Raw genomic sequence first — 220,628 nt, 5'->3', positions numbered from 1 at the left:
AGAGTCTCTTCTCCCGAGTTGCTATCAGCGGTCACTACTTTTGGTAAAAGCTCACAGAGTTGTTCCAGTAAATTGATTGCTAGAAATAAACAGGTTCTATTCGATTTGTTTTGCTAGTATCAGTCATAATCAAGAATTTAATATTTGAAATACCATGTGTCCCTATTTCTCTTTCCACATGTACAACTAAATTTTTTCCATTAGAATTCCCTTTAAAAGAATCCCTGCAAGGGTGCCTGGGTGTTTCAGTTGGTTAAGCATCAGATTCTTAATTTTGGCTCAGGTCATGATCAGGATCATGGATCGAGTCCCCTCATCAGGCTCCTTGCTGGTCCTAGAGCCTAGGTAAGATTCTCTCTCCCTCTCCCCTGCTCCCCCCTTTCCCTTTCTCGCCTCCCTATTAAATAAATAAATAAATAAATAAATAAATAAATAAATAAATAAATACCCCTTGGACAAGATACGCAGCTCCCAGACTGGACAAAGAGATATTTCAACACTGCATCTTCTGAAGTTGAAATATCATTTGTGAACTGTTTTACATAAATCAAACCAATTATACCTGCTTTTCAAACTTATTAACCCAGACTTCTCCATTTCTTCGAATTTGGGTAATATCTGAGACCCTAACATCTATTTTCTTTTATTTTATAAAATATATTGTCAGTAAGCCAATGACTTACTCATATTAAAAAAAAGAATGCTAGCACAGCTGTTTGCACCACCTTCCTTTTGCCTGAAATTACCTTTCCCCAGATTTTTTTTTCAAGACTTTATTTATTTATTCATGAGAGCCACAGAGAGAGAGGCAGAGACATAGGCAGAGGGAGAAGCAGGCTTCCTGCAATGAATCCCAGGATCACACCCTAAGCTGAAGGCAGATGCCCAACCGCTGAGCCACCCAGGTGCCTCACTTTCCCCCAGATTTTCATGTGACTGATGACTTATTCAAGTTTCAGACTTGAATATACTTTCCCATATCCCTTTTGCTGTCTTTAAAAAGCTTTTAATTTTTGCTAATCTTGCATTTCTTATCTATAGCCTTTCAGACATAATATATACAGACTAGTGTTTTTTAAACATAACACAAAAGTGAGAAATTGAACTGTTACTTGTTTAGCCTTGTAAGATGGTCCTGTAGCCTTATTTTTTATTTTATTTTTTAATTTTTTTAAATTTTTATTTCTTTATGATAGTCACAGAGAGAGAGAGAGAGAGAGAGAGGCAGAGACATAGGCAGAGGGAGAAGCAGGCTCCATGCACCGGGAGCCCAACGTGGGATTCGATCCCGGGTCTCCAGGATCGTGCCCTGGGCCAAAGGCAGGCGCCAAACCGCTGCGCCACCCAGGGATCCCACCTGTAGCCTGTTTAATCTCATATTCTCCATTGATGGTCTATCTCCACTAGTAAATTAGACAAAATATTCTACTTGAAATCAGAGCAGTCTTGGATCATCTTTTGTTACTTTTTCTGCATAAAATTTATCCCTTTAAAATCATTTAGCAGAGAGCTCCTTATGCGGCTGCCATTTCAGCTTCTATGTTTTGGCCCTTTTATTACATACCTGATTTATTTATGATTATAGACTCATAATTTCATTCACACATAAAACAACGAAAGAGCCTTTTATTTTCCCTGGTCACAGTATATCATAAATGGCCAAGAGATAATACTATCTTTTTCTAAATGTGTGGAAACACTTTAATAAAGCTAAATGAGGTAATGGTTAGAGGAGGTAGGGAAAAGAGAATTATAAAGTGCTATTTTATGCCATTAAGATGAGGAAACTTGTATCATCATGCTCAGCATTTATTTTATGACTATTAAGAACTCCAAGATGAAAATCACATTCCTCCCTGGGTATGGGCCCTTCCACTTCATCAATCTATACTTCATCTTCCAGAATTGGTCACAGCTTCCATCTAGGTAGTAAGCTATGTGTTCACACGGTGCTAGTACTATGATACATTATATAGATATCTTAAAGCTGCCTTCTTCCAAATATATTCCTCTTGGTCAATGTGACTTTTAGGATTTCTTTGATGTTACTGAGTTTCACAAAGAATCCAACAGAGTTTCTGGAAACATTGCAGATGTACACTTACCAAATATTATGGAGTGAATGAATCCTATATGATGTATAAGGAAGAGATCGTTGTTTATTTGCTCAGAAAGCCTTGGGTCTCCAAAATTCTTTTCATATTGAGTATCTTTTACCATATGATGCATTAGAAAATGCATAAAGAATACTGAAATCATTTATTCAACAAACAAGGGGCACCTAGATGGCTCAGATTAAGTGTCTGTCCCTTGATTTTGGCTCAGGTCATGATCTCAGAATCACGGGATCAAGCCCTGTGTCTTGCTCATACTTGGTGGAGAGTCTGCTTGAGATTCTCTCTCTCCCTCTGCCCTTCCTCTGCTAAAATAAATAAATAAAATTTTTTAAAAAAATGAATAGGGATGCCTGAGTGGCTCAGCGTATGAGTGTCTGCCTTCGGCTCAGGGTGTGATCCCGGGATCTGGGATCGAGTCCCATATTGGGCTCCTTGTGGGAAGCCTGCCCCTCCCATTCTCTCTCTCTCTCTCTCCTCTCTCTCTTGTGAATAAATCTTTAAAAAATGAATAACTAAAAAAAATAAAAATAAATAAATGAATAACCAAATAACCTATTTTTTAACACCTTCAGTGATGAGGAATACTGTTCAAGACAGCCCCCTCTGTTTGTAAACACCTATTACTGTTAGATCCACCTGAGTTTGCTTTTCTGTTCAGCTGTCCACTATCTTCAGAGACTATGCAGGAACAAGTCTGGGATCCTCTAATGACAACTTTTCATACATTAGAGGCTGTCAGAATATCTCCCATGTCTTTATTCTCTAAGCCAGATGTCTTCCAGTCTTTTCAATAATCCTTCAAATGATAGTTTTAACCTATCCCAGCTGCCTTCTTCCAAACATGCTCCAGTTACTCAATGTGCCTTTTAAAATGTGATACTCAGAACTGAACAATATGTTCTGAGTGTGGTGTGATCAGGGCAGGGTACAGGGAGAAGCACTGTTTATTTTGCCCATTACATCGCTATTAAGTTATACCACATTAACTCTTTACAGTCACATTAAACTGTTGACTCATATTAAGATTGTAAATAATTCCAAGATAGCTCAGAAATAAACCCATACTTATAAGGTCAATTGATCTATGAGAAAGAAGGCAAGAATATACAATTCTTATATACACGAGAATATACAAGTCTTTTCAATAACTGGTGTTGGGAAAATTGGACAGCTACATGTAAAAGAATGAAATTGGACCACTTTCTCACACCATATACAAAAATAAACTCAAGGGATGCCTGGGTGGCTCAGAAGTTTAGCGCCTGCCTTCAGCCCAGGGTGTGATCCTGGAGTCCTGGGATCGAGTCCCACATTGGACTCCCTGCATGAAGCCTGCTGCTCTCTCTGCCTTTGTCTCTGCCTCTCTCTGTGTGTCTCTCATGAATAAATAAAATCTTTTAAAAAAATCCTCAAAGTGTATTATACCTAAACGTAAGACCTGAAACAATAAAAATCCTAAAAGCGAACACAGGCAATAATTTCTCTGACATCAGCCACAGCAATATTTTTCTAAGTATGTCTCCCGAGGCAAGGGAAATAAAAGCAAAAATAAACTATTGGGACTACATTGAAATAAAAAGTTTCTGCACAGCAAGTGAAAAAAATCAACAAATGAATAAATGAAAGTTTGCATAAAATACAAGGGTAGCTCAGAGGATGGAAAATAATTATCCATAGTGAGTTGGGGAGGGAGGAGAGAAGAGTAAAGGAAAGCTTCCAGTAAAGAGATGGGAGGTCTAGAGGATGGAAAAAAGAGGTCAAATGAAGAACATGAGCTAAAGCCTGGAGTCATGAAGCTGTGTGTGTTTAGAAAACTGGCCAATTTGTTACTGCCAAAACATAAAATATTTTGCAGCAAGAAATTACAAGGCTGGAACGTAGGCAGACGCTCAATTATAGACAGTTCTGAAGAGCTAGATTTTATCCTGTGATAGGAAGTCAGTGAAGAATTTTAAGTACACTGAGAGATAAGATTAGGACTGCATTTTACAAGGACTGCTTCAACAACAGTGTGACAGGTGGATTGGGATGTGCAGAAATGGTGGCAGAGAGACCCAGCTAAGATGTGATTACGACAGTCCATAGGAGAGAAGATGAAAAATGAAGAACTAAAGTAAGGCAGTGAAAATCAGGATTGACAAGAGGGGGCAAGTTCCAACATGTTTAAGAGGTATCCCCGATGGTGACTGATGAGGTGCTGGGGAAAGGAATGGTGGGAGGGAAGCAGGTGTCTCTTGGTTTATTGCCAGACTTCAGGGTGAATGACTGGGTAGATGGTTATGTCATCTTCTATGAAGAGAAGACAGAAAGGAAAACAGGTTTGGCAAAGTATCTGGCCCCAGACTGACTTTTTGAGATGCCTGTAAAATATCTAGATGAAAATATCCCTTAGCGAGTGCATATTATAATTCTGAGGCTTAGTTGAAATGCCTTGCTGGAGTAGAGTTGTTGGTGAAATTGTTAGGAAGGAGCACCTGGGTGGCTCAGTCAGTTAAGCGTCTGCCTTTAGCTCAGGTCATGATCCCAGGGTCCTGGGATCTAATCCCACATTGGGCTCTCTGCTCAATGGGAAATCTCCTTCTCCCTCTCCCTTTGTAGGCTTGCTCTCTCTCTCTCTCAAATAAATAAATCCCCCCCCCCAAAAAAAAGAAATTGTTGTGATAAACCAGGAAGAGGATATGGAGCTGTGTTATATAATAATAAGATGGGAACTAGCCACATGGCGCTATTTAATTTTTTTTCTAACAGTTTCATTAAAATGTATTCAAATACCATACAATGTGCCAACTTAAAGTGTGCAATTCAATGGTTTTTAGTGTATTCAGAGCTGTCCAATCATTAACACAATTTTGAACCATCATTCAAAAAAAAAAAAAAACGAAAAGCCTGTACCTTTTTTTTTTTTTTAAGATTTTATTTTATCTATTCATGAGAGACACAGAGAGTGAGAGAGAGGCAGAGACACAGGCAGAGGGAGAAGCAGGCTCCACACAGGGAGCCCGATGTGGGACTCAATCCTGAGACTCCAGGATCACGCCCTGAGCCGAAGGCAGGAGCCAAATCACTGAGCCACCCAGGGATCCCCAACCCTGTACCTTTTAATAGTCATTTTTATTTCCCCTAAATCCTTACAATTAAACAAAAAAAAAATCTGTAAGGCTGTACATGACCTGGCTCCTGCCTTCCCAACTTCATCTTATAAACATTCCTCTCTCCTTGTTCACTTTATTTCAATCTATTCTGGCTCCCTTCCTGTTTTTTTTTTTTTTTCCTTTCTCTTCTCAGAGACATTCTTACTAGAAATCCCAGCTCTTGACATGAGTGATGTCTTCTCATCCAGTTCTCAGTACAGACATCACCTGCCAGAGAAAATATCTGCTTTATGTAAAGGAGATCCTCCTCCAGCCCCCCCATTCCTACCCTCGTTGCTTTCTAGTTAAACTTCCTAATTGATTTCCTCTGCAGCACTTACCACAATTTAAATAATTTAATTTAATTGTTCATTTTCTGATTTGCTTTGCAAGAATATGAGCTCAACAGAACACTTACGTCAGTGTTACATCCACTGTTTAATGTTTAGTACCTAGAACAATGACTAACATAATGATCATAGCACATGATCAAAACATTACTTGTTGAATGAATGAATGGAAGCCAAGGTGAGAGAAAGCATGGTATTGGGGGGAACTTTAAATAGTTGAATATGGCTAGCTGGATATAAGTTAGAGATCAGAGGTGATGCTGGGGAAGGAAGAAGCCATGACATTGAGGTAAACATGCTATGACAAGAAACTTGTTATTTTATCCTGAAAGCAATAGGAAGCCCTGAAATATTTTAAGTAAAAGAATGGCACCACTAGATTCAATTTTGTGAAAAATCACCCTGGAGGATATGATAAGTGGAGTGGAGAGGAGTTACAGTGCAAGAAGGCAGACTAGTCAGGAAGGTATCACAGTGATCTATGGAAAAAAATAAAGAGGTATGAGGGTGTAAATTAATGTACAGGCAATGTGAATGAAGAGAGAATGAAGACTTCCAAATATGTCTCTTGGGTAACTCATTTTTAAATAGCCTATAGAAAATGCCTTCAAAGTTATTCTCACATAGCACTTGGGTATTTTAAAATTAGATTTAGTCTCCTCCTTATAGATAGAGAACTCTGTTCTTAGAAGTAAATGGATTTAGGAAGTGATTTCCAAATTTGGCCAGTTATTAGAATCACCTTGAGGATTTGTAAAATAATTTAAGGAGGGATGGGAAAGAATGAAGAGCTTTGGAGACATAATAACTCACAGATACCCAACATCAAAGCAGGCTCTTGGGCATGGCAATCTAGAATTTGAGAAGTGTTTTGTTTTGTCTTGTTTTGTTTAAAGTAAGCTGTACACCCAAGGTGGGGCTTGAACTCATAACTCCAAGATGAAGAGTCACACACTTTACTGAATGAGCTAGCCAGGTGCCCCTGAGAATTCTAAACTAGATAAAGATTTTGGAAATAGAGGCAAACAACCCAAATGAAGCCATATGTGTAGATTAGATCATCTACTAAAAAAGTAGAGAGAACCTAGAGCAGAATCTTGGCATTTAAGGGAAGGAAGACAAAAAGAAACTAAGAAAGGAGACCAAGTACGAACAGCTAGAAGAGGGAAGAAGAAAATCCCTGAGAAGAGAGTTGCAAGAGACTGGGGTTGTCAAAGGTATCAAAGCCACAAAGACCTCTTCAGGCTAGGTTATGGATGTTCTGAAGATATTATCTAAACTTTAATGATTATCAAAATCCCTAGAGTAGCCTTCTTAAAATATACAGAATCATTGGGCAGCCCAAGATCCAGTCCCACGTTGGGCTCTCAGCATGGAGCCTGCTTCTCCCTCTGCCTGCGTCTCTCCCTCGCTCTGTGTCTCTCATGAATAAATAAAACTTAAAAAGTATACACACACACACACACACACACACACACACACACAGAATCATAATTGCTGCAATGGAGCCTATGACTCTATACCTCTGAAAAACCTCCTGAGTGATTCTGGTATGTAGTTGGGTTTGAGAACCATTAATTTAAACTACTTGCCAAATCCAGTAACAGAGAAATTTATTTAAAAGCCCTGGAAGGAGACCTAAAAAAAAAAAAGAGAGAGAGAGAGAGACCTAAAAAAAGAAAAATCTGGGATCCCTGGGTGGCGCAGCGGTTTGGCGCCTGCCTTTGGCCCAGGGCGCGATCCTGGAGATCCGGGATCGAATCCCACGTCGGGCTCCCGGTGCATGGAGCCTGCTTCTCCCTCTGCCTCTGTCTCTGAGCCTCTCTCTCTCTCTCTCTGTGACTATCATAAATAAACAAATTTAAAAAAAAAGAAAAATCTGCACAGAATGTCAGAATAATTTTGATAGCTTATGTTATAATCTCCCCTTGAAAAGAACTAAGGTAAGTACCTAACTTGCCACAGTAAGGTATTGCACCGACGCAACAAGAATAAAGTAATGCCCACAGTAGACAAAATGTCATTTTAAAATACTACTTAAAAATTTTAAAAGGTGGAAAAGAACATAAAGAGCTAGAATTAAATAATTTATTACAAAGAAGCTTTTCCCATAAATCTGTTTCATCAACATACATGACATTTCAGTATATTCATAATTGGAGTAAGGAAAACTTAATACTACCGTGAAAAACAAAAATGAGATTCAGGTAACCATTTGTGATTCTGTGCCCTAAAGGAATCTTGTTCACAATAACAGGAATGTTGATTAAACAACCGACGAGATTGGTGTGCTGAAAGGAAACCCTCCTTTCATTCCTCCAAATACAAGGAGGAAAAGAACTGTAAAATGCTTACTTTATGAATCCTTCCGATCTCACAATTGGTCTGGGTGATTAATTAATCAAGAAATTCTTTCATTTCTCTCCCTACTCCAAAGTAACTAAATATAAATCACCAATCAACAATGAATAAGGTAAAAGTGGAACTCTAATTCCACTCAATTAGTTTTAAGGTATATTACTCTGAGAATCAAGTTCTTCTCCTAGCTAAGTACATGAGGTTTTCCTTTAAGGAACGAGTGCATTTTTAACAGATTCTGGAACTCGACTTGCATAGTAGTCGTAGTTGCGCAGCGTGGCCAGGACGCCCGCGGAGTTCATGTGCTTCACCTCCTTGTTGTACTGAAGGGCATTTCCATGGATATCAGTTAACTTGCCTACAGAAGAAACATCAATACAACATTAGCAGCTGGCCAGATCATTATGTTCCTAGTTACTTTTAAGTGCCTCTTACTTCCCTATGTAATAATATCAATTAATTCTGGATAAGATAGGAAAAATAATGAGTGACTATAAAGGTTAAGCTTAATTCACTTGAATTTAAAACTATAGAACAATTTTGATTAAAAAATATATTTTCTCCCTGATTAATTTCATTTAACATTTTTAATTCATATTTCTTGGTATCAATTAATTTCTCTTTTCCTGAGGTGATTACTTTTCCTGTTGGTTCTGCTCCATCACTACTATTCCCATTTTCAAAAGGGTTTTCTTCATTCTACCACTGAATATTAAACCTTTATTTAATAAGAGTTTAAGTGAAGTATGTTCATCAAATATAATTGTGTTACATTAGTTTCATTTAGCATCCTAATGAGATGGGATTGTGATAAATTTAACTCCCTTGTCATGGGATGCCTGGGTGGCTCAGCAGTTGAGCACCTGCCCCTGGCTCAGGGCGTGATCCGTGGTCTCAGGATTGAGTCCCGCATCGGGCTCGCTGCCTGGAGCCTGCTTCTCCCTCTGCTTACGTCTCTGCCTTTCTCTATGTCTTTCATGAATAAATAAATAAATCTTAAAAAAAATAACTCCCTTGTCATATAATATGCTGGTGGGATAATATGGATAATAGGAGAAAGGATAGAATAAAAATCAAGTGTTTTGTTTAAGACTAAAAGTAAACTGATGTCTAATATAAACTGAAAAATCATCTTAGTATGCATATATTATATATTTTCAGTCAGATTCTAAAAAAAAATCTAACTCCATGTTCTTAAGCACTAGGATTGCAATATTTACCAATATTGGCTTACATGAAACTAAGTGAGGTAAAGACGATGATGAACATTTTACTTTCCAAAAGGAAAAAAAAAAAAAGAAACCCTAGAAGCATTAAAGCCACAAATCCAGAAGGGTTTAATTAAATCAACTGTATGCAAATTAAAGTCCAAAAGGCAAGTAATAACTAAAGAAAAATTAATTTGCTAAAAAATTTACTTTCTCACTTCTGAAATGCAGGGTCGGATTTGACTAATCTCTAGGATTTATTCGAGCTTTTATATCCTCAGAGTCTAAAGTAATATACTGAAATAATTTGTCTTAGCATAATATAAAAACTATAAAGACTTTGATTCCCCAAAATAAAAGGACTGACCTCCCACAGCATGTAAAATAACTTCCGGAGCACAAGTATCCCATTTCTTACATCCAGGACTTGCGAATACATAGGCAGAGGCTTTGCCTTCAATCAGCTGAATAATCTGTAGGGTTAGAGGTAATAATTATCCCTAGATCATGAAGTGGTTGAAGGATAAAAGAAATTGCTTGTTTCTATCCAGTATAGTTCATCAATTCCTCTGTCAGACTCAGGTTAAAGCTTTCAGCCAATTTAAAGGACAGGAGTAGTACAGAGAAACATACAGAATACTATAGGATATAGAATAATATAGTGACCCAAAGGGGGAAAAGGTGGCTAAATAGGCTACAAGGAGGATATTGGAACAGTCTTCATAGTTCTACTTAGATAGTTTTCTTTTTATTATGTTGGCTTTTTTTCTTACTGTAAAAGCAATATACTGTATATTATAGAAAAATTTAAGATTTTTAATCTTGTAGACAAGTGATCATTATTACATAAAGGACAGAGTAACATCAAGTAGTAAATTAATTTATCAACTACAGTAAGTCCCAACAGATACACAATGCTGACTAGGCTAACAAGTGGTTTCTCTAGTCTCTGGAATCCTAGGTATTGGTGTTTCTACTACCAAAATATGAATTCTTAAATTGTCATCTTAGTAACTCAAGCAAAACGGAGGTCACTAATAGAAACTGTATGACTCTAAAAGAGTAATCTGCTATCAGGCTTTCATTAGTTACTTATTTTTTGATTATACTGTAAAATAATCAGTACTGTAAAATTCAGACCTCAAATATTCTGAAGAGACCAGACTGAAAGAAGGAAGAAAATCTCAGTAAACACAATGTAACAAATTGCCCTTCTTAGTATTATTCAAGACACCATCATTAAACCTTGCTGTAGACTTTTATGTAAAAGGTTTTTCCTTCACCTAACAAATACGTGTTGAGTCTTATTATGTGCCAAGAACTATTTCAGGTATATTTTCTTGAAGGAAGAAGGGCTATAGCCTTCATTAGACTCTTAAAGAGTCCTTGATATAAAAAAAAGTTATTAACTGTTCAATAAAGTCTTTTTATAGAAGAAAGGGTGGAAGATGTGGAGGATGGGGCCTTTGTTCCTAAGGAGAATGGTGCCCCTTGGGAATAAAAGACAGAATGGGATTTTTGTAGCTATAAAATTTAGGGCAAAGAGAAATCACACCTGTCACTACTTAGAATTAGTGACGACCAAGAATACATTTTTACTTTGAAATGTTTTAGATATCCCCCCCCCAAAGTACTACTATTTTTAACCTCCCATTTTCATCCTCTTAAAAGTAAATCCCTTTGGAAAAATCTAAAAATAGTTGATTATTGCTTCCAAAGGGTAGGTGAAGAAAAAAGAATCCCACTCAGTTCAGTAAGCATTTACTATTTGCCCTCCCCATGCCAGGCATACAAGTGTGAGATGCACATGCATTGGGAACTATAGCCAGTCCGGTATCATGAGTATCTGAGTTGGGGGATGTCACGAGATAAGGCTGGGTGTGTTCAAGGGCCAAAAAATATAGAGGGATTTACATTCCATTCTCACAGGCTTGGATCTTAAATTGTTGTGCAGGGAGTAATCCAAGGATTTCGGGCAAGGGAGTGACATCCAGTAAGTTTTGCATTTTAAACTATTCTGTGGTATTGTGAGACTGGGACTTAACACACAGACCATGTGGAAGCTACTGGAAAGTCTGGGGGAAAAAAAAAAAAGAAAGTCTGGGGGATGATGATGGGTGCAACTAGGATGGGGGCAGCTGAGATGGACAAGAGGAGATATTCAGGAGGAATTAAGAAGATACAGAGATAGGATGGGAGGAGTCTAGAATGACTTTCAGGTGTTTGGCTGGAGCAATTAGGAAAATAGTGGTGCCATTAAGCAGACAGGAAATAGGAGGATTGCACAGGAGAGCAGGAAGAAAAAGGAAGAGATCCAATTGGGTCTGTTGAATTTGAGATATCTGAAGTACGTCATCATGATGATATCCAGGGAGCAATCAGATGAGAAGAGATTGGGGCTAGGGATATAGATTCGATTTCACAATTCTCTCAGGAGGCTGGAAGGCTTGGTGAAAGAATGGGGAAAGTATCTAGGAAGGAGCAGGCAGGCCTATCCTTAGGGTCCCCAGAAGAAAGGTGTAGGAAGTAACCCCAGTGGGTCCTCGAGAAAACAAAGGCTGCCAAGAGGCATAGGATCCTATCCTAATGGCTTCTGTTAGCACTGAACTCTCTTAGATAAAAAGACTTGAACCATCATATTTTTTTTAAAAAATTCAAATGTTGCTGAAATGTGCTTTCAATGGTCAATTACAACTTCTAATTCCTTTTCCCAGCTCTTATTTCACATTTTTCAAAAGCTCAAGATTTCTTTCCATGATTTAATTGCATTCCAGCGGAAGGGCAGACATTTTCATACCTTATTTCCTGCTCCTCCCACTCGCAGTACATCATCAGGGTTCATGGCAGTGACACAGTCAGTCACCAACTTGCTATTATGGGACCGGGTTGTTGTGATGATGTGTTTCCCAGCAGGCACCTCTTTCAGCTGAAATCCAAAGGCACCCAAACCTAAAACTCCCCAGATTGTCCTCCCCAACACAGCATCTGGTCCTGCCTATATAAATGAGTGAAACAACAGCAAATCTTGTAATCATCTGGAGAAAAATGTCAGCCATACATAGAATACTGATTTGAATTAGCATCATGATTTAAAAAAATAATAATGTAATAAACAACAAGAACAATATTATCCACAATGAAATTTTCCTGAGATAACCAACTGATTATTCTCTTGTTGTTTGGGTAATGAGTGAGGTTTGAGAGCTACTGAGGGGAACTTATGGTTATTCCTTAGTCCTCAGGAAAGAAAACATCATATAGTGATTCTCGTCTCTCTCTGAATCAGCCAGTGATCTTATTATTGTATTTGAATATAGCTGTTTGCAAGAGGACCTGAAGTCCCCAGGAAATGAAACACCATATATTGATTACCACTTTTCATTATCCAAGGAACAGCCAGGATCTTGTTACTATGGGAATAAACGTAATGGCAATAACGTATTCTGCTGCTATGGAGACAGGGCAACTGAATAGGCTGGTACTGAAGAGTAGCCATGGAAGATGGGGCCAAAGTTAAAGATTTTATTGACAATTGTGGTGGTAAAATAATGGCAATGACAATGCAATCTAAGCATCTGTATTTTCCTCTGCAGAGGTCAAAGAATTTTCAAACATACCGTTATAACTACACACTTCATATGGAAAAACATGACCTGGATTTCATGGAAAGTAAAACTGATGCATAAAATGATTAACACAGACATTGTAACACCATCTTGTTAATACAGTAAACCTATATTGTAGACATACAGACATATATTTTACCGAATACTACGCAAGTACCAGACACTGTACTAAATGCCTTACATGTATTATCTCATTTAATCCCCAAACAATTCCTTGTTGAAGCAAGTATTATCATCCTTGTTTTCCAGATGAGAAAAATGAGATTTGGAATCATTAATTAACCTGACCAAGGACTCCAGGAAGATAACCAAATTCAGGCTAATAGGCAGTATTCTTCATCACTAAACTATACTGCCTCATTTTCCTTGTTAAAATGCTTTCAGACACATCATCTTATTTGCCCACTAGTGGTACTCTGGCTACTGTTACAGTGAAATATGCTTACGCTGTAGGTAGGATTCCCTGGGAAGCAGACTCTGAGACAGGTGGGGTGTTTATTATGGGCCATCCTTGAGATTAACCCCCATGGAAGGGAAGGAGGCAGCATGAGTGGACAGAGGGAGACACAGAGCTGTGATGCAGACCCAGCAACAGTCTCGGCTGGCCCAACAGGGAGCTCTGAAACTAGAATGGCCCTTCAGGGTTATAAAAATTGGAAGGAAGTACCAGGCACTTATACAGTAATCAGTCACTAGAAATGGACTGCCTCGAGAAAGGGCTCATCACAGGGCCACGAGGCTCGTTACAGGTGGCAATCCTTGAAGAGGCTGCCGGCTGAAGGCTGTCTGCCCCACAAATGGGGCAACAAAGGAACCAAAGTACAACAATGGGTGCTCAACATATGTTCGTGTGCTTCCTGTGTTCACTCTCAAGTCTATAATATAGGAGAGTCTTAGAACCTGAAAAGGCTCTGGTGCCCACTGGGCTTTAGCTTGATTGCTGAGACAAATTTCATGCTTTCAAGGAAACTAGTTTATTAATGCAGCTCTCCAGTTATTCTGAAAAAGAAAGGAAAGCATCCTAAAGAGTGGACATGGGTATTCTGGTTCCAAAAATGTCCTATTCCCTCCATAAGTGAATATGTAGGCAAATAGGATGTGTGACCAAGGAATCAGCACCACAGTGAGGTAAGTGCAACCCCACAAGGTAGCCAGCCAGCCCTCCTCTGTGCTCCAGATCTGTCTCTCTCATTCAAAGCACCACACCAACTTTCTGGGAGATAGTTGTCATCTTACTGTGCTGTGTCATCTTACTTCATAATGGTTAATTATGATTCATGATGGTTTTTTTTTTTAAAGATTTTATTTATTCATGAGAAACAGAGAGAGACAGAGAGAGGCAGAGACACAGGCAGAGGGAGAAGCAGGCTCCACGCAGGGAGCCCAATGCGGGACTCGATCCTGGGTCTCCAGGATCATGCCCTGAGCCGAAGGCAGACGCTCAACCGCTGAGCCACCCAGGGTCCCCTGATTCATAATGGTTAAGAAACTCTGACATAAAGACAGATTAGGTTTCTTTGGATTAAGCCATACTGTTTTTCTTTAAGTGCCTACCAGCTCCAGTACCTGTTAGAATACTAAAGTTTGAACTATTATCTGGCTCAAGAAAGCACTTTAGAGTAATGACTAAGAGTCTGGACCTGGGTTTCTTTCTTTCTTTTTTTTTTTTTTAAAGATTTTATTTATTCATTTATTTAGAAAGACCAAGAGAGAACAAGTGCAGAGGAGGGGCACAGGGAAAGGGAAAGGGAGCATCCCAAGCAGGCTCCACGCAGAGGGCAGATCCCAACTTGGAGTTCAATCTCACAACCCCAAGATCATGACCTGAGCTGAAATCAAGAGTCAACACTTAACCCACTGAGCCACCCAAGTGACCCTGGACCTGGGTTTCAATCTCCAGATGTGTCAATGACAAACCGGGTGGTCTGGGGAAGTTACTTGCCTCAGTTTCCTCTTCTTTAAAACAGGGAATCAATCAATCAGGCATTAAGGCTTCCTCAAAGGACTGTGGTGTGTTTTAAATGAGATAATGCATGTGAATCCCTTGAGCCTGGCAGCACACAGTAAGCTCTAGACAAATTCTAGCTATTATTATTATATGGATGACTATTTAAAATTGAACATCCAGCCTTGAACACCATCAAAAAAGCTGAGCCACTTTTCCACTTGTTGCAACAAATATCAAGGCATAATAAGCAAGAGTGAAGGAGGAGATAGTGCAGAGGAACTGTGGTGAAGGGTGAGGCAGCAGTGGGAGAAGCAGAAGGGAAGGATGTGAACTGGCACAAGTCACCTGCCTCTTTTCTACCTCCTAGTGGGGACAGAACCCTAACTATGTTTCTCACCTTGGCTTCATTCTTGTGTTCCCTTAAGTTCTGCTTTTCATTGTTCTGTGGAAAACGAATACAATTGTTCTAATCTCAGGAAGAAGTGATGGAAAGTATTAATAACCCCTAAGCACCGTGATCATCTTCTGGTGAAAAGTGCCATGCATTACAACATTATCTATGAACTAAATGCCCCTCTTTTAAGTAATGGTATTAACTTACTTAAAAGTTTACATAAAAACCGCAAACTTGTGTCTGCATATAATGCTGCATGAAGATTAAAAGTCCCAGTAAAAAAAATTAACAAACACTTAAGCAACTCAGTATGGGCGACTTTCCCAGTAATGTACTATTTTTGCTAAATAATCTTAAGCACATGATTATAAATAAAAAGTTATAATCATACACATGAAAAAACAAGTTGATCTTAGAAGCAGAGGTTAATCCTCCTGCTCTTAACTCGGATTAGAGTAGAGATTCAGAAGTAATAGTCCCCACTCTGGTTACTTTGATTCTCCAAAGTCCTATCAAGGTCACACTAATCTAAATACCTCAAATATCTTACTGTGATGATTTCCTTTAACACTTAAGGTGATTTCTATGGTACAGTTCTGCTTTGGAATGACAGCTGTCTCTTGCTTCTAAGGAAGACAGTTTCTTTTTTCTTTCTTTTTTTTTTTTGGGGGGGGAAGACAGTTTCTTTAGAGTATAATAGAAAGTCAAAGCAGATCAGAGAGACAAAATAAGAGAAATGAGTGCAAGAAGTGCAAGAGCATATCTAGTTCTGTTAACAATGCTAACTGCAATTTAGGCGCTATGTATTATTACCTGGAAAACAACATGGCTAGCATCTTTCCTTGGCTGAAATGGTTCATTTCTTCAACATGCTTCAAGAACTACCTGTAAATCAGGTGTCTCAATGACCAAACTAATCAAGAACCATATCAATAATTCCCAAACTTTTGCATTTCAATCAGGAGGTGTACATTAAAAATAAAAAATCTACGTAAATTACACAGTTTATCTGGGTACACACAGGTACGTTTATATTCCTGGTATCAATGCCCCAAGAGGTTCTGATTCAACAGGTCTGGGGGAGGATCTGGAAAGCTGTTTTTGTAGACCTCCCCAATAACTGTACAGGCAAGGAAGCTAGAAACCACTGGATTAGATAACATAAGGAAACCATATAACTATAATTATTTATCTAATAAAATATTTTTGTATTGTTTATAGTAATACCTGGTAGTTGTAATATGGCTGGTTAATAACTCCTGCTATGGCTTTTCCCTCATAAGCAATTCCAATAAGAACTGTCACATTGTCAAGAAGACCTGTGAAGAAGAAATGAATATCAAGAACATCAATTATATAACTTTCTCATATCATGACTCACCATCAGAACATTAATGGCTCTAAGTTATTTTTGGAATAAAGGTAAGAAATCTGTAATGATTCATCTACGATCAATCCTACTGCTCGCAAAATGCACAAATTATAAGAGATAGCTGGCCTGAGACAGAAATAGGATGTATAGCCACTTAACTGAATCGATAGACATGGTCTCATTAGTACAGTTTGTGAGCCACTGGAATAATGCAGCCATAACTCCGCAGCCTTTACCGCTAGATTCCTGTGCCCCTCTGCCACCATCCATGGCACTCCCACCAGGATGAGATCGCTGGATCACTCTACTCCAGGATCACTGTCTAGATCTGCATTTCAAGTCTCTAAGGTAAAGTTTCTCCAAGTGGAGTCTGCAGATTATCAAGTGGCATCAGAATTACCTGGCCCAGGGATACCTGGATGACTCAGTGGTTGAGTGTCTGCCTTTGGCTCAGGGCGTGATCCTGGAGTGTTGGGATCAAGTCCTACATCAGGCTCCCTATGGGGAGCCTGCCTCTCTGTCTATGTCTCTGCTTCTGTCTCTGTGTCTCTCATGAATAATCTTTTTTTTTTTTTTTTAAAGAATTAACTGGCTTAATTTCTTTTTAAAAGTAGGCCTCATGCCCAACATGGGGCTCAAACTCACAACCTTGAGTTCAAGAGCCACGTGCTCTACCGACTGAGCCAGCTAGGCACCCCTCAACTGGCATAAGTTTTAATACGGATTCTCAGGGTCCTTCCCAGAGCCAGTAAATCAAAATCTCTGGAGGTGGGGTTCCAGATCTCAACAAGCTACCTGGGTGCTCTTATATCTACTAAGCTGGTTAGAGCTTCCCTATTTCTCAATGGATTATAGTGATGTTTTACTGCACACACATCCATACACGTGCATACATACTGTATGACTGACTCATTATAAATATGCCTTACCCAAGAACAGAGAAAGTTTTTTATAATGACTATGAGAAATTTTTTTATTTAAGTCATGAAGGTGAGAACCGATATAAGAAAATCTGTGTGTAGATCTCTGTTTCAAAAATAAAACTCTAAGCTTATATAGGCTCTGCTGCTAAAACCTAAAACTCTGGCTCTGAGCCTGGTCTTTTTACTTTAATGCTGCCAATTTTTTTTTTTTTTTAAATTTACTGCTTTCTAATTTTTCTCATCTTAGACAATTTCAGAAAGGAGAAATACTGTACTGTGTTCCCAAACTCATCTTTAAAGGTGAAGCTATGAGTGAGAAAGCAGCTCACAGGCGAGGGGAGGGTGGTGGTGGCAGAGAACAGCTTGGCCTTTCCTTGTTTTCTGCCCCAACAGGGCTGTGGGTTCAGTAGTCCCTCTGTTAACCCCGGCTTCATGTAGTTATTCTTACCTGGGGGACATTAGAATTGTGGCACTGGTAGAGGGTCGGAGGGTGGGATTTAAAGAGAATGAATTTTCTCTCTCTGTCATGACAATCATTGATACACAATAACAGCGAGGATGAGTACATGTACAGCTTTAGGGCATAAACATAAAATATGATACTGGGTTGTTATGCAGCAGATGAAATATTAAGTGTTTCCAACTAAATATCATATACTAGACTTATTGCCATTGAAAACAAAGACCAAAGAGATACTGACCTTCAGTATATTCCTTGGTACCATCCAGAGGATCAACCCAGACCACAAGCTAAAAAAGAGGAAATATCCAAATTAAGCATATATTATTTTAAAAATAGGAGTAAGTAGATTAAAAATACCTTTTTTTTCATTTTTGAAGTTATGTTATGAGTTGCTTAAGCTAATGTCATCAGTTTTGTGACTGAAAAACCTTATTGTTCTGTGATCATGGAAAAAGTCCATTTAAATTAGAGAAAAGTCTAATTTAAGAATTTTAAATATGAAATGCTTAACTGGTAAATTTACTGTCACCTGAACAATAAATGCAATGCTATGAACACACTGAGATCTAGGTGGTAGTGCAGGGAAAACTTTAAAGTGGCACCAAAAATGTTTTAAACAATGTGCAGCTGCTACTCACTTTGACATATAAATGATTAAAAAAAAAAAAGAATGACACTTTAATTTTAACTAAAGGACACCATTTATACACAGCAAAGAAAAACAAATGATTTATAAACTGACAGTAGACTAAAAAAGAAATCCCTTCTGCTTAGGACTTCAACATGATTCAGGAGATGCATTACCCACCAGAATTACGATGCTTAATGAGAATCTGTGAATGAGGCATACTTCTTATGGAAGATACCATGTCTCATTTTCCTTGTATCCTCCCTACCACAGAGCAAAGTGCCTTACTCACAGAAGGTATTTGATGAATGCGTGTTAAATAAATCAAAATCCAACAACTAAAGATTTATGATAGTTATCTGAAGCCACAGATTTAACTTAAGCAGCTTTAAAAGTAAGGTGAGTTTTATGGCTTTCCAAACATATAATACAGAATGACCTGTTTCATCTCCTTCCAGCCCCAATTACCAATGAAATGCTTTACTACCAAATCTACTAACAAATCAGATGTTCTCCCTATAAGTATTTTTAGAGCAGAGAAGAAACTGACAGGATGAGAAACCGAACCCTAAATTAACAGGTCACACATTCCATATGGTTGCCTGACACTTCTGTGCCAGCCCTGAAAGATTTCAATATTCCTGGTTGCCCTCTATCTTATGTCTCTACCAGCTTTTCAACATTACAGGCAAGTTTTATTTCCTAGAGCAAAAAACAGGAAGGTTAACAAAGAATGAAGTAATCATATGGATCATACATCTTCTTCTTTAATAGCACTGTACTGGGATGGGCATGGCTGCTGCAGTATCTCCTCCCACTGACCATCTTCGATGAGCTCCTGATCCACTTCTTCAAAAGGCAGATCCTAAAACAGATAACATTGGTGGTTCCTGAAGCTGTTTGGTATTCACAGAGCACCCTTTCTTTGTCTTAGTAACAGGAGAAATGCAGCATCATTATTCACTAGGCCTTCCTGTTTCCCATTTATGGCTAGGGCTTACATGAGTCAAAAAATAAAGCAAACAGAATAAAATTGTAAAAATGACCATATATGGCTCATCAAAGTTGACTGCCAAAAAAATCCCACCTTTATTATCTTACATAGTTTAAAAAAAAAAAAATCTAAGTATTACAAACACTTAAATAAGTGGCTCTGACATCAGATACTTCTCTCTCAATTACATGAGATATTAATTCCTTCATTTTAACCATGTTATAGTTTTGGATAAGCATGCAAATGACTCTAATAAAAACAAAACACCAGAAACCACAAAATCCATTTTATTCCAAAGTTCTAGAACTCTGCCCATCTTATAGTTTGCATGCTGAATATTACAACAGGAACCATATCTTCTATAGTCAAGAATTGAGACATCAGCCTAGAAATGGATTAAAATATTTTATAAAAAAAATTTTTTTATAAGCAGACATTTCCTTCAAGTCCAAGGAACAGGATGAGTATTTTGGTGTTACAACACCAAATAGAACGCTGGAAGTAGTAACAGTGGTATATATATCATTAAAGTGGCAATTATAAATCCATACGGTAAACAGTCATTAAAAAAAAAACACTGTATTCCTGGCAAGTCTTACCTCTTCCCCTATAATTGTTAGTTTGGGGAATTTCCGTGCCAGTGAAGAGCATATGCTCATTTGTGCTAATCGGTCCGCTTTGGTCTGCAGGTCTGTTGCACAGGTCTGCAACAAAGAACGAATATTTTAGCAGAACTAACACGAAATAAGTTGTTCTCCGATTCCTAATGCATGAGTGTTTATGTCATTTAAATTGCACTGTTTTTAGGTTCATGGAACTTAACACCAAAGGGGTCAACTAGTTTCCTGGTTCGGATTTTCTCAAGGGATTTTTAAGTGGTTAAAGTTTGGAAAGGAGCTGTTAGATTATTATAGTCTAAACTTATTGAGAAATCCCCTTCATAAGATCTCTGGATCAATCTTTTGCTTCAAAAGATGAAGAGATAGGAAATTCATAACTTTTCAAGGCAGTCAAAGCTGAAAACTATCTTTAGCTGTTTGAAAGGTATCCCCAATATGGATCCTTCTATAACTTCTACTCACTAATCTGCTACTAATCTACTACACATCTACTTTCTTAATAATTCAAGAGGTCCTCTGGATGATAGAAAGAATTCCTATTTCTAAAATATAAAAAATGTGAAAATGAACAGCAATAACATCTGATATACACAGCTTACCCCTAGAATTCTCAATCACTATGTCAGACAGTTATTCTAGTGAAAGACAATGCAAAATCTTGCAACTGACAGCCACAACCTCTCTGTTAGTCTGTTTTCACAGAATTATGACATGTTGCAATTTATATATGCCTCGTTAGGTAGAATTATAGATTGTATTATTTTAAATAGTAAAAGTTTTATAATACTTTTTAGTGAAACAAGGGATGATTAAGAAAATCAAAGACTTTTATGCCATGCTGAAGTCTGCTGGTTACCTTAATGCAAAGAATGAGTCTGCTGGAATGGAGGGCCACAAAGACAGAGATATTTGTTTTACTTCCTAAAGAACTGTGTCTGTTACACCATAGGTACTCTAGAAATATCTGTTGAAACTTCTTAAAAGAACTGTTAAATTTGCAGATGACATAGATCAATCAAGTCTAGAGACTACTCTCTATAAAGTAGACACATGGACAGCCATTAAGTATATGAGGAAAGCTATTCCAATTCTTTTCTTGTCCAGGATAATATTCCCTGCTCTTTCTACTGACATAGTGCCAGATCTCATCATTCTGAAATACTTTGTGTGACAAATTTAATTCTGCTCTGCCTCTTTTAATTCTGCTGCCTCAATAAATGGATATAAAGTACTAAAATGCCTGACCAGTACAGAGGAAGGGCCAATTATTATCTTTATCACCTATTACCTGGAAGTCCCTGACCAGTTCAGAGGACAGGGAGATCATTACCAGTGCAAAGGACAGGGAAATTATTACCAGTACAGAGGACAAGGAAATTATTACTATTTTTCCATTACTCCTTAGCAATAGACTGCAATGTGGTACACCTAATATAATCACAGCATAAAATCAATTTAAAAATAAGTGATGCCAAGGAAACTCTCTGAAAAGAAATGGTCAAAGATATTGGCAGTGGTGGCATGGTGGATAGTTTTTGTTTATTTTTGCTATTTTTCTCCATTTCCTGTTTTTCATAAAAGAAAAAAAATACTTACCAAAAAAGAGAGTAACATTAATACCCTTTTGAAAGACACTTTTGGTTTATCATTGAGCATGTATGTTGTCAACTTAAAACCTCTTTCTTAAACAAATATAAATCAGATTTACTTCTTATTACTTGAACATGAATATTTTGGAAACTTATAATTATTCTTGATACAATATCCTGTTAGATTTGGACCTCTTTTCCCAGTGTTTGTAACTTTTTCAACACTTATTCTGTGATCCAATATATTAACTACTCTTCCCAGGTTAATTTTATTAATAATATTGGTAAATATGTCTCTATATCCTCCTGTTCTATGACACTTTTGAGAAGACACATTCAATGAATTTTTAAAACTGTACTTAAGTTAATGGTTAAAGAGAATAGGAAGGAGTCAGAAGCAGAGTCCTATGATCTGTCACCAATGATCTTTCTAGATTGATGTGAGTCATGAATTAAAATGAAATGTATGAGTAACATTGTTCACCCACTTATGGACACACCTAACAGTGGTTCAAGATGGGGGATGGGAGATGTCATCTCCATGTTTACCAATCATTTAAATCTTTTTTGTTAATGGATCATGAAAATTTTTTTTCTGAAATCAAGATATCTTATATATTACATCTACTTCCTATGCTATTAAGCCCATAGTCTATCAAAATTAAAAACGAGATTTATTTAACTTACGATTTTCATTCTTCTTTTTTTAAGTTTTATTTATTTAAATAATCTCTATACCCAACATCAGGCTTGAACTCACAACCCTGAGATCAAGAGTCAGGTGCTCTTCTGACTGAGTCGGCGAGGCACCACCCTCCATTTTTATTCTTAATTTTTCTTCTAGTCAGAGGAGATGGGGAGGGAGAGGGACAGAGGGAAAGAGAATCCCAAGCTGACTCCACACCCAGCACAGAGCCCAGAGCCTAATGCAGGGCTGGATCTCAACCCTGAGATCATGACCTGAGCTGAAATGAAGAGTTGGACATTTAACTGACCAAATCACCCAGACACCCCATTCTTAATTTTTAAAAGCACTTATATTGAATGTCATGTAATTGGCTCATCTGAACTTATTACTAAGTTGTTTTTTACTCATATTTTTGGCCATTTTTTTCTGCTAATAGCTTCTGATAAGTCAGCCTCATGCCTGACTTATCATAAAGGAGTGACTTAACTATAATTCTTTCTAAAAATCATTTTAATGTTAATGGTTAATCATATCCTATAATTTTCTCACTTGGTCAAAATTACACTATGACCTCCTTTAAAAGTTATAGTAAAAAGTTTCCATATATTTATGGAAACTTACATTTAAAAATTATAGTGTGAAATGATAACCAAATCTTATAGAAGAAATTATATTTTAAACTAGAACACAAGCATGGTAGGATTTTCTTTTAAGAATCAACTATCAAAAAAATAATAAATAAATAAATAAATAAATAAATAAATAAATAAATAAATAAATCAACTATAAAAGGGCACCTGGGTGGCTCAGTCAGTTGAGTGTCTTCCTTTGGCTTGAGCCATGATTCCAGGGTCCTAAGACTGAGCCCCACATGGGGCTCTCTGCTCAGCAAGGAGTCAGCTTCTCCCTCCAGCCCTCCCCCCACTTGTGTGTGCACACTCTCTCTCTAATAAATAAATCAAATAAAAAAAATAATCAAGTATCACTAGGGGCAACTGGCTGGCTCAGTCAGTAGAACCTGCAACTCTTGATCTCAGGGTTGTGAGCTCAAGCTCCATGCTGGGTGTAGAGCTTACCTAAAAAACAAAACCAACCAAAAAGAATCAACTATCACCATAAACTATCTTTATGATAATTTACTTACTTTTTAAAAATTTATCTAAGTTTTTAATTACCATACTAGGGGGAAAATAAAACCACCTTGTTCTGTGTTTCTTTTCCACGAAGAAGGAAAAAATTTAAAGCTCTGAATATAAGGAATACTAATTTATATGCCAGGTTTTACCAACATGCCAAGTTCCCTAAGCACTGAACGTCTTGTAAGAGATTACTTTAGGATACGAAATTGGTTACGGTACTCTGGGGCTGGACAGCAGTCAGAAGGCTTAATCATACAAATGAGAGTTTTGGATGCAGGAAGCCTGGAGTCATTTTCAAAGCAGAAACAGAGACTATTTGAACTAAGGGTCCTGCAATCTCTGTAGGGGAGACATTAACTATTTCAACCATTGAAGTGTCCAGATTATTATATCCTTTAGCTAAGACAAAAATAAAGTCAGTATGAAATGAGATGAGACTTTCAGTACCTTCTGCACGATACCCAGATCTCCTTCAGCAATAACACGTCTGACTATGGTTCCTGCCTTCTGAGCAATAGAATATGCTGAGGCAACCAGCCGCATCAACACAGTGTGACTGGAAGCCATGATAAGCCTAAGGAGAAATTAAGAGAAATGTTGTGTTACTTTCAAGGCCAACTCCTGGTTTCAGTCACTTGAATTCAATTCAACACATAGTTTCTGAGTATTTAACTGTGTAGACCTTTTATTAAATATTTACTAAGAGACTTGGAAAAAACCTCAATTTTAGCATTAACTCTCTCAATACATTGTATTACTATACAATGTATAGTATATACTATATACAGTATATGTATACTATACATTGTATATATATATATGTACAGTATATGTATATAGTATATACTATACAATACAATCCTTTCTCTCTGCAGATGAAGCATTTTGAAGCAGGGGGAAAAACAGGCCTCAGTCTATGAGCATGTAAAAAAGTTTTATGTATGAGGTGTATCTATGTACAGGCAAAGGCCGTGGAAAGTGCGTCAGGGGCTAAAAAGATACAATATCTGCCACAAGCAAGCTAATATTTTGGTGGGTTGGGAGTAAAATATTGTAACTTAAACTCTGTAAAGTAAAACTGGTAAGAGCCAGAGAGGTACGAGTAGCATAAGGCATATGGGTGTAGGTACAGAGTAATTAAAAAGAGGATGGCTTGCATATTATTACAGTTAGAGTCTAAAAACCAATGAATGTTCCATTAGAGACTAAATAAGATGTAATATGCTGGCCATTTACTACCATCAACATCAGTTGCCAAATAAAGAGAACGTGCAACATAGCTAACTGGGGTGAAGACCAATCCCCTGGAAAAGTAATAAGTGTCAGAATAGCCCCTGGCCCAATGGAATATACAGGAAAAACAGTCTTCAGGACAGAGTATATTCCTCTTTGAAAATACAAATTCAAAACCTGCATTTTTAGTTACTGTTTTCAGGCTAGGATGTACCACTCAAACTCCCTTCAGGTCTGAAGGGCATTCCCCCAGCTATTAAGGGTACCATCAACAGATGGCCTTTAGCTGCCACTTTTCTTTGAAAATTTATCTGCTAAGAAGAGTCATTACACCTGATACCAGTTAACAAAGGGGATGGACTTAAAGGTCACTCCACACTCCAACTGGACTGCCACCCAACTCTCCTGGGTCATCCTAGCTTCTGGAATGCCCAGCAGTGAGGGAGGCCTTCACTGAGACTGCATCACGGCCCAACTCTCTACTCCCCAGGGCATCACTACTTTGTCCACACTTCCCACAAGTGACCCCAAGAACATTCCCTAGCAAATCTCTTGGCCTTTATCTCTGTCTCAGAGTGCTCACAGGGAACCAACCAATGACAAAAACTCTCACCACTCTAACTGAATTGGGTCAACGTTGTTTCAATGCAACAAAGGAACACAATACAGAACACAAGGGACATTATGAACCTCAATTCAGCAAGAGTCATTTTTCTACCACCAATTTCTGACTGCGTGTTTGATTTGATGTGCCTTTTAAGCTCTTTGTGTCTTTTTTCTCTCATCCTCATTCCATTGACGGGGATTAGGAACATTAATTGAGGCAATAAACAAGTGAAGTGTAAGAAACCCTTCAGAAGGAGAACAGAATTGAATCTGACGTAAGGTAATGCATCCCATACTGTGACCAGGAGCTGTCTGGAGTTAAGATGAAAATAAAATGAATTCCTATGCATTTAAATTCTGCTTATCTTATTACAACATAATCAGGCTAGATTTATTTTACAGGTATGCTAGGTGAAAAAAACTGCTTATGAAAATGACTAATTCAGAACAAATAGAAAACAGGAGAAATAATCCAGCACTTTGTTGACCTTATCTCTACTTCCTTATTACCCATGACCTGCTACATATCTGATTTATTCTACACTGGAAAAGGTAGTCTTCAGGCAAATAATCATGTACTACCCAAATGTCTTAACTACTGAGGATATTTTAATATGTGCTGGTCTGCTCGTTTAGTCCCCATGTTATATAAAAGGCCATTAGTGAAAAGCAGATCATTTTCCCTCACTGCACGGTAGTGCTATAACTTTTCACTTAGGTAAGATATCACTTACCTTTAAGCCAGTTAAGAAATCATTCTAGCCTTGTCAGGCTTCACATATGACTAAACCACTTCTATGTTTGTCATGTCCACAGTATTTTCTTCTAAATAAAAACTTAGGCTTTATCTACTACATCCCTCACAAAATGCCTACTATATGAACTGCCAATTAAAGCTAACACCGGTTTCATAAGAACGTAACAGGTTTGATGTAAAGCATAACAGTGATTTTTAAAGAGATCCTGCAGATCACTTTTAGTTGACAAATAGAATATTCCTACCAATTTCTCTGAAATACTTCTTCAGTCCAAATATAATTAGTAATGAAATATTATTACCCCTTGTCTTGTCTAATATTTTTCTTACATATTTTTTAAACAAATGGATACAATTTTGGCCCTTATTAAAGAAAATGAGCCTGATTATATTATCAAAACTTATCTATAAAAGAGGTTCCTGTTAGCTTTTTTCATTTTGCCCCCGTCCTAGAACCCAAATGAGAATCACCTGTTGATAGTATTGGAGACCGAGGACCGAGCACTGAGCACCGAGCACCTGTACCACTGCTGCCACCACTGTCACCGCTGTGGAAAAGTTGCCTGCAAGTTGCTAACTTCCTTAGGCAGTTCAGATTATAAATACTGTACTTCCTTCCCTACCAGCTTTATGCCTCCTGGGTCCTAAAACACCACCCTTTGTGAACACATCTTTCTGACAGCTCACTCAAAAACAGCGTAAGGCAGCTAAAGGCTCAGGCACTGGAGTTAACTGCCAGTGTTCAAATCCGGGCTCTGGCACATTTTAGCTGTGTGATCTTGGGAAAGCCACTTAAATTCTCTGTGTCTCAATCCGCAAAATGGAGTTAATAATAGTATCTATACTATAGGGTTGTTGTAATTATTAAATGAGTAAAGCAGGTAAAGCACCTGTAACAGTCCCTAGCACAAGGTAAGCACTAAATCATACTGGCTAACCATTATTGAGATAATTGTCCTCATTACTGGTTATCCTGCAGAGACATCAGGGTAGTTTTAAAGACAAAAAAAATTCCTATAGCTTCTGCAACACTATTTTGACCCTGAGTATATATGTAATATGATAACCAATACAACCCTGAATCAAAGTACAGATTATTTTCCATAACATTCAGGCTAAAAGTATGTATGATAAAAGGTTGTATGCCACTAAAGGCTATCAACCTAACATCCCATCCTTTAAAAAACCCTTAGAGTTGCCAATAGGGCTAATTCTGAAGGATAAAAGCAGGAATCAAGTGATCCACTTCCTTTGATAGCCTGGGAAATCAATCTTGAGTTGAATATAAAGGTGCGGAACGCATGAGGATTAGGATCTAAAAATGAATGATGAGTTCTCAATCAGAATAGAAAGACTATCTTTTGAGACCTGATTAAGAGATGCTAAGGTTCAAGGTCATGTGGAAAAATAAAAATATGAGCAAAACAGAGCAAACTCTGAAAAAAGAACAATGAGCCAAGATTTTCTCTTTACTGGCTAGCAAAATATGATGTAAAACTATAGTAATTGAACAGTTTAGTCCTGAGCAGAATTAAATTCCAGAAGTAGATCCAGACACACTAAAGGGGGTATTTCAAATCATTTTTTTTTTCAGTATGGAAATGTACATGGATACGACTGGTACATACTTCCCCCATAACCTGCTACGGTATCTGCTCTATGGAGTAGAGCCAGGGGACAACTGTGCCCCGGGGACCCCAGGCCTTCCGAGCTACAGGCCAGCTGCAGAGGGCACAGGTTCCTGATGGTCACGGGGTGGCAGAGCTACTCTCCTCTCCCAGCCTTCCAAGAATGGGCGAATAACCTATGGTTAAGGGGAGACACCCGTTCTCTCGGGGTTGCCTGGGGTGGGTATTTCAAATCATAAGGGAAAGTTAATCATGCAAAAATGGTGGAAACAAATGCTAATCTTTATAACAAAATGTTGGATCCTTTTTGCATGCTTTGTATCAATATACTTTCCAGATCAATGCATGATTTTATCTTATTTTTTTTAAAGATTTCATGTATTCATAAGAGACACAGAGAGAGATTGGCAAAGACATAGGCAGAGGGAGGAGCAGGCTCCATGCAGGGAGCCCGATGCAGGACTTGAGCCCAGGACTGCGGGATCAAGACCCGAGTCAGAGGCAGACGCTCAACCGCTGAACCACCCAGGCATCCCCAATGCATGATTTTAGAAGTAAAGAGTGAAACCATAAAACCATAAGAATAAAGCTGCATGAAATATTTTGTAAATTTGGTAAAGGACTTTTTTAAGCACGAGAAGAACTAAAAATCTATATAAAAGAATATATTTGGGATGCCTGGGTGGCTCAGTGGTTGAACGTCTGCCTTTGGCTCAGGGCATGATCCCTGAGTCCTGGGATGGAGTCCCACATCAGGCTCCCTGCATGGAGCCTGCTTCTCCCTCTGCCTGTGTCTCTGCCTTTCTCCGTGTCTCTCATGAATAAATAAATAAATCTTAAAAAAAATAAAGAATATATTCAAAAATTTGCATAAAAATTAAGATAACAGTGTAACCAAACTACTGCAAAGAAAGCAGATTGACAAAATGAAAAAAAAGTAATTTGTATCACATACTAGACATCTGAGTTAATTTTGGTTATGTAAAGGGCTTTTAGGGGAGCCTGGGTGGCTCAGCCCCATAAGCTTCTGACTCTGGCTCAAGTCAGGATCTCAGGGTACTGGGATGCAGTCTGGAATCCTGCTCCCTGCTCAGCGGGGAGTCTACTTCTCCCTCTTCCTCTGCACCCCCCCAACCCCCCCCCAGGCCCTGCTGGTGCTTTCTGTCTCTCTCAAATAAATAAAAATCTTTAAGAAAGAGCTTTCACATCAATACGTTAAAAATGAAATACTCCAGTAGAAAAATGAGCAAAGGATACAAATAGGCTGTTGCTAGAAAAACAATGGCCATTTGTTTACACGAAATGCTTAACTTCATTATGAAAGAAATGCACATCAGAACAGTGAAAGATGACTGTTCATGTCTAAGAGTGGCATAGATAAATATGCGCGGGGTTGGCTGGCCCGTGACGGCGAGGGAGCATCCTCCTGACCTGTTCGGAAGGATGCAAAGTGGTTCAAACCTCTTAGGACGATTTTGCAAAGATAACTAAAAGCAAAACGTACACATCTTTTGAGCTAGCAATTAGATTTTCGGGGAAACCTGAATACATCAAGCAAGCCTACAAGCACGTAAGACAGACAGTAGGAAGAAAGTGTGCTCTGTGAACGAAATTTTAATTTCAGGCGTAAGGGGGTCTCTAAACCCGAGTGCACTAACGAGCCCAGGATCCAGGTTTCCCCTGTTAATTCTACGATCCACAGCCACGAAAGGACCCCGGAGCGCGAAAATAAACGCACCGATGGACAATTAAATTGCCGACACTCAAGAATCGAAGTCCGAAACGGCAACATCTGGAGGAGCAATCTGATTCATGCAAACTTTTCATTCTTTTTTTTTTTTTTTAAATCCCTGCAATCTTGTATCCGTGCAAAGGGGTGGAGTTGAGGGGAACCAATGAACGATTCAGATCTGCCCAAGGCCCTTGGCCGGACTCGCGGGGGGGACACTTACAGTGATAAGCCTGGAACAAAGCTAGACGAAAGACACCTGAAGGCTAACAGCGGAAGGCTATGAGGCAACCGGTCCCTCGCGGCGTCCAGCACCTGGCCGCCTTCCCGGCTGCAGGTCGCACGTCGGTGGATGGAGGACAAACCTACCGCAGCTACTGCGCATGCGGGAAATTCGGCGCAGGCGCAGAACGGCTACTCCCGCGGCCGCCGGAGACTCCCGCCCGCCGGAAAGGTCCGTGTCTCCGCGTTTTCCCCTGAACTCTCCGGCGGCGCGTGCCGCCTAATCTCGCGGGAAGAGAGAGGGGTGTCCGCTTTGAAAGATTCGTTCTGGCTTCGCGGGTTTTCCAGTCGCTTCTGTGCTGCCGGGATCGCGGAGGTCCGCGACCGCAGAGCCTCCACCCGCAGGTGTCCGTGGGCGGGCGGCAGGAGGCCCACGACGTCTCCTCCACCTGCGCTCCCCGCAGCAGCATGGCTTTATGGGAAACTGGCACTAGTGCTTTTTTTTTTTTTAAGTACTTATGAGATTCTTTTTTTTTAAATATTTTATTTATTTATTCATGACAGACACACACACAGAGAGAGAGAGAGAGAGAGAGAGGCAGAGGGAGAAGCAGGCTCCATGCAGGGAGCCCGACGTGGGACTCGATCCTGGGTCTCCAGGATCACACTCCAGGCCCACGGCGGCACCAAGCCACTGGGGCTGCCCTACATATGAGATTTTTTTTTTTTTTAATTTGGGATTTTTATTTTTTTAAGATTTTATTTATTCATGGGAGAGAGAGAGAAGTAGGCTCCATGCAGGGAGCCCAATGTGGGACTCGATCCCGGGTCTCCAGGATCACACCCCAGGCTGAAGGTGGCACTAAACCGCTGAGCCACTGGGTCAGCCCTACATATGAGATTCTTAAGAGTCTGTGACCCTTTCATGCCCTTGCCAGTAAATCCTGGGAGATACTCTCTTTTCCGGACCAGATGTTCCATGTTAATGATTTGGAGATTGCTGTTTGGTTTTTTGGGTTTTTTTTTTTTTTTTTTGGTTTTTGTTTTTCTTCATTCTATAAGGATTTATCATTCCCAAATCACAGTGAAAGAAACTTGGGCAATGTGCTAATTTTGTTTTCCATTATGCGCCTTGGAGATACCGCACTAAGAACTGGTATCAAAAAAGAAAAAAAGTGGGGACACCTGGGTGGCTCAGCGGTTGAGTGTCTGCCTGCCTTTGGCGCAGGGCGTGATCCCAGTTACGGGATCGAGTCCCACATCGGGCTCCCTGCGAAGAGCCTGCTTCTTCCTATGTCTGTGTCTCTGCCTCTCTCTCTCTGTCTCTCATGAATAAATAAATAAAAATCTTAAATAAATAAAAATTAAAGAAAAGAACTGGTCTCTGACATAAAACAATAACATTGCAGAATGTAATATTGTAGTTACAGTACTGAGGTTGACTGCTACAGACGTATTAAACTCTCTGAGTATTAAATGGTTACGTCCTATTTATATAGAACATTGGTCCAGTAACAAAACTGGAGAAGAGCAGCTGGAAATTTATCTCATTCAATGTTCAGAGATAAAAGGGTTAACCATGCATTCCATTATTTTCTGTAGGTACGTCCTTTTTTCATACTGAAATCCGATGGCAATTGAATTCTGATACTTTTCCAAGCTACTGCATGAAGAGGATGCTGAAAGCCATCACTATGCAGCGCACTGCGACATAAGGTCTCTTCCGTTCACCAATTCTGGCACACTTCCAAAATACAGCAAACAATCCAGTTTTATTTCCATCCAGGAGGCTGGGTACCAAGGATCCGATATAAGCACAGGTACATATAAGCAGCAAGATTACAGTCAACAGACTCTGAAAATTGAAAATGGCACAATGGCAGACATAGTGAGGCCGGTGAAGCCCCAGCCACATCACCCTATCTGGCCCTGGGCTGAAGAGGCCTGCACACACACACACACACACACACACACCTCCCTTTTCGCTCCCTGTTTGGTTTTTGCTGTTTTGTAGCACAGAAGAAAACCTACTTATTATTGCACTGTTCAAAGTGAGATTGTTGTTGCGCTGACAAAAGTAAAAACAAAGGCAAAACCAAAATTTGCCTGTATATTCATTTAGGTTTCACCATATATTTAAGGAGCACGCTTTTTGTGCCTCCCTATGTTTATGTTCGTGTGTGGAAGTAGATAGACAATGAGACCAGCAGAGGGAATGGACAACGATTTTTTTTTTTCAATACTAAAAAGCAAGATACGGGGGTTATAATATAACAAATAAGGGCAGAATTAGTAGCAAATGTATCAGTTACAATAATAAATTGCTTAAACTCATCCATTTAAAAAACAAATTCTTCAATTCATTAGGAAAGGAAACCCATTATATTATTAGACAGTAGAATTCAGGGTAAGAAAAACTACCAAAAGGAATAGTCATTTTGTATTGTTAACGGTATCATTTATATTAATAAAGATACTACTTTATTTTTCAATTAGAGAAGTAGCTCATGACCACATCAGCACTGTGTAAAAGAAACAAAAAATGCAAACAATCCTATCTGCCCAGGCCTTTTCTTAGAGCATGCGTCCTGGGGTCGGAATTTTGCTTTATCTCTCCTGATAATGCAGAGCCATAATGCACCATCTAGTTCAGACACATTCTAACTGCAGACTACTTATAATTTTTTATGGGATTTCTCATACTACTGTACACTTGTTTTAGCTTCACTTGATTTGGCAGCAGTTTGTTTTGTGTTTTGGAGACTTGTCTTTAGCTGGACTCTAGAGAATTCCCCCTAATTTTCATAAAATCAGTTATCTTTGCATTAAAAAGAAAAAAAAACATTGTTTTTTTTAATTTTTATTTATTTATGATAGTCACACACACACACACACAGAGAGAGAGAGAGAGAGAGAGAGAGAGAGAGAGGCAGGGAGAGGGAGAAGCAGGCTCCATGCACCGGGAGCCTGACGTGGGATTCAATCCTGGGTCTCCAGGATCGCGCCCTGGGCCAAAGGCAGGCGCTAAACCACTGCGCCACCCAGGGATCCCAAAACATTGGTTTTGAGAAAAGAATGTCAATGAACCATTTTTGGTTTTGCGTGCTCTTCTGTAACTCCCAAACATTTATAATTAGAAACAAACAATAGTTTCTATGAAAATAAAAAAAAAACTCATCAGAGAGCAATATCAACAAATGCCTACCGTTATGTTGAGTTCTTGGGAAGGCTTTTACCTATACAATCTCATTTGATTTTCATAATAACTGAGACTTAAGACAGGCCATTTATTGTGGTAAAAAATTATGTAACAAAATTTGCCATTTTAAGCATACATTAGTTTTTATAATTAAATTCAGTAATTATGTGAGAAGTTTAAGGATAAACATAACTGTAAGTTCAACAGGAGAAAAGTGTGCAGGTGTCATAGAGAGTAGCCTTGTGTTCTAAGGGCTCAGTGTACCCTCAGTCCAGGTTTTATGGGGAGACAGAGCACTGCTGAATTCTGCAGTTGTTAATGAAAGGCTTGGTTAGAAGAGCTTCTCTAAGCATTCATTCATCATTGTGCTCCTGTGAGACTAAAGTTCACAGAGTAGATTCACAGATGCAGAACTGCAGGTCAAAATGCCTTTGGGGCATTTAATGCCCCTTTAATGCCTTTGGGGATCCCTGGGTGGCGCAGCGGTTTGGCGCCTGCCTTTGGCCCAGGGCAGGATCCTGGAGACCCGGGATCGAATCCCACGTCGGGCTCCCAGTGCATGGAGCCTGCTTCTCCCTCTGCCTGTGTCTCTGCCTCTCTCTCTCTCTCTCTCTCTCTCTCTCTCTCTGACTATCATAAATAACTAATAAATAAATAAATAAATAAATAAATAAATAAATGAATGAATAAATAAATAAATAAAAATAAAAAAAAAACTTAATGCCTTTGAAATAGTGACAGGTCTTGCCAAACTACCATCCAAAAAAGGAATACAAATTTTCCATTATCACCAGCAGGGTGAGAGAAGCCACTTTCATATACCCTCCTAGTCCTTGTTATCAGCTTCTCAATTTTTGCTTTACTCTGTTGAATAGAAATGGTATCTTGTTTTAACTGTCCTTAATGACTCCTACAGGTAGGTGACTGTCTTTGAGTATATTTGAGTATGTTTATTGGCCTTTTCCATTGCTCTCTGAATTGCCTGTTCTTATCTTATGACTTTTTTTTTTAAGATTTTATTCATTTATTCATGAGAGAGGCAGAGACATAGGCAGAGGGAGAAGCACTCTGCAGGGAGCCTGATGTGGGATTCAGTCCCAGGACCCCTTGGATCAAGACCTGAGCTGAAGGCAGCCGCTCAACCACTGAGCCACCCTGGCACCCGCCTATGACTTTCTTTCCATTGGGCTGTTTATATTTTCTTGATTTGTAGCAGCTCCTTATACATTTTGGATATTAACTTTTTTTTTAAGTAGACTCCACACCCAGGATGGAGCCCAACACATGGCTTGAACTAATGATCCTGGATCAAAACCTGAGCTGAGATCAAGAGTTGGATGCTTAACCAAGTGAGCCACCCAGGTGCCCATGGATATTAATTTTTACAATGTGTTTGCAAATGTTTTCTTCTACAGTATAGTGAGGGGAGGCAAGATAGGATGCTGATTATCCATATGGGTACTGGAACCCAACTGCCTGGATTTGAATCCCAACTTTGCCACTTCTTAGTTGTGTGATCATGGGCAAGGTACTTAACACTATCTGCTTCAGTTTCCGTATCTGTAAAATGGCATCAACCACAATACCTACCTCATCACGTAGGATTGTTTTGGCATGTTATATCCTCACTTTATGAGGCTTAATGGTTAAATGAACTAAAGAGCTGGGAACAATGCCTGGTGAAAGGCTGATCCTGAATGCTTACTGTTTGCCACTTGCTTTCTTACTTTGTGGTACGTTTTTTCCATATAAATTTTTCTGTTTCCTTTTGTAGAAAAGTGGTCAGTTTTTTTATTTATGTAAGCTGAATCTTCTAGATGTTGTGTCTTATAACTAGAAAGAGGTACACTTTACAATGAAATGGTAACAATTGTGAACCACTATGACCTGGTCACCCCAATACAGATTTCCTCCATTATCTGTAAGTAGAGTGTGCCTATGAAACCTTTCCTAAGCCTAAATGGAGTAAAGCAAGGAAGCAATTACCATCAATTTACATGGAGGAAGTTTTCTTAGCCTTCCCGGATGCCCAAGAATAACCTTTCTTAAGCTTTCCTGATATCTTAGGACACATCTTGCTAATGGATGAACAAAAAAAAAAAAATCGAAGTAGAGCACAGATGCTCACAGACACAGTTCAAAGGGCTCATAGCTGATATTGCAATGCTGAGAGTAGTTGCCAGGGCAGGAGGTTGGCAGGTCCACTTTAGTTGTATGGGATGCCTGCTGCCTCTGTAAAGGCTTGCTGCAAAACAAATGCATAAGGCCATTTTCAATTTTTTCCCCATAAAAGTGAAAATCCTCTTTCATTTTACTGAGTGCTATTTTCACTTTTTTTTTTTTTTGTAGAAGTGGCCTAACACAAACTTTCTCAAAAAGTGGAATAGAAAAGTGGGTTTCAGTGAGAAACCAGAGCTCAGGTCCTACACCTTATTTACTATTCTGTAGGAGTGAGATGTGACAAAGATATAAGGAATCTGAAAATTACATCATTAGGTTGGTTTATAATACTGGTACTGAACTCTGTGCTCAAAGAGGTGCTGCCCCCTGAGGTGGCCATTGGCCAATGTTGTGGTTGAGCCCTGCATAAACTACTAGCCCAAACTGAGATATGCTAGTGTGTAAGATGCATGCCGAATTTCAGAGATTCAGTGTGAAGACAAAGACTGCAGTATCTTTTTTATAATTTTGTATTAATTACACGTTGAAGGGATAATATCTTGGATCTACTAAAAATATATATTAAATATTTACTATATACTATATACGCTGGATATACCTAAGTATATTAAAAAAAAAAAATCGGGGGCAGCCTGGGTGGCTCAGCAGTTTAGCGCCACCTTCGGCCCAGGGTGTGATCCTGGGGACCCTGGATCGAGTCCCATGTCGGGCTTCCTGCATGGAACCTGCTTCTCCCTCTGCCTGTGTCTCTGCCTCTCTCTCTGTGCCTCTCATGCATAAATGAATAAAATCTTTTTTTTAAATTTTTTGTATTGGAGTTCAATTTGCCAACATATAGCATAACACACACTGCTCAACCCGTCAAGTGCCCCCCTCAGTGCCCGTCACCCAGTCACCCCCACCCTCCGCCCACCTCCCTTTCTACCACCCCTTGTTCGTTTCCCAGAGTTAGGAGTCTCTCATGCCTTGTCACCCTCTCTAATTTTTCCCACTCATTTTCTCTCCTTTCCCCTACAATCCCTTTCACTATTTCTTATATTCCCCATATGAGTGAGACCATATAATGATTGTCCTTCTCCGATTCACTTACTTCACTCAGCATAATACCCTCCAGTTCCATCCACGTTGAAGCAAATGGTGGGTATTCATCCTTTCTAATGGCTGAGGAATATTCCATTGTAAACATAGACCACATCTTCTTTATCCATTCATCTTTCTTTTTTTTAATGTTTTTATTTATTTATTCATGAGACACACACACACAGAGGCGGAGAAGCAGGCTCCACGCAGGGAGCCTGATGTGGGACTCGATCCCAGGACTCCATGATCGGGCCCTGGACTGAAGGCGGCGCTAAACCGCTAAGCCACCTGGGCTGCCCTATCCATTCATCTTTCGATGGACACCGAGGCTCCTTCCACAGTTTGGCTATTGTGGACATTGCTGCTAGAAACATCGGGGTGCAGGTGTCCCGGCGTTTCACTGCATCTGTATCCAATAAAATCTTTTTTTTTTTTTTTGTATACAATAAAATCTTAAAAAAAAAATCCGGTCGGGGCTCGGGGATTGAAATCTGAGCCCGGGCAGGCCAGCCGCACTTTGCCCCGCCCCTCGGAGTCAGCCCCGCCCCTCGGAGTCAGCCCCGCCCCTCGGAGTCAGTCCCTCCCCCCGGAGTCAGCCCCGCCCCTCGGAGTCAGTCCCTCCCCCCGGAGTCAGCCTCGCCCCTCGAGTCAGCCCTCGAGTCAGCCCCGCCCCCCGGAGTCAGCCCCGCCCCTCGGGGTCAGTCCCTCCCCCCGGAGTCAGCCCCGCCCCCGGAGTCAGCCCCGCCCCTCGGAGTCAGCCCCGCCCCTCGGAGTCAGCCCCGCCCCGCCCTGGTTGCAGCCGAGCCCCGCGGTGGCCGCGTTCCCGCGGTCTCCGGGAAGGACCTTCTTCCCGCCCCTTCCGTGCCCCGCGCGCGTGCGCACTCCGGCAGAGCTCGTGGAGGCGCTTTGGAGTCCCGGTTCCCCGGAGCCTCGGCCGGCCTGACCCCCCCTGCTCCCCCCGGCGGAGGACCTGGCGCTCACCGGGCGGCCGGGGTTGGCCCGCCATGCGTTGGGGGCTGTACCCGCGCGGCCCGGGGGCAGCGGCTCTGGCCGCGGCCCGGAATTTTTGGGTGCGGCCCCGCCTTCGCTGCCACCCGCGGGGGCGAGGGACGGCGCGGTCGGTCAGCGGCTCCAGTAACCAGCCGCAGAGCTCGAGTAATGGCCGGTATCGGGACACGGTGCTGCTGCCGCAGACCAGCTTCCCCATGAAGCTGCTGGGCCGCCAGCAGCCCGACGCGGAGCTGGAGATCCAGCAGGTGGGCGGGGAGGCCCGGCCCGGCCGCGCGGAGGGAGGCGGGCGGCACCCCGGAGGGTGGGACGGGGCCTCGGGCTCGGTAACGCGACCGGCGCAAGCAGGGGCGCCCTCGGGCTCGCTTACTTGGAAACCTCTGGGGCAGTCCCTGTCCGAGGTGGCGGGTCCCAGAACAGAGTATTTATTATTAAGGGGGCGGGGGGGGAATGCTCCCATGGCAGCACAGCACTGAATAGAAGTACCCCCCGCCTTTTAATTTATTTTTATTTTTTTAATCTTCAGAGCACATTGATTATAGTTTTGGACCTTGGATATGACAAATGCTTGCATAAGGTGCATGCGTGATTTTTTTGTAATTTGTTTTTGCAGATTACACCATTTTTAAAACCTCACCTTTTTAAAGGCAAAAAACCGAGTTGAATTTGGACACTTTTCCAAGTGGCTTGTGGAAAGCAAATTAAGATGGACGCATACAAGTAAAAATTCGGCCCCGTGGGCAAGGTGAAACTGATTTTTGTGGTGTCACCGGGCGCCTAGTGGGAATTCTGACTTTTTTTTGCATAAGAGAGTAGCTGAACTTAACGTCCTCAGAGGCCCCTTCCTGAGATGTGCATCTGCCTCCTGTACCTAGACAACTTCCTGAGGGTTGACTCACATGTTACTTTCTCTGATTCTGGAGTCGTTAGGATCCCCGATATTCCCCGGTAATTCGGGTTATGTTGGTTAAGCAACTTTGCTTAGCCTGGATAGTCTTAGGGCATTTATCAGAGCTCTAGACTCATAAACCTGTTTTGGCCATCTACTTTTAGAAAGGGTTTTACTCGGGGATCCCTGGGTGGCGCAGCAGTTTGGAGCCTGCCTTTGGCCCAGGGCGCGATCCTGGAGACCCGGGATCGAATCCCAGTCGGGCTCCCGGTGCATGGAGCCTGCTTCTCCCTCTGCCTGTGTCTCTGCCTCTCTCTCTCTCTCTCACTGTGTGCCTATCATAAATAAATTAAAAAAAAAATTAAAAAAAAAAGGGTTTTACTCAGTACCACGGATATGCCAGTAACGGTAATAATTTCAGATGTTTTCTCATGTAATTTTCACACCAGCTCTGCGAATCATGAACATTCATCATTAACATTTTTTTTTTCTCAAGTAAAGGAACATGCCCATAAAGGGCAAAGTGACGGGGCCAGGGGTACACAGTAGGTGAGAGAAGGGGGGGTAGGGCTGCCAGTGAGGGGTGTTGGGATTTGGAGGGTAGCAAGTGCCGAGGCCACAGGAAAGCAAGAATAAGAGTCGGGGAGAGGGGACTGGGGTGCAGTCTACAGGCCGGTCCACTTGTGTCCACCAAGGAGTGGAGGGTGGGGAGCGCTGAGAGACGGGCCAAGATTTGGTGGTACGGACCTCTGTGGGGTCCTGTTTACCATGTAAAGAGTTTACACTTCAATGTGGAGCCTGTGGGGAAACTATCAAAAAGTTTTGAATAATGAGGACTCAGATGTGTATTGGGCTTTAGAGTTGAATACATTGTTATGAGATAATAAGCAAACGCTGGCTGTTATTTATGGTAAGATTCAGGGGGGTATGTATTTGGTTGACGTTCAGACATTGTGGTTCTTTTTACACAGAAATGTGGATTTTCAGAACTTTATTCATGGCAAAGAGAAAGAAAAGTAAAAACAGAATTTTGTCTTCATGATGGACCTCCTTATGCAAACGGTGACCCACACGTTGGACATGCTTTAAATAAGGTAAATTGTACTTACATGGCTTGAGGGGAAAACCTTTGTTTAAGTTTAACAAAGGAAAACCTTTGTTAAGTTTTGTTAAGTTTAAACAAAGGAAAACCTTTGTTTAAAAAAAATGTATATCCTGATTTTATGACAGTTACGTTAATTTGCATTGATAGGTAAAACTAGATGTCTTTGAGTAGGCTCCATGCCCAATATGGAGCCCAGTGAGGGGCTTGAACTCACAGCCCTGAGATAAGACCTAAGCTGAGGTCAAGAGTCAGATGCTCAACCAACTGAGCCGCCCCAGGCGCCCCAAAACTAAAATATCTTAATAGAAAGCAGCAATAAACAGTTTTTTTTTTTTTTTTTAAGATTTTGTTTATTTATTCATGAGAGACACAGAGAGAGAGGCAGAGACGTAGGCAGAGGGAAAGGAGGCTTCCTGCAGGGAGCCCAACATGGGACTCCATCCTGGGACTCCAGGATCATGCCTTGGGCTGAAGGCGGTGCTAAACCACTGAGCCACCTGGGCTGCACTTAATGCTTTGTGAAAAATAACATCACTGGTATTTGCTTTGGGCTTATTGTTATTTTATGCCAGTTAATATTTTAGTCAGTAAATAATTATCAAGCACCTACTATGTGCCAGGCATTTTTCTAGATTCAGAATGCATTGAACAAAACAGCGATGTGTTTTGTCTTTATAAGACATAATAAGACAAGTAAAATCTATAAATGTCAGATAGTTGCTGTAGACTGAATATTTGCCTCCTAAATTTATATGTATAAGCCTGATAATCTCTAATGTAATGGTCCTTGGAGTGGGGCGCCTTTGGGGGGTGATTAAGTCATGAGGGCAGAGCCCTTAGCAGGAGATTCGCACCCTTACACGAGAGACCCCAGAGAACTTCCCTGTCTCCCACATGCCCCTTGAGGTGGGAGCGAGAAGCTGCTGGGCTGAATCAGCCAGCACCTTGATCTTGTCCATTTTCTAATTGGAGGTTTCTTTTTTATTCTGTTTTGAGAGTTCTTTATATAGGTATGAAACCTTTGTCACATATGTGTTTTGCAACTATTTCTTCCAGTCTGTAACTTATCTTTTCATCCTCTTAACAGAGTATGTTGAAGGGTAAAGTCCTTAACTTCTTCTTTTTTTTTTTTTTTTTAAGATTTTATTTATTTGACAGAGTGAGAGAGTACCCAAGCAGGGAGAGTAGCTGGCAGAGGGAGGGAGAAGCAGACTCCTTGCTGAGCAGGGAGCTCGGACTCGGGGCTGGATCCCAGGACCGTGGGATCATGACATGACCTGAACCCAGAAACTTAACCAACTGAGCCACCCAGGCGCCTCAAATTTTTCTTTTTTTTTAAATAATCTCTACCCCTAGTGTGGGGCTCAAACTCATGACCTCAAACTCCGAAGAGCCGCATGCTCTTCTGACTGAGCCAGCCAGGTGTTCCTAAAAGTTAATTTTGATGAAGTCCAGTTTATCAGTTTTTCCTTTTATGAATCACGCATGTAGTGTCATGTCTAAGAACTCTGTCAAGCCTTCAAACCTAAAGATTTTCTCCTGTATTTTTTCTACAACTTTTACATTTAAATCCATGATACATTTTGAGTTAACTTTTTTATAAGGTGTGAGTCTTACACTGAGGGTTATTTTTTTTTTTTTCCCCCTCTGGATGTCTAGCACCATTTATTGGCCAGGCTATTTCCCAAATGAGTTACCTTTGTACTACTGTCAAAAATCAGTTGGGCAAATATGTGTGGCTCTATTTCTGGATTCTCTATTCTGTTCTATTAATCTATTTGTCTGTCCTGCTAATACCACAGTGTTGGTGACCGTAGCTACAGAATAAATCTTGAAATTTGGGTAGTCTCTTTCTTCCATTTTATTTTCAAAATTGCTTTAGCAGTGTCAGTTTCTTTGCTTTTCTATATACATTTTAGGATAATTTTTTAAAAATTATTTATTTATTTGAGACACAGAGAGAGAGGCAGAGACACAGGCAGAGGGGGAAGCAGGCTCCTTGTAGGAAGCTGCATGCGAGACTCTCGATCCTGAGACCCTGGGATCACACCCTGAGCCAAAAGCAGACGCTCAACCTCCTGAGCCACCTATTTTTTTTTTTTTTATTCAGTATCAGAGAAATTCTCCCTGAGGAAGTGATTTTTAAGCACCGTTTTGAGAGTACTAGCAGGTACTAGGTCAATTATGTGAGGTGGATAATAAATAGCACCAGTATGCAATTTTTTGAGAGAACTAATTTTAGCTCCCTCCCATTTTATTGAGACCTAAGTGACATATAACACTGTATTAGTCTAAGGTGTACAACATAATAATATATGTATATATCATTTAATGAATACCACAATTAGTTAACATCATTTTACTGCTGCTTTTATTTTGGATGCTTTTATTCCTTTTACTTGCCTATTTCTCTGGCAGGACCTCCAATACTATGTTGAATAGGAGTGATGAGAGTGTATTATTATTCATAATCTTAGAGGAAAAGCTTTCAACTTTTCACTTTTTAAAAAATAATATTTTATTTATTTATTCATGAGAGACACAGAGAGGCAGAGACATAGGCAGAGGGAGAAGCAGGCTCTCTGCAGGGAGCCGGATGCAGGACTCGACCTCAGGACCCCGGGATCATGACCTGAATCAAAGGCAGACACTCAACCACTGAGCCACTCAGGTGTCCCTCAGCTTTTCACTGTTGAGTATGATGGTATCTGTGGGCTTATCATATATGGTCTTTATTATGTTGAGGTACATTCCTTTTAAATCCGCTCTGTTGAGAGTTTTTATCGTGGAAGGATGTTATATTTTGTCAGGTGCTTTTTCCGCTTCTATTGAGATGATGATAGGATTTCTGTCAACTTAATGTTACCATTTTTTTTGTGTATGTTGATCTATCCTTGAATACCAGGGATAAATCCCATTTGCTTTTGCTGTATCATCCATTTATTTATTTATTTATTTATTTATTTATTTATTTATTTATTTTTAAAGATTTTATTTATTCATGAGAGACACAGAGAGGGGGGTGGTGCAGAGACACAGGCAGAGAAGGAAGCAGGCTCCATGCAGAAGCCCAACGTGGGACTCGATCCTGGATCTCCAGGATCACGCCCTGGGCCGAAGGCAGGCGCTCAGCCGCTGAGCCACCCAGGGATCCCCTGTATCATCCTTTTAAAGTACTGTTGAATTCCGTTTGATAGCATTTTGTTGAGAACTTCTGCATCTTTATTCATCAAGGATTTTGGACTATAGTTTTCTTGTCATGTCCTTATCTGACTTTGGTATCATGGTAAATGTTGACCTTATATAATGAGTTTGGGAGTGTTCTCACCTCCTCAGTTTTTTGGATGAGTTTGAAAAGTTTTGTCATTCATTCTTTTATAAATATTTGTTAGAATGAGTGAAGCCATATGGTCTTGGACTTTTCTTTGTTGGGAGGTTTTTAATTAATGATTCAGTCTCCTTACTTGTTACTGATCTATTCAGATTTTTTTTTCTTTTTAAAGATTTATTTATTTATTCATGAGAGACAGAGAGGCAGAGACACAGGCAGAGGGAGAAGCAGGCTCCATGCATGAAACCCGACATGGGACACAATCCCTGGTTTCCAGGATCCTGCGCTGGGCTGAAGGCGGCGCTAAATTGCTAAGCTACCCAGGCTGCCCAGTTTTCTGTTTTTTCTTTTCTGTTTTTTCTTAATTCAGTCCTGGGAGGCCAGCCTACCAGGGTTATCCAATTTCTTGGCACCTAATTGTTCATAATAGTCTCTTATGGTTCTTTTATTTTTCAAATATGGGTTGGAGTATCTCCTCTTTGGTTTATAATTTTATTTTATTTATTTGAGATCTTGATAAGTCTAGCTAAAAGTTTGTCATTTTGTTTATCTTTTCAAAAAATCCATACTAAGTTTTGTTGTTTTCCTGTTCTCTATTTCATTTATTTCTCTTCTAATGTTTGTTATTTCTTCTTTCTACAAACTTTGGGCTTAGTTTGTTCTTTTCTAGTTCCATGGGGATGTAAAGTTAGTCTGGGATCTTTCTTCCTTTTTAATGTAGGCACTAACTGCTATAAACGCCCCTACCATGGGACGCCTGGGTGGCTCAGCGGTTGGGCGTCTGCCTTCAACTCGGAGCGTGATCTCAGGGCCAGGATCGACCTCATTGGGCTCCTTGCAGGAAGCTTGCTTCTCCCTCTGCCTGTATCTCTGCCTCTCTCTCTCTCTCTGTGTCTTTCATGAATAAATAAATAAAATCTTAAAAAGAAAAACTTCTCTCCCAGAACTGCTTTTGTTCCATTTCATAAGGTCTGGTACATTATGTTTCCATATTTGTTTGTTTTGATATTCTTATTTGACCCATTGGTTTTTCAGAAATATATTATTTTCCACATATTTGTGAATTTTCTAGTTTTCTTCATATTACTGATTTCTAGTTTTATACCATGTGGTATGAAAAGATACTTAATGTGTTCCTAATCCTTCCACATTGTAAGGACTTGTTTTGTAGCCTAATATATGATCCATCCTGGCCATTGTTCTGTGTGTGCTTGAGAAGAATGTATATTCTGCTGCTGGTGGATGGAGTGTTCTGTATATATGTTAGGTCCATTTGGTCTAAAGTACAGTTCAAGTCCAATGTGTCTCTACTGATTTTCTGTCTGTATGACTGACCTATTCATTGTTGACAAATGGGATATTGAAGTCCTTTACTATTAATGTATTCTTGTCTTTTCAGATCTGTTAGTAGTTACTTAATATATCAGGTGCTTTGATGTTCGATGCACATATTTTTAAGACTGTTATATTCTCCTGATGAATTGACTCCTTTATCATTATGATAATTTTGTCTGTTATAGTTTTTTTTTTAAAGATTTTATTTCTTTGAGTGAAAAAGAGAGTGTGCACACATGAGGGGGGATAGGCAGGAGAAGAAGCAGACTCCCCCCCTGAGCAGGGAGCCCGATGTTGCGCTTCATCCCAGGACCTAGGATCATGACCTGAGCTGAAGACAGATGCTTACTGCTTGAGCCACCCAGGCACCCCTCATTTAAAGTCTGATTTAAAGTCTGTTCTAAGATAAATATAGCTATATTGTTCTCTTTGGGTTTCTATTTGTATGGAATCTCTTTTTCTGTCCCTTCACCTGATCCCTATCTGTGTCCTTAAATCTTACAGGAGTCTCTTATAGGCAGCACAGTTGGGTCTTGTTTTTTCATCCATTCAGTCACTCTACATCTATTGATTGGTGATGTAATCCTATTTATATTTACAGTAATTATTAGTAGGCAAGGACTTACTAATGCCAACTTACTGTTTTTTGTTTGTTCCTTTCTATCTCCTTTGTAAATTGATTTTTTTTTCATAGTGGTATGTTTTGATTACCTTATTTATATCTTTTATACATTTACTGAAGGCTCTTTGTTATTATTGATAAAATTTAGAAATTTTGGAGTTTATGAGAGGATGACTAAGAAAATTCTTGAGACATTTTTGGTACAGAAAGGTGACTTTATTATAGTGTGGGGACAGAACTCGTGGGCAGAAAGAGCTGCACTGGGGTTGTGAGAAGTAACTGATTATATACTTTTTAATTAGTGGGGGTTAGGGATAGTGTAAGTCTCTAAGGAATTTGGAAGCAAGGCTTTCAGGACCTTGAGGGGCTAGCTGCTGTTAAGGTAAGGTTACTTTTAGTTTTTAATAAAACATAAACATTAAGACACTAAGGCAGCTGTGAGTTCCTTGAAGAAGGTCATTCTCTGCATGCAGGGGTCTATCAGTAGGCTGCAAACTGTAGGGAGATTTATTTACTTATTTAAAGATATTATTTAGTTAAGAGGGAGAGAGAAAAAGCATGAGTTGGGAGATGCGCAGAGGGAAAAGTAGGCTCCCTGCTGAGTGCAGAACCCAGTGCAGGGCTTGATCCTAGGATCCTGAGCAAAAGTCAGAAGTTTAAGGACTGAGACACCCATGTGTCCCAGGAGATTTAAGTTAAGCTTCATTACTCTTGCCTTTGTTTCCCTCATCAATTACTATGAGTCTTACATAAAACATAATAGTCTTCTAAGCTTGCAACAACTTAACTTCAATTATATACAGAACTTCTATCCTTTTACTACTTCCAACACGTTTTATGTTTTGATGTCATAATTTACATCTTTTTATATTGTGTGTATACTAACAAGTTATTATAGCTACATTAAATGTACATTAGTTACATTTAATACTTCTGTCCTTGGGGCTTTATTTTATTTTATTTTATTTTTGGAGAGAGAAAGAGCATGTGATCAGTGGTGAGGGAGAGGGAGAGAGAGAATCCTAAGCAGACTCCACACCCAGTGCCGAGCCTGATGCGGTGCTCAATCCCATGACCCTGAGATCATGATTTGAGTCGAAATGAAGAGCTGGATGCTTAACTGTTAAGGCTGAGCCACTCAGGTGCCCCTGTCTTTTGGTCTTTACATTAGAGTATGGCATAAATGCACCAACATAATATACTCTTGGGGTATTTTGAATTTGACTATATACTCACCTTAGTTATTTTTGTGTTTTCCTGGTAGTAAATAGCATCCCTTTGTTGCAGCTTGAAGAGCTCCTTTCAGAATTTTTTATGTTGTAAGTCGTCTAGTGATGAACTCCCTCAGCATTTGTTTGTCTAGGAAAGTCTTTACATCCCCTTCATTTCTCAAGGACAGCTTTGCCAGGTAAAGTATTCTTAGTTGGAAATTTATTTGCAGCATTTTAATGTGTCATTCCACTCTGTCCTGGCCTGCAGGGGTTCTGGGGTTCTGCAGAGAAATCTGATAGCCTTATGGGGGGAATCTCTGGTAATTGACAAGCTTTTTTCTTTTGCAGCTTTCAAGGTACCTACTTTGTCTTTGATTTTTGACAGTTTAATTATAGTGTGTCTTTTAGAATTTCTCTGGGTTGCATTTATTTGGGAATGTATGAGCTTAGTGAACTTGGATATCCAAGTATCTCCCCAGTTTCCCAGTTTTAGGAAGTTCTCAGCTAGATCGATCTTCCTTCCTTCCTTCCTTCCTTCCTTCCTTCCTTCCTTCCTTCCTTCCTTCTTTTCTTTCTTTTCTTTCTTTTCTGATTTTATTTGTTTATTCATGAGAGACACACACAAAAAGGCAGAGACATAGGCAGAGGGAGAAGCCAGCTCTCTGTGGAGAGCCCAATGTGGGACTCGATCCCAGGACCCTGGGATCATGACCTGAGCTAAAGGCAGATGCTCAGCCACTGAACCACCCAGGTGCCCCTAGTTTATCTTTTTTTTTTTTTTTATTTATGATAGTCACACACACAGAGAGAGAGAGAGAGAGAGAGAGAGAGAGAGGCAGAGACACAGGCAGAGGGAGAAGCAGGCTCCATGCACCGGGAGCCCGACGTGGGATTCGATCCCGGGTCTCCAGGATCGTGCCCTGGGCCAAAGGCAGGCGCCAAACCACTGCGCCACCCAGGGATCCCTAGTTTATCTTTAAATAAACTTTCTGATTCTTTTTTCCCCTCTCTTTTCCTTCTGGGATTTTCGTAAAGCATAGATTTTCTTTTTTAAGTGGTTTCAAATTATTTCTGAAGAAGTAAAGTTATTTATTCCTTTTCACTCTTGTATCTTTTGTACCTTTAGCTGGATATTTTCAAATGATCTAGCTTTGATTTCACTGATTCTTTCTTCTGATGGTTCCTGTGGGCTCTTGAAGCTCTCCATTGAATTTGACACTTCTCCAGCTCCAAAATGTATTGTTGGTTCTTTATTCTTTTCTATCTCTGGATTGAACTTTTTATTATGTTCTTATATTGTTTTTCTGATTTTGTTAAATTGTGTATGTCTGATCTCTTATTGCTCTTGGAGCATCTATGGGACAGTTGCTTTAATTGTTTGTCAGGCAGTTTGTGGCTTTTCATTTCTGTATGTATTTATGTGTGTTTCACTAGAAGATTACTTAGTTCCTCTGACAGGGCCATGTTTCCTTGGTTCTTTGTGATTCCTATAGCCTTGTGTAGTTGACTATGCATTTGAAGAAGCAATCACTTCTTCCAGGCTCTGGAAAGACATATAGATGGGAGAGCATGCTGGAGTGTGCTGTGGTGTGGGGTACAGTGTTTGAATGTGTGTGGCCATCCTAGCTTAGGGATGGGGGTGTAGTATCGTGTTTGCTCAGGCAGCTGGGGTCCTCATCAGCAATAGTGTGACCATCAGTAAGATCTGTAGATGGTTCACCATGAATATATGGGCTTTTGGAGTCCTCAGCAATGCTTCCAGGTCCATTGGCCGGGGACCAAGGCAGGTGGTAATGGTGGCCTAAGCCAGTGATCTGCCCACACTTGGTTGTGGTGGGGGGCTGGCTGTAGGTGCCAATGTGGTGGTAAGGGCCAGCTGCAGACATAGGCAGTGGTGATGGTCAGAAGCAGGAACAGTGTCCAGGACCAACTTCAGGTAAATAGCTCAGGGGCGCTAGCTGTTAGTGTGTACAACTGTGACTGCTTTGGCTAGCCACATGCCTATGCAAGGTCATGGAGGTTGGTCATGGAAATTGAGGCTGCTGGCACACAAGTCAGTGAAAGGAATCAGGGCCAGATCCAGACCTATAAGCAGTGGGGAGCTTGGCTGTCAGCATGCATTTATGTGACTGCGGGGGCTAGTTACAGGCACCCACAGCAATGCAGGCCAGGGATGGTAGCCAGGTTGGAACTGGGCCTGCGGGGGAAGCAGCTGTGGGAGCCTCGGTTATTGGCATGTTGTTGTGTAACTGCAGACATTAGCCTCCTGTATGTGTACAGCAGTGGATGCTGGTGATGAGAAATATTTCTTTACATGTGTTGTAGACTTTTTGTTAGAAACTGGGCATTTTAGATAATACGTTGTGATAAATCTGAATAACAGTTTCTTGGACTCCATTTCCCCTCCCAGCTTTTAATTGAAATTAATAAAACAATTGGAAATTTTCAGAGTAAAATAGATGGGTTTTGTCTGAAAATTACCAACTGTTTTCTCTGTTGTTTTCAACGACACCTCAGGGCATAAACTGTCCTGTAGACTAATCCATCAAATTTGGGATCCTTTAAAATATTAGGTCCTGGGGTGTTAGTGTTTGACATTTGTTCGGATCCCAGGAGGGCTCCTCCCAGCTGTCTCTTCTGGTTTTCTTCTGCAAACTAGCTGACTTAGATTTTAACCTCTGTCATCTTGAATCTATAAACCTTCCAGCTGTGTTTCCCCACAGCCTCCACTCTTTTTGACAGCCCCCTTAGGCTTGAATTTCTCTATGTTCTGTTGCTGGGAAGAGATTAAAAGCTATTGGTTTTACTGCCTATTCCTCTCCTCAGAGAAAATCACCCAGCCAGGGCTCTGGAGCTGAGAGTGGGGACAACTGTATACTTCTCTGTGAGAGATACCCCTACTTTACAGTTTAGCACTTGTGGGAGAGTCAGCAGTCTGTGATCTTGAACTGCCTTTCCTGTTGTGGAACCACCATTTTATGAGCCTGAACAAGTGGGATTGGAGCCCCGGTGTTCCCAGCAGACTTGTACCCAAAGTAGAGTTTCTGTTCCATGAGTGGGAGACGAGTGGAGGGAGTCCCTTACCTCTTAAGTGCACTTGCCTGGAAGTTAGCCTCAGCAGCAGCAGCAGCAGGTGGCTGAGGCAGAGACATAAATGCAGACATAAATGCTTGCCCTTCCTAGGGAAAATAGCCCTCCGGCTGAGAGCTGGAGCAAGAGGAGCCCTGGGTTCTTGGCAGCACCAGTCTGAAGTTGATTCTCTGCCTCACGGAACTGGCAGGCTGAAGAGAAAGAATGGCCTTGAGTCAAATGCCAAGGACTCTCACTTCCCTGACAAATTTTTGTAGAATTTTTGTTATATAGATGTTTCTTCATCTGTATGATGGGCCGTATATCCAGGAGCTTTAAAGATTGGGTTTTAAAATTATTTCTCCAGGAATGCCTGGGTGGCTCAGTGGTTGAGCATCTGCCTTTGACTCCAGGCATGATCTCAGAGTCCCGGGATTGAGTCCCGTATCAGGCTCCCTATAGGGAGCCTACCTTTCCCTCTGCCTGTGTCTCTGTCTCTCTCTTTGTGTCTCTCATGAATAAATAAAATCTAAAAAAAAAAAGATAAACTAGCTGAAGGGCACCTAAATGGCTCAGTGGTTGAGCATCTTTAAAAAAAAAAAATTAAATTTACTTCCCCAGTTTTACTAGGAAGTTTGTCCATATAGTTCCTTGCATAGTCATTCTTAAGGTCAGACTCTGTCTCATTGAATTTTCTCTTTTATTGTTTTTAATTACATTGACACTTTTTTTTAAATTATTTTTTTTGTTTCTGCTTGCTTTGGGTTCATTTGTTCTTTTTGTAGTTTGTTGAGGTGAGATTTTACATTTTTGACCAGATTTTCTGTCTTTTCTAGCATATGCATTTTATTGCTATAAATTTTTGTCAGCACTTCTGTAGGTTGTGTTCCACAAATTTTGACATGTATTTAGTATATATTTTTATTCAGTTCATTGTACTTTGCGATTTCTCTTGAGAATTCTTTTTTGGTCCATGAGTTATTTAGAAGTGTATTTGCCTTTCCATCCCTTTACCCTCCCATATTTATAACATGTCTTATGTATATTTCTATACATATGTTTCTGTCTCCATAAGGTAGTGTTTGATAGTTATTTTTTCAACTGTGAAGCATAAGTTGAAGATTTGAGTAAAGAGATTATATTTACTCGTATTTCTTTTTTTTTTTTTTTTCGTATTTCTATCATATCCTTTCTTGCTTTGTGTTTCCACATTCCTTTATTGTTTTCCTTCTATTTAGAGAGTTTCCTGTAGTTTTTCCTTAGGGCAGGTCTGCTGGTCAAAGATCATCTTTGTTTTCCTGCATCTGATAATGTCTTGATTTTCCTTTTATCCTTCAAGTATATTTTTGCTACACTTAGGATTTTGGATTGACTGTTTTTGTTTTTTTTCCCAGCACTTGAAAAATATTGTACTACTTGCTTCTGGCCTCCATATTTTCTGATGAAAACTCTACTGTAATTCAAATTATTTTTCAAGTGTAAGCAAGGTGTCATTTCTCTCTCTCTCTCTCTCTCTTTAAAGTCTTATTCACTTAAAGTAATCTCTACACCACACATGGAGTTGGAACTCACACCCCTAAGGCCAAGAATCCCATGCTTTTCTAGCTGAGCCAGCCAGGTGCCCCACTCTCTAATGTCTCTTAAGATGTTTTCATTTTCAAAAGTTTAATGATAGTGTCTCTTGGTGTGGATTTCTTTGGATTTGTCATATTGGACGTCATTCAGCTTCTTGAATTTGTAGGCATATATCTTCAACCAGTTTGTGTTGTTTCTGGCCATTACTTTTTCATTTCTAACTAAAGTCTCCTTTCAGGACAGCAGTGACACCAGTGTTTGATCTTTTGTGATAGTCCCACAACTCCTTGACTTTCATTTTTTTTTCCCTGTCTTTTCTTCTCTTTGCTTTTTAGATTGAGTAACTTATCATTCAGTTGTGAAGTTTAGTGGTTTGTTTTTTTTTTTTTTTAGTTTAGTGGTTTTTATCTTTGTTTCCTCCATTCAATATACAAGCCTATCCATTGAGTTTCTTTTTTCTTCTCTTTTTTATTTGTTTATTTTTTTTAAAGATTTTATTTATTTATTCATGAGAGACACAGAGAAAGAGAAGCAGAGACAGAGGGAGAAGCAGAAGCAGGCTCCATGCAAGGAGCCCGATGTGGGACCCGATTCTGGGACTGCAGGATTACGCACTGAGCTGAAGGCAGACGCTCAACCACTGAGCCACCCAGGTGTCCCATCCATTGAGTTTCTATTTCAGTTATTGCTTCACTTTAAAGGTTTTTTCACGTATAAAATTTACAGTTGATGTTGCAGTTAAACCTCAATTTAAAAAATACCATTTATTTTTTCTCTTTCAACAAATTCTTTGAGGCTTTTTATTTTTTCATATTTTTCAATTATGTTCACAACTGTTTAACCATTTTTATCATGGTTCCTTTAAAATCTTTTTCAGATTATTCTAACATCTCTGTTATCTTAGTGTATCTTTTTCAGATTATTCTAACACCTCTGTTATCTTAGTGTTGGTTATCTACTATATTTTTATTCATTCAGTTTTAGATATTTACTGTTGGTATGGTGAGTGAATTTTTATCGAAACCTTGACATTTTGTATTTTCTGAGAGTCTGAATTTTAAACACTTTAGCAGCTTTTATTCACTGACACCTTTCCAGCAGAGGAATGTGAGCACTGTCTGGCTACTGCCAGGTGGGGTCAGAAATCCAGATTCTCTACTCAACCTCTTTTAAGACTAAGAAGGGGAGCTCCTTTTTTACTTCTCAGCAGGATAGGAATTCTACTTCCCCCTAAGCCTCCACGGTCACTGCCCAACTATAAAGTGCTAATGTGCCATGTAACTGCTTTCTGCATGGCCTCTAGTGATACCAGGGCAAGAAGAGGTAGCCTTGTTACCACTGAGCAGTGGTGAACATCCCAACTCTGCATTAAGCCTCCTCTGAGTACCCCAGTGGAAATGGGAAGGGGTGCCTCATCGCTGCTGGGTGGGGGGTCCAGGCTCCTTACATGGTCTCCACTGACACTGTAGATGGGGTCTCATTGCCAGCTACAGGGATGTAGTCCCCACTTGCTACTTGATTTTTTTTAACAACATCTTGACTGGGGAGGAGGGCTTAAAGATGCCTTGTGGCAGATTTACAAAGGTGGAAATCTAGGCTCTTGAGCTTTTGCTTGAAGGGCTGGCTGCTTAACTGGAGTAGAGCAGTTAGGCGTAATTTACACTGGTAGTGTATACTGGATGTCCTTAATGGGACTTGATTAAATAAATTTGGTGATGAAGTACTATGGAATCTTAAAAGGAATTAGGTAGAAATATCTGTACTGACATGAAAGATGTCCAAATGTTATTAACTGAAGAAAGAAAAACAAATTTTAAAACAGTGTTATATTAGGATCTAATTTTGGAAAAACAATTTAAACCCAATATTTGTTATTACTATAACATTTGTATTTTTTTTTAAAGCAAAGATCCTGTGTTACTCTTTTTTTTGGGGGGGGGGAACTTACTCTTATAGTCACAAACAACAAAGGAAATTAAAAAAAATTTTAATGTACTTAATGGTTAAACAGTAAATCTGGAAAGTAAATGTGTTTGAATAGTCAAAATTTAAAGAAAGACAAGGAACACATTGCTCTACCAGATAGGAATATAATGCAGCATTATCTATTCTGATGAATAAAACAAAATAGGTGTCTGGACCAGTCTTGTCTGTTCTATTTTTATTTTTTTTATTTTTTAAAAGATTTTATTTATTCATGAGAGACCAGAGAGAGAGAGAGAAAGAGAGGCAGAGACACAGGCAGAGGGAGAAGCAGGCTCCATGCAGGGAGCCTGACGTGGAACTTGATCCTGGGTCTCCAGGATCCCAACCTGGGCTGAAGGCAGCTGAGCCGCTGAGCCACCCAGGCTGCCCAGTCTTGTCTGTTTTAATACATTCTTGTTACTTATCATAGAGAACCTTCAAGAGGTATTATCTTTGCTTTAAAATTACTCCTTTTAGATTGTTTTCTCCATTTTATATTATTTAAGTCTGACTTATCCATTTGCCTTTTGGAACTTTCTGCATGTGTTCAAAGAATTAAGACATTTTAATTGGAAAAAATCTAGTTTCTTGTTTTTAATATACCCAATAAAATAATTTATTATAACAAAAATAAAAAAGAAAACTCTATTGTTCCAGATTCTTTGGTTGCTAGGGATAGAAAGGCAACTCTTGAATAAACTAAGCAAAAATGGAAATTTATCGGCTTTAATATTAACTGTTCTTTTTTTAAGATTTTATTTATTTATTCATGAGAGACACACACAGAGGGACAGAGAGAGAGAGAGGCAGAGAGAGAGACGCAGAGAAAGAAGCAGGCTCCATGCAGGAAGCCTGATGTAGGACTCGATCCCGGGACTCTGGGATCACGCTCTGGGCCAAAGGCAGGTGCTCAACTGCTGAGCCACCCAGGTGTCCCAATATTAACTGTTAAAGTCTAGAGATAGTTTCAGCTCCTTTCATGGCTGGATCCAGGGACTCAGATATTATTAGAGTTGGTTTTTCTCCATTTTTCACTCTTAAACATGGTTCCTCTTTTGATGCTTCCCATACCCTCATTCCCACCCCGCACATTTCTTAACATTTACAGGCTTATATTCTTCTATCTTCTCTTTTCCAGCAATTTTTACAAAAGTCCTGGATTGAATCTCTTTGTCCTGATTTGAGTCACAGGTCTGTCCCTGAATCAATCATTTTGGACTTGGGAATAGAATATGCTGAAGGCCACAGTGGATCATGTGTCCACCCTTGTAGCTGGAGTGGAGGGGAGTGAGCTCCATATGGATTGAGGAGAGAGGAGTTTTCTCTAAAAAACTGAAGCACTATACAAATCTGCCTCTCATGTGTATAGTTGGAGGTTCTGTTGAAGATTTTGGGCTCTTTGGAACTAGAGGAGGAACAGTTTTTGTTTTTCCTCAGATATACCATAGGTAGTCTTGCTTGCTTACCTCCCTTGGAATGCATTTCCTTTTTTTTTTTGGAATTCATTTCCCACGTATTCATTTAAATGGTACATTTTCTCATTTCCTTCATGTCTCTGTTCAGACTTCGTCTCATCAGGCTTTACTGATGTTCCTCTACAGTAGCACTGCCACCACAACCAGCCCACATGCTATTTTCAAACTTTCAGCCTTTCTTTTTTCTTCGTAGTGAATGAATATGTTTATTTTCTGTCTTCATTCGAAAGACCTTGTCTCTCCTGTTTACTGCCATACTCTAAGTTCTTACAATAATTTTTGGCATATAGTAGACATTCAGAAATACGTCTGTGAAACAAAGGAATACATGAGTGTTGTGATAGGAAAAATAAATGAGGACAGAGGATTATCATGAATAAAAGAGACCAGTGGTTCTTAAACATATGGAGGAACTTGTTTGGAGAGGATTGGTAAAACATTGTGTTTGCATCCCTGCTGTTCCTTTTACACGGGCTTCACATATAACCTTCCCTATAGGGACATTCATTATTAGCTGAAATGATTTCATTCTGCTAATACGGGCAAAAGCAACACTGTTCAGTAGAAATAATGCAGGCTACAAATGTAAGCCACATAAGTTAAAATTTTTTTTAGTAGCTGCATAAAAAAAGTCAGAAGAAACAGATGAGCCTTATTTTTAACACTATATTTAACTCAGCATATCTAAGCTACCATTTTAATTTATAGCCACTGTGAAACTTTTTTTGAGATATTTCACATTCTATTTTTTTTTGTACACAGTATTTGAAATCTGGTATATATTTTACATTTATGGTGCATTTCAATTTGGACTAGCCATGTTTTCAGTTGCTCAGTAGCCAACTGATAGCTAGTGGCTACTATATAAAGTGTTACAGTCTAGAGCATATATGTAGACATTCATTTCTTCCACAGATATTTTTAGACAGTGCCAGGTACCATTCTAAATGCAGGGGATTTACTGGTGAAGAAGACAGATGAGATTTCAAGGAGTTTCTATTTTACTGGGAAGGGATAAATAATAACCAGAGAGAATAATTTCAAATAAGAATAAATGGGATGGAGGTTATTTGTGTATTGATTGATTTCAATAATATACCTACTGAAAGTGTACATATCTTAAGTATATATAATTAGATACATTTTTTATGTCTTGTGATTACTACCCAGGCCACAGGGCTTCCTCCTGCTGTTTGGTAAGTTCAAAAGTTAGAATTTTAATTGGGGGAAGCTGTGGGAAGAATATATAATATCTTTTCTAATTTTGATGGATATGGAAAGGAGGAAATAATTTTCTGGACTATTGCATTGCTTCATTTTGGGAAGAAGGAAATTGAGCTTGGAGCCAAATTGATCCTTTGCTTTTGATCTTCCATTTTATAATGGTAATATATTTTTAAAAGGCTCTGCTTCCCTCTAGTATCTAAAATGAACTAGGAAGGGAAAGTGGTTATAGAACTATACCTAGTGAAGAAGAGTTTGTCAGTGATAGAGTTAACTGTGATATTCCATACTCTAAGGACATTATGAGTTTTGTGTTGATTATATTCTATGTCTTAGTTGAAAATAAATAATATTGAGTTATTCATGTTAATAATAATTTTAGAGTAAAGCAAATTTATAAATGACTTATTTTTACTGTCTCGTTTTTTTTCTTTTTTTTTTTTTTAAGGTTTTTATTTATTTACGAGAGACAGAGAGAGAGAGAGATAGAGGCAGAGACACAGGCAGAGGGAGAAGCAGGCTCCATACAGGGAGCCCGATGTAGGACTCAATCCCAGGTCTCCAGGATCACACCCTGGGCTGAAGGCAGTGCTAAACTGCTGAGCCACCTACCAGGGCTGCCCTACTGTCTAGTTTTTAAGAGGTCAAAATTTTTTCTTAAAAAAGCAGTATAGACTACTCTTCTGCATATCCCAACTTTACAAACAAATTGGTAATTCTAGACATAGTATTTTTCACTTTGAAATCTTTTATTTGATTTATTTTCTGGAGTTAATGGCATTTTAAAACTTCAACTATGTGTTACTTTTGTGTTTCTGTAGAACATGAGTTAATAAATTAAATAGGTTATTTTGTTTATATAAATCCTTTTAAAATTGTGCTTTCTCAGTGTTTTACAATGATGAATATAACTGGTGCAAACCATAAGAGACTCTTAACTATAAGAAACAGGATTGCTGGAGGGAGGTTGGTGGGGGGAATAGGATAACTGGGTGGTGGGCATTAAGGAGGGCATACAATGTAATGAACACTGGGTGTTATATGCAACTGATGAATCACTAAATTCTACCCCTGAAACTAAAAATATACACTGTAGTTAACTACATTGAATTTAAATTAAAAAAATGTTTTAAAAAGGAATATAACTAAGTTACACATTTTGTATATAAATGATAATTATCATTTTCACAGATTTTGAAGGATATAGCCAATCGGTACCATATGATGAGAGGTTCCAAAATACATTTTGTGCCAGGCTGGGATTGTCATGGATTACCCATTGAAATAAAAGTATTATCAGAACTTGGTGGAAAAGCTCAGAATCTGTCAGCTGTGGAAATTAGAAAGAAAGGTAAATAATCTGTTTCTGTTTGGGAATGATGATTTTTAAATGCTGGTTCCTTAGAAAAGTCAGGGCTTACTCAAAGAGACTTTCTGTTGTTTTTTGTTTTTGTTTTTTGGCTATAATGGGATCTGTTAGAAACCCATTTTTATCATGGAATATGCAGATCTTGTTCAGTTGACTTTCGTGAGAACTTACGTTCAGAGACTGAAGGAAAGATTTGTGAGCATTTGCAAGTCCATTTTTCAGTTCTTTGATCTTCATATTTTGTGAAATTAGTACCGTGCTCAATGTTTTTATTTACTTTTCTGGCTGGAGCTTGTTGACCTATTTCAAGTGCTAGACTAAATCAGTTCTAGAGTACAGATACATTTTTAAAATTAATCTCATTTGATCCTTTATCAGATTGCGTCAGAGAGGAATCTTCTGTTCTTAAACTACTGTATATTTAGATATGATTGTGAAGATTTTTTACTTCACTGTAAAACATCTTATTATTGGCTTAACCTAGATGTACTGATTACTTTTTCTGTGTGTAATGAAATAAGAATCATTCTTTTATCTTTTCTCAGATTAAGAAGTATGAAGAATAATTTTTCCAGTTAATTTTTTTTCTAAATGTAAGGTTATTAAGTCTGGAAAATATTTTTGAAATTCTAATTAATTTTAGAATTTGTTTTAGTTATCTTCTGAACACCTTTAACCTTTAGAATAATTTTTCTATTAAATACATTTTATAGTATACATTGTGTATAATACCTCCGTTTAGAGGCCTACGTTCTAAACCATGTTTAAGAGTTTCAATTTACTGTTTTTCAAATGCTTTTCTTTCTTAATTTTTTTTAGCTAGATCATTTGCTGAAGCAGCAATTAAAAAACAGAGATCAGCTTTTATCCGTTGGGGAGTAATGGCAGATTGGAATAATTGCTACTATACATTTGATGGAAAATATGAGGCCAAACAGTTGAGAATTTTCTACCAAATGTATGAGAAGGTGATGAAGTATTTTTTTTTTCTTTGAGTATGTTATGTGTTATAAAATTCCAGCTTTCATGTAATATATTTGTCTTTATAGGGCTTGGTTTATCGATCTTACAAACCGGTGTTTTGGTCTCCCTCATCAAGGTATGTATGTGTTTTTGGTAGTTAAAGTGGAGAATTTTGTGAGTCCCTCAAATACTTACATCTAATATTCTTAAATCTTAGGACTGCATTGGCTGAAGCAGAACTTGAGTATAATCCTGAACATGTCAGTCGCTCAATATATGTAAAATTCCCTCTCCTAAAACCTTCTCCCAAGTTGGTATCTCTCATAGGTAAGATTTATTCACTGAGTTTATTAAAGTTACAGAATTGTAACATTTGCTAGTGTATTTGAAATTTTATTTTTACAGATGGGTCATCTCCTGTTAGTTTTTTAGTTTGGACCACCCAGCCTTGGACAATTCCAGCCAATCAAGCTGTTTGTTATATGCCAGACTCAAAGTAAGATATTACTATATTTTTCATTTTATCCACAAATAGGATTGATTCCATCAATAGCAGTATTTTGGATTTATTTCATCTCATTGTTCACTTAAAATTTAATGAACGATATATGGATTAGTTGTTATGTTCGTATAGATTTTATTAAGCTTTAAATAATTCCATTTAAGATCTGATTTTCACCTTTTTTGAAAAACGAAACAAATGTAAGGGATAAAGTTCTTGAAAGTATTGTTTTTTTTCAATTCTGAAGTTAGTTTTCCTAAAATGATGTAAACCATTTAAAATATCTGTGACTTTTCTTTTATCATTATTAATTTTCTCTTAAAATTTTATTTTAGATATGCTATTGTGAAATGTTCCACATCTGGAGATCTGTATGTACTTGCTGCAGATAAAGTAACATCCATTGCTTCTGCTTTGGAAACAACATTTGAGGTTATCTCAACATTTTCAGGTGAAGATTTATAGAACTCTAATGATCACAGTCATCAGAGTACCATTTGTCTTGAGTTTAGTACTTGATGACTGTTTTGCATTGTGAAATGAAATAGATATGGTCTTTACCTTTCTAGAATATATTTTACATTGATTATACTAAAGGAAAATATATTAAACATGATAGTATAGAAAATATGAACATTGATAAAAGCGCAACAGTATTTCTGGCAAATATCCAACGTAAAATTAGAAAAATGTCTTTTGTACAATGTAGAAATAAATATCCTTTTAAAATGTTATTCAAAATTATTTCACTAAAGATTAACCTTTATCTGATTTAATCAAAGGTGTAAGGAAGGAAATAATTTTATTTTTTGGCATATGATTTTAATGAGGAAATTTAGTGAATTCTGAAAATTATTCCAAAGACTATACTTCTATCAGAAGAATCCTTAGTAAGCTGTAATTTGGGAGTTCTAAAGTACGGATTGGTTTTGAAATATAATTATTAAAATCTAGGGAGGTTTAAAATCACTTCTGATCTTTAGGGATACTACATCTTTGAGTTTCTTACTTAAAAAAAAAAGAAATCACAGAGCACCTGGTGGCTCAGTTGGTTAAATGTCCAACTCTTGGTTTTGGCTCAGATCATGATCTCAGGGTTGTGAGATTGAGCCCTGTAGCAGGGTCTACACTCAGTTCAGAATCTGCTTGAGATTCTTTCTTCCTTTCCCTCTGCCCCTCCCACTTGTGCTCTCTCACTCTCTAAAATAAATAAACAAATTTTAAAAAAATCATATGAGTAGAATGAGTAGAGACACCCCAAAATAGAAAGATTGCCTAGCTCAATAGAGAAGCCTTCCAAATGCATCATTTCAGATACAAGCCAGTTAAATAGTTTAAGTTTAAATAACCATAACCGTAACAAAAAAAGTGTTTTATGTCAAAACCAGGAAAGAAGCTACAGAATGTTTGATATTTAATACCATTTGGTCCTTCTTGGTACAATAAATAAGTTAGAGGATTCAGTATATTCTTTATACCCCACCCTCCTATATCTTTTTTAAGCACAGAGGATATTACAAACTTCATTAACAAATTAGATATTGTTATAAAAGCTGAATGGCATTCTCATAAGGTTTTTGAAAGTGCTCAGGTTAAACTTAAGATCACCTTTCTAGATTGGGTTATTGTTTCTAATTATTAGTGTAAGAGAATCATTGGGTTACCATTTTGAGCCACCACATTTCAGAATAGATATACTTCTCTCTTCTGTGGCAAAATAAACTGTAGACAGCTTATTACTTATTAAAATAGTAGGAATGAAAAAAAATAGAATAAAATAGTAGGAATGTTGAACAGCTAAAGTGGAATAATTTATGTAGGATAGCTTTTCTTTCCAGAAAAATATAAATTGTTTCTTACTGATCAGAGATTTTTTTTAAAGATTTATTTATTCATGAGAGACACATAGAGAGGGACAGATACAGGCAGAGGGAGAAGTAGGCTCCCAACCAGTAGATTCTAATACTATCTCTGGGGAACTCACTGTTGTTTCTTTTCATAAAAGGATAAGAAATGGTGGGGGCACCTGAGTGGCTCAGTGATTGAGTGTCTGTCTGGCTCAGGTCATGATCCCAGGGTCCTGGGATTGAGTCCTGCATTAGGCTCTCTGTGGGGAGCCTGCTTCTCCCTCTGCCTATGTCTCTGCCTCTCTCTTTGCGGCTCTTATTAATAAATAAAATCTTAAAAAAAACAGAACCTACTGGTCATTGATTTGGTGATCTACTACTGTTTCTTTGTCTTCATGTTCCAAAAGGTGCATAGCTGCACATAAATTAAAGAAATCTTCTAGGGTCCATTTGAGTCGTATCTTATAATAATTGCTAATATTTAATTTATTTAAAGATGTTATTTATCCATTCGATAGAGAGAGTGAGCGCGCGGGTGCAGGAGCAGGGCAGAGGGAGAAGCAGGTGCCCTGCTGAGCAAGGAGCCCCAATACAGGTCTCCATCCAGGACCCCAGGACCACAACCTGAGTCAAAGATGCCCAACCAACTGAGCCACCAGGTGCCCCAATAATTGCTAATATTTTAATCATTTACTGTGTGGCAGGTATTAGGCTGAGGGTCCCAAATATTTAAAATACATTACCTTAGCTTGTCTTCATGGCAGCTCTCTGAGGTAGGACTGTAATTATCCACCTATTATAGATTCCTAAAGGTCACAGGGCAAGTCAAAGGGGAAGCGGAGATTTGAGCCCAGCCTCGTTGCAGATCCTGCACCTTTCACCTGATAGTCTGTGGCTACTGTAGAAGCGTTGTTGTGTAAAATAATTATAAATTATGGCTTTCTTTCCCTACAGGTGCAGATTTGGAAGGTGGTACTTGTGCTCATCCTTTAATTCCTGATAAAGCCTCCCCTCTTTTACCTGCAAGTCATGTGACCATGACAAAAGGAACAGGATTGGTGCACACAGCCCCAGCTCATGGTATGGAGGATTACAGTGTAGCTTCTCAGCACAACCTGCCCACGGTACTTTTCCTCTTTTGTTCCTTCATCATTATTGCTTTTGTAAAATTAAAGTGATAAATCCTAACTAGCATCTTTATTTTTTGGTGATAAGCAATCATTTTTGTCATAATTTAGTTGTGAAATGCTTAGTACCCTAATGTTCAGTACCCTAATGCCTCGTTAATTCATACTAATTGTGAAAGATTTCCTAGAATTAACACAAAATCACCAGAAAAGTAAAATTGAAAAATATTAAGTGGGGACAATTTTTTTCTTTCAAAGTATTAATTCATATAGACAGATTGCTTTTAGTTGTGAAAAATGGCGAGCAGGTTTTACTAGTTGAAAAGAACAGGCTTTGTTTTGTTTTTTAAGTAAACAGTCCTTTCTAAATTTGTTTTACATGCCAATTAGGAAGTTTTTCCATTTACTTCAGATGCATCCCAAAGTCAGCACAGTATATGTACATTGCCATAGATCTGGAAATTAAGAGAGACTAAGTTGAAGGTGCTTTTAATATATCTTACTTTTTTGAATGTTATTTTATTTTCCATCATGATGAGTGTACTGTTTAATTCTCACCCCGTTGCCCCCACCCCCCACCACCTCCCCTCTAGTAACCATCAGTTTGCTCTCAATAGTTTAGAGTCTGTTTCTTAGTTTCTTTCTCTTTTTTTTCTCTCTTCTTTTTCTTTTGTTTGTTTCTCAAATTTCACATACAAGTGAGATCATATGGTATTTGTACCCAGATTTTCAATACAGTGAAAGACTATACTGAGATGTTTTATATATATTGTTTTGTCATCAATTGTCATAAGATTAAATGTTTTGGTACTTTAATTATTGAAAATAACCCTTTGTAGGACTGTTTAGTGGATGAAGATGGAGTTTTCACAGATGTTGCAGGTCCTAAACTTCAAAACAAGGCTGTCCTTGAAGAGGGAACAGATGTGGGTGAGTCTTGTGTATGTTGTTATCATAAATATATATTTTCTGAAAAACAGCAGCAACCTTTGCTGGCTGTTCTCCCATCTTACATTTTCATTAGAAACAAAGATCTAAAATTGTAGTTTATTTTACCCTGTGGTTTAAAATGGAGGTTGAGACTTCTTTTGCTTTAAAGTTGCTCTATTTGGTTAAGCAAATAAGTGATGTTATTTTAGGGCCACAACAGTGTTAGTTTAGTGGAAGAATAAAATCAAGCTTGAGGCTAGTTGTTGATTGTGTATCAGACACTATTCTTTTTATAACCCTTATAATTGAGCACATATAAAGCACTGTTGATGTGTTATGATCTTAGGTATCCTCCAGCCTTGATTTGACTTTCTGACTTTTTATAATTTTGGATCCAAGGACCAGGTACTCTGAAGACTTGACTTTTCTTTTCTTTTCTTTTCTTTTCTTTTCTTTTCTTTTCTTTTCTTTTCTTTTCTTTTCTTTTCTTTCTTTTCTCTTCTCTTCTCTTCTCTTCTCTTCTCTTCTCTTCTCTTCTCTTCTCTTCTCTTCTCTTCTCTTCTCTTTTCTTTTCTAAGATTTTATTTCTTTATCCATGAGAGACACAGAGAGAGAGAGGCAGAGACACAGGCAGAGGGTCAAGCAGGCTCCATGCAGGGAGCCCGACGTGGGAATCGATCCTGGGTCTCCAGGATCACGCCCTGGGCTGAAGGCAGCGCTAAACCGCTGAGCCACCCAGGCTGCCCTGAAGACTTTTCTTTGCCCAGATTTACACTAAGGCTAACTAAAGGGTGTATTGCTTGCATGAGACTATGCTAACAAAGTACCGTAAATTTAGTGGCTTAAAACAATAAAAATTTATTCTCACAGTTCTGGAGGCTAGGAGTCTGAAATCAGTGTGAAATCAGCAGGGTGGTGCTCCAGTGGCATCTGGTTACCCTTAGCATTCCTTGGTTTACAGCTGTATCACTTTAATCTTTACCCCATTGTTGCTCTCATGTGTCTATGTGTCCTCCTCTTTTATTAGAACACTAGTCATTGGACTTAGGGTCCACTTGAATCCAGTGTGAATCTTAACTGGATTATGTCTGCAAAGACCCTATTTCCAAATATGGTCACATTGACAGGTACCAAGGGTTATCTTCTAGGAAGTTAAAATTCAATCCACTGTAGCTGGTTTCTTCTGGATTTTTTGGAAACCATTTTAAGATTCATGGTATGAAACACTATGACTATGAATTTCAAATGTAGAATTTTAGATATATCCTATTTATCTTTGGAGTGAAAAGCCATGGGAGTGGCTTAATTTGTAGTCTAATTAAGGTTTTATAGTCTCTTTTTTTTTTTTTTTTTTGGCCAGGAGATTCCTAGATTATGCCTTTGACAGCTAGTAAGTGGCTACTCTTACAGACTGGTACTTACTAGTCCAGATTTAATACTCCCTGGGAGTTAGAGAGTTATTAGGATTTTCATAGTACTTTTTAATTATGTCTAATATAAATTGTTACTGATTATTTTTCAAGTTATAAAGATGCTTCAGGCTGCAAAGCATTTGTTGAAAGAGGAGAGATTGGTACACAGCTATCCCTATGACTGGAGGACTAAGAAACCAGTGGTTATTCGTGCCAGCAAGCAGTGGTTTGTAAATATCACGGATATCAAGGCTACAGCCAAGGTATAAGAGACATTCTACTGTGAGTGTTGGGTTTTCATTCCCTTGTGTGAAAGGGTTGCATACGAGGTTCAGGGTAGGGTTTGGGGAAAAGAAAGGATTGCTTCTATAATGATTCGGTGATTTGATTTGATAAAATTATGATTTTAGAAGGATCTTGGATTTCTCTACCTTCCTTACACACGTATGGCTTAAAGAGGTTAAGGTACTTGTCTAAATTTCCTGCCCTGCATTTTATAAATTAGGACAGAACTGAGTTCAGGAGATGGTTTAACCTCTTAGAACCTCAGTGTCCTCATCTGGATGGAGCTGATAATATAATGCCTGCCTCATGAGGTAAGTGAATAAAAGCTCCAGAACAGTGGCACACAGTAAACATTCAGTAAAACATTCTAAAAACCCCGTTCTTCCTTATGATTGAAATTACAGTCCATTTAAGAAATTCTTGCCTTGGGATCCCTGGGTGGCGCAGCGGTTTGGCGCCTGCCTTTGGCTCAGGGCGCGATCCTGGAGACCCAGGATCGAATCCCATATCGGGCTCCCGGTGCATGGAGCCTGCTTCTCCCTCTGCCTGTGTCTCTGTCTCTCTCTCTCTCTGTGTGTGTGTGTGAATATCATAAATAAATAAATAAATTAAAAAAAAAAAAAAAAGAAATTCTTGCCTTGAGTTAACAAATACTTTACAATGGGGATTCTAAATATTAATATATATTTGAGCTCTTTTATTCACTGTAATTATGTATCTCTGTGTGTGTCATGAACTTAATTGAAAAAGCTCAAATTCATATTTATTAATCAGGCTGATAATGAAGATATTTTGCTTTACTGTTTTCATCTTAACATAACTGTAGTGAATTGGTTTATTTGTTGGCCTGACAATTTGAAGCTATGCAAGCAATTTACATTTTCTATATTTGCATAGAATGGGGAACTGTAATATGGACTTTTTTGTGGGTTTTTTTTTTTTTTTACATTCCTGTGAAATCTGTTTTCCTGAGTTGTAGATGTTAAGATTAGTAACTTTTAGCTCTGCACAGATTTTTTTATGGAAGAACGTCTGAGTGTGATATAATATGCTAGAGCCAAATGGTTTTTTGTCTTTTTTAATTGTCCTTTGTAGACAATTTTCAATTCCTCTTATGGAAATAAAATAACATACCCTATTGTTTCTACCACCCAAATTCAACATTAATCAACTTTTGGCCAGTTTTATTTTTATTTTTGCTGTTCCTACCACCCCTGCCTTTTACTCCTTACCCATTGGATTATTTTGAAGCAAATTTCAGTCCTTATATCTTCCATAAATATTTCAGTATGTGTATCGGAAAGATAAAGATTATGTAAATGTAATGCGAATGCCATTGTTACCGTCTTATAAAAGTAATGGTTATTGCTTAACAGAATCAAATATCCAGTCTGTATTCATATTTCTTGGATTTTTAAACCAAGCAGTAATCAAATTGAATTGCAGATGTTGCCATTCTGCCAGTAGGTGGTGCTACAAAGGGTTTCTTGGGAGAGGGTTTTTTTTTTTTAAGATTTATTTATTTGAGGGAGGAGGGAGGGAGCGAGCAGTGGGGAGGAGCAGAGGGAGAGAGAATTTTGAGCAGATTCCCCGCTGAACACAGAGCCAGACTTGGGGCTTGATCTCAAAACTCTGAGATCATGACCCCAGCTGAAACCAAGAGCCCAAGCAAGTTTAACTGACTTTTCTACCCAGGTGCCCCCCAGGGAGAGGATTTCTCGTAGTTCAGGTTAAGTGAGGAAAATGTTTAAATTGCTCTGGAAGTAGAAAATGCTTTAATGCATGGAGAGATTCTCAAAAGTTTAATTTACGTATTTTGGCCTTTCTGGAGATTATTACCAAACATTTTCCTATACAGTTCATCTTTCGGTAATTGACAAATTAAATGAAATAAAAAAACAATTTTGTGGGGCTGCAGGTAGGGAGAGTTCTTGAGAGAGTAAGTAAATAAGAACTGGGACTCTGAGAAAGTGTTTTCTATGTTGTAAACCATACTATGTGAAATTAGGTTCTATTACAATCCTTGTTTCTTAATCTACAACAATTGCGCATTTCTTAAGTACTGAAAAATTATCATCGAAATCAAGTTTCAATGGATTTTGACTATAGTTTAATGAAGTTTAATGCTTCTGCTAACCCTGTTATTTCCAGTTTTGACCTACGGTGGTTGAAAGTTAGTATAAAATCTCTGGTCACATTCTCTGGTGAAGTCTGCTCTTGATGTTATTAATTAGATCCTTTCTGGCCGTGTTTTAACTTTGCTTCATTTGCTCTGAAATCTGTAGCTTTTTACTGTAGTTTTTTGGGCTTTGGGGAGACATGTACATAACTATAAACACTGAAAATAAAGAACTAGGCTAAATGGTGGCAATTCTGGAAAAATTGTTCTGTTTACACTTACTGGACTTGATTTGTGAATCAATTGCAGGAATTGTTAAAAAAAGTGAAATTTATTCCTGGATCAGCTCTGAATGCCATGGTCGAAACGATGGACAGACGGCCATATTGGTGTATATCAAGGCAAAGAGTTTGGGGTGTTCCAATCCCTGTATTTCATCACAAGACAAAAGATGAATTCTTGATCAACAGGTAGAACTTTTTCTACGTTTTTTTAGCATTTTAAAGTGAGCTATGTTTTGTTCAAAAGTAGAAAAATGGACTATTGAGAGAGATATGTTAAATCACATATTCTAAAATCACAGTCTTTTCAGGGGAGTAAAATATAATTTTAAAAGATCCTTTGATATGGTTGAAATTTTAACAACTACATTTTTTCAGTTTGGATAATTAAAAGCAGAGGCTCTGATCCTTTTTCCATGGGAATTCATTGTTTCTGTGTGCCTGTAGCATTGTGCTAGAATCAGGCATCAGGAGGGGATCCTGGTATGCAATTTTTCTTTAGGAATTAGAGTCCCTCTCTTACTTTAGGCTACTGTCTCTTTCAATAGAAATAACATTATGTAATTATAGACTCTTTAAAATTTAAGAAACTGTAATATAGTTAAATGCACAAAATTACATTTATTCTAGTGATGATTACCTTCCGAACTATTTGTTCTTTTCCTTAAGTTTTTTTTTTTTTTTTTTTGAAAAGATAGTACATGAACATAGTCAACAGCGCAGGGTAGAAAAGCTTCTACTGCAGAAAGAAAATGTATTTCCTAACCTAGACACTAGACATTCCTTGAGGCAGTGAGCAAGACCGACATGGTCCCAGCTTTGAGATCATAGGGAGATCATAGTCTAGCTAGTTTATCTTCTGGGAAATTAGGTTTTGGGATTGCTGTTACTAACAGATATGGAAAGGGGAGTTTTAATCGTTCCTTTTAGGAATACATCCTAGGTTTTCATTTTCTTTGAGTAATTTTATTTTAATTTGGTTAATGGAATTTTTGCTAAACTATGTTTTAACGTGAGTAAAATGTTTGAACCCATTTGGTAAATATTTTCATATTTTATCACTTGAGGATCCAGGGAGGTTTTTGAGGGCATGAAGGCCAGTAAGTAAAGAACGGGGAGTTTAAGAGATTGTAGACATAGGGTTGAATGTCCCTCCTTTGGGGTTCATCAGAATTTATGTAAAAATGTTCCGCTTTTCATTGTCAGCATTGTCCATATTTTTTTAGGTGGTCATTTTATGAATGCATGTACCTTAGTTTTAAAATGTTGGTTAAAGTGGGGTGGGATTTTTGTTTGTTTTAATCATCTATCGCCACATAATAGGTAGTTCTTAGTGTTTTTTGTGTAAAAGTTCCTTTTCATTCAATTTACTGTTTATTTTTAAAGATTTATTTATTTGAGAGCGTGCGCATGTGTGCTTATGAGCAGGCCAGGGAGGGAGAGGGAGAGAGAGAATCTGAAGTGGACTCCCCACTGAGCCACTGAGCACAGAGCTCAATGTGGAACTAGATCCCTTGACCCTGAGATCACAACCTGAGCCAAAATTAAGAGTTGGACCAACTGAGCCACCCAGCCGCCCCACTTCCATTTAAATTTAAATATTCATTTTATGACTGCTTCATGGGTGATCTGACATCCGAGGGCAACATGGCTCAGGGAAGAACTAGAGGCCCCGCCTCGGGCAAATAGTGAATCATAAAGCAACTCATTTGCTTTATTCAGAGAATATGGCATTTGAGTAGGGCCTTGAGGATTAGGTAGGAAACTGGGCAAAGTATTTTGCAGGTAGAGGGATCAGCAGGAACTGAAGGCTTGGAGAGGGGGAAGCATCACACATGTATAGGAACCATAATAGGACTGTAGGGTGTTGAGGGTTTTAGAAAGATAAACACCAGGAAAGATTGGTTAGGGGAAATTACAGTGAAGCTTGAATAGTAGGTTAAGTATTTCAAACTTTTAAATAGGCATGAGGAGTGAGAGTATGTTTTAGGAAAAGAATCTAGAGGTTAGAGGCCAAGAAATCATTGTCCGGCTACTTCAGTATTATTACTTCAATTTGGAGCTAAGGCTCTTTGTCCTAAATATCGTTGCTTACATTGTTCTTATAATTGAGAGCGTGGTCAAATGTGAACCACTGCTACCTTAGTACCTTAAAGTTTAGGTAAATTTACACAAGTATTGTTTAAAATTCCACACTAGAGTTTTCTTTTAAGGAATGTTTTAAGGCATTGTCATTGTTTCTCATTTTTTATTTTTTTTAGTATTTAAGGACAGGATATTTAGGGAAATGCCTCAGAGTGATTGAGGTGAGCAAATTGGTTTATTGGACTATTGTGATCATGATGATAAAATGGTACATAGGTCGATTGGTGGTCACTGAGCTAGGTGAAATAAATGTGAGCTTTGTCAGAAAAACACAAACACATTTTTCATCTGGTATTATTTATATATTTTTTTATTTCTTTTTTTTATTATATTTTATTTATAGTTGATACATTCATGCATTTACATTGCAGATTGTTTTCCGTGCATCTCCTATTGTCTTGCTTGCACAATAGTAGTTGAATCCTGATTTTGAAGCAGAAGAGATATACAGAATATTGGCCTACAAAAATGACAGACAAACTTAGTCAAATTGTCTATCAATTCGTAGGTCATTTTCCTGTACACTATTTTTTAGTGATGACTCTAATCTTCTTCCATTATTGGGTCCTTCATGTGACATGACACTTGATTTAAGAAGATAGATATTAATTCTTAATTATTTGTCAGTTTTTAAAGATAGCACGAAAGGTTATCTTCTTTCTTTGCAAGCAAGTTAGAATCAAGTGACTATGATTTTCTGTCTTTCTCGGATTTTTCTATTGTAGTGAGTTGGTAACCATCAAAAGTAACAGCATCTCCACTGGAAATTGGCACACAATCCACATGGAGTTGCTGTTACACTTGATGACCCCAGTAAGCAAACCAGAGGATTCCTTTTGGTTTTCTGGATGAAAGTCTGTAAGTTAAAGCCTTAATTATACGTGTTGCACGACAGAAAATATTGCTTTATTCACATTCTAAATAGGCTTAGAGACTGGTAGATTTGAAACTCTGATGTTTAATTTCAATTTGAAGTAAATGTTATCTGTACTTTATATTCACATTTGTATTTGCTCAAGATAGAATTCCATTTCTGACTTTAATATTATTGATTTTTCTAAATCTGCCATTACAATTTAGGTAGAAATTTATTCCTAGTTAATAAAAAATACTTTTTAGCATTAAAAAAGGTAAAATTTAGAAACATTCACCACCTAGAAAAGAAGTTGTTAAATTTCCTTTATTTTGGGTGATTATATCAATTCGACAGTATTAATGCAATCATCTAACATTTAGGAAATTTAGCCCCTGATTTCTGGGAATTATGAGAAATTTACTAGAAGCAATCAAGTAATTTCCAGTTCAGTCTGAATGCTGTTTTTGGGTTTTTTTTTTAAATGATTTATTAATTTTAGAGCGAGAGCACATGGGGAAGAGGGAGAGAGAACTGCAGGCAGATTTTCTGCTGAGGGCAGAGCCCTCAGAGTCGGGGGTGGGTGGGAGGGAGTTGGTGGGGGGGTGGTGTGTTCTTGATTCCAAGACCCTGGGGTCATAACCTGACCCGAAATCACAAGTTGGATGCGCAGTCAGCTGCCTCACCCAGGGGCCCCTGAGTGCTAGCTTTAACTACCTTTTGTTCATGTTAATAATAATGATCTTTTGGTGAAAAAAATGTTATAATGTTCAGTAAATAAAATATTTCTCCAAAATTATTTCCTGCCATCTTTAACACATAAGTATGGGATTAAGTTAAAAATAGAATCCCCCCTTCAAATTTCATGTACTCTACACTTAAATGTATAAATTTAGTAAATATATTGGAAGTAATTTACTCTTACCTCATTCTTATTCCAGTAACTTGCAGAAGAAAAGTTGTCTTACAATCCTTAATATTTTTCCTTTAATAAAGACAAAACACAGGAAACAGAATGACAGCAACAGTTTCTTCTTGCTTAGTGATCTTAATGCTGCTTAATTTCTGATAACACACTAAATAAGCCTTCAGCTCAGTTGATATCAAAGTCTAGAATGATTGGATGGTGTTATAGTTGCTCATTTTACCTCATGGATTTTCACTGGTTGAAACCTAAGGAGGGACATGTAATGCATGTGTTTAGATAAGGCCGTCACGTAAAGTACAAAGTTTTATGACGGATTTATTGCTTTATGAAATACAACATTAAAATGGAAGTATATAGATTATGTGGTGATAAGTGGTTTCACCCATTTTTATCAACAGTAATTTAGACTGATCTGTAGGTTATAAGTTAACTGTCTGTGTTAAGTACAGGATATTATTAACAAGAGGCAAGAATTCTTAAATTTCCAAAGATAAGTTTTGACTTTTTCCTTTTATGTTTTTCTGAAGAATATTCAATATCACTAAGAAATACGTATTGTTTTTAAAACAAATATTATTTAAAATTGTTTTTAAAACTTTTTAAAGTATAATCTCAGTTTCATTATGAACAGTGATGCCTGTAAAATATTTATCCTTAAGGAAATAAAACTAATGTCTCTTGTATGAAGATAGATATGTCTCATACAGTTGATTATAAAGGGCCATGATGATGTAAAGAAATAATCCTAAGTCAGTTTTGGAAGAATGAACGTACAGCCATTAAAATGCTAGCTTAGCTCTTAATAATTGCCTAGTTCCCAGTGTATGAAAATCAAATAAATGTAGCCCATCCTGACATTTGGCTGTTTCTGGACTTTTGCTACAGTATTACAATGACTATCTTTTAGCCACTTGTGTAGCATTTACTTGCATTTCTTTTACAAATTATCATTTTAGATTTTGTTTGAACTAATGTTAAATTTTTCTTTGTTTCACAATCGAGGATAGTTACCTCAAGTTTATAGGTCGTCAGTATATGTTTATTTTTATTGAAAATTTTGTTTTAAAAATTCTCTGGCACAATTTTTTAGGGTCATTCAGACCATCAGTACAAATCAAGAAAAAGTTCTCACTTTGTGATACCAAATCTGTGCACTTAAATTTTGATTTGTTTGGATTGTGAGGGTGTTATCTTTTGAACTCTGCATTCTTACTTATAATAAATTTTGTTGTTTTTATCCTCAAACTCCAAAATTATCTTTAGCTTCCTTTTTCTGTTTTCAAAAATACAAGTAATATAGTGTCCTAAGATCTTAAAACAGAACTGAGTTGCAGAACATAATGCTTTTTAAAGTACATTTAGTGCGTGATATTTTTATATTTTGTGATATAAAGTAAGGAAGCAAATCTTGCTCTAAAATATTAGACTTGCTCTGTTAGTGAAGCAGACTGGTTCTCTCCCTTTTCTAAAGTGTTTTGTACTTTTGTTGGAGACACTGAAAGGAAGTATTCTTCTGTCCAGATTCACATGCATATGTCATGAGGGAAAATATTGGGTCATTTACACCACATAAAGTGCGTGGTTTTACTTATGACATTTTTTTGAAGATGAAAAAAATAACTACTGTAGGATTGTAGATAATTGGTATAGATAACATTGTGTGGTTATGTCATTTTTAGACGTATCTTTAGGTAAACTAAAAAGAAAAACAAAATCAAACTTCTCACTTAAGAGGCTTATGCGATTTTTTAAAAAGTATATTTGCAAATAAGGTGTTTATAAAATACTTCTTACATTGAAAAATTGTATATATGAGTGGATTACTAATATCTTTATAAGAAAATAGAACAAAACTTCAAGTTTAGTTAGATTAGAGATGGTTTGGACTTGGTAGGATTTTACAGTTGCCATATAAATTGTCAACTGCAAAATTGGGATCTTTATTGTTTGGTATTTTTTGTTATAGTTCTAAAACTTCATTGAATTATCTGCTACTTAGGGATATAAAAAAAGAACTTGGTCTCAAAGTGAATTTTGTCTTTTAAAATGGGTGGATGGGCAACATCTATAATCTTAAGGTTACAGAGTAAGATACAGGGCTTTTTCCTTTTTTAAGAATAAAATTTTTCTAACCTTTCTAGCCTTCTTTCTAACAGCTTTTCCCAGTGTTCCCAAAAATTGAAGCTCAGAAAAATAATAGATATTCCTGTCAGTATGTAATAATTGACTGATAGAATCTGGTCTTTGGACTTGGTGCTTGTTCTGTCAACACTCTAATCTCTGGAGACCGACTGCTTCCCTAACTTCATCTCTGGCTCAGGGTTTCATTATGCGTGGGTAATAGAATCTTACTACCTTTGCTTAGCAAACCCCAGAGAACAGGAGTGTGCATTTACAACTACCGTGGTTGTCTTTATAGAGGAGTTAGAGAAGCCGAATGGAGAAGTAAAAACAGAATTGAACCATGATTTAGGGCACACAGTTTTAAGGCCAGCGCTGTTTGTTACTTAAGCTCATGACTGAAGGATCCCCAAGGGACAGAACAGTGTATCTGTCAGGAGCTGTTAAAGATTTTTTTCTGTGAATCTAATTAGATAGTGCTTGTTAATAAAGTGCTTTGAAAAGTACAATGTGTAATGTACACATAAATGCTTTTATTTTAATTAATAACATTAATCCTAATATCTCTATTTCCTAAATTAGTATGAAATTCAGACTATTTGCTTTTAGTTTTGTGTTCTTAACCTGTTTATTTCCAGCACATCTAAAACTGTTTTAAACACTGTTTTATTTTACTGTTTTACCTAAAGCTACAGTCTAATGATTACATTGTGAAAATAAATTGTCAATATGACACTCATATTTAAAATCATTCTTTTCTATGATAATTTCAGAATTGGTATGAGCATTGTATCTATTGTAATTGTGTATGTGTAAATGTACTTTGCTAGTATCTCTGTAGAGGGGATTCCTTTAGAAAAATAGCGTTGTTATTCAGATTTTCTTTTCCAGTATTTTCCTATTTTCTTAACTGTTACAATGTTCTGTGCAAACTATATAAAATAGTAATATGTAACTAAATATTATCATATAACTAGCTATTGCACAAAGTTTTTATGGTCTCCTATCACAAAAGTTTATCTTTACTGTTAAAGTCCATTGAAAATGTGTTGACTACAAGAAATATGGACTTGTGCCCATTTTAACATTATTATCATTTTTAATTTCTTTAAAATAGATGCTGATAACATTATACTTTTTCAAACCATCCTTCCTAGTATACCAATTTAGGTATTTCGAATTTCCATTTTGAGAGCCTAATTTGTAATACCCATTAGAATTTTGCTTCCTAAGACAGTTTTTTTTATAAACATTTTATTTGTGAATTGTCAGACCCAAAGAGGTTAAATGATTTGCCCTGCATAGTAATGATAATGAGAAGCAGATCTAGATTAAGAATGCAAAGCTTCTCCTGTGCACTACTCTTTCCATGTTCATTGACTCTCATGGGCTTGTATTTAATTCTTAGTTACTTACATTAATGGAATGTGGTAGAAAGGAAGATAATTCAAAAGTTAGCTTTAGTATGTGTATTTTAATCTGTAAATTTTAATATGGGCCTGTGTTTTGGTAATGGGTTAACAAAATTACTTTCTATTTTTTTTTACTTTCTAATTTTTAATAGCTAATGCTTATGTAAATACTTATTAATATGTACCAGACATTGTTCTAGGCATTTTATATATAAGCTTGATTAATACCCGATAGCCATCTTGATGATGCTATTATTATTTGCATTTTACAAACAGATACAGAAATGTTAAGTGTTGTGTCCAGGGTCACATAACTAGTAAATGGTAGAGTCAGGAAATTAAACCAAAGCTGTCTGGTTCCAGGGTCCACCTCTTGACCATTATATGTCCCCTGACTTAGTGGAAAGCAACTAGAGGAAGTTGTAATGTCAATAAAGCTATGATAATAAATTACTCCTGTGAGAAAATGTAGTATAAATTTTTCCCTGATTTTAGTTTTCAAATAATTTTATTTATTTTTTAAAGATATTTATTATTTGTTTATGAGTGACACACAGAGCGAGAAAGGCAGAGAAACAGGCAGAGGGAGAAGGAGGCTCCACGCAGGGAGTCCGATGCGGGACTCGATCTTGGATCCCCAGGATCATGCCCTGGGCCGAAGGCGATGCTAAACCGCCGAGCCACCCGGGCTGCCCTCAAATAATTTATAATTGTGTATCTTCCCAAAGATATGGTCAATTTCAGTATTCATTTGATGTGTATTTATTGGCTGTTTACTGTATGTCGAGCACCATGCTAAATTTTTTGTGGATCATTGCATTTAGTTTAGAGGCATTCTGAGGGAAGCATCTAGGATCACTACAGTTTAAGTTCCATTAGTGCAGGAATCTTATCTGCCTTGTCAAGTGCTATATTTCCACCTCTAGAACAATTCTATGGTACTGGAATTTCTCAGTAAATATTTTTGAAGGAATGAATTGTATTCTTCTTAATAGAGGGAACAACCAAGACTTAGAAACATTTTAGTCCTTGCCATGGTCCTACATGAAGTTTTAGTACTTGGGCATGGTCATCCATCAAGTCTTAGGGCTTGTGTATGGTCCTACATGAAGTGTTAGTCTTGGGCATGCTCATAGTCTTAATCCTTGGGCCTAGTCCTCCATGAAGTTTTAGTCCTTGGGCATGATCATACATGTAAAAAGTGGCAGTCAGGATATAAGCCTGGATACTTGCTGTCTAAGTCCATGCTTTAGTGTGGCCTTGCCTGGGTGGCTCAGTGATTGAGCGTCTGCCTTTGGCTCAGGGCATGATCTCAGAATCTGGAATCGAGTCCTGCATTGGGTCCCCTGCATGGAGCCTGCTTCTCCCTCTGCCTGTGTCTCTGCCTCTCTCTCTGTGTCTCATGAATAAATTAAGTCTTAAAAAAACAAAAAAGTTCGGACAAAAAGATAAAAAAAAATATTCTGCAGCTAGGGGAAAATATTCTTTTTCTTTCTTTTTTAATTTTAGCTGTTTCTTAAATTTAAAATGTTTGGTATTAATCACTGTATTTCATTGAGCATTTCTGCCTTTTCCCCCTAAAACAGCCAGACCACTGAGCATATTATTAAACTAGTGGAACAACACGGCAGTGATGTCTGGTGGACTCTTCCTCCTGAGCAACTTCTTCCTAAAGAAGTCTTATCTCAGGTGAATTTCCATGTATATTTAATAGCCTTTGTGTGCCCTGCATGACTTCATTACAACATGCGGGTTCCTGGGAGATAAAAAGTGGTTATATCATCATGTTAAGTTAATTTACAGTGGAGTAAAGTGTAAATTAATTCCACTGTAATTTAGAAGTCAGTGCAGTTTAAGAGTAGATGGTTCTATTTAACCGAAGAAGTTTGGTATTTAATCTAGCAGTAGAGTACGAGGGTTATTTGTTATCTCGTTGAGGGCCAAGATTGATTTTTAGCTGATTTAGTTGACTAAGCAGATATAGTTGTATGAGAGCAGTGCCTCACGTTGATGGCGTCAGGAATTTGTAGGGTCTGAATTAAGAGTTAACTGATTGTATCACATGTGGAAAAATACTAATTAGAATATCATTTCATGAAACGAGAACAGTTTATGTTAGTAAATGTGTAATTAGGTGGCCACAATCATTTTTACATGCAAATAAAACAGTTGTACTGAATTGGAAATTACTTAGAACTGTTTTAAGTTTCATTTTAAAATGTGAGTTTAATGCTTGTACAAGCATTTGATTTTTTTAAGACTTTTTTTTTTTTGGTCTTTGCATGATTAAATGCAAAGATCTTTGCATGATTAAAGCGTTTTCACATTATCTTATTAGGTTGGTGGTGCTGATGCCTTGGAATATGTGCCTGGTCAGGATATTTTGGACATCTGGTTTGATAGTGGAACTTCATGGTCTTACGTTCTTCCAGGTAATTTTAAATAACAGATTATAAACCAGTCAAGCAGTTTTGAAAATACATAATAGTGACTCAGAGGAAATCTATAATCTAGGAATACTTTTTTTTCTTTATTTGGAAGAAAACCTTTTTTGGGGAGGCAGGGAAGAAAATTGAAAATCTCTTGCTATGGTATAATTTCAGATCTGGAAGGGGTCTTGGAGATCATTTAAGCCAATGATTTTTAAACTTTTTCTGTTTTTCCAAATGAAATTTCATATAGAACCACAGTACAGAAGCTTGATTAAAAACAGGGATTTTCTTTCTCCTTAGGACCAGCTCATTCTACTTGACTCACTTGGCAGCCTCAAGGCACTGGTTCTGTAAAGTTGAGAAATCACTGAAAGTCTGACCCCCGTCATTTTTCAGAACAGGAAATGAGATTAAATTACAGCCAAGTTAGGTGATGGTCACATAGTTTAGTAGTATCAGACTGGAACTCAGGAACCCTGATTTTTGGATCTCGTTTTTCTTATACGACCTTCCCTTTTCACAGGTCTTCCCCCCTCTATACAGACAGCTGACTGATTTTATACTTACTCAGAGTTTGGGCACACTCATAACTCACTGAATAAAGAGAAAGGAGAGACCTGGTAGGCAGGAGAAGGCGCATATCCAAGGTTGTGTTTAGATGGTTAAGAAGATGACCTTAAGGATACCGAGTGAACACCAGAGCTAAAACGGAATAAAGCTTGAAGTCATGGGGTGCCTGGGTGGCTCAGTCGTCTCGGGTCATGATCCCAGAGTGTGGGGATGGAGTCTCATGTCTGGCTCCCTGCTCAGCGGGATCTCCCCTGCCCCTCCTCCACTCACACACATTCTGTCTCTTACATGTTCTCACGCTATCTATTGCTCTCTCACACTCTTGTGTTCTCTCCCAAATAAAATATTTAAAAAGTAAAGCTTGAAGTCACGTGAGATTAAAGACAGGAAGGTAGGTGGCAAGGAAGTGAGGGTGGATCAGACACTTCCTCACTCTGCTGCCAAGGGGCAACTTTGGCCCAAGAGATCTGGCTTGCTTTCTGGAGCAGGAGAATGTGGGAGAGGAGCTGGTCTGTGCAGCTGACCATTCTTAGGGGATTGAAGGGGATTGTCCCCAAGTTTTACTTGAGGTATACTTCTGGTATTGGACCTCACTATTGAGAGGACGTACATATGACTCCTAGTAGGTAAATAAGTTCATTTGGGTCTTTTTAATAAATTGGGGAATTTGAAAAGCAAAATCCATGTAAATTCACATTTCTTCCATATTATAGCTAAAATATATATAGTAATTCATAATGGCCACAAGTAAGTTACCTGTTAGGAACATCTCTTGCAGTTTTTATTTAATAATTTTTAGAATTTATTATTTCTTAAGTCTCTCCTACCATATCTAAGAGAAAAAAAACTGCAAGTTTAAGTACTTTGTTTCTAAATTACATTGAAAATATAGGCAAATAATACTACGTAAGTAGATAGGTTAAGCAGTGCTGTAAATAGGAGGAAGAATTATCTACTGCTACGCTACTATCTACTGCTACGCTGGGGCAGCATCCTGAATTTCAAAAAAAGTATACCATATGCAAAACAGTGTTTTTACATAGATCAGAGTGCATTGACTTTTTTGGCCTTGGTGAGAGTTGCTGCTACAGACATTGTTGTATTTTAATTTCTGAAGTGGTTTCACATTACTCCACGCAGCACGTATGCTTTATACTTTGAGCCATTGACTGGGTAGTCTACATGAAGGCTCATGAAAACCTCGCTGGCTGCTTTCAGTGGTACCGATAGAGCTTAGTCATACTATTTCTAGGGTGTCAGGTTCTTAACCAATTATTTGTGATGGAAATAGTTCATTGAATGAAATTAATGGTAAAATGCACCTAAGCACCATATCATTTTTTTGTCGTATTTAGGTAATTAATTCAAAGAAGGAAGACTGATTTATCATTTAAACATGTGTGTTGCCTGCATAGAAGAACATAAACTATTTTTAAAGATAATACATTTAAAAAAATAATAAAGATAATACATAAGCCCAATTTTAAACTGTAGTCTCTATTTTTTCTCCTAAGATCTCCTGTTCCTCCTCTTCTCTCCCTAAATCCATCAATCAGTCAAAAATCTTATGAAGTCAGTCAATAAGAATTAGATTAATTCGCTTATATTTTATCCCATTTTCCTGAGCTTTTATTTTTTGCAATAAAAAATTGCAGAAGATAGAATGAAGTGGGAAAGAGCCAAGGTACTAAGGAAATTCATAGTTTGAAAAGCCATAAGCAAAGGTGATTTTCTGTTAAAGGAAAAGAGAGGAGGAGGAGGAGAGAGAGAGAGAGGCTTTCCTGAGAAGGGTTATTGTACTTTTCATTCTCAAATTATTAATTCTAATAATGATGCAGTGTCTGCATATTTCCCTAAGAATATATTATTGCAAAATACAATCAGCTTGATTTCGAGCTTAATTTAGCTACCAGTCTTCATCAGTATCTATTGATGTTTAACAAGACGAATTTGGTGATTACAGCATATGAACTGGTTTTATTTTTCGCTGATGGGTTTTATAGCAGTGAAAGATTTGGCTTATGAATTTTAACACCCGGTCAAGTCCCTGTTGCATTGTGAGTTCAAGGCCAATAGTACTTCAGAAACTGAAACTGGAACACTTTCTGAAAGGGAATGGCATTTTTAAGTGGATCGTTCATTAAACATTTACCAAAGGCATTAATTATTACAGTGATTTATAAATAAATAATGTTTTTTTGAAAAGTTTAAGTAGATCTTATTTTTTAGAACAGTTTTAGAGAAAGTACAGAGATCCCATACACTGTGCCCCCCCCCGCCCCCGTCCCCTCCACTGTGAACCCACACTACAGTGGGACATTTTACTGTTGATGGGCCTCCACTGACAAATTATCATCCAGAGTCCACAGTCTACATTAGAGTTTACTCTTCATGTCATATGTTCTGAGGGTTTTGACAAACGTATGATGACATAGATCTGCCATTATAGTATCTCACAGAATAGTTTCACTGCACTAAAAATTTGCTCCACCTGTTCATCCCTTCTTTTCCTGGGAACCACTGATCTTTTTAATATCCATAGTTGTGCCTTTTCCAGAATGTTATATAGTTGAAGTCATACAGTTTGTAGTTTTCAGATTGACTTCTTTTACTTAATAACATGCATCAGTGGTTCTTTAAGATCTTTTCCTGGCTTGATGGGTCATTTCTTCGTAGTGCTGAGTAATATTCCATTGTCTGGATGTGCCATAGCTTATTTATCCATTCACCTGGTGAGGTGTTGCGAGTTTTAAAATACTTATCCTACTGCATTTCTGTTTGTTTCTAAGATTTTATTTACGTATTTATTTGAGAGAGAGCATGCTGTAAAGAAGAGGGGAGGGGCAGAGGGGGAGGGAGAGGGAAAGAATCCCAAGCAGACTCCCCGCTGAGCATGCAGCCTGGTGAGTGCAGGGCTCCATCCCAGGACCTCTCAGATCAAGACCTGAGCCAAACCAAAAGTTGGATGCTCAACTGACTGAGCCATCCAGGGGCCTCTCTGTATTTTTAACAAATAAAAAGAAATAACTTGAAGTAAATAGAAAAAAGATCATGTTTTGAAAGAGAAACTAAGATTTATAATTTAGATTTATAGATGACTTTTTTTTAAAAGGTCACCCTTTTAAGAACATATATAATACTTTTAAAAAGCCTGATTTTAAAAATTAATAACTATATTTTAACATTTTTTACAAATTATTTTTGGTTTAAATTATTTTCGCATGTTACATTGGTAAAGCAGTGGTTTTGACAAATATGGTTTTGTGCTGGTTCTACAACTTGGCCTTCTTAAATACAGTAATTTTGCTAAATATCAATTAAGCTAATAAGTTAAACGAATTTAGTAATGAAAATTATAGATTACTCCCCCTTTTTGGGCTGATTTGCTTGGATATTTTTTTGTAAATAATTCTAATTGCTAATTGCTAATTCTTTATTTACTGCCATCCCTCAATCATAATTTTAGAGGTTTGTTGTTTGGAACACTTTATTATTCCCTCTAAATATGAATTTTTATAATTTTCCCAAGAGAGATAGTTACTGTTATAGAAATACTAACTTTTCCCCACGTGGTTAACTGCCAGTTTTCCTGGAATTTTACAACTCCCAAGTTTATTTCTACCTCGATAAGAAGTTCTGATTTTTTATTTTACTAAAAGCTCTGGGGTGCCTGTCTGGCTCACTCAGAGAAGCATGTGACTTTTTTTTTTTTAAGATTTTATTTATTTATTTATTCATAAGAGACACAGAGGGAGAGAGGCAGAGACACAGGCAGAGGGAGAAGCAGGCTCCATGCAGGGATTCCGATGTGGGACTTGATCCTGGAACTCTGGGATCACGCCCCCAAGCCAAAGGCAGATGCTCAACCCCTGAGCCACCCAGGTGTCCCAAGCATGTGATTCCTGATCTTGGGGTCATGAGTTTCAGCCCCATATTGGGGGTAGAGATTACTTAAGTAAATAAAGCTTTTAAAGAAAAGGTCTATTCAGGGGGAAAAAAGAGGATAAAAGATAGAAAAAAAATAGAAAAAAAATTGGCACCATTCCTCCCTTTTGTACACTGCTTTTGGAATTAATTTGGTGCAAACTCCTGGAAAGGATTTCACATTATGCATCAAAAGCTTTTGAGTGGTTTTCTATCTTTTGCCCAAAAAAATTCTATTTATAGGTATCTCTCCTGTACAGGTAATCAGATCTGGATGAAGAATTGTGTGTGAGGATGTTCATTACAGTGTTATTTCTAACAGTACATGATTTGACACAGTAACTCATTGTCCTTGTGTCAATAAGTGACTAAAGCAATATGATGCACATTCATGTGACAGAATGATATGCAGCCATTCAGTCATGTTTTTGAAAAATAATTGTGGGTATGGTTTCATCTAAGGGCATGTTACATTTTAAAAGTGCCAAATACAAAAGCAGGATGCAGGCAGATGTCTTGATTTGCTAACAAACTCCTGGCAATGTTGATGAGCACAGACAGTACTGTAAGGAAATATGCAATAAAGTGATGATCTCTAGGTAGTGGGATATATGTGATTTTATATTTTTCGGACTTTTCAGTGTTTTACAGATTTCTTGAAGTGAGAATGTACAGTTCCTAGAAAAAAATCATTACTAAAAATAAACTTGCAAAAATAGGAAATAGTCCCAATAATTCATTATATGAGGTTGTACAGTAATTCCAGAATATTCCAGCACTTGAGTTTCACTTTTCTTCCTATTTCTTCTCATCCAAGACTAAATTTCCCTTCGTTTTAAAATTTTCCACAAGCTTTATTTTTTTTTTTCATTTGTCCAGAGCTTTGCTACGCCCAAACTCCTCCCCCACCCCTGACCCACATCATCTTTTTCCACTGGTTTCACCAACTACCTTGAAAGGCTGTAAATATTGATATTGGTAATTATTATTAATCAGTCCCTAATTTAGGTAGTGTTTTAGTTGCTTATGGTTAGAAGATCATACTCCCAACATTTATTCTCTTTATCTTGATCAATAAACAGGCAGTGAGGGTAATAGCTCAAGTGAATGCAGTCTAGCTAGTGCAGGTATAGCCTGACACAAGAAGTAAATAACACGATTCCTTTTTATTATTTTATACTTTGATACATATTTATTTTCATTTTCCAGTTGTAATTAACTTTAACTTCTCTGTTTTTTTAATATTAATTTTTGAGGTACCGACCAAAGAGCAGATTTGTACTTGGAAGGAAAAGACCAACTTGGTGGTTGGTTTCAGTCTTCTTTACTAACGAGTGTGGCAACAAGGAAAAAAGCACCTTTTAAGTAAGTGTTATACCTAAGCCAAACAAGTCCTCGCACTCTGAGTACTTCTGCTGGGTACTTGCCAGTGTGCAAAGCTCTGACCCGAGCAGTACATACAGGTACACCTCACTTCATTGCGCTTCGCAGATACTGCATTTTTTTTTTTTTTTTTTTACAAATTGAAAGCTCAGGACTTCCATGGAGGAAGTACCTGCAGATGTGGTGGAAACAGTAGAACCAGAATCAGAAGTGGAGTCTGAAGATAGAACTGAATTGTGCAATCTCATGATACAACTTTCACAGAGGAGGAAAGCTTCTCGTGGATGGACAAATAAAGTGGTGTCTTGAAATGGAATCGGCTCCTGGTGAAGAGGCTGTGAAGATTGTTGAAGTGACCACAAAGGATTTAGATAGAATATTACATCAATTTAGCTTATAAAACAGCAGCAGAGTTTGAGAGGATTGGCTCCAGTTTTGAAAGTAATTCTGTCCTGGGTCAAATGCTATCAAACCTCACATGGTACAGAGTTGTTCATGAAAGGCCGAGTCAGTGTGGCAGGCTTCATTGTCTTATTTTAAGAAATTGTCCCAGCCACCCCCGCCGGCAGCTGCCTCCACCCTGATCAGTAAGCAGCCATCAGTCTCCTCCAGCAAAAAGATTACAATTTGTTGAAATATCAGGTGATAGTTAACATTTTGTAGTGATAAAGTATTTCTAAATTAAAGTTTGCACATTGTTTTTTTAGACATAACGCTGTTGCACACTTAATATAGTACAGTGTAATGTAGTGGAAAGCAAAAAATTCCCTTGACTCGCTTTATTGCTTAGTCTAGAGCCAGACCTGCCTATCTCCAAGGACTGCCTGCACATAGAACACCTCCTTTATTAGCTTAGTCTTTTGTTTTATGAGAGAAGTGAATTTGAAGTAAAAAAGAGAGACAAAGCCAATACAGAGAAGTCTTGTTGCTGGTACACACTGTCGTTCCCCAAGAGGTAGTAACATCAGCATTGAGTGGAACAGTGGTGACATCTGCGAACAGCTAGATCTTGAAATATGGGAAGACTTGTCACACAGGGGTGTAGAGAATGGTATTCTACGTTGACTGAAGACAGCTTGAGGTCAAATATTCTTATAATATACACAAATGATTAATGAACATTCCTGTTGTGAATTGTATTAGATTAGATATTCTTAATAAGCTACAGATCATTGATTTTCCTTATTTAAGTGAGTGGATAGAGAATCAGAACAATTCTTAAATAGCTTAAGATTTTTGCTGCCTCACAATGAAAATCCATCCCAGAACAGTTTACATATTTGTTTCTAATATAACATGATTTTTTTTTTTTAAAGATTTTATTTATTTATTCATCAGAGAGAGACAGAGAGAGAGGGGCAGAGACACCAGCAGAGGGAGAAGCAGGCTCCATGCAGGGAGCCCGATATGGGACTTGATCCCGGACCCTGGGATCACGCCCTGAGCCAAAGGCAGATGCTCAACCACTGAGCCACCCAGGCATCCCTATAACATGCTTTTAAAAGCGAGTAGAACAACAGATCTATATTTGCCTCAAATTGTCTTTTTGAAAGTAATTTTGAAATGATAATCTGTTCTTTTTAAGACATACTTTTTCCTGGTTAGTTTTAATGATCAAAATCAATACATAATAATGCTCAGGAATTTATTTATTTATTTAAATATTTTATGTATTTATTCATGAGAGACAGAGAGAGAGAGAGGGAGGAACAGACACTGGAAGAGGGAGAAGCAGGCTCCATGCAGGGAGCCCGACATGGGATTTGATCCCGGGTCTCCAGGATCACACCCTAGGCTGAAGGCGGTGCTAAATTGCTGAGCCACCTGGGCTGCCCTCAGGAAATATTTATGTAGTGAATGTAAAAATCAAAAATTTTTCTGTGTGGGCAGCCTGGGTGGCTCTGCGGTTTAGCGCCGCCTTTGGCCCAGGTTGTGGTCCTCAGGGCCCAGGATCGAGTCCCACGTCAGGCTCCCTGCATGGAGCCTGCTTCTCTCTCTGCCTGTGTCTCTGCCTCTCTCTCTCTCTCTCTCTCTCTCTCTCTCTCTCTCTCTATGTCTCTCATGAATAAATAAATAAAATCTTAAAAAAAAATTTTTTTCTGTGTATAAGTAGAGAGTTTCTATCAATCTTGATACATAAGCGGCTGAGATTTAGACTTTAAGAAAAGCTTTCATCCATAATCTGTCGAGAAAAATCCTGTTTTTTTTTTTGTCAAGCTAAGATACTCTTTTTAAGCTATAATTGATCTTCAATGAGGTCATTATAATTGTGTTTATTATCAAAATGGCTGATTTGTCTTCTTAGGACAGTGGTCGTTCATGGATTTACCCTTGGAGAAAAGGGAGAAAAGATGTCCAAGTCTCTTGGGAATGTCATTGATCCTGATGTGGTCATCAATGGAGGACAAGTAGGTGGTTCTCTAAAACTTTTTTTTTTTTTTTTTTTTAAGATTTTATCCATTTACTCATGAAAGACAGAGACACAGGCCAAGGGAGAAGCAGGCTTCCTGCGGGGAACCCGATGTAGGACTTGATCTCGGGACCTGGGATCACGCCATGAGCTGAAGGCAGATGCTTAACTGCTGAGCCACCCAGGTGTCCCTGTTTTTGTTTTTATTTTTTTTAATTAAAATATTTTTTATTATTTTTTAAAGATTTTGATTTTTTTATTCATGAGAGACACAGAGAAAGGCAGAGACATAGGCAGAGGGAGAAGCAGGCTCCCTGCAGGGTGTCCGATGCAGGACTTGATCCCAGGACCCCGGGATCACACCCTGAACCAAAGGGAGACATTCAACCACTGAGCCACCCAGGTGGCCCTAAAACTTTTGTTTTAAGAATTTTAAGTTGGCAGCCAAAACCTTAATGTAGTTATTTCACCGTAAAATAACAATGACAACAAAACTATCTTTTAGGCTAATAGCAAATGACTTATCATGTTTTAAGTCTAAACTCTTTTTTTTCCTCCCAAATTTTTATTTAAATTCTAGTTAGTTAACATGCAGTGTAATATTGGCATCAGGAGTAGAATTTAGTGTAAATCTAGACTCTTAAATAATACATGATTTTAATGAAAAAGGGAACTGCTGGGATTGTGGCCCAGTTGACTAATTTCAAGTTTGAATCTATATTATAGGTCCTGAGCCATGCTATCCGTCCCCTATTTTTTTTTTTTAAGATTTATTTATTTATTTTAGAGACTGCACGTGTGCGCGACCATGGGGAGGGGGGCAGAGGGAAGGAGGGAGAGAGAGAAGCAGACTCCTCACTGAGCATGGAGCCCACATGGGGCTCCATCTCATTACCCTGAGATCATGACCTGAGCCACCATCAAGAGTTAGACGCTTAACTGACTGAGCCACCCAGGCACCACCTCCCTTTTTTTAAATTAAACTTCAAAAATTTGTTAAAATTTACTTAAAACAAAAATTTACGGTTACATGGAAACAGTGTAAGAAAAAAATTTAGATTGCAACTTCATGTTTCATTATTGTATTCTTGGGAATTATACACTTTAAAGCAAGTCATTAATGAACACAAATCTGGGGTTGCTGATAATTTATTTTGGAGTTAGTTTCAGAAAAGAAATTACTTGTCTGTTATTTTACTCCTCTGGCTTTTTACTGCCATCCTAATGTCCAGTAATCCTTGCTCTGTGTAAGGCGAGTCCTGGAAGGGAGTGCAGCCCTTCCAAGACCCCCTCCACCATCGCTGAGGCATCAGGACCCCGCTCCCGCCACCAGCGCTAGTCCATGGATGTGTCAGGCTCGCCCACATCCGCACACACAACCGGACTGCAGCGTGCACTCTTCGGCCCAGTGTTGTTTTTCACAGGCAGCTGACTCCTGAGGTTGTTAGCCCTTATTTCATGACAGTGCAGGTATATCTTATCCACGTGTCGTGCTCAGATAGTGCTCAAGAGGAATACCTAAGACATTTGTTCACCTAATGAATTGAAAGCCATTTAAACGTTTATGTCTTTTTCATCCACTGAAAGGATCAGAGCGCAGAGCCTCCCTATGGTGCTGATGTCCTGCGCTGGTGGGTGGCCGAGTCCAACGTCTTCACTGAAGTGACCATCAGCCCGTCTGTACTTAATGCTGCCAGAGATGATATTAGCAAGGTCAGAGTCCCCCTTCTTCCTATTTCTGAATACAAAGTTAGCGAAATAACTTAAAAAAAAAAAAATGAGGAACATTTTGTTTGGTATCACAAAAAGTGAAAATGAGTTTCCACACGTGAGCATTTAAAGATATCTTGTGTTTAAAAATATTAATAGTGTAATCCTAAAGTTTTATGTACTGTACTTGGTATTTTATAAAATATAGCCTAATACAAAATTAATTTTATATACTTTCATGTGCTCAATGACCTTTCACCTTTTATTCCATTTATTTTTATTTTTGCCTGTGAAGCAGGTGAAAATAACACTCTTACCTATATAGATGAACAAATTGGGCCACTAATAGCTGATTTGCCTGTAAAAGGTTAGGAAGAAATATAATGAATGTCAGTCCACGTGTAAAGTCCAGTGGTGGTTTCTACAACTCGGCTACTGAAATGAGAGTCTCTTTTTTTTGCATTTGTAGTCTCAGGAATGATCTTTATAAAATGTCCCATTAAGAAAGTAACATGAGTTGTATAAAAATTATAGAAAAATAAAATAACTTTTCAGTAAGAATTGAAGGCCTCCTATATTTTTTGACTGCATATTTTTTCTCGATATTAATAGCTCAGGAATACACTCCGCTTTCTCTTGGGAAATGTCGCTGGTTTCAACCCAGAAACAGATTCCATTCCTGTTAACAATATGCATGTCATAGACCAGTACATGCTGCACTTGCTGCAGGATTTAGCAAACAAGGTAAGTACAAATTAATAAGCTTCTGGAAAACAGAAATATGAGCACTGCCGAGTGTTGAGATTGTGAGTTGTGTGCAAGCAGAACAGACATTATTAGAAGTAGTGGCTGTAGCACTAAGCAGAGTTACACTTGATCAGTTCTGCACATTCCCAACATTCCCAGGTTGACTTTAGGTATGTGAAGTTTCAGTTCTTTCCTGGTTTTTCTTTTTCTTTTTTTTTTTTATTCTTATTTTTTTTTAAGATTTTATTTATTTATTCATGAGAAACAGAGACAGGCAGAGGGAGAAGCAGGCTCCATGCAGTGAGCCTGACATGGGACTCGATCCCAGGTCTCCAGGATCAGGCCCCAGGCTGAAGGCAGCGCTAAACCGCTTTTCTTTCCTTTCCTGGTTTTTCAAAAAACTAGCAGCACCTGGTATAAACAGTAGGCCCAGTCTGCCCCTCAGACCCCGTTTCCCTCCCAAGATTAGCTTTAGATATTTCTCCCAACAGGAAGGAATAAAGTAGGCCTCTATTTTATCTGCAGTTACCCCTCAAAGTATAGAAATACCTGAAATGAGTATTCTGTGTGTTTCGTAAGATGTTTTCTCATTATCTATAAACCCAGATAATGTGTGTTTTCTCAAAAGTTAGACGTGTGGCTGCTCCCATGTACCCATATGTCAGAGACACACCTGCGGGCTTTTGCCCAGTTTTACTTTTCAGGCATAAATGAGGGAACACTGACTGGCAACTTGCACTCTTTGCTGTTTTCATATGGTGTGGGTTTTTTTTTTTATATATAAATTTATTTTTTATTGGTGTTCAATTTGCCAACATACAGAATAACACCCAGTGCTCATCCCGTCAAGTGCCCCCCTCAGTGCCCGTCACCGATTCACCCCCACCCCCAGCTCCCCTCCCCCTCCACCACCCCTAGTTCATTTCCCAGAGTTAGGAGTCTCTCATGTTCTGTCTCCCTTTCTGATATTTCCCACTCATTTTTTCTCCTTTCTCCTTCATTCCCTTTCACTATTATTTATATTCCCCCAATGAATGAGACCATATAATGTTTGTCCTCCGATTGACTTATTTCACTCAGCATAATACCCTCCAGTTCCATCCACGTTGAAGCAAATGGTGGGTGTTTGTCGTGTCTAATGGCTGAGGAATATTCCATTGTATACATAGACCACAGCTTCTTTATCCATTCATCTTTCGATGGACACCGAGGCTCCTTCCACAGTTTAGCTATTGTGGACATGGCTGCTAGAAACATCGGGGTGCAGGTGTCCCGGCGTTTCATTGCATCTGTATCTTTGGGGTAAATTCCCAGCAGGGCAATTGCTGGGTCGTAGGGCAGATCTATTTTTAACTCTTTGAGGAACCTCCACACAGTTTTCCAGAGTGGCTGCACCAGGTCACATTCCCACCAACAGTGCAGGAGGGTTCCCCTTTCTCAGATGGTGTGGTTTATCATTTAAAACCTGATCCCTTCTTTTGAGAAGTGTTCTTTTATAGTTTCCAGAATAGAAATTTCAGTATTTTCTGATTGTTGAACTCTATACCCCGAAATGTCTTAAAGATCCTCAGTCACTCTTGCATGTCTCCTGTTTTGTACCCGTCTGCCTTTGAAATATCGTTTGAAAAGGTACACATTTTGCCCATGACAACTTGCATTTTTGTTTGCTTACCCCAACTTCCAATTTATTTTGACTTTTGTTCCCTAGATTACCGATTCATATAAACAGTATGATTTTGGAAAAGTTGTTCGGCTGTTACGAGCATTTTATACCAGAGAGCTCTCTAACTTTTATTTCAGCATAATCAAAGACAGGTATGTATGACTGAATATTAAAACATTCAGATCTTTCTTGAGTGTCTACTTGGCAAGTGTTGGGTGTACAGGGGTGAGGAAGAAGGGCAGCGCCGTGCAGTTAATAAGTTGAGTTCTTGAGTCAAGTGAGCATACACACCTCATAGTGTGATGATGTAAAGAGATCATACAAGGAATGTGCTTTGTGCCATGTTGATCGAGGGAGCGGGTGCTAATACGAGGTGACGAATATAGTACCTCTTCTCAGGAGTTTGTAAATTTTAAGGAGGAGAGACCAACATACAGGCACCTGTTACCACAATAGCATCACGTTAAGATCAGACCCTTTTAGGGGAAGGCTTGGTGCTTGGACTTCGTTGATAGCAACCAAGCCGACGTGAGGGTCAGCCCCAACCCCTAGCACCTCAAGGGTTGTAACTCCCAGTCCTCTGCACACGCTAAGATTGTAAGATACGTACCATCAACTAACATGTTAGTCGTCCTCCAACACGCAGTTAGCTCTCTCAGAGACAGAACTGGATGCAGCACAGCCGCTAAGAGAGGTTTTGGAGGAGGTGAGCACACCCGGACGGAGGAAAGTGGAATAGAGGACTTACAGATAAAGTCCTATGACAGCATCTTATTCTTAAATTAGACGTAGGGTTAGCTGCTGTAGGAGTGAACCACCCGAGGCGCGTCCTGCGTCCTCCTGGCTCGGCACTCTCCTGTCCCCTGCTGAGCACGTTGGTCTTGTCCAGGCTCTACTGTGAGAAGGCAGGCGACCCCAAACGGCGCTCCTGCCAGACCGCATTGGCCGAAATTCTGGATGTCATGGTTCGTTCTTTTGCTCCCATTCTTCCTCACTTGGCTGAAGAAGTGTTCCAGCACGTACCTTATGCTAAAGGTAAGGAATACTCGCTTGGTCCTCGAAATGAGAAGGACCCTTGATGAGGGCCCTGACTTCTGATTTCACCCACTTCGTGGAAGGGGCACTTTCTCGCCCACGGTGAGCACTTTGTAGAGAACATGTCTCGGGCCTTTAGTCTTTTCTGCACTTGATTGTCGCGGAGCAACATGGATTTCCGGATGGCGTCAGGCCACCTTGACAGGGTGCCTTCTGCAGTGTGTGAGCGGCTTGACTATGCTGCAAAATCGGTTTTTCCTCACTATCTAAATGTCTGAAATATATTTTAGGTTTTTTAAAAACCAAGTTTAGTGCCTTTTAATGAATGATTTTATAATAGTTTTTTTCCCTCTGATTGTATTAAGCTTACAGAGAATCAGTAACTACAAAAATCTAGAAGAGGAGGAAAAGCCACTCATAATCTTACTCTCCAGAGACAACTATTGTTAATATTGGGATCTTTTTTTCTGTTTTACTTTCTTTGAGGTATCCTTTTTTCCCTTTGGGATCTTATTATGTATTTTCCTTTGTTTAGATTTCCAAAGGTGAATATAAATGTTTGGTAGGCATTTAGAATGGCTCCATAATATTTGCCATAAATACCAATTCTTATTTCCCACGAACAGTAAAATATTTAATGGTTAGTACGTTCTCTACAGTTTAGAATATATGTAAATTATTTTACTTTTGTTTATTTATTATTCTTTTCTTTGTTTCAAAGAACCCAAGAGTGTATTTCGTACTGGGTGGATTAGAACTAGTTCTATCTGGAAGAAGCCTGGATTAGAGGAAGCGATAGAGAGCACGTGTGCCATGCGAGATTCGTTCCTTGGAAGCATCCCTGGTAAAAACGCAGCCGAGTACGAGGTTATCATTGTGATCGAGCCTGGGCTGCTTTTTGAGATAATAGAGGTGAGTGGCGGTTTATCCCTTTGGAAGTGAGGTTAGTGTCCTAAAGTTTCACCTGACATTTGGCTTTTAAAAATCTCTGTATAAGTAAGATTTTTTTAGTTTAGTAATCTTGTAATCCTGAATACTATCACGGATTCTTTGTTTCCTCCTTTTCGATACTTCCTCTCCCTTCTCTTACAAAACATGTACTCTCTTGCTACGTCCTTCATTAGTGGGGGCAGGGAAGTTGCAACAAGTCCTATCTGAAATGCAGATTCTCAGGGCTATTTAGGTAAGTGATAGAAACTGATGACATTATTACACTACACAAAACTTGAGGGTTTTGTGTTAAGGGCCTACTTTTCTGTGAATTTTGTCCATCTGGACCAGGTTCAAAGCAAATCTAAAAAAAATATTTCCCTCTTTTTCTCAGGAGATATTTTTTAAAACAAAACCAAACAAACAAAATTTTATTTATTCATGAGAGACTCACAGAAAGAGAGAGAGGCAGAGACACAGGCAGAGGGAGAAGCAGGCTCCACACAGGGAGCCTGATGTGGGACTCGATCCCGGGACTCCAGGATCACAGCCTGGGCCGAAGGCAGGCACTAAACTGCTGAGCCACCTGGGCTGTCCTCAGGAGATTTGAAGAAAATTCATTTGCTCCAGCAAATTACCATGCCATCTCAAAGCATTCATCCTATTTTTATTTCCAAAAAGACCATTAGGATTTTCTTCTTGGGATTCTTAATATTTTTTTCTTTTTTTTAAAAAAATATTTTATTTATTTATTTATTCATGACAGACTCAGAGAGAGAGAGAGAGAGAGAGAGAGAGAGAGAAAGAGAGAAAGAGAGGCAGAGGGAGAAGCAGGCTCCATGCAGGGAGCCTGATGTGGGACTCAATTCTGGGTCTCCAGGATCACACCCTGGGCTGAGGGCAGCGCTAAACCCTGGGCCACCAGGACTGCCCGGGATTCTTAATATTTTCTTTGAAGTTTTACTGCTATCATAGTTTGCTAAAAATGACCAACTCATTTGGTCAGTAAGCTCAGTTTAAAATTTTAGTACTGTAATTTAGATTTGAGGTTTACAGTGTGTAGGAGATTGTTGATCAGACAGTAGATTATTTCAGTAAGATATTCATACACATTTTAAAATTCGTAAGTTGGGAGGCACCTGGATGGCTCAGTCTGTTTAGTGTCCAGCTCTTGATTTCCGCTCAGGTCATGATCTCTGGGTGGTGAGATTGAGCCCTGTGCTGGGCTCACGCTCAGCACAGAGTCTGTTTGAGATTCTATCTCTTTTTTTCCCTTTGTCTAACCCCCGGCACATGTGTGCTCTCTCTAAAATAATTTTTTTTTTTTAAGATTTTATTTACTTATTCACAAGAGACACAGAGAGAGAGGCAGAGACACAGGCAGAGGGAGAAGCAGGCTCCATGCCCGATGTGGGACTTGATGCCGGGACTCCAGGATCACACCATGGGCTGAAGGTGGCGCTAAAGCACTGAGCCACCCAGGTGCCCCAATAAATAAATGTTTAAAAAAATAAAGTGTATGAGCTGGGAGGCTCTGTCTCCTTTGTTTTATAAGCAAGGGAACTGAAGACCATTGAAACTGTGGCCTAGCCAAAGCTACATAGCCTAGTTTTGGGTTTTCCTCCTACATGTTGTGTGTCTTTTGACTCCATGAGTTCTTAAGTTTAAAAAAAATACGGGTTGTTTGGATCATTTATATTGGAAAAAGTAGTTTGGGATTTTAAAAAATAATGTACTTTTCTTAGGGATTACACTAAGTAGCTGTTACTTGGAATCCTGCATTTATGAATTACTAACTTGAATGAACTTGTTAAGACCAAATTAAGCTCTCTGAATTGCCTGTTTTTTCTTGAGTTTTTAAAAAATTTTTGTTTGAGAGAGTACACAAGCCGAGGGGGAGGGGAGGCAGGGGAGAGTTTCAAGCAGGCTCCACACTCACACAGAGCCTGACACGGGCCTCAAGCCCATGACCCTGGGATCGTGACCTGAGCTGAACTCCCGAGTCGGCCACTTAACTAAGCCACTCAGGTGCCCCTTGACTTTTTTTTTTTTTTAAAGGAATGTCTGTATTGGCTTATAAACTCATTTTGAAGAGAATTATAAGGAAAAATGTAAAAATGCTTATCAAACATCTAACTTTATTCACTTCAGAATACAGCACATAGTCTCTGTGTTATTCAGTTGCCACCATTGGTCTGTGTTGCTAAAAGCAGGTCTGTTTAGATAGTTCCTTACACCTCTCCTAGGGTGGGAGGCAGGACACAGGGAAAGCCTGGGCTAGACGGGCAGCTGCGCCACTTACTGCTTGAGAACCATGAGGCAGTAGCCGCTCTGAGCAGGTTTCCTTGTTTGGAAAATGGGGATAAGAAACACTGTGGTGATTAGAGACGACGGACATTTAGCACCCAGCACAGTGAAGCGCCTGGCGTAGAGTATATTACGTACAGAGTACGGATGGGCTGTTGCCTGAAAATATTTTAGTTAAAACCTCTCATTCTAGGGGCGCCTGGGTGGCTCAGTAGGTTAAGCGGCCGAGTCTTGACTTCAGCTCAGGGTGGTGGGATTGAGGCCACCGCTCATCAGGGAGTCTGCGTGAGATTCTCTGCCTCCCCCATCCCCCTGCTTTCTAAAACTAAAAACAAAACACAACAGAAATCCCTTTCCTTCCTGTAAGAATTGATTTAATAAGATCAGCCTAGGAGATCGTGGTACCAAAGGGTCACACGCTTTGGATGCCAGAATTTGCAGTGAACCCATAGACGGTCACTCTGACATCCTATTCCCAGATGCTGCAAGCGGAGGAGACTTCCAGCACCTCTCAGCTGAACGAGCTAATGATGGCTTCCCAGACAACTCTACTCTCTCAGGATCCACCACTCGTAACCACGGATGTAATCGAGCGCCAAGGGACGTTCCTGATCAACCTAGAAGGTAAGGAGGAGACGAGAGGAACCGGTGGGACCCAGACAACAGGGATAATCCCAGTCACCTCCAGCTTTGCGGTGGATCAGGTCTGACCTAAAGGCAATTATGTTCTTGGAACATCTTTTTATGGCAACTGGCCAAGTTTGTAAACCCCCTCTCCGAAGTGTCCTGCTTGATGAACTTGGGAACAGGGCCAGAGCCAGGCGAGGGCTTCCCTTCCCGTGGCTAAGGGTCATGGTAGGTGATGCGGGTCGGCCTCCCTTTTTCGTGTCCTGCTTCCTTGGCACCCAGGATCCCAGGACTGCCTAGGCCGCCCCCTCCCCGGTGTGGACTCTGAAATTTCTCCCTTGCACACCGTATGTGAAGAGCTAGCCGTTCTTAACGCAGGGCTAAGAAGTTGGGCGGAGCCCTTCCCACCGTGGCACCTTGTGAGCAGACGGCTTGCGGACATTTGAGAGAGGATTTTTGTCGGCCTCGTTCATTCCCCGCGGCGGTGCGCACGGGAACACGACCTTGTGGGAACGGTGACCTGCCTGTGTTCCTCGAGGTGTTTAGGTGCCTTCAGGAGGCGGGAGGCTCTGCTATGGGCCTCAGTCTACGTGTGAGGCCTGGGAGCACTGACCAGGTGGTAAAGATGCTCGCCAGCTTTTGAAAGTGTGAACGTACATTCTTCGTATGACGGCTAGAAAGTAACTTTCCTTACTGTAGTTAATTCACTCTGAAGTCTGGGAGTATTGACAGTGGAGAAATTTTTGTCTCCTTTTGTCTAAACCAAGAATTTTTTTTTTCTTTTTGAAGTAGGGGCGAGATGTGGAGAGAGGGACAGCTAGAGAGAATCCTAGGCGGGCTCCACATCCTGCTTGGAGCCCGACCCCAGACGCCCCCCTACACCAAAGTTTATGTGGGGACACTGCAGTTGTCACCGTGATTTGGTTCTTTCTACAACTCTCGTGTAGCTGTAGAGGGAGGGTCACTTATCAGAACGGTGCCCGGATGAAGAGCTAGAGGCCTGCGCTGCCCGAGGAGATCAGAACTCTGAGACCCGGGGAGAATCCGTTAACCTCTCACTCGGGGGGTTTCTGCTTCCTCAGCGGTCTTCAGTGGTCGGGGTGCGAGTCCACGTCACAGCTGGTGACGGAACGTGGGAAACGAAGTCATACTGACTGGCTTTACCCAGGAGAGGGAGAAAGCTTTGAAAAAGGAACACTGGCAAAACCAGTCAGTCGATAGGAAATAGGGAGACCAGGTGAATGCCCCTCAGTGTCTTCCTGAATCTTTTTCTCACAGGTGGTGATATTCGTGAAGAGTCTTCATATAAAGTAATTGTCATGCCAACTACCAAAGAAAAATGCCCTCGTTGTTGGAAGTACACAGCTGAGTCTTCAGATACACTCTGCCCCCGATGCGCAGAAGTCGTCAACGGAAAGTAAGAGCTCAGCGTGCTGGTGGCAGCTCTGTGAGCAAGAAGGCGCCGAGAGTTCCGATGGACTCTTCACAACACGGGGGAGAAGCAAGCCTAGATCTAGGTCGTGAGTGGAGGAGGAGTGGCGTAAGGGGCAAATTCAGAATTACAAGCTTTTCCTGTATTAGATTATATATATATATATATTTATGCAGAAAAACCTAAATATGCAGATGGACCTACACATATCCATAATGGATTTATTGAGAACAGATACACTGAAGAATGTGTGACTTTAAATGTGGCTGACCAGAAAAGTTTTATATTTTATAAAGCTTCTTGACTCAGTATTTAAGTTCTATAATGTCTAAAAATAAAGGCATCTGGAAATTGATTCTGAAGTTGCAAAAATCAAGTAAAAAAATATGGTCTCCGAGGAGAATGGCAGAGGTGTGTTTCCCTTAGAAAAAAAGATTTCATTCGGCCTCACTAGTGAACATTATCCTTTACGCAACAGCTAGGTTTTTTGGTTTGCATTAGAGAAAACATCACCAAACTTGTTATTCTTGCACAAGAGGAGGAAACAAAATATTAATACTTATATTTATGAATGTTGAAACATGAAAGCTGAAAATTTATTTCACTAATATACGTAAGTTCACAACAATGAACAGACACAGAAAATAGAAGTATGTACAGAATGTCACTACTTACAGTACATTACAGTAGGTAACAGCGTTTTATAAACAGTTCAGGATTGGATTAAAACCTTTACAGGGACGACTAATTCTATTCAGCAGACACCTAACTTTTAGAAGCCCAACAAATTCTTTCCTGTCGGGGTGAGGGAGGGTTTTCACTGTTGCTATGGAGTACTTTAAAAATATCTGTCTCTTATAAATGAATGAACCACAGCAACTCTTAAGTGAACATTATATTCCATGTAAGCTTAATATTATTAAATCTGTTTTGATTTTAAGTTGTAATCAACCATTAAAAAAAAAATAGCAATTTAAATGTAATAGTGCTTACTTTGACCTTAGATGAATTTTTCTACCAAAGGTGAAACTCTCCATTTCTTTTCTTTTTGCAAAAGTATGGAAGCATTTAGAAGGTTGGTGCTATGTTCCTCTTCACCTATGTTTATGTGGCTCTTCTAAGTTCTACATCTAAACACAACCTGTAATGTAGAAGTTATGATTATTTGAAGACACTTCTGTTTCCTTCAGCATTATGCAGTGGAATTTAACAAGGTACAGATGCCTAGGTTACTGTTGATGCCTAGGTGAAGAAAGGGGCGTGGGGCTTCGGTGGGAGTTCTCTCTGGAGAGACACTACTAGTTACTAGCTTCCCAGCAGGAAGTGTGACCCACCTTTGTTTCAGAAATCACCCGTTCTTCATGAAATCTAATTATTTGTGGCTCTTCATTGTTACAGAATGTGTACATAGGTATTTCTTCTCTCAGATTTATTTTTAAAAAGCCCTTGATGAAACAGTAAGACATTTAACTGCTTTTCTTATTAACCTTATAACTCAGAATTGCCTTAAAATTCCTTGAATGGTAAATCTTAGGATTACAAATGTAACTACAGGTTTGTAATTCAATGATTTGTTATGATCCTATGAGCCATATTTCGGCTTATTAATAATCTCAACAATCCCCAAGTTTATGTTTCCTACCAGAATGAGTCTAACCAGCTTTATCATCTAACATGTTTATTAGGTACTCCCTCTCCCCCCAAAAGTGATAACAGAATCAAAGTGAGGATTTAAAGTTTCTTTGGCCAGCCTCCAAAATTCATACTACTTTCAGAGTATTTAGAAAAATCACAGGAAGAACGAATCTTTTAGAATGCATGTAATGTGACTACATAAAGCTAGGCCGGTTTACAAGAAATCTATGACTGCGTCTGGACGGGCCGGCGGAGATCCAAGCAGAGGCTGAGAGGCTGGACCAGCGTAAAGGACCTGTTCCGTGCTGCTACTGGACGGAGCGTGTACCTCCATCAGACTTCCAGGCCCTCACCCAAATATTCAAGACATCTTAAAGCTTTATCTTTCAAGATTTTTAAAGTAAATGGTAATCATTAAGTTTTAGACAATTATTCTTATTTGGGTGTGATCCTTCAGTTAAAAAGAATTTACACTGGGATATTCTCAAACATGAGACTTTTCTTTATATTCTTGAGGGGCATACTCCTCAACTCCACAAGTTGCTAAAGTTGGCTTCTTACAAATACGTGAAGCAACAAACTTCTTTATCACAATGAGTTACTATGAATAACAATCGTGATCCATGACAGAGATCGATAATTGCACCGTATGGCTACATTCCAAAGATACACCGTAATAAATACTCGGTATTTGTAGAGCTCAAAGCACTTTTTATAGAGTTTTGGTTAATCTGGTTTTAATCGACAAATAATTATTCAGCACTTGGACTGCTCTAGGCACTCTAGGGTACAAAATTAGTTGTATTTTATTCTCTCAACCCAGCTGTGAGGTAGGTTTGCAAAGCTGTAATATCACTAGACATTTTCTGTATTCTTCCCAAGAACAGATAACGTTACCGTATCCCAGAAGCAGACATTTCTAAACACTCGTAGGAAAAATAAATTGGACTTAAATTTTTTAGCATCTTTGCCTTTTTTTAAACATAAATTTTACAAGATAATACATTTTTACAATTACCTGATGTGGATACAACTTTGAATCTTGGCAAAAAGTAAATCTTAACTTACACTGTAATTAATTTTGCTTTGTTGCTTGCATCTCAGATTCTCAACTTTGGCAAGTACAACAGGTTAAGGGTTCTGTTCAGTGTCCCTTCTGATGAATATGATGATCTCGAACCCATTCCTCCTCCAAAGCTAGGTCATCCTCCTCCGGTGGCGGCAGCATAACCTCTGGGAAAGAACCTGTCCGCATCCAGAACTCCAGGCGGCAGCCCAGTATGTTGGATTTAAGCATGCCAACAAAAGCGAGTGGGATGGTTCTCTAATTTTACTGATGGGGACTATACATGAACACATTTAAATTTAATTACAATAACATTTCGAGTACGAAATATAGAATCTGGTAATAACATAATCTGTAAATTATAACCCATTTGAAATAGCAAAGTTTACCCATTAAGCTACTTAAGTGCTTAAATTAGAAATAAACAGTAAAACATCTGTTAGTAATTAATGGTATAATTGATATTTGTTTGCATTTTATCTCCAATGTTAACCAAAGGAGTGGAATTTAGCCAGGACTGCACTTTTAAAAAGTAGTATGTATTTTTATTTTAAAAAAGAAGAAAGACATACACTTCCTCCATAAAATTCCAGATCTTACTATGTAAAATTACCATGCACTAAGAGTCACACGGTTTTAGACCGTTTTTAGTACGGAAGGGTCATAAGGAAGGGAGAGAGATGGCTTCCACAGCCTCAATGAGGTGTAAGGCTAAACCATACTGCCCGTGGTTTTCTGGTAAAAGCTCGATTACTTTAGTTACTAATTTAGCCGTTGTTGCGATTGGCACGTCCGTGTTTTGAAGATCTTGGGGATTCTGCAAACGGAACACAAGAACAACCCATCAGCGCCGCACAGCAGTAACGCTTCCTCCCTTAAGAGGGGTCAGGATAGAGATTGCCCAGTAAGCGCTCTGGAACCCACTTAGGCCTGCCGCTTAGAGTTTCTCCCCAACTGTTAGTAAATGTCCATCTAGGAGAGCACCCAGTGACCCGGTTGCTCAGCCTCCTGTACTTACCATGGCCTTGAGCCAAGTACAGAGAGTGGGTGGAAGTCTGGCGAGCAGCTCCATCCCTTCCTTCGTCTGCGTGTGGAGGAGCGCGTGAGCCAGTCTCTGCCCCGTTAACACCAGCAGCTGCGAGGCCAGGACCTCCTTGTCCTGGACCTGGAGAATGGCCTGCGGGGGGGGCGCATGGACGGGGGCACAGTAAGAGCGGCCACGCGGCCGGCTGACCCTGGCACACGGCTTACTCTAGGAAAGGCTTTACCAGTCAAGAGCTTCTAGTTCATCTTTCAGCTGTGGCCATGTGTACACCCAAAAGAAAGTCCAAATCAAATTTGGTGTTCAAAATTCAAATTTCTGCTCACTGCCTCATATCTCAATTTTTTAAAAATATTTTATTTAGATTCAGTTTGCCAACACCCAGTGCTTATTCCATTAGGTGCCCTCCTTAGTGCCTATCACCCTAATTTTTTAATTCAGTGTGACTGTAAAAATCATTTTTTTAAGTTTATGGCAAAAAAAGGGAATTAAATCACATCATGACTACTTAAAACCTAACGGCTCCTGAAAATACTGTGAAAAACCATGCACTATGAGGTATGTGATCTCCCCCTGCCCACCTGCCCAGTCCCCTCCCACTTCTTTATCCTGGCCTGCCATGTGTGGTCTCCCGCTTGGCCCTCTGGTCTCGGGCCCTGCCAAGCTAGTCTCGCCCCAGGCCCTTGGACCTTCTCATCACTTCTGCCTCAGGCATTGTTGCCCCAGTTTCCTGGGTGACTGGCTGCATCTTATCCTTGGGACTCAGTTCAGAGGTCACCTCTGACCACCCTATGTAGTAGCTCCTGTTTATTCACATGATCCTATTTTTCTTCACAATGTTTATCACTCAGCACAAAATTTAGCACGCTTGCAGTGCCTGCGGGGCTCAGTCGGGCATCGGACTCTTGATTTCAGCTCAGATCATGATCTCAGGGTCATGAGATCAAGCCCTGCACTGACTGGGCTCCCTGCTGGGCGTGGAGCCTGCTTAAGTTTCTCACCCCCACCCTACCCATGCTTGCATGCTGGCTCAAAAAAAAAAAAAAAAAAAAATCCAACATGCCTTCTGGCTTCTAAGTAGACCATCAATTCCATGAGGAAGGAGCCTTGTCTGTTTTGTGTGCTGCTATGCCTCTACACAGTACAGGCCTGGCACACTGCAGGGGTTTATTAAACACAGACCAGAAACAGTTTGACTACAGTTTTATATTTAAGATTTTATTTATTTATTTGAGAGAGAAAGAGTGTGAGAGAGAGAGAGATTATGAACAGGAGGAGAGGCAGAGGGAAAAGCAGACTGCCTGCTGAGCAGGGAGCCCGATGTGGGGCTTGATCCCAGGAACCTGAGATCACAATCTGAACTGAAGGCAGATGCTTAACCGACTGAGCCACCCAGGTGCCCTACAGTTTTAGATTTTAATATTCTGTTGTTTTTGTGTTCAGAAGTCCTAACAAAAGGAAAAGCAAAAACCTTTATTGGAGCCTTTACGGATTCGTCACTCCAACTCTAATTTTGGTCATTTGAGCCCCCGCTCACAGGGTGAGCTCACCTCCTCTCCTAAGTGGTCCACGCCATAGTTGTAGAGTTCGCTCACGTAATGCCTTCGAACAGCATCTTCACTGACTTGCAGGTGATGAGCCAAATCCACAGCTAGAACTGGCCAATCTTGGTCTTTCCCAAAAGGAGTGGTCGGTGCTTCTTCTGAGGACTCTCCGTCCTTCACAGCTAAATGCTGGGCCTGGACAGCCGCACTGACGACTTTCAGTAAGAACTTGCAAACGGAGGAGAACAGAGCACAGTCAGTGTGCATCAGTAAAAAAATGTCTAAGTCAAGTAACTGGCTTTCCTGTCAATGAGGTTGGCTTTTCCATGGAAATTAAAAAGATTACCAAAAAGAAACGTACCACTGAAAGGGAAATTAGCTTTCAAGAATACCTTGAAAGTGGTCATCCTTTAAGGTCAGCTAAATTTCTGATTTAGTGTTTTCTTCTGAGAAACAAAAATAAAATCAATATAATTTACCTGTTGTCGTACAGAAATAAAATTTGGATCCATCTCCCCACTAGGTAATAACTGAATTGAAGTTAGGTCTTTGAAGAATGCATTTTTCCCCTAAAGAGAGAGAAAATACCAAGAAAACAGATAAGTAGGGATTATTATTAAGGGCAGGACAAAAGATTTAAAAACTGAAGTCATTTCATCAGTGACTCATGGTTGATTTGTCTTCTCGAACAGTAACATTTTAGGACTGTATTCAGTTACCCCTTAGAGCAATTATCCAGTATGTGGTGGGTGGCCCCTGACGTACGATCCCCCTCTCCTGGTCCACATGCCTGGCCGGCAGAGTGAGGCAAACGGTAGTGTGCCGTGTTCACGATCACATTACAAAAGGGCTGGAGCTTCTGCCCTGGGTGCTCCTCTACACTCTCACTTGCTCGGAGGGAGCCGGCTACCATGGTGTGACCTGCCCTATTCTGGAGAGGTGTGTGTGGCAAGAACAGTCTTGCCCACAATCGTGTAAGATTGCCAGGGGATCCCGTCTCCACCCAGTGGGGGCTTGAGATGGGCTGAAACCCCAACTGCAGACATGTGAGACACTGAGCTACAGACAACTCAATAGGTGGGGACCCATATTCCCGACCCACAAAAATGGCAGTAAATGTCTGTTGTTTTCATCCACTAAATTTTGAGGTACTTTGTTCTGCAGTAATAGGTAAGTAAGACACAGTGTCTCTCTGCATCCTTTTAATAACACTTATTCAACTGTTTGAAGACACCCTGTTGAAAAGCCAAAGGAGAACATCAGAAAGCTGAGTTTCAGAAATTCCTTAGGAGGAAATGTGATACAGAGCAAAGAGTGCTGGCCTCCGGAGGTCAGAAAGGCCCAGGCCCTCGTGCCAGGCCTACCGCTTCCCACCAGGTTACCTGGGTTACACCTGAGGTCATCCCAGGTGTCTTCTATTGGACTTTCTAGATGAAATCATCTACGACTACAGGTCATCTAGTGTGACTGCCAATTAGGATGAAGCTACTCATCCTTTAGCGATGAGGAACAGCAGGCGTCCTAGGGCAACCCACTGCATTCTGGACATCACTGGTGTACAGTTTTTCCACAGGGGCACCCGGTGGCTCAGTTATGCATTTGTCTTCAGGTCAGGTCAGGTCATGATCTCAGGGTCCTGGGACTGAGCCCCACGTTGGGCTCTATGCTCAGCGGGGAGTCTGCTTGTCCTCTGCCCCTCCCTGCCCCAACTTGGCTCCTTCTCTTCCCCCATCGAATAAATAAATAAAATCTTTTAAAAAAAGTTTTTGCACATACTGACCCACACACAGTCTGTGACTCTATAGTTCCCACGCAGCAGTCTAAGTTATTCTAAGGGTAGACCCTTAGAATAACTCTACACGAGGACCTTTGGGGTGGGGAAGATGCATGCACATGTGAAGCACCATTTATCATTTACTACACTGCACATGGTGCCAAGCACTTCACGTGCAGTATGTCACTTACCCTCCCAACGACCCTAGGATAGGCCCTGGAATGAGCGCTTCTGAATGAGAAAGCTGAGGCTGGTAGACGGCAGAGCTGGGGCTCGACTCACTAGCCCAACTGCACTGCCTCTGTGTGCGCGGGAGTCGCCAACGGTCTCAGGCCCCTCAGGGTGAGAGGCACTGAGGCTGGTGGCACCACAGGCTTGTCCAATTCTGGCTGTGTTCTGGCTTCACAAACCCCCTTGTTGAGGGGAGTACTGAGCCAGGCACTTCGTTTTGGTTTTTCCTTAAACAGACTACAGCCCTAGTGATGGAGAGGGAGGGACAGATAGGATGTAAGGAAGAGCTGACAAGAATGACTGACAGCCGATGGGGGTCCCAAAGGGAAGTGAGTTAGGGCACCTCATGGCTCTGCACCTGAGGCGGGCCACAGTGAGCACCAGCCCCCTGGGGGTTCAGGAGGAACCGCAGTTTAGGTCAAGGGCAGGTGGGGGCGAGGGGTGGAGGTGTATGCCAGGTAAGGGGTGTCTGAAGCCGCAGAGCACATCCTAAGAGGCATTCAGTAGAAATAGGCACTGCAGGGGCACCTGGGTGGGGCAGCAGGTTAAACGTCTGACTCTCGATGTAGGCTCACGTCATGATCTCACGACCGTGAGTCGGAGCCCGCACTGGGCTCTGTGCTCAGAACAGAGTCTGCTTGAGATTCTCTCTCTCCCTCTGTCCTTCCTGCTTGTGCTCATGTGCACACACTCTCTCTCTAAAAAACAAATCTTAAAAAATATATATATACGGTTCGAATTTAGTTAACAGGTGAGGCCTGCAGATACACAAGAGGGAGTAAATGAGTCTGTCCAAGAAGATGCAGAAGGAGAATGGCAGACAGCTGCTAGGGCAAAATGACAGAACCAGAACAGTGAAGGTGAGCCAGAACTACAGGCCAGGGACAGCGAGCAGAGCGCCCCAGCGGGTGACCCCCTACACGTCACAGAAGTACTGAGCAACTTCTATTTAACAAGACAGTCCTGCTTATTGTCCTGCCTGCACCTGCTAATCCCTCAGCTGCGAGATGGCTCGGAAGTCCTTTGGGCACTTACCTTACTATCAAAGAGTGAAAGTGGCTTCACAGTCTTCAGAGAAAACCTCATAACCGCATACAGGATGGAGCACAGGACAGAATGGTGCTCCACCAGAGGGTAGTGGATGTGTTTCTGTTCGAGGGCCAGTTCCACTATGGAAATAGGTCCTTCGACAGAGAGCCACGCATCCTCCGTGTCCAGGACAGGCACTTGCATTTCATCCCTGCTCACATCGGCCTACATGTGTGGAGAACAGAGAATCGTGTTCAGAATCGGAGAAATGACAGCTTGCAAAATAAATACCTTAACAGCTTACAAGTAGGGAAGTGCAAAGCCCTTTTCTCTCCCAAATCCCCAAATTACCACAACAAAAAAATCAAATCTAACTTTTTTTTGTAAGAAAACACTATTTGGGGAGGCTAAGTCAAAACTTAGAAATGAATAAATGAAAAAAACTTCTTTCTGTAGTCCTTTCCTAAGTCCAAAGATTTTAAAAACATTTAATACCTTAGGGGCAGTTCAGAATGAAAATATACCTCTTTTACCTCCATTAAAGTTTGAAGAAGATCCAAGCAGGAGCCAAGGAAAGATGTCATTGCTGTGTCACTCATCCCCACATCCTGTTTTTACAAAGGAACATGATTAGCGCATGCCCGAGACAATGTTTTCTGTGCAAAGCGCAAGATGAACAGCTATACCTCTAGTTATGGGAGATTCACTTACCCTTTGGCATAACCTATCCTTTGGTGATTTTCCAACCTAAGAAAACAGGATATAAAATACTATATTTATTTAACAGTTTAAATAAAAAGGCATTCCTATGGTACTATGGCACAGAAAGTAAAAAGTAAGCAAACAAAAAATACAAACTCACCTATAAATAAATGTTGGTTCTACTCATTTCTAACAAAATGCAATTAACTTTGTGGTGGAACTTAAAACTATATTATGAAAAATATGTCACTGGGTTCACAAGTAATCCTTTTGCAAAACTTATTTTTGAATTAAATTTTAAGAAACCCTCTAAAAATTTGGTCCTCACTTTGTACAATCAAACGACTTGTTGCCTTAAAACCCAGAACCAAACTCAAGGTTCTGAATAAAGAGGAGCTAAGAATTTTGCTTGTTGATAAAGATACACAATAATTTTAAATGGTCACAAGGAGGGGAAAAACAATCTAATGCAGACAGAAGTTATATTCCTGACTCAGAAAATCAGCTGATTTTCTCGATTCAGTTAGTACTTAGTAAGTTCTACTGTATACTCTAGAGAGGGTAGTAAGTGGGAGATGGAAGGTACGTCACTTGATAAGAATTCCCAGGAGGCAGTGATAAATCAGGGGAGACGGGGGTCCAGCACCCAGGCCCCTGCCTTATTACCTCCCTGAGGTCACTGCAGTGGCCTTCAAACAACCAAACTCAGCCCATCCCAACCCCGACATATTTCACCATTTTAAAAGAATCATCTTTTAAAATGCAAATCTGAACATATCATTCTTCTGCTTAAAACTGCCCCAGTGTCTTCCAGATAAAAGAACAGCTACCACTTACTGAGCCCTCACCAGATGTGCCAGACCCTAGGCTAAGCAATTTACACAGATTGTTAGAAAACCCCAAATCCACAGCCCGCATGGGAAATGCTTCACGCTCTGCTCCCCGGAGCTCCTCCCTACAGCCCGTCCTCCAGCACACAAACCTACCCGCAGCTCTGCATCAAACATGTATTCAGCTGGAATATGATTTCTTCTCACCCACTGCTTCATATATACCCATCCTCCAAGATTCAGCTCAGAAGCCTTCCCTTTGACTTGTTATTTATTTACCTCCTCTTCTCAGTCCCTGAAGCACCCTATTTATCTTTTGGACTGGGAGTTCTTGGAGGGCAGGGGCTGAGACTTTAGCTCTGTAACCACAGGACTTAGCACAGTCCTTGGCACATAAGAGATCCTTACAATAAATATTTATCGAGTGGATCATCAAAACTCTCTGCCTCCTATTCAGGACAGTTTAACTTCAAATCCAAGTTGTGAGGCTCAAATGTGACCGTTGATGTGAGAATACTATAAAACTCAATGGTAACATACATGCAAAAGGCTTCACACTATTGTTCTCCCAAAAGAGTGACAGTCAGAGGTAAAGGAGGACAGAGCAGTATCAGAAAGGCCCCAAAGAGCAAGTTGGAAAAAAAGAAACATTTAAGCGGGCAAGGAAGGTGAGCACACAAGAAAAATCAGGTTTCACTAGAAAACCTGTTACCAATAACAGCAAAGAAAGCATTTTCAGTGGAGCTGTGGCCCAAGGGGTCTGAATGTAGTGTGGCTCAGGGTTTAGGAATGTCTGTCACTGTACATTTGAAAGAACGTGTTGTAATTGTAGTGATAACTCTCCTGACATCCACGTAACTGATGCCAGATAAACCTACATTCTTGACTGGCCTGGGAACACACTGATGGGGCCCAGGGCACCCAGCAAGCTCGCAGCTGCCGCTCCCGTCAGCTGAGTTCTATGCCCATATGCTATGTTTGTCCCTAAAGCTATTTAGACTGGTTTTAATATGTAATATTCTATTTATGTAACTTAAGTAACTGATAAAATGTGAGGAAAAAAGGGAGTTGTTATACTAGGTTGCATGCTTTAAAGACATACAGAGTAGCTGACTCCTAGCTCTACTGGATTAGATGCAGAGGAAGCAACTACAAAGATGAGAGCATAAATTTTAAAATCTAAAGATTTTGCACTCAGACTGCATCACAACTTTAAAGAACTGGGATCTAGAAATCATATGCAAGGCCTTTGGGGTGAGCTTTACATAGGAAAACTTAAAAGTAGGATGGCAGCTGACCCCATTCAAAGAAAATACCTTGATCCTACATCCAAAGATTGAAGAGTAAATTGTACATCTGTACACTTTAATTAAAAATAAGGTGCAACTCCTTCCCTCAAGCAACCATGAGTCCTACTCTCTTTGCTTAGAGGCTTTTAAAAGTACAGTACTCTCAAGGATCTGGAAGGTTCTTCTCCAGGTCATCAAAATGCCAGCACTAGGCACGACATTTAACTGAGCATTAGTAAAATGTAATATCAAATAAAAAATAGTCTAACAAGGCCCACTGTAAATACTCTAGTATCAATAATCAAGGAAACAAAATAAACACGTACATGAAATTTAAAATTACCTTATCCATCAAGTATGTAGCAGCAGAAAACCTTTTAACCAAGAACGTATTCCACATCATCAGAGCAATGCCTAGATGGCAAGTAAAAGTAGTAAATAGAAGGCTTGTCTGTTTCTGAGTTTATCATTCTTAACAAATTACTGTCTTCCTTAAACTTATAAAACTATATGGGCTATTTATTTAGATATCGTTTCTTACATCTTATGTAATATTTATAAAGTAATAAAAACCTTTATCTTCAATGATAATTAGAACTGAGCTGCGTAAGATGATATCTACATGGCCAGTAAGTGTAAAGATAATTATATAATTAGTTATGGGAGAAATACAAATTAAAATCACAAAGAAATTTCAATATACAACCAACACAAAGACTAAATTTTTTTTATTTTTGTTTTAATTTTTATTTTTTTATTTTTATTTTTTTTTTATAGATGGCACCAAGTGTTGGAGAAGATAAGGAAACCACTGGAATGCTCATAGATTGCTGGGGGCATCAGAAAGCGGTAAACCACTTGGAAACCACTTGGTAAACCACCTGTTTGGACATATATTCTAAAGCTAACTACATGTCTACCATATGACCCAGCAATTCTACTGTCTAAAGGAACACAAAGATGAGTGTTGAGAACAGTTTTTTTTTTTTTTTTTTTTTTTTTTTTTTTTATGATAGTCACACACAGAGAGAGAGAGAGGCAGAGACACAGGCAGAGGGAGAAGCAGGCTCCATGCACCGGGAGCCCGATATGGGACTCGATCCTGGGTCTCCAGGATCGCGCCCTGGGCCAAAGGCAGGCGCCAAACCGCTGCGCCACCCAGGGATCCCCTTGAGAACAGTTTTATTCAAAATAGCCAAACAAGAGAAACAACCCAATGCCCAAAATCAATTTTTACCTATGTAACCACCAACTAAAGTGACATATAAGGAAGTATTAGAAAATAAAAATATAAAAACAACCAAATAAGAAATATATGCTATATACTTCTATACTCAATAAACCATGGCATCAACATTTCTGAAAGTGCTGTCAGGCAGCTTAAACATGACATTTCCCATGTGGTCAGTACTACCCAGGTGGCTGCTTCTGTATCTAGGGGTGAGGGCCTCAGAGGCTGTGGGGGAGGCCAGGAGGCTGACTCACTGTACAAACGGGTAAGTTCTTACTTAAAGAAATACTAGCTTGAAGTTAGTAGTGACTTAATTTTAAATTATCAACTAAGGATAGAATTCTCTAGACCATATTTTCCAAATGAGTCACTTTAAATCTTCTTTTTTCCTCCTAAGAAGAAGGTAAGATCTAAGAGATGAATAAATAAAATTTTCAAGTTCTCGTCACATAAAATGAGAGAAATATTTTAGAATTTCTCCACTGTGAATCATACCACCTGTGAGAAGGTAGTACTGGTAAAGAATAAATGAGTAGCTTCCCCAAAATTCATCACGCAGACACCAACTTGATACCTCCGTCTTATGTCGCTCAACATCTAGTTTCACCACTTAGTAAAATAACTAGGCTCGTGCTGAGCTCCTCCATTAATTCTTCCAGGGAAAACCATCTATCTATTTAATGGACCCAGGAGCCTGTTTACAATTTTTCCATAACAATTTGTGACATTTTGTCAAGGAGACATCAGTAGTCCCCACGTCACAGGGACTTAAAAGAAGTACTAGGTAGTTTGTTAGGCTCTTGGCTACCTAACTTTTTCATCAGCAACTTCAGTCCTGAGAAGCCCATCCCTCTTTTCCATATCTACCTGTGACCAAAACAGAAAATCAGTGGTTTATGTCTAATATTCTCCTTACTTCTCCCCTCTCATCCCCTTCTGCATAGCATTTTTCCAAGTAATTAAAAGAGCCAGTGCTTTGCACGTCACAATACACATACACAGTTATGTGTTGGATGGTAGGACCATCAAATAAAAACTGAACAGAATGTGAACTTAAAGATACCTGCTTCTTTGGTCCCCACCAGCTATGTTTTAGCATCTATTTACTTACCATTCTGAACATGTGCATTAAGAATGTGCTTCAAATGTTCTATCGACCTAACGAAAAAACGTGCTTCCTTACATAGAGGGAGAAAAAAAGAGAGAGAGAAAAGAAGAGGTATCATTTAACAGATGTTTCCAATACAAATGGCGACTTTTTACATAAATTTCTGCATGAAGCTGTCGAAGAATGTGGTGATAAGAACATGGAAGTATTAGGTAAGAGATGATTTTTCATAGGATAGTGTCAATGGTCTCTCTTAAATTCACATTACCTATATGATGACTGATACCTAGAAACCCCCAGGTCATATATGCTGACATCTGGAATCAAAATTTACTGTGGCTTGTACATAACAGCAATATTTTGTCTAATAAATACTTGAATTTCACACAGATGTGAAAACGGTGAGTTTACTTCTTCACAAATATCATGCATTCATTATTCAACAAATAGTTATTGAGCAACTACTATGCACCAGGCTATTTGAGGCACTAGAGATACTGTAATGAACAGAGACCCAAATCCTAGCCCTCACTAAGGTTACATTCTACCAAGGGAGCTAAATATATAGTACATTAGTGATAGGTGCCAAGTAAAAAAACTAAAGCAATGATGGGAAACAGGATCAGAGAGGATGTCAGAAATTCAACTCCTCCTAATCAAGGTAGTTGCTTACATATTAACACTCAAATATAGCATGTAAAACTGATGAGATTATCCAGATAGTTCCTAAATAATTTTATAGGCTGTACAAACATCAAACATGTCACCTCTGCTAATATATCCTGGTGTTAGCAATTTTCCAAAGGCGATTTCAAGTGTTTTGATCCTAATGAAGCTGTGTGTGAAAAATGGTGGAACCGGGGTAGGGGCTGGATGGAGCAAGGAGAATTATTTAACAAGAAAAGAAAGAAAAATGACCACTTATTTGAGATGTAAACAGTTTCAATTGACAATGATAACACTAATCAAAATGTCAGGCACGATACATGCATTTTCTCTATCAACTGCTACAACTTTATAAGACAGCTAGAGTCCTCATTTACTTTTATTATTATTATTTTTTAATTTATTTATGATAGTCACACACACACACACAGAGAGAGAGAGAGAGAGGCAGAGACACAGGCAGAGGGAGAAGCAGGCTCCATGCACCGGGAGCCCTATGTGGGACTCAATCCCGGGTCTCCAGGATTGCGCCCTGGGCCAAAGGCAGGCGCTAAACCGCTGCGCCACCCAGGGATTCCCTCATTTAGTTTTAGTAGAAAATCAAGAACAAAGGATTCAGAAGTGTCCCAGAGGTCATACAGCTAGTGAGGAGAGGCGATATGGCTCTCTGTGTCTGTAAGCTGCCTTTGGTTAATAACAAATGATGTAAAACAGAGTTTTCCTCTTACATAGCACTTTGTTAGACCTGAATCTGGAATTAATTTATCCAGATTTTAGAAATTATTTTGTCCTTATTATAGCCCTAACATTCTTTTCTCATGTAGGAAAAATTTTCCATTTAAGTAGAGAGCCCCAAAATAATTACCATTCTGGCTGCAGAGTGGGCTACTGAAGAGGGTGACTCAAGGGGCATCAAGAGGGTCCCCTGTCCTAACATCACTTTTTGGTTAACATTTAATTGATCAAAAACCATTCCTTTGTTTAAAGCATTTTATATTAAAAATATTTTCCTTTAATATGTGATTACATATTAAAGACATTCTTTTTGGAGGAAAAGTATCATTATTGTATTAGTGTGAATTAGTTCATTAGTGAGACGTGTAACTTGACATAAGGACGATAAAGTATTTTGCTTTGAGAGGGATAATTCACCAGAGCACTGACCAGGGAGACCTAAGTGAAGGACTTATTGGCAAAAAGGACTATCCAACCTGTTTTTACATTTTACTTGATCCTGGCATCAATCCTGAAGGATTGACACCTTCATTTTAAATAGGTTGAGGGAGAAACAAACAGGTTCAGAGATTCAGTGACTGGCCCAAACGCAGACACTTGTCACAAATTCCAGGGTCCTTCTCCCTATTCTGCTGCAGACTATGAATGTCCTGGAGAGAAAAACAGCAGAAAATCATGCCCCAGCACAGAGCTGGAAGGGCAGATAGGCTAACCCTGGACTAGAGTCAGCCTTGAACACAACGTGGCTTTCTTGATTTTTCTGAGGCAAACCTAAGAGAAGTGATGGACACACACAGGGATATATATCTAAAGAAGTAGATGCTAAGTTAACATTGGGATCTTTACCCTGACTTTTATCATGATAACTATCATACTAAAAACCTTCTAGTATATGCCATCTCATGTAGGAATTCAAAAGTAATTAAAAAATATACTTACCATAACCTAACCGGGAGTAGGACAAAACACAGTGTCTTTAACCACAGAGAAACCTACGCTTAAATCCTGGTCCAAACCCTGACTTAGCAATGTGCCTTTGGGCATAGAACTGAACTTTTCTGAGCCTAGTGTTCGCCTCATGACAATATCAACACCTCACAGGTTCTCTGTGAGGATTGTGAGAGAGAATGCAAGAAAAGGTCTAGCACAGAGAGGTATCCCAAAGGCCGAAAGTCCAGTGTTTACAGTAAGTTCCTGAATCAAACAGTCCTACATATGCACAGCATGAATTAAAATGAAAGAAAGAGCAAGAATCTTACCTCTGGATCTTTATTCCACTGAACAACATACTCCCAACAGCAATGTGCGTGTAGCACGTCTAGCTCAAGGCTACAAGGAAACTGCTTATAGGCTAAATGCAGCAAGTCTGAAAGCCACAAGAGAGCAATATATTTGTTATTCTTTCTTTAACAAAGACTCAGCCACCTCTCCTCTGCTCTGATTGCATATTTCTCCATGTTTATGTATTACCTGGTATAGCTCCTAGGTTCATCTCCACCTCTGACACCTCAAATAAACCTCTGTTAATACCTTCTTTGGGTTCATCTGGGTTTTCTGCATCTCTTTCCTTATTAGCCAGTTTTAATATTGCAGGGCTGAAGTCCTGTTTAAATATCCACTTGGCTACACTGTCTGCAATGCCACCTACAGTTTGGAGACAAGAAAGAAAATGAAAATTTACAGTGTTTACCAAAGACAGCGAGGGCAAGTGAGATATCTGATACCTACAAGCATCTCTATACTCCTATAAATTATTAGATAAATACAAGTGTATAGATTTGTCTGTTCCCCACATAGTATTATTGTCCACAAATTCAAAACATACTGTACCAGACACAGATGAAAGGATGAATAATACATCTTCAAAACACTTTATTTTTTTTTAAAGATTTTATTTAAGAGAGTGAGCAAGCAAGAGTGAGCACATAAGCATGGGAAGGGGGATAGGGAGAGGGAGAAGCCGACTCCCCACTGAGCAGGGAACTCAGACATTGGGTCTAGATCCCAGAACCATGCTGAAGGCAGATGCTTAATGGACTGAGCCACCCAGGCACCCCTAAAACACTTTCTTTTAAATATAATTGAAATAGACTGATTAGCATGATGCCTTTCTAGGGTTTTTAGGGCAACATATTACTTTTAATAGTCAACTAATTTGCCTACATGGAATACTTAAGGGCAAAATTTAGCCACGTCTAAGAACCATGGTGCTACCTCGTGTTTGTCAAAAAATTATAAATGTAAACTGAAAAACACTCAAGACAAAGAGTTCTGTTTATTACCTAAAATAAATTATACATTCTTCTGTAATTTACCAAAACCTAGTCTTTCTTCCTATTTTGACTCAATATAAACCTTTCTACAAAAAGAACACTTCACAGTGAAATCACAATTATCACTGATAATAAATGACAGCAGTGAGCTGGGTACTCCAATTTCTTAGGTTTGACTCGCAAATCATTTGGTCGTTTCCATTCCAGAATCAAGCCCTCAATTCTGTTACTTAGGTTAATGTCACAGTGACGGTCCTGCCCTATCAGCAGGTGGCACCATGGAGTGTAGGATTTACAATTCAGAATTTTTCACAGGCCTTTAAAAAAAAAAAAACTTATTTAAACTTAAAAAAAAAAAGTTCCCATTCACATGGAGTATCTTTTCCCATCCTTTCAATTTCAGTCTGTGTCAACTCATCTAAAGTGAGTCTCAGGGATCCCTGGGTGGCGCAGCGGTTTAGCGCCTGCCTTTGGCCCAGGGCGTGATCCTGGAGACCCGGGATCGAATCCCACGTCGTGCTCCCGGTGCATGGAGCCTGCTTCTGCCTCTCTCTCTCTCTCTCTCTCTGTGACTATCATAAATAAATAAAAATTTAAAAAAAAAGTGAGTCTCAAGGCAGCATGTACGTAGGTTTTTTTTTTTTTTTTTACCCATTCAGCCATATTCTGTCTTTTGACTGGAGAATTTAGCACATTTATAATTAATTACTGATTGGTGTCTGCTTGTTGCTATGCTAATTGTTTTCTGTTTTCACAGTTCCTTTCTTCCTTTATTCTTCTTGCTCTCTTCCTCTGTGGTTTGATAACTTTCTTTGGTGGTGTGCTTATAGTCCTCCCTCCCTTTTGCGTATTTACTAAAGGTTGTTGCTGTGTGGTTACCATGAACTTAGATATAACAACTTACCTCTGTAACAGTCTGACTGGGTGAGTTCTACACCCCCGTCTTTGAGTTCACTGGTCCTTTCTTCTGCTTCACCGAGTCTGCTGCTGAAACCCTCTAGGGGATACTGAGTTTAGGGATTGTATTCTTCAGCTCTGTGATGTCTACTTGGTCCTTTCCTTTATTTTCCATCTCCTTGAAGTTATCACTGTGTTCATCCATTTTTCTCTCCAGTTTGGTGAGCATTTTTATGATCATAACATGGAACTTTTTATCAGGTAAATGACTCATCTCCATTTGATTAAGGTTTGTTTTTTTCCACCGGTCTATCAAGTTTTATTTTGTTCTTTCACTGCAACCTATTTCTCTATTTCTTCCTTTTTCTTGAAGCTCTGTGTTGGTTTCTACACAGCAGATAGAACCCACCTCCCCCAGTCTCGAAGGAGTGGCCTTGTGTAGGAGATGCAACTTGTCATTCAATCCTGCCTTGGCTCTTGGTTGTCTCTCAAACCTCTGGGCTTATCCAAGCTACCCAGTATATTTTTAATAGTTCCCAGGAGCTGAGGATATGCCAAGACCTGCCAGTGTCCCATAAGGGAGGATCTTAACAACCTGATTCAGGCTGACAGAAAGCCAGAACCCTCAAGCACCAGTTGTTGTTTTTTAAAAAGATTTATTTATTTATTTGGAAGAGAGACAGAGAGAACACAAGTGAGAGGGGCAGAGAGAGAGAGAATCTCAAGCAAACTCCAGGCTGAGCACAGAGCTCAATATGGGGCTTGATTTCACAACCCTGAGATCAAGACCTGAGCCAAAACCAAGAGTCAGATGCTGAACTGACTATACCACCCAGGTGCCCTATCAGGCATCAGCTTTTAAAAAGTATGTAAATCTATATAATCCTGTGAGATGGCAAGCATAAGCCCCACTGGTCACCAGAGCCAGGTGATCCAGAGGTGTCCCCTGGGTGGCAGTCACCAAAATCAGGGTTCCATACAAGTGTCTAAGTTCTTTCTGGTTATACTGGCAAACTGAGACAAGGCCAAGATGGCATCCACAGCCTATGTTCCTTGAGAGCAGCTCCTAAAGCCTGCCTCTCAGGCCAAAGCTTACAAATCTTATAAAGAATGATAAAACAAGTTAACTATATAGAAATCTATAAATATATGGGTATTTATAAATCCAGGAATACAGACATTCCAGTATCAAATGACTGACAGAGCTGCTGGTAAAAAGAAAGTAACATAAGGACAACTAAAAATTTAAGATGCTTACAGTTGTGCAGGATATAAGCACAGGAACACAATGATTCCAGGACAATAAACAGTAATAAATCACAGAAGTATAAAGTTCTGTGGAAATTAGGAAGAAGAGAAAATTTGCAGCTAATGGATCATGAGCAGTTTCTTGGAGGAGGTAGCTTTTGAGTTAGGCCTTGAATGGGGAGTAAGTACAATTTAGAATCCAGCATGAGACAGGTGTGGGGGGGGGGGGAGGCTCAGATCCAGAGACGGGAAATCACAGATGCTTCATTCAAACCACAATCAAGCAACAAGCAAGAAATGGAAAAATGGGTTGGACTCAAAGCGAAAAGTTCTTACAGAAGGTGTTTATATTTGTTCCAGAAGTTCTCTAGTCTCGGGATCTCCTTAAACTCTTAAAAATTACTGATGAAGAACTTTAGCTTATGGATCATATTTATTGATATTTATGGTATTAGAAATCAAAACAGAAAATTTAAAATATTTTTATTAATTCATTTTAAATACAAATGATAAACCTATTACATGTTAGTAACATTTTATGAAAATAACTCTATATCCCAAAGCAAGAAAAGACATATAGTGAGAGGAATAACACTACATCTTTGCAAACCTCTTTGTTTTCCTTATAACTGGATTCTCCAATCAGATTATTTTTTTAAAATTTATGTATTTGAGAGAGAAAGAGAGAGCGCGAGAGCTTGCACGGTGGAGGGGAGGGGCAGAGGAAGAGGGACACAGAATCCCAAGCAGACTCTCCATTGAGTGTGGAACCAGACGCAGGGCTCACAACCTGATGTCATGACCTGAGTCAAAATCAAGAGTCAGAAGTTCAATGGCCTGAGCCACCCAGGCGCCCCCCTCGCCAATCAACTTCTGCATTCCATCTACTGTGATCTGTTCTGGTTGCAGCACAGGGGGAAAATCTAGCCTCCCACAGACATGAAGTAGGGAAAGGGAGGGCTCTTGAGGTCCTCTTGACCACTCTTTGAGAATGGCTAATTTTCTAAGGCAGAGGAAGTAGTGGGGATTCCTGAGCAGGGGACCAACAAAATAAGACTGAGAAGGCTAACTAAGAAATATGTGGTGGGTTAATTTTTTAAATCTGAATATATTTCTCCTTCCTTATTCTTGCATCATTTCTATAAAAACTACCAGAAATGCCCACACCATAACAAACAGATACATAGGCACAATGCTCAAATAAATAAACATCAGCTTACCCTTTCCTCCTTCTAATAACTTTTTGACAGAAAGCCTCGGGAGTGGCTCAGCCTGCAGCGACGACACTTTGCAGGTTGATGTGTTTGCTTTGCTGTGAAGTAGGGTCTGAAGTATGAGACAATCCTCCAGCTGTTTCAGCAGAAGCTTCCAATACTCAGTGTCAAGAGAAAGGGCCTCCCAGGAATCAGTGAGGGCCTCAGAATCAGCACCCAAAACTGTCTGGGAAAACTAACACAAAATGTACTGGTGATATTCTAGCAAAGATTCTGGATCAGCATTCACTTAAATGAGCTTTTAACTTGAAAGCTGATGGACAGTAAGGATACATCACAGCAGCACACAGATGTGGATTCCCGAATATTACTACGTGGCTGGATGGGACATGACTGACTCGGGGGCAACAGTGACAGAGTTTGGACATTTACAGAAAGACCTGCAGCAACACCTGATTCACCCAGTGTGTACTTAGACAAGTGTGCAGAGCCATCCTTGACAAGGGCCATGGTTTTTTCTGTCAGTACCGGGATAGTGCTGGTAGTGTACTTTTGAGAATGCACCCAATATACAAAATGTATCTCAAATTTCTTTTCTCTCCATTAGCATAAACATCTTAGCTATTAAATTTAGCATACATACTACTGAGACTCACAATGTTAAGTGAATCTCTACAGGCCTATTTCAGTGACTCATCCGATTAAATGCAACATCCCTCTAGAAAAAAATTATTTGATCTACCATGAGATACAAGAGATGTCTGTTTTGTTTTTTTTTTAAAAATAAATTTGAGTCTTCAAGAGATGAGGGAAAACCACAAAGCAAAAGATCAAAAGGAAACTTTTATTTGAATCCTTCAACGCTATTTGCCCAAAACAACTTTTGTTTATAAAAGGGGAGGGCTATAAATACAACTACAGAACTTCAGAGTACCAACGGACCTCAGAAATAATGCAGTCTAACCCTGACCTCCTTCAGATGAGGAACCTGAAGCAGGAAACTCATGTTTAAGGGACTTACCACAAATCACCTGCCATTGGCAGTCATATCTCTGCCCTCCAACTACAGTACTTTTCCCCTCGAGATGAAAAGTACGAGGTAATGGAAAAGTTCAAATATGCATGTCATCTGAATAAACAAGTTAAGGGCTGCACCCCTCACTCCACAAAAGACAAATGAGAACCTGCTGGACAAACATTTCAAACTCAAGATGTTCCATAACACCAAAGACACTGCAGCCCCAGGCAAGGCAAAGCAGCCCCTCAGCAGGCTGGGCAGGTACAAATCCAGCTTATCCAAGGACAGGTACGCCCCATTCTCACTTACTTTTTTCTCAGTCATACTGTTGGAGATCTGTGCGGCAACAGAATGCCCAACGTGTGCAGACAACAGGGCAGCGCCATTGTTCTCAGACTGAATACAAGCTGTGCGCATCTGCTGCCACCAAGGGGACACAGACTGGGAATCCCAGGTCTCGTCAATGGCCACTAAAGGCAAAAAGAGAAAGTTAAAGAAACTCAACTTGTCAATTCTTTCTGTTCAATCTTTAACATTAAACATATATTGAAACTAAATATCTCAGTGATATAATTGTATATTTCTGAATTAGAAAAGAAATTCACAATTTTTAAAAAGATTTTATTTATTTGACAGAGAGAGAGAGAGAGAGCATAAACATGAGAGGCAGAGGGAGAGGGAGAAGCAGGCTCCCTGCTGAGCATGGAGCCTGACATGGGGCTTGATCCTAGGACTCCAGGATCATGACCTGAGCAGAAGGCAGACGCTTAACCGAGTCACCCAAGCACCTTCCACAACTTCTTTTATCAGAATACTTATATTCCATTTATTTAGGTTGTGTTAGTTGTCTTGCTTCTGAATCAACTTTAAATCTCTGGAATATTTTTATCATTGCTGAAAACTACTATTGAATGTTTTAATAAAATGTTAAATGTTCTAATAAAACAGACTATATATATTATATATAATATAAAATAGATTATTCTAAGGTCAAAAAGAATTTTAAAAATTACCTCTACCAAAGATCATATGATTTACCTCAATGAATTAAAAATGCATTGTTCAGGCAGCCCGGGTGGCTCAGCAGTTTAGCACTGCCTTCATCCCAGGGCCTGATCCTGGAGACCCAGGATCGAGTCCCGCATCAGGCTCCCTGCATGGAGCCTGCTTCTCTCTCTGCCTGTGTCTCTCTGTGTGTCTCTCATGAATAAATAAATAAAATCTTACTTAAAAAAATAAATAAAGGGCAGTCCCAGTGGCTCAGCGGTTTAGCGCCACCTTCAGTCCAGGATGTGATCCTGGAGACCCGGGATAGAGTCCCATGTCAGGCTCCTTGCATGGAGCCTGCTTCTCCCTCTGCCTCTCTCTCTCTCTCTCTCTCTCTCTCTGCATCTCTCATGAATAAATAAATAAAATCTTTAAAAAAAATGCATTGTTCATGTCACATTTTTTTAAAGATTTTATTTATTTATTCATGAGAGACAGAGAGACACACAGAGAGAGAGGCAGAGACACAGGCAGAGGGAGAAGCAGGCTCCATACAGGGAGCCCAACATGGGACTTGATCCTGGGTCTCCAGGATCACACCCTGGGCTGAAGGCAGCGCTAAACCACTGAGCCACCCAGGATTGCCTGTATCACATTATTTTTGATGATGAAATATGAATTTAATTTTTATAAATCATACTTTGAATGCATTGAGAGCTTTCTATTTATTAATAAAAATATTAATATAAGTATTTTTAAATATTTTTTAAAAGATCCCTAGAGAAATGTTCTGGACACTGTAGTGTACACTCCTTTTACTAACAGAAAGCATCCTCCCCTCCCATTTATGTAGTTTTTCATATAATAATCTACATCTCTAAGAGCAGCAGCCTGCATCTCAGGGTCCACGGAACTGCAACATCCACCAGCATGTTACCTTTCATCTTGCTTAGGAGGGACAGCATCGTATGAAGACAGCACACAGATTGTGGTTTATCCAAAATATCCTTTTCCTTAGAAAGCCAAACACTCAGGAGCAGAGACTGAAATCAAATTTAAGTCATTCTCAGTAATAAGAAAAACAAAATGTTGCAATTTTCAAGAGAGCACATGTGTTTATGAGTGATTTCGACCTTCAGGGTGAAAAATAAGAGGCTGCTTATTACATCACATAACATGAGGGGTAGAACAAGGTACTCTGTCTACTTAAGAGATTCTTTATCATCTGTCAGATATGTAAATTCTACCATTTCCAGTTCTTCTTTGGGATAAGTACTGCCTTCCAGGTTAAGCTTTGATTAGGGAGCATATTGCCAGAAAGATTACTACCAAGTTAGCCTAAATTAGCTGTAGATTGGCAAGAAGCCATTCGGCTGATTGGAGGAAAGGAAGGATCTGGAGCTGTGGACCTTATTCGACATTGGCCACAAGGTGCTGTGGACTTGGCAATGGTGAACAGATATGTAAACTATCAGATTCTAGTTTTTAACTCACTAATAAGTCATGAGAAACAGATTTTAAGCAAAAACACCGAAGTCAATATAAGTGACTTTTAAGATGCCTATGAACCAACATATCTTCTTAAATATTTTAAGATGTACAAAATGTGTACATAGATAATTCTGGGATTATGAGAAGTTGAATGGCATGGCATCACACCTGTCAGTACGGGTGTTTATGAAAGGCCTGGTTGCTTTAATTCTGCAGGACATTCATGTAAGAAAAAAAGAAAAAACCTTGAAAATAAAAGGTTGACTACCAGTTTAAATATATTAGTACAAATAGTTTTCAAAAATTCAGAAAAGTAGAAGTTGAAGTAGTATGTGAAGGAAATTAACTTAGGAGAACAACCCAAAGGCCAGAAGATGGAAGTACTTGCCAGGCATCACCCTGGTCAATCCCAACAACCTTGTGGCAGGGATGGTCTCCCGGATTTTACAAATGATGAAAAAGAAAAGTAACTTACCCAGCACCATATAGCTAATGAGTCAGGACTGAACTCTGAACCAAGATGTGCCTGACTCTCACATGCATGTTTTTTTTCCTCTTTAAAAAACTGTACCTGTATATATAGGCATGTATGTATAATATGTACAAGTAAAAAATACACTTTCAAAAGGAGTCTATTCTCCTTTTTCAGTTTAACCCTCTATGTCCCTTCCTATGTCAGCCTCCTTTCTATCTCATCCTATCCAGAAACCTGTTTTTTTATAACCAAACATGTGCTTTCATAATTTGTAGATTTGTAAGACAATATATGTGTAAGACATGTGCTTTCATATTTGTGTATTTCTAAGTTCAGCTATACACAGAGCATTATGGGGCTGGCATGGGGGAGAGGTGGTCACTGCTTGATAAAAATGGGGTCATATTATACCACGTTCATTCCACTTGCCACACAACACACCCTGTGTGGTCCACAAAATTTTGACTGACTTTATCCACTTATCAAGGTGATTCCCTTTTCTCTTGACCTTCTCCTTACCTCACACAACACTGCTACTTATAACTACTAGGCAAGCTAAAAAATGAGTTGCCTGTATAGGCAACAAAGACACTCCAAAACCAATTGGAAAATAGCCTGTCTTGGTATTTTGAACACACATGGGCTATGAAAACAAATCAAAAGGAAATGAGGGGGGAAGGTAGAATTTATCTTTTGGGTTCATTCTGATTAATTTTAGGCACAAAATATATGACCAGGAATATTTTAAGAGCACACCAGGTTTCTAAACACATCTATGGGTTTATGTCTTGCAAAGCTTGATTCATCTCTACACCAGCAACAGTTTCAAAATGCTCAAAACATAGGCAATCCAAAAGGTTACTGCAGACTAAATCATACTTAGACAAATTAAATGCCACAACCTGAATCTCTCTTCATACTATAAACTCTATTTTTTCTCTCCAACTAACCACTCCCCCTATCTACAATCACCTTTATTTAGTAAATCCTGAAACAAAAAACCCTGTTCTATTTAACTCTCCTTCTATCTCTCTCTGTCAGCCCTGTTTCTAACTCTGATGCAAGGTAATCTTTGCTTATAACCTAGTGGATGTTCCCCTTGTTTTTCATCAACTTTAAAAATCTAATCAGTTATGCTTCAGTTAGCATCTAAAAAGTCAGTGTGAAATAGGAAATGCCACGAGAGCCATCAGAACACAATGATATAATTTTAGTATCACTTAAAAGCAACAGATTGTTTTTTAAGCTTCCGGAAAATTTAAGGTAAAAGGAGAAAAATAATCAAAGAGAATACAGAGAGAAGATACTATATAAAAACATATAGACATACATAACATAAAAAGAAAATATACAGAAGATAGCAGTCTCTAGAAGTAGTAAATATAAAGTATCCTGTCAAAGAATAGCAAAGAATGTCACATTATATTATTTATAGTGTGGATATTCATATTATAAATGTATACTATGTTATTTTGCATATAAATGTCACAAATTGACATATTACCAGGTGATATGTGAGTATTAGATTTTTATTAAGAGAAACTTTGAGAGGAAATTTAGTTAAATTCTCTTTTCTAAGTCAAGCAGTATCTAAGACTTGGTAAAAAAAACTATATGTAAGAATGAAACAGAAAATCCCTCAGGTTCTTGGTAGATATTTCTAATGTCTAATGAACTTTACTTTTTGCTAAGTATCCTCTTCCTGTTATATTAACATCCCAGATGTTTTAATCCTTCATTCAGCAGAAATGCTGACAGAACATGAAGAAGCCATCTGTTAGCCCTGTCTCTACTTAAACTTATTTTGTCAGTTTTCTGAATGAGCCTTATTTTCTAGTCTTTCCTGAAAATTAGGTCTATTTTGTACACAGAATTAAAACTTGATAAAATTCCACTGAAGGTAATTATAGTTTTAAACATTTAAAAAACTATCATGCTATTGTCTGTGAATTGCAATATAATAAAATACTGACTAAATCAAATGTAAGTTTTATAGAAAAATCGGTGGGCATAATACATCAAGAACTATCTCCAAATTTGTCAATATACACAATCTAAAAATATATATACACACAAACTAGATAATAGCAAGTTTCTTCACGAACATAATTCCAATAAAACCCCCATTTAAATATTTCAGAAAATAGGAACACTATTAGCATTTCAAATGTCTTATAACACCAATAATATATTTTGGTGAAAGACCTAACACCTTTTATTTAAGACTTTTATATGCCTAATTCCAAAAAAAAAATCTACTACTCTTTTTATGTAATACAATAGACATTTATTCTTTAAAAAAAAAAACTATTTGAAATTTAAAATTTAATTTTAAATTTAAATTTTAATTCTTAAATTTAAAAATGTCATCGGTTAATATTTTGGCACCGGCACTAACGGCTTTGGGAATCAGCAAGATGTAAGCAAGATGCATACTCACTAAGTGGGCACACGGAACCCCTGCACTTGATTTGCCCAAGGCCAGGCAGCTTAGTCACAGCCTGAATGTGCTGGCTGCTGTTTTCTCTGATCAATATGACCAAAATGACCAAGCAGGCTTGTTTAAAAAGCTTGTCTTATTGTACATTCAATTTTTCTTTTTTTAAAAAAATATTTTGAGATAGCAAGCAAAAGAGAAAGAGAACAAGAGCAGGGGCGAGGGGTGGGGGGAGGGACAGGCAGAGGGAGAGGGAGAAGCAGGCTCTCCACCGAGCAGAGAGCCCAACTTGGAGCTCGATCCCAGGACCCCAGGATCATGACCTGAGCCCAAGGCAGACACTTAAACCGACTGACCCTCGCAGGCACCCCTGTTGCAATTCCTTACTTTAATTCCTGAGCTTTGTTTTTTTGGTTTTTTTTAAGGGGTTTCCCCTTTCCTTCTGATTCATTACTATTAATTACATGCTTTCAGTGAAAATGCATTTCTCTGTACTCAATAGGATTTTAAAAACTTAAGCAACTGCTTAAAAGCATTCAGCTATTGATAGAATACTTAAAAAAAAAAAAAATCTAACCACAAAGTATTTGTCTGAGAAAAGCAAAGGAAAAAGCGACCACTCATTTGGAATGCATGAAATACAATCTCTCAAAGTCAGAGAATTTTAAAAAGAATTTAAAATTAGAACTCATTTTATAAATTCTATATAACAATAATATATATACTTACAGATTGCAGCTTTATAGATTTAAAATAGTGACATTTCCTACATATCACATTATTACCACACATACATGTTTACAATAAAGTTCACTCATTTTTAGTTGGGTGGCCAACACCAAAAACACAGTAAAGCATATCTTCACCTTCTGAAGTTCCCTGGGGCTTCCTGTAGTCAATCTCCAAGTCCCACCCTCATCTTCCAACAAAAGCCCATCTGCTCTGTCACTATATTTTTGCTTATTCTAGTATTTCATATAACTAAAATCATACAGTATGTAGTCTTGTTTCTGGATCTTTTCACTTAGTGTAATGCTTTTGAGATTCATTCATTTATTTATTACACAGTTATTTTGCATATCAGTTCATTCCACTGTATGGCTATACCATAACTTATCCACTTATCAGTTGGTGGGTATGTGGACTGTTTGCACTTTGAGCTATTATGAACAAAAGTGCTGTTAACATTTTATTCCAAATCTTTGTGAACATGTTTTCATTCCTCATAGATAAATACTAGGACTGAGATTGCTGTATTTTATGGTAAATCTCTGTTCAGCATTATAAGAAACTTTTTAAAAGGATATTTATTTATTTGAGAGAGAAAGAGCAAATGATAGAGAGCATGAGCAGGGAGAGGGAGAAGCAGACTTCCTGCTGAGCAAGGAGCCCAACATGGAGCCCAATCCCTGGGATCTTGACCTGAACAAAAGGCAGATGCCTAACCAACTGAGCCACCCAGGTGTCCCAGAAACTTTTTAACTATTTTCCAAAGTTGCATTAGTTGGCATTCCCATTAGCCGTGGCGACAGCTGATTTCCACATCTTCAACACTTAATGCTACTAGTAAGTAGTCTTCATTTTAGTCACTTTCGTGAGATAGAGATTACTGTGGTTTTATGTGGTATTTTCCTAATAGCGAGTGATGCTGACCACCTTTCAGGTGACCATTTGCCATTTGTATGTATATTTTTTGGTGATGTGACTGTTCAAATCATTTGCTTTCCTTACTGTATTATTATTGAATGGTACAAATTCTTTCTTAATGTATATTCAATTCATTTAAATAAGCTAAATAGTTTTAAAGGAAGAGTTTGCCTTTCAGTTTCTTAACAATTCTAAAACAGAAGTTTTAAATTTTGATGAAGTGTAATTAATTGATCAATATTTTTTTCATGTTCATGCTTTTTTGCATCCCTTGAAATCTCTGCCCAAATCAAGCTTTCTCCTATGTTTTCTTCTGTAAGTTCTATAGTTTTAGCTCTTATATTTATGTTCCATTTTGAGTTAATCTTTACATATGGCTTGAGGTAAGATGTGAGGTTCATTTTTTCCCAAGGTTTCTTGAACCCCAGATCTAATACATTTTATTAATGCTATTGAACACAAAGTAAAAATAAGTATTCTGTACTCAACTCTGAATAAGAAATACCTCTTTTATTTTATAATACAGATTCACTAGTGGTACAAAAAAATGCACAACAAAGTCCCACGCATCCTTTCCACAGCCTCCCCTAATGCTGACATCTTACACAATACCAAAATCAAGAAATTAACATTGGTAAAATCCACAGAGCTTATTCAAATTTCACCAGTAACACATGCACCCATGTGTGTGTGCATGCAATTCTATCAAATGTGTAACTTTTGATCACCACGATCAAGCACTCAACTATGTACAGCAGCATAAGACTCCCTTGGGTCAACCCTTTACAGCCAATCCATCACTCCCCTCGCTCATCCCTCACTGTTGGCAACCACTAACCTCTTCTCTATCTCTAGAACGGTGCTATTTCATGACTGTTACAAAAATGGAATCATGCAAGTACATGTCTTTCTAAGATGGATATTTTTCTAATCAGTGTATTTTCTTTGTGGTTCATTCACAAAGTATTGTGTGAATCAATAGTTAATATTCTTTATTGTTGAGGAGTATTCCATGGTAAAGGTGTACCACAGTTTAGCCATTCACTCACCAAAGGATATTTGTATAGTTTGCAGTTTGGGGCTATTACAAATAAAGTTGGTTATGAATACCCATGTACAACCTATGTATATCTTTAAGTGCCTTATTTCCTGACATACATACTATAAAGTAACAAAAAATGGAATGTTTTTAAAGGATGTAAATGTTCAGTTAAAACAATACATGAACATAGTCATCAAGCTCACAGAGGAGATTGCCCAGATCCTGAACAAAATGTAAGGTGTTAGTGGGGACATGGAATATGTATGTGAGTATGTGAGAGGTTAGGTTAAAGAGAAGGGAGGACGGCAAGCTCACCTCACCTGTCCTGTGCAGAAGGGCAAACATTTAGTGTTGTCATTTTCTGAGTGATTCTTTTGTTTTACATTTATTATAGCGCAGAGACTAAACCCTAACCTATATTCAAAATTGGGAATGTTTGGTAACAATTCCATATTGCTCTAAGGCAAAGGTGATTTTGTTCCCTAAAGATCTTTTTTACTTCTAATATGATCATTTTCACTGATGATCACAATCTGCTATACATGTCAGATTTTAAATTAATTTTAGGCTGACCATGGAATATGCCTGCTATAATTTACAGGGAATCAGAAAAATAAAATAGTATTACTCAAATATAGTGATTATAAATTTCCTCGGTCACTTTTGGAAGGTTTTCATATATGTTCTATGATATGGTTTAAACAATGGTTTAAAAAAAAAAAAAAAAAAAAAAGGACTGACGCTTCTGGATGACATGAGCAGGGATGAAGAATGTGCAAAAACAAGAAAGCTTACCAACAACAGCTGAGGGCTAAGTCCAGCTGACTCCAGAGTGTGACACATATCCTCGGTAGAGCTTTCTCCATGCAAACACTTCCAAAAAAAGAAACTGCCTAGTAGTAAAACAAAAGCAAAATGCATTAACCAATGATTACTTATCATTTGGACTAACATTCTTCCTGAACTGAATCAGGATCCCCAGAGAAGCAAAACAGCATGAGAGAAAAGAAATTAATGTCTCAATTTTGCTTGACTTTAAAGCAGAAAGCAAATCATTACATATCTAACACTGTCTCTTTAGTATATGTATCAGCCAATAAAACTTATATGACATAGTGCCTACATATCCAGAGTATCTTTTATTAACTTTTCAGTATACATTAAATTCTTAGGTTAATTTTAAAACAAACGAAATCTTTGAGATGCTGTAAACTCTTCCCAGGCTTTCCTCTGGAAGACACAGGATTCAAAGAGCAGTTTATCATTCCACCTACCTAAAGCCACATACTCTTCTTCACTTATCTTCTTTATGTTGATCACATCTTTCTCATATTCTAAATATTCCAGGAATGTTTTTACAGGCAACACACCATCTTTATCCTCAGAAAATCGGACGGTAGTAGTTCTGGTTTTTTCCGCTTTGTACTTCTCTAGTAATGCCTGGAGTTTAAGCAGTTCTTTTTCATCAAGCCTCAGTAACACAGCCAAGTCCTTAAAAAAATAGGAAAAAAAAAAAAGTTTTGAGTACATATCTCTTCCCATGACTCTGCCATAGGAGTCAACCCCATCATCTGAAGTGAAATGCAAGCACATAAGCAAATGATGACTTGTTAATTTACGTGATAGGTATAATGTACTTTGCTTAAAATTTTACTCACAAATTCATGAGTTCAATGCTAAATAACTTGAACTAACCTTGAAACACTACATATTACTAAGAGTACCATTTTTATACAATTTATTGAGAATACTCTATATTCTTCTAAAATGTTTGGATTTTACTAAAATTGTATTAATTTATAATGAGGAAAAAAACTGCAAGAGTATCAACTGCAACTCTTGTGACTCTAAGTAAACTAAAGGCCTATCTGAAATTCAATGTTTATTTATTAAGCAGCATAAACACAATGCAATAAAAAATACTGGAAATCAAGCCTCATTGTATCTTAGACATACATCCTCTATGTGGCTCTTAGGGATACAGAGACTGAAAAGTCACAGATACATCCTGCCAGACTTTCAAACTATTTTTACAGACCACATGTGCAAAAATGTCTCCTGATATTACTATTATTTTTCTAAATTAGGGATAAACACACACACACACACACACACACACACACACTTAAAAGACCATAAATTCACCATAGCAAGCAAAACTTTCTTTCCCCCATGCTGCACGATAAACCTGCTCTTAAGAATGCAACTTTCATTTACTTATTTATTTATTCAAGGCTGTTGTTTTTAAAAACAAGTAGTGAACTGCAGACTGCTATGAACACACACCAGTAGTTCAATGCTATACTGAATTTATAGGAGCTTATATAAACTTATATGAACCCCACAGTAACAAAAATTCCAGACTTGAATTTTAGTTTTATATGCACAAGATTAGCCATTCAGCCTAGAAGCTGACTGTACATTTTTTGAAGGATCTAAATGAATTCACAGCAAATATAATTTTAATCTTAAAAAAGTGTTTTAAAAAAGAACAATCAGGCAACTGATATTTTAAATTTTCTAATTTTTCTTTTATCTTTGCATGCTGTGTTGGGGATATCAAGTGGAAATGAATTCTGTAGATTACTAATGGCATATACTTAACTTTCTCTGGCAAAATAGGAAAGTTTGGATCTTATGAAAAAATTAGGCATGAAAGAATCTATGAAATGCCCAGGCAATCCTATAGACATAATTTAGTCAACTTGAACCTTCTCCTTGTTTGAAATGATTTTTTACTATTGCTGAAGTAGAAAGAAAAATAAAAAGATCCTGAAAAATGGCTTTGTTTAAAGACAACTGCAGAATAATATGAAGACTGTTAAATGCTTTATGAAATCTATCTATAATCCCAAGGATAAAAAAGATGTTAGAATGTATAAAGTGGTTTCCAATACAGAGAGAAAAACTTTCATTTCTCTGTTTAAAAATTTGTATTCATATATGTATATTTAAAATAAAAGGTTTCCACTTTAAACTTCCATTAAATTTCAGATACACAAGATATCTTTTCATAAGTAGTATCAGTGATTTGACAAATCACTAAAATCACTGAAATAATGATTTTCCTTTAGATAAGTGGAAGATACGGGCCCTAAGAGCAAGCAACCCATCCATAGTCACACAGTTATCTGAGGGAAAGAGAGGACTACATTTTTCTTTATTCTCTATTAAGGAAACTATTTCTTTGTATGAAAAGTAAGAATTTTGTACACATGCCCCCAAAATGAGTGATACTGCAGTATAATGAAGATTATAAGGTGCTACCATTTTTTTGTGTTTTGCAGAATGAAAACACAGAACATTACTATAATTAAACACTTTGATGTAAGACAAAATTTTTTTAAAAATATATTTTATTCATGAGAAACACACAAAGGCAGAGACATAGGCAGAGGGAGAAGCAGGCTCAGTCTGATGCAGAACTCAATTCCAGGACACTGGGATCATGACCTGAGCCAAAGGCAGACACTCAACCACTGAGCTACCCAAGTGCCCCAAGACAGAATTTTTTAAAAAATATTTCATTATGTAGTAGACAACAAAACAAGCTATATGAGTTTGTTCACAACAACACCACAGAAAAATCAGTCTCTTCTGTCTGGCAAAATCTTTTTAATTTTCTTTAAAAGAAATTAGTTTTGCTACTTCAGCAAACTGAATATATTTTAATTGGCAAATCTTGTCATTATGTTGTAAGAAGCAACCTTAAAAAGTGAGTTCAAAGAAATCAAATGCTTCTAGGATAGTGAATATGGATTAACAATAATAGCAAAATTAATATAAATACTAAGGCACAGAGAACCAGCAGGTCTTGTAAAGAAAATACACCTTTCCACTTCATAAAAATCACTAATTTTCTACTTCTTTCCTATCAGTTAAAAAATTAAAATAGATTATTCTGTATAATGAGGAATGGACTTACTTACATTATCTGAGAATGGTGTGTTTGGATGAAAATCAAGGGAATTTAACTGACTGACAGACTCATAAAGATGGAGTAATTTCAGTTTATTGGCACAAAACTGTAGCAATCCTTCATCAACAGACTCAAGATCTAAAAGGTGGAAGAAAAATACGTTAAAGAGACATGTTTAAAAGACTCACAAAAAGGTTTTTCTTTCATTAATAGTCATAGTATTATATACTTCTCTGATATTCTACTTTATTAAATACTGAGATGTTTAATTTTTTTTTTAATTTTTATTTATTTATGATAGTCACACAGAGAGAGAGAGAGGCAGAGACACAGGCAGAGGGAGAAGCAGGCTCCATGCACCAGGAGTCCGACGTGGGATTCGATCCAGGGTCTCCAGGATTGCGCCCTGGGCCAAAGGCAGGCGCTAAACCGCTGCGCCACCCAGGGATCCCGAGATGTTTAAGATATAACATTACTAAGACAAAGATTAATTTTTCCATCATGGAAAAATGTCCACTTTTTTTTAAAGATTTTATTTATTTATTCATGAAAGACAGAGAGAGAGAGAGAGAGAGAGAGAGAGAGAGGGGCAGAGACAGAGACACAGGCAGAGGGAGAAGCAGGCTCCATGCAGGGAGCCCAACATGGGACTCAATCCTGGGTTTCCAGGATCACACCCCGGGCTGAAGGCAGCACTAAACCGCTGGGCCACCAGGGCTGCCCTCCATATTTTTTTTAAAAGACATAAGGCATACTAGTATTGGGGTGGTGGGGGATGAGGGTGGGGGAGGCACAGAGAGAGGAAAGGAAAAAAAGAGCTATCTTAGTCTGATACTCAAATTTTTAAAAAATGATCTGAAAACAGCTTTGAAAATACTCTTCACTACCCCATAACTTATATATTGCCTATTATGCCAATAGACAGAGGACAGATGAATAGAAAGCTGCCTGGTTTTTATCATCGTGGTGGTTAAAGATACTTGGATTCAAGCACAAACTCTGGACTGTGACAGATCTATTCTCAAGGAAGGCTGGTAAAGACACCAAAGTACAATTCTACTTAACATTCTGTCAATCAGGCTTTTTAAAAAAAGATTAATGCTAGAGAAATACTCTATATTTCTGCATGATAATTTAAATATTTATCATCTAATATAAAACAATTATTCTTTTAAAAGGCAGACACTTTACCTCCAAGAGTTGGTATAGCTACAATACAACATAGCATATTAAACAGGCAAAATTTTTTAGAATCTCAATTATGGGTAGAACTTGAAACTAGTGATTTTACAGAATTCCATCAGCGGTATCTGGTTTACTCTCAGCCCAGTGCAAGACAAACTGATTTAATAAATTTTGAGACTTTGGTAAAGCCTTGAGGTATCGCTTTATAAGCATCAAGATTTACAAGCACACTGCTTTTTAAAAGAGATATTTCTAACAAATTGTATGCACTAAAGAAATTCACTATCTTCCAAAAGTCAGCTTTAAACATGTGTTGAAAAAAATCTCAACACTACGATGTTTAAAGTCATGAAAGGGGATACTATGATCTGTTTATTAAACCACTTTAATTGGATTGTATGTAAATATAAAGCTGGCTTTATACAATTAACATGACAAGCAAAAAGTCACAGCTAGATGAAGTCTACACATTACACACTATAATTTAATTGATGTTAGGTATTCAGGATAAACTGAATTTTGCCGGGTCTGCTGGATAGAGTATGGAGTTAAAAATCCCACAATTAGAGGATGTAATTTTTTTTTCAAACAAATTTTGAGCTGTAAGAAACAACCAGCAAACTCAGAACTAATAATTTACTCATAGTCTGATTTTGGAAGTCCTTAAGGTTGAGGAAGAGGAAGTGGAGGAGAAAATGTGGATTCCACACACTAAACAGAACATTAATTCAAAGCCTACTTTTTAAAAATCATTATTCAATCAAAACAAAATTTAAAGAATGCTTCATCTACAGAAATTGCTCTCCTCCCACAAAGTTAAATAAAAGACTAGTGACAGCAAGAAAGCCTGGCTATTTTTTGCATACCACCAGCTAACTTTCTCTCATGCTGATGGCTTTCACATGTGTACAACTGTATCAGAATAATGACTTCTCACCATCCTATACTGGTGTCTCTCCTCACAGTAGAAATATTTTAAAAGAAATAGTAACAGAAAGAAACATAATATATTCAGAGAAAGCTGAGATGAAGATCAGCAGATAGGGAATAAAAAAGTCTCCAAATACTAAAGGTATGAAATAAGTGTTCTTATTTCTTATATGTATTATTTCCACATTGAAGTAATATGATGATATCATAAGCAGTAATAGTTTTTTATAATCAATTACAAAATTTGAAGATCAGAACCTCCAATCAGTATAAACCTTATTACCTTGATTTTTTAAAGTGTCCATTAAAGTCTGAGTGATGTTTCTAAGGCAGGAAAATGGTAAACGTTCACTTGCCAAAATGCTTTCCAAAGCCTAGGAGAAAGATATTGAGCAATTCTAACAATTAGAAGGCAATGGTATTGTTTGTTAAATTTTATATTTATACCAACACCTTTACTACCCCAAATTTCCAAGGGAAGTTCCATAGTTAAGATGTTTGACTGTACATACCTGAGGAGAGTTGCATCTTACGTATTATACAACCAATTTCATCTCATGCCCATTATGGGGGAATGACAAAAAGTCCAGACTCAGAATGAAACAACTAGAAGGCAACTTGTATTTAACAGAATGGTAAGATGAAACAGGGACCATGACAAAGCTATTCACTGATAAGAGTGTAAGTCTATACTCCACAAGCATAAATGAAAAGCAGAGGCTGTTACTGTTGTGTCAATGATAAAAGCTGATGACAACTTAATTCCTGGTTAATGACAGCATCTGACCATGGCCAGCTCAATCTACAGGCCATATACATGCTCCCTACCTCACCCCACCATCCCCTTCCTGCCCCTCCCCCAGTAGATACTTAAGAGACTTCACCACCAGTTCCAAAATCTCTCTTTATGCCTAAAGAAGCAACCATCAGAATAACCAATGGGTAGACACAGCAGTTAAAGTTCATACTTATCCTCTCATATTAGCTCATTAAACTGTTTTTTTATTGATGCGAGTAAATAATTTCAAAAGTAGGCTGAGAATGTAGCATGACACAAAGATTGTAACACAACCACCTGTGTGTGCGTGTATGTGTGTCTAGGTAAGAAATGGGCTCAGAGGGTGTTTCAAGAGGGTGGTCAAACCCATGATGAGGCAACTACATAGTGGATATAAAGAAAGTGACTGAAAAAGGCAAATACTAAGCAAAATGTAATTATCTCTGATCTATCTAGCAGCTGGCTTGCCTATTATTCACTCTTCCAAAGCCTCAAATATTTTTTTTCTTTTAGTGCTGAAAACAATACACAACTTTCAGTTTCAGTATTTTTTATAAAATTCAGAGTTTCACACACAATTTAGTATAGCTTTTTAAAAAGTCAAGACATTTTGTAGTATGCTAACCTTTCCCAATTTTTTATTCCATGATGTAAGATAAGAAAAAAAATGGTACCAAAATGAGAAGGCTTGTTTGGGTTATAACCCTCCTTTTTTTACTACAGGTTCTCTAAACTACCTCTCTTGGATGCCCACCTATCATAGGAACGTCATCTTTCATAACTAAGACTTTGCCCTGAGAAAAAATGAGAACCAATTAGCCCTGTCAGTAGAATGGAAAATTTAATTAAAAGTCACAAAGACTTGAATGGCTTGGTAATTTAAATGTCTATTAGGGGTACCTAGGTGGCTCAGTCGTTGAGCGTCTGTCTGCCTTTGGCTCAGGTTGTGATCCTGGGGTCGTGGAATCAAGTCCCACATCAGGCTCCCCATGGGGAATCTGCTTCTACCTCTACCTATGTCTCTGCCTCTCTGTGCCTCTCATGAATAAAGAAATAAAATCTTAAAAAAAAAAAGTCTGGCTATTGATTTCAGCTCAGGTCATGATTTCAAGGTTGTGAGATCAAGCCCTTCATCGGATTATGCACTGGGCACAGAGCCTGTTTAAGATCCTTTCTGTCTCCCTCTAACCCCCCCCCCCTCACCACCACCCGTCTCTTTAAAAAAAAAAGAAAAAGTCACAGGGACTTGCTTGTTCTATAATAAAATAAAAAAGCACTTAAGAAAAATCACTGCAATATGAAAATAAAAGGGGATAAAAAATCAGTATTTGCTAAATTCTCCCACATATCTATCATTATTCTAGTCGTTGTGGATTATGAAATGGACATATTTGGGGAGGTCCCTACTTGAAGGAGCTTAAAAGAGGTAAAAAGGAAAAAAATGGTGAGCTGTGATTCATATACATGAATTAGAGAACAAGTAGCCATTAGCTCTCCAGTTCTGATTAGAAGTAGAGTAGGAGTTCAGAGGTATCCATGGGTATTGAAGGGTTATGTAAGAATTGATAGAGTTAAAACCTGAGCAGCATTATGAGGAGTTTGGAGAAGAAGGTGAGAGTGAAAGAAATCACAGTGAGTTATCATATTAGAACCACCAACCTGGCAAAAGGCAACAAGTCTGACAATACCATGGGACTCTGAGGCTGTGGAGCAATAGCCCTCTTACACAGTATGAGTGGAAACATAAATTAGTCCAAGTATTTTGAGAAGCAATCTTTTCATCAACGAGTACAGCCAGAGAAGCTCTTCCCCTACAATTCCCCTCTTAGGCACAAACTCAAGAGAAGTTCTTGCATATGTGCACCCGGGGAAATAAAGATACATGACATCTGATGTACAAGGACAATCACAGTATCATTGTAATAGCAAAAAACTGGAAACAACTTAAATGTCCACTGACAGGAGGACTGAATAAAGTATAGTGGTAGACTCAGCGCACATCCACTGCAGCTACATGCATCAGCATAGAGGTCTCAAAGAAACAATGTCGAAGGAATGAAGTCATAGAAGACATGGAGCATGACTCCATTTATATAAAGTTTTAAAAGGCAGAAAATGCATCAATGTCTGAAAGAAGCTATACAGAAATATAACTATAAAAAGCAAAAGAGAGAGAAACACAAAATTCTCAACACTTGTTACCTTAGGAATGAGAGAAGGGGCTTGAAAAGGGGTACGTAGAGCTCTTCAGAGTTCTTGGTAACATTCTATTTCTTAAGGTGGGTGGTCATACATGTGTTCGTTATTATTCTTTAGTCAGAATACATGTCATGTATAGATGTGTATGTTTAAAACATGCACACATGTGTATGGTAATGTTACTTCATTTTAAAAAAAAGAAAGAAGGAAAGGAGAGACAATGGGAACTTCTATACGTGAATATAAAAAGGATACATGAATAAAAACAGGAAAAGAGGAGGTTAGCCTATCATGTTCGGAGGAAAAAAGGAAAACGAAGACTTTAAGAGAAATATGTCACAGCTACTCAGCAGGAACATTCACATATCATACATACTTGTTTCTTTGTTGCAGGATACTTAATATCAAGAATTAATTCCTTTATTTGTGTTTCAACCAAATCTACAAAGAAAAAATTAAAATTTTCACTTTTATTATAAAGTAAACTGTATTCTGAAAGAATAATGCACATATTTGTAACCATCAGCCTAAAAGACTCCTGGTTTCTCTCACGTTATTGTTTTATTGTTACAAATTTTAATATCTCCCAGAGGGTATGCCTCATGTTTATAGAGCAATTCCAATAAAAAATATACATGATAATCTGCACCTCACCTTATCTCCAGGAATTACAACAGCTAGCAAATGAACTGAAATATTTTGATTGCTGCATGTAGAATACACTACAAATTTAGAAAATGACATAAGAGCATGTGTTATTTTTACGAAGGACACACACCGAGATTTGGAGATCTAGTTTTCAGCAGGGCTGCCAGTTTCTTCACGAGGTGCATGTCCTTGGCTCGTTCGCACTTCTTGTCACTAAAACAGAAAATACAACAAATTCTTATAGAATGTGAAATCGCTTTCCTTCTAAGTCTGACACACTCCAACTCTCTGTTTTATATTCTTCCTACTTAACTTCTAAGATATCTGTCTACTGAGAAAACAAAGAACAAAACAGTAACTACAAAACAAATAGCAAAATAAGAGATGGAAAAGTCAGTGGAAGGACACTTCATGAATCTTACCTCAGGGCTAAATGGAAAGGAACATTTACTGTTTTCACACTTCCAGACACTGGATCAACAAGACAGATCTGGTAAGTCTGTGGCTGCCAACTCTGACTGGTAACGTTATTTAAGCCCATTATTTTATAGCCAGGATACAGAAGCCTGAGGAAATTGCAAACCAATATGGTAAGAATATTAGAGAAAAAGGGGAAATGCCACAAGTGCTTTTACGATAGGTAGGGACCCCTGCGTTATTATCAATTCAGGAGCACTAATAAGAAAAATAAACACGACCTGATATCAAAGAATAATAAAAATAGATCCTGACTGGTAAAGTTCTGCCTTGGTAAAATGTGCAAGGAAATGAAATGAGTCAGGCCTGTGTAGCAATGGCAAACACAGCCTTCACCCTCACTTAACATCGTCACCACAGGAATCTGAAGGAATCTCTCCTTTTGAGCCGTGGAGACAGCCTGAGGAAGGGATGGGGACAAATGGCAGCACTCCAGGTAACTTTATTAAATTCAGTAGCATATCATGGTCTTTTCAGTAAGGCTTTGTTATTAAATCCTTAATCCTTAATTAGATAGCAGGCACTCGCAGGGAAAACCATAATAAAGAACACCGCAATTCTCAAACAACCTGCAATCTAATAAGGAGCTTTAATAAAAACTTCAATCAAAGCATTCCTTTTTGTCACTAGGAAAATGCCAGGGTTTTACAGCTTACCTGCAGTGCTTTCCCACGTTGAAAGCACCTACTCTAGGCCCCTGCTGCGTGCTCCACACTTCTAAGATTCCCCTTCTTGGTGCATAGATCACGAGGAACTGAGCCACTCGACTTGGACCCTGAGTATTTCCAAAGGGGGAAAAATCCGCCTTTTCTGGTACTCTTTCATGGAGGTCCTCCACGATTTGGATCCAACCGATCTGTGCATCTCGATATCCTTGGAGACCGAGGAAAAGGGAAAGTAATTAGTTAATCTAGGTTCAAGCGCAGCCTTCTGAAGCACTGTGGGATATTTCAGCAAGGGGTTTGAGAAAAGCTATAAAAGTACATTATCTTTTTATTATGAAATATCTTAAATAGGAAAGCAATAATTATAATAAATATTGACTCAATCCCAAAGCCTTATTAAATCTTAGTACATTGTTATATTTGCTTCCGATCACTTTTTTCCTTAAAAAAAAAAAAATCATTATGGCTTTTTGAGTTTTGAGTACCCTTCCTCTATCCCATTCTCTCCCCTCCTTCTCTTTTAAAAAAAAAAAAAAAAAAAAAAAAAAAAAAAAACTCTCCCTTTAAAAAACCTGGGGGAGGTTATCAGGTTTGGATTTTAAATAAAAGTCCAATTAAAATATAAGAGAAAGAGATCAACTTGACTTCCTGCTTTTCAAATCCCTTGGTGCTATGCAGATGGGGAGAATATGGTACAAGGTAGTGGCAGGAAGCCCCAGCCTATGAGAGACAGATGTAGCTAACACAGTCTTCCAACTCAGTCCCTTCCACAGGCCACTGACCCCACTCTCTTCCAGGTGTGGGGAAAACAGCACTAGCTGCCAAAGGAAAAAGCAACAATGCCAGCAACAGGATCGCTACACTGGATCTGGACCAGCTGATATACCTATGTCTTCTATATTCTGGAAAAGTCTTGCTGAGACCCACCCTTGATGTAATCTCAGAAGACAAACACCAAGGAGAAATGATGTATCTGCAGTGCTGAAATCTAGTTCTACAGACGCCTAAACACATAACAGGCAACCACTGCAAGAATTCTCTGGCAAGAAGGTGATAAGGGTCTCAACCTGTCCAGAGTATCTTAATGTCCTCCAATCCATTATTCTTCACATTGCTGAACACAGACTAGACTGCATCACAACTGTAATTTCTAATTAGTAATCTGTGCTGACACGTTACTATTCCAGATGATTCAAAAAAATGCATTCTCCCTTCTTCCTTGGTCAAAAGATATTTTATCTTTTTCAGGTTGACAGTGTGCCTAGACATTTTCAAGTCTCCCTCATAGCTGGGTATGACTTATATGACTAAGTCCTAGCTAATGCACTGCAGAAAAAGCTTGGCAAAAAAATCATCTTCAAAGTGGACTGGCTCAGTTGGTAGTTCTTCTTCTTCCTTTCTTCCTTCCTGGAATGCAGATAAGAAGGCTGGAGCTCCAGCAGCCATCTGAACCATAAAATAACCTTGAGTGGGTGGAGAGGTTCAAGAAGTGAAACTGGGTTCCTGAGGATATCATGGGCATATCATATTAATCCTGAACTTGGTTTTTTTATTAGCAGCTAACTACAACTCCTAACTGACATATTACCAAGAAATTTAAGTAAACTAACCCAAGCATACGGATATGGAAGTCAAGTCAGCAAAGATCGGTTTTGACATCTTTAGTTTGAAAGACTTAGCATTCTAGATTTGAAGAGAACATGTGACTTAAGCATGACCTTGTGAAGTGGAATGAATTTAACAGGGGCAAGAAATTTGACAATGGGAATTTGACAATGACAGTAAGAACTGAAAAGTAAACAAGGAAGAGATTAAAAGTACCTATATAATTTGATCAGACTTAGAGGACAGATCAATTGGACTACTAGATCAAGTGTTACTAACATGAGTTCATGTTAAAAGGAAAAAAAAAGACAGCATAAACATAATGAATTAAGCAATGCTGTCCACTAGAAGCTGAAGAATGATAATACTGCTCAACTACTGGGGTAAAAAAAATAACTTTTTTTTCTGGATTTTTATAAGAAAGTACCTTTCCACATGCGTATTGCAATTCCTCTAGCTACATCCAATAAAATCACTCTGCCAAAATCATCTGTTACTGCTGCCAGTGTGTTACATGGAGACAGACATATACTTTCACCATGGCGTCTAGAATCTGGAAGTCCAAATCTGATATTTAAAAGAAAATAAAAAGCTCAAATCAAATTCCAATCTCGAAAAAACTGACAGAATCATGAAATGCATTAACAAAATAGACCAAATTTATTTTTAATAAAAAATTGTAAGCCCTGCATGGATTGCTGTTTATTAACTAATCACACCAGACACTTTGCAACACAAAATGCGTAAGAAGTTTCTTCCATTATAAAATAAAAATACCTAAATTTTATTTCAAAGATTTTCTATATAGATATCCATAATCTTTTATTTTTAGACAATATCAAGTATAACTATCTTTTCTTGATTAATTGTCATGTCATAGGAAATAGTGCCCTCACAACCAATTAAATTTTGGAATACTCTGCTGCCACACAGGCATCTTTTGTCTAAGTTCGATTTTCTAATCTCTTCTTTTTGCTAGATATCATATTCTTCTGACACCAATGTATCTGCCTAAAGAACTCCCCCTCTTCTAAATAATTTTCTCTCAACTGTTCTTGGTCTATAACCAATCTTACTAGAACTGTAAGATAAAAGTAGAGGTACGGCAAAACAAGCAGGTGTGCTCGCTTAGAGCAAGTCCCTGAGACAAAGTGCCCTGATGTTATTACATCTATTTGGAGGCACAGAGCCATCTGGACTACTTCTTGATTCTTCGGTGAATTTAGAAAATGTGAGGTGTTCTAATATTTTAAAAAGATGAAAAAGTCTTAGAGGATAATCTTCAATAAAATTTAATAGATCTCTTTGACAAACACCTACAATGGGGAGAGAACTGTTCATGATAGTATTCATGATAGTATTCTCTATTAGGTAATAAAAATAATTTAAAAACAAAATCAAGCAAGAATCATTGCCTTCTTGCCCCAAAGCCTGACAAATACACTATCCTATAGCACTACTGAAGTAAACAAAAAAGCACAACACTGCATTCTAAAGACTGCTTGAAGGCATGGGAATCCTTGTTTTTATGTTTTTTAAAGAAATCACTAAGCATTTTTAAAGTTTATATAGCTTACTGACAAACGAAACTAAAAAATCAGCTGTCACAAAACTAATTTTCTTGCAACCTAAGCTAAAGTTATAGGTGTTTGTTAAAAAAAAAAAAAAAAAAAAAAAAGCACACTCAGCACATACATCTTGAGTACCCACTATAGGACAGGAAGATAGCTGTGACCAAACTGGGGAAGACTCACTCTCCTCATGGACTTTATATTGTGATAGAAGCTCCTAAACCTCATAAGATCAACAGTCAACTAAGCACACTGAAAGACTATAAATTTAACAGTACGTTTTTTAAAATATGAAAATCTGAGAAGAACACTACAGACTTGCCTTACAGCTAATGGGGTGGCTGGCTCCACCTTTGGTTTTTGCTTCTGCACTGCTTCCTCTTCGTGCTTGCTCTTCCAACCAAGCCAACCACTGAACAGAAAGAAAATTTAGAATAAAACCAATGCTTTCAGCATTTTACTGTGCAAATTACCAACACAGATGTTAAAACCGGGCAAGATACAGATAATTTTACAGGGAACTGTGGTAGGATTACCTGGCAGCATTAAATAAAGCAGAAGTGAGTTTACTTGCAACCGCCAGTGCCACATGAGACAGCAATGGTTGTGTGCTCCCCTGGAACACAGGACACGTGAAAGAGAAAACTGAATGGCTGACAAAGACATAAAACATACTGTCTAAACAGGGCTTACTTTTAAAAGTTTTGAAGAGCTGTAAAGTCTGAACTAGTAAAAATATTCAGCATCTTTCAGACCATACAATAAAATCTTTTTTAGGAGACAGAGATACAATCAAACATTTTAACTCTACAGTAGGAAATAAAACCACTAGTAAGCTATTTTGTCTTCAGGATTTCCCTCCTTTAATTGTAATTTAATTGAAAAAGTTTAAACAAGGATGTTAAGATGGCGTTATTCTGTCAAAGCCATGGACTTCCTATCTACACACAACTGGCTCTTGCCCCTCTTTTTTTAATATGCCTTTTTATTAAAGTAAAGAGAAAGCTTAGACAATTCTGAGAAGGTAGGCTTTTTAAGCAAGAAATAAAAGACAAGCAAGTCTAGCACCTAACTGTCCCCTATTTTAGGAGCCAATTTCCACCACTTACATCAACTATACTTGGCCACTTTACAATTCCTGATTACTCAAATCCCTGGTGGGCCGACATTCATAACCCTGAGTGGCCGATTATCACATCAATATTTAAAGACAAATCAACTATCCAAGAACCAGGGGCATCAGAAACAGAAGAATCTATTTTATACTGACTTTAGTACTTTCTCAGTTCACCTAAAAAATTTAGAAGGAAGTCAGCAGAGACTAATTTTAGCTTCAGTTGAAACATAGAAAAACGTAAACTACTTAATCTTTCTAAAGCTAACTTGTAATATCCAATTTGCAGACAAGTTGAGAAACCAAGAGAGGTCTTACTCATGATCAGTGATGAAACTCTTACCTCTAAAGCATAGAAGAAGCCAGTAAATGGATTGGACCCAACGGTGATGTACTGAGACATGGCAGGTAGACTGTTTTTAATTGCTGCATTAAATCCACCTATGTTGGAGGCAGTCTTCATTTGGTCAAAAGGGGAGAGAGTCATAATACCTGTTTTAAAACAACAGCAGCAACAACACGTGAACTGAACGCACTGAAATGGCATTGTCATTTTAGGTCATTAAATTTTTATATCAATTCCATTCAAAGATGCAAACTGCTTAGTTTAACAAATAAAAGTCACTTTTAAAATCTACAAAATCAATGTCATAAAATATCCATAAGATATTAAAGTGCTATCTATTTTTCTAAGCCATAAACTACAAAACAAAATTTAAATATTAATTTTTTAATGATACAAAACTCAAACAGTACAAAAAGTATACCGTCTGTAGATCTCCAGGTATTAATCGGTTCTTAGAGGCAACAACTGAAACAAGCTCTAATGCTGCTCTCCAGAGATGTTTTACATACATAAATGACAACATACCAAGTAAGCAGATGTGTGCCTTATTTTTTTTTATTTAATAAAATATCAAAGAAACATGCCTCATTCTTCTCAATCACTCAGAATATTCTACTATATGACCATACCATAATTGATTTGACCTACTGATGGATATTTAGGTTGTTTCCCATCTTTTGTCACTACAAATGATACTGCAATATATATCTTTGATATGTCTCTGCACACCTACATGTCTGTGTGGAAAACTCTTATAGACAGAAATGTGGGCTCAAAGGGGATCACATTTTTAAAAACTTTATCAAATACTGTTATACTGGATTCCATAACAGTGTTGCTAATTTACCAAATTTTGGTTTCCACCAAAAAGGTCAGAGAGCATCTGTGCTCCCATACCCCTATTAACACAGCAAACACAAACACTTTCAAACGTTAACTTTGTAATCCAGAAATCCCCAACCTTTTCTAAGGGAGAGTTAACTTTTCATTTCCCCAAAACTCTAAGAGCAAAGCAGACACAGATCACATGCCTGTGTGGAGCAGCAGAGGAAAAACCAAGGTCATGTAAACTCACCAGGGAGGGTGGTAGGGAGAAAAAGACAGGGGGAAATAAGCTTAGAGATCTAGGGAGTAAAGATGTACTGCTAAGATTCCAACCTATGTGGACTCAGGCACACATACCGTACCCGAGTACTCATCTGGGATGTGAAGATACCCAGTTGGGAAGTGCTAAACTCAAATACACCATAGAATGGAACATGAGTTATTCTAATTTCCATATACAGGTGTTGCCTCTACTTTGCCTGCAAATGGTCAAAAAACACATTGTACCTGAAGAAGAGTCCTGGGAAAGGAAATACTGTCAAGGAATTCATGAGCAAACTATTAGCTGGATTCAGGAATTAAAGTGATCAAGTAACTTGTAGAAGTTGGACTATTCTGAAAGATCAGAGTGCCTGGCTCACGCTCATAAATGAATTCATGATTCAACATAAAAAAATATTTTCACTACATGATAAAAATCTGTATAAGTTTGGTCTGAGTCTACCAGAATGAAATCAAAGGGTGAATTGTGTGGCACATAAACTGAAATTTAAGTTTTATTTATTTTTTTTGGCAGGTGAAACAATTTTATTTTACAGTTGTCTTTAAAACCACAAAGACACTATGTTCTTCATATAAAAACATTATACTATAAATTATACTTTCTAGAAAATGATTCCGTCATTTCAAAGAAATGCACACATTATATGGTTCAGACAAGTTATTTGGGAAAAACACATCTGGACCGATTCCTAAAACATACCAGAAGACCACGCTGCATCTTTTGGTTCAAAGTATAGATTACTGTCATCAGTAAGGGCTCCTGCATTCTTACATATTTGATAATACACATATAGACTGGTTTGTGACTTAATGCTCCATTGGTTCATCAGCCTTTTCTGCAGGTTCATCAGCAGGTTGAGCAGGCTGTGCCTTTCTCTGTGGTCTTTCTTCAAGACCTTCCAGGAACGGAGATACATCATCATCATCATAAACCGTAAACTCCAAGTCTTTACCAACAATTCCAATGGAAACATTCTTTGTAGTTAGGTCCTGTTCTGCAGGAAGTGTCTCTCGTAAGGCACGCAGACCATGTTTAACCAGTTCATTCAAATTGCACTCCATAAACCCAGACATATGTCTCTCCAAGTAAGTACGAGCTGATTGAGAACGGGCTCCAATGGACATGGCTCTACAGTCAAAATGGTTGGCAGATGGACAGGTTTGGAAAATGTGAGGGCCCATATCATCATAACCAGCAATAAGCAGTCCAACACCATATGGTCTCCGGCCATACCGTTGTGTTGGTATCTGGGTCTTGCTTCCAATTAGAGATACAAGACGAGACACAGCAAGAGGTCTGTCAAATACAAATCTGGAATCCAAACACTCCTGGTGCATAAAATTACATAACAGTCTAGCATCAGCAGTAAGTCCCGCAATTGAGATACCAATATGGTTATCAACATGAAGAATTTTCTTCTGATGAGCTGCAAGCCCTGACTGTGCTCTCTTCAATGCAACCAACACTGCATGGGTTTTTGATTTCAGACCAACTGTGGCTGAACCTTGTTTGACAGCTTCCATTGCATATTCAATTTGATGAATCCTGCCCTGAGGGCTCCAAACAGTGATGTCACTGTCATACTGGTTGCAAAACATGGTTCCGGCGCGGGTCCCGCTTGCGAAATTTAAGTTTTAAAATAACTTCCTCATGTTCCCACACACTACAGGTGGGAGTATAAATTGCTTTAAGCTACCCAGAGGACAATTTCCTGATACATATCAAAAATTTTAAGTGAGTTTAGTCTAATTTATTCTGAAGAGGTGATGGCTGATCAGTTCTTTCCATCCTCACCATTACAATCTTCCCCTTCCCACAATTCCAGTCATCTACTTTCAGTGCCAGGCACACCTAGATCCTGTTGTCAACTGTACAGCCTCTGAAACCTTGATTTCAAGCATAGCACCTTTTGACAACCAACTCTTGGCTTTCCATCCTACTTAGTAAGCACTATAATAATTTCACCATATTATCAAGAGTTTCAATTCACTAACTCTACTATTTTTTCACTACTGAGTAACTTCTGCATTCATTCCCCTTATCTGGCTTAGATTTGTGTTGCATCATAATCATTCTCTTGCAGACACCTACAACTGCTCTGTGTGTCTCTCTCTCACACACTCAACTGGTGAAATCCTAATCTGGATGATCTAAACTTTCTGCATCCTCCACTGTTTACAGCAGAACAGTTGACCATTGCCAGAAAAAAACAATACACCTGGGTTTCAAAGTAAGGCTCACAGACAAATGGACATCCAAGACCAGCCCTAAATCCTACTGTCCTCCTCGACCCTTACCCCGACGCCTCCATGCCACTCATTTCCCACGGTCTACATCTTACTGACGACAACCCTGTGGTATAGAGAGCTGTCCTGCTGTCTATACTGCGGCATAAGGGGTGGAATCTAGAGGACCTGAGTAACCAATCTCAGCATTATATTTCATTGATTTAAGGTAAATGAAGATACAGTTTATTGACAGCCCCTCTTTCTCCCTTCATATTTTTCCAATATACACATATTTCAATTTTTTATTAAATTCGCATTTACTGTTTTCATTAAGAATGATGTAAATATTACTTACTGCTGAGACATGCTGCCTACTGTAATAACATTTCCTTAGATGTGAGTTTTTTTTTGTATATCCTGAACATCTGAGGCCTTTCCACACTTTGAAACACCTTAATATAAATATTAATATAATTTATATAAATTATAATTTATAGTTAAAAATACATATTAAAATATAGTATTTATAAATTCTAATTATAAATATAATTAAACATTAAACCACTATTAAAATTAAGAAATATTACCATTATTATAATATGAATACTAATTTAAATTTTAAATAAATTTCCATAAAGTCAAACTCATTGGATAATTTTCTAGGTCTATTATAGTGGCTCCAGAAGACATCTTTGACAAAATAATATTTGAGCAGAGGCTTGAATGAAGTGAGAAAGCCATGTGGCTAGCTGGGTAAAATTTTCCAGGCAGAAGGAGCAACAATTACAAATGTTCTCAAGTGGAAGAATGCTTGATGTGTCTAAGGGAAAACAAAGAGTTAACATGGTGGAACACATGGAGGGGATACTAAAGAAGATAAAGGTAAAATATGTACTATAAAGCAGGCAATGTCAAGCCTGGTATGCCTCTGTAAAACCTTTGGATTTTATCAGGAATAAGACAGGAAGGCGTTATAAATAATATTTTGTGCAGAAGAGTGACAAAAACATGACTTACATTTCAAAAAGAATATTAGCTACTAACTGGTGAACAGATTTTTGGGAGGGAAGAAAGGAAGCAGAAAGACCAGTTAGAATGTTTTTTTCCTCAACAGTTCAGACAAGACACAATGGTAGCTAAGACCACAGCACTAACAATGATGGAGATGAGCAGTGGCCACATAGTGTCTACTGCGCAGAAAGAGACAAATGGGAGTTTGGATGAAAAACATGAGAAAAAGAGAGGTCAAGGATGACTCAGAGTCTTTTGGTGTGAGCAAAAGAAGAGATGATACGGAAGAAAAAAGGAGGAACAAATTTGGGGGAGGAAATGGAGAATTCTTTTTGGATATGTTAAGTTTAGATAGCAAGGTGGACAAATTTCGTAGGAGCTAGAAAAGGAGCATGAATTTTAAGGAAGAGGTGAAGACTGGATATAAAAATGGAGATGCTGTGATTCAGTTTCCTGTTCTTGTGTTTCTAATTTTTGAAAGTAGGGGTGGAAATATTTCTCCTTTGACCTACTCCAATCTAGCCTTCATCCTTACTGGTATCAAAAATTTTAAGTGTGTTTAGTCTAATTTATTCTGGTCCACCTAAAGTGCTCATATCAGATTCAGTGCAGTGCTCCGTGTTGTCAAATTCAAAGGACCTTCTCCTTTTCCTGAATTCTATAAAGCATTCCAAATTTTCATCAATAATATAGACTACTTCTCTAAACTTCAAACACATATGTCTGCCTACTTGACACCTCCATTTGAATGTGTAATTGTGTCACAAGTTAACCTGTTAAAAAAACATAACTCTGATCTGTCCCTCTCAAGCCTCTTCCTTCTCCTTATTCTTATTTTTGTAAAGTCTGATCATGTACTCATTTGCTTAGATTTAAAAACTAAGAAATCCTTAAAATAAAAAAAACAAGAAATCCTTGAATCTTTCTTTTCTGTCATTTCTCATAACCATCCTTTTCCAATTGCAAAATGTATCTTAATTCTGTCTACCCTCCTCCTACTCTACTGGCTTCCACCATAGGCAAAGTTGTAATTCTCCCCTAGTACAACAAGCTCCTTGTCTCCCTGCCTTTACTAAAAAGTAAAAAGTAAAATAAAAATTTTACCAGCCTCTCTCTAAGCAGTAGGTCAGCAGGATAATTTTAAATATCCCATACCTAGACTCATCAATGACATCCACTATATTTAAAATAGAATCCAAACTCCTTGCCTTACATGATCTGACCCCAGTCTACATCTCTAACCTTGTTCCACTGACCCTTACTCTTTACAATCAAGTCATATGGACCTTCTTCCTGTTTCTCTGGACTTTGAGGCCCCACAGGCCTTTGTCTTTGCTGTTTCCCCTGACCAGAATGCTCTTCCTACACCTCTTCAAATAGCTGGCTCCTTCCCACCCATCACATGTTACTTCCCTGGAGAAACCTTTCCTCACCAGTCTACCTGATGTGCCCTCTCTCTTTACTCTCCATCAAAACCCTCTGCTTATTTTCTTTGTGACACATACCAACATTTGGATATTACCAAATTATTCATCTGGTTTAATTATTTATTGTGTGTCTCCCTATCACCAGAATGTAAGCTCCATCAGGGCAGGGTCCTGTCTGCCTTTTATTTCTAGCTCCAATATTAATTAGCACCAAAGACATAATAAGTATTCACTGCTTTGTTGAATGAATTCATTAAAACTTTACATAAAGATGTACATGCATAATAAAGTCCATTGTATCTTTTTTAAAAAAAATCATTTTGTAGGCTGGGAGATAAATGAATAGAATAATATTTTTTATCCAATCATTTTTCCTAGCCCATTTCAATGTTCCAAAGTTCAATTAACAGAACAGGGAAGCTACCCTGAACTGAACTCAACACTTTGGAATTTTGTGCAAAAAAAGTAAAGATGAACTGTCTACCAGTAAAGCGCTTACTGTAGAGTATTCCACAGGAGAACTATGCAACAATAAACAAAGAGATCTGGGTATCAGGTATGTTCTGTCCAACCCTGCAGATTCATACTCTTTCCTTTTCTCCCCACCCACTCCCAGGGGCCAGTGTTGATTATGTTGACCTCCACTTGGATTCCGACAATGGGAAGCCTCATCAGAAGATCAAAGACAGAAGGTAAATTGAAGGCAGGATAACTATTTTCTGTGACATTTGAGCAAAAGCGAAGCTGCTCTTAAGATGCTGATTCTACTCATCATCTCCAAGTTCTGGAACCACACCAGGCCCTCACCTCGTCTGGCAAGGAGTGGTTAACAGTGGGCTGCTGAGAAGCTCTGACATGCTGTACTATCCTTTATGGTTCTCCTACACCACATCTTTCTAAATAGTTTCTCTATAAATAAAATGTGTTTCAATTGTCCTATTTCAAGGGTGCCATCTGTCTTCTATTAGGATCCTGATAAAAATGTGTATTTAGCAAAACTGATTGAAAGGCTCTTTCTGATTAATTAGAAAAGGGCTATAATATAGCTGGTATGATATTATCCTATTTGTGAAAACCCATTACCATATAACCATATCTATATTATACATGCATTTCACACACAAGTCTGTAAGATGTTTACCAAATACCAAAATGCCAATGGTATTTCTGAATGGTAGGGTTAAGGGGATAGTTTTTCTTTTTTCTCTTTATATATTTATGTGTATTTGAATTTTTTTAACAAGCATATACTGATAAACAGAAAAAACAATTTTTAAAAAATATTTCCTTCTCTACCCCCCATTTCTACTACCTTAATTCAGAAACTGATTGCTTCTTACCAAGATAATTACAACTTCCTTACTGTGCCTAGTTTCTAGTCTTGACCTCTACAGTATAACCTCTAAAAAACTTCCACGAAAGTGATTTTTCTAACAGGCTAAGTGATAATACCATCCTCTTGCTCAGAATTCTTCAGTGGCTCTTCTTCAATGTTGCTAGAAGAAAAATCTAAATTCCTCCACATAGTATATAGGCCCTTCAAACTCTGATTCCTATTTACATGTGTGCTAGCTGGTTGTCCTTAGTACCCATTAGTTTTACAGCAGGTGATGCACTTCCACCCCTAAGCCCACATACATGTTGGCTCAAATGCCACCTCTGTGCTCGTTCTCCTGATCAAGTTCTTTTTTTTTTTAACCAGTCAACTTTTATTGGATATTAATTGTGAATTAAGCAATGGAAGGATTCAAGGATGCCAGGCAAAAGTCATGGTCAGGAATGCCAAATGTGCCTCCACACTGGGCCCTCTTCAGTGGTACCTATGTAGCCGTTCATGTTTGAGCTCCTTGTAAGAATGACAGTAGCTGAAAAGCACATAAGCAGCCAGCACCATAGAAATCCCAGCAACGCCCCCTTTCTTCACATTGATATATTTGTTGTAATACCGGTAGTAACCTCTTTGAAATGCTCCAGCAATGCCCTTAGGGGTGAAATCCCGCATCAGTATCCAGCCTGGCAGCTCTCCTAGTTTCACCTCCATGAGCTTCTTTTCCTTCACTGGTACGGGCGACGCCATCTTGGAGTCCTGGGTGTCCGCTCTGCCTCCTGATCAAGTTCTACTCTTTCTTCCGATTTCAGACTGAAGTCAGACTCCTGGTTCCCTACATCGCTCAGTGCTAGGGGCTTCTCCTCTGCTCTCACTCCAGCTAGTCCACTTGTTGACTACTGCTCTAGTACTGCAATTATTTTCACATATGTCTTCCAACTAAACTCGCGCTTCCTTGATGAGACCATGTCTTTTCCTTTCTACGTTCCCAATCCCCAACAGAGTGAGTCTTCAAAGATGCTTACAAGGAGAGATACATTTTTATCTATATTCTGCTGGTCTAAAAGTTACATTTTTTTTAAAGATTTTATTTATTTGACAGAGAGAGAGAGCATACAAGCAGGGAAAGCACAGAAAGAGGGAGAAGCAGGCTCCCCACTAAGCAGGGTGCCTGATGTGGGGTTCTATCCCAGGACCCCAGGATCATGACCTGAGCAGAAGGCAGAAGCTTAACTGACTGAGCCACCCAGGCATCCTAAAAGGTTATATTTTTAGAAGATTGAGCTATATGGTAATTAATTACATGGATTAAACATATCTGCAAAAAAAAATTAAGTCAAATAATGAAAGACTTAAAACTGTTCAATATTGCTGCTGAAGACATAATTATTAAAACTGTTACCACTTCTTAAACACATACACCTATGATAATCCGTAAGTCTGGAGTAACTTCCAAGTATCTCACTACAAGTGATGCATTTTTCTTTTCACATAAGAATAAATGTATATTTCTAACAAATGAGACACATTGATTAAAAAGTAGAAGTAGTAAATTCCATAAAAATGTGAACTAGTAATGCTTACCTATGCTAGCATGATCAATAATAGTGTCAATATCTTGGAGACCCCATTTCTTATAAGCTAATGGTGGGGGTTGAATATTCTCATTGCCCGATGCTGCAGCTGTTAAAGAAAAAAAAAATCAAACTTAACTATAATGAAGTTTTATAAAAAGCCATTAAAACTGTAATAACTTCATTTTTCACTCTAAAATTTAAATGATAATAGTGAGGCAAGACAATATAAACAATGCTAAAGTGAACTTTATTCATGCCAAGACAATACATGAAAAATGCAAATATTAAGGGTGAGTTGACTGCCACAAAGATTTTGGAACATTTGTGTAATTAGAGAAGGCTGTTAAAAACGCTAGACTATTACTAAAATTTAAGGTGAATTCAAACTGAAATTGGTGACAAATAAGCAATTTCTTCCCCTTGAGAAAGACAGTGGATAAAATCTGGGAATAGCTACCAGTGCCTTAACTTGGGAAAAACTAAAAACCTGATGATATGCATGGCAGGAGTGCATATATATAGCAAGGTCTCTAAGGCAGGTAACCAAGGCCAGACTTGATAGAAAGATACGTTAACAGCAAAAGCATCACCAGAAAGAATTAATAAAAGGCCCCTCACTGTCCAGTATTTCTTCCTAGTGAGTAATGAAAGAAAAAGCAATATTACACCTCTTGCCACAGGTTCAGGCACAAGATCCTATTTATCAGCAAATTTACTGTTTATTTGCACACAACAACTTCTTGGCTATGCAATCAGAATTCTTTTTAGAGCAACTTACGATAAGAGGGCACTAAATGGCTTACTTACTTCCAAGGAGACAAAATGGCTTTATGGTCTTAAACATAAAAGTAAACAGGAATTCAAAAATAATAAAAATTAAATGGCTGACAATACTAATAATAATCATCTATTTCTAGTTTATTTCATTGACTGAATTCTTACTTGCAGAAAACTATCAGTCTCTTTAGGCAATATATTAGCAGTAACTACTTTAAATGACCTCAAGATAATGATGCTTATTGTGGCTAAATTTAAATAATTTAAAAGACTATGAAAGTTAGTATAAAAATTCAAACAAGTTCTGACCTAGTAGAAAAGCATATACTATTAAAAACCCACATAACCCAAACTTCAGGATTTTACCAATCACATCAATCTGCAAACTAAACAAATTTTGTCTTAGGGCCATTAAGGCCCCTCTACCAAACCCAGAAGAAAAGGAGGAAGTCTGCACTAGTACTGCTATTTTCACTGGGTTTAATTAAGGCTTTTCTAAAATTGGGATCTTGATAGTGTGTTCTTCTCTGGCAGCATTTTTGCTTCTTTGTGGTACATAAAATACTAGTGTGTCTACAAATAATGGCATCTTGAATTTGATGAAATACAACTCCATTCTGTGTCTTCTTTCAAAGAATGTAAACTCTGAGTAGTAAGAGTGACAACTCTTCATTATCTCTGTACTTTTTACCCCTAAGTCTAGAAATAATGTAGTTGCCCACACACACATTGTTCAGGCCTCTAACTAGTCCATTCAGAAGCATTCCAGGTTAGCAAACAAAGCTGGTGTTGACTCCCTGTTGAGTCCTGCCTACCAGGAAGAAAACCTTCCCCTGCACAAAGCGGTACCCTTCAACTTCATGAGGATGAAAGCAATGCAGAATCACAGGATTCTAGTAGACCAGCCCGAGAGCTGCTGATCTAGTGAGAAATTTGATTCCATGGGTAGACGGAATGCAATCCCTCACCCCAATATGTAAAGTGTAGATTTTCAGTCCTTGCCTTTACTTACTCAGCAATCTATTCAACAGTACACTCCCATTTCTACAGTAGCAGGAAGTTTTTTCCATAAATCTAGTACAGAGGTCTTTTTTAATGTAGAGCACATGTTTAATTCTCTAAGTAAGTTAAATTAAGTAAGATGTTAGAAGTTAGATACATCTCGTCAAACAATTACCTTTTGCTACCTGATTTCGACAAGCACGAAGAGATTGAAAAAGGCTAAATCCATCAATAGTCACAATGGCAGCCGGATATAAGATACTCAACTCTTCATTCTATTCAAGAAATAAGAAAGAAGAAACTATTACGTTTTCATCATGTTTTTTGACTGTGAGACTATCAAACTCTCACACAGCACTTGCAAAGTGAAAGCCGTACATTTGGAGAGCCTTAGATACAAAACTGTATCATTTTCCACCCAAATCTTCAGTGAATCAATTTTCCACTATCAACAAAAACTTCACCCCCTTTCAGAGAAACAGATAAATACAATGTAGTAGTAGTATTAAAAATAGAGTCAGAATTTTTTTCTTTTTTGTGTATAATTCTGACACCTAAATCCAAATAAAAAAACATATACCACATTTGTGCCTTAAGTTACTATCAAATTCCAAAAATAAGAAACTCTTTTGGGCTTCTGACTAAAGTGTTTTATTGTATTGTAGAACAAAATGTATGATATTTCATTAAATAAGTAAAAGCAAGCCTGGGATTCTTTACTCAGTTATAAACAGGTTATATCTCTGGAATATGACAACACAGCTAACTAACTATGCCCCAAGACAAAGACAGCTTTAAGTTTCCCCATAAAGAGAGAAAACACTACCTCAAAGTAAAGCCACTATTACTCGGAACACAATCTTTTACACTACCTGTTCGGTCACGCCAGGATGTCGTGGGATTTCATAGGTTCTGCACTTCAACTGTAGCACCAGCTCTTCATTCAAAAGTTGTGCAAGCAAGAGCACACCATTCTAGGGAGGGAGCACAGAGAAGAGTCTTGCTTGTTTTCTTATTTCTTACCAAAAGACCTGAACAAGCATGGCCAGGTAAAGACTGTCATTTCCCAACAGTTTTCCATGGATATTAGGTACTCTCTCTCAGAAGAATACAGCTCCTTTTCTCTAGAGCTTCTACCAGAACTTTCCACCACAACCTTTCCCCGTCCCTGCTTCCACCCCCATGAAGCAGCAACTACACATTCCCAAGCACCAGGTAATGTAATGAGTCACGAACAAGTATAATAGGGATGCATAACTAGATATTCCAGTCAAATGGTGTTCTCTACTGTACAACACTCACCTCAGTGTAGAAGCGTACATAACCTGAAGTAAAGCCCACCACAATGCAGGTCCAGTCAGGACGCCCTGTGGAACTCCTGTTACCAACAAAATTTATGATTTTAATAGCTCATAAATCAAAGCAAAGCAAACAAATAACTTATTTATCCTTACCTCTTTTGGCTTGCTAGTGGGATACATAGAGCACTGGTTACACATTCTCTAAAAAGAAAAGCAGAATTACATGCTTATTTAATGAATTTATCAATTACTTTTATTTCCCTATAATTTAATGTTAAAGGGCAACCAGTGGAACATGAGCTCTGTGGACCAGTTTTATTCAGTGCATAAGTAAAAATATGGTGAAACTCTACCATAAGTAGAATCATGAAAATCATTTACATAAGAGATGCCTGGGTGGTTCAGTGGCTGAGTGTCTGCCTTGGGCTCAGGGCATGATCCCAGGGTCCTGGGATCGAGTGCTGCATCAGACTCCCCACAGGGAGCCTGCTTCTCCCTCTGCCTGTGTCTCTGCCTTTCTCTGTGTCTCTCTCATGAATAAATAAACAATCTCAAAAAAAAAAAAAAGGTGCCTGAATGGCTGGGTTGGTTCAGCATCCAACTTTTGATTTCAGCTCAGGTCATAATCTCAAGGTCATGAGACTGAGCCCCACGTTGGGCTCTGTAGTGAGCATGGAGCCTGCCTAAGATTCTCTTTCTCCCTCTGCCCCTCTTCCCCCCTTGCTCATGTGTGTGCTCTCTTTCTTAAAAAGAAAAAATACCATTCACATAAAAGGTAAAGTCACATTCTCTTGAGGGCAATAAAAAACAGTATTTTTCACTCTGTATTGTCATAAAAAGCATAAAAGAAAGCAAAACTTTACTGTACACACCTGATTATATTCAGAACTGAGAAACAGCAAATCATCACGAGCAGTCATTTCCTACCCTCCTCTCCTCTGCATCAGCTAAGCACTGGCAGAGCGTGGGAGGAATGTCAGTCACATTACAGGCAAACCATATTCCTCTAAGTACATTATTCTAAGGATGAACTGCATTTTAACTAGTTGGCTTCTTCCTTGATATTTTGCAGAAATTGCCCCCAGATAACCCATTTCTCAGCACATGCTCCACTGGATGTTACCTAAAAGATCCTCTTTGTGACATGTGGACTTGAAAAATCTGTCAGGAGCTCAGAGACTAAGGCTCAAAATTAAAATGACTCCTACTGACTGACTTTAATTTAACCTGTCAACCCTCAGGACCCATCACCAGCTTATTCAAGAAACTATAAACACTCTTGCCCCATACATTATGTTAGGCAACCACTGAAGAAAATTAATCTTTTGTTTGTTGTCTTTAAAGTAATTGAACCATTATGTTTGCTTTGCATCTCTGACATAAATGTTGTCAAAATGTTTAGACTAAATGACTTAAGGAGAAATACTATCATTTGTTTTGATAAGAGTAGAAAACATTCCAATGAATATCTACAATGTGCCAAGCATGTACCATGGGCTTCCCCGTCGTTGTCTTTTATCTAAACCCAAAGTCTAAAATATCTTACTCATTCTCATCAGGCAGCTTTCAGCCATGCAACTTAAAGTGAAAACAGTTTTTGGCTCCAGGATCCAGGGTAGCAGCTCCACCATATAATCACACCAGAGAACTGCCTTCCTGGGTCCTTAAGAAACCTGAATTGACTATCTTGCCTTTCTCAAGTATTTATGAGTTTTAAGATTTTTTTTTTTTTGAGTTTTAAGAATTAATGGAGCACTGTCCCCTTTAAGTACAAGGCCAATGCCACCAAAGCAGAGAAAATAATGACTGCCTTAGACTTTTTGGCGAAATAAAATTAGTAATGAACACAGGAAATGGCAAAATGTAGAAAGTAAGGGATTCTGAATTCTTCTTTAAATCTTCCCTGCAAATAGGAGTTAAAAAAAAAAAAAAAGAAAGTAATCACATAACTTAAATTTGCTGACCAAATCATGCTCTACAACCTCTAGGTTGGGTTGAATATACATTCACTACATATCCCAGTGGTGAAACTTCTTAGAGATCAAACAATTTCACATACACGTTTAACGCAGAGAAACAAAAAATTAACTAGTACCTACCCTTCTTCGACATTTAAAGAACCACTCCAGCCAACAGCAAATTGCATTTCTTCCTTTCCTTTATCACTGTACTTCCATTTTGCTGAAAAAATTATCATATAAAATCACTTTACAGTATACTAAAACAGTGATTTATGAATTTCATGGTTTCTCTTTAGAATGAATACAGAATGTAATTGTTCTATATTAATGGGCTTGGGTCTCTTTATAGACCAACATTGAAGAGATTTTAAAAGATTTTTATAAAACTCAACCCAGGCTACTCTCCTTTATTCTCTTCCTCCAATTAAATTCATCTAATGTCCTAGTTCTTGCAGAACAGAGTTATTAATTCTTATGTACCACCCCATCTGCTGTACTTATAAAATGACTTTCATCTTTACTTTTTTATTAGATTTATGCTATAGGAGGATAAATCTGGTTTTAAGACCATTCCACAGCCATTTACTAGATGATCTGATTTTGATGAGGTTTTTCATCTCATATGTAAATCTTAATTTTAATCTTCAATGGAAATTATGAACTGAAAATGTATGCCTCAAATAAGAAACTAGAGTCCCAGGAGTTTTCAAGTCATGGTTGAAAATCACTTCATTCATATTAGTACTAAAAAGTACTAAAAAGGTCAGCAGCCTTTTCAGCTCTGACTGCCCCTTGCAAGAATTGGGCAATGCTTGCTTGGGTCTCTGAAGTGCAACAGACCCACAGCTAAAGTATCTGAGCTAAGAAAGAAAAAGAGAGGAACAATCAACCAAAAGAAGAAAAGAAAGTGAGAAACACACACAAATAAAAAGTGCTTTACAAAACAGGAATCACACTATAGAATGCCACCATACAATCCATACAACATAAGTAACATGATTTCTTTCTACCTAATCCATTTCTGTCCTACTCTATGCATTAAAATAAAGTACACTGAAAAGAATAAGAGTACTTACGCACTAGAAAAACTGCTTTTTGCCCTCGAGCTATAACCATAAGATCATTGGTTGGAGATAGGGATAAAACACAATCTTGCAGCCAGGAAGTTTTTTGTGTTTTGCAACTATTTCCTTCTTCTTCCTGCGGGTAAAACTTCAATTACAGTGTATTCAAAAATATCCAGAGTATTGCATCTCAGTCTATCTGCCTTGAGGGACGAGGGGGAACAACATCTTCCCATTTCTTTTTACAAGTCTCAGTAAGATTCCTTATCAAAACATGTCACAGATGACCAAGAAAGAAAACAGCCACTACAAACTAATCTCAGTTTTAAATCTTAATGCAAGAAATTTTAACACGAGCACATATTGACTAGTAAGACATTAAATTCAGTGAATAATCTAAATTCAGAGAGACAGCTAAATTATCTGCAGCTATACAGCAAAGAAAAAATTATCTAATGCTTATGGTTGTAGAATCAATAAAAATATGTGATAAATGTGATACTTTCTCCTGAAAGTTTTTCATTTGAACTGAAAGGTGTTTTCATTTTTAATTGAAAAACCATTTATAAAATAATTAAAAAGAGGAAAATCTTCATGGTTAAGAATTCAAGAGATCTAAAAAGGTCTTTGAAAAGTCTCTCTCATACTCTTAATACTCTAGCCTCCTAGTTGTTCATTCTAGAGACAACCAGTGTGATCAGTATGTTTTTCTAGTGACAGTTTGTGCAAATAGATTACTCCTCTTTTCCCGCTTTTCTTACATAAATGGTAGCACATTACACACTTCTCTATACCGTTTTTCTCTTAACATATATCTCAGACTTCATTTCCCATGAAGTTTATTTTTTTCAAGTTGCATAGTATTCCACTGTATAGACACACCATAATTCAACCCATCTGTGATGTCTACACTCTGCTGCTACAAATCATGACATAGTGAATAAACCTTATATTCCTGCCAGTTTGTGCAGGAGTTTATCAGTAGGATAAATTCCTATAAGTGAAATTGCCAGGTCAAGGTAATACGTATTAGTAAATTTGCTAGGTACTTCCAAATTGCATTCCATGGAGGTAGTATTAATTTATACTCCAACCAGCAAGCTTTGAAAGTGTCTGCTTCCCCACAGACTTTTCAAAAGATGCTTTATTTCTGGATCTTGGTTAGTGTAACAGATGGAAAATGGTATCTCAATATACAGTCTTCTTATTGAGAACAGGACCACCAGTCTGTTCCTTTCCTTTGCAGATTTCCTGTTGGGTTGCTATTCTTCTTATTTATTTGTATATTTGTGTATATATATTCTTTACATATACAAAAAATTAACCTTGTGAACATTAAAGACTTGCCAGTCTATGTGGCAGCTGAATTTGCTCCATGTAGAATTTTTTTAATGTCAAGTAGGTAAATTATTGATCTATTCTCTTATGGCTTCTAAGCTTTCTGTCATAGGGACTCCTACCCTCAGCCCTACCCAGTGGCTCTTAGACAGAATTAATCAGGGAGAGACAGGGAGAGAGGAGGATGTAGGCAGTCTTCCTCCCTCCCTCCTTCCTTTCTTTCTTCCCTCCCTCCCTCCTTCCCTTCTTCTTCTCCCTCCCTCCTTTTTCTTTAATTTATACACTTATGCTTTTTAAAACTTAGTAAATAGGAATCAAATAAACCTTGAACCTTCTTCTTATGCAAAGTGAGCAAAGTAAGGAAGCTGCACCCTCTCCTGAAAGATAGGGAGAAGAGGAATATTGGAAAAATTCCTTGTTTTATTTATTACTCCATTTTTTTTTAATTTTTATTTATTTATGATAGTCACACAGAGAGAGAGTGAGAGGCAGAGACACAGGCAGAGGGAGAAGCAGGCTCCATGCACCGGGAGCCCAACGTGGGATTCGATCCTGGGTCTCCAGGATCGCGCCCTGGGCCAAAGGCAGGCGCCAAACCGCTGCGCCACCCAGGGATCCCTATTACTCCATTTTTTTAAGGAATTTTACTATCCAGCTTTCTGTTCTTACTGTGTAATTTTCTATATAAAAATAAGGGAGAAAATTCGTCCCCTAAAGATAAAAGTAATAAAGTAAAGGTTAGTTGTAGTTCATTTTACCCTGGGCCTATAATTTCTGTTTAGGCCCCCACACCCCAAAACGACTCCTAGTGGCTCAGCTGTGAGCTGAAGGCAACGCTGCCCTGTGTTCCCTCTCTAATAACGGAGATTCCAGTTGTACCTACTCTGAGGTTCAGGACTTTTCAAGTGATTAGAGTAGCTTATCTTCAGGTAGGTGGTTAGAAGCAGGGCAAGTCACAGCGGGATATTTAAGTATTGTAGGAAGAAATCAGAGGTGCCTAAAACTCTGATTACTCTCAGACTTTAAAATTTCCATCTCAGTGCAATATGAAAGAATTAACACACTGCTCCGAAAAAAAAAGGATACAGCTCAAATTTTAGCAAATTCTATACAATCAGATTTTCTCCTTTTATCACACTTCCCAAATGATATTCAAACAATAGATCCTGAAAATTATCTAAAAGTTAGTTTTCATGAAAGCACATTATTTCTGTTTCTCTCCTACATTTTCAAAACAATGCCACTAACAAGGATTAGATCTACATGTTTATATTTGCTGAAAAAGACACAGAGTAAAAGAATAGAATAAGATCCAAGGCATTTAAAGGCTAACTGGTTCAAAACTTCATTTCATAATGAAGAAAACAGTCTCGGGGAGGTTAAGGATATGCTTCCTGCCACAAAATCAGTGTCAGAACCCAAATTAGAATCCAAGCCTCCTGACATTTAATTCAGGTGGTCTTTCCATCCCATCACCCTGCTTGTTCATCCTGGTATAGAGCTGTAACAGCTCTAAAAGAAGCCTGTCTTAGCCTGTAATTTGACTCTAGTCTCACAGTCAATGAAAGACTTTTCTCAAAGGATTACTATTACCGATCACTCTATCCCAGGCTAACCTTCCCACAGACACTGCTTGAACATGTGAGCCAGTGTGTTCTTGAGACATTTCTCCTGGCATCCTTCAAAAGTACTTTCCCTCTTCTTCCTTTCTGTCCCAAGTCCCAGTTCTTATTCCTCCATCCTATTGACTTTTTAACCTTCTTTCAAACTCATCGCAATCAAAAGTCTTAGTATTCTCTACCTATTTACTGTGGTTTTATTTCTCCCACACTAGACTCCGGACCTTTTAATTGGCCATGCCCATGCTTGATTGGACTCAAGTCCACACATCACATAGCCCACTGACACACAGATGAGTGGAAACAGCATTCCCACATCTCTTGTATTCACAAAGATAGTGGAATAGCCTACAATCACTCTTTCACGACCCGGTATGCCAGTGAGCAACCGATTCAAAGCTAGTATCTTTAAGTAATAGTTTCCTCTGGAACATTTTCCCTTAAGTAATACTAAGATTTAGAAGTTCAAGATTCCAGTTGACATAACCATGGAAAATACAAGTTAGAGAGATGTAAGAGGGCCTAGAACTCAGCTCTGTCTGCTACCATCCTACCAGATGGACTACAAGTGATCCCAGAAGCAAGCATGAATTTTAATTTTACCCTGTAAGAACTAACCCAAGATGAAAGCACAGGAAACAAATACCACTTAGAAGCAAATTCAGATAAACTACACCCCAATCACTGGTTCCATGCCTAACCACCTCATAAATGTACCTTTCTAGGAATATGAAGCCAGAAAAAAGAAACTTCACATGAATTAGCAGTCTAGTTTCTGGCAATTCAACCATTTTCAGGTTTTACTGAAAGAGGGAGAAAACCAAACTCTGTCACTCTTCACTGCATTTTCTTTTCTATGACCTCTCTACCTCTCCATCTTTCCTCACGACAGAGGGACAAAAAGCCACTCTGCCCTGTTTGCCATGGTAAAGTGGGGCACATCCAAGCAGGAGGTCCACATTCTAAAAATAGGTTAGAATATACTACCATATGGTTATATTACATTATGTTATCATCAATAGGGTTTGATACACCATAAATTTCTAGATTTAAGTCCTGCTGCTTGGGCATGATGCCAGCTTATCATGAAATGCAATGGTGGTGAGCTCTTAACACAAGCTCGATAGTTCTGTGATGCCCAGTCATACGGAGCAGGGCATGGGGGCAGCAAGACACCTACACAGCCAAAAGCTCCTGGTCACATGTGATTCAAAGACACCATTCTTTGTGCGTAAGACACACTATTCAATGTATCAGATTGAATAAGATTAAAAGCCCCTACTGACAGTAACCAAACGAATAATATCCTTAAATTTATACACAGAAGTAAAAATGTGTTGTTTCACCATAACTAGTTGTTTCTCCATAACCTTTATTAGCTATTTTGCCAAATAGTGTCAATTATGCCAGAGTATTAGGAAGTAAAACTGAAAATCACCGGGAGAGTGGGAGAAGAAGCCTTTTATAAATCGAATTTCTTTCAATAAATCTTTAACCTCAAAAAGAAAAAAAAATCCCTACGTATATCAGGATGGCACATCAACAATGAACATGTTATGTATGAAGGCAAATAAAGAACAAAAGGATGGAAAAGTACGTGTCCTAAATTGTTCTACAGAGTCTGCTACTTTGGACCCAAGTAATTTGGTGTGTAGAAATCAGGCCACAGTAAGGTGACAGACATCTCTTCTCACAATAAAGAAATCTTTCCACACCATCTTGAGTAGAGGTCTGTGAGCCTATCTATCAACAAGCATTTGGCACTGATGTGACTTTGGGTTTGGTAACCTAACTCAAGGCAAATGCACAGGCATCGTATCAGTGATTTGGAAGATGTTCCCTGCAACATTTGCAAATATCTACTATGTGCTAGAATCTGTGGTAAGTGCTTTACACGTAAATCTTAATTCTTATGGTAACTCTCAAAAGGTTATGTTAGTCTCCCAGTTTTGAGATGGAGAAACAGATACTTATCAAGATAGCCTCCCCCGGGGTTACACAGATGGGGTAGGAATGTGCACTCAAGCTTTGGAGTTCCCCTGAAGTGCCAACCCTCTGTGCTGCTTCCCACACTGCACCGCCAAGGGAAGCTGGTCCCTCTAAGCACACCTGTCACAGCACCTTTGGATCTTACCTGCTGCTCTCCTTGCTGTTGTCACCTGGAGTAACCAGGTGTAGTGCCTGCTGCTGTGCATCCAGAACTAAAGAGATGATAAGCTCCCCCACTTGTAGACCCAAAGGCAAGTGCCCCTCAGAGACTGAAGAAGTAAAGAAGTGATGTAGATCAAGTGAGGTCTAACCTAATCCAATTCAGCCACATGGTTGACTGCGGGAACCTTTTCTGCAAAAGCTTATCACATATTTAATATTCTTGTTCAACTAGTCTCTCTTTAAAGAGAGCCATTAAATAGCTTTTCCCCTTTTAATATAATTAAACACAGAATAAGTGTACATGGAGTATTTATTAAATTTAAAAAGTCATGAATACTATAATAAATGTTAAGAAATATGAAGTCAAGCTCTGCCTTGAAAGCACTAAAACCGTAACAGATGATTAATAGTTCCTCAGGGTTTCTCAGCCTCAGCACCACTGACATTTGGGGCTGGACCATGCATTGCTGGAGACTCAGCAGCATCACTAGCCTCTACACACCAAATACCCACAGCACTTTCCCAGTTGGGACAACCACCAATGTCTCTAGATGTTGCCAAATGTACTCTGCAGAGCAAAATGCCCCGAAGTTGAGAACTACTGATCTAGCCAAAGAAACATACTATAAAAATTTATTTATTTTATTTTTAGAGAGGGAGAGGAGGGGCCAAGGGGGAAGGAGAGAGACTTAAACAGGGGCTCAACCTCAGGACCTTGAGATCATGACCTGAGCTGAAATCAAGAATCAGATGCTTAACCAGCTAAGCCACCCAGAGTCCCCTGTAAAAAAATTTTTTTTCATCACCAAATTAAGAAATTGTAGTAGTAGGTACAAGACAGTATGATCAAAGACCCCAAAAACCGTCTGTCTGGAATCAACAGTCTCCCCCTCACATATGTGTCATAACCTCTCTCAGCCAGCTGATGAGATTACAAAGTCGTATACAGAAACAGAAGGAACCACAGAGATCATTTGATTCAAAATCTTCATTGTCCAAGAAAGGAAACCAAGGCTTGGATAGAGTAAGTGGACTGTCGCTAACCACACAAATGCCACAGGTAATAAATTTAAGTAATACACATTCATATAGTACTTGGACACTTTCCCTAGCAACTCTGGTTCCTAACCTCTAAAATCAGGGGTCTGAACAAATAATCCAAATAAGAGGAAGAATGAAGCAACTGTTTGTGGGTCAAAATCCCTGAGGATGACCAGATCTTCAGTGGTCTCACATCCTTCTCCCAGCTTTAATCTATCCTCCACAACACACTCCAGTAAGGCTACACACTTCTGTGTGCCAGCCCTGTGTTAGGGCAGAAAGAAGAGAGAGGAGAATTTTCACCAAACCAGACTGGGTTGGGGGAGGGGGGTAGTATGTCAACAACAACAACAAAACCTCCTATTGGATGTAACTCCTAAGCTAAATCCTGCTGGGAGAGTAGAAAATAGCCAGACTGGGGGTAGCAGCAGAGAGGAAGAGGAGGTAGACATTCCCAGACTAGTCCCCTGTGTCATATTTCTCTAGAAAATCATGAACTCAACATATCTGAAGGCCTAGAGGCAAATGAGCCAGCAAGGAGCTGCTGTCAAAGCAGAGTCCAAAAGTGTAAGGTAAAGGGGACATGGTGGCGGCAGGTGGGTGACGAAGAGCTTTCATCTACCATGCTGAGATGCTCACACTTGATCTTGAGGATACCGGCACTCGCTGAAGCATTTTTTGAGCAATGAAGCTATCTGTTCAAATCTTCTCTCTTTGTGTATGCACATTATTTTAAACTTAAAAAAAAAAAAAAAGAAAAACTTCCACAAGTAGCAATAAAAATGATTTCCCATCCCAACGGATTTCAATTTCTTTTTCCCCACCCCCACCCCCCATCCCTCCTGGTCTCACCCTCTCTCCCCTTCCTCACTGCACCATAACAAAATAGACAAAAGATGCCCAAAATAATATCTACGCTTACAACCTGAGATGTACTCCAAATTTTTAAAATTCTATTTTATTTCATTATTTCAAAAGTGCTGGTCAAGACACAATACAGTGATTTTATCAAAGTCAAGAAACAGTTTGAAATACATTGCGCTAAGCAAAGGTTTCTCAGTACTTTTGACATTTTGCATAGGATAATTCTTCTTGGTAGGGTAGTACCCTCAAGTGCAATAACCAACAGTGTCTCCAGACATTGCCAAATATCCCTTGGGGGGCAAAACTGCCCCTAGGCAGAGAACCACAGCTCTACGCAATAGAGGGTAGAAGCAAGGCTGGAGGATAGGCTAGGGAGCCCTAAATTAGATAGTTGATAAAGGAACCCCAGGAAGGAAAACAGACAAATATTTATATCAGAAATACAAACAGAATGTGGGTCTTTTTGAAGGAATTCTTGGGTCAGATCTTTGAGGGGAACCGCAAGTCCAAGCAAAAGTACCTAGATGAAAGTACTGGTACAGCAGAGATGAGGAAATCTTTTCCAGGCGGGATCCCATAAACTAGCACTGGTTTTTACAAGAATTTTACTCACACAAAATTTCCAATTCATCAAGAGAGCTCAGGTAGGAAAGGAGCTAATAAGAATATAAAGTCACACAGAGCATCAGCATACATTCAGTGACTAACAAGATGCAAGCTAATCATTTTGCTTTCTACCATAAGGGCATCTGCCTAGGTTTTCTGAGAACCTTCCCCACAATAATGGGGCCTGTAATCACTAATACTGCCCCCTTGAAGCTACTGATTCTAAACTAACAGCATCATTTGAAAAGATAATTTCCCAAGCAACATATAAAAATTAAAAAAAACAACCCACAAACAAAAACAGCACTACCTACCAAGGACTATCTTACCTTGGCTTTCTACAAAAAACTAGTACCTACCTGATTATTATATCATTACATTATAACATAGATAACATTAAATTTATCTATTAGCTATAAAACATTATCCCTGTTTGGGGAACAGGAGGAGAGACTATATTATTTAAATATGGCCCAAACTTCAAGGATTTTTCTTTGAATTGAGACCAGTAAGAATGTTTCCTAATCTGCACAACTATTGAAGCCACCACCAATAAAGATTATAAAAAGGAATTCAGTCTAAACAACTAGAGCCAAAACATATATTTTTAAAAATATATTTCTTTTGATTTTAAGCCCACAAATTTGTCAAGTGATTATTCTTTCACAATGCAGCAGATGGTAAAAAACTGCAGTAATTTAACAAGCCTTTCAATTATGTCTAGCCAACACAGAGCTGGTAAATTACTACTCTGTAAACATAGTGGCAAATGTTTTTTGGTGTTATCAGCTACTGTGGTGACTAGATGGCCATTGATGTAGCCAGAATCGTTTCTCAAAGGTTTCGACTTTAGCATTGTAAGTCTATCATCTGCAATTTATACTGTCACTGTCATTGTGCTTTCATAGGTGAAATCACGGAACAGTCAGACCATTCAATGTAATTCTCAGTTGTTTATTACCTAAATTGTAGATGTAAAATGGTCATCTACGCTTTTTAAACCAAGAGACCTATGTGCTGCAGCAATTCAGAAACAAACGGTAAACAACTATACAAATGGGTTTTTCTCGTTTTTCTGGTCTATTATTAACATACATAATGCTCAGGGTTTCTCAAATGTTTTTTAAGGTAGCAGACTTTTCATTCCCAAACAAAATGTTATACAAAACTTCAATATTGCCGATACAGGGAAAAATCTCCCAATTATATTAACTGGAAAAAGGAAGGAGTAGAACACAAAGCCCACAGAATTTTCTGGTAAAGAAAAAAAGAAACACCTCAATTTTATCCTCACTCTTCCCAGTGATGGGAAAACCCCACTAAAAACAGCAGTAGCAGAGTTTAAAGGCAAAAGTCAGTAAGGGAAGAAAGAATGAGGCCAGAGGGTGGGGTTAGGAGACAAGCCACAAAATTCTTAGAGCTAGAAAGCAGAAGGGCAGGTGCCAACTGATTTCCCAGTCCCTAGAAAACTACTTCCTAAAATCTGAAGGGAGGAAAGAGCAGCAACAAGCCCAGCTGCACCACAGAACTGTCCACAGGCTTAAGAACAGTACCAGGGCACTGGGGAAGGAAGGGCAAAAATGCAGCTAAAATCTGGACACGTGGTTGAAGCATGTTTGAGCAGCAGTCGGGTCTCCAGACCCCTTGCCCTACTGCACAGTCAGATTGCTGTCCCTCCCTCCCTGGCAGAGGACCAGGGGCCCAGCACTAAGCCAACACAAACAAGTTACCCTGTAAGAGGGCCTGAGGAGTGCAGATGTGAAATCAAAAGAAGAGCATTCAAGACCATGAAACAGTGATGGCTGGCTACAACAGGAAGACCAAAGAGAAGTCTCCCTCAAATATTTAGGCATAAATAATGCCACCAAGACTGAGCCTGGACTACTGGTTGATCTGTGGCCAAACACTGAAGAAATACTAACAGTCACCTTTCTTTGTTGGCAAATAATCTTTTGATTGCACTTTTCAAGTCAGCAAACCAATTGACTAGAATCTACTAAAAACAAATTAATAGCCACATAGATCAAAATTTCTGAAGCCCCTAAAAGAGGCCAAGGGATTTTATTTTTTTTTAATATTTATTTTAGAGAAAGAGAGAGAGCATCAGTGGGAGGGGCAGAGGGAGAGAGAGTCTCAAGCAGATTCTGCACTCACTGCAGAGTCCAAAGCAGGGCTCAATCTCAGGACCCTGAGCTGAAACCAAGGGCTGGACACATAACTGACTACATCACGAAGGTACCCCAAGGCCAAGGGAATTTAGAAGCAGACAGGAGGAATGGCAGAAAGAAGGATCGAGAGAGTTATACTGAAAGCAATATGCTAGACCAAGATTTCTGAACTTTGGGACAACTGACATTTTGTGCTGGACAACTGTTTGTTCTGGAGGGCTACCCTGTGCATTATAAGTTGCTTAACAGCATCCTGGCCTCTATCCACTTAGATACACCTCCCCCTAGGCTGTGACAACCAAAAATGTGTTTAGACATTGTAAACTGTCTCCTAAGGGGACAAAATCACCCCCCAACTGAGAATCACTAGGCTAGATCCAGCTTATATTAATTTCAACAGGAAGGTCATTGGCAAAAGGAGTACTTTTAATTTTTTTTTAAAGATTTTATATACTTGAGAGAAAGGAGAGAGAGAATGAGCGAGCACACAAGCTGGGGGAGGAGCAGAGGTAGAAAAACAAGCAGACTCCGTGCTCAGCACAAAGCTCAACCTAAGACTCACTCACCCTCAGAACCCTGAGATCATGACCTAAGTGGAAACTAAATCAGATGCTTAACCGACTGAGCCACCCAGGCACCCCACAAAAGTGGTATTTCTAAGAGTTTAATGTCAAAGTCCTAATGAGAGCCCACCTTAGTAAGGAGAACCTCTATAGCCATCTCCCCCTTTGTACAAGAACCTAAACATAACTTTAATATCACTTGAGTGTTCTCCTCTGCCTCTGGCCAATCTGGTGCTATGTCTCTTGTGTGGTAGAGGATGCCAGAGTCTAATGACACTAAAATAAGGCAAAATATTTTCCAGTATTATCCCAGATTATTAATGTTCTAAGAATCTCTAATCAGGTCACACCATATCCTACTTCTCAGTCTGTAAACAAACATTTCTCTAGGGTCCTCTATCTGGCTTTCATTCCTTGTTAATCTGCTAAATCAAATTGCCTCTATAAACTGTAATATATCACTTTCTGCAAACAGATGGAACATATTCTAAAGTGTCTTTTGAATGGAAAATTCCCCCACTTTCTACCTTAACTGAGGGCCTTAACGCAGAACCTTCTGTGCTTCCTGTTTCAGAAACCACTGCCAAACAAATCCTTGACTCTATACTTCCTACAGTTGGGACTCAATACACCAATGAAGGAAAGCTCATTAATCTGCCTTACAACTAAAATTAAATTAAACCTTGTCAAGCTTCTTCCTTAACTGCCTCAATTTCCATTATAGCATTAAGCTAGGCAAAAATCTTCCTCTCTAATCACTTCTTTCCCAAAGCAAACAAAATATAATCTAAACTAACAGCCCTTGTAACACTGTTTAAAAAAAAAAAAAGCAAACAAGGAAGCTATTTACTATTTATTATAGGATCATTAATTGGTAGGTGTTATAGTAAAACTCTCTTCTTTTCCAATTTCTCCAAGCAAGACACTACCCCTTCATGATGCTCACTTAAAATTTAGTACAGAATATCCTTTTGCCTTCTTTTTCCTATCTTGAAAGTCTGTTCTGTTTGCATTTTTAATTCTTTAGTATATTTACTTATGGGCAAGTAGGAATTCTTTAACCTTATTCTTTGCACTTGCACACATAACAATTATGCTTGACGTGGATCCATTATTTGGGGCATTTCTACAGATTGAATTGTATCCTCTCAAAATTCATGTGTTGAACACCTAATCCCCCCAGTGTAACTGTTATTTGGAGGTAAGAGGGTAACTAGGTTAAATGAGGTCATGAGGGCAGAATCTTAATCTGACAGACTGGTTATCCCTGTAAGAAGAAAGGACACCAGGACTCACTGTTGTCTCTCTTTGCACACAGAGGACAGGCCACGTGAGGACACAGTGAAGTGTCCGTCTACAAGCCAGGAAGAGGGGTCTCACCAGAAACCAATTCTGACAGCACCTTGATCTTGAACCTCTAGCTTCCAGAATTGTGAAACAATAAATTTCTGTTAAGCCACCCAGTCTGTGACATTCTGTTATGGCAGCTGAGTGGACTCATACAGGCATGAAATATCTACAGGAGAAAGACAACCGTCCTCTTCTCTAACTGAAGCCATCTTTAAAGCTTGAAGCCTGCCCATGTCATGGATGTATACTTTCTGCTGATAAAGAACATTAGAACATGCTTTCTTCACTTAGCACTTATTACCAAAACACATCACTGCTCTCATGTCATACTACTCTCCTATGCTGGTCATGATAACCACAGGCCCATGGTAGAGAATCCTATACTACTTTTGCAGTTACATACAGCACCCTGACACAGACATAAATTAATTTGAGACCTTTCTCTTGTTCCAACACTGGCCTCAACTTTAATGTGGACAAGACCTGGGATCCCTGGGTGGCGCAGCGGTTTAGCGCCTGCCTTTGGCCCAGGGCGCGATCCTGGAGACCCGGGATCGAGTCCCACGTTGGGCTCCCGGTTCATGGAGCCTGCTTCTCCTCTGCCTGTGTCTCTGCCTCTCTCTCTCTCTGTGTGCCTATCATAAATAAATAAAACAAAAAAATTAAAAAAAAATGTGGACAAGACCTGCCAGTGAGACTCTCAGGGTGGGCAGGTTTTAAGGCCACGATCTGTTCCTAACAAGAAACAGTGCAAAGTTCCCTCTCCATTCTGATGAGGTGGCTACATCTCTTACCCAGAGCATGCAGTTCATACATCTGTCAAAATTTACTGATTCTTGTTACACCTCTAGAGCTGGCTATGCCTTTGGAATTGTTCATAATCCTAGACAGCAATAGAAATAACAGAAGTCTCTTACCTCAGCTGAGTTAACATTTCTAATTGCCCTGGAATAAAACATTTCACTTGGCAAAACGTCATACTGAAGTTATGTGTGACAGTTCTAGATGCTGCTGCAGTGCAAGAAGACAGAAGTCATATCCTTTTTCCTGGCCACACTGCCATTTTTTTGTTCTCATTCACCAAACAGTCTCCCTGAACAAAGATGCTGTCTTATTTTGAGGACAGGATCCAAATTCAAGACACGCTGTTAAATACAGCAGGATCATTTTAACATCCAGGTAACATCTCAATATCACTGTCCTGGCCCACTTTTGTTGTCATTCAAATACCTTCTCCTTCACCACATACATAAGTTCATGACAAGGTACAAGGGTTCATAGGAGGATAATAAGAACAGTTAGGAATGACTGCTACACCCAGAATTGTTGTCAACTCTCACTTGCTGTATTTGTCAAATTGGCTTGGTGAGCAAATCAATTAAGACAAAGAGAACAACAAGCTACCCTCATCCACATGGGCCATTTGTAAACATTCAAATCTTATCCAAATGAAGAAATGTGCTACATTACATAAAAATTAATGTGCTCTGGAATGAGTAGAAGCATATTTCAGCTTTTCACTGAAACAGTTAAAAAATGTTACTCTTAGATTTTGGATTTTCTTGCCAATAAAAAGAAAATGGCACACTTTAACAGATTTAAAGGAAGTCTGTTTAAACATACACACTCTAACTAGGAATCATTGGCCACATCACCCAGAATCAGCTGGAAAAGTGGCACATCGAAATGAAATACTATAAACTAAACTCTTGGCCCATGACCTTAATGAGTATGAGAGGCACAACTAATAAAAAGACCCACTACTACCTATTCCACGGAGCAGCAAAGGTGAGGTTTCCAAAACAGAAATAGTGTGGTTTCTGATCACATTTAAAATAAACTCCAAATGCATAAAGCCTTACCCCAGGCCTATTGCTTCTCTGACCCCAAATTGTAGTTGCAATAATTTTCTACTATGTTAGGTTATAATGCCATAAAGAAGTGTATGCTTAGGGAAGGCACACTGCTAGATGAGGCAGAAAGCAGGTCTGACACACTGTCAAGTCATCTAACTCCCTTAAAATTATCAGAGAAAATCTAGGAGATGTTTGTGAGGAAAACTAGCCTCTCTCATGAATAATAAAAAACCTTTAAAGAAAAATAAATCAGGTATGTGTGGTTTCCTATCACATTTAGAATAAACTCCAAATTCACAAAGCCTTACATCAGGCCTGCTTACTTCTCTGACCCCATATCATAGCCCGAGTCCTGCCAAGCCACACTGGCCTTCTCCATGTCCGCCAAACTCCAAGCCCAGTCCTTCCATGGGGCCTCTGCATGAGCTGTTGCCCTGCCTGCAATGCTCACTGCCAGACCTTCACCTGGCTGGCTCCCTGTTGTCCTTCAGATCTCAGCTTCAATATCCCATCCTCTGAAAAACCTTCCACCCAAACTACCGTAGTCCTTTGATCACTTGCCACCACATCACCATTTGAATCTTCTATGTAATTTTGATTACCACTATTTGATACTTTTATCTATCTTTTTGAAAAAGTTTCTCTCCCCATTTGAGTGTAAGCTGCTGGGAACAGAGATGATAAGAAGACCTATTCAATATATATGTTTATTCTTCTTTCTTCATAAAAAATCCTGGTATTGTTCGGGTATTAACTCCACTCCTATCCAGTCATGGGCTTCAGGAGAAGCAGACACTTTAATCCTCCACCTCCAGAGAATGGTAGAACTGACTGATGAAAAATCTCATATCCCTTCCCAGTGACTAGTTCAGAAATGAGTTTCTGGCCTATTCCAGCCAAAGAGATATAGGCCAGGTTCACTAGAGGCTTCTGAGAAAGTTGTTCCCTGCTCTTACAAGAATCACAGAAAGCCCTAGTCGTTTTCTCCCTCTGGTCATGAATGAAGAAACATGGTGGCAACATGCCATCTATGAGAGGAACAATCTTTAGGATGAAGTCAACACCATATATGCAGAGTGGACAGAAGAAAAGAACTTAAGTCCTTGATGACAGAGTTGAATCTCCTGATCAAATCATCTATGAGTCCATACTACCCTGACTTCCTTCTATATGAGCTAATGAATGTCCTTGTTATTTAAGTCAGTTTAGGTTAGCTTTTTCTATTAGTCATAGGTGAAAATACACACGGGGACTTCATGTACCTTACTCATTACTATACTTGCAGCAACCAGAAAATTGCCTAGAATATGGTGGACACTGGACAAATATATATTGAAAAAGTAAGTGGAGGAGTCTAAAATAATAATATAATGAAGGAGAAAGAATCCCAAAGCAGTTATTTTTCATTTAGCCTGCTTAACTATAAAGTTAAGTCCTTAAGAAAGGTATCTACATAGGTATTATTAAGTAAGCACAAAGATGTTCTTGACGAAGGTTTTAAAATGACAACCAAACACAGGAATATGTCACCATCATTACAAATGGAAAATGCCACTTTCAACAAACATGCATACATTTATGACTTACAGGTTCTTGGGGTTCTGTTTCTTCCCATGCTCCCCAACCATCATCTTCCCAGTTTGTTGATTTACCTATTATTAAAAAAGATGAAACGTGCTTACATGAAATACAGAGCTTGACACATTTTATAAAACATTTTCTCTAAATGTAATAGAACCAACACCTGATATATAATTATTATTCTGGTATTAAGGGAGAAAAAAAAGTAAACTATATAATAGCAGGATTTTTCTATATGTAATAATAACTAAGAAACATTTGTCCTGAATTTCCCAACCTATGTAATGGTAAAACTGCAAGCCATTTGATCTCAAGATATTGGATGTTAGGTTTATCCACATTTAAACCAAACCACAAAAGTGAATTTTAAAAATCCTTAAAATGACAAACATTTGTTGCTCAGACATGACAAATTAAACAAACACAATGACAAAAAAACACACCTAAAATTCCATACAGATGTCTTCATGTAACTGGTTTTTCATAAGACAATGAAAAAAACCCTGAATTTTGAAGAGGTTCATGATTTCTATTTTCTGATACTCTGTGATTTCTTACACAAGAACACTTTCTCAGATTAAAAGAGGATGTTCAACAAACACTGCAATAAGGAATTAAAAATCTCATAGCTATGATTATGATCCCTCACACTGCTCCTATTACTTTTCTATAATGATCTTTGGATTTATCTCATGATATATCATATCAGAAGAGGAATAAAGCTATCACTTTTTGAGCAACTACTCTAAGACAAATATTAGACATTTTATATCTATTAACTCAAACTAAATTTAAAAACAGATAAAGTTCAAAGAAAATATAAAAAGAGCAGGCACTTAAAAAACCATAAATTTAGCCCCCAGAATCAAATTGCCTAGGTTCATATCCTGGATCTAGCCCGTACCATTAGGTTACCCCACATCTGTAAGCTTCACTTATCTCCATAAAAGCATAGAAAATAAAAGTGTTAACATCTAGTAGGGCTGTTACAAGGATTTGTTTTTTTTTTTAATTTTTTAAGATTTTATTTATTCATTCATGAGAGACAGAGAGAGAGACGCAGAGACACAGGCAGAGGGAGAAGCAGGCTCCATGCAGGGAGTCTGATGTGGGACTAGATCCTAGGTTTCCAGGATCATGCCCTGGACCAAAGGTGGCGCTAAACCGCTGAGCCACCCAGGCTGCCCTGTTTCAAGGACTTAAATTAAAAAGCATACCAAAGGCCTTAGTACCTAACCCATAAGTTTTCAGTTCTAAAGACTTAGCCATTAAAATACTACAAGATATAAATAAAATACTGAATTTAAACCAATCAGCTTCAAATTTCTAAGGAAGAATCATTTTAAAAGGTGGGACTGGGTGGCTCAGTCTGTCAAGCATCTGCTTTCAGCTCAGGTCATGACCCCCACATGGGCTCCCTGCTGGGGGGGGGGGAAGCCTGCTTCTCCCTCTCCCTCTGCCTGCCACTCCCCCTGTTTGTGCAAGCTCTCTCTCTCTCCCTGTGTCAAATAAATAATCTTTTTAAAAAACAAAAGATGGGACTGAGCCTGGTATCTAGGATGCTTACAGTAAGAAGGACACAAATAAAACTTTCAAGCACATATAAGGTTTAAAAGTTGCTAAAATGAATTACGTACAGATGATAAGAAAGTTAACAGTTTGGCACTGCTCAATTAGCTTTGTGATAATATTCTCATCTTTGGTACTAAAATACCAGGTAACTACTTCCTAATATGCCAAGCACATTGCTAGCCATATATTAAGTCCTAAAACAGTGCTATCATCCGATTAGCACCGCACAACTTATAGATTTCCATATACACGTCAATTAAACAATTTAACAAATACTCTGTTAAATACCATGTGCCATGCCCTCCGGTAGGAACTAAGAAAAATTCAAACACATTCCTTATCCTTAAAGATTTTATGATCTAATGTCTACTAGCAGACAAACACATAACTATAGTACACGGTGAGTACTATAACAACTACCATAAAAAGGATGAGAGAATGAGAGGGATGACAATATATAGGGAGGAGTCACCTTAACCTAAGCCTTTAAAAAGCAGCAAGGAACTTTTCAAATATATTTGAAAGAAAGGTCAGCATGAGCAAAGGCAAAAAGGGGCAACTTACATACAGGGGTTTTCGTGTAACAACTAACATGTATTTGGCATTTCTGTGTGTCTAAGTGCTTTACAGACATAAACTCACTTAAGCATGACAAGAATTATCATCCCCTTTCTACAATGAGACAACCAGATTACTTAGTTTATATAGCTTGACTGAGATCACAGAGAATTAAGTGGCAGAGTGGGATTTGAAAAGGGCTTCCAGAGTTCCAAAGCCCAAGCTCACAAGTATTCTGCTCTACCTACTTCTCCTGTGGCTTATGAAGAAGCATAAAAATTAGGAAACATGAGACTTACAGTCAAGGCCAAAGCAAGATTATTATGTATTATTTTTAAATAGAAGCATTCTGTTATCAGATTTGGAAATTTTTTTGATAACTTGGAAAATTAGTTTGTTCTTTGGCAATCTAATTCACTTAGGCAATTTCTTTTTTCTGCTAATTTTTCCACTATACCAAAAACAACTGCTGTATTGTGGGCTCATGGCAACTAAACCATTCCATCTACAGAGTTTTAGAAAATGCTGTTTTTCTTGTTTGAGAAAGCAACCTTAAAAAGCTTATCACTCTAAAATCCGTGATTCCATTTTAATATTGCTATAAAAAGAATCTATCGAAATACCACAATCTCAGAGAAAGCATGGGGTCAGGTAATGATTCACTCCATTCATTCAATCATCCATTTAACAAACACAGCATCTTTTATGTGTTGGCCACTGTGGTAAGTGTAGAGACAAAAGCAAATAAGCCTTCAAAGAGCACATAACCTCTGCTGAATGCTCTACAATACTATGAAAAATGTGTTATTTCTCCTCTGTACTGGAATACAAAGTACCTGAGTCAATTCACAAATGACTCATACAATCAAAAGATAGCACCAATTTGGATTTCCTGCCCCTGCAGAGACCCAGTATCTCTTTATGTGGTTATTCCAAACATCCAGGAAGAGAAAGACCTTGAGAAATACTTTCTTTATACAAGATATTTGTGTTTATGGAGATTTCTATTTCTCAAGGCCTTTGACTGAGAAGTTCCTATTAACAAAAGAGAAAGGGGACTTAACCAGGCATCTCCTCCAATGATGGGAATAGATTTTCTAAAGAAGTCATGGCACAGAGTTTAAAAGGTGAAACAGAACTATTAGTCAGGAAGATTAAAGATGTGTTTGAAGGTTGGTCTGGAATCCTGAATCTATTTATAATACTATAAAATGCATTCTAGATTCTAGTCAACATAAAAATAGAAAACATTTTATTTTAAAGGGAAACATTTGCAAACTGGGCACTACCCCTTATGGCTATTTCTACTCTGTGCTGGTAATATAAATTTTGTAGCCTCCTAAGGTCTGTTGAAAATCACTTGATACTATTTTGCAGGTTGCTATTTGATAGCTATTGTCTGCTGTTAAAAAGTGTTGGCATCTTAGCACTTTACCGAGGTTATTCCTTATGCCTTCAAACTAAGCAGGCCAAGCACATTATTTAAAAAAAAAAAAAAAAAAAAAGGATGGTGTATATTTAAAAAAAAAAAAAAGCTGATGAATGTCTTATCAAGTTGCCATTCAGGTAAACAATTTTATTCAGGCAGTCTTTCCCTCTGGTAACTTTTCTATGAAGGTTGACATTCTTCAGTTGCTCCCATTATCAGCGTTTTTTAATTTATCCTTAATGAAGACTGTGGATAATAAAAGCAATATATTTAACATATATTTAAGAACTGTGCACTGTTTAATGTCAATATGAACCATTACTTTAAGACCTTAAGATCTATAAATTCTATGTACTCATGACAAAATCACACTAACTTTTTATTATTAGTTACTATAAAGAAAAGCTAATAGTTCACCATGTATCTCTTAGAAGAGATTAAAATTACCCTGGCCCATAGGATATTTTGAATTTTAACACCAAGCTGTGGTACAACTTAAGAGGTAAGTCAGTTTACCAAAGTGTACTATAGAATAAGGGGAACAGAACATACGACTTATTTAGGGTGGTCAGGATCCAATGTAAACATTCCAAACACTCCAAACAAATCACTAAATCATAGAGCTAATGGCACTTACCCAGTTTGCTTACTGAGCTAAGTGGCACTCATTTCAGTCAAAGGCTAAATTATAAGGTAATTTTAAGTGTTTCCCTCATTTATTAAATAAGTAGCAAACACCCAATCTCTGAAAAGCAAATCTTTAACTGTCATCAATTTTCTCTTTTTTTTCTGTCTTTAATTTTGCTGAAGTCCAATTCAACAAAATTTACCAGAAAATTAAAGAGTATGGGTTTCATATTCACTGCCTTTATAAAACCAGAGTTACTGTCTCTTCTGCAGATTCCTCTCTCTAGGCAGCCCTAAAAACTGCAAGAGGTGCAAATAATGAATTAAAGATGACTAAAGTTTCAGGGTTGGCCTCACCCTGCAGATCTGATGTAGACTGTCCATGGATCACTCTGTGAACACTACCCTCAAAGATAAACGCCAGTCTAATCTGATCCTAAATATCTTTTTTCCCTTTGCCTGGCACCACCCTTCTATTTCTTCTTTCCAGTTAGACTCAACTCATTGGTAAGTTGTCCTTAGCAGCACTGTCCAATAAAAATATAATACAAAGCACACATTTCATTTTAAATTTACTCGTAGCCACATTTTAAAAGTAGAAAACATCAGGTATAACTTTAATAACAGATGTTATTTAATACAGCCAAGGTATCATTTCAATATGTAGTCAATGTTAAATATTGAAATGATATCTTGTTAAATTATTCATGATACTTTACTTTTTACCCCATACTAAGTCTTCAAAATCTGATATGTATTTTATTCTTAGAACACATCTGTTTGGACTAGCCACATTTCAAGTGCTCAAAAGTATATGCGGCTAATGGCTACAAGTATAAGACAACACAGGTCCTAAATAATTATTAGGTCTCTAGTGTCAGGTTGTTCGGGTTGGATACCCAGTTTTACCCCTAAAGAGTTATATAACCTTAGGCAACTTATTTAATTTCTTCCTGCCTCAGCTTCCTCTTTAGCAAAATGGAGTTAATAACTGTATTACTTCAGGATGCCTGGGTAGCTCAGCAGTTGAGCATCTGCCTTTGGCTCAGGATGTGATTCCAGAATCCCGGATAGAGTCCCACATCGTGCTCCCTGCATGGAGCCTGCTTCTCCCTCTCTCTCTCTCTCTCTCTCTCTCTCTCTCTCTCTCTCTCTCTCATGGATAAATAAATAAAATATATATTTAAAAAAACTGTATTTACTTCATATAGTTGTTAGAGTTACTATATCCAAAGCACTAGGAACAGTGCTCAGCATATAAAACCTCCTAACAACTGTTAAAATTATCATTCTCCATCAAGTGGGGTTTATCCCTAGGATGCAGGGATAGCTCAATATTCACAAATCAATTAAGATAATACATCAAATCAGTAAGATAAAGGGTTAAAACCATATGATCATTTCAATAGATGGAGATAAAGCATTTGACAAATGACAACATCCATTTATGATAAAAAAAAAATCCTCTACAAAGTAAGTTTAGAGGGACCATACTTCAACATAATAAAGGCCAAAAATGGAAAACCCACAGCGAAAAATGTGGGAGAAACTTAGAGTTTTTTCCCTAAGAGGAGGAACAAGAAAAAAATGTCCATTCTTTTTTTTTCTTTAAAGATTTTATTTATTTATGATAGACATAGAGAGAGGGGCAGAGACACGGGCAGAGGGAGAAGCAGGCTTCCTGAGGGAGCCCAAAACAGGACTTGATTCCAAGATCTCAGGATCATGACCAGAGCCAAAAGTAGACGCTCAACCATTGAGCCACCCAGGCGCCCCAAGGATGTCCATTCTTACCACCTTTATTCACCATAGCACTGGAAGTCCTAGCTACAGCAATTAAACAGCGTAAAGAAGTAAAAGGCATCCAAATTTGTAAGAAGTAGTAAAACTCTATTTGCAACTGACATGATACCATATATGGAAAACCTGAAAGACTCCACCAAAAACCACAACTGATAAATTAATCCGGTAAGGTCACAGGATGCAAAAAACAACATATAGAAATCTATGGTATTTCTATACACTAATAATGAAGCAGCAAAAACAGCAATTAAGAAAACAATCCTACATACAATTGCACCAAAAATAATAAGATAGTTAGGACTAAACTTAACCAAGGAGGTGAAAGACATGTACTCTAAAATCCATAAAACACTGATGAAGGATACTGAAGACAACACAAATGGAAAGATACTCCACGCTCATGAATTAGAAGAATATTGTTAAAATGTCTAGACAAAGCAATCTACACATTTAATGCAATCCCTATCAAAATAGCAACAGCATTTTTCACAGAATTAGAACAATCTTAAAATTTGTAATGGCACCACAAAAGACCTCAAATAGAGCAATATTGGGAAAAAAATAAATAAAAAGTGAGGTATAAGAATTCTAGATTTCAGGATATACTACAAAGCTGTAGTAATCAAGAGTAGGATACTAGCACAAAAATAGACATATAGATCAATGGAACAAATAGCCCAGGAATAAACACACGATTACACAGTCAATTAATCTTCAATAAAGAAGGCAATAATATACAATGGGAGAGAATCTCTTCAACAAATGGTATTGGGAAAAGTGGACAGCTATATGAAAAGCATGAAACTGGACCATTTTCTCACACCATACACTAAAATACACCAAAACAGATAAAATACCTAAATGTGAAACCTGAAACCATAAAAATTCCTAGCAGAGAACACAGGCAGTAATTTCTCTGACATCAGCCAAAGCAACATTTTTCTAGATATGTCTCCTGAGGCAAGGAACACACACACACACACACACACACACACACACAAAAATAAACTGTTGGAACTACATCAAAACAAAGAGCTGCACAGCAAAGAAAAACAGTTAAAAAAAACTAAAAGACAACCTCCTGAATGGTAAAAGATATTTGCAAAAGACATATCTAATAAAGAGTTAGTATCCAAAATATATAAAGAATTTATATAACTCAACACAAAATATTCCAATTAAAAATGGGCAAAAGACGCAAATAGACATTTCTCCAAAGAAGATCTACAGATGACCAACAGACACATCAAAAGATGCTCAACATCATTCTTCATCAAGGAAATGCCAATCGAAACCACAACAAGATAGCACCTCACACTTGCCCAAATAGCTAAAATTAAAAATACAAGAAACAACAAGTGTTGATGAGGATGTGGTGAAAAGGAACCCTTATGCATGACTGGTGGGAATACAAAAGGGTGCAGCCACTGTGGAACAGTATGGAGGTTCCTCAAACAATTAAAAATAGAATTACCATATGATCCAGTAAGTCCACCTAAAGAATATGAAAATACTAACCCAAAAGGATACATGCATTCATGTGTTTATTTCAGCCTTATTTATAATAGCCAAATTACTGAAACAGCCCGAGCATCCATCAATAGATGAATGGATAAAGAAGTGGTATACATAAACAGTGGAATATCAGCCATAAAACCCATGAAATCTTGCCATTTACAACAACATGGATGGATTCAAAGACTGTGACATTTAAATGAAATAAGCCAGGGAAAGATAAATACCATGATTTCAATTATATGTGTCATGTAAGAAACAAAACAAGCAAAGGGGAAGAAAAAACAGAAACTAAGAAACTATTAACTATAGAGAACTTATGATTAACAGAGGGTAAGTGGGTAGGGGGATGGGTGAAATAGGAGATGGGGATTAAGGAACACACTTGTGATGAGCACTGGGTGATAGATGGAATTGTTGAACACCTGATTTGGTACACTTGAAGCTAATATAACACTATGTTAATTACACTGGAATTAAAATTTAAAAAGTAAAAATAAACTTATCTGTAAAAAAAACTTTTAAAAAATGGCAAATATTGCCTATTGGAGAAGCCTAAAAATAGATTATAAGAATGCTTCCCTAGTCTTGCTACGTTCATGCTATGATTCATGTGCCGGATGTTGCTCCTAAAGCAGTTATTTTACGACTATATTACATCAGGATAGCATCTGGCTATAAGTTAAATATTTCAAAGGCTCATGTTTTGTTTTAAGATTTTATTTATTTGAGAGAAAAACAGAGACAGAGGGAGCAGGAGTAGGGGGAGGAGCAGAGGGAAAGGGAGAAGCACACACCCCCCTGAGCAGGGAGGGAGCCTGATGCAGGGCTCAATCCCAGGACCCTGGAATCAGGACCTGAGCTGAATGCAGATGCGTAACTGACTGAGCCACCCAGGCATCCCTCAAAGGCTCATGTTTTAACTGGGGTTTCCCCACCGCATTTCCTGCACAACCCACTGAAAAAACCGGCATTTCTGAATACATGAGATACTTCTGCTTAGTTTTGAATCTTTTAATGGGGGGGGGGGATAAAGGGGACAAGCCTTTCTTGAAGAGTGAAGCTTCCTTTAAAATCCATTTTCACACTCTTAGCCAACTTCCCTTAAAATTCACAGAAAATTGGGCAGTTCCGGTGGCTCAGTGGTTTAGCGCCGCCTTCAACCCAGGGCCTGATCCCGGAGACTGGGAATCGAGTCCCACGTCAGGTCCCTTCATGGAGCCTGCTTCTCCCTCTGCCTGTGTCTCTGTCCCTCTCTCTGTTATCTCTCATTAATGAATAAATAAATAATCTTAAAAAAATAATTCACAGAAAATCAAGGATTACATTAGGATTCTGAGCCTTTACAAAAGCTAGCCAGCTTAAAATATTCTGTTAGTTCACCTCATTTGATGAAATTACACTTCATTCTTGTTTCATACCACATCTTCATTCTTGCTCTTTACATAAGAAAAAAATTCATAAGCGGATCTCTAACCAACTTATATGATGTGAGAGAAATAAAAAACAAGCAAACTGAAGTAATACATAATAGTAACAAAAAGCAACTACTTCCCCACAGATTAGCCACTTGACTTTTCAATGCTGAACTTTATATCTGTTCCTGAAGAGGACTATTGTGAAATGCCCAGAGGAATTGATAACATAAGCATAAAGTGTTTTTATCCTTATCAAGTTCAACGTTTTGCCTGAGTGAAAAAAAAAAAAAAAAAAACAGTGACTTAACTTCAACATGTAAAATGTAACTATCTCTCCTTCTGGAGAGAATTTTTTCCCCTGAAGAGATTATACTGGTATAAAAAAGCTACTCAGTCTCTCACTTGATAAATGTTATAGTCATTGAAACATAGGGAAAACACATTTTAATTCAGTCATCAAAAATTAGAGATGTCTTTTTAGGAGTATTTCCAGTGAATAAATTATTCTACCAACAAAAGCTCAAATAAGAAATTCAACTTCTGCTTTCCATAGCTCTTTTTAATTCCAAAAATACCTTATTCTGATTTGCTTCTGAACAGTCTGTCCTCATAAACTCAGTGTTTCTCATATAACAAGAACCGGAAGCTAGAAAGGAAATTGAATCCTGAAGTGGGCAATTAATTTGGCAGTATTTGGTTTTTCCAATATGAGTATGTCAAGATCAAAAACTAAATGAGAAACTGAAATCACTAAATGTTTGGAAAAGAAAAACTTAATTTAATCTCCATGGTCTAATAAAAGATCTTATTAGCACAGAAACACATTCATTTTCATTCTTCTGAGACAAGACAAAAAATATACTCGTTCCTGTGAAGAGCAAGAACCTCTAGAACCTATGATTTGTAAATAATTGAAAAACTTCTGGGGATCCCTGAGAGGCTCAGCAGTTTGGCACCTGCCTTTGGCCCAGGGCGTGATCCTAGAGTCTTGGGATGGGGCCTGCTTCTCCCTCTCCCTGTGTCTCTGCCTCCCCCTCTCTCTGTGTCTCCCATGAATAAATAAATAAAATATTAAGAAAAAAAAAAAAGCTTCAACAAATTTTAGCTGGCTCTTCTTGGCCAATGCAAAAAACCCATCATATACCAATAAAAGTAAAAAAATAACTTAATAGAGAAGCTGCTTAATTTCCTATGGCTCAGAATTATTCATCTTTTTATATTTCTAGGGAAATGGGAAAATAAATTTTGTATTAGCATATTCTTTTCAGCACATAAAAATATGTAGCAATCTAAAATGAGGGCATCCCATTTCAACAAGCAGAGTCTCTTTCTTTCAAATCAATTCATTAAATCAAACTAGATCTTTAAGGGCTCTTTCAGTTCTAGAATTCTAATGACCCCTGTTGTCAAGAAGTGACCTCTCATATCACATAAGAAAGTATGCCCTAATAGACAACTGACAAAATGACAGAACTGAAAATATCTTTAAGCAGAAATGCTATATCCTTCTGCTCTAAGAAGTTTATCAAAATAAACATGCTCCCTTTGCCCAAAAACCTAAGAAATATTTAGACCCACCTTAACAAAAACAGTACATATAGACAATGAAATTTAATTGCCCTATTCCATTTTCTATTCATTTTGTTTTTCAAAGGAAACCACTAAAGTCAATAATACCTTATGTATATCAGAAAAAAACTTCTGCATCTTTTCTTCTTTTTTTTTCTTTTTTTTCTGCATCTTTTATAATTGTTTCCTTATGTGTTACTGGTTTATCATAACCAGAGCAGCAGAAAGGGATAAGCACATAAGGTGAGGGTGTGCCATTACAAAATATGGGTGAAGGCATGTAAATAATGCTAGCTATTGCTAATTTCTGCATAGTCTAAAGAAGACAATTCAAGACTATTATTTAACCCATTCTAATATTCAACTAGTCTCTGTGAGAAAACTTTATATTTAAATTCTTCCAATACCAGCTTAACTTTGCTATTACCTGCTGCTTCAAAAAAAAAAAAAATACAGATAAAGCCTGACAATAATCTTAAAACAGGAGAACTGTTGTTCACATATCAGAAAAGCAACACTCAAACTAGTAACAGAGAGTGCCAACAAATACATGTGTAAAGAGGCATTTCTGTTTACCATAGATAGGAATGAACCTGACCAATTTTTAGAGTAATCTGGCAACTGTAACCAGCATTTAAAATGTGAATTTCTATTATTCAGCAATTCTAATTCTAGAAAAGTACATATAGAAACACCAACATCCTACATAAATACATGCATAAGGATGCTTACTGCAGCATTTTCTTATAGCAAAAATAATCTAAATGTTCGTTGATAGAGCAGTTAAATATAGCCTGGTGGAGTCTTCACTGGAACACTGTGCAGCCATTAGAAAAAATTGCTATAGAGTTGCATATACAAACTTGGAAAGATGTTGACATTATATAATTAAGTACACCAAAAAAAAGTTCCAGAATATATATTTTACAAAAATGGGACAATATAAAATTAAAAATAAATACCCAAGCAGCAGGTCTGTATGTTTATTGTCTAAGCAGAAAGTCTCAGAAGATTCTCACCACAGCAGCACAATAGAACTTTCTTTGGTGATGGAACTGTTCTATATCTGTGCTGTCCAGTAAGGTATCTATTAGGCATATGTAGTCATTGAGCACTTGAAAAGTAGCTAGTATGACTAAAGAACTGAATTTATTTCCTATTAAACTTAATTACCACAGTATCACATATGACTAGTGGCTACCATATTGAAGAGCACAGCACTAATATTTTAACACCTAGAAAGTGGGATATGAGTAGCCAGAAGGTGACTTTCATGTCTGATTTTATATACCAAAAAAAAAAAAAAAAAAAAAAAGCAATGTGATGAGTAACTATGTCTCTCTTCTCTCTTCTGGGCAATTTATATGTGGGACCTAGACTCACATGGTACAAAGGAAAGTAATCTGCGTTTGATCACTGGTTTCTGGTCTTTTTTTCTGGTCTTCTTTCCAAAGGAGAAATTTTTGTAAAATATGTATTCTTTGTGTGTGTGTACTTAATATATACATACACACACACCATTTTGTTTATCCATTCATTCATCAGTTAACACTTGGGTTACTTTTACTCCTTGGCTTTTGTGAGTAGCACCGCTATGAACATAGGTGTGCAAATATCCCTGAGACATTGCTTTCAGCTCTTTTGGATGTATACCCAGAAATGAGGTTGCTGGATTATACAGTAATTCTTTTTTTTTTTTAGGAAATTCCATACTGTTTTCTATAGCAGTTATACCATTTTACAATTCTACCAACAGCGTAGAGCCCCAGTTTCTTCACATCCTTGCCAGCAGTTGTTATTTTAATAATAGCCATCATAATGGATATGAAGTGATCTCTCATTATGGTTTTGATTTGCATTTCTCTTATGATAACTGATATTGACCATCTATTCACGGTTTATGATCATTTCCATGACATCTTTGGAAAATGTCTATTCAAGTCCTTTGCCCAGTTTTTAATCAGTTTATTTTACTATTGAGCTGTAGCTCAGTTCAGCTCTTTATATATCGTGGATACTAGTCCCTTATCAGATACAGGATTTACAAATATTTTCTCCCATTCTGTAGGTTGCCTTTTTACTGTTGATCCTATCCTTTGATTCACAGATATTTTAAAGTTTGATATACTCCCATTTGCCTGTTTTTGCTTTCATTGCCTATACTTTGTGTTATAGCCAAGAACTCGTTATGAAGTCCAATGTCATGAAGCTTCCCCCTATGTTTTCTTCTAAGCATTTACAATTTTAGGTGTTACGTTTAAGTCTTTAATCCATTTTGAGTTAATTTTTGTATATAAGAAGGTCCAAATTCATTCTTTTGTATATGGATATGTAGTTTTCCCAATACCATTTGCTGAAGAAACTGCCCTTTTTCCCCACTGAGTGGTCTTGGTACTCTTGTCAAAGATCATTTAACCATATATGCAAAGGTTTATTTCCAGACTCTAGCCTACTGGTCTATTTGTCTGTCTTTATGCCAGTACCAGTTCGATTACTTTGATTTGATGGTTTTGATTACTGCAGTTTTTGTAATGTTTGAAATCAAGAAGTATGAGTCCTCCAACTTTTTTTTTTTTCAAAATTGCTTTCACTATTCAGATACCAAGTCTCATTTTTCATGTGTGCTATGACAAAAAAAAAAAAAAAAAAAAAGGTTGGGAATGACTGAGACTTATAGAATATTATCTTCAAACTTTGTTTATATACACCCCAAGAGGTTTTCAATGGTATGTATCCCTTGCACAAATGTCATCTCTGATGTACAATAAACATTGACAATTTAATATAAATGCATACATCCTTTTAAATTTATTCACATTTTATGTAGAAGGGAATGATAGACACCATGTTAAAAAATTGTTCTCTAAAAGTAATTTTAATAAATCCTCTTTTCTCCATAAATTCTTATTTCCATTCCATTTCCTCCACAGTGCTACTCTAATATTAATATATTTTTATGATTAATCCAAAAATTTCCCTGCAAAAACATGAACTGAGAAAAGTTTTCCTGTAATAACTCCACATATTAAAATGTTTCTTCTTGGGACACCTGGGTAGTTCAGCGGTTGAGCGTCTGCCTTTGGCTCAGGGTGTGATCCTAGAGTCCCAAGATCAAATCCCACACTGGGCTTCCTGCATGGGGCCTGCTTTTCCCTCTACCTATGTCTCTTCCTCTCTCTCTCTCTCTCTCCCTCTGTCTCTCATGAATAAATAAAACCTTTAAAAAAATGTTTCTTCTTGACCTATTATAATTATTATTATAAGTTGATAACTGAGAATAACATATATATATCACAAATTTTGATGACTATTAAACATAAATAGCAAAAATTATTTGGAAATGTGCCAATGAGATGGATTGGGGAGTTCATGGTCCCTTGAGTAAAAGAGAAGTTTTTGTTGTTTTTTTTTAAAACACCTTGGAATAATAATATTCAGAATGTGTGAAAGGTGAGCCTTTATTTAGTAAAGTGCGAGGAGGGCAGGATAGAAAAGTAGGTACTTTCATAAAAGTATTTGTAAATTAACTTACTTAAAACTATCTGTTCCCAAGTAACCCTTAGGCAAATTTCCATGCAACTCCAAAATACTCTTAATTTCCATCTGACAACCCTGCTACTGTATAAAATTTAAGTTCCTGACAATCCCTGCAGCTTCACCTCTTACCATACCCCACTCTCAATTTTCTACTTGCAGCTTTCTAAACCCCATCTGTTCACATCCCTTGCCTGACCACTTTCTCTCCACCTGACAAGCATCTATTAAACAATTAAGACCAAAAAAAAAAAAAAAAACCAATTAAGACTTAGTGAAGATGACATTTCCTTTAAGACAACTTCCCCGAGTCCCCCACGTAGAATGAACATTCCTTCCATCTCCGACTGTCATGTGCCAAATTACAGGACAACACTTTTAATGCTCCTTTTACATACTTATTTCCTTTACTGACTGAATGTTCCTTGAGGATAGGGACCTATTTTATTCATCCTTTAAGACTACTTTGTGCCTAGTACATAGGAAGTACTCATCAAACATTAGCTCCATGAAAAAATTAAAGACTACTCCTGTCTCAATTTCCTCATGACAAATTTTATCTGTGAGAGCCTCCTCCAATCTTAAATTGCTAATAAAATCCACTAAATCCATAAATTTCTGGAAATTCTTATAAACATTCTACTTTCAGATTATGTCTTTTCTCCCAGTAGGATCTCAAGAGAAAGGATTTTTCATGAAGCCTTTAAAAAATGGGTATTTTATGCCATTTGTATTATCCCATCATGTAAAGTTGACCCCATGACTTTAGGTTACCCTAAAAAGCACACTTTGCTCAGTGATTGTATAAAAATATGACTTTAATTGATGACTCCAATGTAATTCCCTGCATGCTTTATCTTCAGTCTTTCTGGTAAAAGAGACAAGAAGGAAAGTTGTCTTACTTGTTTAGTATGTCACTAGGAAATTATTTTATTACCAGGTAAATTACAGGATCCACAATATTGTAATATCCAAATTACCTCCAAATATTCTGATTCTCCCTCTCTGCACATGTATTTCTTTTTTTGCCCAACTCAATTTTAAATATCATAAATTCTGGTCAAAACTCCAGTCTCGCTGGAGATTATGACACTGTAGTTTATGTAAGGACCCCTAATACTACCCACCTCTGAAATTTCAAAATATGAGACCAAATATTTTGTCTGAAATAGCATCTGTTGAGTAGAAACAGTTATTAATAGTTATCACTAGTGTAAACATTGGAAAATAGTAGGGTTCAAGATTTTTTTTAAAGCCATAGAAAATAGATTCATTTCATAATTGAGGATACAAAGTAACAAAGTCATAATGTTATTCTCTGACAATTCAAATGTGGAAGAGAGTAGTATTGAGTTCTGGGTCCCCAGGTACCAGGTATCATTAGGTCTATGCCAGCTGTCCACATTAAAATAAAAGAATTATTAAACTAATAAGCCTTCCAGATTATCATTGCTTTGGTTTTATATATCCTCTAGAAATGAGCTAGAAATTAAAACTATATAAGCTAGGAAAATATAATGTTCTCATGAATTGTTTCCCAATAATCATTTATAACAAATAAAGTGAAGCCGAGCAAGGCCAAACACCATCAGCAGGTTAAGGCAGGTCCCACCTGCTCAGTTCAGGTTGGATGGTGTTAAGGCAGGTCCCACCTGCTCAGTTCAGGTTGTCTTAATGAAGAGCTCTTTACAATACCTGGTGTTTTGTTTGGGGCGGGGGGGTGGGCAGGGAAAAAGACCTGCAGTGATTATGGAAATCCATAGCCCTAGTCATCCCAAGAATTCCAACAAAATTATCAACAGTAGGACGGCATATTTTGATGATCTTTACTTGTAAATCAAAGCATTATTTTAGCTGTAAAATATCAGTTTGGCAAAGGGGCTCCCTGGTTAAGATGTTCTTTCTCCATTTATTTTCTACTTGAATTGATGATAGCCCCAATAACACTAACATACACAAACCTCAGAATTTGACTTAAAAGGGTGATAAATTAAATCACACTTGTAAACCTATAAGCATATTGCAAATAATCCAGATGCTTGGTGGTATGACTACATATCTCCAAATGCCTGGATTGAGTTGGTATAGTTAGACTAGCCTTCACTGTGTGACCTTGGACAATTATTCAACCTGTATGTGCCTAAATTTTAGCATCTATAATTACGTCATACACTATGGTATGCACTGGCCACATCCGGCTATTGACACACTTGGCGGATTTTAATTAATTTAAGCTCAAATTAAGTGAAATTAAAAATTCAGTTCCTTAGTAGCACTTGCTACATTTCAAAGGCTCAACAGCCAGATGTGGCTAGAGGCTACCATCCTGGATAGCACAGACCTAGTAATAAAAATAAGACAATATGGCTGGGAGTAACGAATGTGATCAAGGGAGCAGGAACAACTATGTTAGATTAGGTGATCAGAAAAGGCCTCCATAAGATGTTGGCATTTGAGGGGAGACTTGACTAACAAGATGCAGCTAGAATGCAAAGATCTGCATACAGCATCCAAAGCAGAGATAAGAGCAAGGGCAAAGGCCTCAAACACAAATAAGCCTGACTGGTTTAACAACAAACTGTGTGTGAAGCACAAAAAATAAGGGGAGAGTAGTATGAGTTGCAAGAAGTGGCAGGAGGCAGGACCTCAAAGGCCTTTAAAACAATATAAGAACTTTGGAACTTCTATTAAGTGCAATGCAGAGAGTTACAAAGGGGCATGTTATGACCTAAAATGCCTTTAAATGTTCATTCTGTTTTTGAGAAATAATTACAAGAAACCAAGAGTGGAAGCTGGAAGATCTATATGAGAGGCCTGGTGCCATTGCCCATGTAAATGAAGAGCAGGGGAGTGGCAGGGGGATAGAGAAAACCTGTTGTTTCCTCTACATCCTCTGTCCTATATCTATTATCCTTCACACCTGGCTCCTTGAAAAAGTCAACTTCCTTTTTTTAGCTCCTCAATAGCCTGTAAATATGCTTTCTGCCTCCACCAATGCACAGAGACTGTCCTAAGGCCCCAGTCACCTCCACCTTCCTAAAATCAGTGGGCACTTTTGCACCCTTACCTCAACCGACCTCAGCTGCATCTGCAGCTGCTGACCGCTCTTCCCCTTCATCAAATCCTCTCCTCTCTCCACTCCTGGGTATTGCTCTCACCTCGTTTTCCTCTCTTTCTCAGGCTTCTTCCCATTAACCTCTACATGACTCTTATACACCAGGCTCCTCTAAGGGTGCATATCCAGTACTCACTTCTCTGCATAATCTTTGAGACTGAACTGACACTTTTGGCTGGCAACTCCCAAACTAACACCTCTGGCCGGGGATCCTTACTAAGTTTTAGACCTCTAGGTCTAGTCACTTTGACATACCACAAACATCTCACATGCAAAAGGGTCCAAATATCTCCTTCACCCTCTCTCATTAAACACCCTTGCCCAAGCCAAAGGCATTCTCAACTCTCTCACTCATCAGCTAGGACCCATCACCAGATCTTCACGAGGTGCTGTACAGATTCTATCTCCTTGATAGCTTTCCAACCCATCTCTTCCTCTCAAGTCCTGCTGAAGCTACCTGAGTTCCGGCTCACGTTGCTTCTTGAGGGACTGCAACACCCTCCCCCGCCTCCAATTTCCCTGCTTCCCATCTCACCACACCGCGACCAAAGCACCTAACAGGTATCCAAACACTTTGATGAATAGAAGTACAAACCTGCCCATGTCCCTTCTCTGCTGAGAAGCCTTTCTAAGACATCCCACTGCTTCCACAGGCTTCTCGTGATCAAACACCTTTATAGTGGGATGCAGCTCTCCCACATCCTCCTCTTCAGCCAAGCAGCAATTCTTAGTTTTCTAAATGTCACGTCATCTCAGGCCTCTCTTCCTCGGCACATTCTATCACGTGTCCCCGTGTATCTAACCAACCACTACTTCAAAGGTGGGCTTGAGTATCGCCACTGCAAGGAGTGTCTGCTAGTGCCAGATACGTACACATATATGTACGTGTGTGTATACATACACATATATGTGTATGTGTGTATACATACGTGTGTATGTATGTATGCATGCAAATACATGTGTATGTGTGTGCATATATACATATATGTGTGTGTATATATATATCACACCGAATGGTTGCTGTTAATTTGTCCCAGTAAACTTTAGCTCCAAGAGGGCAGAGACCACCAACCTCATTTGATCTGCAGCCCTACTTGATGCGCACAGATTTGGGATCTTCTACTCACAGGGCACGGAGCATATCCGGTGGACCCCTCCTCACCATCCCACTACAGCACAAAACGACAGCACTGTACCACAGAACCGAGTATCCTGCAGGGGGGAGATGCGAGGACGAAACCAATAAACTGCACAACGCACACCCCTTCCACAGGGGCAATGTGGAAGATTCTGAGAAACTAAGCCATACCTCATACACCAGACTTGGGGTTTGATACTACCTGGGCTGGGGCTTGTTTAACACGCTTTTGATGATAATCACAGGGGGCAGGCGTCTCGTCTCCCTAAAGGAAATCAACTTTTCCGGGCCCTCGCACTGTAATTTTGGTTCCTGCTACAGATTCGCGCTCACTTCCTGGCAGGTTTTCCTTATTTGGGAGACGCTTACTCACCGCCTCAGGAGCCACTCACTTGTCAATCGTTTATTCTGTACATCTGCATGGGGGGGGGGGGGGAGGGAAGGGGCTGGAAGACGGGAGACCGGGCGGTGAGCAACACTTTCTCGGGAGGGAGGGCGACACAAGGCCCCAGTCCCAGGCTCGGGGCGGGGAGGCGGAGGCTGTACCGGGGGCAGCGCTGACAGCTGGCGAGGCCCGGGAGGGAGGATGCGACCGCGGGGCCGGCGGGCTGCAGGGGGGCGGGGGGGTGGGCAGGGGGGCGGGGAGCGGGGTCGGCAGAGGCGACCGGAAGCGCGGCGCGGTTCTGACCAGAGGGCGAGCGGCTGAGGAGAAGGCTGGGCGGCAGGAGGACGACACGGACGCCGCCAGGGCGGACGGAGCTGCAGGACGAGGAGGGCCGGGGATCCTCGCGCGGGGGGACGAGGGGCCCCGCGCCCGCCGAGCAGCGGCCGCGGCGGGGCGGCGCGGGGGACGGGAGCGGCAGGCGGGGGGCACTTACTGGGGTCCCTCCGCACGGCGCCGCTGGGGGTCTCCTCCCGCAGGTGAGGGAAGAGGAAGTCCCGGGCGGCCTGGAGGTCCTGGAAGTAGCAGAACTGGACAATGGAGCACGCCATGGCTCCGGGAACCCCGGCCGGGCGCCCACCTCGCCTCACCTCACCACGCCCTGCCGCTCCCCCACCGCCGCCCCTCGGCTCCCACAGCCGAGCCCGCACTGCCTCTCGCCGCGCAGGGGCGGGGACTCCAAACCGGAAGCTGTCAGCGCGCGCCGGCCCGCCGCCCCGGGGAGCTGCGCCTGCGCGGGCCGACCCAGGCGCCCCCGGGGGGGCGGGGCGGGGCGGGGCGGGCGAGGTCCGAGTCACGTGGCCGGCGGCGGCCGCCGGGGGAGCCCGCGTCGACGTGGAGGCTGCGCGCCTGCACCCGGGAACGAGCCCTGCTCGTGGTTCTGGCTCTGAGCCACGGGTGACCTCATGGGACGTCGTGCACGCCAGCCCTGGAGTCGTTTGGCACGATCCTGCTGTTCCGGAGAAGGAGCCCCGTTACGGCGTCGCGCAAGCATCGGAGTTGGCAGCGGAGACGTCCTCGTCTGGAGGTCAGCTCCGGGCGGACCGACTCCCACCTGCTCCCGCTGTGGATCCCCGTAGTACTCTGCTCGCCCGCTGTAGTACGCGGCGTGCGGCGGTGTCTTCAAGTCTTCGACGCTCAGTTGGCCTTTCATTCATGCCGACGTTCATGCCTCCATTCAGCAACTGCGGGTCGCTGGTCTTTCCTGCGCCCGCCGCGCGAGGCGCTGAGTATGAAGCAGAGAATAAGAGAGACGAGGTACCTTGTTCCCACGGAGCCAGAATGTCAGGACAGACAGGTAGTAAGCGGTTGATTACTCCTCTCTTTTAGCTGAAACCGTCGACAATGCCAGGAAGGGAGGAAGTACAGAGTGTTGAGACCGGGCCAGACGGGGGGACCCTTACCTGGTGGTGTTTTTTTTGTTGGGGTGCAGGTGGAGGGCTGCCGCTGCCAGAGTCAGGAACGGACTCTGCTGTAGACACCTGGGGGTCGGGACCTCGTTTAACTCCTCTTTACACCCCCACTATCCAGCATTAGGACCTGGCAGGTCCTGCTTCGTAAATCGTTACCGAAGGAGTAAGTGGAACGGAGTGTCTACCTAAAGTCAATAGAGTGGCCCGCTTCTTTTACAAGGCACTTTATTTAAAAAAAAAAAAAAAAAGATTTTATTTATTTGTTCATGAGAGATACAGAGAGAAAGAGAGAGAGAGAAGCAGAGACACAGGCAGAGGGAGAAGCAGGCTCCATGCAGGGGGCCCGATGTGGGACTCGATCCCGGGCCTCCAGGATCACACCCTGGGCTGAAGGCAGGTGCTCAACCGCTGAGCCACCCAGGTGTCCCTAGCACTCCATATTCTATAAAGTATTTCTCTGTACATTGGTTGGGTAGTCACAATGCCATCTTGAAACACTGTGTCTCATCTCACTTTTTAATTTTTTTTTTTAAACACAATTTTTTAATTTTTTTTTTATTTATTTACGATAGTCATACAGAGAGAGAGAGAGAGAGGCAGAGACACAGGCAGAGGGAGAAGCAGGCTCCATGCACCGGGAGCCTGACGTGGGATTCGATCCCGGGTCTCCAGGATCGCGCCCTGGGCCAAAGGCAGGCGCCAAACCTCTGCGCCACCCAGGGATCCCTAATTTTTTTTTAAGATTTTAATTTATTCATGAGAGAGAGAGAGGCAGGCAGAAGGAGAAGCAGATGGGTACTCATCCCAGGACCTCAGGATCACGACCTGGGCTAAAGGCAGACGCTCAACCACTGAGCCACCCAGGTGCCCCTCTCAGTTTCTTAAATAGATTTATCTAAGTGTCACCGAGAAGACTCTTGAAGTACATTTACGTTATTTTTTCTAAAACCAAAAGGGAGGGGATCCCTGGGTGGCGCAGCAGTTTGGCGCCTGCCTTCGGCCCAGGGCGTGATCCTGGAGTCCCGGGATCGAGTCCCACGTCGGGCTCCCTGCATGGAGCCTGCTTCTTCCTCTGCCTGTGTCTCTGCCTCTCTCTCTCTCTCTCTCACTGTGTGCCTATCATAAAAAATAAAAATTAAAAAAATTAAAACCAAAAGGGAATGATTTTAATGTTAGCGCAAAGCACCGTAGGCACTCCCATGCTTCCCGAAACCACTTTCCAAAGTCATCATCCACTTTGTATGACAGAAAATGGGAGGAAAATTAGTGGAGGGCAAATAGATGAAGTCCAGAGCATTCATGTCTGTCAGGCCTCTGTACACACTGAGTCCTAATAATATAATTTAGTGCCCAGGTTCCTACTCCATTAATTCCTTTTTCTAAAGTAGACTGTTTTTCACAAATTAGATGATCTCTGTTATCAGGTTAACAGGGATCACCTGTAAAATACATGGTTGGATTAAATGTGCTATAAGGTTCCTTAAACATCAGTGACCTATAATTCTGTGATGCAAGCTTGCAGAAAAGGCAAGCTTTCGATGCTTCTGTTTCCTATCCAGAAAAAAAAAAAAAGCATGCTTCCTCAGATCATCCCGTCCTGGTAATTAAACCCCCAAAATATGGCACCAGTACCAAACTAGAATAAGGTTTAAATTTATATTCCTAGCTTTAGAGGATGAACAAAGAACACGTGATACTTTTTGGAAGGATACAATGTCGTTCCTTGAAAACCATTCAAGTTCCTATTCAGGTGAATGCATTTTGTGGAAGAAACTGCCCTCGGCTGATTCAGCTGGCCTTTGTTCTGCCCTGAGGCATTCATATATCTCCTGTGTTGTGGCCATTGAATTTCATTACTGCAGGGTTTCAATGGCGAAGTCCCTGACTTCCTTCCAAGTGGTATTGAAAAGGCTCATTCATGAGTGTTTTGAAGGACTTTAGATACCCTTCACAGAAATTACAACACTTTCATGAACTGAACTCTTCCCCCAGGAAGTTGTAAAGCTGCAGGGAGATGCCTCTGGAGCTCTGCTGCCATGGTTTCTGAGAGTGTGGGAGGGTTGTGTTAGACAGTGAACATCACTAACCACACAGTCACAAGGAAGCACATTGCAGAAAATGTGCAGGCTTTACACGTCCCAGAATAGATCCTGTCTCTCTGAGGTAGGAGTTCGGAAGCTGGGAAAAGCACCAAAATAATCACAGGGGGGTGCTAAATGAACTCCCTAGAATCCATTATTGTGAGAGCGCTGGTAACTGTTGTTAAGAGAGAGGTGCTTCCTGAACATGGTCAGCAGCAGGTCCTTGCCCATCTTTAACAGCAGCCTGAATCTGCAGGTGCTGGGATCCGGGATGGGAGGCAAAGCATAAAGGAAAGAATAGTGGTCCTGGAGTCGGGAGACCGTGGTTCTATCTCAGAGAGACCACAAATAAGTCACATGAACCTGGGCAATGCATGTCATCTTCCAGGGCCTTTGTGTTTTCATCGACAAAATGAAGAGAATGGACTCTAAAGTCTGTCTCAGGGATGCGTGGTTCTCGTAAGAAACTGAGAGGGAAAAGGTCTCAGAGTTGGAGTTGCTTAGAAGGAGGAATTTAGGTGGGTGCCCCAATAAGAGGCATGGGTGGACAGGAGTGAATGTGAGAGCACTGAGCATCTCTAAGTGGAATGAAGGAGAGCGGGGAATGATGATAGATGGACACTGAAAGCTTACCTCCTTGTGCAGAAGGCCACTCTTGAACTGAAGCGTGAGCAGAAGCTAGGGCTAAACTAGTTTTTACTCCATAAACATCTGCAGCAGATAACATCTTATTATACTGAAGGTGATGTGAGCATAGTGAGGTGATAAGCACCAGGCCTCCAGAGACTTCCTACCTAACCGGGAAACAACCACAAATGACTCTAACAAAAAGCAGAGTGTGATGACTGATGTGGGTGACTTTTGGTACTCCTAAAGGGCTGTGGCAGAAAAAAAAGGAGAAATCAAGTTTGATTGGTAGGCTTGTCCTGTGGAAACGGAGTGGTGAGGAAAAGGTATGAAAGCTGATAAACGGGTTGTTCCAGATTATGGGGAATCTCAACGTCCCCATACTGCAATCTGAATTTTATTCTATATACAAGGGGTAGCCAATTGAAGATATTTTTAGAAGAGGTGTAGGACATGATGAGTAGCAGTATGTGATGGTAAGAGACCTCAATTTAATATAATGAAATAAACAATAGCTCGCAAACTGATTTGTAACGGAGGGGATAACAATGAGTATTGTAGGCGGGTTTTGTTAGTCCTCAGAGTTGCGATGAAAAGGTCCTGAGAGTCTTTGTTGTGTCCTTAATAAATAAACTTTTAAAAGACATGTGTAAAGGATAGGCAGCGCAAAGAACCAGGAGATTGGGGCACAATGGATGAATGCAGTATTGATTGTTAAATTTGCAGTGCTTGGAAGAGCTATGTTTTTTTTTTTTTTGTTTTTTGTTTTTTTGTTGTTGTTTTTATCAGAGTGAATACGATTAGGTGATAGACTACAGGATCTGAAAGTTAATGAAGGATAAAGTGCATGGAGGGGAGTGGCGAAACAAGGATGCTTTTAAGCAAAGGAAGGCTAGTAAGGAGAGAAAACAAAGATAAACTTTATGTAGTGAGGTAGGGAAGAAAATTTTCGTGCCAGATGATTTTATTGTGTTGAGTTCAATAAAGAATTTGAAGGGAGTGAAAGCTAAGAAGAGGTGATTGCATTTAGGGGGTAGGAAGTCACCAGTGATTATCCAGCTTATAGAACAGCAAACTGTTTCCTTGGCAGAGATTACCAACTTCAGAGGTAGCTTATTTTTCTAACAGCCACAGGGGCTTAGTTACTTCATCTCTTTATCTCTAACTCTGGCTAAAGGAGAAACTTTTTATAGAGAAAAAGCAGCTTTCTTTTTACTGGGACTTAACAATTATGGAAAGAAGAACTAACTTCACTAAGCTTTAAGTGTTCTATTGCTTGTTTGAATGTAAGAAAAGATATTTCTGTTTTCAGTATTTTCCAATATTTACATTGGGCCAAAATCTACCTTATAATGGCATATGAGAAGATATTAACATAGTTAGCTAAAAAAGGTAGGTACTGGTGCACCTGGTGGCTCAGTGGTTGAGCGTCTGCCTTCTGCTCAGGTCGTGATCCCAGGGTCCTGGGATCAAGTCCTACATCAGGCTCCCTGCAGGGAGCCTACTTCTACCTCTGCCTATGTCTCTGCCTCTCTCTCTATCTCTCACTTTCTCTCTCTCTCTCTCTCTGTCTCTCATGAATAAAGTCTTTTTTAAAAATGTAGGTACCATAATGTTTTTAAATCTCGCTCTTCATGTGTGTGTATCATTCATAACTTTTTAAAGATATAATTGGCATATAATGTTAGTTTCAGGTGTACAATAGGGTGACTCAATATTTGTGTATGTTGCACAATGATCATTTCTTTTTTATTTTATTATTTTTTTCACAATGATCATTTCAAGTCTAGTTCATATCTGTCATGATACATAGTTTTTTTCTTGTGATAAGAACTTTTAAGATCTACTCCCTTATCAACATTCAAATAAGCAACACAGTATTATTAACTATAGTCATGATGCTGTATATTACATTCCCCTGACTTACTTATTTTATGAACAGAAGTTGTACTTTTTGACCTTTTTTACCCATTTCGCTCACACCCCACACACCTCCCATCTCTGGCAGCCACCAATCTGTTATCTCTCAGTGAGCTTGATTTTGTTTTTGTTTTAATTCCATCTATAAGTTTCCATCTTCTTGACTCTAATGCATTTAGGACTTGTCTGCTAAATAAGCGACCATCTTTATTTTTTTTAAGGTTTTATTTATTTATTCATGAGACGCAGAGAGAGAGGCAGGCTCCATGCAGGGAGACGATGTGGGACTCAGTCCCAGGACTACATGATCACGCCCTGAGCTGAAGGCAGGTGCTCACCTGCTGAGCGATGCAGGTGTCCTGCCACCATCTTTAAAACAATGAGAATGGGCATTTGTGGAAAAGATTATCCATTTCCTTTTTCTCTTTTCTGAGAGAACTATTATTGGAGCAACTAAGTGCCCAGATTTAAAAACAAATCTCTCTGGTTCCTCAGTCTGGTCCTCAGACTCCCCAATCTCTCTGGACCCTGAATGTATCCATATGACTGAGATGGAGCACAAATTGTTGGAAGGAAATTCCAGAAAGTTTACCTGAAAGAGGAACAAACAGCTAAGAAAACCCCTTTTGGTCTTTCCTTCTCCTTTTCTGTTTCTTTCATAGGATGTGACATTATGGCTATAACTCCACCAATTTCAGACAAATGAAGAGACCTCAACTATGGCTGAGCATGAGGATAGGAGCTTGGGTCTCTTTTGTTTTGTGAAGCCGCCGTGTCATGCTTAAACAGCCACATCTGGATTTCTTTTACATGAGAAAATAAATATGTGTTTCAGCTACGTTATTTTGGGTTTTCTGTTATTGTAGCAGAACCTAATTTTGACACAGTACGACCTAAATAACCAAGAGGAACTCTTCATGAAGGAAGCTTGTTCTGTCCATATGCCTTATTTAAATAAAAACATTTTCATTTCTCTGAGACTCTTTTTCTCTAGAAGAGTTCAGAAGACATTAGACCGACTACCTGGACATTTTGAGTTGTTTAAATACTCTTGGTTTCATTTGGACATGAAAAATATATCTCAGATGACCAAATATTTCTTGGTTTTTTTTTTTTTTTTTTTTTTTTTGGCACAACTGAAACAGTTCCTTAAAAGGTTCTATGAAATAAATATCCCCAGGGTTATTGAGTAGCTGAGTTAAAAGTACCAACCAGTGATCTTCATAAGGGAAAAACAAGAGCAGGTCAACAAAAGGACAAATCGTTGGAAGGACCTGGTACCCTAAGTCCAGGGACCTGGTACCCCAAACCCAGAAAGCCATCACATTGAGATTTATGAACTCAGCTGAGACTGACATCTTTCTTCCCGTCTTTCCCAACCCTGACTCACCCTTTCCTTACAGGTTTCCCAAATCTTAGGTTCAATGAAGCGCATCCCGGCCCCTTCCTTCCCCTTTGATCACTTTGTAACTAGATATTTTACTAGCTTCTTCTTAGCTTTCTCCTCTGCTCCAGTTCCTTCTTCAAAGTTGCTGTTATTCCAGGCCCCTTTCTTTCTGTTAATAGTATTTCTTCTTCTGTTGGTGGATCATTTAATAACAAAAAGACTAAAAATATCCTTGGGGCGCCTGGCTGGCTCAGTCAGTAGAGCTCAAGCCCGACGTGGGAGGTAGAGATTACTTAATACATAAAAGGCTTTCAAAATGAAAAAATTAAATTAGAGCGCCTGGATGGTTCAGTGGGTTAAGTATCCGACTCTTGGTTTGCTCAGGTCATGATCTCAAGGTCATTAGATCAAGCCCCACTCTGGGCTCCTTGCTCATCAGCATGTCTGCTGGAGAGTATCTTTCTCTCTTCCTCTGCCCCTTCCCCTCTCACACAACACGTTCTCTCTCAAATTAACTAATTAATTAATAAATTAAATTAAAATATTTTTTTCTCTCCTTGTTCATCAGCCAGTCACCAAATTCTACTGATTTAGGGTCCAAAATGTCTCTCAGATTGAGCCCTCTTGTTTCCATCCTCATCTGCATCTCCGGAATCCAGACCTTCATGGCCACTTGCCTGAACTGTTTTTATAGCCCTCTGATTCCTCTTCCTTCTGATTCTGGTGCCTTCCCTCCTCAATCATTCTACACATTGCTGCCAGAATTGTCTTCCTGACAGTGTGACTTCTGTAAATCTTTGATACAGTTTCACTTCTTTAATGTGTTCATTTAAGGGCCATCTTATAGGTGCTCATTAGGTACTAGGAGTAACTGGAGGCCCTGTGGACATAAATATAAAGAAGACCCAGTGCTGGTGGAGATGGTGGCTTACCAAGACATAAACAGGTAAAAATGCTACAAAGGTGCACAGCCGGAGATAATACCACAGCTTTGGGATTTGGAAAAGTCTATTTGTAGGTAACATCTGAGCTGAGTCTTAAGAGCAAAATAGGTTTTAGCTGGCTGATGATGGTGGAAAGGGAGAAGGGAGGAAGTAACCTGAGCAAAGGAAACATCACCAAAGGTTTGGGAGCAGCAATGACTTGTGTGTACAGAGAAACACAAGAAGCTGTTTCTAGAAGGTGAAGTGTGACACCATGGTCAGAGGCAAGTCCAGAGAGGTGGACTGTGTGAACTTAAATGTCCACGGATTTCATTTCCTCCAAAAATTCAGGGCTAATCAATATTGCTTAGTTCACTTAAAGGTGAGAAAGGTCTCCTTTTGTTTATCTTCTTCATGAATACCACTTTTCACATCTTGTCTGCAGTCTAAAGGGCTGCAGGGAGGGGACAGAATTTTGTAGGTTGGGAATCACAATGTGTTAATCCGGCCTAGCTCCACCTGACCTGCTTGACGATTCCCACTAGAAGCTAGATTTGTGTTGTATGTTGGCTTTCTGTTCCTCGTTGGTAAAGCTTTCCCAGACTACTAGAGTTCATGGTTGAGGAACTTCCCCTTACATGTTCAGTGAAGCATTCCCCTCTTTCAGGTCCTTCCATTTCTCCTTCCATTTACTGGCATTAGGAGACCCAGTGTCTCATTCTTCTTGATGTAGTTTTGTTCCATTAGGTGTTGTCAGTGAGAAGCGTCCTTCCAGCAGCCACTGATTTGATTGATACTTGATGCATCTTTCAAATCTTTTTTACAAATCCAGTCCTTACCACTATCCTAGTTAGTTGAGTATTTTGATCTCAGCCATGCTCCATTCTTCTCTTGCTTGCATGAAATGGCACCTGGAAGATTTGAGGCCATTCAGGACTATAGACCTGCATAGAAGTATGCTGGAACATTCTAAAGTAGTTAATTACTGAACACCTGCTATATGCTACTCCTTTACCCTGTACACTTTGAAATCCTTTAAAACTCAGCTCATTTCTCACCTCCTTGGTGAAAGACCTGATTTCCTCAGGCAAAAATCAGTCTCTTTGAACCCCATAGCTTTTTATCTGCATATCTATTATAAAGCGTAGCACATTGCATTATATGGTTAACTGTTTGCATTTCTGTCTCCCCCACTAGATGGTGATGTCCTCAAGGGCAGGGATTATGACCTGTTTACCTTTGTGACATTCATTTATTCACTCATTCAATACATTTAAAAAAATACCTACTAGGTATCAGGAGCTAAACACACACACACAACTCATACTCAGTACACAACAGAGACACGTCTATGCTAGTAGATAATAGACTCCAATGAGAGGTAAATAAACAGATCAATTATAACTCCGTGGGATCCCTGGGTGGCGCAGCGGTTTGGCGCCTGCCTTTGGCCCAGGGCGCGATCCTGGAGACCCGGGATCGAATCCCACATCGGGCTCCCGGTGCATGGAGCCTGCTTCTCCCTCTGCCTGTGTCTCTGCCTCTCTCTCTCTCTCTCTCTCTCTGTGACTATCATAAGTAAATAAAAAATTAAAAAAAAATGTTCTTAAAAAAAAATTATAACTCCGTTTTGAAAATGCAATGTTGAACATACAGAGGAGCACATAAAAAGGGCACCTCACTTTCAGAATCAGAGAAGGCTTCCTGGAGGAAGTATCCTCTAAACTGAGGTCAGAAAGATTGAGTAGGTGTTAGATATAAAGTGGATGGAGGATAGGATGGGAACAAGGAGGGCAAAGTATTCCGAGGCACACAGGAAATAGCTCAAAACCCAAGAGGAGAAGACATAGTGTATGCTGAGATTGAATATCCTGTAGCCTGTCTAGAGCTAAGAGGAAAATGTCAAAGCTGGAGATGTAAAGGGGGCAATATCATAACAGACTCAAAGATAGGTACTGCAGTTTATTCAAATTTGTTTCTTTCTCCAGTGCCTCGCAAAGTACTTGGCTAATAAGTAGCTGGCTAATAAACATCTGTGGAAGAGAGGGAGAAAGAAGGAATGGCTCAGCACTCCAGTGGGTGGTATATAAATGACATGAAATGCAGATCCTGCCTGCCCTCAGGGCTATTGAGAGACAAGACATATCTGTCAAAATATGTAAATAAAAATGGGCCCCTTTGATTAAATACCAAAAGAGAGCAATGCAGGCAAACATGGTTAACTCTGTAGAGATTGCTGTCACCAGGACTTGTCAGGGAAGCCTGCATCAAGAGGATGAGGTCTGAACTACATCTGTAAGATAAGTATGGTTTAAGCAGGAAGAAATGAAAAAACAGATTTTGACATTTTACTTCATGGAGGTGAGAGGCAAGGTGAAGGAGGAAGAGAATCCCTTTTAAACTATTCTTGGTTCCTCTTCCTATCAACTTCTGTTTAATGAAGAGGTGTTTTGAGAACATCAGCATGTTTGCTAGAGAGATCCGACTGCATAGAGCATGAGACTCTGTCTAGAAAGACCTGTTCATGGAATCAGAGCCCAAGAGACTCATGTTCATACACTTGACCCAAAGTGAATATACTCTTTAGTATGGATGTGTGTTCTGAAAAAAAAAAAAAAAAAAAAGCAGTACAAAAATACAAAATATGTTCAGTGTTAATTGTTCAACTAAAATAAATCCATTTTCCAAAAAGGATCAATTTTGCTTTACAAAAGCAACCAATACCCTACAAATTTGAAGCAATAATTAACCAAGAAAATTCTAGAACAACAAGTCTGTGGATAGTTTCTTGAGCCCGTGTAATGGAATTTAACTTCTACTATCCTGGCTAAGTCTTCTATTAGCTGTGCTGGTATTGTTGCCTATTGTCTTATAAACGCATTCCAGTTGCAGCTTGCATATCACAATTGGATATCTTTGATTTTTTCCCCCAATTTTAGTGCAGGAAATTATTTTCTGTCAATGTAATGGTTTATATGTTATGAAATTGAAACTTATTTTCTCCTCGTTTATTTTCTGTTAAGCTTTAAATTTTAAAAAATTTCAGCATTCTTTTTCAGTCTTTGCTATTGTTTGCAACACTCCCAAATTTAGAATAATCCTTAAATTTTCTTATTCAGCGTTTTTCCTCCTCCTCTCTTAGAAAATCCTTAAATTTTTGCCCATCACATTCATGCTTTTTATTTATAGACTGTGACTTAAAAGTGTGAGTTCACTGTAGAATTTCAAAATATACTTGTAGACAAATATACTGACCAGATTTATTATTTCCCTGCACATCCTTCTCTTAAGCAGGCTAGCCATACTGTTATATATTGCTTTATAATAATTTTAGCAGTTTTAAATCCTCCTGCCCAAGTCCATTTGAATTAATACTGAAAATAAAATTTTATAAGATATGATCATGAGATAAATTTTTTTTAAGATTTTTATTTATTTATTCATGAGAGACACACAGAGAGAGAGAGTCAAAGACAGGCAGAGGGAGAAGCAGGCTCCATGCAGGGAGCCCAATGCAGGACTGGATCCTGGGTCTCCAGGATCATGCCCTGGACTGAAGGTGGCGCTAAACCGCTGAGCCACCCGGGCTGCCCGCCCCCCAAATTTTTTTAATCATTAGTTAACATTTACTAGCAGTGGTGTGTTGTACTCAAGCTGCTTTCTACTAGCGAGCCAGAGCTGATTAGAGTAAACTTGGAAGAAATTTGTAAACCATTGCTTTCAGCTTGGTGTCTTAAAATCTGCCACAGTGAGAATTTGTACACCAGAGAAATCAGCAAATCCTACAAATTGGGATTTACTTTTTCTACCTCTACCAAAACCACTTGTTAGACTATATTTCACTGCATCTAAGATGTTGCTTAAAAGCTGGACAATTATTTTATACATTACAAAGAATAAGAAACATTGTCAGTTAGACTATAACATAACCTTTTTTTTTTTTGGTAAAGTGTATTTCCCTTTCAAAGGTATTAAAATGTGGAAAAATATATCTTAGAATCAATGATACATGACAATGAGGTCTCACATATTTTCTACAATTAGAACATGAGACAATGAGAAATTTCCTCAGTAGGCTCTGTCTATTGTGGAAATCGTAGTTTGGGGGATTTTGGACTGAATCAATACAAAAGAGATCTTTTTGGAATTATTTGATTTTCTTACCTAAATACTGTTACACTCTTAGTTTGTTTCTAATCTTTTGGAATAATGCACACATTTTCTTTTAAAAAAATGTAGCTAGCCTCATACTTTTCTATGATATTGTCAATAGTATTTTAAATGAATTAATTTCTTCACAGTAACACTTGCATCTATACTTCAGTCTGCTAGTCAATTTATATAAAAATTATAACATGTTTATTACTGATTTCTTTTTTTAAAAGATATATTTATTTGAGAGAGAGAGCGCGCGAGTGCATAGGGAGGGGTAGAGGAAGAGGGAGGGAGAAATTTTAGCAGACTCCTCACTGAGCTCAGAGCCTGACAGGGGACTTGATCTCAGGACCCTGAGATCATGACCTGAGCTGAAACCAAGAGTCTGACGCGCAACCAATTGCACCACCCAGGGGCCCCACTAATGATTTATTTCTTAATAATCATGCCCTTCCTCTCCTGCTGAGTTGTTTCTGAACTTAAAGGTTAATGAAACTGAAGCACATTTTAAAACTTTCTATGTGAGCCATGATAAGTTCTCTGTTCTTAACAGAAAAACAGTAACATGGAACTACATATGTGGTTGTCTCTCTTGCCAGTTAGGTTATTTATATCTTATCAGAAAAAAAAGCCATTGTATTGATATATCTACCTGCTACTTAACAGGGCAAAACTTAATTGTGACATTGTAGGAAACCAATGATTAGGGAGTGTATAAATTACTCATTCACTAAACTCAAAATACAAATGGCCAGCAGATAATTTATGGTGACGATGTAAATGGCAAAAATGCTAGGAGATAACAAGCACTAGTTTTTAAAAGATCAAACATCAAAGCAAACTGCAGTGTTGAATCCATTTTGAAAACCACTTATTCTGAATAAATGTTATGTTTGAAAAGACAAAGAGCTGGATAATCACTTGTGAGCAGGAAAATAAATCATTTGTTGTTATAGAATTTGAAAAATCAACGCTATGACTTTTAGATTGTCCAGTAATTTCCTTTGCAGCTAGTAATTTTTAAAACATAGCCACAAAACAGTTTTGCTATTCCCACCGAATACTTGATGAGTGATGATTTATATAGAAAAGGAGTAAAAGCAAGGAGTGTTTCTTATGGAGTTTATGCTTTGTGTAACTCTAGGAGTCTCACACATCAAATGTGCTTTCACCATTAAGATAAGGAAACTATTTGCCAACCCTCATTTAATCCGAAAGTAGACTCTGTGTGGTATGTATCATAAGTGTCAATTATTAAAATTACTATCATTTATGTTGCTATGAAATGAATATAGATTTTATGTGTGGAAATGAGCCACCTGCATTTTATTTTTTAAAAATAGGTGTAATCTCATCTTGCATTTAACTAATTTAGCCATGTACCATGAATCCTTGAGCATCTGCTGTCATTCTATTTCCCTTTATCTATTCTGTTTCTCTCTCCATCTTCCATCATCACTGCATCTTCACACACTGTGTACTCTCTGAGTGCATGACTCTGTAGTATATGCAGCCATTCTTGCTAAATTATATTTCCTAAAAAATACTTACCCTTTGGAGAACAATATATTTTGTAGGTATGACATTAAGCTCTGTAAACCTGACAAAATCCATTTTGAGATTTTTTTTCCTAAAGAAATTAAATTTCGAAAGTGCTGAGATGTTAAGCAATGAATAAAACAAGGGAATAAATAATTCACTAATGTATTAATAAATATTTCAGTGCTGAATGGAGTCCTGGTTAATGCATGTTAATATCTTAGTAAGTGAAATTCTTTGAATGTTTTATATGTTACAACTTAAACTATTTAATATTACTAGTCATGGATCTATAGATAAAATATTTAACGAAAGTCAGTAATGAATATGAAAAGGACACTTTACAGGTGTTTTAATAAATGAACTCCATAATAGTATAAGACATTCAAAGGCAAAGATATGTATTTATCATCCTCTAAATCTGATTTTGTTGAAGAGTCCTTATTAGGACTCTTTTTACTTAAAATAGATTGTCAGGGTGAATTCTGAACACAAATATTAAGAGGCTCATTGCTCTTTCAATGAGCTTATATAGCCTCTCTTTATATTACACTTTTGTCCCTGAAATGTTGTCTTCAGAGATTTTTAAAGAATTTTTTAAAAAGATTTTATTTATTTATTTATTCATGAGAGACACAGAGAGGCAGAGACACAGGCAGAAGGAGAGGCAGGCTCAATGCAGGGAGCCTGATGTGGGACTCGATCTCAGCACTCCGTGATCATGCCCTGGGCCTAAGGCAGATGCTCAACTGCTGAGCCACCCAGGAGTCCCAGATGTTTTTTTTTTTTTCCAGATGGATTTTTTTTAAATACGAATTTTATTTTTACTACTTCAGCCTTAAGCAGTGCATTTTTAATAATTTGACATTATCCTGTAGGATGAAGAGTTTATTAGGGCTGCCAACTGCAAACTGTCCCTCTGATCAATGCACTGCACGTTAGTGATACTGCACACATGCTCACATTCAACGAGTTAAGTCTCTTAACCTCACAAATCTCTGTGTGCACAGAAGAATATAATTTCAGAAAGTGTTTTCTGGCAGGGCACTTTTGACATTTTGGACCTGATAACTCCTTGTTGTGGAGACTGCCCTGTCCTGTATACTGTAGGATATTTAGAAATATCCTGGCCTTTTTTTTTTTTCTCTAAATTCAGTGGCCAACGTAGAGTACATCATTAGTTTCAGATGTAGAGTTCAGTATAACTCATCAGTTGCATATAATACCCAGTGCTCATCACATCCCATGCCCTCCTTAATACCCATCACCCAGTTACCCCATTTCCCCACCCACTTCCCCTCCAACAACTCTGTTTCTCCCTATAGTTAAGAGGAAATATCCTGACTTTTGTATGCTACATGCCAGGAACTCTTCCTGTTCCTGTCCCCCATTGTGATGACTAAATATATCTCCAAACATTGCCAAATGACCCCTAGGAAACAAAATCATCCCTTGTTGAGAACCACTGATTTTATAGTAATATGTTTTCTGGAAGGAAGTAAGGAATCATAACATAAGAAAGTATCAAAAGTCCTTTACTATAACAGAAAGTGGTTAGTGATCTATAATGATTATTCCTGTAAAATCAACTATTGAAATGTATATTACATAGATTTTAATTGTACAGTTTGATGAGTTTTTTTTTTTCTTAGTTTGATGAGTTTTAACAAATATGTACATCCATGTTGCCTTGGCCCAGTCGAGATATAGAATGTTTCCAGGGTGCCTGGCTGGCTCAGTCCATGGAGCTTGTGAGTTTTGATCTCACAGTCATGAGTTTGAGCCCCATATTGGGCATAGAGATTACTTAAAAATGTATAATATATATAGAGAGAGAACATTTCCATCATCTTAGAGAGTTTCATTTTGCTGCTTTGCTGTCAATCCTGGCCTGCACTAATCCAAGCCCTGGCCCAGAAAAGCACTGACTTCTATAGTAATAAGGTAGTTTTGGCTGTTCTAGAACTTCCTATAAATGGAATAAAAAAGTATGCACTCTTTTGTGTCTGACCTCTTTCACTCAACTAAATCTCTGTGAGATTTATCAATATTGTTGTATATATCAGAAATTTGTTCATTTTTATATCCATTTGTCTGGTTATATCCAATCTGTTTATTCACTCACCTGTTATTGGACTTGAGGTTGTTTTCAGTTTGGGTCTATCACAAACAAAACTTTTTTTTTGAACATTCATGTACAAGCCTTTGTGTAGACATATATTTTTTATATCTTTTAGGTAAACACCTAAAACTGGCATTGCCATATCAGAAGATAGTTGTTTTATTACATTTAGAGACAGATGGTTATACCATTTTACACTCTTACCAACAACACCTGAGAGTTCCAGTTGTTACACATTATCATGAACACTTGGTATTGTCAGTCATTTTAATTTTAGCTGTTTTCATGATTCTGTAGCGATATCTCGTCATGATTTTAATTTGCTTTTTTCCTGATAACTAATGAAGTTGACTGTATTTTTATGGGCTGATAAGCCATCCATGCATCTTCCTTTGTGAAGTGTTTGCTTAAGGCTTTTGCACATTTTCCAATTGGGTTACTTTCTTATTGAGTTGTGAAGCATTCTTTATATTCTGGATACAAGCACTTCATCATATGTGTGTATGTATATATATGTATATATGTATGTACACATATATACAGTGAATACTTTATCTGGTCTTATAGATAGACTTTCTGGGACAGAACCACTATAAAGATTGCATTTAAAGGATCTCATTATTTGAAATAAGTCCTTCTGAGATTATTTTTATAAAGCAAACACCTAAACACAGGTTTATTCTATTTTCATATAAATGGTTCTTAAAGTTTGCATAATCCTAAATCATAGTAGTTACACATAAAAAAACTCCACTCATTCCTTAACACAACTACTAACAATTCTGTAATTGTAAATAATCAAAAATCTAAAAAGCAACACTTACTTTATCAAATGTTCTGAGGTGTTTCTCCTTTTTTTTTTTTTTAGATTTTTTGAAAATTTATTTATTCATGAGAGACAGAGAGAAGGAGGAAGAGACACAAAGGCAGAGAGAGAAGCAGGCTCCATGCAGGGAGCCTGATGCAGGACTCGATCCCAGGACTCCAGGATCACACCCGGGCCGAAGGCTGGCACTCAACCGCTGAGCCATCCAGGTGTCCCTGAGCTGCTTCTCTTGAAGAGATGTGTATGTCTATGGCTCAATCTTAGGTAACTCGATAAACTGATATTAAGACAGTGGAGGAGTGATATAATCTCTATAGTATAGTATTATATCTATAATATAGTATAGTATTATATATACATATATTTTATGTATATACATATAAAATGTGAAGATATGATCATAATGTTGATGATGGTGGAAAAAAAGCAGAAAATTCTTGCTATTCTTTAGAATTTCCTACCCCAAGGCATCCTGTATTTTAAAATACCATCCCATTTGTCAAAGGACATGCTGTATGTAGAAATGCTACTAGAGTTACCTGGGTTGGGCTCCAGAATCAGCCACCTCCAATTACAGTATTTCTTAACTAGTCGGTAAACTTTCCAGGAATGGTACTGCATTTATCCAAGGAAACAAAGGAGTACATGGCAGTTAGCTTCCTTGGAGGGCCCTCAGAAAATGTGAAGCTTGGAGTAAATATAGACGGTCCTCAGCTTTAGGTGGTTCTACCCCCTACCGTTTGACATTTCTAGCATTCGGTAATTTCCCAGATGTTACCACTTTGTGCATTGAAAGGAAGGCTGAAGACAAATGAATTTGTGTCATTCTTCCACCCTCAATAATTGTGTCACTGCACTGCCTTGCTTCTGAGTGCCCCTCAGTGCCCACTGAGCGTTGTTCAAACTGCTTACATGACAGGGTTTAAGAAAAAAGGTCCTGGCACTGTGTCTGGCACACAGTAGGTCACAATAAATAGTAGTTCCCAACCTCTGATCCCGGGGTGGTGGTAAATTTGGGGGGAGGATTTCTTCCACATAGAGCCAGGTCTACTCAGATAAGCTCTCTTGCTAAATCTCTATACTGGAAGGTGCATTTGTTTTTAAACTACTCCCTTGCTAAGAGGGCACTCCTTTTAAAATCTTAGTTTTAGACTCTCTCTCTCTTTCTCAAATAAATAAATAAAATCTTTTAAAAGGGGGAGGAGTGCCTGGGTGGCTCAGTTGGTTAAGTGTCTGCCTTTGGCTAGGTCCGGATCCTGGGATCCAGCTCCATGTTGGGCTCCCTGCTCAGAGGGGAGCCTGCTTCTCCCTCTCCCTCTGCCTTTCCTCTCCTCTCCTTTGGCTCTTGCACACTCTCTCCCTCAAATAAATAAAATCTTTAAGATGATAGATAGATAGATAGATAGATAGATAGATAGATAGATAGATAATAGATAATAAAATCTTAGTTTCCTTAGTGTCCTAAGATCTTAGAACAATCTCTGAGCCAAGCCCCCTACTGAACAAGCCCAAGGCATAATCATCATTTCCCAGGTGGACACTGAAGTCCTCCTGATTAACCGGGGCTGATTGACACTGCCTACTGTCCCCGCAGAGCCAGCAAGCTCCTTTCTCTGTGGTCAGCTTCCCTTTCATTCCCAGCGCAAGCAATTTTCCTTTTGTTTTCATGCCCCCTCAACTATGACTTAACAGAGGATTTGTTATATTTTACCCAGCATTATGAGATGGAAAGCTGAAAGATTGTTAGATACTTTTAGTCCTCCTTCCAGCAGGAAACAGAACTCTCTTAGTCTTTCTTTTTTTACGATTTAAATTTGACTTTTATTCAGAATAAAGCTTTGAGGTGTTTTTTTTTTTTCCATTTTGAAGAAAAAAAATACAGTGAAAGTGCAAAGCATGAAAATCTGAATGCGAATGAAATCAGTGCATATATTTGAAAGGGATAGAGTCCTTGGCCTGCTTTTGTATTAAGCAGTTTGCTCTAAGTGCTAAGGGACGCCTCATAACACAGTTGAAGAAAATGGATTTTTGCCTTCTGGGTTTGAGTCTTTGCCCTTCCTTTTATTCTTTATTTAACTCTGGGTATGTAATTTATCCTAAGTGAGACTTCATTTTCACCTTTAACATAGGAACAATGATACTTGTTTAACTCCCTTGTAGGGTTATTATGAGGATCAAATAAAATAATGTGCAGTAGGTTACAGCTTTTTGTAGACTGTAGGGCATGATGCAAATTACAGTTACTACCAGGCACTTTCAAGTAGTACTAGTGAATTACATTTGCTTTTATTTCCTGTGTTAAATGTTTCTGAGAATTATGGGTTGGGTCAACTCATTGGCTAATATTATCTTTTTATCTTTAAAAGATTTTTACAAATTCATTCATTTACCTTAGAGAGACAGACAGAGAGAGAGAGAGAGAGAGAGAGAGAGAGAGAGCAAGTGGAGGGAGGAGCAGAGAGAGAGAGAATCTCAAGCAGACCTCACTGAGCATGGAGGCCATCGAGGGGCTCCCATCTCATGATTCATGAGATGGTGACCTGAGCTGAAACCAAGTTTCAGACGCTCAACCAACTGAACCACCCAGGAAAACCCTGCTATTTTTTTTTTGTTTTAATAAAGACAAAAGCTGGATTTAACTCTTCACCGAATACTATGATTAATTATGTTGAAAATCTTATTCTCTATATCCTAGATCGGGCTTATGATCCTAGATAGAATAAAATAGAATTTCTAAAGTTATAGGAAATAGGAATAGACATATACAGAAGTAGATAAATCGCTTAGGTTAATGGAAAAAGAGCCCCTTCCTTTTCTCACCCAAAAGCAAGGACTTCTATGTTGTGGGTTGTGTGCCATAATTTTTCTCACTTATCTTTTCTTACTAAATATTCTCACACTCTGGGCAAGATACACACCAAGGTAGTTGAGAATTTTGGCCACTGCTGTATAAATAGTAGAGTAGTAGTAGTATTTAAAAAAAAATAATTGTGGTAAAATAGACATGGCTCTCTGAGCCCCATACTATTGGGATTTTATTGAGGCATCCTCATATAGGCGTGATAGATTATTAACTCTATTTTCAGCCCCTTTTCCATCTCAACAGAGTGTGGGGTAGGGCTGAAAATGCCAACCTTCAATCATACCTTGGTCTTTCCAGTGACCAGTCCTCATCCAAGAGCCATCCAGGAGCCCAGCCAGAGTCGTTTATTTGAAAAAAAAAATGCCCTTATCACTCAGGATGTTACAAGAGTTTCAGGAATCTTGTGTCAGGAACTGGGGGAAGAAACCAATGTATATATTTCTTATTATAAATCACAGGGGTAGTACTCCCAAAAGTAAGCTTAAAGATCACTTCCTCAGGAAGACCTCTGATACGAAAGTCAAGGACTGTGTCCTGTGCTATGAGCACAGAGAAAACACTAGGTTTCTACTTTCTGGAACTTATTATATCAATATTTATATAGTGTTTGTGTTATACGTTAGAATATAAACTCCAGGAGGACTGAAATTGTGACTCCTCTTATCTTCAGTGCTATAAATCACAATTAACACCTAGAACACAGTGGATGTTCAATTAACATTTCTGGAATAAATGAGTTTTGATCAATAGCATTTGTGAGGCTAACCTCTCTCCCTCTCATTCTCTGTCTACAGAGATATTTACTCTTACTGAGTTTAATAAGCTATTACTTATAACTCAGTTTTTCCCCCTCCCTCTTCTCTATATGATCAGTTTCCTTTTCCCAACACCTACTGGTTGGACACATAGTGCATGGTGAATGAATGGATGGCAGAGTGGCTACAACGTTGCCAGGCAGGAGAGAGGGCTCTCTTTTTGCACTTCTCAAGGGCTTCTTCTGACAAAGCAATGGTGTCCTCCTGCGCCCAGAAGTTTGCATTTTGACCTTATTCCTAGGGAATGTGCCCATCAAACTGTGGAGGAAGTTGTCCTTTCTTCAATACACTTGACCTCTTTTCCTACTTTAACTTAACCACTAGAGGGGGCAGTGACCTGCTCTGTTGGGGCACCGGAAATGTACCTGTAGAGTATGAGGGCTAGGTAGGTCTTGGTGATCTCCTGGGCCAACTCTTCCAGTTTTATAAGCAAATAGAGAGAAGAAGGGAGTTGCCTAAGATTACAGAGTTGGTCAGTGACAAAACCCAGATCCCTTGTTTTCCCTTCTAGCATTCTTCATTGCAGCACACTGTCTCCTGCCCACAAGTCCTTGGAGGATTCTTTCAGGGTCCACTGAGATAGATCAATTTTGACAAGGTTGATTAGCTCGCCAAGAATTCCTTGGACTGCCAGCATCATCATCATCCAAGTTTATTAATGGTCCATATCTATGCTTGTGGGCTGGAGGGAGGAGTAGCATGACATAATGGCAACTGTTGAATGCCAGCAGTTAGAAAAAACAAGATGTAGTGGATGGTTGGTGCTAGCTATTGTCTTTCTGTTACATAAGAGGGCAAGCTTTCTGTTACATCTGAGGCTTATAACTACCCTTTCCATCCCTCGCCTACTCTTAGAGTTGTGGGTCAATAACCCAGGTCTGGCTAATCACAGCTTCGTGTTCCTCCCAGATGCAGTGATGGTTCAAGAGAGGATATGAAATCCAGCTGGGTCTATTAGGGTCCTACCCATGTCTTTATGAGTTTGAAATCAAAGGAATAACTGTCATGTCTCAGGGGGCATGGTGCCAGAAGAATACAAAGTTGGATGACCGTGGACATCCCTCTAGTCAAATAGAGAAGACTTGCTACCAGAGGAGATTAAGAGAGTTAAGCATAGACCCAGAGCTGAAAGCCATAGGGGGTAACAAATCCCAGTTTTAGTCCTTCAGCCCGGGCTTCTACAGCTTCACAGGTTCCCTGAGTTACCCTAGTTATATTATTCCTACCTACATGAGCCTATTAGTTCCTGCTTTTTTGTTATTTAAAGGTAGTTTGGTTACATTTTTGTCACAGTGAAGAATTTTGACTAGCACAGAGACAGTTCAAACTTGGTGTACAGTAATAACACCATTCCTCTGACCCCAAACTCAAAATCAAGCCAGAGGTCCATCTTTCAAAACCAGACTCATGGGTGGATAGTGATTAGTCTAGTCTTAACATTTTTTAAATACTCCCTCACTGTTGTCTGTCCCGGTTAGCTCAACCAGGAAGCACATGTTGTTAGTGAGGCAAGGCACATGGGTCACATGGTTCAGTTAGTCCTGTTTTGTCTATAACATAAGACTTACCCCTGAAAACATCCAGCTGTTTTGCAACCCATGCCCTTGACCATGTTGTGAACCAATGTGGCTCAGAGCACATCTACACTGTCTCTGGAAGGGAGCGTGAGGTCATAGAAGGAGCGCTGGGCTGCTCCTTCAGCTGCTCAGGTGATAGCGTTCTATCAAACTCCAACTTTTCCTTATTGGGAGAGCCCCCAAGTGAGTCATTTAACTTTTTTGGGCTTCGTTTTACCAGATTACAAAAAATACTCTACTTGAGTGACATGGTCCTAAGATATCGTCTAGCTTTAAAATGGCATTATTCCCAAAGAACAAGTGAAGTACATCTTTGATGAAAGACAAGTCAGTCTAACTGTCCTTGTACCAAAAGGATATCATGTTCGACCCTACTGTTTTTTCATCAGTCCTTAGGGCAGACTAAGTAAGGAATCATTAAGCATCTTTCAATAGAAGTCTCTGCTTCTGGCACCAAAGCACAGCCCTGCACTCCTTGGCGAATGATTTGCTACCCTTAGGGCTGATTCTTAAATATGCCAGGGAAAGCCAATCCCTTCTGTAATATCAATGATTGTGAGGCAGCAGTTCTTTACTTCAGGGCATGGGAGCCAGAGCTTTCGTCACATTCTCACCTCTGCCACCCTGGCTCCCTGTGACACCTCCGTGTCCCAAACTGTGAAGGCTGAGGGTTGCTAGGAGACCAGAGCTGAGGCAGCAGACAGCCATCAAGGGGCCTCAGCTCACTGGGGAAGCTAGACCAGGGAACACGGCCTCGTGAGGAAGTAGGGAGGCAAATCCCTCTTGGACTTCTGATCTAGTTTCTAGAAACTGAGTCAAAGTACAGCTGGGGGTAGGTTGGGGAAGAGCTTTCTCAGTTCTCCAGATCAGATAAGAGCAGAGATGCAAGATGAGGCAGCACATGAGAGAAATTACACGAGGCGGTAGAGATGGCAAAGAAACCAAAGGCTTGTTGCTCAGAGGAAATAATGGCAGAAGGAGACATTTGAATTGCAGTTCCTGGTGAACTGGTGTGGGACTAATAGTCCCCCGTTTTCCTCAGATCTGACATGGTGGCCAAATGCTTGCAGGCTCCTGGGATCCATGTGACTGAGGCCATCCTTCCTCGGCCTGAGCTTGCCTCTGGGAAGCACTCGAGCTGATCCAAATGCAGATGTATTTGAATTGCTCCAGATGGCAGGAAGCTGAGCCAGTAGTGCTCAGTGTTAGTAGGTGGGGAGCAGTGATAAATTGGACTCTGATGGGAACCCCCTAGGACATAAGGTTAAGACCACTGTAAGGCAAAGGGTGACCTCCTTACCTGGTTATGTGCTTGACATAGCACCTGGCACATGGGAAAAGCTCAAGGTCTATTGTACTGGTTATACTTAGCTTGACAGATGGGTATTGACTATCTTCTCCCTCTATCCCCAGACTTTGCCTCTAATTATTTTGAGGTGACTGTGGCTGACAAATATCTTTAAAGTAGATCTCGTCTTTTTTTTTTTAAATATTTTTACATTTATTTATGATAGACATAGAGAGAGAGAGGCAGAGACACAGGCAGAGGGAGAAGCAGGCCCCATGCAGGGAGCCCGATGTGGGACTCTATCCCAGGTCTACAGGATCCCACCCCGGCTGAAGGCAGCGCTAAACCGCTGAGCCACCCAGAGATCCCTAGATCTCATCTTTTAATGCCCTTTAAGGGCCTCTTGTACTGTTCCTGTCCATATGTGAGTTTTAGACTCAGAGTCAGTCCCCTTTGGACAGTCAACAGTGATGATTCATTCTAACATTTGCCCACATAATCTGCCCATCCCTGACAGACCAAAATACCTGACTCTGCAGAACATCAACCACGTACTACCACATCTGGCCAGGAAAACGCCACCTTCCTCTCATTTTTGATTGTCAATTGTAGAATGTCTTATAGATGTTTACATGTTGTGTGGTCTGCCCCAGAAGTCACCATGTCTTGGTGAGGGCAATATGACCTTCAGGTGAGTCTATTGTTGCTCTAGCCTTGACTGCTGACCTGGACACAGCTGACTCCACTTGAGATTATGGCTTATTGCTCCTAGTGGTCACAGCAGCAACAGCAGCACAGTGACAATAAGCTCTGCATTAGAAGGAATCACATCCTGGAATGATGTAATGTTTCTGGATGTGTGGTGGTTGGGTCACATGAAGTCTGACATCATCTGGAGGTGGGAGCTTCTGGGAATGCTGCCACTAGCAACTTTGTGGGGCAGATCGGATCATAGCTCTTTCAGGAGGCAGAAAAGCAAACAAAGCAGAGCAAAACAAAAGGTATGTGCCAGCTTCAAAAATCCAAGTGGTCTAATCACAAGGGAGAAGAGAGTTGTAATACTTACTCCAGAGACTCTAAAGCCTTACCCCTCAGCATTCAGACACATTTATAATCAAAGGACCTTGAGAGGCTTATCTGCTTCAACCATTTGCCTCTAAGGAAGATTATATCTAAAACTTCAAAGCCTGTAAAACTCTAGGAGAATGATGGCACATAACCTGCTTTGGTAGGTGGCTCCAATGTCACTGCCTTTGGAGCAGTGGCTCTTAGTTGACTAACTAGATGTCTGGGGGGAGGGTTTGGGCATGTCACACCAGCAGAGATTCTTATGTATTCTAGGTGAGTAGGGAGATAGAATTTGGGGAGAGGAATGTGGAGTTAGGCAAATTATGTTTCTAACAAGCTCCCTGGATGGAGTAAATGTAATATTTTTAAAATACACAGCTTTGCCTTTATTAATTATGATGATATTTTTAATTGCAAAATTTCAAACATAGAGAAAAATCAGAGAATACTAAAAGAAACACCCACATCTACCCTTCACCTAAATTCACCAATTAAGAACATTTTCCATATCCATTTTATTTTTGTCTTTTTCAGACACACACAGAGTACATAGAGAAAAATCAAGCAAACTCCCTCTCTTTCATGTGTATCTATTTTTTTGAAGAATTCTGAAAAACTGTCCAAATTTTTCAAACCAAATGTCACTGCTGCGTAGTCCTCTCCCCCCATGTTGAGAACCTTTTTTTTTTTTTTTTTTTTTTTAATCAAGACAGTGTGTTCTTGTGTTTGGTTCTCTTACACCTAAAGATAAACGATAAACTTTCACTCTCTGGGGAAAATAAGATAACAGCTATCACTGCCATAAACACACTTTCTGCCTCTTCATTTTCACCAAGAGGAAAGCAAAGCACTGAGCACGTAAAATGACTTATTTGGTCCTGGCTAGACTGTATGATGGCCAGGATTCAAAGACTTTCAGTTTCCATCTTTTTGTACCAACCACAGACAAGCAGAGGTTGCTCTGTGACACTGACTTTTCTGTCCTGTCTTCTATTCAACAAGGGTGACATAAGGAATGTCATAGACCAAGTACCTCACTGCTCAGCTCTGAAACCTTCTGTTTCTATTCTTCCATCTGACTCCCTCAGTGCCTAGTTGTTAGTAAAAAGATTCGCCGTAAGAATATCTTGCGTCTGGACCCCATCTTAAGCTTCCACCCAGCCATCTCACTTCTCCACACTGAGCCCTCAAATACCAACATGCTCCCAACATACATACGTGTGTGTGCATCACCACTAAAATTAACAACTCAAGTCAACAGTGGTTTATTGAGCATCTCGCTAAGATCAGGTTTGGGTCCTGGAAACTCTGGACATGATCCCTGCCCTCGGGAAGTTTACCTGATCTACCAAAGAACACAGATATCAGACAAATTATTTTATTTGTGATGCATGTTGTATGGGGAGGGAGCACAGGTATTTAAGGGATCCTACTGCAGGGGAATTTGAACCTAGTTTAGGTCAGGGAAGTGATCCTTGGGGAAGAGATGTTTAGGCTGGTTTCTCAACACCTGAGAAAGACAGCAGCAGAATATGGGGGGAGTATGAGGAGTATGTTGATAATCTTCTGCATCAAAGACATACAAACTCGTGAGGCTCTGCAGCTGTTGGAAAAGGAGCCCCAGCTGCTGCTTCTATCCACAGCCCATGTTAGCCTTTGAGTAGGTTGCCTTTTATCTTAAACATTGCTTTTCATGATCTGTTGAAGCTTTCTGGGTTCAACAAATTATTTCACTTAGCAAAGTGTTGGAATTATACTCACCTCTATGCATATCTACTCTGGCAGTCTGCTCTCTATTCCTAATTTGGGAATCACTTTTCTACAAGCTTATATTTCAAGTCTCTGGACAGCCAAAGTAGAATTCCAAATCTGCAAAATATTGTCAGACTGCATAAAAAGCAATATCCTACTATATTTGCTTACAAAAGATATACTTTATTTTTGTTCTTTTACTTTGAAAAAGAAATGTAAGCTCTCTACCCAATGTGGAGCTCAAACTGATGACCCTGAGATCAAGAGTCACACACTCCACCGACTGAGATAACCAGGTGCTATCCCCACAACAAGAGATGTACTCTGAGAAGAAAGACACAGACAGGTTAAAAGTTAAGTGATGAAAAAGATGTATTATGCAAACACTAATCATAAGAAAGAAGAAAAAAAAAGTAAAAACAAGGGCACCTGGGTGACTCAGTGGTTGAGCATCTGTCTCTGGGTCAGGGTGTGATCCCAAGGTCCTGGGAATCGAATCCCGCTTTGGGCTCCCCACAGGGAGCCTGCTTCTCCCTCTGCCTAGGTCTCTGCCTCTCTCTCATGAATAAATAAATAAAAATTTTTTTCTAAGTAAAAGCAGTGGTTCATGAGAGACAACAGAAATGATAAAATAAAATGAGCAATTCAAGAGATGCAATATGCCATTAACAGTCATTCCAGAAAAAGAGAACAGAGAAAATGGAGAGAAGGAAATGATCAAAGAAAACGTATGAGAACTGTTCCTAGGCTTGAAGGACATTCACCTCCAGATTAAAAGGCTCACAAGTACCCAACGCAATAAATAAGGAACCAAGCCAACTTTTAGAACACCGTGAGACAGCATGCTGAAAGCCCCCAGAGAGAAAAAGTTGAACATACCAACAAGTTCTGGAATAAGAATGGAATCAGACTTCTGAATCACATCATTGAAAATTAGATGACAATGAAGCGGACTTCAAAAGCAACACACACACACACACACACACACACACACCTATATATTCAATCTGGAATTCTACTCATCCAAGCTATCATTCAAATACGACACTAGAACTAGATAAAAGATATTTTCAGACATGTAAGTTCTCCAAAATTTACTTCTCCCTTTTAGAAAGCTACTGAATGATGTGGACCTTAAAAGAGAGAGAGAGAGAGAGAGAGAGAGAGAGAGAGAGAGAGAGAGAGAGGGCAAACCAAGAACTAAGCATCCAAGAAACAAAGGATCTTGCATTAGAGGAATGAAACTCCCAGGATGGAAGAAATGGAAGTGTCCTATGTTTCTGGCTGAGCATCAAGCCTAGAGCATATCCTGTGCAGGTTGGAGGCGGGCAAAAGAGCACACCAGGAGGGCTGTCTCCAAGGATGAAAATGGATCTGGGGATACCTGATACATTTGCACAGGAAATACATCTCATGAGGATGACCCCCCACCCCGGCTTCCTTTTTAGTTGGGAATGAACCTGTAACATCATTCTGGCCAGTAAGACACAAGTTGCATTCTACTGGGTAGAAATGCTAGGAAAACTATTGTTTCCTTATGAAAAATAAAAAACTAGCTGGAACACTTACTCTGTTGGTCCTTGACCTTTCCTTCCTCTTAGAATGAAGATGTCTTATCTTGTGGACATAGAGGAGCCATCTTGAGACCATGAGTACAAAAACCATAATCTAAGGATTCGATAGTATAAAGATCAAGGATCCTGGAACATGGATGATAGAAGGACAGAAGCAGTGTTTCCCAAAGTGTGGTGGGGGAAAGGGGTCATTTAAGTGGAATTTATGCAGATTAGCATTAAATAACATTGAATAATGCACACCAAAATCCAATCATTATTGCTATAATTTTTCTTTGCTAATATGACTGGTTTGCTAAATGCACCAATAGACCAAATGAATTATTGCTACCACCTTCAAAACAGGGGCAATGCAAAGGTTCAGTTTTCATAGGTCAAAATGAATGAATATAGAATTGTTTTGATAATATGAAAAAAATATGTAGTAGATCACTAAGAAAAATACTTTAAAAAAAATATCACTGCTTAACCAAAGAGTCACAGCACAAGGGATGATTGGGAGAGATGGGGTGGGATACAAAATAAACTTTCATATGGCCCTAGACAGTCATTGCAATGTCCTTGTACTGTAAGGGAGAAACAAAAGAAATGACATTTACTCCTGTTCCAATATCTATTTCTTCAAAGATAATCCTGCTTTCCAGTATTAAATTATGAAAATGCTATCCTTTCGCCTCATAAAACTGGTTACTCTTTCAAAGTTCCTCCCATCCGCCTCTTCTGCTGCCTCAAAAAGCTTTTGAAAATAAATGAGCTGAGGCATATTATTCATCTCTTCTGGTCTCTATGTGACTTTCATATCTAACGCTTAACCCCAGACCCTGGGGAATCGAGTGTCCCTCCCCAATCAGATTTGATGAAACAGCAAGAGGTTTTCAGAGAAACACTGAACAACCTGATTGCTGGCAGCAAGAACAAAGGCTCAACCTCTCATTTTCCAGATGTGGGTGGATTCTGTCCACACAGATACCATTTAAAATTTAATTTTAAATCCTTTGAGTTCCTCCAAAGAAGATATTTAATGAACCGTGGGAGCTGGTGACAATTTTAATTATTCACAATATCTTTTTCTTAGTAAAATGATCCATGCTTTCAAGAAGGGGAAGAGAAACTACCAACAACTTGCCAGGCACTGTACCTCCTTTAATTCTTATAATCACCTCGAGGAGTGGTATTATTATTGATCAAGTTTGGCCAAGTTAGCTTGCTTGACCATTAACTGGCAAAGTCGGGATTGGAACTCACGTGTGCTTGACCCTAATTTGTTTTGTTTTGTTTTGTTTTTTGGTTTTTTTTTTTTTTTTTGGTTATTCCTCTGCGCTGGGAATTTTGTCACCTTCAATGCTGCAGGATTTCACCTAGTGAGCTGCTAGTCGTTTTGTTGACAGATTAATCATAGGGCTTTACAGAAATGGTGATATCAGCTGTTCTTCTTAGACTTAGTGGTCAACTGCCTTCCTGTGCAAAAAGCCCAGTACCATCAGGCAGTAAACAAAAAGAAACAGCAGGGAGCATCTCTAGTCTCAAGGTACTCAAATCTAGATGGAGGAAGAGAACAGGTAAATAAATCGTATTTGTCACCAGATACTAATTAATAAGCCAGAGACGGCTTGATTTCTCTTCTAGTTTTTTTTTTTTTTCTTTTTGGTCTATTCTAAAGATAGTAAGCACACATTGTAAGCAAATCTTCTCTAATCTCATCTTTTGATATATTTCTTTTAACTCTTGTTTTCAACACACGTGTGTACATATATTTAGACATTGAATTGAATGATATTCTATATACTTGTATGTACTGTTTTTTTGTTTTTGTTTTTTTGTTTTTTTTATTCACTATTGTGTCATGGGCCCAGCAGGTACGGTCTGCCACTGGGTTGGAGGTTCCTGGTGTCTGGGGGGCACAGGAGGTAAACACAGCTTCTGTTCCTCCAGGTTATAGCAGGTGGGTCCACTAGGGCACAAGCCAGACAGCTGTGCCATGTATAGAAATGGTGCTCATTTTCAGCTACCCCGGAGAACTATGTGGAGCTCCAGAGAGGATTTATTTTTAACTCCTTAATGCCTAGATGAAGAGAACCATACTTGACATAAAAAAAGGAATATCCAGCCTTGTATGCATTAAGCCTTTTACTTCTGGTAATAATAATTCCAAGGCCTTACTTTTGCATAACATTCCTGAGTTTGTTTGCAAAATACTTTCACATACATTAGTTTATTTACATAAATCTGGGCCTTTTACATTTGTCATCCCATTCGAGAAGGCAAGTATAGCTTTCCTGAATTAAAAAAAAAATTAAGGGGAGAATGTGAAGGAGATGGGCCTGAGATTTAGGTGGAGTTTGGCTGTGGCAGCTCCTGCCAGAATGTGGAGGTGTTCCCTGGGGCTCTCCCAGCTGTATCCCATGTGACACTGGACTCTGCAGAAGGTGGTCCAGGAATGTGCCCATTCTTAGCTGAACGAGCAAGGAATGTGCCTCTGCCAAGCTGTCTCCTGCAGTGGGGATCAGACCATATAGTCTCAGTGCCATTCACAACAATAGCAACAATAGATCCTTCACAATAATCACCTAATCAACTCCTCACGAGAGCCCCAAGAGGGAAGAATTATGATCCCAATTTTCTCTGTGGGGGAAAAACGGAACTAAGCAAAGGCCAATGACTTCCCAAAGCTCCACAGTTACTAAGTATTAGATGCCGGATTTGAACTCTAGTCTATCAAGCCTTAAGGTCTCTAAAGGTTAGGTCCTCCTCCCCCAACCCCACACCATCTCACCAGATTCTAATTTCTTTCCCTGCTTCCATCCCCTTCCTCAGGGAATCACTCCTGGACTATTCCCAAAGTCCAAATTCTTGTTTCTTTACTAAGAAAAGCCAGCATACCCATGAAGACGCTCAGAAGAACAAAGGACCGTCCGTATGATTCCTATTCCTTAGAAAGCAACTCTGGTAATTTAGAGTGATGCTTTTTCTCCTCTCTTTTATGTTATATATTATCTCAACATTTAGGACAGCTGTACCAGATGGGTATTATTCCTCCCTTTTACGGGAGAGAAAACTGTGTCACAGTAAAATACTCTGTCCAAGGTTGCAGGTTTTAAGTAGTGCAGATATAATTTTTCATCACATCCCTTTGACTTGAGAACTACTGTTGTTTCTTGCTTTTCTTAAAATGTACCAGAAATTCCAACATCTGTACTTCTAAACCACGTTTCTCCCCACTGACTCATGCCCCTGGGAACGCAAAAATCCCTTTGCAGACTACATGTCCAGAGTTTGGGTTAGAAAAACAAGGTCAAAGACAAGAAGCCTTGGAAGTAGGGATTGAGCCCATATTCCTTCCTGCCTTCCTTAGTGGGTGAACTTCTCGTATTGGAAGGTGCTCCGGCAGGAGTGATGCTTGACGGCCTGGAGTGGCCCCAGTGTGGCCTTGGCGAGCCCGGCTATTTGCAGCTCTGAGGGATCACAGCCCTTTCTGCGGGAACAGAGATAAAAACCACAGAGGCAAACAGGCACATGCCATTTTCTATTTTATTTTTATTTCTTAGTCGTCTGCAGGCTCTGCCGGGAGGGCAGGGCTCAGGAGAGAGAATGCATTACGGGAACTAATGGGACCACGAAGTAGCCTCCAGCCTCTGTGTTTCCTCTCTGGTGGTTTAGCTTCTGCTGCCGGGCTCTCCCCACAGCCCAGAAGCCACACCTCAGCAAGGATCACTGTGGGCCACGGCCCTCTAACACTCCTGCTGGGGGGAGCTCTGCTCCAGGGAGATGCACCTGCTGTTTGGGGCTCCCACGTGTGCTACCTGACAGACCGCATCAGCTTTGCCAACGGGCTGAGCAAAGATGAGCCTGTGCACAGAAACAGCTACAGGGCATGAAAGCACATGACCCCATGCCTGGTCTCATCTCCTACTCTCTTCATATCTGGAGGAGGAGTGGAGCCAGTCAGTCAAGGAGCTTGTCACCTGCCCCCTGCAATTCTTCTATTTGGCAATTATAGGGCTGCTATTCCCAGGAAGCCTCCCAGAGACACCAGAGCATGTACACACAGCAGGAGATACACTGGTAATCATTATGTCATCGTGGTTTTGGCTTCTTTTCATTAACTAAGAACGCTTCGCCCAAGTCGTCGGCCCTGCTAGCCTGTAGCTATGTAGGCAGCCTTCACATGTGTCAAAAGTTGAACTCAGTTTCCCAATTGTCTGTTTACACAGGATTTCTTCCTCTACAATGTTGGTGACACAGACAGAAATCACTCATCTGTGAGCTGACCCTGGAAAGATAGAGCCATCCTGTGGGTCTGTTTGAGAATTGAAGGCATTTAAGGACAAAAACTCCCACTTAGACTAAAATGTGGAGGAATGACTTCTGAAAGGTGACATCGTGGGGAAGTAGAGGCAGTCTGGAGTCACGTGCAACGTGCCCCGTGATCCCATCTTTGAATATGGAGTGCAAGTACCCATGAATGCCAAATCTTGAGAGCCAACAGCCTATGTGAGAAAAGACACAGGGATGTCTTTTAAAATATATTTTCCTTAGACTCTTTGGTTGCATTTTT

General features: G+C 38.9%; 7 protein-coding genes and 1 non-coding gene across 12 annotated transcripts; 2 read left to right on the top strand and 6 right to left on the bottom strand.

Annotated features, from left to right (window-relative positions):
* Positions 1–7,672: 7,672 nt before the first annotated feature.
* BPNT1 (3'(2'), 5'-bisphosphate nucleotidase 1) lies at positions 7,673–29,874 on the bottom strand. Of its 2 annotated transcripts, none has more exons than XM_055334338.1 (9): positions 29,725–29,874; positions 23,996–24,122; positions 20,112–20,216; positions 19,276–19,383; positions 18,129–18,177; positions 16,360–16,451; positions 11,962–12,159; positions 9,532–9,637; positions 7,673–8,314 (listed from the first exon to the last, which is right to left on the bottom strand). In XM_055334338.1, the coding sequence occupies exons 2-9, from the start codon at positions 24,113–24,115 to the stop codon at positions 8,166–8,168; spliced, it is 927 nt and encodes a 308-aa protein (XP_055190313.1). In that variant the 5' UTR covers positions 24,116–24,122; positions 29,725–29,874; the 3' UTR covers positions 7,673–8,165. The 2 variants fall into 2 exon arrangements, with proteins under 2 accessions (XP_055190313.1, XP_055190315.1); XM_055334340.1 differs by lacking the exon at positions 29,725–29,874 and adding an exon at positions 26,616–26,657.
* Positions 29,875–31,383: 1,509 nt separating this feature from the next.
* LOC129515168 (protein kish-A-like) lies at positions 31,384–31,638 on the bottom strand. Its single transcript, XM_055333893.1, has one exon. It carries the CDS (start codon positions 31,636–31,638, stop codon positions 31,384–31,386), a length of 255 nt encoding a protein of 84 aa, XP_055189868.1.
* Positions 31,639–37,038: 5,400 nt separating this feature from the next.
* Positions 37,039–94,811, top strand: IARS2 (isoleucyl-tRNA synthetase 2, mitochondrial). The gene is made up of 23 exons (XM_055334283.1): positions 37,039–37,439; positions 39,052–39,174; positions 56,184–56,343; positions 57,181–57,329; positions 57,411–57,460; positions 57,542–57,651; positions 57,730–57,820; positions 58,162–58,277; positions 60,628–60,797; positions 61,640–61,730; positions 63,254–63,405; positions 65,856–66,016; positions 74,873–74,975; positions 75,625–75,718; positions 81,469–81,577; positions 83,901–84,003; positions 85,593–85,718; positions 86,328–86,459; positions 88,171–88,277; positions 89,015–89,160; positions 89,882–90,072; positions 92,877–93,021; positions 94,303–94,811. Exons 1-23 carry the CDS (start codon positions 37,188–37,190, stop codon positions 94,443–94,445), a joined length of 3,024 nt encoding a protein of 1,007 aa, XP_055190258.1. The 5' UTR covers positions 37,039–37,187; the 3' UTR covers positions 94,446–94,811.
* Positions 94,812–95,038: 227 nt separating this feature from the next.
* Positions 95,039–188,809, bottom strand: RAB3GAP2 (RAB3 GTPase activating non-catalytic protein subunit 2). 4 transcript variants are annotated; one of them, XM_055334279.1, is made up of 35 exons: positions 188,581–188,809; positions 169,431–169,495; positions 154,300–154,423; positions 153,362–153,443; positions 151,416–151,463; positions 151,264–151,339; positions 150,834–150,935; positions 150,137–150,236; positions 148,190–148,288; positions 139,502–139,650; positions 138,581–138,660; positions 138,367–138,456; positions 136,901–137,040; positions 134,860–135,076; positions 134,149–134,292; positions 133,857–133,939; positions 133,455–133,519; positions 130,385–130,475; positions 127,997–128,124; positions 125,342–125,558; positions 124,863–124,960; positions 117,913–118,018; positions 116,298–116,458; positions 114,977–115,205; positions 110,809–110,982; positions 110,598–110,704; positions 107,941–108,007; positions 105,942–106,012; positions 103,489–103,524; positions 103,302–103,385; positions 102,784–103,002; positions 100,223–100,312; positions 99,750–99,971; positions 98,176–98,334; positions 95,039–97,974 (listed from the first exon to the last, which is right to left on the bottom strand). In XM_055334279.1, exons 1-35 carry the CDS (start codon positions 188,693–188,695, stop codon positions 97,819–97,821), a joined length of 4,194 nt encoding a protein of 1,397 aa, XP_055190254.1. In that variant the 5' UTR covers positions 188,696–188,809; the 3' UTR covers positions 95,039–97,818. The 4 variants fall into 4 exon arrangements, with proteins under 4 accessions (XP_055190254.1, XP_055190256.1, XP_055190255.1 ...); XM_055334281.1 differs by having other exon boundaries at positions 110,869–110,982; XM_055334280.1 differs by having other exon boundaries at positions 103,311–103,385; positions 188,581–188,808.
* On the bottom strand, positions 141,190–143,196 carry LOC129515388 (proteasome subunit alpha type-1-like). Its single transcript, XM_055334284.1, has one exon. It carries the CDS (start codon positions 142,208–142,210, stop codon positions 141,419–141,421), a length of 792 nt encoding a protein of 263 aa, XP_055190259.1. The 5' UTR covers positions 142,211–143,196; the 3' UTR covers positions 141,190–141,418.
* Positions 145,597–145,728, bottom strand: LOC129515453 (small nucleolar RNA SNORA36 family). The gene has a single exon (XR_008665588.1). It is a non-coding gene; the product is annotated as a small nucleolar RNA SNORA36 family (small nucleolar RNA).
* Positions 146,947–147,402, bottom strand: LOC129515389 (ATP synthase subunit f, mitochondrial-like). The gene has a single exon (XM_055334285.1). It carries the CDS (start codon positions 147,353–147,355, stop codon positions 147,089–147,091), a length of 267 nt encoding a protein of 88 aa, XP_055190260.1. The 5' UTR covers positions 147,356–147,402; the 3' UTR covers positions 146,947–147,088.
* LOC129515167 (nascent polypeptide-associated complex subunit alpha, muscle-specific form-like) lies at positions 188,694–195,087 on the top strand. The gene is made up of 2 exons (XM_055333892.1): positions 188,694–189,441; positions 194,847–195,087. Exons 1-2 carry the CDS (start codon positions 188,694–188,696, stop codon positions 194,888–194,890), a joined length of 792 nt encoding a protein of 263 aa, XP_055189867.1. The 3' UTR covers positions 194,891–195,087.
* The last annotated feature ends 25,541 nt before the right edge of the window (positions 195,088–220,628 follow it).

This window comes from Nyctereutes procyonoides, unplaced genomic scaffold (genome assembly GCF_905146905.1).
Source record: "Nyctereutes procyonoides isolate TBG_1078 unplaced genomic scaffold, NYPRO_anot_genome, whole genome shotgun sequence".
Classification (NCBI taxonomy): Eukaryota; Metazoa; Chordata; class Mammalia; order Carnivora; family Canidae; genus Nyctereutes; species Nyctereutes procyonoides.
Note: the sequence above shows the minus strand (reverse complement) of the source record. Positions and strands in the feature narration are given on the sequence as shown.

Coding starts and splice junctions, on each gene's coding strand:
- LOC129515389 (XM_055334285.1), bottom strand. CDS start 147,355: ATGGCGTCGCCCGTACCAGTGAAGGAAAAGAAGCTCATGGAGGTGAAA.
- LOC129515388 (XM_055334284.1), bottom strand. CDS start 142,210: ATGTTTTGCAACCAGTATGACAGTGACATCACTGTTTGGAGCCCTCAG.
- LOC129515168 (XM_055333893.1), bottom strand. CDS start 31,638: ATGTGGCTGGGGCTTCACCGGCCTCACTATGTCTGCCATTGTGCCATT.
- IARS2 (XM_055334283.1), top strand. CDS start 37,188: ATGCGTTGGGGGCTGTACCCGCGCGGCCCGGGGGCAGCGGCTCTGGCC. Junction 74,976..75,624: donor CTAAAGAAGTCTTATCTCAG/GTGAATTTCCAT, acceptor TTATCTTATTAG/GTTGGTGGTGCTGATGCCTT. Junction 81,578..83,900: donor AGGAAAAAAGCACCTTTTAA/GTAAGTGTTATA, acceptor TTGTCTTCTTAG/GACAGTGGTCGTTCATGGAT.
- RAB3GAP2 (XM_055334279.1), bottom strand. CDS start 188,695: ATGGCGTGCTCCATTGTCCAGTTCTGCTACTTCCAGGACCTCCAGGCC. Junction 151,340..151,415: donor CCACTAGCAAGCCAAAAGAG/GTAAGGATAAAT, acceptor TGTTGGTAACAG/GAGTTCCACAGGGCGTCCTG. Junction 110,983..114,976: donor GTTATTAGAAGGAGGAAAGG/GTAAGCTGATGT, acceptor TCCAAACTGTAG/GTGGCATTGCAGACAGTGTA.
- LOC129515167 (XM_055333892.1), top strand. CDS start 188,694: ATGGCTCCGGGAACCCCGGCCGGGCGCCCACCTCGCCTCACCTCACCA. Junction 189,442..194,846: donor CAGAATGTCAGGACAGACAG/GTAGTAAGCGGT, acceptor TTTCTTTCATAG/GATGTGACATTATGGCTATA.
- BPNT1 (XM_055334338.1), bottom strand. CDS start 24,115: ATGGCTTCCAGTCACACTGTGTTGATGCGGCTGGTTGCCTCAGCATAT. Junction 18,178..19,275: donor GTGCTATTAAAGAAGAAGAT/GTATGATCCATA, acceptor CCTCTTTTTTAG/CTTGTGGTCTGGGTTGATCC. Junction 16,452..18,128: donor TACCAAGGAATATACTGAAG/GTCAGTATCTCT, acceptor TCTTCTTCACAG/GTCTTCTTGACAATGTGACA.